This window comes from Musa acuminata, chromosome BXJ1-1 (assembly GCF_036884655.1).
Source record: "Musa acuminata AAA Group cultivar baxijiao chromosome BXJ1-1, Cavendish_Baxijiao_AAA, whole genome shotgun sequence".
Classification (NCBI taxonomy): domain Eukaryota; kingdom Viridiplantae; phylum Streptophyta; class Magnoliopsida; order Zingiberales; family Musaceae; genus Musa; species Musa acuminata.
Genome location: NC_088327.1, coordinates 2556744 through 2790731, shown reverse-complemented (window position 1 = coordinate 2790731; position 233988 = coordinate 2556744). Strand labels below are relative to the sequence as shown.

Genomic DNA, 233988 nt, shown 5'->3' with positions numbered 1-233988 from the left:
AATTTTTGGGAGTCGAGCTTTTTGTTGGTACCAATTTCTTAACACTGTATTACAAATCACCAAATATATGATCTGTAAATTTTGATCAATGAAGTTTAGAGAATTTTTATTAATTTTTAATATAAAAAAATACAAATTTAATAGTTTTTCCTTTTATTGGGGTAAAAAGTGACTTGTATTTTAAGTTTTGTTTAAGAAACCTAAAGCCATTTTGTTAGTTGATTAGGTTAGAGTTGTCCTATAATGAAGGTTTATCAAGCAAAGTACATTATAAAAAATAAATTTATGATTCATCATTTAATTATTATATGAATGCATCCAATAATTTAGGACTAATTGTAATTAGCTATCTTTAATATTTCAATCCTTATATTTTTAAAAATTATATTAGGATCTTCTATATTTATGAAAGTGAAATATTTAACCTCGTTTCTACTTATGTCGTTGATTTTGTTGATGAAAATAACGTAAAGTTTATCACTGAGCACGTGTTGACTCTACCTTACTTCGATTTATCATTTGGCATATGTGGTATTTCCGTCATCAACGACGTGAGGATAATCGAGATTAAATATTTCGCATTCGTAAGTATAAAGATCCCGATGTAACTTTTAAAAGTGTAGAGATTTTTAAATATAACTAGTTATATATAGTAATATATAATTAACTTAATAATTTAAGTAAAAAAATTTTATTCTTATATTTTAATTGATCATGTATTTATCTCCCTAAGTTTGTAGATAGGGATAAGTCACCACACGAATGATTGTTTTACAACCATTCGTGCTAATTCAATCCAACGGTTGTAGTTGATCTAAACACCAGGCACAAATCTTAAAGAACTAGTGGGGTGCGGACCCGGATCCGACCCTGAACCAGCAAAACGATACGACTCGAGCGCAAGGGGGGCAAAGCAATCCCTATATTCTTCTCGGCATCCCGCTTCGGCCAGTCGAAGCGCCGCGATTCACACCGGCGATGGCCTTCAGATCGAGGGAGATATACAACAAAATAGCGCGCAAGGTAGGGGGCTCGGTGCCTCCGGACGTGATGGATTCGGTGAAGAAGCTCGTCCCCAACAACAAGCTCGTGATGGGGCGGGCCAAGCGCGGGATCTTCGCCGGCCGCCACATCCAGTTCGGGAACAAAGTCAGCGAGGACGGCGGCAACAAGTAAGTAAACCTTCTCGATCCTGCCTCCTTTATTCTCCTGGTTCTTTGATATTTCGATGTTCTTGATTCTTCATTTTGCTCTATTTGGTTGGAACTCTGTTGAAATTTTGTTCTTTTAATGTGGAATCGGACTACGGAGGCAGGGATATGGAACGATCTGTATTCTTCACTAAGAAAACAAAGACAACATTGTATTCCCTACGTTGTCCTTAAACTTCACCTGAACCTGAAAAGAACAGTTTCCCCCTTTCTCTCGAAAATGTTATAATTTAATACAACTAGAAATGGGATTCAAGAAATAGTTCACCGCTACTCGAAATTTTGTACTTTGTTCTAACATCTTATTAGTTTCTTCTTGTAATTATGCTCAGAAACCAACACGAATTGTATAGGGTGTTATCTCTTGCCTTTTGTTGCACTTTTCCCTGACTGACAATGGCTTAAGATGTGAAATACGTTCTTGAGCACATGGATGAACTCATTTTTTATGTTAAAATTGGGTCAAGATAAGGTCCGGGCCGAAGTGCTTGTAATGTAAATTATGTGATTTCTTCTCCACATTCTTTTGTTTCGGTGTCATTATTTCTTGACAAGAGTTGTGAACTCAATTGGTATGAATAAGCCGAGGTAGTTACTTTCTACATCCAGCATTATTGTAAACTGTGTTGACCATAAAAAATTATGGAGAAATACTAGGTAAGTATGCATCTTTTTTTCTTTCTCTCTTTAATAATTGTCGATCATATATCTTGTTCATTGCTCTATCACCGGTCAGTTTGGAAGATGAGATTTTCTTCTTATTTAAAGATAATGGGATCCTCAAATATAATTTCATTGGACAGATGATCATGGTATATTTCCTAGAAGATGTTTTTCTCTGTAATTACTCCCCCCATTATTGCTTGGTCATTCAAATCAAAATCTGGCCACTTGAGATTTTAAAATATGTGACAATTGTCATAGCTTTAAAGTAGAGAGAAATGTTTAAGCATAACAGTTGATTGTCCTTAAGATAGAATACAAAACTTTATAACTAAATTGTTTGGCCAATCTGATTTTGCTTCAGCCTTATTATAAATTTGGTTAGTAATAGCCAGAATCAATCAAATTTTATAGACCCAGTTGGTTTTGGCCATTCTAGCGTATTTGTCAACCACAAAATAAGAAAAAAAGGAGAGGAGGAGGTGGCAGACATGGGAAGGGAAAGAAAAAAAAACATGGAGAAAAGGTGACACCTGACTTTATATGTGAATTGTATGAGAGATTGTTTTGCTGTCACATCGACCATCCAGCAGCCACTATCACATTCACTGCAGTTGCTGCTGCAGAGTTGCTTGTCAACTATTGTTTTAGATAAACAAGGGGAGATGGAAGGCGAGGACAGAGTAGCTTTTGGCCTTTTAAGATAATAGAGATGGATAAAAGAAGGTCATGAAATGGCCACAATGGGGTCCATTACTCATCATGTTGTATATTTACTCTTAACAATATCTTTCTATGATATGAGTCCATTATTTTTTGTTACTATCCTGTATATTGTTTTCACCTTATGGTATATGAAAGTAAAAGAATTAGCATTTTTTTCCTTAAATTCGTTCGTTTTTGTAATGATTTTGTTTATATTTGTTTAGTTTTTAAAATCATTTTTCTTGCTGATCTCAATTTCCACACCCAATCTAACCAATCCCATTTTCTCAATTGTATTGCTCCTATCTGATCCCAACTTCTGTGCAGATAATACAAGACCTTGCTTTATATTAGTAGGTATTTTTCCATAACAAATCAATGGTGGAAATGGAAGTAACTTACTCGAAACAGCTAGGATACTTGGGTTATTGTTATTTTCATTTTTGTGTTTTAATCTTGAGTTTCAGATTTACATTTACCTGAATTCTTTAAACATATAAGAAACTATAACATATTATCTTATGTGGTTATCAAAGTTGGAAATTCCAATGATAGAGTTAACACATTTGCTTGAAATCTGGGAGTGATAGCCCTTTTTTTTTTGTAATCACTGTCTAGGATTTCTTGGTCTAGAAGTGTTTATATTGGTGATCATAGTCATCATGAGTCGTAATTAGGCTTACTACCAAATTGTTGCCTATGAATGGGTGGTCTTTGGTTGGGATTGTTCTGAATGTTGTATTCTACTTGGTGGAATCTTGGACTGTTGTTTTCCATTCTGTCCATTTCTGCTTTATGCATCTATTTGTAGTTTTGTTCTCTGATGAAATGTTGCTATCTTTCAATGATGATTAGAAAAAAGGATGAGCAATCAAAGCATCTTTAGTAGTTAATTGGATTATTCTTGTTCCATTTTAAATTTAATTATGTCAAATATGCAATGGTGTTTACACCACCGTTTTCTTAGCATGAGTTTCAACTCTGTAAATTTTCTTTCTGATTTAACTATGGAAATATGAAGCTGAAGTATAACCTTGTACATCTTTCTATGGAAATTTAGAAGGATGGATCAGTTCCGATCTAGTGTACTTAATGCTTTTCTTATTGCTTCTTTGCCTAAATGGAATATGGTAGGTCGTGGAATGCTTAGCAAAAAAAAAATCGAAAATGACTGAATTATAGTAGATTTATCTATCTTGTCTGGTAGGACAGCTATCCAAGCACGAGCTCCAGTTTTGAGATATAAGGAAAATCTATGAAAGAGCTGCTGTTGTTCAAGTGTCCTAACTGGCGTTACCATTGTCTTCCTTTATTTTGAGAGATCATCTTGAATGGCTATTAATGGCTATGAAATTTAAAATGAGAATAGCTTAATAGTTTGCTGGGAGAGTGTGTACTGGTCATTCTTGGCATGCTCCAATCTCTCCCTGTTTTTTTTTTTCAGTTTACTTAACCCTGGTGTACTTCTCAGTCTTAATTTAGCTTCTGCGTCCCTTGAAAGTGGAGTCCACATGTGACATGAAGCATAAATGACAACAACACATGCATACGCTGAATGATGACAAAGCTTAATACAAATCAACATGGACTCTTGTGTGTGGACAACACTTTGATTTCCGCTAACCATGTTTCAACAACAAAATGAACAGAAGATAAATGGGAAATCTTTAATCAGGCAAAGAACATAAACCCCCGAGTGAGCCACATTTTCAGAAGATGAAGGTGAAAGATGCTTCATTTCTTTCTTGACTTGATTGTCTCAGGTTATTTGCAATTTGTATTGTTGTTATCTTTGAGTTGGATAGGGTTCCAATAAACATTAATATGATGGACCATTACTTCATGTCACTGATATACGAATTAGAATTATGTCATCTGTACAGAATGTGTTCCTAAGTCATAGGAGCTTAGATCTGATGTAAAAATGTTGTGGTACAGGTCTAGAAGGACATGGAAGCCAAATGTGCAGGAGAAGCGGCTTTTCAGCTACATCCATGATCGACACATTCGAGTGAAAGTCACCACTCATGCTCTCCGATGCATTGACAAAGCTGGTGGGATCGACGAGTATCTTCTGAAGACACCCTACCATAAAATGGGGACAGAGTTAGGCTTGGTCTGGAAAGCCAGGATTGAGAAAATGTACGAACAGCTTGGAAAAATGGAAGTGGGTTTCTTCTCTCCTGAAGAGGAGGCCAAGATTGAAAAGGGGTTTGAAGAGATAGCAGCTGCCAAGAAAGAGTTTCAAAGAGAAGCTCGCAAAGCTATGGCGAAGCAGAGGCAGATGGAAGGTGGTGGAGCCTAGGGTGGTCAGACACCACATGCTCCAGAAATTTGGGAAGGAACTACTGAAGATGCAAGGCAAGATGAGCATGAGAATTTCTAGAGAATCAATTAATCAATATTGTTTGCTCTTTCTATTTGTTGAACAAATAGGAGCTTTCAGTTATTCTGATGAATGCTTTATGTAGGTCCTGTCAGGAACAGAGTGCCCTAACTCACCAGAAAGGAACGTTGTAATGTTTTTTGTGCCAGGATCAACCATGTTCTTCCAATATGTACTTTGCTGTTATTATGCAGCTGATTGCATATATGAACATTTTACACCACCACATTGGCAGGTTATGCCATCATGCGTTTCAGCTGTATGAAAGTTCATACAGACTTGTACGACATGTTTCATCTTTCTTTTCTCTGTATTAAGTTGCTTGACCAATCTAACAGAAGAATGTCTGCCTTAAAAGTTAAGCATATTGATTCTTATGGCAGTAATTTGGCTAATTATTGAGCAAAGTGGATGATGTATTTGTCTATTTTCATAAGCTTTTTTATGCATGACTTGCGGTTGGAAAAAGCACGGCTCGTTCAACCCACTTCTTAGAGGCTCGTTTCCCTTATAGGGGGTACCAATTCACACCCAGCGCGCGTTTCCCTTTACGACATATAAGTATCGGTCGCTTCCTCCGTCCCAAGCAATTCGACGATTCCCATAAAACCCTAATCACATCGAATACCTCCACGCACGGGAGGTATTATGGGGCTGCTGTCCTGGTGGAAGGGCAAGGGAGCGCAGCCCCCTCGTTCGTCGGCAGCGAAGGGCGACTCCGAGAAGAAGCCCGGGGCGGTGGAGGTACGGAGGCCTGCGGACGTCACGGTTTTCGAGTTCGGCTCGGTGGCGGCTTCGGGCGATAGGATGACGCTCGCCGGATTCTGCCCCGTCTCGGACGAGCTCGAGCCGTGCCGGTGGGAGATCATCCCGGCCGCCGGGTCCGATGCCCCGCAGTTCCGCATAGTCTTCTAGCTGATTGGTATTTCCGGGAAACAACCTCCTCATTAATGTATCGTTTTATGTCGCGTAGAAAAGCTTGGATTTTTCGTTGCTACAGCTCTTTGCTTTATCAAATTTGATGTCTTGATTCTCATGAGCCTTTGGACATTGTGGACTTGTGGTTTTCTGCTCTTAAAATCTTTATTATGGGTATACATTTCCTTCTTTAATGATTGTTGTTTTTCAGTGAATTTGATGTCTACTTTATGCATCCAATCTAAAAACAACTCTATTCTTATTAGGCTAATCTCCGTACCTCATAAGAACTGATAATTGCCAAAATCCAGCCTACAAATGATAATTAGAAACAGTGTCTTGGTTAGTAAATGAATCATCGTCTCCTCCTTAAGAGGTTCGATGCCCGAGTCTCATGGACGTGACTCCACAACGGTCTGACATAGCTCAATTCTGCAAGGAGACCCCCTTCGCTTTCTCATTGTTTCTTTTCAATGAAGAAGCCATTGGATTAATAAGATACCATGACAAATATTGCCAAAGTTTGTTGATTTGGTGACATTTGATAAATAATTGAGTTAACATATTGAATTATGTTGGTTTGGTAAATTTCGGAATCACATTGAAATTTATTTGGTTTGTAATGATGTCTAGATTGTGGTATTGTTTGCTTATTGGTTTTCTAGAGAAGAAACAGATAGTAGCTTGTCTTACGGGAACTATCGGTTTAGGTAGAGCAATTCCTGCACCATTGCGGTTCTATTTGATTGAACATATTTTAGTTGTTAAGTATTTTATAAGGCAGGCTGTTGTGTGTTTCTGGAGATGAAATTATGTCAACATTATCAGGAAATATCTGTAGGGTATTGTCTGGAATTGAGCTTATAGTTTCACATGCATATAAAATGAACTTCATTAGTTGTATTGTCGATAATTCTCTTTGGTGATTTCCCATATATGTTGCCAAAGTTTGTTGATTTGGTGACATTTGATAAATAATTGAGTTAACATATTGAATTATGTTGGTTTGGTAAATTTCGGAATCACATTGAAATTTATTTGGTTTGTAATGATGTCTAGATTGTGGTATTGTTTGCTTGCTGGTTTTCTAGAGAAGAAACAGATAGTAGCTTGTCTTACGGGAACTATCAATTTAGGTAGAGCAATTCCTGTGCCAATGTGGTTCTATTTGATTGAACATATTTTAGTTGTTAAGTATTTTATAAGGCAGGCTGTTGTGTGTTTTTGGAGATGAAATTATGCCAACATTATCAGGAAATATCTGTAGGGTATTGTCTGGAATTGAGCTTATAGTTTCACATGCATATAAAATGAACTTCATTAGTTGTATTGTTGATAATTCTCTTTGGTGATTTCCCATATATGTTGCCAAAGTTTGTTGATTTGGTGACATTTGATAAATAATTGAGTTAACATATTGAATTATGTTGGTTTGGTAAATTTCGGAATCACATTGAAATTTATTTGGTTTGTAATGATATCTAGATTGTGGTATTGTTTGCTTGCTGGTTTTCTAGAGAAGAAACAGATAGTAGCTTGTCTTACGGGAACTATCGGTTTAGGTAGAGCAATTCCTGCACCACTGCGGTTCTATTTGATTGAACATATTTTAGTTATTAAGTATTTTATAAGGCAGGCTGTTGTGTGTTTTTGGAGATGAAATTATGTCAACATTATCAGGAAATATCTGTAGGGTATTGTCTGGAATTGAGCTTATAGTTTCACATGCATATAAAATGAACTTCATTAGTTGTATTGTTGATAATTCCCTTTGGTGATTTCCCATATATGTTGCCAAAGTTTGTTGATTTGGTGACATTTGATAAATAATTGAGTTAACATATTGAATTATGTTGGTTTGGTAAATTTCGGAATCACATTGAAATTTATTTGGTTTGTAATGATGTCTAGATTGTGGTATTGTTTGCTTGCTGGTTTTCTAGAGAAGAAACAGATAGTAGCTTGTCTTACGGGAACTATCAATTTAGGTAGAGCAATTCCTGCGCCATTGTGGTTCTATTTGATATAACATATTTTAGTTGTTAAGTATTTTATAAGGCAGGCTGTTGTGTGTTTTTGGAGATGAAATTATGTCAACATTATCAGGAAATATCTGTAGGGTATTGTCTGGAATTGAGCTTGTAGTTTCACATGCATATAAAACGAACTTCATTAGTTGTATTGTTGATAATGATTTCCCATATATGTGCTTTTTGGGTGACAGGTGCAATCTTGGAAGTCCACCAGATGATACCACTATGTTTGTGAGCATTATAGACTTTTTGAAACATCAAAGTGACATATTGGAGTTTCTGATTTTGCTGGTGAACCTTATATTTTAGTATGTAACCATTAGCTATCAAGGCTATTTTCAGCTGGGTAAGGTTTAGAGAACTGTTGTCATTCATTTGTATTATACAAATAGTATTACATGGTTGTTTTGTTTTATGTTCTTTCGGCCTAGTAGTTTTGTGCTTCTATCACTAATCTAGCATTCAAATAAAGATCACAACTGATCTGTTGGTGTAATATGTCAAACTCTTCAAGGAAAGATGACCTAAAAAGCTGCATTGAGACAAAAATGCAAGTCTCTAGAGTTGACAAAGCTGGGTTATTATTAATGCTAGTCATACATGTCCTATAAGTCATGTGAGTGATAACATTTTCTCGAATCATAAATATTTTGACGATGAGTTATTACAATTAAAATATTTAGCTTCCTTAAATCTTTTTTTTTTATTTTTATTTAATACACCAAAGTGAACAAGAGACAAGATTGAATCTTCGCTCTTTTCTCTCATCACCTCCAAACACTAAGCAAAATTAGCTTCTCTTATATGGAAAAAAATCAAGATAATTGCCAATGGATTTAAAGATTTGGAAATGAGACTATTAACTGGAATCTCAAATCAATCCGATACTTGACCCAAAACCAAGCAGAAATGTTAAGTATGGATCCTAATATTGAAAAATATGTATTGTAATCCTAGATGGATCACGCAATGGCATCCCTACAATCCGGTGACTCCATTAGAATCTCTTGAGGGCGAAGACAATGACGAGGTAGAGTTCATATAAAGCATGGAATCACAGTTCAAACCGGTCGGACCGGACCGGACCGGCTCTTGCTCTAAAGATGGTGGGTCGGGAGTCGGCTGAACCTAATTCTCCATAGTTCGAAACCGGTCGGGAGGTAATTCGTCTCGTCCGGTCCGGACCGGCTTTTGCTCTAAAGACGTAAAAGGTTTGGGATAGGCGTCAGCGTATCATCGGGTAATGATACGCTGGCCGCGGACTCGCGTCCTCAACTCGGCCCAGTCGTGCCCTTTTCCCCCACCGATCCAACGGTGCCGCCGAGTCTCCGTCCGGTGCTTCTCCTCCCTCCCTCGCCTCTCCCCAGCCGTCCGTGTATATATAGGTTTCCATAACCCTTCCCATCTCCCCTCTGCGAAGCTTCTTCCCCCTTTCTCCTCCCCTTCCCGTTCCCGGCGCCGCCCTCTGCCGCCTCCGATGGAGCCCGCCGATGATTCCTCGGTTGTGTCCGAGACCTCTTCCGCAGAAGACTACGTCCACGTTTCGGAACCCGCCGCCGACGAGCCGGCTCCTAACCCTAACCTTGCGGCGCAAACCGTACTCGATTCTGGCATCCTTTCCGAGGCTTCGAGTGGTGGAGGATCAGGAGGCGGCGAGGGGTCTGCGGAAGAAGGGGCAGCGGAGGGGAAGAAGGTTTTGCCGGAGGATCTGGCGAAGGGCGTGCTGTTCTTGCAGTGCGAGTCGTCGGCTGAGGGGGGATCCTGTGATGTGTACCTTGTCGGGACGGCCCATGTATCTCAGGTGATCTGATCTAGTAATTACTCTATAAATCGCATTTCTTTGTGGAAACAAAATGACATTTTTCGAGATAATTCTGATTTTCGATATTCTATTAATGTCTCCCCTTTGTTTTGTTTTCAGGATCTTAGTAATAAATAAATTAGAGCTTTCAATTTTGAGTTTTTATTAGCTCGTATGTGCTGACTGTTATATTGATTTTCATATAAATTTATTAGGTATTAAGAAGGTTAGCGATAATCTGACTTCTTTGTTTACCTGATTAAAGAAAGAAATTTTGAGTTTATGTGCTTGCTTCCAAGTTTGTACCATTCATTCCGTTTCTCCCCATGTTTCTGTTCTATATTGAGCATTACTTGACTTTTCAAGGCATTGATTTATGTGCTGTTAGAAGCTCATATCTAATCTTATATATGTCTTTGTAGGAGTCTTGCAAAGAAGTTCAGGCCATCATCAGTTACTTGAAACCTCAGGTGCTTCCTCTTGAATCTCAACAATCACTTGATTGATCAATTGGTCGTATAGCAGGTTAGCAGCCTGCGTTAGAAAAGTGGCATTGTTGATAGATTGGTGGTGTGCTGAAAATTTATTGCTGTTGAACTCATGTATATGTCTCTTTGGTATTCAATGTAGGTTGTTTTTCTGGAGCTGTGCTCAAGCAGGGTTGCCATTTTGACTCCTCAGAATCTTCAGGTTGATATATATCAATCAACTTCAATTTTGCACATCATAATTAATTTTTAGTAATTACATTCACTAGTACAAGCTTTTGGAAGACATTGCACGGGTATTGTTGGAGTTACTAGAACCTATGTAACTAAGGAGACATAACCGCCAGCACAAGTTAAATGCATTTCATTTTTTAGTGGATTTTTAATAAGCATGTGTAATGCTTAAATTCGTAGTAGTGTGGTTGGTAATAGCTGTTTAATTGTCTTGTATTAAGATATTAAAACAGTAATAAAATTGTGTTGTATATAACCAAAGCTCAAGTTTTAAGCTGAAGGTATCCAATATCACTTATCCATGTATAGATAGTAGATTCCTCATTGAAAATTGTACATCGAAGGATAAGTCATATCCTTTTCAGAAAGAGTATCATGTTTGAATGGTAAACTTCTATAGACAACAAATTGGTAACACCAAGGTTCAGAATAGCACAACTAGAATTCCTATTGGAGATAGAGATAGAATTAGGATTGAGATTGGAATTGGGCAGGATCAATTGGCTCAGTATTATTGGATATCAGATTTTTATGAAATGAGTTGGAGATACTGGCTAAAAATCATCTTAGAAGTCCTGGAAACTGGATGGTTTTCTACCATGACTGGCTGATTTTGTTACTTGCTGTTGATTCAGGCTTATCCCAATTTGGATTGGCTGGTATAGCAAGTCATATTATTTATAGTTTAGCCAATTTCTATTGGTGTTAAAGCTTTTCATCATTACGTTGGCTCCTTATGCTAAATTTTGTGCTTTTATTTTTCTAGAAGTAGGATGATCGGGATCATAGGTACAAGAAGAAAATGGGATCTAGGACTAAAAATGAGAAATTGTAAGAGCAGTAGTAGAGACATGGGGGTTAGGAAGAAGAGAAAAAAATAAGAGTAATATATGCAGCTTCTCACAGTTATTAGGATTTTCACGCTCTTACCACATTTCTCTGAATTGTCAGTGCAAACAATCTGCTCTCCCTTACACCAGCAGCAAGCATGAGTAGATTACTTCCAAACAAGATCAGCTTTTGGTTGTTACCATCTTTCTTCCAAGAAATCTGAATGCCAACTAAGCTCAAATGACTTGGGCAGAACACCATGATTGTGGAGATCGCTAATAAGATCGGGCTTTGGTGAATGCCATCTTCCTCCAAGTAGTCTGAATGCCAACTAAGTCTGAAGGACTTGACGAAAAATTCACATTGGTATGCCATTTCTAAAATCGAAGGATTTTCCGTTATAAGTTGAGACAATGTGGAGTATATGCTACTTCTGGATCTTATTGGGGTTGTTCTTCCAACTATTCAAGCTCGATTTGATGTTTTTAAAAACAATGGCATGTCTAACAATTACTTGATCAACAATATCATAACCTAAGAGTTGAGAGAAATAAGTTCAGGAACACTGTGTCACCAAACTTTATGCTGCATTCTCCTGCATACTTTTGCTTCTTTAAATAAGGACAAGTATGGAGGTGACAGCAGCCCAAAGTTCGGTGAGACCATTTCAAAATAAGATGTGCCACATATATATCAGTAGCACATCTTCTCTGCTAAGCACTGGAGATTGTGGACTCCATAAGGTGCCTTTCTGTTATTTTCTGCTGTTCTTTGTTAAGCTGCATTGGCAAATTAAGTATTGTTTTGGATAAATGGTCATGAATGGTTAAGATCTATCAATAACTTTGGTAATGCTGGTTCATGAACCATATGAACTCGATATTTGTTCTTGATCTTAAGACATCTGAAAATCCTGAATGCTAATTTCAAAATTAGTGTTGCCTTTCATTTTACCTTTTCTTTTTGCACATTCTTTTTTTTTTTTCAATTTACCATGACGCTTCATCAGTTGTAGATGTCCAAAATGGTTCTCATGAATAATTCTCTTGGACTAATGAGTTCCAAAATCCTTCTTTTAATCTTCTTTGACATTGTTTGGCATAATTTTTTTTAGCTTTATCTAGGTTGAATGGAGGTGCAATAGAGTTATCTAATGTTAGGTGTTGTAACACTACTACAAGAACGTAATCAAGATTGTAAGAAGGGGGTATTGGTTCTCCATATTCCCTTCTATAGTTGATGTCTTCATTACCATCCTTCGAGCATGGAAGAACCATACATCAATTACAAAATATGGGTTGCAATTAATGGAAATTGGAGAAGTAGCTTCCAGCAAAGACCAATTTGATTCAAGACTAAAAATTGGAAAGTACAGGCAATAACAAGTTTGAACCTGCAACCTCTTGTCTGACAAACTAGCATTGTACCTAAGATATTTCCTTTTATTATTAGTCTTATTAAAAGGATTAACATGTAACTATTAATAAGGATAAAAATTTTCTGAAAGATTAAAACGTTGGAATATATACTTTTACTTTTAGTTGGACATTCTTCAATGTTCACATAAGTTTGGTTGTTAAATTTCCATCAGATCATTTTGCTAATTTATATATTATATATCAAAATGTCAATTTTGTCAAACTGTTCTAGTTTTTTACTTGTTTTCTCAGGTTCCCACTGTGAGTGAAATGATTGACATGTGGAAGAAAAAGAAGATGAATACCTTTGGGATTCTCTATAGCTGGTTTCTTGCCAAGGCATGTTTTCACACTTTTTTTTATTGCTATTTGCAATATCAGTTATTAGCTGTTATTAGGGTTTTGTATCATATGTTAGGTTGCTCACAAACTTGAAGTGTTCCCTGGCTCTGAATTTCGAGTAGCATTTGAAGAAGCAATGAGTTATGGAGGCAAAGTGATACTGGGTGACCGTCCTGTTCAGGTATGAGACCCATTTATTTGTGTCTTCACATGACTTATGAAATTGTTGTTTTTTGTAACCTTCTATGGTCCATTGCTTCATTTGATATTCTTGGACAATTAGCTTGTTGTTGTAAAGTTTGTTGCGTGTACTCTTTGCTATGGTTGCATTTCATTCTGATAGCAGTCCTATGTGTAAGTAATCTATTGCTATCTTTGGGTTTAAGGATTTGTCCATTTTAGATGAATAATTCCCAGAACCTATTTAGCTAACCAGCATTTTCTTTGTGCATTTTGCTGATGTATTCTTGATTTTTGCAGATTACTTTACGAAGAACATGGGGGAAGATGACACTGTGGCATAGAGCAAAATTCTTGTACTATATACTCTTCCAAACAATCTTTTTACCTAGTTCTGATGATCTGAATAAGATGGTAAGCTGTCCTGTTTTCTGTAGGTACTTTCTTTTGGCCTTCTTTTGGTCATAGACTTACATGCTACAACTGCTTTGCACATATTTTGTGGTAATTCTTGTAACATGAAGAAGGGTTCCATCATCCTTGTTTTCAGCTTCTCTTTTGTTTATTTCCATACTTATAATATGCTGTTGTAAATTATAATAGACACTTAAAAAGAAAGAGAAATATAGTTGCTGTTACCTATGTTTGGTGAACTAAAATGAGTACTGTATCTGGATAGTGTTTGTGCCTTGCACATTCCATAGGGATCAATCAATGCCTGAGAAATTGTTAAGCCCCAGAAATATTTTGATCCTAAGAAAAGCTGTTATGTAATAGCCTTTGCTAGACATGCTTACAAGCTTACATTTGTTCTATAGATAATTGTTCCTCTGACCTGACCATGTACTTCAGATCAGGTAGTACCATATTTTTTTTTAGACAAATCAAGATATATTTTTTTTCCATTTTGACAGTTGGTTGTAGAGTTAAATTTCTTTTTTGGTTACAAATTAACATTTGTTGCCTTCACTGGTGGAGAATAGTTATGAAATTCTTGTTGTTATTATTTGTAGCAGGATTATATAGTCAACAGAATGGAAATAAAGAATTGGATCCATCATTTGTTTAAGTTAGTCTTGCATCAGTCTTGGTATTTAGGCCCAAATCTGACCTGTTATTTGATAATTGTGAATTTAGTCCCTTCCAACTTGACTTAGGCAGACACATTATCTATGCCTGGAGCAGTAGCATTATATCTTGTCATTTATATTTATTTTCTCATTCCTATACCTAAGATTTTTATATAAATGAACTTGATATTTAACTCCTTTTTTATTATTAAATCATTGTTTACTGATATGCCCTAATGGTGAAGAATGACTTTTACCTGGTTTTGTTTTGCTCTTTGTATTTTGTGGTTTTTGTTTCATCATACATATATTGCTAATAATTAACATAAACTTGGTATTGTGTCTGATTTTTTAGAACAATTATAATGCTTGAGTTATGATATCTTGGTGTTTTAAATAGTGTGTACTAATTCATTGTCTAACTTATGTTTAAAATAATATCTTAATGTAACTTAGATTTTAATTATATTCTTCTCTTTTAGTTGAAGGAAATGGATGATGTTGATATGTTGACCCTCTTCATTCAAGAGATGAGCAAGGCATTCCCTACTCTGATGGAGACACTTCTTCATGAGCGTGATATGTTAGTATTAATTTATGCTTTGACTTCATATATTTATTGTTTATTATATGTTCATGGTTGTATCTTCTATAGAATTGTGAGTGGAAAATATTCATGCTAGAGGGTGAGCTTGGTCTCATTGTGCAATTATTTCTTGCAATCTAGGTGACTGGACTCGGGTAATAAAAACATCTTTGCTTGTAAGTCCAAGACTACATATATTGACCCTTTCTATGCCCTACATTGGCACAATCCTTGTGCATTGGCTATCCAATTTTTTTGCTGAAAATACTCATGCACTTTATATTTTAACTAAAAGATTCAGGAGTATTGGCAGATAATGGTAGACAAAATTGTTTGGTGCTGAAAATTGGACTCAGTTTCTATTTCTGCTTATCATTTAGGAAACTATCCTATGTTCAACTATCTTCGCACACTCCATTTTCAAATCTTGAAAATTCTATTATCTTAGTTTGGTGCCCAAAATTTTAACCTAGTTACAATATGAATATTTAGTGTTTCTTATCTTGATCACATCTAAACTACCACTGTCAATTTCAAACAAGCCATTCGCTCTAATACACTAGTCAAACTGGAAGCCTTAAAATTGTTGTTTCACTGAAGTAGTGTAGATCGTCTGTGGTTGACGTTTAGTTGAGTTCCTTGAGCATTCATCTTAAAGCTAAGGTTCCATTTTCAGTTCCATGCTTTGGATATAATGTCATTCTTTTGTTGTCCTGGACTTGTATGTGCAGGTACATGTCATCGACATTATTGAAGGTTGCAAGAGAACATTCTTCAGTTGTTGCAGTTGTTGGCAAAGGGCATTTATCTGGAATAAAGAAGAACTGGGAACAGCCCATAGAGGTATATTTTCCGATCTTTTTACTCTTTGTGGATCTGACGTTTAGATGATTTCGAAGTGGTCTATCACCAAAGTTCCCAGGTAATCTGTTGTCGGAATCCTTGGATAGTCCCAGATTGAATAATTGCTGTTTGGCAAACTGTCTCTTCTTAGTTTGCAGATATGTTTCACTTTAGTGTATTGTTATTTAGCTGTTGAAGTGTCGAATTTCAAATTGTGCTTCTGCTTTATACACATATTCTCCATGTACTTACGTTCTTGAATTACCGCTGATCTTTAACATTGCAGATAAAGCGTCTGCTGGAGGTTCCGACACAAAGTGTCGGTCCATCAAGAACAAAAATTTTAGCATCTGTTGGCGTCGCGCTGACTGGGGTTGCTACTGCTGTCTACCTTCTGGGCAGGAGGTGAATGTGTGGAAGGGTCAATCATTTAGAGTTTTAGATGAAAGAAATGCACTTTAAGAGGGCTGACAAATCATGTGATACATACGTTCCAAACAGCAAGAAAAAATGGTAATTTGCTAAGCTTTGGCAATGATACTAGGATTTTATTATAATCGATTCTTTACCTTGTTATAGATCCTTGCATGGAGATATCTAGAATCAGCTTGCTGAAGTTGTGTTACAATTGATTCTTGCTTAAGCTGTGTTATACATCTAAGATTACCGGTGCACTAGGCTTTCATCGCTAGATTTCGAAAGGATCAGTGTATGTTTTCTCGTCTTGAAATTCAATTTTGTTATGCAAACCCTAATTGTCTGTAAAGATCAATTTTATATGTCCATGGTATTCTTGGTAGTAATGGGAGGGCTGACTTAGGTAGGCTAATCATACTTTTAAGAGCTAATAAAGTCCTTGTTGATATTAGACTAATCCCCTACACAATGCTATCTCCATGTTATTTGTGGACCCTAAACAAAACACCCAATGAAATCATTCTGGAGGGTTCTAGAAGCAGTGCTACTCAATACATGTAGACACAGTGGCCATTGGTCAACTTAAACAAAACTAAAAGAAGCCAATTTAGGCTTAATTAAGCTAAACATCTTTCTTCTTACTGCAATCTCGAGACTTCTTGGTCAACCACTAAAAGCCACAGTTTAAGAAAGGTGCGCAATAAATAATGCTTTGGTTTGTATCAAACTTCGCCACCACCAACACTCCCCAACTCGATCCAATAGCTTGCTATTTGATATCTGTGTGCAGTGCATTTCTGCCATCATAGCCCTGCTCGGTTTCATGAACTTGACAGCGAAGGATGAGCACAATGGAGACTAAAAAGTCTCCTCTCCTCTGCCTTTCTTAGAGAAACAGCTTCTCTGAACCCTAAAGCATTTACTCAACATCTCGCTGCTAAGAAATAGATTTCTCATTGGATACTTGTTATTTGTTTTGATTCATGTCAATAAATACCATTTACAGCGTTGACTATTTGAGTACTGTGATTGATTTCTGTGTCCTGTAAACTTCTCCATACTGCTGCTTTGAGTAGAGAATTAGATGATCAATCTCATGAGAACCTGACATTGTAGCTCATCAAATCAAACATGGACTGGAAGAAGAACAAATATTAATGTCAGGTCCAGGAAAAGAGTGAAGCAGCAACTGCGTCCATGTGCACACATTCATCACACTGAACTGGCAGGAGGATCCCAAGAAACAAGCAGTAGGAAGCAATCCACTTGGGAGTCAAATGAACTCCAGATTACTCTCACAGAAGTAAGCTCTCGTGCTCTCTTATAAGCTGCCATGGAGGACAGCAGGCAGCACACCAGCAGAGAGCAGAACCATGGCAGCGCTCTCCTTGGTTCTCGTCCTCTTAGCTCATGCTCCAACCATCGTCGTCTCCCTGCAAGTCCACTACTACAGGAATTCTTGCCCCAGAGCAGAGATCATCGTTAAGCAAGTGGTCCAGAAGCACTTCCTGCAGGACCCATCTGTTCCTGCAGGCCTCCTCCGCCTCCATTTCCATGATTGCTTCGTTAGAGTACGTCGCAGTAGGTTTCTCCGGTTGCTCGTCGATTGAGTAGGAGTGACTGCTCGCTATACCAACCCATCGATCTGCTCTCGCAGGGATGCGATGCCTCTGTTCTCCTCGACAGCACCGCCGACAACGTGGCCGAGAAGAAAGCGGCTCCCAACCTGACACTGAGGACCTTCGACGTGATCGACGACGCCAAGGCCGAACTGGAGAAGGTGTGCAGCCGAGTGGTGTCGTGCGCTGACGTGCTGGCGCTCGCTGCTAGAGATGGTGTGGCGTTGTCGGGCGGAGCAGCCTACGCTCTTCCCACCGGGAGGAGGGATGGCGCTGTCTCTATGGCTTCCGACGTCCGTTTGCCGAGTCCCTACTTCTCCATCCAAGCCGCCGAAGCTGCTTTCCGAAACATCAGTCTAGATTTGGTGGATCTCACTACGTTATTAGGTCAGTTTAACGTCACCTCTCACGATTCTTAGATTTGGTGGATCTCACTGCGTTATTAGATCAGTTCTTATACTAATTATCACGATGCAGCGATCCGAAAACATGGGTCTTTTAATTTCATTGAATCCAAATCACCGTCCAGAGATATTCTCTAAGAGTATTACATTCATGTTCTGAATTCAGGTGCTCATGGTGTTGGATTCTGCCACTGCGGATTCGTGATCGACCGACTCTACAACTTCCAGGCCACGGGCTTATCTGACCCCAGAATCGATCCCGCCATGCTCGCCACCCTCAAGCAGCAATGCCCGCCCGAAGTCGTGCTACCCAGCAACGTCACCAAGGACCCAAAGATCTTCTTGAACCAAGCAACCACATCGCCGCCCTTCGTCCTCGACACCTCCTTCTACCACGGCTTGCTCAACGGGAAGGCAGTGCTGCAGTTAGACCAAGACTTGGCTTTCACCGACGTCACCAGCAGGTTGGCCGCGCGGTTCGTGAGCAACCCAAAGCGATTCATTCATCAGTTCTCCAAGTCGATGATCAAACTCGGATCCGTGGGAGTGTTGACAGGCGGAGAAGGAGAGATTAGGTTGAACTGTCGAAAGGTAAATAGTAAGACATGAACAGCAGCTTAAGATGAAAGAGCACAGTATACCAATTACAGATGTTTCAGTCTCCATTCCACGGACTGACTGATATCTTCATTCATCAGCATCTTGTACTTCCTGCAATGTTGCAAATAAAGAGCTGCATCCAAGTCTTTTGAGTTGAATTGCAAGAATTTCTGACATGGCACCAAGTTTTTATTTTTTTTCTTGTACCTTTTTGTTATTTCGTATAATATCTTTTATTTAGAAAAAAAAAACTCATCCTTGGTCTTCATCCTTCCTCGACGGTCTTCGCTCCTTGTCATCACTCGTAATCTTCACCTCGTCACAAGATCCTACTGCTCTCACACCACTCAAAAAGGCTTTACCATCGTCCTCGTTGCCTCCACATGGCCATTTATCGTTGTGCTCACCACCTTTGCCTTGTCCGTAAAGGCCTCATCATCTCATCATCATCATCTCATCATCATCATTCTCATCGTCACCTTTGTCCTCGTGGCATCATCGTGGAGCATCCCCTTTGCACTCGCGCCCTTGAGAAGAAAGAGAATAGAAGGTGGATTGAAGAGAGAGAGAGAGAGAGAGAGAGAATCATTTGTTTAGCTGTACTGAGCAATAATGTCTATGAGATCAAGAAACCATTAAATTTCTTGTCACCTATCTATCAAATGTTACTTCCTTCAATCTGAACTTTGAGACCAAATAGCATATATTAACCTCCACAGAGCAACAAAATCCTGAATGCAAGAAAGACGCAACACAACCGCAACAATTTCAAAGCTCCTACTAGCGGTTGACCAGAGCACAGTTCTTCCTGATCTCCCCTGCTTTGCCTGTGAGCACTCCAACCTTCCCCATCTTCACCATGGCTGATCCGAAATCAGCAAAGAAACTGGACTCAGGTGACTTGAGCCTGGAGAAGACGTAGTCTCTGGTCACCTTGTCATGGAGCAGAGCAGCGTCGGAGTGGAACAGCCCCCTTCTCTTGGCCACCAGCTCGTAGTACTTGGTGTCGAACGTCGTCGAGCTTCCAGGCACCATCTCGGTGGTCGTGCCGTTGCTCGGCCTGCATTTGCTTATCAGCTTGATGGCATAGTGTGGATCCAAGGTCGGGTCGATCCCTCCTTTTCCATGGTAGCGCTTCAGCCTCTTGTCGAACGAGAAGCAATGCGAGTTCCCTATGGCATGTGCTCCTGCACGAGGAGATTAAGCTGTTCAACGATCAAAACCAAGATCTCAGTTCATGTTCTTGCGTGTAATGGATCAGATTGCAATACGATGCCTGATAAGATTGCCAGGTCTCGGGCGGTGAGTCTCTTGGAACCAAAATTTGCCTTGAGCGCAGAGATATTGGCATAAGAAGATGGCAGATGAGCTTCTGCCTCGGAGGCTCTCGATACAAACCCGTCTCTTCGTCCGGTCTCGACCTGATAAAGGCTTTGATTCGTCATGGCGATCCCCTTCCCGAGACCTGCAGCCTGAGCGCAACAGCGGTTCAGTGTGCTTGGCATTCGATCGCAGGGCAGGAAGGCGAAGAAGCTACCAAGGACACTGCATCTCTGGCTGCAAGGGCGAGGATATCTGCACAGGAGACCGTGGCAGGGCATGATTCCTCTAATGCTGCTTTGGCCGCATCGATCACGTAGAAGCCATCGAGTGTTAGGTTTGGCTTCGCGTCCTTCTCCGCCAAGTTCTTCCTGGTGGAGTTCAGCAGCACCGATCCATCGCATCCCTGTTTCACATGGATCGATCTGTTCATCTGTGTACGAACGATGACAACAGAGGGAGGACGGCAGTGACTAGAGTGTTACCCTCACGAAACAATCATGGAAGTGCAGCCTGAGGAGTGGAGCGGACACAGTCGGGTCGTGGGAGAAGAAGCTGTCCACTGTTGTGCGAACAATCGTCTCGGCTTGAGGGCAGGACTGCTTGTAGAAACCCATCTTGAGGCCATGGCCATTGCTTGAGCATAGAAGGGAGCTCAACATTGCTACTTGAAATAAGAAGCCTGCAATAGGATTCCCAGCCATCTTGGGTGGTGAAGAAGCTGTATCAACAGTCATCTCTTTATACTGGTGCTCGACTGAGGTGGTCATGGGCAAGGCTGGTGATCTACTGATTTCTTCTCTCTCTCTCTCTCACACACTCTCACTACTTCTTGCCAAAGGTCTAACGTCCACCGACATGACATGACTTGCTGCAGCAACTCACTGCTGCATATGCGGCATGTCTTTTGGAGATTTAGATAGCAGTCGAGATAGCAAAGAAATCCACCTTTGGCTATTTTAATTCATAAATATAAATATATATAAGATGTAATACAGATAAAGTAAACATTAGTCACATATAGACAAGGATAAAAGGTCAAGTGATAATGTATTGAAGTTGGCTATTTTAAGCTTCCTAACATTTCCAGATTTGGCATATTCTGGACAGGTGGGACCCTCAATTGAGCTACATACTTAATTAAAAATATTAAATATAATCATAATATATAAAAACCATAAATACGCCAAATCTAATGTTGCAAGTGGAGGGCACGTACCGGACATGGTGCCTATGTGCTGGCGGAGTCTTTGGATTCTGACCCAAATCTAATGTTGCAAGGAGGCCTGCATTCACAACAAAAGGAACAGTGGAGATGAGGCTAAAATAATGGCTACTTGGTATGGTAGAATTTGAATTTGAATGCTTGATGATGAAGCATGGATACCACATTTTTCAACATACAAGCTTAATAATAATATTTGTTGTGTTTGTCATGTTCATCTGTTGTTTTCATGGCAGGTAGGTTTGCCTTGCTGATTGCCTGCCACGATCTGTGGCAAGTTTGACTGTCATCTGAGACTAAGTTTTGTTTATTCTGCTCAGATTGTGCTCCAATGTAAAATCAATGGATGCATGTAATTTGTTTTGGTATAATCTTCCCTGTCTAAAATAATGGTAAATGCAATTCTATGTCACAAAAATTAATATTTGTGGCAGCAGTTTCAGGTGATGCAGCTGCTCAGCTCTTGAAATGCAAAACTAAGAACAAAAGAGGGAAATAGAAGCATACTTTTCTCCATTTTCACTTCTAAACCATGTCTGATCTTTAAAGCTCCCATTCCACCTCTAGAAAAATTTATACTGGAGCTGATACTACTGGCGAAAGAATTTAGTGCTGATTTGAATGATGCCAATCTAGACAGCATCCAACAATGAACAAGTATAGTTCGGCCAACCTGCTACATAAAAACATAGAAACTGATTCAGGTTCTGTGAAGGCATAGGGTTATTTACAGGCATATCAAAATTGTACAAGTATGAAAAATGATTATTCATACTATAGTCAAACTTTCAACTATTTTTGCAATATTAATCAAATACATTAGCTGTTGGACTTTGCCCTCAGTCAGTATTCTGAGAAAAAGTTGAACAAGAGGAAATCACATGCTCATGAAATCCTTAACTGCTCTTTTTTGCATGAACAGATGTGATCAGATGGATTGATACAGCCACAGTGTCAGATAACAAGGACAGTAGAACGTATCTTGTTATCTGTTGATGTTGAAGTGCAATAAAGGCTAGTTGTGGTTATTACCAAGCTTGGGGTGGATGTCAAAACTCAAGATCAACTCACCAAATCATCGTGTCACAGAAAGACTTATGCTGAACAGTTCAAATTTATCATCATCTCGAACTCATGCTCCCAGTTGCTTGCAGTTAGACAAAGATTAAACTGCTATCGCTGCTCCGTGGTCTTCTCTATAATACATGTAGAACTCAACAGAGTCTTATAACTGATTATTGAAGAGAACAAAAGCACCTATTGTAGTTCTTGATCTTTCCCTTGTCATCGTGTCACCAGTAATCTCCACAAGAACAAGATCCCCTATAAAAGTGATGAAAACGATTTGTGTCCCTGACAACAAATTTCCTTGAAGTGACCCTCGAAATAAGCTTGATTGCTTCATGGCAATCGTCACATACTCGAAGGTTCTTGGCAATCCTTATTGGCATTTCCGGAGGCACTTTCAGCAACCCAAAAGCAATTGCAAGTCTCTCGCTATGGCTACACAGCAACTTCTTCTTTTCATTCTCTTCCACATCAAGCAACACATGTTCTGTGGCTGGCATGTATCCTGCCCTGCCTATCTCCTCACTTAATTCCTCCAGCACTTTGTAGATCTTGTCAGACTCCCAATGTGATCTATCATGCGCCCCAAACACATAAACTGTGTCTTTAAGCTCAATCCAACTACATCCAGAATCTTTCAATAACCCTTTGGCGATCATCATTTGTCTCACTCTTCCAACATTGTGCCATTGTCCAACCGCAGCATATACATTGGAAAGGATTACATAGTTAGCAGCATTATGAGGCTCAAGTTCAAAAAGCCTGTAGGCCATTCTCTCACCAATCTCCACATTACGATGAACCTGACATGCTCCAAGCAATGATCCAAGCATACTCCCACTTGGTCTCGTGCCCATATTCTCTATGAACTTTTCAGCATCGTCTAGTCTTCCTCCCCTCCCCAACATATCCACCACACATGCATAATGTTCAACCCCAGCCTTCACACCAAACTTCTCCTGCATGGTCTCAAATATTTGCAAACCTTCATCAACGAAGCCAGCATGGCTGCATGCAGACAGGATCACAACTAAAGTTACATAATTTGGGTGAAACCCTTGGTCTTGCATTTTCTTGAACAAATTCAGAGCAATATCATACTTTCCATTTAATGCAAAACCTTCGATCATTGAAGTCCATAAAACAAGATTCTTTTGGTAAAAGCTAGTAAAGATCGTATAAGCAACGTCAGGATCCCCACACCGGGAGTACATCGTTACCAGAGCAGAGCCAACGATCAGATTAGATTCATATCCATTCCTAATGACATAAGCATGAACAGCTTGCCCTTTTCTCAAGGAAGAAAAGAAACCACACGCAGGCAACAGCGCAACAACAGTAAGCTCATTCGGTTTGAGGCTGTCCCCAAGCTGCATTCTCGAGAACAATGCCATCGAGTCAGCATAGCTTCCCATGGAAGAACATGCCTGGATCATGGCAGACCAAGAAGCAACATCTCGAACAACCATTCTATCAAACAACTTACGTGCTTCGTGAACAACTCCAAAGGACCCGTAAGCATGAATGAGTGAATTCGCTACGGACAAACACCCACCACAGCCACACCTAACTACCATCGAATGCAATTGCAGAGTCAATTCGAGGAAGCCAAATTCAGCAGAAGCCTTCATCAATCCCGAAAATGTGTACGAATCAGGTCGCACCCCACGCTCGAGCATTTGCACGAAAAGCTCAAAACATCTCATCATACTTCCATTCTTGGCATACGCACAAATCATCGAGGTCCAGAAGAACACGTCGGAATTTCTCTTCGACATTCTATCGAACAGCTTCTTCGCGTCGTCAATCCGGCCGCAGACGGAGTAAAGCTTAATGAGCCTCGGTAGCAAATCTCGGTTTCTCTCGAATCCGTCTTTCCGAATATGAGAATGCAGCATCTTCCCGCGTTCCAGTGACTTGGAGTCGATGCAAAATTGGAGAAGAACACCATATTCTCTGGACGTAAGCAATCGGCCTCTACTCCGAGGAGCTTCGACCGAGATGGAATTGGCCACAAGATTGGGAGACAAAGGCGAACAAATCGAAACCATTTGTCTTCCCTTAGCTTCAGATTTCTTTAGAACTCACCCCTCCTTTTTGAAGATTTTTTTTTTCGAACTGTTTTTCTTGCCTCTTTGTTGGTATTATTGTTGAATTACTTCGATCCGTTATATTATGAAATCTCGATAGGTTGTATATATTATAATAATAATAAAGCCGTAAGTGATAATTATGATAAATAGTAAAATTGTAAGTCCAACTATGGCTGATTGAAGACTGATAAGTTAAATTAAAAGCTAATTATATCGTCAGTTACCTTTAACGTTTCGGTCCATATATTTTAAAAAATTATATTGATATTATATAATTATAAAATAAAATATTTAGATTTATTTATCTTAACGTCATCGATTTTATCAACGAAAGTATGAAAATAAAAAATAAAAAAATAATTTTAATATTTTAGTTGGTGACGACAATGGACGACATCAATTGTGGCAGAGGACGGTGTCGCTGGGTCACAGGTGACTATTGTGGATGTGGAGAACGATGATAAGAGGTGAAGGTCGTTTGGTAACTAGTCGAGCCAATGTAGATGCAGAGTGGCTCTCGCTAGTTATAGGTGTCCTATAAGCCAATCACGTGAGTGATAATATACGTGAAATACTATGCAATCTTTTTGCTTATTATTATTATCGATATTTTCTCACTTTATATTGTATGTTGAATATATTGTGATGTACATTGATTTATGCAATAGGAATCAAATCGTGATGAGATCATGATAATGAAATTGATTCGCCTTTAAACATAAATCCTAAATAATTTCGATCGTATGTTACTCAAGAGAAACGTCGAGATAACCAGATAGACTAGTGTGCTGTAGACATATCCATATGATGGAAGCGGTTGGTCTCATAGTTGCTCGTGTGGGGACACTAGGGATACAGTGTAGGTGCTCATTGGAGAATAGGTTCACTGATTGATCCACTCACGGAATATTGGATAGTTGATAATACCTCATTGTCAGACAACGATTCTATCATCCTAATGGTGTATCTGGTCCTTAAACTTGAGACACCAAGGATGTCCTGTATAAGTACTTATCTCTTTGATACCAAACTTATAGGTCTAGAAGTTTCAAATCTAGTATAACCGGCCATCGGAAGTGGCAGCTAATCTTACAAAGGCAATTGAGTGTCGATAGAGGATCATCCATTCTAAGAAGAATATCCTGTGTGTTCTTGCTCAGACAAATCCCTGGTTAGGGTTATTCGAATTGAGAAAGAAAGAGTTCTCTAGAAGAATCCGATTAGAATGAGACTCAAATAGATTCTGTATAGGACTGACAACACCATACTTGGTATATGACATTTGGGATATTAGATGGATGAGGGACTATAAATACACGGTAACTGAGGATAGATATGTCAAATGGATTGGATTCTCTTGTATTGTCTGGGGACTACGACATAGTGGCTTAATATGTTCGTAGTTAATGAGTCAAGTGAATTATTATAGAGATAATAATTCATTGAGTTAGAAGGAGTTCTGACAAGTATAACTTATGGCTAACTTGATATTGAGCCTAGAGGGCTACATATATATGGTAGGTATTGCCACGAGTCAAGGTTCGGATATAAGATATTCGTTGAAGCCCCTATCTTATTGGATATTCAGTGAACCCTTGAATTATTGGATCTTATGAATAAAATCAAATAAAAGATTATTATGTAAAAATCTACTAATCTAAGAGACTTGGGTAGTTGGATGGAAATTCAATACCTAATAGGGTATGGGTTAAAATCCTTTTTCGATCTCACCTCCTATACTCCTCTCTCCCTCTCCTCCTCAACCGATAACCCTAGTTTGGGACGTGTGGACTGTAATAAGACTTAGCCCCTTCTTGATCACGTGGTGTGCGTGGAGAGGAGGATTGTGTAGCAATTTGAGAAGCGTCTTCACCGTATCTGTCATGTGGATCATCGCTAGAGAGGAGAATAGTTGACCTCCTTCATCCTCTCCTACAGATTTATAGGTTTTCAAGGATATACGATTTCCTAGGTAACACATTTTTCATATAAGTACAGTTTTCGATTTTGTGAATTTTTACGCATCAATCTTCGCACGACAACAAGAAACTATTTTTTATGATAAATCTAAGATTTTTATTTTCTGTTCTTTTGCCATGCATATGATACTACCCTAAGTTTCCCAATAGCTCTCATCTCTCACTATCGCTCTCCTCATCCACAACAACACCCGTGATCCATCATCATCCACCACCACCGACATCATCTACCAGTATCAACTAACGTTAAAATTATTTGTTTACTATTTATTTTCATATTTTTACCAGTAAAATCAATGATGTTATCGTAAATTGATCTGAATTTTTCACTTTCGTAAATATAGGAATGTCAATATAATAATTAGCCCTAAGTTACATGACAAGAAGAGATAAAGTGCACGACATGCAATTATAAATTAAATGAGACAAACATTAGTTCAGAAGGATCAGATCGCATGGAATAAATTAATTAAAAGGGAAGTAAGAGTATACATTATTCGTTACATGTGGATCGAGCTCATGTGCTCTCACGTGCGGACTGTCAACTTGGCGTGAATCCATCTACCTCGACCTCAAGAGGAAAATTTGGATTACAATTTCCGATTAAATGGAGAGAAAAATTAAATTACCTTGCGAATTCAAAATTTTAAACATAATTTTTTTTTATTGATAGTTGATTAGAAAGATGATAAGGGAGAGTGACATAAGGAGCAACTCGGATGACACATCATTAATATCCGATAGCAATGTTTATTCATCACAATTATTCGACACCTATTACTAATTGTTGTGGTAAACAACTTGGAGCTGTGGCCGGCCTCGGGGTCGATGCGGCTCGGTTCGGGTCCGGATGGCGGGATCTTCCCGGTGCGGCCCTCGGGTTCGCCGAGGTAGTCGGCTACGGCGGTCCGATCAGGACGAGGTCAACTGTCTCCGCGGGAGGGGGCTCCTTAGCTGGGCACGCGCCCCGTCTGCAGTCCTGCACACAGGTCGGGTCGGGAGGCTCGACCCGACCCCTCCGACAATCAGGTCAGTTGATGGCGGAGGGGGTAGCAAGAAGAAGAAGAGTTTGAGGTGTCTCCCTGGTGTGTTCTCTCCTCCGTCCTCCTCCCCCCGCTCGTTCAGAGTGCGAGGGTATTTATAGGGAGGCTTACTGTTTCTTGATGTCCCCGCTTGCAGGGGGCAGGCTGGTTGCGTCTGACATTGGTTTGGCATGGCATGAAGAACCGAGCCTGAGCATGTGTTAATGCGCCTCGGCCTGTGTTCCGGTCCATTTGACCAGGTACTGTCACGTCGTCCGAGGCATGAGGCGTCATCTGACGTCAGCCGAGTCTTATCATAATTGCTATCCTCATCACTAACCATAATTGATTGATCATAGTGATGACATATCCATCTAATAATTCAATTCAGATCAATAAAAGAGACATGATAAATCCATTTATGCTCTAAATATTCATAATAATGTAGTCACATTCCAGCAACCAAAATAATAATTCTGACCAAAAAATTTCAGTTTGCAGACTTCCTTTGGTGCACCCAAAGCATATATGCTGCGGACAGCCGGTCTTCCTTCGTCTACAGGAGGCACTCCTCCGGCAATTTGGGGTACCTCTCGGTGTCCTTGCAGTAGTCGTAGATCACCAGGTTCCTCCCCACCCAGCTGAAGTCCTCCTGCTGGCCGTCGGTGAGGCTCCACACCTCGTACTGGTCCCACCAGTGCTCGGTGGTAGTGGAGACGCAGGCCGGGAATGGGTCCTTCCACTGGCACCCGTCGGCGTGGAAGTCCTTGTACGACGACACGAACGGCGCCTTCTTCCAGTCCGTCTTCTCCAGGCCTCCCCTCGTCGCCCAGTCGTCGGCGTTCCATATGCTCGAGAACATGTACATCGGCTTCCCACTCGGGAAGAAGTTGTTGGGCTTCCCATTGTTCTTGTACACTCTGATCGCCACCCTATCCACGTAGAACCTGTCATCGGATCAAACACAGCAACATGAACTCCATCCAATACTTCCTCTGCTTTCAGACGCGGTGTCGGAAGCTTACACGATGCGGTGGGTGTTCCAGAGGATGGAGTAGGTGTGGAAGTCCTGTGTGGGATCGAACCACAGCGTGTGCCGCATCTCCCGTCCGCCGATTCCGCTCTTGTAGACGTTGGTCTGTATGGTGTATGGCTGCCCTGTTCTGTTCCCCAAGAACTCGAAGTCCAGCTCGTCCCTATCCGGCGCTGCGTCCAGGTCGGAGCACATCTGCACTCACGAAACACCCGAGTTAGTCCCCTTCTCCCGACAATCCCGAGCTGTTCTCCCTACCGTCACTCACGTAGTATGCTGTCACGACCCCGGCGGAGTCGCCCCCGACGAGCTTCAGCTTCATGCTGAACCACCCAAATCGGTACCTCTGCCGCGTCTGGAACCCGCAACCTGTACCAGGTTTCACAGTGCGGATAGCTAAGACATGGCTGTCTCAGATCGGAGAATACTCGTGGAGAAGAACACGTTTTACCTGTCTTCTTGTCCAGATAGAGGTACCAGATTTGGCCATCAGGGGATGTCCTGAAGTGATCCTCCGCGAACATTATGTCGAAGTTCTCCTTGAACGAGAAAGAGGCCGAGGTGTTCGCCGGAGCTGCAGAAGAAAGAGCCAAGAAGCCGGCGGAGCAGAGAAGAAGGACCACCGAGGGAAGCCATAGACCCATCCCCGCTCTCCAGCAAGAAGAGAAAGAGAGGTGAAGCAGTAGGTCTCAGAGCTCACTGGTCCAAAGAGAGCACAAATCTATAATGCATCGTCAGACTCCAGATCTGGACTCGAAACTATTATGTTATCATCCACCACAGAAAGTGAAGCAAAAGCCACTTGCATTCCTATTACCCCAACAAGAACATGGACAAGCAACATGAGAAGAAGAGCTGCTTTATTTCCCTGTGGTGGAGGAGAGACAGGTTGGGGAAATCCAGGCTGCCTCATGCTGGATTCATGAGACGAGGGGCGAATGCAGACAGCTGCCAGTGGAGGGACTGCATGTCCCATGTGAAATGATGCAGACAAGAGAGAGGTGTGGAAATGATTGGCTGTTAAACAATGGGGAGCTTCCATTGGGTCTCACAGCGGCACAGGTTTGCTGTTGTTCAGAGAGAGAGAGAGAGAGTGAGAGAGAGAGAGGTAAAAGTGAAGGCATCTCAAATGGCCCCATGGTATGGAGTGTAGCGAACTATTGCATGTTGTTTGGTGCCATGGATTTGGAGCTCACCTTATGGGGTGCTTTTACTTGTCGGCGTTAGAGGAGGACACGAGAAATGTAGATCTGATTCCAGTAAAAGGAAAAAAGAGAGGAGTCATTGTGCATCGTCTTCTCCGACTGTACTTTCTGCTCGCTTTATGAGTGCATCAACGGGGAAGTTTCAGCTTTCGGTACAAAGGCATAATAGCTTGATCGTACTTTCTTAATGACCTTAGAAAAGTAACAAAAATAAGGATGATTTGTCTTAAAAAATTATTTTTTTATTTTTTCAGAAGATGTCCGTATTTTCATTTTACCTGTATTGTGCTCATATTTTTGTACTATGGTAAATATCTCTCATACATCGTTTTGCCCGATTGCCTCCACCACATTGGTCATCGAGTTCTCCTCGTACATTGCAATCATCAACCTTCGCCTCTCGTCCCTCGCTATTCATTGCTTTTGCTCGATCGATTATGCCCCTTTGTCATATCTTGATAAGTAGACAAGAATAACTTGAGAAAGGTGCAAGCGACGTTATAACACGATGGGTCATGTGGGGAAGAAGAGAAGGAAAGCCCTGATGGAAGCGACGAAATTACAAAACTAAGTTGGGGATGTTCTCGTCAAGTATCACTATGATGGTCAAGTCGATTTGGGATTCTAGTTGAACAATTCTTTTGGAAAAAGTGTACGTGGGGAATACACTTAAAACCCTCTTTTTATATGTGACTTTGAGAATCATTACTTCCAAGATTATTAATAATCATGATATAATCATATATCTTTTTTAGGATCGATGGAGATAATGCCATTGTATGCGTCAAATCCGAGATACTTCTTGATTTGCTCAAGGCTAGAAACACATGATGTCAATCACATGTAGTCACATAGTGTTAGTGTACTACTCGAACCATTTGACACATGTTGACTATGTGTGATCGTCAATGTGGCCTTAGAGAGTCACAATATCATTTATGTGTGTATGTATATAAGGTTTATCATTAAATTCTCATTAGCCCGATGTATCAAAGTTGATTTGACCTAATCAAAATTTCAAGAAATATGAAAGTCATTTGTTGTGCTTCTAAAAGACTTGGATCGGAGGTGGCTTCCTCCTGAATTAGATTTTTTTTTTTTGGTCTTAGATATTCCATCTTGATCAAGAAATTTTTTCTTTATTTATTTAATTTTTAACCTATATAAGAGGCATACCCAATGATACCTCCTTCAATGTTTGAATCGGATCAAATGTAATATGTAATAAACATTCAATTGGGAGAGGCTCCTATTTGTAGTGTGTAGTCCATAATATAATATAGAAATATTAGATATATTAAATTGAGATCCGATGTAGATGTGATGATTATCCTAAGATAATATTCACCCTGTCAGAAGGTTTGATTAAAACCCATTATATTACTCATCTATTATTACAATGTGCTTCCAAGTCAACTAATTTACAAATCAAAAAATTGATTTGAATAAGAGACATTGCGGAGTATAATAATGATGTCCGTACATTGCATGGGAGGGAGAGTGGTGAACCATAAAGGACTCCTCCCACTGAGGGAGAGAGGATTCCCCACCATTACATGTGTAGAGTCAACTTAGGCTAACAATGTATGCTACCACTTCATGTTAATTGAATTGTCTTGGTTTTCTTAGGACTACTATAGTGCTCGTTCATCGACCGACAGAAAGAAATGTAAGTGCTTAATTATTATCCTATGAAAATTAATATCATTAGAGTTGCCAAGTAACTAAAGATATTTTCTCAAATATAAAAATTAATATCATCTCATTAATCACCGACCATGTTGTTTCGACGGTCTAATCATGCTACTATCCATGACATCAAATATCTCGATTGAGTTTTTTCTCTTTTTTTTCATTCAATGGTGATATATCCTTCAGAGACTTAATCATATGAATGGTTTTTTCTAAAAAAATTATTATATTAGACTAAATATTTTACAAAAAGAACTTTGAATAGGTTAATGGCTCAAAACCTAACCATCAACTTTGTGAACTCAAATTCATTCTTCTTTTTCTCTCAATATCAAACTTATCAAATCAAATTATTATTTTTTCTAATAAATGGGGATGAATTTTCTACCACTAATCCCGAAAATATTATTAACATGTGTATCGAAGAGTCGCATTTATCATGTCTGATAGCGTTAAAGAAACAAATATGAAAGATTATCCAAGCAACGTATCAACAATGATAAATGTTGATATTTGCAAACCAAAAACAAGCTTAGACAAAGTAATTTGGTGATGTTATGTATCCCACCACTATTTGCTACGTATCCAAAACCTAAAACGAGCATTGGGTTGGGCTTCCTTAAGATGTAGGTATTAGCCCAATCCTAAACATTTTAGGACTTTGTGCCCTACTGTAAATTGTAACAATTCGAAATTACATTAGATGATGCAAGCATTTTAAAAAGGTTGTCTTGGAAAAAAAGAGGTTTCATCAATGGGAGATAAAAATCAATTAGGGATTAATTTTATATTATAAAAACATTAAAGAGAGTCAGACTATATCAATAGTTATTGAACTATAGTTTAATGAGCTTAAGATTTTGATTTTATGGCATGGTTTTCAGCTTAATTTAATCCTACCTTCGTCATTTATCATTCGTAAAAGAAAAAATAAAAGTTATATCTTTCGAAATAAAAATAAAAAAAAATATATAGAGAGAGAATATCTCGATGCGAAAAGAAAATTCTAAATATCAATAATAAAATTTAAACTAGAAAAGTTGATTCAATATTTAATTACAAAGAAAATCAAATTCTTCATCATATGTAATCAAATTATATCCCTTTGAATTAGCCTCGACTCAATCATAAATCATCTTATATATCATCTTACATAAATCTTATTTGACGTATTCTTTCGATCCCTTTAGATCTTTTATAGAGAATTTTTAAAAATACTAAAAGTCTTGTCTAGTGTTCTTTCCCACCAATGTATAGAGATTCATGTGTGTGAATAACAAAATCATAATGCATAAGATTTATTTTCTTTATTAAGAAATTGATTCCTTATCTTCTAGAAATAAAATACTTGTCAACTCTAATAATCTCATTGTGAGTTTCTTATGTGCTTTATGTTGATCTTCATCATTTTTCATTTTTGATTTGTATGCTCATCCTTTTAATATTTTTTTCTAAATTTTAAGAAACAAAAAAATCATGCATCTTCCTTTCCTTTGCGGAGAATAAAATTGTATCTTGAATCAATCCTTTTCCACATAGAATTGAGGAAACAAACTATAATAAGATAAGGTACCTTATTGATACTCTAACCGTCTCATAATTTTTTAGGCTTTGGTACCACCTTGTTGGAAGATACCTTAATCCCAAAAAGTAAAATCTAGAGACTAAACATAAATAAAAAATGATGACATAAGATTTACCCCTAATCTATACTCGTAATTAGAAAAAATAAACCCTCTAATAATGTAAAACATGTATAATCTAGTGAATTTTTTATATTATCTAATAATTATTACAAAATAAATGATTAAACTCTATTTTTCATGAAACTAATTATAGATTATTTTTTGTAATTAGTTACTTTTACTATCTCAATTTTTGTACTTTTAAAATTATATTGAGATTCTTATTCTTATAAAGGTAAAATATTTAACTTCGTTTCTCCTCACTTTATAAACCGATATGAGACAGAATCGTGTGGTATTTTCGTCAACAGAATATGAAGAGAAATAAAGTTAAATATTTTATTTTTCATAAATATAAGAATCTTTATATAATTTTTAAAAATATAAGAATCAAAATACTAAAAATAACTAATTACATGAAGTATTTGTATAATTAACGGATCTCGCTTTACTATGATCCATATTTTCCACTGTAAATAAATAAATAAAGAAGCAAAACAGAACCACTGGCGGAGTTCAGAAACATCATCACAAACTGCACCGTAATCGGCTGCCGTCTCTCGTGCGCATGAGGTGTGCAACACTCATAAAATAAAATGTGGACACCAAATGGAGCACACCAGCACACATACACATGCAGCTTCTACATATAATACTGACACCCCATATCACCATGATTCCGTCGTACCCATACTCTTCTGCACTTAACCCATTTAACTAAAGCCCCTCTTTGCTCCGACGCCCTTAAACTATCCACACTCCCTGTCCGGCGGCAGCTAAGATTCCGATTCCAGAACCAACCCTAACCGCCCTCGCATCTCCCTCGTCACGGGTCGGTCGGCCGTCGTGGGTCCCTCGTCTCGGTGGTAAGTAACGCAGTGAAAGCAGCGTCCAGCCCTGCCGATGGTGGTCCATTATTGAAGGACGCAGCGTCGGAGATTTGGATGGTGGTAAAGCTTCTTTTGTTGAGTTCAAAGAGGACAGCGCCTACTCTGCCGCCCTACCAAGCGATGTGGTCTCTCATCGATCGACACCACAGTCGCCCTCTGCATGGCGTTTAATCTGAATCCAGCTTGTAATTAAGCCGACCACATGATAATAATGATGGTGACGATAATTAAGGATGCGTTGCATGATTGAGATCTTCCATGTGGGACCCGTACCAACGTCCAGTTGTCGATCCCACACCGCCTATCGTATGAGGTCCAGTGCGTACCCACGTGGGGCGGGGCCCCACAAGCCCCGGGGAGCCGGGTCCTACGTGGACGCCCCACTCGCAGTATAAGGAGAGGCTGGCTCTCCCGGTCAGCGGTGCGGGAGGAATCACACGCGATGGAGAGGGCGGAACGCCTCCTCGGCAGCGTGGAGGCGCCGCCGGTCCACGGGGCCGGCACGGACCTTCCGGACCTCGCCGAGTATGATGTCTTCTGGTCCTCGACCGACGGCGGCGGCCATGACGACACCGGCTGGCGACGAACCGAGATGGCCCCGCGGGCGGCTCGCCCCTGGGTCGATCGGCCCGGGGGTGGGCTCTCTCTCGCCCTCGAGGACGGGTGCGCTCCCCGGCGGACCGTGGCGGCCTCGGCGCCGATGGAGGTGCCGGTCTGGCCCAGCTTCCTCCGGGTCGAGCCGGAGGGACCGGTGGGGTGGCTCGGCCGGGAGGAGGAGGAGGAAGAGGGTGGGTGGGTGCCGCCGCACGAGTACTTGGCGAGGGAGAAGGGAAGGAGCGTGGCGACGTCGGTGCTCGAAGGTGTGGGCCGGACGCTCAAGGGCCGGGACATGAGCAGGGTTCGGGACGCGGTCTGGAGTCGGACCGGATTCTTCGGTTGAAATCGGAACCACCTCCCCCCCGGCAATCTGCATCGCTTCTTCTCGTGCGCAGTGTTATTCTCACGGCAAACTAAAAACACATCATTTGATTCTGTAGCATTCTGTCCTAATGATTTGGTCTGTGTGGAGTTCAACAACATCACTTGCTTGGCGCTGAGCTCGTTGCTCAATTAATAATCCTTAGCCATTGTTGGTGAAGTCAAATAGTGGTCATGTCATCCTTGTTCGAAATAATATATACTTCATACTAGCGTCAGTGCTATCATTAGTTATTGATGATTGTGACATAAACAGATCATGTATATTAATATATTTCAACGATACATATAGGAGGAGGTATTCAAAGAAGGAAGTATACTGTAAGTTTGCTCTTCGTACATTGCCTCCATGTACTTGAGGCTCCACAGTCTAAACACTAGGAAACAAACCCTTAGCTCAAGATGGCGACAAGCTGTCTTATGTTGATAGGATACACATAGGGCACCGATCCATCAAAAGCAGTGCTTGTTAGCATCCCAGCAGTGGCCTCTGTTGGGTGGTAAAAATCCCAGAAGATATGGTCCTTCCTGTTGGAGCAGTAGCTTGAGATTGGAAGGCAAGCGATCTTAGCATTCAGATCACCCAGCCCACAGCAGGCAGCCTTCACTTCGACAAATCCTTCAACACAGGTAGCAGAAAGGGTCAGTCCTACTTCGAAGTCGCATCCGTGGAACACGAATAGATCGGTTTGTGCGAGTTCATACCATGAGCATCTGGATTGTTGATGGACTCGAGCAGTGCGGTGTTGGTGTCGAAAAAGGAGTAGCTCATATCGCTGAGTTCTGCTGACATTTCCTGCAGCAGGGAAGAAGCACCCTTGTTGTACTGAACCGAGAGGTAATTGGCTTCCACACTGCACTCCTTGGTCTTGTTCTGATGCCTTTGTGCTGGGCAGCAACCGATCGGTCCCGTGCCGATGAACACAAACTTGCGTGCACCGAGATTGTACATCCTCTGATGTGAAGAAAGGAGGAACATGAGTGATTCGTAATAGGAAAAATCATATGCAAGAAGCTAACTGGATGCTTTGTGAACGCTGCTTACCGTTAGTTGTCCTCGCAGCGATGAGATCAGCGAATCAACGAACTGCTGTGGAGGGTTCTTGAGCTTGTTGGCGGAGCCGGACTTGACGTAGTTGAGTATGTCGTTGCTTCCGATGACGAAGGCAAAGATGGAGGTGGAGAGATGAGCTTGTGCTTGGGCACTGCCTAGCTGTTGAACTAAGGCCGTGTATACTGAGGAATAGTAGTCAATTTGCTTGTTGAATGAGATGCATTGGTCCTGTCACACACACACAGTTCATGTTGGCCATTAGAAGCAAACCATTTCATGTTCATGGATTCAACCTTCCCCGAGTCGATTCATCTCTTACTTTGTTGGTAGAATCCAGGACTCCACCACCACCCGAGGCGAAGTTGACACCGCCGAGGAACACATCGGTGTTGTTAGAGCTTGAAGTGATAGCAAGGTACGGAGGAGAGGTCGGCAATCCCAGACTCTCAGCTGCCACATTGGAACACAAATCAGATTCATGCTATTACTTTCGATTATAACAACAGCTAACTCTCGTAAAAACAGAGTACCAAATCCTCTCTGTTGATACTCTGAACCCGATCACAACAATCCATAAATGACCTGAATCTATGGCCACATCAACCCTTGTCATCGGAACCTCCACAGAGAAAACCTGCCTCTCTAGACTTTGACTTTTGATGCATTATTTTCTATTCTTCGACCGACATGTATCGAACATACTATCAATCATTTACAGCTCACTTCATCTTACTTGATGTTGACCTCTGAAACATAAACATGTTTCACCAGATTGCACTATTCGTCTTAGCATATTGTTGCCTTCCAGGTTTTATGTTAAGCCATTCTGAGAAGCTCTTCTTCTATTTGGAGTGTCTTGAATGGATCAGCTTCCCATCCTTTCTGCTTTCTGCATGGCCTGCATGCAGCTTCGACGTCCATTGCAGGAAAGAACTCAAGCTCATGCTTTGGTCGAAGGAGGCATGTTATTTGCAGGCCGGCAAAACTAGATATTAGTAGGTTCCCTCTACCCCACCCCAATCAATTGGACGCATAAATATACAGCTTAGTCACCTGATACAACTGATCCTGATTTAAGAGGGAATTTGTCGAACACCTGAAGAAACAGCACAAACAGCTCAAACAGTGGAGAGGAAGTGAGGTGTGGTACCGAGGAAATCGGCGGAGTTCTTGCCGTTGCTGAACCGCCCGGTGGCCTTGTGGCCGGGGAAGTCGACGCCGTTGTGCGGGAAGTCGGCCTTCAGAAGGGACAACTCCAAGTGGTTGTTGTTGCCGACGTCGGCGAGGGAGTCGCCGAAGACATACACCGCCGAGACCGCGGCCTCTACTTGACAGCAGCGGCCGTACCAGTAGCAAAGAAGCACGGCGATGGACGCCAGTGCAGAGGAACAAGTGGGAGCCATACTCTGTTGAGGGGATTGAATGAGTCGTGGAGGGGGCGGTGGTGTGGCTTTAAGGACTCGGGAGAGGTGTACGTACGTCTTTGCAGTGGGGAAAGTGGCATTAAACGCGACAAGGGGTGTCACTCTTCCAAGTCTTGCTCTCCGGCTGCCATGACGCTACTTCCTTTCATACTTTGAATGAGAAATGGAAGAGGGAAGAAGGTGATGGACAACCAAAGAGAGAGAAAGAGAATGATGCAGAGTGGTGAGATTTTGTATAGATTGTGCTAACACATACCAATCGTATAGAAATGTGTGATGATAGCCCACCATGTGTGTATATGCAATCAATGCTCGTAGAAGAACATCTCCTTAATAGTTGTGCAGAGCACAACTGTGAAAGTGATACCCATTCAGAATCTATTCTTGGTCAGGTGTGGAAGCCATTTCCAAACCTCTCATGCAGGTGAGCTGCCATGAAAGGGATGTATTAATTAATGGCATCCCTTTCCTTTCCCTCTCATAAGTCTCCCTCTAATCTTCCCGACCATCAAATCCCTCTTCCCTTTCACATTTCTCGCTCTGCTCTCTTCGTGGAGCTCCTCTCAGGCAAATTAGTCCCCACAGGTTTAATTTACTATGTATGACGTGAAGTGCAATCATTTATTTCCGGATTCTGACACGATTTCCAATAGATCATCACAGTACTGAAGACAATTATATTACTTTGTCCAACAGGTTGTATACAGTGAAACTGAGTCCAGTGGTATCTTTTCCACATGCCAAAAAGTCTCATCACCGTAAACTAGTCTTGCTGTCTCTCATTCCGTGCAGAAAGCGACTTGGTTCTCCTATCACCTTCGTCATCCTTCCACCGTTTCAGTGTGAAAGGAAGTGAAACCATGGTGGCTGGACAAGAACATGGAAGGGCCCGGTCCTTTCCGCGTTCAATACCACTTCCTCCCCGCTCCAAAGGGATGTACGTACGCACCCTCTGCTCTGCCACGTCTTTAAAGCCACGCCACAGCCACCTCCTGCAGGGATCATTCAATTGATCTCCTCCAAGGATCCTCCCACATACCATGGCCTCTTCGTCTTCCTCCACGCTGGTGACCGTCGTTGTGATTCTGTGCTGCTGGTACGGTGGCTGTCAAGCGCAGACCGAGGTCTCGGCGGTGTATGTCTTCGGCGACTCCCTCGCCGACGTCGGCAACAACAACCACTTGGGGCTGTCCCTTCTGAAGGCCGACTTCCCGCACAACGGCGTCGACTTCCCCGGCCACAAGGCCACCGGGCGGTTCAGCAACGGCAAGAACTCCGCCGACTTCCTCGGTACCACACCCCACTTCCACTCCACTGTTTCGGTGGCTTATGTTGCTTCTTCATCTGTTCGACGTATTTACTCTCGAATTAGGATCGTGTGTAAGGTGACCAAGGCATGAGTTTTGAGTTCCATCCTACACTGGAAATCCAAGCTGCATACAGAAGGGATGGGAAACTGATCCATGCTGACGCTCTAAACCGAATTGAATTCCTTGAAGACAATAATAAGATGAATATTGCAACTTAGTGAGTCAAGTTGATGTTTGAAAGGTCAACGTCAAGTAAATGAGGAATGAGTTATGATTGATAGTATACCAAAGAAGAGGAAATAATGCGTCCAGGTGTTCTCCATCTGTCCTATAGACAAGGAATGATATGGACTTTGATTGCACTTACGCTAATTAGGGAGGCTTTCCTGTTCACCGTAGGAATTAAGTTTCGATTTAGCTTCCAAGTTTGAAGCTTATCTTAGTGCATAGCAATGCTACGATTCTAATCTGTACTTCTAATGCGGCAGCTGAGAAACTGGGACGACCGACCTCTCCTGCTTACCTTTCTATACCCTCGAGCTCTAACAACACCGATGAGTTCCTCGGCGGTGTCAACTTCGCCTCGGGTGGTGGTGGAGTCCTGGATTCTACCAACAAAGTAAGAGATGAATCCATGAACATGAAATGGTTTGCTTCCAATGGCTAACATGAACTATGTGTGTGACAGGACCAATGCATCTCATTCAACAAGCAAATAGACTACTATTCTTCAGTATACGCAGCCTTAGTTCAGCAGCTAGGCAGTGCTCGAACACAAGCTCATCTGTCCAACTCCGTCTTTGCCTTGGTCATCGGAAGCAACGACATACTCAACTACGTCAAGTCCAGCTCCGCCAACAAGCTCAAGAACCCTCCACAGCAGTTCGTTGACTCGCTGATCTCATCGCTGCGAGGACAATTAAAGGTAAGCAGCGTTCACAAAGCATACAGTTAGCTTCTTGCATATGATTTTTCCTATTGCGAGTCACTCGTGTTTCTCCTTTCTTCACATCAGAGGATATACAATCTCGGCGCACGCAAGTTTGTGTTCATCGGCACGGGACCGATCGGTTGCTGCCCAGCACAAAGGCATCAGAACAAGACCAGGGAGTGCAGTGTCGAAGCCAATTACCTCTCGGTTCAGTACAACAAGGGTGCTTCTTCCCTGCTGCAGGAAATGTCAGAAGAACTCAGCGATCTGAGCTACTCCTACTTCGACACCTACACCGCACTGCTCGAGTACATCAACAATCCAGATGCTTATGGTATGAACACGCATAAACCGATCTGTTCGTGTTGCATGGATGCGACTTCGAAGTAGGACTGACCCTTTGTGCTGCTTGTGTTGAAGGATTTGTCGAAGTGAAGGCCGCCTGCTGTGGGCTGGGTGATCTGAATGCTAAGATCGCTTGCCTGCCAATCTCAAGCTATTGCTCCAACAGGAAGGATCATATCTTCTGGGATCTCTTTCACCCAACAGAGGCTACTGCTGGGAGACTAACAAGCACCGCTTTTGATGGATCTGTGCCGTATGTGTATCCTATGAACATAAGACAGCTTGTTGCCATGTGAGCTAAACATACACTTGTATGGTCATGGAGAGATATATGATGAAGAAATCCAATTGTAATCTGAGTAAGATATGGTGCCGTATAAGTTACAGAGAGAGGGCAAGAGAGTTGTGAAGTTGGATGGAGGACGCATGTTGAGGCATCTCGCAACTTTTATAGAGATTCTTCCAACTTTGCAGAGTATGAGTCTCCACTGGTCTCATTACTTTGTGTCTTTATTCCAAAGTGACTGAGATCGTTCCACTGCTCGATTTGGATTATTTGGTAAGAACACAAATACTTCAAATGCAAATTTGGGTTTTACTAAGGGATTATTTTTTTGATTAAATTTGACTCAGTTTTTTAAGAAGTCAACTAAATCTTGACTATCTGATTTGATTTAATTAAGTCATAGATTACACCCTTCATTTTTCTCAAATTAACCCTCTTGCCCCTTTTCATCATCTCCTCCACTTTATCTATTCTCACTTCATCTTCATCTCCTCCTGCTCCCACTTTATCTTCAATATGTATTTCTTTTCTCACTCTACTATCTCCTCTAATAAAGGAGGAGGAGAGAGAAAGAGCAGACGAGGGAGAGGTGATGGGATAAAAAACACTTAGTTCGTAACGGATCATAAAACACAGTGAAAACATTAAATAAAAATTATAATCACACAAAACAACAAGATTTACATGAAAAACTCATCCAACTCAAAAGAAAAAAAATCATAGGGCAAACCAGAAAAATAAATCTACTATAGAATTAATGAACACACAAATCTTTAAATCTCTTGCCCAAAACCTTAGTAACAATCACAAAAGAATAACAAGGATACAAGGATTATGTCACAATGCATAATATCCAAACTCTTCTTCCATGATCACAGTAAGAATCCGCTATAAATCTGATTGAACTTGAGGCTAGAAAATTATCTAGATAATTGAGAACAGTTTCTACATTGCCATCGTATCCTTTCCTTTTTCTTTTCCTTTTGTTCCTCTGCTTTTAACTGTCGCTATAGTGATTTCCTTTTTTCAACCACACCCACAGTCATCGTTGAGCTCTTTTTATCTTGTCTAGGTTAAAAGAGAAGAGTTATGACTAAAATAGGCGGTAGGTTATTAAAGCCCACTATGGACTGAATACATGGACCATGTGCTCAATATGAGGAGGCGACAATGGAGTTGGAGTGAGAGGAGTAGGAAGCCACAGGAGAGAAAAGAGGATAAAATCAATAGAAAAAGGGAAGACGAAAAGGTGGAAGCGAAGATGGAATGGAAAGGGGAGGACGGTTGATCCAATTGATTTATTAGTCATTTAGGTTTAAATTGATTTAAAATTTTTTAAAAGTGGGATACAATTGGTATTTAAACAAAAAGCTGTAATAAAAATAATTAGTGAGAGTGTCATCCAATGGTTAATTTTGATAATAGAGGATTTTCTCGAGTAGAGATTTCCTCATATAGTTGATCTCTTTACTCTACTCTGTTGACTAAAATACTCTACTCTGTTATTAAGTTTTACCTTTGCTCTATAACGTAAGATACCTAATGTCCCCCCTTCTCACTCTGCACAGTTGCATTTATCCCAATCCGCAATCCATGTTTGACTCTCACCTAATTCGGACTCATATTGGAACCGATTTTAGCCAAATAATTGCTTCTCTTCGTTTGAGGTGGCCACAAATCCACGGACGAATATGCCGGTGTCTCCATCAACGCGGTTCGCTTTGCACCTTCCCGGAGACGTTTCCTTCTCATGCCAATCCTTTCAGCCATTAAAGTCCCTTCGAGGTTAGATAGGAATTGACTTCCAGTGTGCTAAAGGCGGGCTCCGAATCCTAAAAGCCCTGCTTCCAAACCCACTACAACTCTTACGTCCATCGCCATGGCTCTTTTTTGGGTGTGGAAGCACCTTTCTTTCCATCCTTTACTTTGGAGTCGTTCCCACAAGCGCCTCCATGGCCATGAAGACGTAAAGCGATCGATCCCGTTCCCCTTTCTATAAAGGGAGGCCACTCGAACGGAAATAGACCACCACAGCATCAGACTGCGTACGGATTCCATGGCTTTGCCGTGGTCTCTCGTCCTGGTCCTCCTGTGCATCTTACATCTCCATTCAACACCAGATGCACGACGACTGAATGATAAGGACGAAGCCCATGCAGAAAGTCAGCTCTTTTCCCTGAAGGCCGGCAGCGGCGGCGGCGGCGGTAGAGGGTTTGGGATCGGCATAAGCCATAACGGGTCGGGAACAGACGTGGCGATTGGCGCCGGAGTGGGCGGCGGCGTCGGTACCACTCATGGTGGTGGAGCTAGCGCCGGGGGTGGTGCCGGCGTCGGAGCCGGGATCCACGTCGGAAAAGGTGGGGTGGACGTCGCGATAGGGGTCGGCGGAGCTGGTGCGGTGAGTGCTCGCAATGGTAGTGTCCATGCCGGTGGTGGTGGAGGAGCCGGGGTTGGTATCAGCGTTGAACATGGGCACGTCAGCGTGAGCGGCGGAGGTGGACTCGGAGGCGGTGGGGGGAGCGGCGGCAGCGGCGGTGGAGCATCGGGAGGTGGAAGCGGAGTCGGGAGCGCCGGAGGGGTGGTGGCACGCGGTGGAGGGTACGCAAGTGCCGGCGGTAGCGGCGGAGGGGGTGGAGGAGGCGGAGATGGGTCATCAGGTGGGGCTGAGGGAGGTGGTAGCGGCGGCGGCGGCGGTCGAGGTTGATGGAAGCCCGCGCGTCTTCCATGATGCAGCCAAGTTCAAGCATTAACGAAGCAAGATCGTGCCACGACAGTGATATAGTATGTATGATATCGTAAGATGAATCTTTGCTAGATATGACCGTTTACAAGAATCCAGGGTCTTAACTATCGTGTATCAGTCACAGATCGATATAAAGATCAGATCTTGCTCATGTATTGATGTTGAAGTCAAACATAGTCCATCTCATCTCCAGCACATGATATAATCCTATATTATTTCGGGTTTAGATGAGGAGAAATAAGTATCTCTTGTTGTTTTATTTAATAGATTTCATTGGCTGTGACACAACTCCTACATTTCCTTATTAAGAAAAAGATTACATTTTAGATAAATAGTGGAAGACACAACACAAAGTGCTTAGCGACGTGAAATAGCTTAACCATTCAACGTCGCAAACACTGACTCGTGACATAGGGGAACGTAAACTGTGAACGAATGATACACATGGTCATGCAACACACATATATATGGGGCACATAACTTAATGTCGACCGCCGCCGCCAGCGCCACTTCCAGCTCCGCCGCCGACGCCAATGCCAACTCCCACTCCCACACCTATCCCAAAACCGCCACCAGCCCCGTGCCCTCCCCCAAGGCCTCCACCACCGCCTCCGCCACCTCCAAGGCCTCCTCCACCAGCTGCGCCGCCGCCTACGCCACCACCGGCTCCGAACCCTCCTCCATGGCCAGACCCACCGCCGAGTCCACCACCACCTCCACCTCCACCGCCGAAGCCTCCGCCTCCTCCCACGCCACCTGCACCACCGCTGCCGACTCCGCCTCCTGCGCCGAACCCACCGCCATGACCGCTTCCACCACCAGTGCCGCCCCCGCCGCCACCACCGAAACCTCCACCGCCTCCAACTCCACCAGCGGAACCGCCGCCTACACCACCACCAGCCCCGAACCCGCCACCATGACCGCTTCCACCTCCAAGACCGCCACCGCCTTCTCCACCTCCACCGCCGAAGCCTCCGCCTCCTCCCACGCCACCTGCACCACCGCTGCCGACTCCGCCTCCTGCGCCGAACCCTCCTCCGTGACCGCTTCCACCACCAATGCCGCCTCCGCCTCCGCCGCCACCACCGAAACCTCCACCGCCTCCAACTCCACCAGCGGAACCGCCGCCTACACCACCACCAGCCCCGAACCCTCCACCATGACCACTTCCACCTCCAAGACCGCCACCGCCGCCTCCACCTCCGCCAAATCCTCCACCACCTCCGACACCTCCTGCAGAACCACCTCCTACGCCTCCGCCGGCTCCAAACCCTCCCCCGGATCCACTTCCACCGCCTATACCCCCGCCACCTCCACCCCCGAATCCTCCACCACCTCCAACACCACCACCAGCGCCGCCACCAGCACCACCTCCGGCTCCAAATCCTCCACCATGACCTTCGCCGCCACCTCCTCCTCCGCCGAACCCGCCGCCGCCGCCTAGTCCACCACCACGACACCCACCGAAGCGGCAGCCACGTCCGAACGGGCCCCGGCCGAACCCCGCAGGACCATCGAAATCAGCAACAACAGTCGAACTCAGCTCACCGACAACGCCAAGAAGCAGAAGAAAAAGCACAACATGCAAACTACGTTTGTTGGAGGCAGCCATGGCTCACTCCCTTCCACAAGAGACGCAAACCAAAGCTCGATGTCTCAATGTCAAGGCCATCGTCTTCCTTATATAGGCAAACCAAGCACGACAAGATAAGATAGAGAGTCCATCGCCCCCATTGCACCACTTGCAGTTAGTGTTAATGGAGGCATTTAATGGTGCCATATCGTAGCCGCGTTTGAACAGTTGAGAAGGTAGTCGAAGCATTGATGCTAAAACCCTTCTCCGGTGGCCGAGAGTCAAACTTGGAATCCCCCCGACAGCTCAGAGACGATCACTCTCATTAAATTCAAGCTTTTACGGGTATTACTTCCACGTTGACGCATCAAATATGTAGTAATCCTCATGCATATTTGATTTCATTGAGATGAACATTGTACTACTTTGAGAACGAAAAATTTGAAGTGACTGGAGATCAAATGATCACTTGAAGAATAATGTGTGCTGAAATGCTATCCAGCTATGACCAACAATAGTCAACAGAAGTGATGCATGTTTATTAGCAATTGCAAGTGGCTCAAATATGTGATGAGATAGATTTGTTTCCTGAGGAATGGCCTAAAGTATATTTAGGCCATGGTGAAGTTTTGATTGAATGATCAATCATCACAAATCAAAAGACTAATCTTAAAGAAAATTATCTACCATGAACCCCCAACTATTGATATAAGAAGGAAAGTAAAGACTATAAGGTGAACTTCAAACAATATAAATATCATGGAACAACTTCCAACTCTCACATTAATTTTAATTCACTAATGTATTAGGAATGCATTGTGCATGCCATGCTACACAAAAGAGGACATGCAGTTAATGCATTGTGCATCAATGGGTCCTTTTAAAGATGGAATTGAGTGACAAAAAGATATCAAAAGTTTAAAGGGATTCTACTTTTGACATCTTCTCTCTTACAAGGCTAATTTAGATTTCACATGTGAACACAATGCGAGTGTATGAAGCCAACCCAAATGAACAATGCGAGTGTACGAAGCCAACCCAAATTAAGGGTCAACTGGGCCCATAATTGGATTGGTTTGGGTCGAATTCAGGGTCCAAATAGGTCGTTGAACTTTATCAAGTGGTGGCACCATCCAGAGTGAGCGATGGAACCACTTGAGACTTAGCCTCCCAGGTGGTCTAAGCGATGGTATCACCTACTGAGTGATAGTATCGCCGACAGTTATTATTGTCAAGTGATAGTACTACCAGAGCTTAATCTCTTATAAACTTATTTGATTCAAAATAATTTTTTAATACCATTTTAATGGAACTAAGGTTTTTTTTCTCATTTTTTTTTCTACTACGTTAATTCACTCCCTCTTAGTGTCGTTGTTGTTGATCCTAACAATATATTCCGTTAAACTAGTGATTTGTTATTGGAGAAAATAACAGCAAGTATTTTATTAGACATAAATATTTTAATTTTTTATAAATTTATATAATTTTATTAATGTAATGAGTAATAGATTCTGATTGTTCACCGTTCAAATATAATATATATATTTGAGATAATCTGTCACATAACTTATCAGTTTTGTGCACTTTGATCTATTGAGCTATTTTTGTATTTCTGTAGTTTAGTTAATATAATTTTATCTTTAGAAAAAATAAATCTCATTTTGATTATTCTCGCCCAAAAAATCTTTATATATATATATATATATATATTCAGTTAAACTAATGATTTATTATCGGAGAAAATAATAAGAATTTTATCAGACATACATATTTTTAAATTTTTTTATGAATTTATATGATTTTGTTAATAAAAATTATTATATGTAATGAGCAATAAATTCTGATTGTTCCTCGTTCAAATATAATATATATTTGAGATAATCTGTCGCATAACTTGTGATTTGATCTAGCAATAATATTGGTATATGTCAAACCAAATATTACATCGTGCACAAAATATAATTAGGGCAAGCCATCATCGGTTGAAGTAATGCATGCTGATGCTGCGCAACTTATTCTCGACAAGCATACGTACTACGATACAATGAAAGCGACACACAACGCAGTTCATCGTCGGAATCCTTCATGGGTGTCCACCGCCACCAGCTCCTCCGCCGTAGCCGCCGCCTGACCCACCACCGCCACCGTAACCGCCTCCAGCGCCACCTCCATATCCTCCGCCATAACCCGAACCACCTCCATACCCACCGCCAGCGCCAGCTCCTCCTCCGTAGCCTCCGCCTTGTCCACCACCACCTCCACCTCCATAGCCTCCTCCTCCACCCCCACCATACCCGCCGCCGCCACCATACCCAGCTCCACCACCATATCCACCTCCGTGCCCGGCGCCGCCACCATACCCACCTCCACCACCATAACCACCTCCGCCACCGTATCCACCTCCTCCGCCGGAGCCACCCCCATGGCCACGACCTTTGTGGAACCAGCTCTTCTCCTCCAAAGGCGCTTTGCTAGCGAGTTTCCTGGCACCGGCGGAGCAGACGAGGGCGCCAAAGAGGAGGAGGAGGAAGAGCTTGGCCATCTTCAGCACAGTCGACGTGGGATTGGTAGTGATGCGGAGCCTGCAGCACGGGCTGGGTTTAAATAGGCGTTGCATGTGGTGGAGGGTGGCCGGGGCATTAATTCGAGCTCAACTGCGACCGGTCTCTTCTTGCCAATTGCATCTGCCGCCACGGTGGTGACGGATAGAGGAAAAAGACTTTCGAGACTGCACCTCATGATGATCTCGAGCTGCAAGCGTTTTGGGTCACAACCTGCAATTTATTCTTCTGCTGTATTAATTGTTCTCGATATAAATCACATCAAGCCTTACCTTCTTCTCTGGTTTAAACTGTGACATCAAAGCAAAATCTTACGCAATCTTATCTTTAATATATAGATTGATTATTTCCATGATTGGAATCTTTTATCTTTTAGGTAAGAAATGAGCAACTTTATCACCTCTAAGCCAATTAATGCCTGATAGTAAAACTCCTAAATTTGCTTTCAGATTAATAACAATATTTATTTATAATCTCAAGTTAGTCACAGTCAATTGTAATGGCGGCACAGTGGCAGCGCAACCCAAATCCTTACTCTGCTGATAGGACACTCTGCAGCCACTCAAAGCTAGCAAACGTTATCCACAGTACTGTAACTGGTTGCACCAAAAACAGAGCAAACCCCCTGCAGTTCCATAGCCATGGAGTCAATTGGTTGCCCATCATCCCCTTCTCTCCCACCCCATTCTTTCCTCAGTCACCACTCCGCCAAACCAAGAAGAAGTGCACAGCTTCTCCTTCTAACAAGGTCACCAAAACACAGACATAACCTTTTCTTCCTTGCGGTATCTCCCACTCAGCAAGCTCTCAGCAACAGTCTCCATGCAGCTGCCACCTCCCCAGCAGCAGCAGGTGACTTGTCGGTCCTCGTTCCGATCAGGTAACCAGTGTTTGTTCCACATCACAGCGATTGGCAACACCTTCGGCTATGTGTGACCTTAGCAGATCTCGATCTGCACACTTTTGCAGTGCCCTGCTGTTGTCCATCTACTGGGTTACTAATTTCATCGTTCCGGGGATGATAACTAAGGAGCTTCAATCTGCGACCTCAGAACAAGAAGCGGGCACCGACGAAGAGAAGGAAGAAGGCACGGTCGAACCACCAAACCTGAAGATAAAGAAAAGCCGAGGCATGAGGAAGACAACTACTCTACTCTGAAACACTTGGAGGACAATGCAGTCTCAAATATATCCATACATACATACATGCATGAAACCAGCATCAAGTTTGTATTGAACTTTGTTTCATGAATTTATTCCTTTTCCTTTGAACAATGCATAAATATATGTATATATTGCCAATGTTTGCAGCAATGCAGTCTGATAAGAAATCTTTTCTTACAAAAAAGAAATAATATTAAATAAATAAATAATTATATATATATATATGATGTTTAGATGTTAATTTAAATTTGAGATATATTATTTATATAATAATAATATATTAAATAAATTCGGATATTTCGAGAGAGAGCAAAAGGAGGCTAATTTGACCCCCCCATTTTTGGTTTCATTATAACAAACATATGCACATCGCAAAAAGAGCTGTAAACAATGACGGCCGGATTCAAACACTGCCAACGGCTGCTGTTCTCAACTTCCTCCACGGCGTCTTCTTCTCTCCGTTCTCTGCCACCGTCTCTCTCCATCCCAACCCTCAAATCCCAGCAGCAGCAGCAGCAGATCAACGACCTCATCAGCAGCCTCTGCAAGCAGAAGCGCTACCGAGAAGCACTCCGCACCTTCCACTCTCTCCCACCCCCCTCTCCCCACCTCCACCTATACCCCTCCACCTACGCCCACCTCTTCCTCGCCTGCTCCCACCTTCGATCCCTTCCCGACGCCCGTCTCCTCCACCGTCACCTATCCGCCTCCCCCGCCCCTCCCGACGTCGTCCTCCACAACCACATTCTCAACACTTATGGCAAATGCGGCTCGCCTGATGACGCCCGCCGCCTGTTCGACGCAATGCCCGACAGGAACCTCGTCTCTTGGACTTCGATGATCTCCGGCTGCTCGCAGAACGGCAGGGACCTTGAAGCCGTCGAGTTGTATCTTGGGGTGCTCCGCTCGGGGTTGCACCCAGATCAGTTCGCGCTGGGCAGCGTCGTCAGAGCAGGCTCCGGCTTGGGCGACGTCGAACTGGGAAAGCAACTGCATTGCCATGCGTTGAAGTCGGAGAGCGGGGCAGATCGTATTGTACAGAACGCACTCGTCACGATGTATGCAAGGTTGGATAGGATTGACGATGCTGCTATTGTGTTTGAGAGGATTGCAGAGAAAGATGTGATTTCATGGGGCTCAATGATTGCCGGCTTTTCTAAGCAGGGTCATGAACTGGAAGCTCTGCACCTTTTCAAGGAGATGATCAGTTCAGGTGTTCACTGCCCCAACGAGTTCCATTTCGGTAGTGGATTCAGTGCTTGTGGCGATATAGGTATAATAGAGTATGGAGAGCAAATGCATGGTCTTTGTGCCAAGTTTGGGCTCCAAAGTAATGAATTTGCTGGGTGTTCACTAAGTGACATGTATGCTAGGTGTGGAATGCTAGATTGTGCGAAGAAGGCCTTCAGTGAAATAGAAATGCATGATCTAGTTTCGTGGAATTCAATATTGTGTGGTTTCTCTTCTCTTGGTCTATCTAATGAAGTGACGTTATTGTTCTCTGAGATGAGAGATTCAGGTGTGCAGCCTGATGACATCACCATCCGCTGCTTGCTTTGTGCTTGTACTGGCTGTGATTCTTTTCAAAAGGGGCAACTGGTCCATTCTTATTCAGTGAAAATGGGTTGGAAGACAAATATTGCTGTTTCTAACGCTCTACTTATGATGTACACTAAATGCTCAGATCTGTCCGTTGCACTCAATTTCTTCGAAGACACGAGGGATCGAGATATTGTTTCTTGGAACACAGTTCTTTCTGCATGCTTGCAGCACCACCAACCTGAAGAAGTCTTTACGTTCATAAAACTCATGCAGAATCTGGACTACAGGTTTGATCAGATCACTTTAAATGCTATACTCAGTGCTTGTGGTGACTTGGCCTACTTGGAAATGGGGAATCAGGTTCATGCCTATGCCATGAAAGTTGGACTGGAGGTTGACATAATGGTCCGCAATGGTGTAATTGACACTTATGCAAAATGTGGTAACCTAGGGGATGCAAGAAAGTTATTTGAGTTGATGGATGATAAATATGATGTATTCCCATGGAGCAGCTTGATTCTTGGATATGCTCAACTGGGGTATGCAAAAGAATCTCTTGAGCTGTTCATGTGCATGCAAAGTTCGGACATTAAGCCAAATCATGTTACATATGTTGGGGTTCTTACAGCTTGTGGTCATGTTGGATTGGTAGATAAAGGGCTATATTACTACCAAATGATGGAAGCTGAACACGGAGTTGTCCCTACAAGAGAGCACTGTTCATGTGTGATTGATTTACTAGCTCGTGCTGGTAGATTAAATGAGGCTGAAAATTTTATCGATCAAATGCCTTTTGAACCTGATATTGTGATGTGGAAGTCTATCCTAGCCGCATGCAGGATGCACAATAATGTGGAAATTGGAAGGAGAGCAGCAGAAAATATACTAGATATTGATCCTCAAAATTCTGCAGCTTATGTTTTATTATGCAACATCTATGCTTCCTCTGGCCATTGGGATGATTTTGCAAGACTAAGAAAGATGATGAAAAGTAACAGTGTGAAAAAGTCACCTGGAAAGAGCTGGATCAAGGTAAAGGGAAATGTGCATGTCTTCATAGTGGAAGATAGGTCACACCATGAATCTAGAGGTATATATGAAATGCTAGAACTTTTGGAATTAGAGATGCTGGATGCTAGCTATGATCCCAAACCGTCGCTTGCATAAATAAATTTAAGCATCCAAAAGACAGAACCTGCCGCCAAAACATATAAATGTGGTGATCACCACATCATGATGTGGAATCATATTTGTTGAGATAACTGGTGTACTTGAGAACATGGTATTTTATGAAGCTGAAACCAGATTTAGCAACCAGTACAATCTCAAGTTCCTCGGTTGGGTCTTAGAATCTCTTGAACTTGATGAATGATGCTGCAAATTTTCATTCCAGATACAGTAATAGCATTCTCCCTGATTTGTCATGAAGGCCAGGAAGTTTCAGTGCCGAACCACTCCATGGTAATTTTCTAAATCTGTGAGCACTCTTTTATTTAATTCTAGTAATTGGTCAAATGGAAAGTGATTGCTCCCAATTATACGCACTGGCAAATATTCCTCATTTTAATTTATGTTCATTTTCTTGTAGGATCTGTTCAGAATGAAAGATTAATCTATTATCTAACTACCTGGAGGCTTATATGGTTCTTGCAACAGATCCATTTGCATCTGGTATGATTAATCTTCCAGCTTCCTTATTGACCGATCATATAGACAATGTGATCTACATGATATATTATAGTAGAGAAGCACAAGGAGTTTAACCTAATCATCCATGTGCTATTGCTTCGGAACTGTCAATATCTTACTCTTATATTCAGAATAATAGAGAAATACTAGACTTTGCTGCTATTGGCACTGACATATTGAGATGGAAGTGTCCGCTGTAGTGTACCATGAAGTAGTTCAATTTCAAGACTCATTAAGATAATGCTGCCATGCTGATATCTTGTATGGTAAACCTTATGCCATCCGTCATTTGTTGCCTGTTTCTTAGACTCATGATGTCATGGAAAGAAGCAAGCTTACAGAGGGGCTTAATTTTACTCGGTAAAAATAAATCAATCAATGGCCTTAGATTGGTGCCATTTCTTCCACACAAGCACATGTTGCATCTGTAACTCACTAGTCTCTGCCTGTATCTTCATCTTAATTTCTAGCTATCAACACCAATAAATACTATGCTTATTCTGTTTGCTAGCTCATGTCAGAAAACCTTTCTTGAGGGCCTATTATACACATATCTAGCCCTCAAATCCTAAGACTTTTGTTTCGTTCTCTTTCTTGTAGCGAATGCACAAGAGCATTCTGATTCCTGAAGACAATACCACCATCACTACCTCGAGCAGCTGCGTCATCAACAGAAGCACAGCAAAACTTACAGTACCAGCACCAACATGCAAAATATGATCCAAGAGCACCAGAACTTCCACTGCTGTTAGAATTATGGAAAGGCCATTAACACAAGATCAAGAAGCTCTCAGATACCCTCAGTGCGACTCATTGGGTACTATGTTCTGCTAGTACTAGGACTGCAGCCTCTGGCAGCTGCGCCCTTCCACAAGGAAGCAAATGCCATTAAACTCACGGTGTCGCCCTGGAACATTCCGGTCGGCAGCAGATGTAGGAAGAACAAGCACATCAAGAGGGGGGGAGCGACCGTGTTCGTGGCACCCGATCAAACCTGTTCATCTGACTCTTCTATTTTGCTAATTCCAAAGAACGGGTGTGATATACAAGTATATTTTAAGAATCATGTGTGGGTTATTCCAATTGTGTTCTTAACGCGGCCTGGTTATTTACATTGTAGAGTTAAAATGAATATATATATTACACCTTTTCAAGATTATACCCAGGTTATGCAATATCTTGGACTTGGACTTCTTTATCTCAACCCTCCCATTTATACAGGAGTTATATAATGTTCGTCTACCTGACGATATACATTTGAATTTTTTTTTAATAGGTTATTGTGTGAATCTCTGGTGTCGTTGTGTCTGATATCCTTTCGGCTTTGGTGATAAATTTTTCTGAAGATAAAAAAATGGTGAATATAAACTTTATAATGGGTAAAATAGTCATGGATTTTAGTCTACTAGCATGTATCAAACTTACATAAAAGATATAAGAACATAATATATGCAAATTGAATAGATGTGGGTACCTTAAGAAAAAAACAATTATAATATCATCAAATCGAAACCTAGATCCAATTTTCTACTCATTTAATCCCAAATCTTTTGGTACCCAAAATCAAATCTCAACCTACTACTGTATCTAAAAAATTGGATCAAATAGACATAAATGTCAAAAAAAAATCTCAATATCATTAAATGACTGCATTACATGATTGAGAGGCCAGGGGAACCTGGACTCAGTAGGAATAATTTTTTCTATTCTTTCTTTTATATATGAAGACAAAATGAAAATAATATTACACCTCCTATAGAGATACCACATGAATGCACACACATTTTTCTCTTCCTACAATGTGCAATTAATGAGACCTCAGCATTTGAGGGGTTTAAGCCTTTCTTTTTGGTATTATTCTCACATTTGAACAACATTCAATTAACCTTCATTTACACACATTCAGTTCTCTCAATTGGAAGGTTACACAGACAAATTTTATATCGTGTCTTATCCAATCCAATGTTACCTTATACACCCCCACACCACATATTACCTCAAAGATGAAGATGATGTGGCCATGGCCATGAGTAGGGTGGCTTTTTTTGGGTGCTCTTTTTTGTATGTTATCCTCTCTCTCTCTCTCTCTCTCTCTCTCTCTCTCTCTCTCTCTCTCTCTCTCTCTCTCTCTCTTCCATCACTATAAAAACATACTCTTCTCATGGTCTCTACCGTAAGATTTAGCAAAGAATTTTTCTGGTCAAAGATGGAGTGTAAGAAGGCAATCATATGCTCTTTCTTGCTAGTGTTACTCATTATGGCCTCTGGTCTCTCTCTCTCTCTCTCTCTCTCTCTCTCTCTCTCTCTCTCTCTCTCTCATTCCGTCACAAACACAAACACAAGCACAAATCGATGCACATAACATTGATTGACTCAAACTTAACATTTATACGGCTATAATATTTGCTTATGTTCATAGATTCAAAGATGTTGAGGTTCGTAACCCTAGTAATTATTTGTTTTGTTCTGTGATGATCGTACCAATATATATATATATATATATCCATCCCTTTGACACCAACTCTTAGTTTAATTTGCAGCATATATTGATGTATATAGGCATACATAGGCCAAGAACTTTGTTGAAGAAAACCAATGCATGACAAAGATCATCAACAAGATGGAATATCGAAATAATGACTCCGCTTGAATCGATCCCAAAGTGAATCGAGGATGCACATGAACTGACTTCCATCCTGCTTGTGTTTGTGGCTTTGGCAGAAGAGGTGGCACAAGTTGATGCTAAGACGTGCGTCCGTTTCAGCAGGTCATTTCGTGGATTCTGCGTGAAGAACAGCAAGTGCAATGAAGCGTGCTTAAGTGAAGGATGGCAGCTGGGGAAGTGCGTCCCCCTCCTCGTGTGCTTGTGCTTCAAAATTTGCTAAGGAGGCATTGCTGCTAGTGATGCCAGTGCCAATGTTATCTATGTACTTCGTCTTCAACTTTAAATAAGTTTGGATTAGGGATTAGTTCTTCGCAGCAGCCAAAGATCTATGGAAGTTGTCTTTTGTTAATGGTATCTATTGGTGGATCTTTCTGTGCGTGATGTGAATTTAGTGTCTTTTAGTTCTTTACCCACTCATCATTTTCTCGATAAATCTTGAACCATTAATTCAAAACGCTTAAGATGAATATAATTATAGTATATCTATTGGATTTTTCATCTTTCTTTATCATTTATCAACATTGTTCTTGATATCTTGAAAGACAAAGTAAGTTTGATTAGTCATCTATCTTCAAATTTGATGATTTTGATATTAATAAATTCAAATTTTATTATCATTAGTGTGAAAGTACGAAGGCTCGTGAAGAATTATCAGTTTTGATTAAGTTCGCATGATCTTACTCTTTCGTATACCACCGAGGGCAAGGATGGATGATGCTAAATGCTTCGCCCTACTTTTCAATCGATCAATATAGAACTAAATGTCTTTTATCATATTCCAACCTTTTAACATCTACTGCTAATAAGAAATGACACCATAAAATGTTGAAATAATTATTAAATGTCTCATCATTCTAAGAAAATCACTAATTATATATCATGATCAAACCCAACTCAATCGTATGATTGGTTCGTCAATTTATTAAGCTCAAATCATTAATTAAAAAATATTTAAATTTAAACTACTAATAGAATTATTAATTTTTCTCGCTTTCCATATGAGATTATAATTTTTCTAGATATTTTCGTCAAATACCAATAAGGCCTATAATCAAACCTCATAGCTTAATATTGTCTCTAAACTCGTTAATGAATGATTTTTTGTTCAAATCTCTATCGATACTAAGTTGACTCTAATATAATTTGTTACCACTCGATTCGATAGAATGATTAACTAAATAATTAATTGATCCTAAATCATTAATCTAAAATTAAGTATATATACCTAACTTTTCGATAGAACATTATATTCATGATGTTCAAATATTTGGCTTTGTAATTCGGAAAGATATCACAATGAATGGATCCAATCAATGATAAAAGAACAAAACTAAAAATCAAATCGGAAGAACTTCATGATCTACTAAATTTATGGTCACATTAATCGATTTGAAAAATGTATCAAATGCCACCATTACTCTCTCTCTCTCTCTCTCTCTCTCTCTCTCTCTCTCTCACACACACACACACACCTATCCCTCTCACTTTTGTACCTTTCATGGACCACTCGACAGTGCCTTCTTCCCTTCTCTTAGCTCTTAGAGAGAGATTGTGATCTCACAATGACATATGACACTTAAAACAACATGCTTTTGATCCCAAATAGGATGAAGCAACACTACAAATGATTAAAATGTAATGTCTTCATCGCAAACCACAGTAGCCGAACGACTAATGATTCATGTGATCAAAGTAATTAGGTAATCCATCATAATGCCGCTCACAGTCCAAGTAGAGAATGAATTCTACTTGCTCTCCTGAAAGCGAAAGAAGTTGAAGACTCTTCTGTCCAAAGAAAAACCAAATGTGAGAATGATCGGTTGCATACACTATTTTCTCTTCAAAATAAAAATCACTTTGGTTAAAATAGAGAAAATTTTATTCTTTTTTTTGGTGCATGAAAAAAAAAGGTAATCCATCTTAAACTCCGCTCGAACTGAATTATCGAGTCTCGATCGCCTTTCTCATGCTTACAAACAACTATTAACGTGACACAGAATCAAATTCTAGCAATGATAAGTTCATGTTCTACTCGACAAAAAAATTATCTGAATTCTAATATTTAATATTAAGTCAACTTTGGTATCATTTATCGGTACCCATAATCGACTTATGTAAGTCTTCAACTTTCAATATTACAATACATGTCGAAGAGACGATAGATTAAGAAGGATGGTGTCACTTATAATAATGTAGTTGTTGGATCTATCAGCTTCCGATAGATAGATGAATCATTACAATTCGTAGGAGATGGTTCTGGAGGAGGATTGTGGTACTTTTAAAGAACGGGAGAGAGAGAGAGAGAGAGAGAGAGAGATACGAGGAAAGTGGTCCTAAGATCATCTTCACCAACACATTGGGTTGATCCATCAATTCCTCGGTCCCTCGCCGACTGATCACAAAAGCATCGGCCTTCATCTTCATGTTACGTTGTCTGCCCTCGTACTAGCAACTATTCATTTGGACTCCATCCAACGATCTTATTCGTATACGTCGTATGATCTTCCAATTCATCCTCTTCAATTCTCTACATGTGTCTTTGTCGGAGAAATGGTTAAGAACAATACAATATTATCCTTCCATCATCCATTGAGAACATAATTAAGCGCTAAATTGTATGGATTAATTAACACCGAGTGATTAATCAATATTATTTTATATATATATTTATTTATTTTTCCAAAAGAGAAAGATGGTATATTATTGACTATATAAGCATCAAAAGCTATATATATATATATATATATATATATATATATATATATATATATGTATATATATATATGTATATATATATGTATATATATATATGTATATATATATGTATATATATATATGTATATATATATATATATATGTATATATGTATGTATATATATATATGTATATATATATGTATATATATATAATAATAATAATAATAATTGTTGTGGGAAACAACTTTGAGCCGCAGCCTCGGGGCTGACGCGGACGCGGCTCAGTTCGGGTCCGGACGACGGGGATCTCCCTGGGGCGTTCCTCGAGCCCGTTGAGGCGGTCGGGTGCGGTGTCCGATCGGGACGGTGTAGCCGTCTCCTCCAGCAGGAACTCCTCGCTTGCGCGTCCGGAGGGGACCTTCGGCTTCGCACCTACACAAAGGTCGGGTCGAGGCGCTCGGTCTGACCCCTCCGACGATCAAGTTAGCAGATGTGGAGAGGGTTTCAGATGAAGAAGTGTTTTTTGAGTATCTGTCCCTCCTCCTCCCCTCTTTTTGATGAATGAGAGGGTATTTATAGGGAAGCTCACTACTTCCTGAGCTGCTCGCTTGCAGGGGGTAGGCTGGTAACGTCTGACTTTGTGTTGGCGTGGCGTGAAGAATTGAGCTTTGGCAGGATGTTAATGCGCCTCGGTCGACGTTCCGATCTGTATTGATCAGGTGCTGTTCCGTGAGACGTCATCTGACGTCAGCCGAGTTTTATCATAATTACTATCCTCATCAATAATAATAATAATAAAATACATTCAAAAAATTCCAAGATGGAGGACTGGATTGGGTTTGCGGCATCATGCGACAGGATACTTCTTCTTCCCAAGGAACAAATGGAATGAGCTCTCTCATTTGTAGTAAGTAATAAGAGCACTTAAAAATCTCAAACTCTACATGATACGAGGAGAAATCTCAATCTACTTACTAATAAAGTTGAAAGCAAAGCTTAAGGTTCACAATCGAACACATCACTCGAAAGCAATTCCCTCTCTACACGGCACTCACTATATGGGTTCATGAAACGAAGGTACATCTCTCCAGGACATGTTGGCCAACTCCATGGACCCACAGAGTTGGATGCACTCGATGAACTCTTCCGTAACTCCATGTTGGCTAATTATGCGAGTTCGCATGGATTTCTAATGCTATCTTTCTAATTTTATGTTATGTTTAGGGGAAATGAGATTTATGACCGTCAATCAAATCGAAGAAAAGATAAGCGATGAAGATGAGATTTGATTCCAAAATTTTATTAACGATAGTTATTGATAAGATATATTTTGGGTCTACAACCGATAGTTATTTATCAATATTCCGTCACGAGGGTCTGGCCTACCTCAGCATTCAACTTGACTCCCGACATCGATCGGTGAATCAAGCTGTGCTGACTCATCAATTGCGACATATCTGTTCACCAACCGTTATGATACCAAAAATACTAAATAACAGTCACAAATTTGTATATATTTTTATTATGATATTATGTATGGATTAAATATTTTATGATCAATTCTTATTTGATAAGTGAGATTAAGTATTTATAGAAAATAAAAAGGAAATATTTATATAAAAAAATTACGAGATGAGATTTTAAGCATTAGTGATAACAAAATCATCAAATTATGTATGGTATAATCGAAGGAAAATAAATGGAGAGCACATTACTGGAAATAGATTGCGGCTAAAAAGCTTTTTTGGAGAAGACCGACCCGACTTCACTTCACTTCATCATCACATAAACCATTGGCAACACTGAATGAATGAATGACACGGGTCGGTAACGAAAAGATGATCTCGTCGTCCTGCATGAGACGTAGCCGTCGTCCCCGCAGAGTAATACGCATCGCCCTCGTCCGCTTCTCATGGGGGGTACGTCGTCGAGGCCCACACGGTTCCTGTGTGCCCGACGCCAACCCGTCACGCCGGATAAGCTGCCAAACTCCATTCACTGACCAGGGACAAGGAAGTGGGACAAATCCTGAAGAGCGTGCAGCTCAGCTTCAACAGCGGACTCTGTGTGTGTGCGAGAGTGAGAGAGAGAGAAGCGGCGCGGAGTCGGTCCTCGTACGCCATCGACGCCCTCCGCACATGATCGGATCGCGTGCGGTGCAGCTGTCGCGGTCCTGCTGTCGTGGGTGGCTTAGAGGAGGAGGAGAGCGGCGGAGACGGGGTAAAGAGACGTTTCGAGGGGACGACGGGCCCCGCGACGCGTGCGCTCGGCGGTGGAGTTAACGATTCATCACGGTCGCGTCCGACCCGGTGGTCCCCGGCGGTGCCACTCACCGCCCCCCCTCCCATTATTTCCACCCTTTCCCTCAGCCCCACCCATACCTTCTCCTTCTCATCCTAATACTAATAATAATAATAATAATTAATATGATTAATATTTTGGATCATTATTAGTCAGCCAAACTCATCCATGTAGCCTAAACTAGAGAGAAAAATAATTTTTGATTATATTTTATTATTATTCTAAATAGAAAAACTCATCGACACTATCAAATATACTTTGGATGCTAGTTTTACATATGATACTTGTGATAATAAAAACTTAACTTGATAGAGTCGCGATGATCTAATAATAACATTAATAATTATTTGTATTAATCTCATAAATAATAATAATCATCATCATCATTTTTTTATTTTTTATACCCTGGGATAGCAAACAAGCATCAAAAGTTTAGCTTAAAAAAGGTAGGAAGGAGAGTGGTCCAATTTGACTTCATTACGCATCATCATATATTCTAATCTTCCGTTACTAAATTGTTGGATGTGACAAATGTGTGACAGTGAAATTACGATACCACCAACGGATCGAAGAGGATAAAAAAAATCGAAGATTCAAATTAAAGAAAATAAAATAAAAAAAATTATTAAAATGAACATGATCGAATTGATAATGTCTTATAGACGCACATGACGAGTTCATGTTCCACTCGAAGACATAAATGAGTAGTCTTATCCTTATATTATCATATCCAATTTGATATATTTCTCATTAACTTATATATATATATATATATATATATATATATATATATATATATATATATATATATCTTAGATTTTCAACATAATTTTATCATAAAGCACATCTCATAGATATTTGAGTAGCCTCCAAATCATCACCTTCAATTATAGAATTAATGATTTTGACACTACTAAATTTGGATTCGAATTATATATTTTGATTGATACAAAAATTAAATTACTATACCAAGATTCAAACCCATTCATTTGATTTGTTAACCACTACATCATGAAATTTTTTTATATATTAATTTTTTTATCCAATCGTCACACCGATTTATTGATTGTATTTCGTTCATTTCGATATGAACCGAATCGGACTATAAATATATAATTTTTGATTTGTTATTAGATGAAACAAACAATTATGTAGTTATAATTAAAAATATTACTAATAATATAAAAAAAGACATATGTACAATTGAGGTAAGACAACAAAAAAGAAAGAAAGAGAAGATGGGTACATTGCACAACCCATTTGAAGAACATTGTACCTTTTAGTCTTATCTTCATTATAAAATATCAAATAAGTTTAATTAGCCTTATCTCAATAAAAAAAAAATCAAATCATAATATAATGAGTCACATTTGACACTTAACTCTAAAGTAAATGGCCAACATAAAAATATTTGAGTTTATAATATTATCATCAATATAACTCATCAAATTTGATACTTAGCCATTGAGGAAGAATCAAAAGTCCTCAATTGACAAGCCCAATAAGAAAGAAAATTCCCAACTTATATAGACTTATATTCTCTTCATTAAAGTGACAATCCCTTCCCAAGGAAAAGATGCTTTTGTGTTGCCTCTTGCAAATGGGCCAACCCCTCTCTCGCTATCTTTATCACTTATTCTTCACCTCTCCATCACTCTTCACTCTCTCTCTCTTGATTTCCTTTCTCACGTCTTCCTAACTCTCACCCTATTCACATTCACTCCATCCATCGGTTTCTATGGACCAAAAAATACCCAAGCAAGAAGTATATTTTTCCTTCATTGTATTGCAAATTGTTGTGCTAAAGGTGGAAATTTAATCCTCGACAAAAGGTAGATTAATCAATTATATTATCGATAGATTAGATGGTGTGGTGTAAAATATGGTAAATAATTTGGCAAAGATAATGATTTTCCTTTTTTATGTTTCTATTTTATATAATAATTCATTTTTCTCTATTTATATTATACTTTACACACACACTACCTATTTAATTATAATTAAAATATCAAATAGCATTTGTTTTTGATTTAGAAGATAAAGTAAATCTTTTTTCTATTTTTATGAAAATTTGAGAGGATAGTTTTGTTGATATATTACCATATACTAAAATCTATTTTTTATAAAAATAAGTGATGTAGATAGGATTTTTTTTTTCTTCAAAAAGTAGGTGATTATGAGTTAAAAAACATTTATTATTATTATTATTATTGAATATTTATGTTTGTTTCACCTTCAATTATTTTATGAACGTAAAATATTATAAATAAATAAATAAATATTAAATAGGACCCACCAATAATTATTCTAAAATGTGAAAATTGAGTATGTAAATATCCCACAAAATAAAGGTTGGGTTTTTGTGGTCCTCACAACCCTCCGACTACCTTTTCCTCTCCTTTTTTGCCTTTTTCTTCCTCTCCATCTCTTCTTCCCCTCTCAACAATCCCACTAATTCTCCCTCCTCCTCCTCCCTCTACCTCTTGCTCTCATGGAGCACCGGAGGCCGTCGACCGAGCCCTCAAGGAAGAGCACGAAGGAGAAGACGAGGAAGGACACGGCGGTCGTCACGGGCAACGACGAGGACGACGAGGAGCAGGAGGAAGCCGCGGCGGAGGCGGACAAGAAGCGAAGGCCGCCCTCCTCCTCCTCCTCAGCTGCTCGCAGAGGAGTGAGCGGCGGCGGCGGAGGAGGAGCGCCGCAACCCTGCTGTCAGGCCGAGAATTGCACCGCTGACCTCACCGAGGCGAAGCGCTACCACCGTCGGCACAAGGTCTGCGAGGCCCACTCCAAGGCCGCCGTCGTCATGGTCGCCGGCCTCCGCCAGAGGTTCTGCCAGCAATGCAGCAGGTAAAAGAATACACGACATCAGACGCACAGTACTCGTAGTCGACGATTTGAAGGGGAAAGGAGACTCACTTCAGACGAGCAACGAGTGGAATCCGCTTGTGCTTGTTCGGATCGACGAGTTAACGACTCTCGAGTCTTCGCGGAAGGCTTTGTTCTGCCTCTCCGTTTCTTGCTCCTCGTCCGCTGACATGCTCCGTGCAGGTTCCACGAGCTAGCCGAGTTCGACGACTCCAAGCGGAGCTGCCGCCGCCGCCTGGCCGGCCACAACGAGCGGCGCCGGAAGAGCTCCTCCGACGCGCAGGCCGGCGAAGGCTCGAACCGGTGCAGGCAGGCAGATCAAGACGGGAGGATGCAGATAAGCCTCCCCGGGAAGCCCACGTACAAGCACTTCCAGATCAGATGAGATGGTTGCCATCCCCATCGAAACATGCTCTCTCTCTTCTGTCACGCCATGCCTTCCTTCCTTCCGCACCGAGTAATGTCAAACTTTCTCTACCATGTATTGTGTCAAAGACGTGTATTCAAGCCGTGCGTTGTTAGTGTTATGGTTTGAGGGGTAAATGTAAATGCAGATGCCACATATGGCTTGCTTCGAGACTCTTTCTTAGCACTTGTTCTTGGAGCTCTGTGAAGGGTATTTATTATTACTGCTTATTTGTACTGCGATCTTAAGCTTCCATGTCATGTGACCATTGTGCAGTTTATTTGCAGATACTGGAATTATATTTCAATTTAATCAGTCAAAAAATCAAATTTGTACTTTATTCTTCTGCCTTAATATATATATATATATATATATATATATATGGTTTGTCTGCCATTGAATAATAGATATGATTTGTTAGTAGTAGTCATTCACGCTACTGTTCTATCAGAGAATTCAGGATAAGCAGTTACCCTTTTCGTTCATTATTTATTATTATTATTGTTTGGATGAGTACAATATTTAATTTGATTTGAATTTTCACGGTACAATTAATTCTTCTCCCTCAACAAATAAATTCTTTCTTTTTTATTTATTTATTAAAAATAAAAAAAATATATTTAACTATTTACCAATGGTTTTTATATTAATTCAAACAGCAAAATAATTGTATAAATTACACATTAAAGTTAATAAATGGACAAATGATGTTAAATGGTCTTAAATTTTCTGACACAATTTTTTTGCAAGTGGAGCAAAAGGCAAACAGCTAGCATTTAATAGCTTTAAATGAAGTAAATTAAAATTATTTTCTTCTTCAATACTATGCCCATAGTAACTCTTGGGATGGATGGTCCTCTTTTACACTTCCCCTGGGATCACATAGAACACATGCAGCCCTAGAAATGCAAGAAGCCTAACGACCACTAAAATGTCAAAACCCATTTAATTTATTTTTTCTATAAAAAAAAATAAAAACCAGATTTAAACTGACAAGTGTTTTAGAACCTCAAACAGCAATTAGGAAAGCTGCAAAAAGAAAAAAAGTCAAAGCGGGCATTCAAGTCAACTTTGCTCAGGGAAATTAGACGAGCACATTACATCAACATTACTAAGACTTAATGGTCTTTCACAAAAAAGAAGTTTCTTTTGGTTCAAGACCACATCAAAAAGCTGCTAAGAGAAAAATGATTCCAGTTCAGACAACATGCAAAAGTTCTTAATGTTTTTTCACTAAGACTAAATAGCCTTTGCGGAAAAGAATTTTCCTTTGGGAATGCATTGACTTCTAGGGCTACAACATAAGTTGGTACAACATGCATGACTTCCTAATTTTTTTTGGGCATAGAAAAGTTAATCCTTCGCTTGGGTCGTGGGAGTCATCCGACGCCAGATTCCAGCTAATATACTGCCGTAGACTGACTGGCAGATGCTAGAAACGGCACAAGGAACTGAAGTCAAGGGATTGGCAAAATGCTGACCAGCAAGCACTACTCCAAGCACTGAATTCTACATGTTGAAAAAGGGATGTCAAACTTGTTGCTGTGAAAAGGATGCAGAGGCTAATCATAAGCGTTAACCAGATTACCTGCATCCCAACCTCGATGGAGATGGTGCGGGAAGAAGACACATCGATTCCCAGCATCCTTGATAATACATAACCGAAGAAAAAGCCCGAGCCATGAAGACAACAAACGGATATCACCACTTGCAATCCAGATGAAAGGATAGCAGAGGCATTGTGGGCGATTGCACTACCACAAAGCAGTGCAACACTTCCAACAGCAACTAATGGCATCAAGGGGGAAACAAACTCTACCAGACTGTTGCAATACTGGTTCAGAAGAGCACCCAGTAGTACAGGGGCAAGAACAACCTGTAACGACAAGGTGTAAAGTGATTCAAACGGTCGGAACGTGTCGAGCAAGTTAAAGAAATGACTGCAGATGTACCTGGACAGTAGACAAGAAGAGCCCAACTGGATCAACTGCAACAAATTGTCCAGCAAGTTTGGACGTAAGAAAAGGTGTCATTATCTGCAATCAACAAACCTTAGGAGGTCAACTACGAGATGGAAGCCATTAAGCATTAAAAAACAAGGGTGAAATGGAGAAGGTTTCATTACCATGGCAGTAAAGGTGCTTGCTGCCGTCATCAACACTGAGAGGGCAACGTTTCCCCTGGAGCACAACAAAATCATTTAAGCAACTTTCTTTACACTAATGAAGATGCGCGATGAGGTTCCATTCCCTAGTTATCTACCTTGCAAGATAAGTAACGATGTTACTTGCTGTGCCTGCAGAAACAGTGGTCCATACTTAGCTTTAACAATTGAACAGAAACAGATTACAGATAAGGAAGTGGAGAACGTGTAGGCACACCTCCAGGGCAACAAGCAACCAATATCAAACCAGCAGCATAATGAGAAGGCAAATCTAACAGCTTGCTGACAAAAAACCCTGACAAAGGCATCACCTACAGCAAATCACACAAGATGACTAGGTTTGTTTCTGATAACTTCTAAATAAACGAAAGCAAAGTATTAAGTTTGGGCATAGGAGAATAGAACTGAATCATGGACTTCTGTGTTATAAAAAACCTGAAAGATAGAAGAATCTATCCACATAAGACTTGACAATCATAATTTACATGTATCGAAAGCCATATTCCATTATAGAGAGTATTACAGAGGGTGTTATCATGCATATAAATGACCATCCAGAAGTGCTTCATCCAGGACAAAAAAAATGCACTAGCAAAAGAATGTTGACCACATGCATTATAGAATAATCTTAAAAGTATTTGTGAAACAAGTACAACTAGAAAAAATTGGAACAACAAGGGACACAGGATCATGTGACTTGCATAACAGAGATGGTTATGTATTGTGGTACATTATACACGAAGTATGACTGTGCAGAACCTGTATATATGTAGTCTCAGTATCTTATGGTTGAATCTAGCATTGATAAGAAGAAAATTTTACATACTATGTGAAAAACAAGGATGCCAGCTAGATATCATCATCAACTATTTCAGTAGAATGTCATTTGACATTCAAAACATAATTCGGTAATTGAAATTATCCAGCCTTTGTGTATAAATTCAACTTACAAGTATCTGAATTCAGGCTTAAATACCACAGAGTAAATATTTGAGAAAATCATACAAATGTTTCTTTATTGATAGCAAAGATCCACCAAATATAGCATGTAATGTAAACGAAAAAAGACATTTTTCACAACCCAGCCAGATCTGGACAGTCTTCTATTTGTAACTTTTATATATAAGTTGACAACAGAAAACAAAGGTTTAGGTTACAAATGGTCAGGCCTGACTAAATCTTCAATTACTTATCAGAGGAATACAACACATTTAATGTTGGACAGACTACATTTCACTCTTCAAGTTACTTGTTTACTTCACAAAGCAGGACCTTTGTGTTACAGTCCTTAGGTAGATCATAACTCCACAGAAACAAGGCAAGAGCCGGAGGCTAATGCTTTTACCAGGCTTTTTGACAGCTACTAATCTAGAATCTCTCTGCATATGCTATGCACCTCTATGGTCAAATCGCCCATAATTAATACTTGGAATTTGGAAACAAGTTTTCTAAAGATTGTCGAATTTGAAAAATAATTTATTACTCTATGTTGCTGCTCCATATATTATGTAGAAAGGAGCCTCACTAATTAGGAAGCTGTTGTTGGCTGCCATAATAATTTCTGTTCAGATTTAATAACAGAGAATAACAAAGTTTTAGATGAAAAATAAAGAACTGATTTAGAAGGTCTGTTCAGTGGTATAGCTATTTTCATCCTCAAGTTAGTTATTTGGTCCAATGAATTCCATGCTTACAACTAAAAGTAAGGTAACAAGATCGATTGTGACATCCTTTGTGAAACAAGGAAATATCTGAAAAGCCTAACAGAAATATATCCACACGAGAGCTAAGATAGGTTTATTAATTATCTCAAAGTTCATCCAACAAACAAAATTGTAATGTGCAATTAATGCATAAATTAAGTGCAATTGCATCGAAGGGGAGTCTGTTTGTGGCAGGCAACGAATCCAAACTGCACTTAGCTAGAAAGTGGTAGCTTCTGGGAGCAAAACTAGCAGAAAAATATTGTCAAAGACCAACAAATTAACATACAGCAGTAGAAAGGAGGAGCTGCAGAAATTAGAAGAAAGGAACTGATCTATATTCGATCGTACTACCAAAGACCGACAAAGCGAAATAAACTAAGGATAGCTAAGAAGAGAGAGGTAGCAATGGAGACCGTGTATTGGAGGACGAAACCCGCAGCCAACTCCTTGGGCATCAGTAGCGCACCTCTCAGATCTTGGAGCGTCAGCGTCATGCCCATACCTGCACGAACCCAACCAACAAAAAAAATTAATCCACCATCTCCCTCGAACTACAAAATGATGAACAGAGAGAGACCGAGCATGGTGAGGGTGAGGCCGAGGATCTGCCAGTTCTTGTGCGCCCAGAGGAACGATGACGGCTTCCAGAGGGCAAGGACGCACGCAGACCCCACCCACAAAGGGAAAGCCAACGACAGCACTTCTCCAGCTCGTACGATGACCTCTCGCAGGCTACGCTCGCTTTCTCCATCGGCGCCGCTGTCCGCGAGAGGATTGCTCGCGGCACGGGCGGGAGCCAACAGCCGCTTCGCCGCCGCCGCCATCGTTGACCTTCTCCTGCATCTCTCTAAGCCGCGTTCGTCGACATCGTCGGGTCTCCGCGGGCCACTGCCGCATGGGCGTGTGAAGAGGGCGATGCGGCGGCGGGAGAGTAGGACGGTTGGATCGGTATAGAAGGGCCGGACCGTTCGGCATTGGGGAGGAGAGAGGGCGGCAGACGGCGAACACGGCGGCGAGCGGAGGATCGTCATTGTCGTCTCCCCTCCCGCCCTAGGATGCAGTCTTCCGGGTAGTCTTGGTATCGAGGCGGAGGAGGTTGGGGACTGATACAGCCCGGGAGAAGAGTTAGTTCATCACCGGGCTATTCATGGATTGGGTCGTGGGATGGAACTAACGAACGGTGGTGATCAGTTTTGGGCCGAGACTTGGGCTTCATGGAACAACAACTCATCCATGTGAATGACCAACAACTCATACTATAAGTTCGAGCTTACAACTCATTTGGACCGTAGATTCTCTAACATGCGTATGCATAAGCGTTTCCGCACTTAATTCCCAATATATAGTCGTCTTAGTATACTTTTCCACGCTGCTTCTCTCTTTTGACCCCCGCAACCACGAGCCCCGCATGGTGGCCATCCTTTTCTCCACAGGTAGATTGCCATCTCGTGTGGTTTCAGCTATAACGCTTTGACGACGACGACTTGTGCTCTTCTGGAACCCGGTTTGACGCCACTTCGTCTTCGATCGGACTGTTTTGAGGTGTAATCTAGGAGGTATCATCTGTGTTTTTTGATCTTGACTACCTTGGGGATTAAGTTATTTTGGCTAGTCTGGTGCGGCGGCTGCCATGGTGAGGAGGGGAGGACGAAAGGGGCTTCTCTGGGGTACTGCGGTGTTCTTGCTGCTTCTTGGGTTTGTGAGACCCTTCGTGGCTCTGAGGCCTCTCAAGGAGAGGGTTTCGTCTGCCGCCGATTCTTGGGGTGAAGAGGTTTGTGTTTTTGTTCTCTCCTGACTTTTTATTTCTTGAACTTGAAATTATAGTTGGATTGTATCTGTGGGAGAACCCTAGGTGATGATCTTTCAGATCACAGGACACTTGTAGCTACGTGGCAATGTTGTCAATCTTTGACGACCGCTGGTTCTACCTAATTATCTTAAGTTGTTTCTTGGAACTTGGTTGAAAAACTGGTTCTTGGTTTAGGTTTTTTCGTGATGTAGAAGTTTTTTTGGAATATCCAACCCTAGATGGATTACTCAATGATGTTGGTCCTTTAGAGGAATCGGATAACTGTGCCAGAAACCTGTTCTATTTCGTTTATTTGGTTGTACTAGAGGAGTGAGATTACTTCTATGTCCATGCTGATTTTTCCTTTTTCAAATTTGTGCATTATTTCTGGAGTTATACTTCATAATTGCTTTTGGGTGCTACAACTTGGTGTCGTTGTTACCTTTCTTAATACAATTATCAGTTGTTTGGTGTTCTTTTTTTTTTTTTTTGACATTAATGGTTTCTCCATACAGCAGCTTTTCCTTAGGAGAGATGAAAATGATTTGATTTCCTATTCTGCCTGGAATATTACTGGGACCTATAGAGGTTTGTTCCTACCATTTTTTTCCCCAGTTAAATTAGTAATTCGTAAAATCAAGCAGGAAATTATTTGTCATTTCAAGTTTTTTCCTTCTCAGTTTAGTTGACTTCTTGGGATTATTTCAAGTTAGCATACATTTTCTTATGTTCCTTTTTGTTTTTGTTTCTTGTAAATTTATCTGTTTAGTTGACTTCTTGGGATTATTTTAATAGCAAAAATATGTTATTATCTAGATATTTGATCTCTCCATTTCATTCTTTTCTTTTATTTGTTGTTAATACCGTTTTATTCTGAGTCACTGTGGTGTGGCATGATCAAATGCCCAATAATTGTGGACACTGTTAAATACCAGAACTACTGTTTTAACTCGTCATCACAATATCTTTAATTAGGACACTATAATAGTTCCTGTGAGAAGGTTTATGCATTCTATACAAATGTACTTAGCTTGAAGATACAAGTTGATAAAAAAGTTACTGACTTATACATCGAAGGTCAGCATTCCTGCTAGAAAGAATATGGTTTAAATAATTTATGTGAACTTAAATTTTTTAATAAATATTTGGAAAGGGTGCTGGAAGATGGTCCTTATGCAGCAAGAGGACACCACTGGCAACATTTTCAACTTCTCCTCTCCCATGAATAAAATATAAAAGAAAAAGAAAGATAATGAAACTAATCCCTGCTTTTATAATGTTCCTTTGAAGTTTAACAATCATCCTTGCTTTTTTGTACTAAAAGGCAAATACTTTTCATGCTTTATTATTTAGTATGATGTTTAAACAGGTTACAAAATTCTTTTCGTGAACTACATGGGAAACCCATGAATCTCAAATCTTAGTTCCATTGAAAAACCGACACATTCGTGGAGTTGGTTAAATGCCCTTAAGCTACTATATGGTTTAGTCAAGGAACTTAGTGAAATTATTAGCATAATATGTTGTGAAGTTTGACATTTATTTGTACAAGTGACTTAGATGATGTCTTCTGTTTTGTTTTAATTTTCTTTTAAATCTACCATTTGGTAGATTGAACCAATAAATTACCAATATCAACCAATCTTGAGCTTTAGAATATGTTGTTGAACATTTGTTTTAGTAATAATTGAATTCTGTCTATTTGTTCAAGGTTTGAACTTTGAGTTGAAGACCCATTGTCATACGCCTGCTATTACTCTATTTAATTGACCAAATAGGTTAATATGCTCAATGGTTTATTTCTTAGCTGACCATGCTTGATTAGTAGTGGAGTTATTATTATATAGGAAGTTCGTTATTGAGTTAATCTAGGATCGAAACCTGTAAATCTTCCTACAAGTATTTGTGAGATGTTGTTGCATGTGGTAGTTGTTGATGGACAATAGAGGTCATGAGAAGGTTGTTGATGTATGCCGATGATTGAGAGTGAGATTGTTAATAAGCTCTGGGGACTGCTGACAATGACTGGTGGGCATCATCTAGATTGTCATCTCTCAGATTTGGAAATCTAATGGAGATGTGGTAGCTCCTAATTATAAGACAGTCAATTGTATCCTTTGTTTCCTGCATATAACTTAACCTGTAGATCCTCTGGGTGGGCACAAAATTGGATGGTGGTGTCCTGAATTAATTGTAGATCGAGAAGAAGAAAGTGGTGGAAAATGAACTATACCCAATATGACCCCAACTCTTATAACTGAGACAAATCAATGTCAAACATGAACTATTTCCAATTAGGAGAATTGTACAATCATGTTAAAGGGAAGAAGAATGTGAATAATTGGCTGGTTTCTTTGAGGAATCCTACCTCGCTTGCTTTCCAAGTCCAAGAGATACAGTCAAGATGGCACTCTTTGATCGTCGTTGGCTATCTCCAGCACTTATCAATGACTCATTCCCTTTCCATGACATTCTATAATGGCCTCTCCTGTGACCATTGTTGTCCTTCAATGAATCTTGCAAAGGAGAAGAAATAAAGAGGGAGAAATGAGGATTGGAGTGGGTTCAACATCATGGGATTAGGCGAGATTTTTAAGTTCTAGAATCAAACTTGCAGTATTTTCTACATTTGAATTTGAATGTTTACACCAAAAGTTAAAAATAATCATTTCCTCCTATTATTCAAGAAGTTTAGATATACAGTCAATGTGAACGTATATACTCTGATTGTTGACCTAATCTTTCCATGTTTGTTTCATGGAAGAAGAACTTGAAGCTATATATTGTTGTGTAATTTACATGTATTCTATTTCAGATGGTATTGTTGCAATATTATGTCAGTATTTCGTAAACCCCCATCATATGCTAAAGCTTATTTCTTGAATCTTAGATGAGTAGAAAGTGCACAAAAGTGACCATTTTGTATGAAGTTAAATTGAAGATACCCTTTTAGCATGTGTTGTTTCTAATTAAACCAATGAAGGAAGAAATTCATTTACTAAATATGTTTTTCTGATGAGAAAGGTACCTGAAGTTATGTTGCTGATTTTTGGTTTGTAGGAAGGTGGAGCTTTCTAGATGCTACAAATGGTTCCACTAGGTTTCTAGATTTTGGTAAGTCTAGTGGTGTATCAGTTGTGGAGTTGGTGAGTAGTCCAACAAGAATACATGGTGTACATTACATTCAGGTATGGGTGAAGATCCTTCTAATTTATTCGTCATTATATAAACGTTCAGTATCAAGTTTTAGAAATTTCATGAAATTATTTTGTTGTTTGATCATTGATGTATAATATTAATATCCTACTCTGCTCTGCTTTTTGGCAGTGTAGTAAAAAGCATTAGGCACCAAAAGACACCACGATACAAAATGCCCGAGTTGGTTGCCTAGGCGCTAGCCTGAGTATAGTGAGGCCCTCTCGAATATTATAATTTAAAAATTATATATCATGATTAATAAAAATAAACAGTTGCTGTTAATTATTATAAACAGGGTTGCTCAAGCCCCACTAGAGAGCTCCCAGGTAACTTAACCTGAAGGTAGTTGTTGTTCTCACAAACTTAGACAAACAGCAAAGCAGGCAACTTGTCTTACAAACTTAGACAAAAATAATCAATTTTGATTTATCTAAAAATTGAAACATAGCTGTAAAAAAATGACAAACAGCAAAGAAGGCAGCAGTGAACGGGGAATGGGGAAGAGCGACTGAGGAAGGGGGGCCTACGAGGCCTGGGGGGTGGGGGGGGAGATGGGGGATTGTGGTGAACGGGGCAAAGGTTAGGAGGGAGGGGAAGATGATATCATTGTTGCCATCGTTTGTCGATGGGAAATACTCTGTTGCCATGCAGAAATGCAGTGTGAAAGAGGGATTCCTGCATTAGAGCACGACTCGCGCATGGAAAAGAGGGATTTCTAGGTCAGATAACTGGTTCAATCAAACTAGATATTATTGTTTTGATCTGGCTGAGGCTCGACCTGCCTAAGTTGAACCAGGCGGGCTCCTGGCCTGCCCAGCACTTGGGCCCAAGAGAGTGCCTTGGTCGTGCCTAAGTGAACTCACCCACCCAGCCCAATAGGCATGGTAGGCAGGCACTTGGGCCTTACCTCGCCTGGGCGCTTGATGACTTCCACTGCTCTTTGGAAATAAATATATTATGCATTCCTCAGCCACATTTACTTTTAGATTTAATCATTGAGCTTCCTTTCCTATATGATCTAGCAAATGATATGCTTTTAAATATAAACCTATCCTAATCATGACATAAGCCATGTTGATAGGCTTTCATGTTTTACCTATTGGCTTTTTGAATAGAAACTGTACCATTTCAGGCGGTACAGCAATCCCTGCTCCTGACAACTTAATTTTTATAATGTCTTGCTTAATTTTTGAGTTTAGAAAATAATGCACTAAATAGCTTAACTATTTAGGTTTTACGCGTAAAAACCTTTATAGTTAAACATTTGTCCATTCAAACAGGCTTGACTGTTTCTAATTTTTATATATATTTGCAAAAGTTGTTAATTCTGGTTCAAAATTCATCGAAATTTTAGAGTAGTGCTTGTCAACATTCAATTTACAAGTTTAGGCTGGGATGACTTCTTCCACTGGAAGACACTGAATTAGTTGAAACTAATTAGATAGTTTGAAGAAAGGGGAAAAAGAAAAGAAATGACTGTTGAAACTCTAGTAATATTTCATCTTTAGCAAAAACCATCACTTTTTGGCTGAAGAATCAAATCTTGTTTGCTGCAAATTAGAGAAGCTGATGACCACTGTTGCCTTTTTGTATGGTCATTTCAGGATATCATTATCTTTGTAATACACATCGTAGTAATGGTAGTCTTTAATTTTATGTCGGCTCCAATAGTTTATGAAAAGGGGGACGGAACTAGTAAGCTATTGTTTAATCCCAAACTTTGCAATAGTTGTATCATTCATTGATATAATCACATTTCTGAAATTGGGAGAAATTATTCTCTTAGAATTTTTTATGGCTTCATTTTGTAGAAGCTTATATTTACATTATGAAATAAAGTAAAATGTTCTATTTTGAGATAACCTTAATATTCTTAGTGTAAAATGTCAGTTTTTGATTTAAATGTGCAATAGCTTTTTATAATTCTTAGTAGTAAATGTCCATGAAACAAGAGCAAATTGTATCATTTAGTACTATTTTTGTCTATATGATAGTTCTTCGTATTGAATTTTTTTCCTATTTGCTATCTTAATGTTCTAATTTGACATCTTATCTTCTCAAAAAATATTGACATCTTACCTCTTGACAGGGAGCAGTTACATTCCATGATGTATTTGACAATGAGCATGATCATGGAGTTGCTCAGATGAGACTTGAAGGTGTATATATTTGGCCTTTTCAAAAGCTTCGGATGGTAGCAAACAGGTAAAAGTCCCTAACTTGTCTTTTATTTTTTATCTGACCATGTTATTTGTTTTACATATTTATATTGCTATAAAATTGTTTGGTTTATTTATGATTGGTACATGCTATATAGGATTATGGTTGTTTCTATTTAATTTTTTGTTTCTCTTATTCACAATGTTTTAAAAAACACTAGGCGTCAAAAGGTGCCAAGGTCCGAAAATGCCCAAGGCGCTAGGTGCTCGCTTGAGTGAAGCGAGGCACTATGAAATATTAAAATATAAAAAATATATAACACAATTAATAAATATGATTATACAAATAAAAATATGATAAATTGAAAAGATCTAAAGTACCAAGTTATATTATCCATCTTCTAATAACAAAAAAGTCAAAAGACTCAAAATAAATAGAGATTAATAGTTCTAAATAAATAGTGATTAGTAATGCTAAATAGGGACTATTACATGGTAACAATAGTTAACACTTTAACAGTAATTTTAATATCAGTTAAGGATTAACAATCTACTGTTAACTTATTTAATCCACTGTTAACAGTAGTTAGATGGGAGAAAGAGTCACCGATGGTGGAAAGTGGGGAAGGAGAGGACGGCGGTGATGGAGGAACTTTCGGACAATAGTGGTAGCGGAGGAAGCTGCAGTCCTCTCTCTTGACGGTGGAAGGAGCTGAACACGGAAGCATCGACGGCGGAGGGAACTGCTACGAAAGCTAGACCTTCGGACGTGTTCGTCGACGGCAGAGGAAGCATTGATCCTGTGCTCGGCGATGGAGGCAACGACTGCGCATGAAGTAGGGTTGGTTTATGGGTTGAGGTCGCGTAGGGAGGGGGAGGGGGAGGGGCGGGGGTTGCGCAGCTTTAGTAAAACTATTTAGCTTAATTGGTTCAATTGAACCAACTAAGCTGCTGTTCAACGGAACCAGATTATCAAGTTTGGTTCAGATGCTTTGCTCTAACCCGGCGCTTGCCTGAGCAAGCCTTCAGGCGCTCGGGCCTTGCCTCAGCCGAGCACCTAGGCGAGCGCCCGGGCACCTATTTAAAGTTTTAAACCATTGCTTATTCATGTATAATTTTGTTAATTCACAAGTTTTCCATCTGTTCATTGCTGAAGAGTTGAAATCTGCATCAATTGCTGCTGGAATTGCCAAATATATGTTTCTGATTTTTAATCTGAAGATGATAGTGCATCTCTTATTTTTATGGGAACTTTTATTTGCTGCAAGGTCATTGCTGCTGGAATTGTCAAATATATGTTTCTGATTTTTAATCTGAAGATGATAGTGCATCTCTTATTTTTATTGGAATTGTTGTTGCAATACTTTTATAATCTTCATTAAAAAGATGTTTTATATAAACCACATACCTTCTGTCAGACACTGACTTGAGTTGATTTTTTTTGTTGTCATTCTGTCCAGCACTTGTTTCTTGATTGTTTTGTCCTAGATAACTCATGACAGTAAAAGATGGTAATTCTGCTGTTACCACTGTGCTTATCATGTGCATGCTATGGGAGAATTAGGATCTATCACTGCTGAGTTGTAAATAGTATCTAAGTATCTTATATTATTCTTTAATAGTAGGCATTGTAATGAGTTAGGAGCTAATCTACTTTTGGGGTTGGCAAGCAAATATAAAATCATTGTTGAAAGTAAAGTATATTAGAATGTTTACTGAGGAAAAGACGTAAATCTGTGGTCTTATTTTATCAAGAGAGTGAAACACAAATAAAAGGTGGAGTAGAGAAAAAGAAACAATAAGGAAGAAAAGAAAAGGGAAGAATGGAAGAAAAAGGGAAACAACACTTAATCTCTCTAACTAGGAAGGGGAAAAAGAAAAGGGTTTATGAAGTCCTTAATGATGGGCTAATTAATCCTGATTTCAAGAGGAAAAAATCTTCTAATAGTGCTTATCAGCATATCGGAGACACCAAATGAACACCTGTTTCTTTCTTTCCATAAGCTCCATGTTAAAATGAATAATCCATCTCAATACTAGATTACCTTTATCAGTAAAAGATTTCTCCAATTAATCATACCTTTGGGATTAAGTTCGGAGAACCTTTCAATTAGAGGAAACATGGCACCAGGCGTGCCTAGCAAAATTCTTCGTAGTAGAAACTAGAAAGAATTCAATTGTTATGATCTGACTGCTGCAGAGATTTTTAAGAATAATCTGAAATCCGCCCTTTAAAGAATTTCTCTATTGTCTTTTTTCTGAAGCTAGCCACATGAACAACTTTGCTTTAGGAATGCTTGGATGTTGTGTCAAATTAAAGTACCTGCAGATAACACATTCAAGATTGTCAAATTTTAAAAACATAGAAAGTAGAAAGATTTACTTGAAGCCCATCTTCTTGATTATGAGTTTTTCATTGCTTGGAGGTTAACAAGTCTATCTTTATTAAAAATCATCGACAAATCGAGGTGCTGAATAGTACATGGGGCCAATCTTTGCTAGCAGAATTCAATAGGTTATTAATTCCACTACCCAGAAGAAAGACAGAGACTCTTGAGGCTTTTTATGTTGTTAAACAGGTGAGGCGAAGTAGCATCTAGTGGACATTGGTAAGCAATGAATCTTTCCTGAATCTGACATTTTCATCTCATCAGTCATGTATTCTGATGACTATCAACACCCCCCCACTTAACAAAATTTCTCTGCAGATAGGTGGTCGTTTCTTTTTTTCTTTTTTCTGTTTCATGGGGAATTCTTCATAAATACTTGAAGAAAGGTAAGCCTCATGTAAAAGGTATATCTGCTGAAATAACTCTCCAATGACCTTGTTGAGCATGGCTTGATTAAAATCCTTCAAATTAATGACTCCACCATCCACACGGTGTTTGACACTAAACGAGCTAACCAAGCAAGCTCCATCCCCGTTCATCATACATGGTAATGCTGACATCATATTCTTCATTATTTAATTAGCCATTTTGGTCAATGAGACACCAATAGGACGTGCAATGGGAGACCAGTTAAAACTGCATTGATCAGCATTCCTTTTTGTAAAAGAAAGGGATTTGTTCTTAATTCAAGTCGAAATCTCTGGATTATATGGTAGGAAGCAAATTAGAATGTGCGAGGTGGGTAAGTCTAGGAGGGAGACTGAGATACTCTACATAGGGGAGTTCAGGAGAGTATAATTGAGTATCCAGGTACACTTTTTTTCCCTTTAGCGCTATGTTGACCCATATAAATCACTTTACTTTTTGGGAACATTAATAGAGTACATGAAGGACGTTTGATCAAGGTATGCAATTTCGAATAATACCATCTGATATGGGCGGTACGTACTGGTCCGTCAGCTAACCGGTACACGGACCGTCCGTTACCGGACGGAACAGAATATATATATATATATATATATATATATATATATATATATATATACCGAGCGGTATACCGCTCAATGTACAGTATTGTACCATACCGAGCGAGCGTCGAAACTCCGGTACGGTACGGTATGATATTTTAATCCTTGCGTTTGATTGTCAAATGTGGAGGGTGACACCAACCAAACAGCTGCTATGTGTCTTTTGGTTGTTGCCTATTTATTTTATTAATGTCCAAAGCAGCAAATACATTCCCCTTCTCTTCTTTCAGTACACACAATTGGATTCTCTTGAGCAGATAAATGTTGAAAATTTTCTCCCTTGGGCTTCAGAAATATGTGAATAATTTTTAGTTTTGCTTCTAATACTGAATACAACATCTTATTTGATTTAGATTTTGTCACCAACTCACCATATTTGCTGCCTGATCTGTTGTGTGGTATCTTATTTTGAATTTTCTTCATCCTTTTTAAATTATAATCCTTACCAGAATAAGTTGGCAATACTATCTAAGTATTGCCATACTCTGATTATGTTTTACCTTGTATTCCCATTGTTGTGTGTAAACTGGAAAAAAGCTAACATATATCTGTATTATGCCGTATTGAGGGTTTTTCAGTCACTCTTGTACAAAAACTAATACAGTTTAACTTCGTGTCCTGTAGTGTTGCAAATGATGAATCAATTCAAGAGGAAGATTACTTCTTCTCCAATCCATATAATCTGGTAAGCAATTAGCAACGTATATAGTTGACCTTATTCTGCTTCTTTTAGATTCTATTGAGTTCCGTTTTGTATGCTTTGAGGGACTTTACGTGGCTCGAATCTTATCTACCGTCAAACTGTGTTTTGGGTAATAGGTTTATGATCAATCACTAAATTTTAACTTACATGGAAGCACTAATCTGGTGCTATCTACATTATGTTGAGCTAGATATAGTGTATGATGTTCAACTGAACAATCCATATTCAGTTCAATGATCATGACATGTGAGATGCAATTGCCTAATGCTTCTTAACGTCTTTGCTTCATTGACATTTGTGGTTCACATATATAGTGAAAAATTCCTGTTATGTACTTAAATAATTACATTATTAACTTGGCATAACCTCGTTGATTTGATGGTTACACTGGCTGACCATTATTCATTTCATATATTTTAGGGCTGAATGGACTGGAACCTATGAGACTGAGATTTAAAGAGAAATTTAAGTGTTGGAGTAGAATAAGAACAGAAGCTGGGTATTTCTCAAATATAACTGCCTTGAATTTCATCCTTTTTATCAGTCATACATAAGCTTTATAAGTATATCGGAATTATTATCCACATGCATGTTACTTAGGAATTAGGATGGCAACTATAAGGGAAAAAGGAGGAGAAGAAATAGATATACAGCTACTTATCACTTAACCAATTTAGAATAATCAGGAGTTGTTTCAGTCTTCTGACGAGACTTTTATACTTCCAGGTTATTGCCCTTTTATTTCAATAGTCAGACATCAGTTACACCCTTCTATTGGCTCTTTAGTGGCGGACAATTGTCTGACTGTTTGAGTAAAATACTTAAATGATAATGACCACTTGATTTTTCCAAATTGGATTCTTATGGATAATTACCAGCCTGTAGCGTACAATCTTGATGTATGATTAATTCCGTAAAACTCTAATTTCTGTCCCATGCCCTTGTTTGACAGAGAACTGGTTGAAGGTCCCCAAATGTGATTGTCTAAAAAGAGAATGAGCTCAGTGGACTGCTGAACAATATTTGTTGGGACTTTTCTAGGATTTGTAGCATCTGATGGAAGCATTTATATTGACAAACAATCACAGCCTTAATCACATCAACAACCTAAAACTCCATTAGAATACATTATTTAACATCTGTATCAGGTGCTACGTATCGCTTGACTGAGGACTATGTTGTGGATTGTCTGGCTTCCACCACTATCATATAACATAACTGAACCATCTTAATTGGGTAGTCTTGGTTGATATTTAAAGTTTCAGCAGGCTCACGTTTTGAAAGTCAAATGAAGTGATGAATAAAATAAAGTCAGTCAGCAAGCAAGCTCAAGGCTGCAAGTAACTTCTTGATCTTTTGTGACTTTTGAAGGAAATCCGAGGTGGTTCACCGATACAGATTCTGGAATTTTTATGTTTACATTACTGTAGGCACAATTTAGCTTCATAAGCCAAGACAAGATATTTTTAGAACAGAGGTTAAAAATGTAAAAACCTTTTGGATATCAAGAACCATGATGCTTTGTGAAACTAGCTCCATTAATGTCCCTTGCTAAGCTGTTGCTGATGTTCTGGAGAACTTTTGTCAAGACAAACTCGCTATATTTTTAAGTTAAATCATAGGGTTCATCTTGCTATATTTTTCAAAGGAGCTTAATATACCGGAACTGAGAAATTGGGTTTTCTTTTATATATTTTGGTTATGTGATCCCTTTCTTATCTGATACAGTGACAGTTAATAGAAGGAAATTGTGCACTTGAGCGTTAGTGTTATGAGTTATTGCTTTTACTGAACTCTGTGTTGCATGAATTTTGTTTTCATTAATCATTCTCCTTTTTCTCATCTGAGAAATGGTTTTTTGCATCATCAGTTTCTGTTTACAAAATGACACTCTACTCCTGATACACATTTGCATAAAGACTCTACAATTTGAATGAAACCCACTTTTTAGCTAGAAATCTGGAAAATGGAATTGTGTCACCATATTTGATTGTCACTTGGTCAACATAAAATTGTATACTCAAATTCTCAATTCTCCAATATAGATATAGGCATAGTTACTCTTCAGTTCATGGTGATTAGCTTAGTTTTATATTGTGGCTTTCCCTGACAGCTTGGAGTCTTCTCTTCACAAGTTTTTCAAGAATCTACTCGAGATAAAATCCGAAGAAATAAATGTAAGATTACTTTTAGTTTTTCTAATCTGCTTCAATTTTTGGATTGAAAAATCTTTGTCACACTGTTATCTTATCTTATCAGCTCTCACTTATGACATGGAGAAGCACTGTCACGTAGAGATAGCAGCCCAGGTTTCACGTATCTCGTCTAACCAAAATGGTATCTTAATTCAATGATATCTTCTATTACTATTCATGATATTGTTTTAAGTTTGTTACTTCTAAGGTGTGAGGTTTTTGTGCAAATGAAAAACTACCATGCTTGAATTATTGATAGTATGGAGTCTACGGACAAATGTTGTTATTGGTTGCTTGTTCCTCTTCAGTTATGTTTGATATGCTGTATCGCTCAAATTTTCCAGTATATCATGTTTGATGAGTGAAAATATGTATCTATTGCAGGAAATAATCGTTTTCATATCTCTGCTACCTATTTTTTAAAACAATAATGTTGGTGGTGATCCACCAGCTAGTGAATTATTTTTACTGTATCTCAAGGACAGGTCATTCTGTTCTCTTAGAGACTAAACATGCCCTTAAATTGTTAGCTCTCCAATTTCAAGACAAAGGACACCTATCGAAGAACAATTTGAAAAGCTCTAGGATGGGTTAAGAACACAATTGTCTTCCCAACATTTACCTCAATAAACTAACATTTCTTTATACACTCTTGTTTTGGTCTCTTATGTTTTCTAATAATCATTTAGTGACTCTTTTACTTGCAAGGTTCGCCTTATCGGTCCATACCAGTGTATCGACTGGCTAGCGATATGGTACGTACCGCTCCATACCGATGTACCATGTGTCAGTATGACGAGGCATACTGACGACATGAAAAATTAATCGAAAATAGCTCTAATTTTTTTTAAAAAAATAGGAAAAAGTTAGATTAGGGTTTTTAAGTTGAAAATAAATATAAATTTAGTATAATTCTACCAAAAATAATCTAAATTAGGAAAGAGGCACATGTCTTTTCCTAACTTTGAGGAGATACTTTGTGGTATGTTTCAAATCGTCCTTCCGTTGATATTGAATTATGTACAAAGAAATGATTTGAGTTGTTAGATTATTTGTTAAATAACTTAAACTTTATGATCCAAATAAATCAAGTAATTGATCAATGGATATACTTAGTTCTATCACAAAAAAGAATAATGGGACTCCACGAGTGATGGATCGGGGTTCTCGATCCTATGTATTCATATATCAATTTGATATGTTTGTCAGACCCAATTTTGAAATTGATCCCACGACATAATATACTGATACATCTTATGCTATTGATGCATTAATATAGTGATGGTCATAGTCTGATCGTTGTGAACCACACACATCTAAGGTGGCTCCTGAGGCAAGTATGATTGTAGCGTATATTGGTGAGAGAATGTTGGAACTTCTATTTTCGTCATTGATCTGCTGCTTTATATCATAAGATCGATCACAGTACTGTTGCTCGGAGAATAATGACCAACTATCAGGTCGAGTTTTATAATCTGAATCTTGGGTGGCATGCGTAAAACACTACTCATCAGTCCTTGCACCACCCTCAAATTGTGTAGACAAGGCCATCGACTCTCCGACATCGTCGCCATCATCGGTCGAGGCACTATTGTTCACATCGTTGCCATGTCTCCGAACCGAGCTGGTTGCTAAATGCGATTGCGAAATTGTCTACATACCTTTGAATAGAGAGCTCTTCCTCTAACTTAGGTATTAATCCTCTCTAATTAGCCTCCCTAGCTTGATCCAATCTACAAATTGTAGCCTTGTGGTGTTCACGAGAGTGCAAATGAGAGAATGAGATAACTACATGATCGAGAAAGTAAATGAGTTAAAGAGAGTGAAAGGGAAGAGAATGAAGGGGTAAAAAGGGTTTTAAAAACCCTTAGATCTGGTTCAAATGGCCAAATGGACTGTTTGAATTCAACAAATCCCAGCCATTGATCGGTATCGATCGAAATCCGATCGTTATCGATTGGTATAGGCCAGTAATGATCGGATTTCGACCATTCCGACCTATATAGACCTCGTATTGGACGATATAGAGTCCCTTGTTATGGACCGCTCAGTACAAGGTGGTCCGCGTGCCGAACTCCTATCGGACCGATACGTACCGCCCGGTGTGGGTCGGCACGACGAACCATGTGTCCAATGTAAGGTTGCTCCCCCATGACTTGGATGACTGGTTCGACTCACAGAAATAGGTTTTTTGCATATTCAGATTATGTTGGTGACACAAGAAGGCTTCATAGTTGATGTTGGTGGCACGTAAGTGTTTGCTTGGGCAAATCAGATCCCACCTGTGGGTGGTTGATTGTCACTCAGGATGAAGGAGCAACATGCCCATAAGATACCATGTCAAGGATTAGTTTGAACCCTCGATCTGTGGGAAAGGGACCTGATCACAATTCACATGCCACCAGACTAGCTGGTTGGTTTGCTTCCATGTACTGTTTGAAAAGCTTGTTTGGAGTATTAAATTTTGCGAACAAGGAGTTCTTATCTTAACAAATTTATAATAGTTAAAAACTATATTTCATTTGTCTTTCTGAAGCATATGGATATGCTTTTTTTTTCTTTTTATGAAAGTTACCAGTACTTTACCTGTATATGATCTTGGTCTATCTTCTTGTTTTCGAATAATATGCTAAAGAGGCATACCAGCTATCACTTATAAGCAAATTTTTTGCTATTAGATGGGAATCATGATCTTTACCATCTAGAGGGGTTAATGGAGGGTCCAGCAACAGATGGTGATGGAGAGTGCTTCTCCTCCATTTTGTTAAATGCAACTTCTGTGAATATTGAGGTCTACTACAACAAAGCAGTTAACTATACATTGATGGTTACTTTTGTATCCTATTATTAAATAATAACTCATATTCTTATCCATCTTTTATTTCATTATACTTTTCTTGGAATCCTTAATGTATTAATACACCAGATATCATTTCTCCAAGTTCTTCTGCTGATTAGACAAATGGAGCATAGCAATACTCAATCTGTGAGTTTTTGTTTTGTTTTGTTCTATTTACAGAGAAGTCTTATATCATCTCTAGATTTAGGAAGTAAATCAAAATATGCTTGTATTTCTTTTAATATTTCTTCTGAGTAGATGTTTTTTTTTTCCAAAGGGTGCTGCTAAAGTTTCTATTATAATGATTGGACAACAAGCTGTTATGGATGCATATCTGTGCCTTCTGAATTTAACTGCTGGAATATTAGTAGGTATGTCTTATATGTAGTTTCTATTCTTGCCTTCAGCTTTGTATTTCTGGATGAACAAGGGAATATTCTGCTGTTGGAAAATTCTCTTGCCCTGTGCTAGGAGCAACTTTTAGGAATGCCATGATGTGAAGTTTAAAGGCAAATTTTCTTAAGTTAGTGTTTCATGAGCACAATTTGTCATAATATTTATTATGTATCCTTGATGCAAAGCTGTATCATATGATGCAATATCATTTTCATCATCAAATTATTTGAAATTTTATGGTAAACTATGTTAATCTTCATTATTCCCCTAAAGGGTATGGCATCATTTTTGTTAGCAGATTCAATCCTATTACCTCTAAACATGTAACTTATGCAGCTCTGCCTGATTCTTACCCTCCTACGGTATTGTTTGCAATTTGTACCTGCTGATTGATCTTTGTCAATTGTATATCTTCTTTGTTTGATTCATGTATCTGGTGATTATGTTGTTACACATCCACCTTTGCTTCCTAATTTTTCCAGATGTTGCCTTCAAATATCATCTCTACCATTTCCTTTTTTTTATGCTTCTCATTGCTCAACAGATCCTTTGCAATGTGGTTATCATCTGGAATCATTTGCAATCAAATTTTGTTTATGGCCTTGTTGGTTTCTTGAAGTAGATAACAGCCATCTTATGACCTTAGTTTGTGCATTATAAATGCTTACTCTAAAGTCTTTATGTTAGTTTCTTCTTATTTTATGTAAGACCACTTGCAAATAACTAACTCCTGTTACTGCTTGAAATGTATCAGTTATGATGGTTATAATGATGTGCTGTCTGGTAGATTTTGTCCATGCTTTAAACTTCAAGGGACTGTATTCAATGAAAGTAGTAGAAGAATCAACTTTACAGCAACCTGTGTGTCATTTGGAGGGGCCTGTCAGATATAAAATTTGTTCTGCAACATTAATAATAAGATTCTTTAGTATGTTTGACAGGACATTTTTGTATTAAAGTTTATACTTATTACAGGTATGGAGTATAAATCATAGTGAAAATTTTAGATGGTTTGCTTTGTCACGTCCAAAGGCTTAAAGTCTCATTTGGGTGTCCATACCAGTTGGTGGCCTGACTGGTATGGTTTCGATACAGCCTGATGTACCAACATTCAGGAGCAGAGAGGAGGAGAAGGAAGCGGATAATCAGTGGAGGAGAAGGCAAAAGAGGAAAAGAGGAGAATTGGTGGAACAAGGGATGGAAGAGGAAGAGGAGATGGTTTCGATACGGCCTGATGTACCAACATTCAGGAGGAGAGAGGAGGAGGAGAAGGAAGCAGATAATCAGTGGAGGAGAAGGCAAAAGAGGAAAAGAGGAGAATTGGTGGAACAAGGGGTGGAAGAGGAAGAGGAGACAGTGGTGATGCGGCAGGGTGGAGGTGTTTGTGGCGACATGGTGAGAAAGAGGAAGAGGTGGAAATTGGAGGAGGGGGATGGAGAGAATGCATGAGAAAAAGAGAACGAGATAGCATGATGGGGGGATCTGGGAAAAAGGAAAAAAGATACAGCTGGCCTGTCAATACAACTAGTAAAAATTTAGAAAAAATTACATGTACTGGTGGGAGGCTTGCCACTCGGTATTGACCTGCACAAAGCTATTTACGCTCAGTAAACCTTACTGAGCAGTACAGGCCATATCAGACTGAACCGGACGAAATTGCTTTGCTCATGTCCTAATTGACTGTTGGACTGATAAACTCCAGACCATACCAACTGGTACTAGTGGTGTTTGATACCTTGGTTATAACTATTATTCATACAAGAATCAAGTATTAGTTAGAACTGAATTGAGACACTTTAGCGCTAAGCTTGGTTCTATTTGGTTTAGATCTAGCATTATAATTGTATATTTCTCTGTTTTCACTATTGTTGTTGAATTTTTATCATATCCTGAAGAGATCAATTTGAGGATCGACTTGTATTCAGAGTTCAGACAGCCCTCGGTCTAATAATATTTTAGTTGGAAATTACAGCTTTGTTGATGTTGTGTTGTAGTCATACAAGGTGGTACAAGTTGGTATATTGAACAACGTATTGGGTACCATCCCAATCCTACAAGGTGTTGAAATCAGTAGCAGATCGAGATTTTAAACCTTGATATGAAAGATTTCTTCAAGGCTTCTTATTAAGCCTAATGTACAAAATGATACATCCAGTGAAATGGTAAACACACAAGAAGTTCTCAAAGGCCTAGACTACAAAAGAGATTATAAGGGTCAAGTAGATGGAAAGATGGCAACCAAACAAGGATGATTGTATTATTTTGATAATTTGCTTATTTGCTTGAGCACAATAGTTCTACTTATGTTTTCATGCCCTCTCTCTACTTGAGCTCTGTTGTATGGTATAATGCCAGGCAGCAATCTGTCATACATCTAGCATTAGGAAATACATGACTCACGGATGAAGTTTTCGCGATCCCTCCATGAATTTATGTTGCATTTCTGTTTCTTTAGGACTGATATTAACTAGTCAATACTCTCTATATCTTGAGTTGTCACTCGATGGCACAATCAAACATTGTTAATTATTTTGACATTTATATGTTGATAATTTCTGTTGTTACTGTTTTCATTTATTTTTTGAACAAATAAAATAAACTGAAGGATCTTTGTGAATCTATGAGTACATTATCGAACCACTGAATGTCGTAGTCTTATTTGGAATTTGGGATGCTTTTTTGTTGCAGAGTCCCTATTCAATGCTTTTGCGACAGCAGCTTTCTTCAAGTTTGTTGTTTTTTCGATTTTCGAGATGAGATATCTTCTTGCTATATGGAAGGCAAGTAGACCTATGCATAATGGTGAAAACTGGGAAACTATGAGGCGTGAGCTATCTGTTCTTTATAGCCGTTTCTGTAAGTTCTTACTTCTTAGTATGCACTTTTTTTGTCGATGGTTATTAGCAAGTGAAATATACATTCAGATTTTCCTTGATTGTGCTCATGTAGATGCTTGCATAACAATGTGCTTCTATTCATTTCTTCTCTCATATTCACTATGATTGAATCATAACATTATGCTGTTTAATATTGAGACGTTTTAGGTATTTCTTTTTCCCTTTCAAAGAGCTGAAGAAGAAAAGTAACTTGTTTGTAGTCTGCTGTGCTCTCTGGAGACTTTCCTGTGTTATTGACCCAGTACCACATTGAAACCAAGTAAAACTATCATTCTTCTACTTTCGGTTCTAATAATTATCTGTGGGACTGGATTTTTTCCTTTCGAAATGTCTTAGAAAATTGAAAATTTTGTATTCCATGGAGAAGACTTTCCTTCTCTTCTCCTAGGTAAAAGTTATCCTATTTTCCATTTTCTATGGATTTCTTCCATTGATGTGGCGATAAGCAAACACATATGTTGAATATCACACAAGACAACCAAGATTGATGTTAATATTGTCTGGAAAAAACTGATAACCAATATACATAATTTTGTAAATTTTGAAAACCTATCTGACAAAGAATTATTAAAAGAACATATTCAGGTTTGTCAGTTTTGTACTTGCAATCTGCAATTCCCTATATACCATGATATGCAAGTGTCACATTGCCCCTCCTGAATGGCCCATGGTGACGTAAAGCATTTTACACTTGGATCTTGTGTAAAAATAAGGGGATGAGCCTAGTGCACCAGACTCTTACAGTCTTACCAATGTGGGGTCTGTGGAGGGTCAACACATGTAGCCTCACCCTTACAATTAAAGAGACTATTCTCATGACTTAAATCCTGATTACCCAAGCCATAAAAAGGCAAACCTACCATTGTACCAAGGCTCGCCCCTTATCTTGGATTCAATGTGGTACTGAATAATTTGATAAATTTATCAGGCTGATGTATGGTCATAATAATTTGATGTATTGATTATAATGTGTCTGATGACTATCTCATATAAGATACTCAAGTTTTTTTTTTCTATTAGTGCCTTGGTTAAATTTGTGATATTACTCAAGTAAGCAGCTTTTCCCAGTTTTTTTTCTTTTGCACAAAATAATGGCAGTTCTGTGGATACATAAACTTAAGAGATTAAGGGCCTTCTTTCTTCTAATATTTCAATTTTAGTCTCAGTACTAAATTTATTGATGTGGATTTATCTGATGTGTATTACTGAATTTTCTCATAGAAGTTCTACTCTTGCAGATATTTACTATGAACTTAATATTCAGGTGTATTTTATTCTCGTACTTGCCTAACCAAATTTTGCTACTTTGCAGATGGCATTCTTTTAGGAGGCATTCTGGTACTATACCAAATGCACAATTTCTTGCGTCCTATTCTCCTCATTATGTATTCATTTTGGATACCACAAATAGTAACTAATGTTATTCGGGATACAAGAAAACCCCTGCACCCACATTATATAGTCGGGATGACTCTCACTCGCCTTGCTATACCATTGTACATATTTGGTTGCCCAAGCAACTTTTTGCGTATTGAGGTTGATGAATATTGGTGCATATATTTGGGAGTATTTATGGGTTTGCAAGCATCAGTTCTACTACTGCAGCATTATCTTGGATCCCGATGCTTCATTCCTCGACAGGTTTGAGTTCTCTATCTTTCATTATATTCACAAGAAGACAAGACAAAACAGGATTCTTTTTGTTCTTGCATGATAGTTTTTTCAAATAATTGTTAATATGAATGCTCAGTAAACTTCATCACTATTGGCAAATACTTCATCTAAAGGAAAATACTTAGGTTTTGAGACAGGAACTATGTTATTAACTTTTGGATATAGTAAGCAGTTAAGTACATGAAAAAGGGTTTGAAACATCAAAATGTCAAGAGGATAGATGACTTGTGTCTCTTACACCTCACAGATAGATGTAAATGAAGATATTACATTAACATTTAATCTGCTTTTTATGTTGAATTCTTCTTAGTTTCAGTTTTCTATTTCTGTAAGTCCAAGAAATTCTCCTATTCATCACAGTTAATGGAAAGTTAACATGATTAACTTTTATCTCTTGTGTTTTGTCGAGTGTTGGACCATGCTGCCTGTAGTTGTGTAGTTTCTGTATTGGTTTCTCAAATATTCCTTTTTGCATAAGTACATATATTCTTGTTATTTGCTTCAATCCCTAAGTTCTTGTTAACTTGTGCACATCTGTCCTTTTGGTTAATATCAGTAAATTATTTTGCAAATTTGCTAGAAACAGCATTAGTTCACTGCTAGCAGAAAATATTGGGACACTCTTCTTGTTATGACCCTTTCCAACCTTTTTGCTCAATTCTAGTTACTAAGTGTTCCCATTTTTCTTCTAGCGCATCTCTCTTTCCAAAGGTCAATGTTTAAAAAAGAGAATAGGCACCATCATGATGCTTTGTGTCGTCATGGCTAATTCTCTAAAACTTTCGTAGTCCCTTTAGTTTTTCCTTTCTTTTTTCCTGCTCAAGAATTATTCTATTGTCAGTGGTGCACTTGTGAATAATGTAGGGTACAATTTGATTGCACACTAAATACATGCAAATTTGTTGAAGAAAAGTCCTTTGTATTTTTAGCACTAGAAGAAATTATGGCTATGCAGTATAGCATAAAAATTGAAGTTCAGAAATTGGTCAATATTTGATATGATCAAAGACAAGCAAATTGCAATCCGTTCCACAACAAGAACAATGAAGCAAAAATAAAGAAGACATGCTTGTAACGAGCAGAAGGATTGAATTAAACGACACAATACTAAAGAAATCAGTAGATCATTTTCTTAGCGATGTCTTTGTTCCATTTCCTTATTTTTTTTGGAAACACAACCTTTCTTTCGGGCAATCGGAGAGAGGCCTCACTGAAATTGTTGCTTTAAAATTTGTTTGTTGGATAACTAATGCTTCTAAAGAGAGTAAGTTTGACCATGTGACACAATCCATGCATAGCAACAAGATAAAAGATTGAAATTTAGATGAATTCAGCATGACAATTAATATAATGCCTTATGGTTAGATGCTTGGTCAGATGATCAATTCTCGTTTTGTATCTTTGAAAACTTGTTCTTGAAGTGTTTATAAAAAGTTGATCATGATTTATTCCAAAGTAGAATCTTGAAGGTAGAATATTTCTATGATTGTTATACCAATAAGCTTTTTTCTCTGATTTTAAGATGCCACTTTATGATCATTCAAAGCTATGAAATGGAGGAACTCATAGCTGTAGAATGTTACTAAATGGAATAACATAGATGACAAGTGGGGAACTGTTGGCCCCTTTTTTAAATCTCTAATTTTGTACCTGTAGTGGAAATATTCCCATGAGTTTAGTGACTATACACTTCCTCCCATCTGTCATATCAGTCAAAGGACAACTTGGACAAGAATCAAGGAAAATTTGAATGGCTTTGGGTGCTTGCTGATGAGGTGGAGAGGGAGTTGCAAGCTAGCAACTGTACCTTTCTGATGAAATATCAAGAGGTTTCCAGCAGAGGAAATTAAGGGAAGAAGTAAAAACCTAGCTCCAAAATTCTAGGATTAGCCCAAGCTGAAGGGAACTGGTGGACACTTGGACTTCAGTTGGACTAATTCCAGACTTTCGTTCCTTAAAATTAACTGATTCAAGTTATAAAAATGTGTTGGACTAACATGCAAGATGAAAAAAGAATCAAGGGCAATCTTATGTATGACAAGAATAGATAACATATATACAACAGAAAGAAGATTGAAGGGATTAATAAACAAAAAGCCTTCCATCGTGTAGTATACCGGAGGAGATCCAGCATGACCTACCTTCAACTTGCAGAGAGTAAGTCACTTGTTAGATAATAGCATCTAAGACATCTAAGAAAAGCATTCATGTAACCATAGACAAAAAACTATTTGGACAAAAACTTTTACCTGAGATTAAAATTGTTTCAAACATTCAAAGATATATGTATAACAGTTTGCTTTGTACAATTTCAGAAAGTAAATGGGTACTTAAGTATGTCCAAGGTGTTAATGGCTAATAACCCTTTAGAGTTTGTGAATGATTAGGTCTACAGATTGCACCATTCTACTCCTTGTTGACTACAGTGTCTTATGCTAACATGAACCTGTGCCATGACTCCACTCACCAGTTCATAATTGTTCAATACAGTTTTTTCTTTCATTATCTAAGTTGGCAATGAGATGCAGCACTCATTTTTCCCCATTTAGCTACTGCCAGGATAAATCATGGTGAAAGCTCTTTGGTCTTTTTAATTTCTCCCTACCAACTGCTCTACTTGATGCGGGGGGCATTTGTTTAAGCCGTGGCCTCGGGGCCGTCGCGGCTCGGTTCGGGGGACCGGATGTCGGGGATCTCGGGCGGCGTCCTTCAAGGTCTCCTGGTGGCCGAGCACGGTGGTTCGGGTCGGGACGTCGCGTCGGGAGGTCGGGTTGGGAGGTCGGGTCGGTAGGTCGGGTCGCGAGGAAGCTCCGCCGCAGCGCCGAGAAGAGGCGACACCGTCTCGCACCTGCACATAGGTCGGGCCGGGAGCTCGGCCCAACCCCTCCGACGATCAAGTCAGTGATGTGGAGAGGGTTTAGGAGGAGGAAAAGCCTCCGTGTGGTGTGTTTGTGTTTCTCCCCTGTTCGTTTAGAACTCAGGGGTATTTATAGATGAGTTTGATGTTACCTGATGTGGCTGCCTGTAGGAGGCAGGACTGTACCTCCGATGGCGTCTGACATTGCTACTGGGGTTGCGTGGAGAACCGGCTGCCGCAGGGTATGGGCTAGCCTCGGGCGATGTCCTCCTCTGCCTCGGCCGAGCGCGCGGGGTCAGACAGTGGAGTCGTTGACTGGGAGCAAGGATGCTGGCGTACGTCAAGTCGGTGTTAATGCCGACTTCCTCGGGCAGTGTGTCGTCCAGGCGTGGCTGACGTCATGGCGCATTACGTTGCCATTTTTACCCTTATCATATCCCCCCCCCCCGAAAGGAGCTATGCGTCGACTGTTGTACGCAGGGGAGTCTGATGCATGGCTTCTGTCTTCAGGCGGGCTGGCCGCGCGGACGAGGTCTCGGGGAACATGGAGCCGAAGGGTCGAGGAGCACGAAGCAGGCGGGCTGGCCGCGCAGGTGTGTCCCGGGGGGCGTGGAGCCGAGGAGCACGATGCAGGCGGGCAGGCCGCACAGGCGTGGTCTCGGGCGGCACGGAGCCGAAGAGTCGACGCAGGCGGGCAGGTCGCGCAGGTGTGTCTCGGGAGGCATGGAGCCGAGGAGTCGAGGAGCACGACGCAGGCGGGCAGGCCGCCCATGCGTGGTCTCGAGCGGCATGGAGCCGAAGAGCCGAGGAGCACGACGCAGGCGGGCAAGCCGCGCAGGCGTGGTCTCGGGCGGCACGGAGCCGAAGAGTCGATGCAGGCGGGGAGGCCGCGCAGGTGTGTCTCGGGAGGCATGGAGCCGAGGAGCACGACGCAGGCGGGCAGGCCGCGCGGGCGTGGTCTCGAGCGACATGGAGCCGAAGAGCCGAGGAGCACAACGCAGGCGGGCAGGCCGCGCAGGCGTGGTCTCGGGAGGCACGAAGCCGAGGAGTCGAGGAGCACGATGCAGGCGGGCAGGCCACGCTGGCGTGGTCACGGGTGACACGCAGCCAAGGGGCAACTCAAGCGGGCAAGCCGCGTTGAGGTGGGCTCGGCAATATGTGGCCGAGGGACAACTCAGGCGGGCAAGCCGTGCTGAGGTGGACTCGGCAAAGCATGGGGTTGAGGAGCGCTACCCCGTCTGGAAGCCGAGCAGAGGTCGTGGTCTCAGATAACGTGCGACCGAGGAGCACGACGCAGGCGGGCAGGCCGCGCAGGCGTGGTCTCGGGCAACGTGTAATCGAGGAGCACGACGCAGGCGGACTGGCCGCGCAGGTGTGGTCTCGGGCAGCATGGAGCCGAGGAGCACGACGCAGGCGGGCTAGCCGCGCAGGTGTCTCGGGTCATGGGCCGAGGAGCACGATGCAGGCGGGCAGGCCGCGCAGGTGTGGTCTCGGGTGACACGCAGCCGAGGAGCACGGCGCAGGCGGGCAAGTCGCGCAGGCGTGGTCCCAGGCAACACATAACCGAGAAGCACAACTCAGTCGGGAAAGCCGGACAGAGGTGGACTCGGGGTCTCTTGACTCAGGCGGATAGGCCGCGCTGAGGTGGACTCGGGCAGACTGAGACCGAGAGACGCAACTCAGGCGGGCAAGCCGCGCTGAGGTGGGCTCGGCAATGCATGTCCGAGCCGTGCGAATGCAAAAAGGAGGAGGTTAGGCCGAAGCTAACCGTGAGTCGAGAGGCAGTCAGGTAGACGCGGAGCCTTCGCTGAGGCAGGGCGTAGATTCCTTTCACAAGGGTTACATCGGGTAGCTACCGCGGATGCTTGGCCTCTCTTGTGGAGCTCGCGGTCGGAGGTCGTCCCTTCTCCTTGCGGTCGTGCAGGCCTCCGCTGCGATGTATCGGTTAGCTCGCTGGAGCATCTCTGGGACTGCAGTGGGAGGTTGCTCCGCGAGGGACCAGAGGAATCTGGAAGGTCGCAAGCCTATCATAAACGCTTGCACCAACAGAGAGGGGTGAGTGTCCGGTAAGCTCCGGATTTGCATGGCAAAGCGATCCACGAAATGTGAGAGGGGCTCGTCCTCTCTTTGTTTGAGTCCGAGGAGCAGTGACGTGGAGGGCTTTAGCCGGGCATGGGCTACGAAGTGGAGCTCGAAGTCCTTGGCGAGCTAGCCGAAGGAACTGATCGTTCCGGTCTTTAAGCCGCAGTACCATATGCGGGCCGGACCCCTCAGGGTCGTGGGAAACGCCTTGCACATTAAAGCGTCAGACGTTCCGTATAGTGCCAGTTGGGCACGGAAAGCGGCGACATGGTCCGCTGGGTCAGTGGAGCCGTCGTATGCGTCCAAAGAAGGGAGCTGGAAGTTGGGGGGAACCGTCTGATCTCGTATCTCTGGTGTGAACGGAGATCCCCGGTATGTGTCCACCCCGAGCTCTCCCTTTGAGTTGCGAAACTCCTCTAGTTTGTCGAGCCGCTGCCAAAGAAAGCGTAGCTGGGCTCGCAGGGAGTCCGTTGAATCCGGAGATAACACCTCGGGCTTCGGAAGCGTCATGTGGGCCCGAGCGGGCGGCTCTTGTTGCCGCAGCGGCTGAGTCATATGCGGGGGCGTCGGTTGGGAGACGAGCAGGATGATGGTTTGCACCATATCCGTCAGAGCTCGGACTTGAAGAGCGAGGTTGTGAAAGGCCTCGGACGACACCGGCGAAGGAACGCTCGGAGTGCCTTCGGGCGTAAGCAGATCTAAGTTGTCGAATGAACGCTAGCGTTCCAAGGTCGCGGGGAGGTCGTCAGCCCGCGGCCCGTCACGCAAGGGACGCACGGCCTGCGCCCCTGCTAAGAACGATCCCTCGGCGGGGAGTTCGTCGGGATCAGTCTGAGGATCCCTTGACATTCCGGGGCCCTCCTTCTAGCGCCAAAATGATGCGGGGGGCATCTGTTTAAGCCGTGGCCTCGGGGCCGTCGCGGCTCGGTTCGGGGGTCCGGATGTCGGGGATCTCGGGCGGCGTCCTTCAAGGTCTCCCGGTGGCCGAGCACGGTGGTTCGAGTCGGGACGTCGCGTCGGGAGGTCGGGTCGGGAGGAAGCTCCGCCGCAGCGCCGGGAAGAGGCGACACCGTCTCGCACCTGCACATAGGTCATGCCGGGAGCTCGGCCCGACCCCTCCGACGATCAAGTCAGTAATGTGGAGAGGGTTTAGGGGGAGGAAAAGCCTCCGTGTGGTGTGTTTGTGTTTCTCCCCTGTTCGTTTAGAACTCAGGGGTATTTATAGATGAGTTTGATGTGTTACCTGATGTGGCTGCCTACAGGAGGCAGGACTGTACCTCCGATGACGTCTGACATTGCTATTGGGGTTGCGTGGAGAACCGGCTGCCGCAGGGTATGGGCTAGCCTCGGGTGACGTCCTCCTCTGCCTCGGCCGAGCGCGCGGGGTCAGACGGTGGAGTCGTTGACTGGGAGCAGGAACGCTGGCGTACGTCAAGTCGGTGTTAATGCCGACTTCCTCGGGCAGTGTGTCGTCCAAGCGTGGCTGACGTCATGGCGCATTACGTCGCCATTTTTACCCTTATCACTACTCACCACCACAATTTATCCTCTATGCGCCACTGCATGCTTGTGCTGTCAGTGCAGCAGAATGGGCACATGGCGATGACAGTTATCGTGCTAGAAAGTAGCAATAATGCAGTCTTCTTGCTGAAGGTTTCAAGAAATGTTTGAATAGTTAAAAAATGTGGTAGCCAGTGAATTAGCATAAACAATAATTTAGGATCTTCAAGGGCATAGTTTTTGAACCTCATGCATAACCATTAATAAACAAATATTATCCAGCAAATCCGGACGTACCTATCATATCATTTACACTGCAAATAGACACCGTGTGTTCATTAATCTTGATTCCTTGAAAACCGAAGCTTTAAGAAAGTTTGTGTTACAAATGAGAAATGCAAAAGATGAAAAACAAAGAGATTGTGTTATACATGACGATGTTTAATTTTGGAACTTTGAATTGGATAAATTCACATGTTTAAATTTTAATGCCCACAAGATGTCCAATAGTTGTAAGAGAAGTTACTTTACACCTGAGATGGGTGTAATGATCACACCAGACTTTGTAGACGAGCGGACATGTCTGTCACTTGTATTTGCTCCCGGCATTGTGGTATGCACCATTGTGCAATATATCATTTACACCTGTCTACAAAGTCTTCCCTTTTTCATATTAATGTTATTGCTGTGTAACACTTTGGTTAATGGCAATCTGTGATTCTGTATTGGCTTTTGATAATCTAATACAATTATGAATATCTTCTTGATGTTTAGCAGATGGACTTGAACACAATTAAAGTAGCATATTTTCTCATTTTTCACTCTTCCTAAAGATTATATCTTTTCTGGATTGATTTAATCACTGTCTTTTTATATAGATATGTTCTGTAATTTTTTATTCCCTTTAATCATTTTGATATCAGCTAAGTAGTAATTTTTTTTTTGTTTACCCTCTGCATATGGTCTAAAGGTTTTAAGACCTTTTCTTGAAAGGAGTTTTGTCAATCAGATAGAAGGGCTATTATCTTCTTCAAGAAAACAAAAAATTCTGGAGAAAACCACATTTAAAGGTTTAAGACCTTAGATGAGTGTCCAAAGACCTTTTTATTTAAGATAAAGACAAGTGTATATATGGCATGCTTGATCCCAGTACTAAACAACATGTCCTAGTTTTCTGGTATTTTTCTTGCAGATGTTGGCCTTTTATATTAGGAATAAATCATCAGATGCATCGTACTTAAGTATAATTAGTCTATTTAGCTTAGGAATGTTAGAAATTACTTTGTTTAATATTCATGCAGCACTGGTAGCACAGTTTCGTGCACTTATTACCTTTTATGCGAACAGTTTGCTTTTGGCTAACAGGTTATTACTACTAGTTAATCAATTTAAGTTCTTACGGTTGTTTGGTTATTGACAGATCCTCCCTGAAAAATATTGCTATTATAGAAAATTTGAGAATGCATCTCAAGAGACAGATTGTGTCATTTGCATGACTGCCATTGACTTCACACAGCATTCGAATGGCTATATGGTAATAATGAATATCTAGCCTGAGTTTTACTTTTGTACAAGATATAAAATCTATGGATTCCAAAAATTTATAAAAACTAATTATGACATGGTCCTGCAGGTGACACCTTGTGATCATTGCTTCCACTCTGGATGCTTACAGAGATGGATGGATATAAAGATGGAATGCCCAACTTGCAGGCGCTCTCTGCCCCCGGCATAGAACTCGTGCTGTTCCGTGTCATAGTTAGGACCAAATACATTGCTCAAGTTGCAAGGAACTTATGATTTATGGTTGTAGATGTGGCAAAAGCTCCACTGTAAATGGTTTTCTTACCTGACGAAGTTTTTATTTCAGGTTCCATGAGTAACTCTCAGATCTTGCATGACATCCTCCTGTGGACCAGTTGGCAAATGAGGCCTTCCTCCTGTATGTAACAATAAGAATGTGGAAAACAGAGCCATTATTTCCATTGGAAAAAGGAAAAAAAAATTAAGAAATGTAGCAGTGTGTAGTCCAACTATAGAGCAGAGAGAGACAGAGAGACAGAGAGAGAGCTAAATTATATGTGCATTTATTTTCTAAAGTTTACTGTTGAAGACTTGGAAGATCAAGATTATGGTTAGCCCCCTGAAATGTACAGATCTTTCACCATGGTGTCAAAGATAATTGTATGACATCTTTTTTCCCTTGTCATCATGATATTGTTCAATTATATACAACATTGCTCTGACTCCCTTTTAATATTCAGTAAATTTACAACTTTTCGAAGGCCATCATTTACATCAAAGTCCAAAATTCTGGTTCAAATGCATAAGCATTATTTCCTCGTTAAGTATCAATTCAGGGTAATAGTCTTTCTTGTCGAGTGAGGTTGATAGTTCTTAACACTATGTCTTATGTCACTCGACTTGTCTCATTGTTTGGTGTTGGGGTCGAGACACGTCGCTTTTCTCTCGTAACAAATCGGACCACGCCGAATAGGATCCGATTTGAGTGTTTTAATTAAATTAATATTGGTTCTAGTTACGAAGGATCCGAACCCGATTTAATTGGACCGAATAGATTAAAGGATGTCGTCGTCACCATCATGGTGGGACAGGGAAGGATATTGATTGAAATCCAACCTGACCCGCTTCGAAGGATCCGATCCAAATCAAATTGAACCGGACCAAGATCTGGATTCCCTTGGGTCGATCGATCCAGTTTGAATCAGATTGACATGTTCTTATAAGGGTATTTTTGAAATTTTGAATAAAAGAGACATGTATAAATTGGCCATGTATATATACGATTGATGTGGCACTGGTGGGTGGACGCGGTAAGAGGTCGCTCCGTCTCTCCGATCGCTCCATCCCTCCGTGGTTGGAGAGATGGATCCGAGGAGGAGGAAAGCCGAAAGAGTGGAGCATCTACTGGGGCTTCTCAAGGTGCGCGTGCTACGAGGGGTCAACCTCGCCTATCGCGACGCCAGGGGCAGCGATCCTTACGTCGTCCTTCGCATGGGCTCCCAGGTCGTCGTCTTCCTTCTTCCTCCTCCTTTGATAACATCGCGATCGGTTGTTCGTGTTTCTTGAGGATCAATAGAATATGGCATATGTGAGAGTTGGAGATCGATCATGGAAAGAAAAAGCGACGAAAAGATCGAGCATCTGTTGGGGATCAAAGGAAGAAATGGATTGGTTGTCAACGTGTACTCATGAAATCCGATTAATTCAACGTGTCAAATTTGTTTATTAGTATCTAGAGGTGAAGAAAGATAGACCTTTTTAGTTATGATTTTGATTTACTTGTGGGCTGTTTGGACGCAGAGAAGCGGAGAGAAGAGAACCGAATCGGAGATGAGGGACCCGAATTCTCTTGTTTGGATACGATAATTAAACGACAGAAGTGGGAGAGAGTAATTTTATCTTGAGAGAGAAGTGAAGATAATTGGGGAGAACAGATGATCCTTTCTCTTCTATCCTATTGATTAAAAAAATTGAAGGGAAAATAACATGTTATTTCTTTTCACCTAATCTTGACTTATTTTCCCTTTTCTTCCTTTGTCTTCTTTCTCTTACCTTCTACTGTTCCTCTTCCCTTGTGTATTTACCTTAGTGTCCAAAAAGTATTGTCCTTTCTGCTGCATGACCACTAATTAGCTAGAATATCCTTCATGGCACACAGCAACGCTTTGAAAGGAACTGTAATGTTCATGAGAGAGTTTCAATTTTTTTGCTCAATTTTTTTCTTTTCGGATCATCATCTTTTTTAATATTGAATTACACATCATTTTGGTGGATGAGAGGCTTCTCTCTGGAGCATTCTTCCTGTTCCTGACCTGGAATTTTTCTGTTCTATTTCTAGTTTATATAATCACCACTATTGATGTGACATCTCCAAAAGCATTTTTTTAAAGTAAACATAGGAGCGCTTCCGAGCAAAAACTTTGTGATTTTTTATATATCCTAAATCTTCACATAGTAATTTGTTTAACATTTGGATTGACCTAACATACCTGATGTCAAGTGAATTAGGCTTTCGTTTCTGTGTCCCAGTGTCTTTCAGTTGCTGAAGACTCGTGAAGTTCTGTTTTATGTTACCAACTTTGGCTTTATAATTTCAGTTTTTTAATTATCCTAACTGAACGTGGACTTAATGAGCCATATTTGTGATTTATTAGAATAAGATATAGGCCCTATTGAGTGCTGTGTTTATTAGTTAAGCTTATTGATTATGTGCTCAATCAGGAAAAACAATAAAGTCCTTTGATAATATAACGGGTCCTTTACCATCATTTCTACATAATATGATATCATGATTTCTGTAGAGTTCTTCAGATTACATTATGTCTTTGTTTTGTACGTTTATGTGAATTAAAATTATGTTGCCGAATTTAAGATACTATAAATATCATGTTATTGTACACTCAAACAGAATGATTGACCAACTAGTCGTATTGCAAAATGGCATCTGACACTTGCATGGTCATGGTTGTCTGGCACACTAACTGGATTGAATGAGCAAAACTAATTGTTTCTTCCTTAACAAGATGACACGTCATTTCCTAATGAGCCAGGTGCAAAATTCTGTTTCAGGGCAGGCCATTAGAGTGGTATAATATCAAGGCAAATTCAGAGAATAAGGAAATAAAGGGGTTACCAAAGAAAGCAGATGGGATTAATTAGACAGATGGGTACCTTTCTAGAGACTCATTTATTATGAAGGAAAATTAGACAGCTTCTCTCCAACCAATTTGAAGTTATTTAGTTTCAATTATTGGACTGATTCATTTGGTGCAATGAATCTTCTTACAATTTTAGCTGACCCCAAATAGTTGGGAGTTACAGCTTTGTTGTTGTTGTTGTGTAATCTTCTTACAATTTCAAAATTTTCAAGTGGCAAAATTGGCAGGATCAAGTCTCTTTTGAGGCAAAACAGAGGTCAAAATAATTTTTTTTTGAAGTTCATCCAGTTCACAATAGAGACAGTAATGTATACATTTTCACGGGTATCTATATGAAGTTCCTTAGAAACAGAAATTCATCTAGCATCTCATCACATCTTTGTTGAGGTTTCTATTTTAGATCTTTTATTAAACCTTTCATATTCTGATCTCGCATTAGTGACAAAAAATTAGTATTTAAGTGTTATGTTTTGTAATTCTTTCATGCCAGAAAGTGAAGACTGGTGTGAAAAAGAAGAATGTCAATCCAGAGTGGAATGAGGAGTTGACTCTCTCTGTTTCGGATCATATTCAACCAATTAAGCTTGTAAGTTTTATCCTTCCTTATTTTAATAATGTAAATATCCACACCCAATAAGATCTCATAGTATTTAGATATTTTCTTGTTTTAAACAAGGAATGAATGTAGAATAATCTCTTTTTTTTCTAGACATACAAGTTAGACTTGTACGCAACATGTAATTGATTCTTATATTAGTGTCTGATAATCTAAGCTAAAGTCAACATAGAGAGGTAACAGTACAGATAGAGCATGTCTATGAATGACACCAAAGGTAAGTCTACCTAAATAGTGTCTGCTATGAGTCCTGTAACTGGTTTGTACTGTAAGACCCCAAATGCCAGTGAGATTCATGAGACTTGGTTCCTACTGTCAGTAGAATTTTCAGTATTTACAAATAACGAGTCAAGGCTACTTTTTTTAAGGATTGTTGCTTAATTAGCTGCATTTATTTTATCTTCTTTAAATTTTACTTGAATTTGTAATATCTGCAATTCTGTATTCTATGATAAGTGTTTTGAAAGCCTCGAAAATGTACAAGTCAATAGTTTGTGCACTTCAATTATGTTTCTTTAGTGATTCTTACTAATTCTTGGCCTCTTATCACATATATATTTTGTTGCCTCGCATGTGGTTAATCTAATTAGAACAAGTTTCTGGCACTTAATGCCATCTGTTGGCATATGTAGGTGCATCTATGTTGTTGCCTATTTCACACTGTCTATTGGCATATGTCTTTATTCAGGGCATATGGATCTCATAAACTAATCAAAGATCCAACTCTTGGAGTTTTGAATCTGAAATAAATAACTGAGAAAAGATAGAGAAATCAAATTAAATGTAAAAAAATTTGCAGCAGATTAATATTTTTCAATCATTGACTTGAACCTGACCCAAGTCTGAACTTTTAGTTTCAGGTTTTCAGTAATCAATTATGTTGCATCTGTACATGTGTTTATGATCGTTCCAAATTAACTTGAGTCATCATGGTTGTGTGACAATAAACGTTAGATACCATTGTTTAATCATCATGCTTATGATTGCAATATCATGGAGAACGGATCCTTTGCTTTTTGAATGTTGCATTTATAACCAACTGAATTAGTATATTTTATGTTAGATGGTGTTTTTTCTGCGATCTTTTTTTGCTAAACTTTTTGTAACAGCTTCAGTTTGGTGAAATGAATCTCCAATCATTATATTAGTGTGCTATGTTTTTTATTAAGTATTAAAAAATCTTCTAAATTGTTGTTTTCCCTTTTCTAGATTGGTAGAGCATCTCTCCCTTTAATGAGAGGTTAGAGGTTGGATCCTAGGTGTCCATCTTGCCTGCCATGGACATTCTCCAACCATTATGGTGGCTGATGTCCTATCAACTTTGGGGCTTCAGTTAGCTCTAACGGGTCTTGTACTATACTCTTGGTCTTGAGGCTTGTGGCCTATGATGCAGGATCTTATGTTGCTTCTAACATAAAAAAGAAAAGATAATAGTTTCTAAATCCTGCATTTTTTTGCATCTTTTTACTCCAAGAACCTCTTCACATTCTTGATGTTTGGTAAACAACGAGTTCATTTGAGTCTCAACATTAGTATTCTTTTTCTCAAAGCAGAGAGATTGCTTTTCAAAATATTGGTTAGATGCGTTAAGATTTTTGGTTCACTCTTTATGTTGCAGTAACTTGTCACTATCAGCATGTATGACTGTACAGACAAAAGTCATCTGGTTCTGAAATGTTGTTTATGTTATTTATTTATTTCTCTGGTATCATAATAATAATTCATCGAGAGACACATTGAAAGTACACAGGTAAAGAAGAAATGTAAAAAGTGCATCCATATGAAGCCACTAATATTTCACTGAAACATTCTTTCATGCCTTAGTTAATCCATAGGATTCTATATGTTAAATAGTCATATTAGATGGTAGAGACCCCAAATAGCGGGGACTTACGGTTTTATTGTTGTCGTTGCATTTTAGATAATAGAGGAAAAAAACACAAAGAACTCCAGCAGAAATCACTGACTGGAATAGGGAACTCATACCCACGAACCAAATCTTGACATCAGATCCAATAACTGGCATTTATTTTCTTAATTCTAGATCAATTTGATCTTGTACAGCCCTAACCAAAATTTACATGCGTCATATCATGTGATTATTGGTTCATCTTGTTTACGGAAACCGTGGGAAAGGACCTTATGCCCCTCAAACTACAACTGCCATCGAATGAACTCCAACAAGTCTGAAATTAAAACCAATCAGCCTAGTACTACTATATATTACTTTTTAGAAGTATCCTGATGTTTCACTTTTTGCTTATGCATGGTGCTGAATTTTTACCTGGTTAGCACTCCAGAATGCTATTTTGCCAGTAGCGAAAAACCATAGTTAACTTATCCAGTAATGCACAAATCGATACCATTGCTTAAATTTCCATATTACTTACATGATGCATTGCGCAGGAAGTTTATGACAAGGACACATTCAGTCGAGATGATCAAATGGGCGAGGCTGAGCTTGGCATCCTGCCACTTCTGGAGGCTGCCAAGATGGATTTGTCAGGTGTTCCAGACAGCAGCATTATAACGACTGTGAAGCCAGGCAGGCAAAATTGCTTGGTGGGTGAGAGCCATATCAAATGGATGGGTGGCAAGCTGGTGCAGGATATTATTCTCAGGCTCAGAAATGTGGAGTGCGGCGAAGTCGAACTGCAGCTGACATGGGTGAAAAATTCAGGTGGTTCAAGCTATGGGAATAAATTTTTTATGCACCAATAATTGCATACTTGTTGCATGAAGCATCATCACCATGTCTGCCCTCACGCTTGCTTCGTTTATGTAGTACACAATATATATTATGTAGCATGCTTCATGATGTATGTATATGAGTTGCATCCCCAATAAATATGCTTCAGGCTTTCTTCTCACTTTTAACACCACTGATCTGATCTTTTACCTGTTTCTTCCTGTAAGAGCAATTTAGTTGATTCATTAATAAAATAAATTTGAGATATTTTTATATGTGTAATAAGTTATTGTATCAGCATCTATTCAACAGTGAGAAAAAGGAGTATCAGGGAAAGATTATTTTTCAGATCAACTTAAAAATATTACTTTCTTCGATGAAAAGAAAATATGGCATATTTGATTTGATGGGATTTGGTTTTCATCCTGTATGTTTGATGTGATTTAGTTCTTTCATCATCCTGTGTTTGATGTGATTTAATTCTTTCATCATCTACCTATGAGACATTTATAAGTTGGCTTTTCTCTTTTTATGGATCTAATGCTAGGGTTGGACATTATTGAAACATCAGTATAGTCTTACCCTTAAATTTTGGGAAATTATTTGGGTATCTTTTTGTCTTTATTTTTCTGTGTGTTAAAGGAGTAATATTGCTGGCTTGTTCTTAACGAAGAATAAGAAAATATTTCAGACAAAGGTTATATAAAATGTAACATATTCACCAATAATTATTTGGTGTCTCCCACTCCACTACTAGATTTGCTGCTACTTTTCTGGATATTATTTTGACAGCAGATGATCCGATGACCTAAAATCCTTGTCATAGGAAGTGTATCTTATCTCGCTCGAGCAGCATTCGCATGTTTCTTTATTGCTTGCTTCTCTTTTTGTGTTCGTTCATCGTTGCAGGCCTGTCATGGAAGAAAACACCAGTCATGGTGTTTTGTAGTGCTCGTGGTACATCATTACGTTGGCGGAGGAGCGAGGAAGAACATGTAGAACACTACCTGAGCTTCGTGCTTGCAACGCTCTCTCCATAATAATCATATTCTACACCTTCAAATGCATTCAACCGCCCCATCTTCTTCTCACCCATTTTGTCCGTGAAACCCACCGTGCCAGCGTGCAAAGACGAACGAGCCACAGGAGTCTCTCTCGATGCCCAAATCTCCCGAGTGTCTCAGCTGCAGCCTTCCATGTTCGACCACGAGCTGCAAGACTCGCCCAAACACACACGCCTCACCCTCGCACACAGTCTCCCTGAGCAACTGCGTGGGGCGACCGTGCGCGATCCAGCGGCAGCGTGACGATGGAGATCTCGTTGTCGACGATGTCGGCCACGGCGAGAGGTTCCGGTGTGGGTGCTTGTTCTTGCTCGCTTTATCCCACAAGAAGAAGCATGCATTGCCGCATGTCAGCGGATCACAAGTTGCAATGGAGGCCAACCAAGACGGACAAGAATCGACAGGCACTGCCTCGAGAGCAGCCTCTCTCGAGAAGTTCGAGTGCGAGTCGTGGTCTTCATCCGCCATACTGGATGGCGACGGCGACGGCGACGACGTGCAGTCCTACTTCGACCTACCATTGGAGCTGATCAGGAGCAGCCGGAACGGGGCGAATTCGCCGGTCAAGGCGGCCTTCGTGTTCGAGAGCGGCCGGAAGGGGTCGCTGAAGAGGAGCACGTCGAAGTTGGCCCCGCGGAAGTCGCACGAGCTGTCGAACCGCCATGTCAAGTTCTCCACGTCGCCGGCTTCGTATCCGGCGTCGCCATCCTCTTATTGCACCATCAGTCCGCGAATGCAGAAGGCCAGAGAGGAATTCCATGCGTTCTTGGAAGCACGCAATGCATAATAAATTCTCTACGAGATGGTGTAGGATTTCTGCTGCTGCTTCTTCTTCTTGGGATACTGACACATTCTCACTGCATGTCTTTGGGTGCAACCAAAGCAGCAATTGCTTCCTCCTCTTGCAGAAAGGGATTTGAATGGATGCTTAGCTATGAAATATTTTGAATGTTTGATAAGTAATAGATAAATAGTATATTTTAAATATTTATTCAAAATTAAATATTTTTTATTTAAATTGGTAAGTAAATAAATAGAAATATGTAATCTTACAAAAAAAAATTGTATAGCCAAGATATAATAATAAATAAATAATATTAAAATATATATAATAAATATAATTTAAAAATAAATAAATAAAGTGATAACTTTATAATTTTATATAATGTTATTGAGTATTTTGAAAAAAAAATCATTAGTATCCCACAAATGTTGAATGCAATTAAATAGAGATAAAGACTCAAAGAGGATAATCTCATATCCCTAAAAATTAAAACAATTAAATTAAATTATATATACTAAATTTGATCCATAAAGCTAGAAAGTTATTAATTCTAATCGATTTGACTAAAGCTCATCGCTATTAGATATTGACAATATTGAAGATGAGATATCAGTAAAATATTTTTTAGCATAGAGTAGAAGCAAATTGGAGAACACCTCAGTGATATGAAACTAATTTTGTGATCTTCTTTTAATCTTCAAAAATATAATGCGTTGAATCGATTGTCATCTCCCACCTTTCTTTTCTGCCATGGAAACTATGCAATTTAAAGTTAAGCCAGCTGATGACGACTCTTAAGGAACGCTTATCCATGTCCTGCCTTGGATCATGGAGAGACACGTCATCTTGATTGACCTCACGTTTGACACGACTAGAGTTGTGCCATGTGGCTGCTCTGAATCCAGTAAGACAATATCCCACGATGAGTTGATCGTTATGCACGCAATGGATAGATATCCTTTGGATACACAATGCTTGTTTAGTTAATGTGGTTCAGAACTAGCTGGATTCTGTGCAGGAATAGTCAGCATAATTCGGGAACCTTCTTCCCGGATGCTTCCATCATAACAATGTTTTATCGGACATGATGATGACTTGGCATGTATACTCACTCTATCTACTTGTCAATCGTATCCTAGTCAGCAAGTACAATTAGTCTTCGGGCACAACTGGTGCAGCTTATAGCCATCAACGCCAAGCTGTCCTCCCATCGTTCTTATCTTATCTCGATTTCCACGTGCCATTACAGAGTGAGCCCGCAGGTTGGCGCTTCGGATCTCTCACGCATGTCCAAAATCCAAATCCCGGTGACATCTAAGTGGTAACACAGCTACACCGTAACCATGTGCAATCTAATGAGAATCTATAAACAGGATATTAGATTTTACTGCGCACAACGTGGTCTCATCGGCGGGGATCCCCAAGACAGGCACATGCTCACTTATCACCCTGCATTTTTCATTGAACAGAAAGCAAGCTCATTGGCGACCTCACAAGTCTTACATCTTTGGTTTTGATGTAATGATCATATAGAATTTTCGACGAATAGAACATGAGCTCACTAAACACGTTGTGGCCATGAACATTATCAGGCATGGACTTTGGGTTTTGGAATCCATGGACATCCCCCAGACTCAAAGAAGGTAGAGAGAGAGAGAGAGAGAGAGAGCCCATAGATGCATGCGGCGGAAAGAATGGATGGGATCACGAGAGAGCGTCCGCGTGCATGGTCCCTCCTCCCACCTAATGCATTTTTTGTTGAGCAGCATACGACCCGGAAAGTAGTCAGCCTCGTACGTTGGTTCCTGTGGGAGAACAGCCACAGTGTTCTTCGTCTTGGTAGGAATACAATAATGTCTGTAAATGCATGCCCTCCCAAAGACCGGGATGGTAATAACGATGGCCGAGTCTTCATGTGCATCTCACTGACAACCAAAGACCGTGCTTCTCACGCCACAACTCATCTCGATCATCTCCCAAGGCACCAGCTGTGTGTGATACGCAGGCAGTGACGACATGTTTTGCATCCCATCCCATCCCCAAAATCTACCTTGTCGACGTCTTCATACCCTGTCTTGTCATACTCTCGTCTCCTTCGTGCTACTTTGTTTTCTTCTTCGAGTCGTGAACCCAATCGGAATCGAGCAATCGAATCGAATGGTATCATTATTATATTTGATGGGATAGTAATTATGATAAGACTCGACTGACTGACGTCAGATGATGTCTCATGTCTCGATCGACATGATAGTACCGGATCAAATGGACCATAACGTCAGTCGAGATGCATTAACGCCCGCTCATGCTCGATTCTTCACGTCACGCCAACACCAATGTCAGATGCTACCAGCCTGCCCCCTGCAAGCGGGCACATCAGGAAACAGTAAGCTTTCCTATAAATACCCTCGCATTCCGAACAAGGTGGGTGAAAAAAGGGGCGTCTTCATCCGAATCCCCCTATATTAACTAACTTGATCGTCGGAGGGGTCGGGTCGAGCACCCCGACCCGACCTTTGTGCAGGAGCGAAGCCGAGGGTCCTCACGAGACGCGAAGACAAGGAGTTCTTACTCGGAGGAGACAACGACCACCGCACTCGACCACCTCGGTGGACTCGAAGACCGTCTTAAGAAGATCCCCCGTCATCCAGACCCGAATCGAGTTGCGTCGACCCCGAGGCCACGGCTCAAGGTTGTTTCCCACGGCACTACCTAAAATGAGATTAACGAAAGTATAATAAAATGGTATCATTCATAAGATATTAGAACTGTGAACATGTTTTCTCTTTCTTATTCGAACTTTTTTCTCAGAAATTAAGTGGTAAATAGGAGTTTTAATCTACATCAGATGTGGTGGAAAAATTATTCCATTTATAATTTACACTGATATAATTCATGGAATTTATTTGGCATCACTCGAAAGCAAAGGCATTAACCCCACACATAAGGTGACAACCGGCCTACTATACATATGCAGCACATCTGTACCATACAAAAATGCATTAAAATTCTTGTTGATGGAAATACCGTCGCGATCACCACACATCTGTCCAGCGTCAGTCTGACATGGATATGCCAAGCCTCGTGACATAGCAAATCAACGACCTCATGAGGCATCAGGTCATATATCAATCCATCGAATGGCTGTCACTGTTCCTAATACGATGGGATGAACAAAAGGAATCTTTCCTTCCACGAGAGATAAAGTTGATAATAGATCTACGACAAAGATCGAACCACAGATGCCTCCACGAGAAGTAGAGTGGATCTTGAGACCTCTTACTAAAGCGAAGATGGTTGATGGGTTAAAAGGTTGTTCATGAGCTGTGAACGTTGAATTGAGATTCTGCCACCACCATCTACCGCAGATGTCGCTTGTATAAATCCCGTCTTCTTGGTAGTCCTATCCTACCCACCTTCTGACTACTCTTCTCGATCTCTCGCTGCATCAGAACGATGGTTGACCCCGCACCACTTCTTCCTCACTATAGCCCTTCTGGAGCAGCAAGGAAGCCGCCGGCAACGTCGGTCGGCGACACCCTCGAGAGTTACATCGGCGGCAACTGCGTGCTCCAGCTTCTACAAGCGTTCTTCGTCTCCTTCGCTTGGTGTTTCGATGCGCAGCAGACGTTCATCAACGTCTTCACGGACGCAGAGCCCGCGTGGCACTGCACCGGCACCGACGACGCCGCGTGCGCCACGGCTTCTAGCCCCTGCGGCCTTGCTCCCGGCTCCTGGGCCTGGGACCTCCCCATGCACGCCTCGGTGGTGTCGGAGTGGAGCCTTCAGTGCTCGGGCCCGGCCGTCGTCGGCCTGCCTGCCTCGTCCTACTTCGCCGGCTGCCTCGCCGGGGGGTTGCTGCTCGCGACGCTCGCGGACTCCGTGCTCGGCCGGAAGAACATGCTCTTCCTCTCCTGCCTCACCATGTCTCTCTCCGCCACCCTGACGGTGGTGTCCCCTAACCTGTGGGCCTACTCGGCCTTGAGATTTCTCTGCGGGTTCGGTCGGGCCACAGTCGGCACCTCCTCCCTCGTCCTGTCGACCGAGCTCGTCGGCAAGAGATGGCGGGAAAAGATAAGCATCGTCGGCTTCTTTTGCTTCACCATGGGATTCTTATCTTTGCCCGCCATGGCCTACATCAACCGTGGATCATCTTGGAGGGCGCTCTATCTGTGGACCTCTGTTCCTTCCGCCTGCTATTCCGTTCTCCTCTTCTTCCTGATCAAAGAATCCCCGAGGTGGCTCCTGGTGCGCGGCCGGCGGGATGAGGCCATTCAGACGCTCAAGAGCATTGCATCGACGAACGACGACGTGATCAACTCAAGCTTCTCGAAACTGATCGTTGCAGAAGATACAGGGATTGTGGACATCTTCTCGGCGATGAAGATCCTCTGGCAGAAAAAGTGGGCGTTACGGCGGCTTATGGCGACCATGATAGCCGGATTCGGGATCGGCATGGTCTACTACGGGATGCCACTGAACGTGGGGAACTTGGGATCCAACCTCTATCTGAGCGTCACATTCAACGCGTTGGCCGAGCTGCCCTCGTCGCTGATCACCCTCTTCCTCATCGGCAAGCTGAACCGGCGGTGCTCAACGCTCACGTTCACCACGATGGGCGGGGCGTTCAGCGTGCTGTGCGTGCTCGTGACCTCCAAGCTGTGGCAGATGGCGGCGGAGGTGGTCTCCTTCTTCAGCGCCTGCACCGCCTTCAACGTCCTGCTGATCTACAGCATCGAGCTGTTCCCGACGTGCGTGAGGAACTCAGCGATCTCGATGGTCAGGCAGGCGCTCGTCCTCGGCGGGGTCTTCGCCCCCGTGCTGGTGGCCGAGGGGCGGAAGCGGAGCTTCCTGTCGTTCGGCGTGTTCGGGTTCGTCATCGGCTGCTGCGGCCTGTTCATTGTCAGCCTGCCGGAGACCAGAGGGAGAAGCATATGCGACACCATGGAGGAAGAGGAAGTGAAGCAGAACGCATCGTCGGACACTCCCTGAGTGTGTGCATCCATTAGGTCGGCTCATAGGTCAATTAATCCGTGGGCTATTCACTCGCTGGCCGCGGAAGAGTCCACCGAGCACATATGGTTTCCTCTTTAGATCGATGAAGTGATTCCAAGCAGCCACGACCAGCCTTAATCTTATTTAATGTGTGGTTTCTATGTAGTGGATCGTCTCGGTTCGACTGTAGCAGGTTCTGTGAACGCTGGTTGGGCTTGGTTTGTGCATCACCCCGTGACAACGAGCCACTCCGGACATTATATTATTTAATATGATAATTGTGATTGGCCAAACTGAAGATGGCTAATTATATTATTTAATATGATAATTGGCACTAACGTGTTGCTTTTAAATGCCACGTGTGTAATCCTCAATCGAAACAAAACATTCCGGTGAACGGAGAAGGTTCAGAACCGCGATGTCCAAATCAAGTTGTATACCTCTGGGCCACGTGTCTTAGATTTTATGGCTTATCTAGTTAGGCAAAAATATATTATAGATCCGATTAAATTTTAATCTTAGTAATTACTAATTAATAAAAAAATTTAATTATGATAAGATTGTTTTAGGAGATGAATTTGATAAGAGACACTTCTAATTATTTTTGTAAACTCTTTGTTTTCATCTATAAAATAATACGACCTCTTAGGGATGAAGCAGACAAACAATTGAGATTATAGATATGTTCTTAAATTTTTTTAGTTTTTATTCAATCACTCGTAATGATCTTGTGAAGGATAAAAATAAAGAAGAATGCGAGTCTAGTTATAGATCTGTATCACTTTAGTTTTCGAATTGGACAATAGATAAATATTTTTTTGAATGACAGCTAAAGTATGTAATCTTTATCTTGATATATTATTATTTGATTTCGATTCTACATTAAAAAATTTTATATAATAATAACATAATTATATTTTTTATGCTTATAATTAGTATCAAAGTCATGATGCTTAGGAATCAAATATCTTATATCGTAAAATCTATTTTGTATGTAGATTTGTTTATTAGCACTCTTCTCTTGTAAAAAAGGTATTATTCAATTTTGATTATATGATGTTTAAAAAATCCATGTGTGTTGTTGATTTGCTTTACTATCTCGTTGTCGTATCATTTGCTTGCGAGCGATGTAAGGTTTCTCATGTTTGATTAATAGACTATCGTCGATAACTTGCTATTGATAATAGCATTATTGAGGATGATAACCTCTGGTGGTCGTCAGCCCTATCATAGGCAACGACTACGTACAAGTGCTACCATACATAGTGGAAGTGCAATGGGATGCAATAGTTGACGGTGATCACATGCATGATTGCCTACCTGCATCAACCCTATAAAGACCAGCTTGCATTGGTCGCAAGCAACAATACATATAGTAGTGCCACTACTTATGATAGTTAAGACACTGCCTTTGACAAGTGGTTGTAACAATGTCGTTGTGGTGGTGTTTACTGGTCATGATTAGCATCGATTAGATGTCGAAGGTCACGGTTCCCATGGCAGACAAGAACATCACAATCGCACACCGTAATTGATAAGTAGATAAGATTTCCTCAAGGCAGTTGAGGAAATCTCTAAGCAGTTGAGAAAAATCCTCCATGCTGAATGTGTATAACCTCCCTGCTGAGTGTGTATAAATAGCTATCAAGAGCTCACTATCAAATGAATAAGCCAATTACATCTTATACATTTCATAATTCCTTCTACAATTTTTATCTTTCTATCTTCTTCGCTTAATTCTTATCATGGTATCAGAGCCATTTGCCTAGAGCAAGCCCTCTTCTCGTTGTTTGACTCCTCATACAACCGCAGCCGCTCGACCATCCCTCTCGCGACAGTGTCTCCGCCCTCAGCCGTAGCCATTCGATGCAGCCTACTGCAGCACTTGTGGCTGCTAATATCATATCACACCTGCTGCAGCAGAGATTGAGATGACGGAGGTGCCGCCGTCGCTGCTGTAGTCGTTGTCACTACGCCCACTGCATCGACACTTCTTCCGTGGGCAACACTCCTAAAGGAAGCATAGTCACGACCTTTGTTTTTACTGCTGGCTGCTGCTTCCTTGCCAACCGAAGTCTTCCGCTGAAAACTCTGTCGCTCTTCCGGCCACCATTCTCCAACCTTGCAGATTCCTCCAACATCGCTGCAGAAATCGCTGTAAACTGTAGAGATTTCTCCCACTTCGCTGCAACAATCTCTCCTGCATTCATCATCTCCCACCACAGCCATCACTGTTTTTTTTTCGCTGCAGATTTCTCACCCATCACTGCAGCCTCCTCTGCGGTTCATCGCTGCAGTCTCATTGCAGTAGTTCATCGCTGCATCCTCCTCTGCAGCACATCGATCTGCTTTTCTCCTTCTCCTTCTCCCTCCCTCCTATATCTTTACATCTTCTGTAAAGATTACTTAAACCACCACAAAATATTTGGGATGTCTTCATTTTCCTCTTCAGATATTTCTATCCCTGTTTCTGCAGAGACTCTAAACACTTCTCAAAGTCTTATCACCATCAATGCTGCAGTACTCATTCCCTTCAAATTATCCAAAGGCGGCAACTACGTATCTTGGCGGGCACAACTTTCTAATCTTCTATTTGGCTATGATCTCCTAGGTTACATTGATGGCTCTCTCCAGTGTCCACCTGAAATGGTCAACATCCCAGGCGAACCCAGTCCAGTGCCAAATCCAGCCTACAAACTATGGTTGCGTCAAGATCGCCTCATCCTCCAAGCTATTCAAGCTTCCGTTGCTGGATCCGTTGCCCCACTGATATCCTCATGTACAACTGCTGCAGAAGCATGGTGCAAGTTACAAACAACTTTGGCAAATCGCTCGCATACTCGCATGCTTGGACTTCTCTCCAATCCGATGAAAACGAAACAAGAGGGAAGTATTATTGCTGATTATCTACAAAATATCAAAGTTATCATCGATGACTTGGCTTTGATAGGTCATTCTCTCAGTGATGAAGAAGTCATAATCCATACCCTCAATGGCTTAGGAGGCGAGTACAAAGAACTAGCAGCAGCTCTTCGGGCACGTGACTCACCAATATCATTCGAAGAACTTTATGATAAGTTGATCGACTATGAGACGTACTTGAAGCGTGATGATATGTTGCCTGGACCACCTATTACAGCTCAGGTCAATCAAAAATCCAAGAGGAAGAGCAACCAGTACAATAAGCATATCAACAACGGTCTGGCTAAGCTGCCTCCTAGCCCTATGGGGCCCAGACCAAACCCCCCTCATCCATATCAAGGTGGTAACTTTTATAATCCTCAGCCATCGTATCCTGACTTCACAAGCCACCAACGAGTCGTTTGCCAACTATGTGATAAAGTCGGACACTCCGCGAAAGTCTGTCGATCTCGCCCAGACTCCCTGCTCCATCATTGGCCTCAGGCGAATTTCATGGCTACTCCAACTCCTATCCAACCTAATTGGGTTGTGGACTCGGGCGCCTCTCATCACATCACATCTGATCTTCAAAACTTGTCCATCCACAACAACTATGACGGAAATGAAGATATCATCATCGGTGACGGTAAACGAATTCCTATTACTCATTCTGGTTCCTCAACGCTTAGTTCACTTACCATAACTTTTACACTCGATGATGTTCTGTGTGCACCTAACATTAAAAGAAACCTCATTTCCGTTTCTCAATTCTGTAAACAAAATAATACCTCAATTGAATTCTTTCCTAACTTTTTTCTTGTCAAAGATTTGAGCACGGGGGCATCCTTGGTCCAGGGCCAGAACAAAGACAACATTTATGAGTGGTCATCCACTTCGCAAATTACCCTTCCTACTACTCACTCTTCAATCACGGCTCCGGTTGATGAGTGGCATCGTCGTCTTGGTCATCCCTCCCCTTTTATCCAGCAAAAATTATTTTCTCGTTATTCTCTTCCTACCTTGAAAATTAATAGCACTAGCAATCATTGTGATGCTTGTCTTTGCAATAAAAGTCATAAACTGCCTTTTTGGGACAACCTCCATTTCTTGCTCTAAACCATTTGAAATCATTTATACCGACGTATGGGGCCCTGCCCCAATTCCTTCTTTTGATAAGTTTTGCTTTTATGTCATTTTTGTAGACTATTTTACTAAGTACACATGGTTATATCCTCTCCACCATAAGTCTGATGTTTCTATAGTTTTTACCAACTTTCGAAAGTTGGTCGAGAATTTTTTTCAGTCTTCCATTAAAACGGTTTACTCTGATGGCGGAGGCGAATATTAAGCCCTCACGTCTTGTCTCTCTGCTTGTGGTATACAACACCTTAAGTCACCCCCACATACTCCCCAATTGGTTGGCTCTACCAAACGCAAACATCGCCATATCGTTGAAACTGGTCTCTCCCTTCTACATCAAGCATCCATGCCACCATCTTTTTGGTCAGTAGCCTTTCAAACTGCAGTTTATCTCATTAATCGTATGCTCACTCCAGTCTTACAATACCAGTCCCCATTTGAAAAATTATTCCACAAGCTTCCAAACCTTCATAAACTCAAAGTTTTTGGTTGTTTATGTTATCCATGGCTCCGTCCCTATGCGTCACATAAGCTAACACCATGATCTAAGCCTTGCACTTTTATAGGCTACTCTCTTGAACATAATGCTTTTCGATGCTATGAACCCCAAACTAAAAAAGTCTTTATATCACGACATGTTATTTTTGAGGAGTCTGTCTTTCCTTTTCAAAATAATCCTACCATGTCAGCTACTCCGATAAACATGCATCACTGGAATATCCCTCCGATCTCATCACACGAACCTCCAATGACACCATCCAATCCTTACCCTCAAGATCCGCATACTACTATTACTCCAGTTCAACAGCTTCTCACTCCCTCTATTAGTCCACTCCTTTCCTCACAAGTTTCCCCTATTAATGAAGCAATACCTTCGGCAACATTGCCACTAGCTTTACCTTCTCCTAGACCTAGTGATGTTGTCATGCCGACGGTTGGCTCGGTCCATGACAGTGACTCGCCCTTGGCTATGCCCCTAACACAATCTACCACTTCTATTCCCCCTCGACATCCAATGACAACACGCTCCAAAAGTGGTATTGTCAAACCACGTCAAGTCCTTGACTTACATGCTAAAACAAGTTCCTCCACTGAGGCCAGTGAACCCACTACAATCACTCAAGCTCAAAAATCTTCTCACTGGCGTAAAGCCATATGTGACGAATATGATGCTCTCCTCCATAACTCTACATGGACCTTAGTACCCTTTCATCACACACAAAATATCATCGGGTGTAAATGGGTCTTTCGAATTAAGCGGAACCCAAACGGATCCGTTGCCAGATATAAAGCACGTCTTGTCGCCAAAGGGTTTCATCAACGACCTGGTGTCGACTTCACAGAGACATTTAGTCCCGTTGTTAAACCTACAACAATCCATCTTATCTTGAGTTTAGCCATCTCAAAGGGCTGGCACATACGACAATTGGATGTTAACAATGCCTTTTTACAGGGGACACTTACTGAAGATGTCTTTATGCAGTAACCTCCTGGTTTCGTTCATCCTCAATATCCGAGGCATGTCTGTAAACTTCAAAAGGCTATTTATGGACTTCGTCAAGCTCCAAGAGCTTGGTATAACGAGCTTGGATCGTTTTTGACCTTAATTGGCTTCATCAATTCCAAGTCTGATACCTCGTTATTCATTTGCCAGCACAATGAAAGCATAATATATCTTTTAGAATATGTGGATGATATTATTGTCACAGGAAATGATCCTTTGAAGACTCAGACATTTCTAAAGTACTTGGTCGATCGATTCTCCCTCAAAGATCTAGGAACTTTAAGCTACTTTTTGGGAGTGGAAACAACATTTACACCTTTATGTCTCTTCCTATCACAAAGAAAGTATATTCAAGATTTACTATCAAAGACAAACATGCAGGATGCGAAAGAGGTTACAACTCCTCTCTCTACCAGTGAGTCACTTAAATTATGTGATGGAAGTCCTACTACAGATTCGACTCAATATCGACAAGTCCTTGGCTCTTTACAGTACTTGGCTCTCACCCGTCCAGATATTTCATTTGCCGTCAATAAATTATCGCAATTCATGCATCGACCATCTACTACGCATTGGTCTGCAGTCAAACGAATTTTACGGTATCTTAAAGGGACTCTTAATCATGGCATTTTTCTTCGCAAAAATACTTCACTCCATCTCCATGCTTTTGCTGATGCTGATTGGGCAGGGAACTTTGATGATAGAACTTCTACGTCCGGATACATTGTTTTCCTTGGAGCTACTCCAATCAGTTGGAGTTCAAAAAAACAAAAGACGGTTGCACGATCTACAACTGAAGCTGAATATCGTGTCATCGCCACCGCCGCTGCTGAATTCAATTTGGTCACAAATCTGCTCAAGGAACTCAACGTCAACTCCATAGTTATTCCTACAATATATTGTGATAATATTGGAGCTACCTACTTATGTGCTAATCCAGTGTTTCATTCCCGCATGAAACACATACCCATTGACTTCCACTTCGTGCGAGATCAAGTTGTCAGACATCAACTCCGTGTTTCTCATGTACATACAGCTGATCAACTAGCAGACTCACTCACAAAGCCTCTCGCCCGTAAACTTTTTTCATCTCATCGGTCCAAGATCGGCATCCTTGATGGAAGCTTAATCTTGCGGGGGCATGATAAGTAGATAAGATTTCCTCAAGGCAGTTGAGGAAATCTCTAAGCAGTTGAGAAAAATCCTCCATGCTAAATGTGTATAACCTCCCTGCTGAGTGTGTATAAATAGCTATCAAGAGCTCACTATCAAAAGAATGAGCCAATTATATCTTATACATTTCATAGTTCCTTCTACAATTTCTATCTTTCTATCTTCTTCGCTTAATTCTTATCAGTAATAACCATTGAGGTTGGTCGACGAGCCATGGCCATGGATGTGTTCCATTAGTGAGAAACTTGTGCACAGTGAGAATAGCCATATATGGGTTGAGCGGCATGATGCGACAACTGGTGGGGTCATCGATTAATAATGAGAGAACTTTTACACCACGACGACCATAGGAGGCAAACAGGCAACGGTCACATGCATTGCGCAGCCATAGTTGAGAAGAGAAGATGAAGAAAAAAAAAAGATTTCATCCATTAAAATTATAGTTTTACACTTATAAATCTTTTTAATTTCATTATGTGTCCTTTGATAATTCTTCCCTTCACAAATCATATATTTCTATTGTATCTCGTGAGAAAAAGTATAATTTTACCCTTCAGAAAATTTTTTTTTTTTCTTGTGTCTTTAATCATATAATTAATTAATTTAATTTATTTTAATTAGATATTTTGATCGGACTTGATTATGATTGTCTTTTGATTGCTTGACTGGATTTAGATTTGATCAAATTCATGAAAAATCATATTTTGATCAATTTTTTTTTACTTTGGTCAACATTAATTTTGATTAATCTAATTGGGTCAATGTTTAGCATAATTTTAAACTTACCTAATTAAATAAGATTGACTAATCTAATTTACTGTTCCATACAAAATTAAAAAATATAAATTATGATTTTTTTATAATTTTCTTATATGACATATTGATAAAATTTTTGTATATGACAATTAAATTTTAATTATTGTTCTCAGATATTTGTTTAGTTATTTACATGTTTATGTTTAAAACTACAAAATAATTTTTATTTTAACATAAAGTTATTATTTATATTTTATTATGATTATAGTTATCATATGAGTTTTTTTTTTCCTTTTATACTAATTAATACTAATGATTATCATGGTTATTATTTTATTATTATTAAATTATTTCTGCATAAATTAGATCAAAATATATTTAGTGAATATTATTTATAATTTATATCCTTATATTATAATAAATATTTTATCATTTATAATGTATACATATTATAGTTGAATGTGATTATCGAAATATCTTAACAAGATAAATTATAAAGGTCAGACTATATTAGAAAAATTTAATAGTGCTGTAGTATATAAAAGAAAGTATAATATATAATTGTTATGGCTCACATTGGTAGTTAGACTTAATATAATATTATTATACTTATCGATTTATTTTTAAAATCCATATATAAAATACTTTTTAAAAAATTTAAAATCTAATTAAGTAAAATTATTTTTTTTTAAAAAAAAATATTTTATTTATTTTAATTTTAAATTTGTTTTATATCTTACTAATTAATGGATCAAGTGAGAGAATATTAGATTATGTAATTCTATTTAATTAGGTAAGATATATTATATATTTGAATGGATTCTAAGTATGATTATCGATCCAAAGAAAAAATATCCAATTAAAATAAAATTTCTTAAAAAATGACCTTGGGAGAAATTCTTTTAATTACCATCCTAAATCATTTGCTCTTGCCTATAAAAGGACATAAATAAATCTATTCTCAGTCTCCCTTAATTCATATTTCATCACTGTCGTGTGAAAGATAGAAAAAGAGGATAAAATGAGTCTAATTATCCTTACATACCCATATCGTTGCAGCCTTTAGATCTTATCGACGGTATATTTATAAATTAGATAAATAATTTTTAAATAGCATCGAAAGATATACGATCTTCATATTAATCTATTATTTTTTATTTTGATTATGACATTAAAAATTTTCACATAATAATAACATAATTATAATTTTTCATACTAACAACATATTCTTATCACAACCATATTCTATTAGCTAGATATTAATTGAATCTCTTTAGGAATGTTTAAGTAAATTATTAAATATGTTATAAGTTTTTATTGGTTGACGAAGAAAATTTCAGCTTGCCATTTTCTTGAACTAAATTGTATTGAAAAGACTCGACAAAGTATTTCACATCATAAATCTTCCACACGTAGAATGATACCAAAGTAGCCATTCTTTGCGGCAATGTACTATCAATCCCCGGTCTTTATCTGTACCGCATGCAAAGTACTCTTCTCTCGTCTTCCCAAGAGTGCACAAAGTCTTCCCTTCCTCCTCCGCTTCTCCTCAAACCCTGATACTTACTTCCCAAGACAGGAACTCGGAGATGGATCACGGCGGGATGAGCGAGACGGGCATGAACGCCTCCTCCATGGCCGAGACACACTACACCCACATGACCTTCTTCTGGGGCAAGAACTCGGAGATCCTCTTCACGGGCTGGCCCGGCACCAGGGGCGGCATGTACGCCCTCGCTCTCGTCGTCGTCTTCGCCTTCTCCTTCCTCCTCGAGTGGCTCCACCACTGCCGCCTCGTCAGGCCGGGAGCCGGCCGCATCGCCACGGGTCTCGCCCAGACGGCGCTACACGCGCTGCGCGTCGGCCTCGCCTACCTCGTGATGCTCGCGGTCATGTCGTTCAACGGCGGCGTGCTGATCGTCGCCGTCGCCGGGCACGCCCTCGGGTTCCTGCTCTTCGGCAGCGCGGCGTGTCGGAAGACGCCGCTGCAGCCGGCTTGCGCCGGCAAGGGCGATCTTCCGCCTATGGCTTGCTGATCGTTTTACGTGTGGTGTGAGTTTGAAGTCTCGTGTGAAGTCTTGCATCCTAATAAGCCTTACTTGTATAAGCTGTGACAGAAGGCATTTGAATTCGTCTATCAGAAATCTCTTTGTAACCATCATGCATTTGTGATGAAGAAAAATGATTGGTGGCTTGTGATCAATCAAGACTGCAACAACATTCTTGCGTGATTCTGAAATAACACACAGGCTATTATATTTTGTTGAAATCTGTAAATATTGCGATTGCTTTAGAATTAAACATTTTGCTACTGTTTGTATGAAAAAAAAAGAGGATGCTAATCTCCCTTTGGTTCACAGTAGATTCATTCCTAACACCGATGGATTATGTTCCATGTCCTGTAGTCCAATCAAGAGAAGTAGCCAATGTCACTTTCGAGATGATTCTATCACTCACTTTTTAGCTTTAACTGCGGATCGAACAAGCCAGGTTTTGTCTCTGGATTGCTTTTTGGTTTGTTAGAAGCTATTCTTTGGCTTAAAGTGAACTCAATGATCGAACACTTGTTAAAAGATTACACACCATGCATTATCTCTAAACCTCCATGCAAAAAGACTACATTTCAAGAACCAACCAGTAAGCTTGTTTAACAAAAAGCTAGCAGACTAACTTATCTGGACCAAGTACGTAACTCTCTGTTTCAGGTTCCAGTGAATGCTTCTGCCTGTAGAATACTTCTCATCAACATTGAAGTATACTGTTCCTACCGTATCCATCAAAACCAGAATCAAAGAGCTGACTTCAAGCCTCTCTAACGTTACAGACGGTCTGAATCATGCCGATGGGTTGGTCAACTCCTTTAAGCACATCAACATGAATATAAAGAAGGATAGCTGATGCCAAAGACCATCCAAACAAATGAAGTCAACTTGATACAAATGTGTACTACCAGTTATATCTACATGGGAAGTACGACCAAGTATCTACTCACAGGTCTAAACCTGCTTTCGTGCATGATATAGAATCACCATCACAGTCGCAGCATCTCACATGGAGAGGGCACAACATCGTGCAGATAGTTGCAGCTTCTCATCCCATAAAGCCTAGATTGCCATGGTCAGTAGTTACCACAACACAACCATAATAATTTTATTCATCCTCTCGACAAAGAACAATGTTGAAGAACATATATCAATTGAATTCAGAGTTTTGCTCAGAGATTCACCTTCATAAGCAATATAGCAGCACAAAGATTGACTATATAAATATTGATATATACAACAATAACAAGTTGTAATATTCCAACAATTTGAGGCCAATAATATGATTTTTTTTCAGTCATTGAGCTTTGTGTAGATCAATATCTGTAGATTTGATGATTCAAGTACATTGAAGGAGTAGTTTATGACTTATCTTGAAAAATAAAGAGAAAAGCTGTGATTTGCCACAGATTCTAGTTCATCGCATGTGATGCCTGAAAGAGAAAGGCAAATGCAATCCAGTTCAAATTGTCATCGGGGGGCATGAATACTGAGACATAGCGTGATCGTGAAGGAGCAACTAACCTCAATGTTTCCTTTGTTCCTCGTCGGACTTTACAGCGAATTGTTGGGAGACCGAGGCGCTGATGAGCCTCGAAACGGTGACATCCAGAAAAACCTACAAACAGATTATCTCTTTTAGATATGCTGGAGTTATAGGAAGATCAGTATATCTCTTGGTAGTATGAGTACCATAGTAAACTCCATCCACCTCCAGCACATCAATCTGCAAGTTTTCATGAATTCGATAAGCGAGCATTTAAGCATATGCGATAGTTGAATTAATTGTCTACAAAAACTGAAAGAAAATTGAACAAGAGGATTCATTTTGTGTAAAGCACCATCTGACATTGGATCAATATCTGTGCATTGAACATTCAGAAACTAGATGATTCATCTTACTATTCCAAGGAGAATTGTCACACTATATAGCTCCAAAATCCAAAGGAGGTTGATCCAATTTGCAAGTTCATTTATTCTTTGGAATCTTAAACCAAACATCACTAGGAACTTCATAATCATTTTAACAACCATAATGTTACAATCTTTTTAGAAGTATATATAAATTGGATATAAAGGGCCACGAGAAGGAAATTTCTTTTACAAATCTAAGCCTACTGAATATGATTGTGCAAGCAACAAACCTATGCTGAGTTGTGTTAGCGTTTATAGCTGACAAACTTTGGAGTTGAACATATTGTTGTGTCAACATCATAGCACATTCTTGAAAAATATAGGACTATTCGTGATAACAACCACATTTGCCCCTTAAGAAATTTTCAGGATGCCACATATATGGAATCTACATATTGAATTATAGTAAACCACCTTTGCCTTACGTATGGAATCTTCAAAGTAACGCTAGCTATTTGCCATTTGTCAGTATATGCATCTCACCCAAAAAGAGGCTCTTGTCCTTAATGGATCATTTCATCTACTAAATTTTTTTTTAGATTAAATATTTTTTTATTTTTTCTTCCCATCCTTTCTGAAGATTTTTGAAAGAATGAGCCAAACTCAAAAAACTTTTAATCAAATATAGGTCTGTCTCAGATTATTTATATTGAAATGCATACACGGATATGTAAATTTATCTATATATACTTATGTATATGGAAATATATGCATATGTCCAGATATGTAATAGATATATATGAGACACCACTTGAACTGGGGTTACATAGCTATTTTCCTTATCACCCATGCTAGCGCTAATTTCATTCATCACTCGGCTGAATTCTTTGGCATATAATCACAAGGGATTACAAATTCCTAACGACATTGTCACAAGCATATTGTAATCATGAATCAGAAACTATTTTAAAAAAGCTGTATTGTAGATAAAAGTTATAAGATCTACAAAAGGTTGTGCTAGCACAATGATACGAAAATTTTGACATTTGCATTTCGTTTATGAAGCACAACATCATAAGGTATTGGTAACCCAAAATTTTGGAGCACTATTAACTACTTTTTACAGCCATTCTTTTATATCTAGAATTTTCCCCACTAGATCCATATGCTAACAATCAATCATAGGCTGATTCCTGATTCCATGTTATTTTAGAGCCATTTTTGTTGGTTTGGGACCATTGAACCTCTTTTGTCCATAAATTGGGTAAACCTCGATGGTGTCTTATGTTCAGTCCAGGAAGTTACTGGAACCCACTATAGAGAAAATGATGCTACAAGAGCATAGGTCTAGATTGTATAAAAACTTCTTATGATAAACACTTGCTATTTTGAAACTTGGGACCTTAACAAACAAGAAGAATCCTCTATGCTTCAAGGGACATCACTAGCATAGAAATTCAGACCTCATGTATGGCGTCATACAAATCTTGGAGAAAAGTAATTGAGCTGTCCATCCACTTCATTTTTAATCTCTCTTTTAGTTTTCCACTCTTAGGAGACTTAACTTCAGTGAAATCGTACTCAAAGTCCTGTTTGATTAGATTAAATATACTCAAATGTAAATCCCCCAAAAAACTAGATTATTTAGTAATAAGTTATAAGCAACACTATATCCTCCTAAACCGAAATCAAATTCACTGTTTTCTTGCTTGAGAATACATAAAATCCTGGACCAGATGCATTCACACTTGCACCCTTCCAACCAGCTTCGCCTATTTTTAATAACAGTTTCATATTTCTGTTTAACTTTTTCTTTGTAGAGGATACTAATTTGCAAAAGATCAAATGCACTTCTATTAAATTTATACCCCAAGGAGGAGAAAGCTACCACAAATAATTTTTAGTCTGATTGCTTGGTACGTCCTATCATATCGATCTCCTAAATCCTTGCAAACAAAATCAAGGCCATTCTACCTGAGGTCATTAATGGCAGTCAAAACAGTTTTTATCATAAAAGTCTCATCCTGAAGTATCACATGGGGGTAAATAATGTCCTAAATAGCGACATAAGAATGATAAACACAGAGCCATCCTTAAGCTTGATTTTGGAAAGAGATTTCATGTTATTGAGTGGGAAAACCTTATTGGACATCCTAAAACATCCAGATTTTGGACTTAAATGGATGATCTGGGTCAAACACATGATCTGTGATGCTATAAACTCATATCCTGACTATTAATTTCATAGTAGCCACATCAAGGGTATGCTCGAATGGATCTTTAAGCATGAAGTAGCAACCATTGCATCAAAGGATTGATTCAAAAGTAATGAAGCGTCCAAAATTTCCAGTATGCTAATGGCATAGTATTTACTATTCAGGATAAACAGATAAGGCATAAATGGTTAGGCTCAAGGTACTCCTAACTGGACTAAAGATAAACTAAGCCAAAAGGACTTTTTTCTACAGTGATTCCAACTTCACCAAAGGTGAAATGATTGCAAAGATCATCGGTAGCACCACACAAAGCCTACTCAAAGCCTATCATTCAAGCATCTCGGCCTTCTACTTCATATCATCGGATGACGACAAACAAAATATGTTAGGATTAGTAAGTATTTTAGAAGTACTAATTATATGTGAACTTCTTAGAGGATTAGGATTCGGACTAGGAATTCAAGTAGGAGAAAGAGTCATTAATGAATTAAGGTTTATTGATATAAATACGCTATGTATCTAAAGACCGAGAGGGAGAAACATAGAGAAAACAATTTGAGTGTCTCAGGATTTTCTCTAGTGGATATAGGAGATTGAGATAAACGTGATGATGTACAAGAGATCCAAGGATTGGATTTGGGTTAACTCAAGACACATATTTTTTATATTTATTTTTCTCATATAGTAAAGAATTTGATTTTGTTGGGACTTACGGTTTTATTATCGTTGTAGTAGTAGTAAAGAATTTGATTTTCTCCTTGTATGTAGGTCTAGAGTGTCGAGCCATATAAATATTTTGATAGCTTTATGATTATTTATTTATTTATTGGTATCTGAGATTTCTATTTTGGTTCCGAAGTCTTCTCTCCCCCAACAAAATGGCTATATCTACAAGTTGAATTCAGTCTAGACCTTTGGAAAGTAAAGCAACTTAGAGGTTCCTTATATGCTTTACCAATTTGCATCACGTAGCAAAAGAACAACAATTGATAATCCTAAAACAGTGCTTTTGAAGAAATATATATCTATAAGAACCGAAGGAAGTTTCCTTACAGGTTCCTGGAGCCCAATTTGTCTAATGCTCTCCATGAGCTCCTTCACCTTTTCGGGGTCGTTCGCCCGTGTCCGCATCAGCGGCCGCCGAATCTTGTTAAGAGGTAGCTCCAGAATCGCCGGTCCTCCAGATTTAGGCTTCGAGAATGGAACCCCTGAAATGAAATCCATACAGGAGCACGCTTAAAAGAAAAATAACGGTTCACAAGAAGCGAAACAATAGACAACGCTCTCGATCAAAGGAGCTGCAAGGGCAGAGAGGGAACCATTGGAGGAAGCTCTAATCGGACGCGAGGTGTAGCTGCAGAGGGCGGTATGGGTAAGCGAGACAAGGTTCGCCATTTTTGGTTCTCTACTCCTCACATCACACGAAAGAAGGAATTAGACGGGCTCGAGGAACTCGAAGCCCCCAAAAGAGCGATACTTTCACTAAATTTAGGCCCAAAAATCTACCCACAAGCTTATTCGATGGATAGTACGGGTCATTGTGAGCCCCGATGTAAACCATCTATATTCTTCAAGGTAAATGGACGAGTACTCTTTGGTCAGTGACACGTTTACTTTTAACCGGTTCATATTGATGGTCGTCCTTTTGGGGACGAAACCCTTTTACCCACTTGTTCGAGACGATCTACCCGCGATTTTATTGGATGAAGTACGTGGGTCATAGCGTTGCCCATCGAAGTGGTACGTGGGGTGGCGAAAAATAATTCCGCGGGCGTAAATGGACGGTTCTGTTGGACTCCGGTTTGGTAGTCTTGGCGGCATCAAGGGTTCACACCGGTTTCATCTTTTATGGTTCGGCCGCGAATGCGTGCGGCGATTGACTACTCCTTGAAGGAGATATCTTCCACATCGAATCGACATCTAGATCGATTTAGGTGATGCCACCTCTGCTGTCGCGTTTGAAGAGATTAAGGCAAGCCGCAACATCCGACGGTGGGCTGCGGCCGCGCACGCGGGACGTGGTCGCAATCTACTCCGCTTTTCCCTATTCCGCTGGCGACCCGCATCCTGTGTCGCGCTCCGCCGCCCCTGAAATGGCACTGCCCCGCCGAGCACGTCGCCTCCTTTCCCCCGCAACAGTAAGCCGCACACGGGTCCACCCTGCAAAACAATGTGGGCCGCAGCTGCTTCGCCCCCGTTACCTCCTTTATAAACCTCACAAGTCGGCGACACCCGCACCGGCTTCCGCAGACAACAGCTCGTTGTCTTCCAGCTTCCGCCAATTCCACCATCTCAACAAGACAACCTGTCGTTGTCTTCTGCTCGCTTTCTGCTGGCCCATGAATGCTTGGTCCGACCTCCCGATGGAGCTTCTCGGCTCCATCCTCGAACGCCTCCCCGTTGCAGACCGAATCCGCTTCGCCGCCGTCTGCTCCTCTTGGCGCTCCGCCTCCGGCGCCCACCTCGGCTGCCCGCCCCTGCCACAGTCCCCCTGGCTCATGCTCCCCTTCAACCCCACCTTCACCCCCACCGGCTCCGCCGCCGCCTTCTTCAGCCTCGCTGACCGAAAGGCCTACAGACTCCCCCTCCCCGACCCACCCGTCTCCGATCGCCTCGTCGTCGGCTCCTCCCACGGTTGGCTCGTCACCGCCGACGCCAAGTCCGAGCTCCATCTCCTGAACCCATTGACGGGAGAGCAAGTCCGGCTCCCTTCCATCACCACCTTCCCCTTCGTCGACGCCGTCCGTGACGAGCGCGGCCGTGTCACCCGCTACTCACTCTGCTTCGGGGATGACATCCCGCCCGAGCCGTTCGAGCCGGACAGGCTGAGGTACTTCTTCTACGAGAAAGCCGTCCTCTCCTCACCTCCGTCTCGCTCCTCTTCCTCCTCTTCTTGGGGAGGCTACACCGTGATGCTAATTCACAACCCCCTGTTCGGGCTGGCCTTTGCGAGGGCCGGCGACGAGTCGTGGACGCTCATCGACACCCCGTCGCTATACTGGGTAGACGCCATCTGTTCTTCCAGCGGGCAGTTCCTGACGCTGGAGTCCATGGGCAGGGTCGAGGCTTGGGAGCTGGACGGCGGACCCCTCCCCGCTTCCACCCTGGTCGCCCCCAGGTTGGGCATCTACGACTGCTCCAAGTACCTGGTGGAGCTGCCGCGGGGGCAGCTGTTGCAGGTCTACCGATGGAAGGACCCGGTGCAGTCCAATTGCAAGTGGGAGCCTCGCCCGCTCTACGTGGAGTGCGTCACTACCAGGGTGAAGGTGTTCAGGTTGAAGGTAGACGATGCCAAGGGATGCGTCTGGGTTGAGAACGAGGGCGAGAATTTGCAGGAATTCGCGTTGTTCTTGGGGAAGAACAGCTCGATGTGCGTCAAGGTGAGGGAGTGCCCTGAGCTGAGAGGGAACTGCATCTATCTCACGGACGATGGCTCGTGGTCGTATGAGAAGTGCCATGAAGTGGTTCCAGATGTGGGGGTGTTCGACCTGAAGGAGAAGAGCCTCAAGCCTTGTGGTGGCTATAATTTCCAGTGGATATGGCCGCCTCCCGCTTGGGTAATTCCCACTGTGACCTGAAAAGAACATGATTAAGCAGTACCTTTATATTTCTTTCTTATGCAATTGGAAGTGTGACTGCAAGTTCAAGTGCAATTGGAAGGATTCCAAAATCATGTTCTGGTTGTTGATCTTCATCGCCGAGAACATGTCGACGGTTGCTGTATCTTCTGCACCGACGTTGTGTCGCCGGTGAGGCAATGTAGATCATGAGTCAAATACTCCATACCCTTCCTTACACATCAAGCTTTAGCTGAATACAATGTGGGATCATTGTAACCAATCATAGTAGCAATAAGATACTATAGGTGTTTTGACCTCTATTTGCAATGAATATAATGGATATGGTATTTTATAATTGTAATCGATAGATAATAATGAAATCAGTAAATTATGTTATTATTTTTATTAGGTGCTTTTACATATACCTCTCTTAAAACAACATATTTTTCTTATAGAATGTAGCATATATGTTTATCTAAATATTAAGATCCTTATAGCTACCAATAATTTATTTGAGTTTAAAATCTATATATGAATATAAAATATCTAAAATACTTGTATTTCTTTTTATCATGACATCACAATAATTTTTAGTATAGTTAACTTAATTAGAACTTCAATTAACAGTTAACAAAGCTTAACTATAAGAGAATACATGGTTTTTAGATTTTGCAGGAATATATTCTGAACTATAATTTAGAGAGATGAATACAAAATTATTGAATTTTAAGAATATTGTGCCTTTTTTTGACAATTTCATGACTAAAAGTATATTATCATTATTTCTATGCCACCCATTATTGAGAATGCAATTATAATGTAAACATGAACTAGAACTCCTAATCAGTAATTAAGAGGTTTGGATTCACATTTTTACTCAAGCTTGATCCTCCTCATAGGCATTTTAGATGTCTTGGCTAAAGCTTCATCCTCTATGTTAAACTTCAAATTTTATGTTGCTCTTAAGTTCCTTTAATTTTATGGATTTTTTTCTTCTAATTATCAGTTGTTATCTAAATAACATATTCCTTGACACTATTTATGGTCACAAGATGCTTAGGTTTCAAGTTTCATGAGCTTCATTAGTTTTAATCTAAATCAAGTAATAAAGAGATTAATAAACATAACATAATATAAATATTTGATAAAAACATAGTTATCAGAATAAAATCGGAGATAAAAAATTTAAAAATAGAATAAATTTATGTATTATGTTAAATAAACACTAAAAAAACATACAAATAATATAAATATAAAAAATTAAAAATATAATCGTTTAATTGATTTTATTATAAATTTGTTAAATAAAATAGCATAATATAAAACTAACAAAAACGTCAACAAAAACTATAATTACTAACAAACATGGTCAATTCTTAGATGAAAATAAGAGATTACCACAAGCCATTGTTTGACCGTTCATAAGTTACCCGTTTCGCTACCTACTCTCTTAGTGGAAACTTTCTGTGGGACTTACCTGCGGATGCCATTGCTATTAGCAATGGCAAAGTGGGTAACGACGGTGGAAAGTCACAAAAGGGGATAATATGTTTTCAGGTACCTAAGTTGCTTACATCATCAGCCGTCGATCAAAACCCGTGTTTATCATCTTCGTCTTTTGGATGGGCACTCCCGACTCGGGAAGCTTCGTCCCACTTTCTCGCCTTCGCCATTCCCCCTCTTCGTTCCACCCCTGCTAGAAGCCCTACACATTTCCGATTCCGACGCATATATCCTCGCCATGAATACGAAGCCACAAATTGGCCGCGTTCTCATGTAGAATTCCGCTCTTTCGCCCAGAGGTAAGGCGATGATCCCTCATGGATCACGCACCATGGTGTGTTTCATCTGCTATCCGATCATGTTCCCGCTTGATTCTTTCATTAGGTTGTCCTTCATGAACGATCATCCGAGTTAGCGATCGTGCGCATAGTGGGATAGTGTTAAGTGAGGAGGTTTTGAATTCCTGAAGCCGTTGGATTGTTCTGCGTAGGGGAGGGGAGATGTCGAGTGGAGAAGTCAGGAAGGTCTCCCGTCAGGATATACAACTGGTAAGGAAGCTATTCTTGATTTTGTTCATCTTCTAATATGGGGTTCTCGGTTTCCTGTTATCTTAGTTTGTAGCTGTTAATGCTTATTCGAGCATTATTTGGTTATACGGTATTTAAATTGCTCCATCTGAATAATAATCCTAATTTTATAACCTGGTGCTATGTGAACTGCGGTTTCATTTAAACAGCAGATTATTGATTGTGTGCTGAAGTACTGCTTTTCATCGCATTCTTCTTATCATCTGAATTATAAATGTGTTAGGTCAGATGACTTGATGTAGGACAAACGTAAAATGTGTGCGTTTCACCTTTGGTTTGTTATTGTACTAAATTTCTACGCAATGTTTCAGTTTAAATTACTTTTTCATTTGTGGATTGAAGGAGCTCTCAAATACTTAGGATTAGTGAATCCATCAACAGTAATTAACATTTGGAGCAGAACTTTGTATCCGCTATCTCTGGACTAGTACAGTAGACTAGGGCGAAACACTTCTTTGGTATTAGCAGCCAAGCACTCGAGTCCTTTAAGACCATGTAAACTTGATAAAGCTTAAGATATATGATTGCAGTCAATTTGTCTTGATGGTTCAGCATTGTTATATCTTTTTAAAGCCATACAACTTTGGAGCTTCGAGGGATTGTTTGATGCGAACAAGTGGTCTATGTAAAAAGTCCTTTTTTGAGTTGCTTGTTGTATTTTTATTGAATGTGTTGTTGGACATGGTACTCAACTACTCATAAGATAATGGTAGGAAATATGTGGGATACTTCTCAAACTATCCTGATATTGTTAAAATGATACTCTTAAGATATTTGGAGATGCTTTAGGATACTTCTTCAGAGAACTATGTTTCTAAAATGTTGATCTTTTGACTCTAGGCCAGAGTGTGAAAGAGAATGTGTTGTCAGTTTGCTCTTGTTGGCGTGTATTCGGAGTTTATATTGGTAGAACAACACATATCACATACCCTTGTTCAATGTTACACATGCTTTGGAATGCTAAATACCAAGTTGTTCTCTATTTTTTTTTCCCATTAAAAAATCTGTATTAATGTTGAACTAAAGCACACAAGATCTAAGAGATCATCAGTGTCTCATATGCTTGGTTATGCTACATGTTTCATGTGGAATTTGCCATTATCTATTCATGCTTGACTCACTATGTTGGAATTTGACTGCCTCAAGCAATATTTGCTAGTATCTGGGGCCAGGAACATGTCTTGCTAATATACTGTGGTTGATGTAAAAAGGTTATTTTAACCAAGCCTTGGCTGTGCTCCATCTCTCCAAGCATCACTGACATCAGTACTTCTAATTAATGCCTCTCATCATATCGGTGCACTAGCATATCTTCTCCAGAAACATTCAAAACCACCATTAACCTGAGATTCTGAATAGAATTTTGTGCTTCTCTATTAATCATCACCAGCAAATGTGATTTTGCTGGACTGCTATGATGCCATATGTGACTCTTATCCATCTTTTCTAGTGTTAGTTCATATACTTGATGCCCAAATGCATGAGTGTCATAATCTTTAACTTTGTTTTGTTGGTTTTTTAAGTTCGTGTTGCATTTCTTCTTTTCTGTTTTTAAGATGATAAGGGCATTTAGCTCCTTATAGAAATATCTGCTTTAATTACAAAAGAAATGCCAACATACCCTTTTAAGGGTTATTATGCTAGATAATCTATTGCCTGTTTATTTTTTACTGAAACAGGGGCATAATATTATTTCCAATGTTTTTATAAATTTTCAGGTTCAGAATCTTATTGAAAGGTGCCTGCAGCTGTATATGAACCAGAAAGAAGTAGTTGACACTTTGTCTTTCCAGGCAAAGATAGAGCCTAGTTTCACTGAACTTGGTAATTTCACAGCATATCATCTCTATCTATTGAGATTCACCACGTTGATAATTTCTTATTAAATCATCTTTATCTAATCCAAATTCTTTAATGTGGATTCAAAACAATATATTGAATATACAAGTATGCCGTAGAAGTCAGTTGACTGACTCGCAAGCAATCCAATATATATTGACATTTTATGTCCATGCAGACTTATCATACATATGCTCATAAGACATTGATTTACATTCTACATGCTCTCATGATTTTATATTAAGATCGGTGTTTCTAATATTTAAATATTGTAAAGTTGCATGATTGTGTATTAGATTGCCCTTTTGGCTCTTGTTGGATGCATTAAGCTCTAAGCTTCTCTCCTTTTTATTGCTCATGTTAACTACATCAACAAGAAAATCATGAAATGAGTTGAATATATATCTCTAGACATTTCAGGTGCATTAGATCACACTCAATGTTGCTTATTTTTCATTAAAGTTCTACTTTATACAGGGTTAGAAAAAACCAGTCATACTGACCAGTATTTACTGGTTGACTGCCTACTCTGCTTTCTCCTCGTTCTCCTCCGCTTCTCTTTTTATCCTTCGCCTTCTCTTCCTCCTGCTCTTCCCCCCTTCTTTCCCTCTTTCTTTTTGGTCCTTGCTGACTGGTTCACTGATATAATCCTGTGTCTATGTGTTGGTATCTATAAGAAGCATACCGAGGACCGGTATGGGACTCAAATTGAAACTTGAAACTGTGACTATTTCTCTTGATTGGAATATATCTAGAGTAGAATGTTGAAAAAATTGTACCAACTCAATGATATATACCAAAAATGGTGGCATGTGAATATATGTTTCTTGGAAAACTATAATTTTGCATGCATAGCAAGATGCCAATATGGTTGAATCAAGGTTTTAAATACTGACTTCAACAACTTATTGGACCAGTATGGTACTAAGATAATGAGCAGCATACCAGGAGGGTTATAGTTATACCACCTCATATCACTGGATGACATGATAAAGAAAATGTATAGCAAGATTTTTGAGTTATATGCTCCATTTTATATCGTGGGTCAATATTTTATAGTTTATGCCATGGGTCAATAAGTTGACTGATTCTTGTTAAGACCAATCTACAATCTTTGAACAAGTAGAAATTTGGATGCTTAACAGAAAACCATGACCATTGTTAGGGGGTTGGATGTGGCTGCAGAAAAACTAATCAGATTAACTGCAACAGTTAGTTGTAATATTATATTTTCTGATTTTTCATTGTATTGCATGTCTTTTCTTTCAATGCAAGGAAACTTTTAAGTCGTATAATATAATTCTGCATGCTGATTGCATTTCATCATACAGATTTTTAACCGCGAACTAATGGAATAAATTCTCATGACTTTGAAACTGCTTATTTTGATGAGTCTTTTTTTTTTTTTTACATTGTTAGTTGATAGCACATTTGATGCATTTGCATGCTGGTATATGCTAGTATCTCTTAATCTTATATGACTAGATTAATATGCCTAATCAGAATTAACTAATTTATGAAGTGACCACTATGTTATACGTGTTCTGTAGAGATTCCTCAAAATTTGCATACCAAACTGCTGGTAAGAAGAATTTTGAAATTACACCCAGGAAGCCTATGGATATGTATTCAAAAATCTTATTTACATTTTATTCAAATTTTAATAGTTATTCCTTCTAATGATTGTCATCTTTGGTTGTTTTACAGTTTGGCAAAAACTTGAGGAGGAGAACCTGGAATTTTTCAAAGCATATCATATTAGACTGATCCTTAAAAACCAAATACTGCTTTTTAATAAGCTCCTTGAGAAACAGGTTGAGCTTATGCAGAAAGCATGTCCATCTGGAGTTGCTATCTTACCAATTCCAAATGCCTCCCATTCTCCTTGTATGTGCATTTTAAAATTTTGCTGCCATTACCTTCATTTTATTATTGTCCTTCAATTATATTAATTATTGTCTGGATTTTGCTTATATTTCATAGGTATCATCGCTATATGCAATTAGATTATATAACTTTTTAAATACATGTTGAAAGCCAATATGTAACTTTAATAACATACTTTGTAACCTCGAGGCCTAGAAAACAATTTGATACTAGGTAAAATGGTACTGTTTATAATAATATTTAGGAAAAAGAATTATTTTATGCAGTGTTTTTAAAAACATTATGCGCTAGGTTCCCAAAACGCTCGAGACACTAGATGCCTGCCTAAGTGAAGCGAGACTCTCGCAAATATTAAAAATAATATATATATATATATATACTGTTATGTTCTAAGCAATGTTTTAAAAGGGTGTGAAATTTGACGTGGGTGATAACTGCCAAGTAGTGTTTTTTAACCATCGTTATATTCTAAGCATCGTTTTCATATGAATGTGATGTTCCTACCTAGATAAACTATCTCTTAAAAGTGCACCACCTCAAGTTGGTGTAGCAACTTAATCGATGAAAGACTATTCCTTATAAAATGAGATAGAGAGGATTGAGGAGATGGAGAAGTAACCGACAAGGCTGTGGAGGAAGGTGGGCGATGAAGGTTTAGCGGCAAACTAAGTTGCAGATGGCGGCAGACTAGTGATAGGGTTTCTTTTGTTGCGTCTGGCATGTGTTTTAGTTGAACCTAGGCTCGAAGTTGACCCGAGTTGGCTCGGGCACATGCCCAGGTGAAGCTTTATTGAAATTTCTTGTCCTGAGGTGTTGAAAGGCGCTCAGGTCTCTCTTCATCCGAGCATCTTTTGAAAACACTGATTTTATGAACATATATCGATATGAATAGCAAAATATCCATTACTAGATTGGAATTTGATGTAGATTTCCATCTGTTGTTAGTTATATTTGTATCTTCCAAAACAGAATAGATATTGCAGTAGACATTTATTTTACTAGCAAAATATGTTTGTGGTCATTACTCTATGAATAATCTTTTATTGCACCAACTCACTCATTAATAGCATATCCCAGATAGTGCTGACCAACCAGATTTATTGGTTGGTTACCCTCTCCATCTTGAATGGGTACTATGGTCCAGTAATATGGAGGTTTATGACCCACTATATGACCCATCAAACTGTCTAGGTGGGAGATTACCCTCGTAATTTTTCCCAAAACAAATATAAGTTATGACCCTTCCATCAGCATGTTCTCCATTCCGAGGAAAAGGACCTCCCAAGGAAGAACAAAAGAGAATGAGGGACTATCTAATCTAGTCTGATTTATTAGTTATATCAAGTAGGATAATCAATCTTGAGTATAGTCTCTGGGACTTACAGTCTCATATATTTATAAGACTTTTAAGAAGCCTTGTGGAGGAATTCTGTTCTTTTGTTGAGAAATCTTGTTACTTCATAAAATTATATCTAAAAATACCTCTGGAAGTTTCAAAACAACTCCTAGTAGCCTAATGTCTTATTTAATGCTATTTATTAGTATCACCGTAAGTAGAACAATGAAACTCTAAAACAACATTTAGAAAAACAAGATAAAATGAACAGAAAATATGGACCAAAATTATTAGAAAATAGAAAATCCAACTGAAAGATCCTTGTCTAGTGTTAGTCAAGGTGGGGCCTTTATGACAAGGGCTGGGGATTAGTTCTGTAATTCTCATAATCTGTCTTTTCTTCTGTGCACGCTGAGGTAGTGTGCATATTCACAATCATGGCTTTAAAATTGATGAAATCATCTTTGGTGCATAAATTATCAAATCCAAGTCTACAAAGTGGTTCATATAGGGATGAAAATCGACAAATCAATGTCTTTTTTGTGTAGTCGGTCTAATGAAAACATTTCAACTGTTGAAGATATTTTAGTGAGATGCCGATTCAGTTGAACAAAATGCTGTTTTAAAGGCTATTCTTCACTAAGCTAAAATTTTCATCATACTTGAGAATTCTTCTGATTGATCTAGGAGTTGTTGGGGGCTTCAGGATATAATTAAGAGCAAGGAGAAGGTAGATGAATGGGCATTGATGCTTGTTTGAATGATGCAGAAAGGGCAGTTTGCTGATTGAGCAAATCGATTGAAGATTATTGCATGGTAGCGATGATGCATCAGGCTATCTTGAGCTTCTCAAGCTGCTCGTTGATTTTTCCAATTAATTGAGTCAGCTTTATGATATTCCATGTATCTCTTCTAGGTATGTATTCTTCATCAATTTGCGCTACTCTAGAAGATGTTGGCGTCATGAATTGTCATTGGTCATTGGAATTGCCTCACTATGAGATGCAGGTTAGCGGACAGGTGCTACAATAAAGACTGATGGAGGAATGGAGTAGAGGTGTTATCATAGCAAAGAGGTGCCTTGAAAAATTGTGTTGCCATTGTCATAGAAAACAGTGATTTCAATAGGCGCTTGGGTGAGGCGAGGCAAGGCCCGAGCGCCTTGCTTCAAAGAGGCGAGCGCCCCGGCGCCTCGCTTCAAAGAGGCGTCGCGCCGCCGGGGCGCTCGCCCGAGCCCAGGCGCCGAGCGCTTTAGGCGAGCGCCTGGGTTAAACTAGGTGACCGAACCATATTTTTAGGCCTGGTTGGTCTCCGATGCTTTAGTTGGTTCAATCGAACCAACTAAATCACCGATATCAGGCTCCCTCTTGCAATTTCTCTGACTTCCCCAACATTACACACCATTGACATTTATGTTAGTATAATACCTTTCCTCCAAAACTTTTAAATCCAAAGATTTATACCTGAGGTTTTTTCTTTGTTTGTGATCTTCTTCCTTTCATGAATGTTGATCTGTCTACCAATCCATTTTGAAAAGTTTTCAGTAATCCATCATCCAAACTTTTACATTTTAAAGCAGTTGGCTCTTCAAACTCTTCAAATTACATCTTGAAAGTACTTGTCTGATGAATGAAACAAGATTATTTAGTAGAAGAATAAGATTGAAACTTCATCATGGTCTGAAGAATTACAAGGGAATTAATGATTTAGGGTGGGTTTGGAAGTGAAATTAGGTTTTGCAAAAAATAAGGACCAAAAAGGACAAGAAGATTATTTTTTAAACTGTGTGTGAACTAATATGCATGTACCAGATATTTTAGAATATGAAAGATCCTACCTCACATACTTTGGACTTTGGAGTTTAAACAGCAACCATGTACACTGAGTGTATGATAATACTCATGTATCAAGTTTCCATAGTGAATCTTATCCAATATTCATATTCATAGCCATTGTTATTCCAGATAGCAAACGCTGATTCAAATATGAACATGTGACAATAACTATCCAACTCGATTTGATACAAACGTGATTTCTAAAGGATGACTAATGCTACATAGTGGCATGAGAAACAAGTGCAATGCGGCTGTGTATAAGGGGATCATATACAGAACAGAAGTTAGATTATAATCTGACTTGAAGAGATTTTTCTATCCTCTTTCAAAATTTACATAATTTGTTAAATCATTTGGTTTTGTTGATGAGTATTGAACCATCAGTGTCATGATATTATATTCCTATAGATATATCTTACTGCTATAACCTGTTCCAGTGCTTCAAACTCCATCATGCTATATGTCTCAACATGCGTCCACATCTTCACGGCCAGATGGCATGTTTTATAATGGAGATTTTTCAAGTGCTCTTGTAAATGGTAGGTCATCAGAACATCAGGGGAACTATCTTGAAAGTGATTCATCAATTGTTGCTGGAATTATGCATGCTTCGACAAGTGTGTTATCTGCACATAACTCCAACATGGGAAGGATTTCTGGACTGAGTGAGACAATAATAAAGTCAGAGCCTAACTATTTAAACAATTCTGAGTTTCCATTCGTTAGTGATAACATCATCTTGGAAGCACACCGACCAATTGGAGATGCTTCAGGTGGATCCTTTAGTAACTCAGAATTGACTGGACAACCGGCAAACAGCACTCTCCCGGATGTTGATACACCTTCGCTTGGATTTAGTCAGATTCCCCGAAATTTCAGCTTTTCAGATTTATCAGATGACTTTAGTCACTGTGCTGGTCTGTTTTAGTCACCTGACTTCTAAGTGCAATCTTTTTGCCCTTTTTTGTGCTTTGTTTTTCTAAAGGTATATATTAATGTTGTATTCTTTTGTTCAAAGATATACTAGAGAATTATGATAAATCTCCTTATCTTCCACCTGATTCAAATAACTTTCTGGACTCTCCAGCAACAGAATTTAAAGGTATTACTTTGCTGTTGAATTGAGATTTCTATATTTTTCTTACACTTGTTTAGAGGACACTAGAAAACTAGACACTATATCTGAAGGGGTTAGTTATGATGGCTTACGAAGTGACTGACCTAACATATAATGTGTTTTCCTCCAAGGTAACTTTCTACAGCCTTCATTTTTTTCATCTCCTTTTCTTCTCTCTTTTTTCTCTCAAAGAGTAGAGACAAAAAAGAGGGACTTTTATCACATCAATACTGCATGAAGCTTCAGGTAACTGCCTATGGTTTCATATTCTCTATCGTGTAAACCATTGCAAATTTGTGGTGGTTCCCCTGTTAAAAAACAAAATTTATTTATATTGAGTGTATGGGACGAGCATCTGACTTTTCTGTGATTGATTATATAGGATTGCACAGTGCTGTACTCTAAGTCACAAATTATTATATAGTGGCTATATCTTCCCGTTCATGCTTGATTACATCATTTTAAATGACACTACGAATGTTGTTAGCGGTACCCTCTTTTCTCTCATATGCATTCTTGTGTGTTCCTATCAGATATACTGTTTCTCACAACATGCAAGCACATCTTATGGAAACAGTGAATTATTTAGAGTCCATGTATAATTAGGTCCTTCCAACGAGGATATATATTTAATCTAATGCTATTTGCTGATGTGACTATGATCATGGGATGACTGACCGGAGCCATACTGTATTTTAGTTCTGACACATTTGTCAAATTCTGCTGTAGGTTGACTGGGCATCTGTATATATGGGATTGACAGGCTCCTTATTCTTCAAATTTCAGTGGATCCTTCTCAAGTAGTTTACTTCACACGTTTTGCACAGTCGCTAATGTTTTCTGCCATTGGAACTTTCTGTAATGATATTTGTAGTTGAGCAACAAGTTAATTTGTTTCATACACATCATGCTATTGATGCATTGTTCTGGTCCATATGGGAGGCACTCTGATGTTGTCTTTGCATTGCGAAAGACCTGGGTGTTAATTTCCGTGCAACAACATATCGTGTGTCCTGTTTGTTTTATTTAAAATGCTCTATAAATCTCTGTAACACTGCTGCCACAGGGAAAAATTGCCAGAAAGAACAAGGCTGGTAGTCTCAGACTGGAAGACACTGGTATCACTACTGCATAAATCTCTGTAACCAGCCCTATTTGAATAATCATCGCTTCTGACTTAGATTATTGTTTCTCATTCTTACCTACATTTCTAGTAAAATTGAAATTTGGATGAATGGTTAAAATTTCATTGGTTGATGCAATTTCATCGAGATATATTGGTCCTTCAGCTTTTACATTTTTTTTTTTCTGTATAATTGCCAACATGATGTCTTGACAGAAAATTCTATCTGTACTTTGTGTCTGCTTCATCCAATGACTTGATTCTGGGGAAGATGGAATCCGAACTAGATCAACTGGAGCCGGTTTTTGCCGAAGTTGGAATTGGAACTAGATTGACTCGAGGTGGTTTTGGTTTCAGTTATTTAAGTGTTGGTTCGATAGTTCTGGTTCCTAATTGGAATTGATTTTTTTTTATTAATACTTAATCTTGAATTTTTAATTTCCATCAAAGTTTATGTAAAACCAAATAAATTTTTATTACCTTCCGTTTGTTCATTTGTTCTGATTTGATTCAATCATCAATAAATGGATCTCAATTGGTTTAGGAGTTATACGTGAATTGGTTTCATCCAACATATATTCAAAAAATAAGACAGACCAAAAGAAATGATTTGATAAATATTAAGATTGGAGTTCGAGCGATCGCTTAGGTCCTTTGTCCTTATAAAAATAATTATTGTCCTCTATTAATTCGATCACATTCATCAATTTAATTCATAAATTAAGAATTGGGGACAGATCGCCTATTATAAATGATACAATAACGATCATATTAGTTAATGAATGTTTTTCTAATGTTTCTCATTTTTCACTAATATCAATGTTTAAATATAAATAATCATAAGTACCTAATTAATCATGTAAACTATCTACGAATATAAAAAATAGAAACAAACAAGATAAATAGGTAGAATAAATTTAAAATAGTTAAGTTTCATATTCTTCATTACCCTAATAGTCAATTTAAAATAGGGAGATAAATAAACAGGTAGAATTATTTGTTTTAAACATTTTAAAATAAATAGGTAGTCTTCATTACCTTAATAGTTAACTTCAACTCATTATGAAGCGATGAAAGTATTGATTTAGATGTCGAGTAGCTCTTTCATTGCTCGACAACTGTATCGACGATGATGTAGTAAGCGATTCTTTCGTCGCTTTCTATTTATGTCAGCATTGACGCAGTTGTCGAGCGATACAACTCTACATCTATGTTAATGTCGACGTACTTGCCGAGCGATGTCACTTTGCTTCTGCATCGGTTTCAACCTAGTTGCTAAGCGACGAAAGGGTCGCTCAACATCTGCATCGCATCGGTGCCGATGTAGTTGTCGATGTAGCTTTTCTCTTCTATAGAAGCCACTCGTGGCCCCAACGGCATTGCCATCCATCACCAATGACGTTGTTTGCCACCACCAACTAAAATGTTGAAAATATCATCTTGTCCATTGTTTTCGTGTTTCCGTCAGTAAAATTAATAAAGTTAGGATAAATAGATTTAGATATTTCGCTTTCGAATTTCAATATAAATTTTTTAATTCTAAGGACCATGATACTAATGAGATCTAACCACATGAGGTAATATGTAATTACTCCACAAATAACGATATGTTCCTCTAAAGACCAAATTAATTTTAGCTTTTTTTAAAAAACTTTTGAATAGTGTGCGGGTGAGAAGTCAGGGAACATGTTTCCAAGTAAGATTTAAATTATTTTGATAATAATAAACTAAACATAATTATTTTTACCAAAATTCAAAGGGAGATATTCGATGGAAACAAATTTTACTAATTACTTTGTTTTTTAACAGAAAAATAAAATATTTAAAAAGTGTTAGTTGTGTATCCGAAATTAGAGATTTAAAATTATCTTTTCAAAATTTTATAATTTATATTTTTATAATATTAAAGTTATGAAAATATCCTTTCTACCTTATTTTCAATAACAAATAGTTCAATAACAATAAATCATGCTCCACTTGGAAGTTGTCAAACGAGTAGTATTCCCCATCACGAACAATAAATCAAGTACAAAGAAGGAGTCTCAAGCAGCGAGGAAATCGAATTTGCTTCTAAAACCTTTCCGAGTTCAATAATCAGTAACAAGAATTATCTATAAAGACTTCTTGTATCCTAATGCCTACTTACTAGGTCAGCTGGCTTAATGTTTGCACTTCCAAAAAACAGAAATCAATTTGACAGGGAGGAATTCAGTCTGCCCATGGAGCAATCACGCTCACACAACAAGAATAGAAAAGAATGGAACAAGTGGTGTAAAACCCTGAATCATGTGAGCTCCAACCTATCTGGAAATTTACTATACAGTTGCCAATATGCAGGGGTATCAGCGAACAACTAATTGAGAAGATCAACAAGTTACGTAGGCCGCCGAGGAGATTGATTTGGCTTGGTTCTTTCGATGACAAAATGATCGACCACCCTCACCGAGTTGATGGGTTCTGGGCCTGAGGCAGCTTTCCATTTGCTAGGAAACCGCCTGTGATGGCTGAGTTGCTGCGGCAGTCTCACTTCTGCATCCCATTCAGGATCCAGCTTCCAACTTTTCGGAACCTAATAATCCAAAATATGGTCATATGTCATTCTGAAATGCACATTGGATAGTGGCTCTTCATGCCCATCTAGAAAATAGGGAATTGAAATAATTTCTTTAGGAACATATAGAAGTATGCTAACTGCAGATATGGTAATGTGGAATGTAACCAAAATTTGATTATAAGAAAGAACTATTCAGAGCGTGGTAATCTCATAGGGAAGAAAAGTCTCATGAGAACACCGATGTAAAATGATTGCGAATCTTTATCATCATCTAGCTAGAAACACTAGTTGCAACTGCAGGCCCACTACATGCTGCAATACGCAGATAATGCAAATTTTGATATGATAGAAAAGATCTCTTGGAAAGCAGAAATCAGATGTCCAGAATCTTACTATTTTGACCTGAACACACCATAAATTACTTTCTCAAAAAATCTGAGAGGAAATTTCCTTTTTTATATTTCGATGTTTTATTCTTTTGTGTGTGTTGGTTGAGTTTAGCAAAAGTAATTTAAGAATCAAGGCAAGATTTGAACCCAGGACTTCCTACACTTGATATTTTTATTACCATAGCTAGCCAACACCTTCATTCTATGTTATATGAAAGCCTGATTTAAATACCTTGTCAACTGCAAGGGTGAAGACCTCAAGATCGCCATCAACAGTAATGTGAAAGCGGGTGAATGCCTTGTAATTTGCTATCCGAAGTGAAGAAAAGGCTTCATCAAAGTGTAAGTGGAACCAATTGATACAGATGTACAAATAGCTCCCAAATATAAGAGATACGACGGGAGTTGAAAATACCCAGAAATAAAGGAACACAGAAGCATAGTAGATGATGGCACTGCCACGGGACAAGGATTCCATACCACTATTGCATATGTTACCTCTAGTGACAGCCATAACCTGTAAAAATGGACAGCAAAATTATAATGATGAAGCATGAAAGGTGCCCTAGTAAATAATTGATATTACCTCCGGAATATCAAAGGCAGACATAAGGTACTTTATGCATGCAGGATACAAACCAAATGTCCATTTCTCCATGCGAGCACGAAGTCCAGTGGGATCTGGAAAGTGCTCAATTTCCATAGCCCGATACCATTCATAAAGTGTGTGATAACCTACAAGAAGGATGTTCAGAAAAGCCGATAGTTAAATAGACAACTCAAAGAATTGCATTACATGCCATTTCTCTCATCCTACATCGGCTGCCTGATTACTTGAATGGTTATTATGATAGAGACCACTATGCACACTGATTTTGAGAGCTTGCCAAAATTACCATAGTTAATCTTTAGGCAGAGAAATAATTAATAACTATGTTTTATTTGTAATAACAGCATTCAGGGACAATTATGTTCATTTCATATGGCTTCCCATCAACACTATGTTCATTTCATATATACACTTAATTTTTGTCAATCAAATGATTTATATATGGATGATGCTACTCGCAAAGAAAAGGAAAGAATATTTCGGCACCTGAAGTCGCTAGAAGATTATTACGAATACATATCTCGATTCCCAACTCTAACAGCAACATTAGGATAAATGAAGCAACCATATGTGCAAGAACATGAAGAACCCCAATTAGAGCACGTCTCTTTCGTGACAATTTTGAAGGAACAAATGAATATGATGACATCATCAATATCAAAGTTCCTGCTGAAGAAACATATGAATATTGCAACATGTAAACAAAAGCATTGCACAGTGTAGTCAAGAAGCTTTTCAGGCGACCCAGCCAAGAATCTTCTTGCAAGATCCGGATGACATTACACTGCAATGTGAAACATTGAACGATGAGTTCAAAAGATCTCATGTAGCTACTATGTTGATATGGTCAGTAGAAAATGCTGAATCTGGAAAATACAACTGCAAAGATCTATACATATAAATAGACTAGAAGATCATGTGATGAATACGGATATATCATTCATAGCTCTCCAAAATTTCTTCAGGAACCTCACAACATAAGATTTTCTAAAACCTGTTTAAGAATTTTGCATACTTGCCTTTGGTACATGGAACTAAATAAATCTGACTAGATTTAACTTTCTACGATAGGCATATAACTGTGCAACCACAACTTTTTAATGTTTCATCATAACTTTTTTTCAGGTTACCTGCCACAGTGTGGGATGAGCTTAGATGTCAAAATATATTAGTGACATATAGTCCCATATCTTTAATCACTAACAAGTTGCTATAAATTTTAGAAAGATAGTCTATGGTACAAAAAGAAATATTTTAACTCCAAGTCCAAGAAAAATAATCATAAACTATTATGAGCATACCAACTGCTAGATATTATTGAAATTACATGAAGCTGAACCAACTAAAGAAACAAATATTTGATGACAACTACTCATTATGAAATTCGAATTGTTGATTTCTTCACTCAAGTATACCGACTATCTGCTGAGATGATGAAACTGATGGTACTTTGTAGAGTAAAACATGTTCTGATTATTCAACAGAAATGGAAGACTAATTATTTTCATGCTGTTGATTGCCATAAATTCAGTACCTGCACCAAGCATATTCCATTAAGAAGATAAATCACTTGGTCATATTGCTTATTCAAATGCCGTAAGATAATTTTTAAAGAAAATCGCACATGTCTTAAAGATGCCACTATCTCATTCGGTGTACAGGTTACTTTATGCAATCAACAGAGACCTAGTTGTGTGAAATATGCTGTTTGGAATAACAATGATAACAAGATTCACAATTCAATATTGCTCAAATTAAAAAAAGATAGCGAGACAACAACACCTGTGGGAACATGGAGAAGACCAATACGAAATAGATAACACCACCAATTATATCAAATTGCCAATTCTTCTTGCGGAATTTTAAAATGTTACCCAGTGCTATCTGAAAACAGATAGTCAAGTAAATCACACAATACAGTTCCAAAGAAATAACACAATGTTCAAAAAATACTGCAGCCCAACAAGAGGCAACATACTGGCAAAGTGGCAATTGTACAAGGAGGGAAAGGTTGAAATTCTTTTGACAAAATAAATGTAAAAGCTAAAAGAAAATTTTTGTTTTACCTTACTGGAATCATCGAAAGATGGGTATGTAGCCTTGCTGTCATACGCTGCACCATGAAATTTGCTGAAATTTTTAAAAACATGTGTAGGATGCAAAAAGGCCCCACCACAACCATTTACAAGAAGGTGTTGCACATGAACAGGCTTCTCTGATGGCACAACAGAATGGCGCATGTAATGATGCAAGTCTCCTGCTATTCGAAGTTTACATCTTCCCTTAAGGTAGTCGCATATTAAATGAGAAGCATTATTCCCAGTAGTCTCATTCCAGTACCAATCAAGGAGCCAATTTGGTTCATGTGTCATGACAATAACAGAGTCATTCTCACCAATCTATGGAGACCTTGGCAGAAATAGAAGATCAAAAATAATAAATCAACTTTAATATGCAGAAAATTTTTCATGTTCATAAAACAAATTATAGAAAGATCTTAAAGCAGCACTTCATCAGGAACACAAGTAGGCAAATTTGTAATATGGTTTTTGTTTGCATGATACAAAGAGGTTAAGCATTTATAAAACTATTCAAGGTGACTTCAGCATGTCAAAAGAAGATCATTAAATGTATCAGTAAAAAGAGGAACAAATCTATAACACCCTGATTAGTTCCATATCGGAAGTAGGTAAGATTAAGATTGACTTATAAAGGTCTAATGAGTGTTCTATATCAACTTCAGCTTAAACAATTTGGTTAGTAGTTAAGGTCAAACAAAGTTGATAGGCCAGTTAGCCCATCAGACTCGAGTTGTGACATTTGATATTAAAGTCGACCTAATATTTGGGCATGGTGAAGGAGCTCGAGTAGAAAATGACTACCCATGGATGGAGTCAGAGGACTCGTTACGACATAGAGCCACCATTGGGCTACACCTCACATACTTCATGCTAGGGTTTAATCTGGGATGTTGGGCTTGACGAGGACGTCAAGTTCTTGAGTAGGGGAGATTATAACACCCCAATTAGTTCTATATCAAAAGTGGACAAGATTAAGATTGACTTATAAGGGTCTGATGAGTGTACTACTATCAATTTCAGTTTGAGCATTTTGGCCAGTAGTTTAAGCTAAATAAAATTGGCCAATTAGTCCATCAAGTCCGGGTCGTGACATTTGATGTCAGAGCCGATTAGGCATGGTAAGGGAATCAAATAGGAAAGGGCTACCAATGGATCGATTCAGATGACTCATCACAATGTGGAGCCGCTATTGGGCTACGTCTCACATGCGCCTTGATAAGATTTGATCTGGGCTATGTTGGGCCTTAACGAGGACATCAAGCCCTTGAGTGGGGGGATTGTAACATCCTTGATTAGTCTCACATCGGAAATGGACAAGACTAAGATTGACTTATAAAGGTCTGATGAGTGTACTACTATTAACCTCAGCTTAAGCATTTTGATCAGTGGTTTAGGCCAAACAAAATTGCTAGGCTAGTTAGCCTATCAGGCACAAGTCGTGACATTTGGTATCAGAGCCAACCTGTATTTGAGCATGGTGTGGGAGCTCGAGTAAGAAAGGGCTACTCGTGCATGGAGTCAGAGGGCTCACCACAGTATGGAGCCACCACTGGGCTACGCCTCACATGCACCATGCTAGATCTTGATATGGGCTATATTGGTCCTTGACGGGGACATCAAGCTCTTGAGTTAGAGAGATTATAATACCCCGATTAATCCCATATCGAAAGTGGGCAAGATTAAGATTGGCTTATAAGGATCTGATGAGTATACTATTATCAACTTCAGCTAGCCTATTAGAGTTGATAAGTCAGTTAGCCTATCAGAGCCGAGCCATGACAAAATCAGCATAAAAACATATGTATATATGCATATATGTATATAACTTAACTAGTACCATTGGACTAGCAGTTCCATGTTTAGTCTATTACACTACAGATAGCTTTCATTGGACTTGGCTGGTTGCAACCTAGATTAGATTAACCCCCAAGTCAAAATAGGAAAAATTTGTATATTTACACACCTAATAGTATGAGCCTAGGGACACAGGACAAAATGTAAGATTAAGGTAGCACATTATCCTTAGGTTTCCACCCACACAATCTCGTGTTTGTCATTGGTAGCTCTTGAGGTAGGAACAATGAGTAATTTCTTAAAACTAAAAAAATTGTTAGCTAACTAACTTCAATTGGAGTTTCTGCAAGCAAATCATACATCAAACCCTTTAGTGATTTTATATAAACCATTAAGTCCCACATGTAAGATATCATAACAGAAATGACAACAATAAAAAGTATACCATAGGTGAAAATTGGAAGAAAAATGCACCTTGTCTTTACACAGCTCTGCAAAAAACTTGAATTGGTACACATCAATGTCACAATGGAGAGCCAGATCAAGACCAAATATCCACCATCCCTTTGGAAGTTGCAAGGCAAAATAACTTTTCTTCTGAGGCAAAAGCCACCCACCTAACCAGCTCTTGTGACATATGTATCTCATGAAAGTATGCAGACCATCAAACCAGTCTGTAAAAAGAAATGTAAATCTAACATCAATTTTGGTGTCCCTTGGCAAGACGACATAGTGCTAAATAAGATGCATTTTTGGTAGCTAAATCAAAACCTCATGTGGAAATAAAATAACATTCCTATATGTTTTCTTATGAAATAACAAAATGCCAGATGTGAATGATGTTTAGCAATTTTTTTGGAACTCATGTGATATATGGTTTTAATTAAAAAGTACCATGATTTCCAGGAATTATGAAGCACTGAGGTCCATCATACTGATGCAAGTCTGTTATTCCAAAAGGAATCTCCGGCTTAATTAGTGCTATATGATCAGCCTTATACCAGGGTGGAGGCTGCAGAGCACTCTCGAATGGACAGAAAAAACGCTTCTCATATGTAAACATGGAAGGGTTAGGGTACCTGTACAATAACCAAATTAATTACACAAAGCTTGAAAAACTTCAAAAAATTCTTGAAAACTGAAACCATTAGTAGGAACTAAATATTTTCAAAGATTCCAACCAATTAAGTGATCTACCTTTCAGCTTTTTTTTAATCTCAGATACGGCTCTAATATTTACTCACTGGCATGAGAAATATTTATCAATGCAAATGTGACAATTATAAAGACAATAAGTATGGAGACATTCTTGTTCTATCATGAAAAGTTGGACAACCAACATTCTATGTGCTTTTCATGCACAGAAAATGGATATATTTTCCAAATCAGAGAAATTAGCATCAAGCATCCACCTTAGCTCAACAGAATGATTATAACTTTGGATTCAGTATTGGTTTAATGCTTATAGCTTTTTTACTCTACAATTGTGATAAACAAAAGGAAATTTTATGCACATCACTACATTGAATGTAGTTAAAAAATCATACGCAACATCTCTCAAGATGAGTCTATTTACAGCAGCATGAAGCTTCCAAGTCTGAAGCAATGAGTGGCTCAAGTTTGATTATCACAATAGCACAATCTTGGACTGAGGCTGCAATTTAAATCTTTTAACCATTAATTCTTATAATATTCTTCATCCATGGTATCATGACCAATAACAGTTTAACCACCGTTAAAACTGCATACTCAGGACCAAGAACATTGACATAAAAGTTGTTATTAACTTGTGTGGAATGGTGTGGGTGTACCACTAATTGTACTTAAAACTTAAAAGACAATAAAGGTGGCAATTATAACTAAAATAGAAAAGTTTTCCACTGTTAGTTTTTCTAACTTGACAATTCATTTCCATGTGGTGAAATGGTCCGCTTCATCTGCTACTCCCTTATACTCTGCAACTCGTGTATCATTTCTAGTTTAAAAAGTCACCCAGGACAATCAATGCAAAAGTTGTTGTTGCTGACTAACCTTAATTTTATTCATCACTGTGTAACACATCTATTATAGATGTTTTAACAGTCAGTTTTTAGCCACACAAACTGATTTGTATTCAGCATCAGAAGTTAATTCGAGTCACTGAAGAAACACAAATCATTACAAGTATGAATAATATATCAATATTCAAAAAAACTATGACACTTCTATTGCTTAACTTTTGAGGCCAATATCAGACCATAATGTTTGCCTATTGCTTTCAAGTAGAAAATCCTGCTACAATTCGAAGAGTGCAAATGAACAACATAAGTTTGGGTATTTGATATAGAATTTCTGACAGGCTTTCGGGGTTCATAATACTAAAGTCATAATCTCTAAAATTTGTCTTCAGTTGATATTCAGATGGTTTCACTTAATAAGTGGATCTCTTCCAATAAATGGAAATTTGTTGACTTAAAGATCATAAGACAAAGATTAGACCAGCTTACGCTAAATCTCCTCCAATAAGAAGCAAGTCTCCACGTGGAAGAGCATACATGGGACTATCAGTCTTAAGCTGAATGGAAGGTTGGGCTAATAATCGAGCCACTGCATATGACGAATTTCCACCATCCCCTGTGTCTGCAACAAAATCAAACCATAGCTCATCTCTTTCATTAAGGTGGTCGTACAGCAGATCACCATCTTTAGCCTCATCAGGAACTTTGTTCATTGCAGCCTGGTTCCATCATAACGCATAAACTTGTGAGAAAGAAAAGAGTTTTAACAAGCACGGAGCTCAGATTCAAGAAGAACATTTTTAAAGGGAAAATTGCATACATACTAAATTAAAAAATAATGAACTAATCATGAGAAGTAGATTAAGACAAGAACAAAAAATTTGTGATGTCATAATCTGTTATAGAAGTTGTAGTTTACTTGAAACTTGGTCAAGTTGACCCAATTAGTTGATTCATATGAGTATATCCCATTGGACTCATTACCAACCCAATCAGTCTTTGCATTATACTATAAACATTGATCCCAGGAGTAGCAGTCAACTGCAAAACATAAAATAATGCACTTGACGTCACATCAATTTGAAAGTTGAAGAGTTATAAATTTCTCAAAAGTCAAACCTTAAAATGAAGACTGATAATACAAATTAATGGATATGAGAGTATACTGCTCGATTATATTCTAGTAATTTGGTTTCCAATCACTTACTTGGTCACCTCTGTCATTTAATCTATCTGCAAAGGTTTAAACACTGATATCAAATTTGTTGTTTGCCGAAATAATTTTTCTGACATAGTTTATGCATTCTGTTACCCAATCTACGTGCCACTGCTACACGTTTAAAAAAAATAGTGAATCAATGCACATGGCTTTCACCAATGCATTTAGTCGAGGTTTCTTCCGCAATTTCAAACTTTGGCCACCCAGCTAGCAGTGGATATTTGCATCATGGTTCACCTTACCGGTCCGTACTAGTGTATCAACCAGCCATCGATATGGTACATGCCGTACCGATATACCGATATATGACACGGTAGGACATACCAACAAACTGATATGTACTGCTCGTACCAATCTCTTATCGGACTGGTACATACCGCCCATACCGAGCGGTATGCTGAGGTACGGCAAACATTGCTTTGCATATCATTTAACATTTTTCTTGGAAATGATGGCTTCAAATAAGTCAATACAACCACATGTGCTCCAAAGTTTCTTTTCTCAATTTTCAGCCTGTGGTACAAACTACAAAGTAAACTTAGTGAAGTATAGCATACCACATTTGGGAGAAACAGTAAAGGCCAAGTCTCATCTGTATCTAATAAATTTGGCAGAAAACAGATACTGTGAAATCATATATCACTTGTAAGCTAACCTGCATCATGCGCATATCAAATCGACCAACAAAAAGGGTTACAGATACCAATAGATCAAACATTGTCTTGAATAAATCTGCTGATGTCCTGTAAAATGCATCAATAACCAAGGTAACATCTTTGTTAGGATCTCAAATCGGAAAATCTTTCATATTTAAGAAAATCTCACCCTGAATACCAAGGAACCATATCCAAGAAATCAGGTTTCATCTGTTTTTTCAACCTTTCATACTCCGAAAGTGACAGAGGATGAGTTAAAGCCCATCTGTTAAGCATGGATGTTGTGTTAGTATAAGCTAAGAAAGAATAGTGAAACCAAAAAACTAGCATCAACACTTAAGTAACAAAAGTTGTCCAGCATCAAATGGCCATGACAACCACCAGCTTAAGATAGTTTGATAAATATGGGTCAATGAGCACAATGACTAATGGAGATCAAGGAGTCAAGCAAGTTTCAATATACTCATTAGGCAATTCATATATTTCTCGATCAAAAGTAGACCTAATCTGAGAAAGGTTCTATTAATGCAAGGCCAAGATCCTGTAGACTAAATTTGTTCCTCCAGAACTTTCTAGAGATAACAGATACATTAAGACATACCCAGTTGATCGCTCCACAACATAGTTAGCTATGTAGAGGCCAATGAATGTTGCCCATAAAGAATATAAAGGGGAAATTTCATCTGAGGGACCAGCACATGATCCACTGCAAACTAACTGGAGAAATGCATGATTAGTGCAATTGGAAGTTGAAACAACAGAAATATTTGAAGTTTGAACAAAAAGTTGAGCATATTTTTCACATAAAATCATTATACCTCCCCATAAATTACCCACTTCGATAGAAGAGGGTAATCACTGGCAGATCCAACTGGAGCAAACCAAGATGAGCATATTTGATCTTTTAACTCATATATATGGAGAAAGTTTGAAAGCCAGCTGTTCCCATCTTCACTTTTCATAAATAACATGGAATACAAAGAATTTCTTTGGTCCAAATATTTGTCTCTTTGAATAGCACGATTACCACAATGGCTATAAAAAACACAGCACGCGATACTTATAACCTGTACTAGGGAAAGAGGCAACACCAACCAAGTTTATGTCATTTAGAATTTTAAATAGAACACTTCACAAGTTGCTGACTAGAATATGAAAAGTACATACGGCACAGTTTTGGATAATGGTGAAAAATTCAGGTCTCTTTCCTGCTACACGAGCAACAATCCCAACATACCAAAGGCCAAGAAAAATAATATGGAAGGCAGTAAGGAATACAACTGATGAAACATATATTGTGAGAAATAAAGAGAGATTCATTCTCAAATCCACCCCCATAGACTGAAAACTAGGAAGATGGTAAAGAGCTGCAACAAATGTCCAAACAACATACCTGCAGCATGATTAGATTGCTAAAGTGTAAGACACTCGAATATATAAAGCTATGTTACAAATCAATCAAAAGATGAAAAGCAAATTTTTCCCAAGAAGAAAAAACTACATACCAACGGCTAAAGTTGGAGTAACTTGGTTTAATTGTCTTCCCAATAAATGGGGACGAAAAGAAATAGAAGAACCCAATCAAACAGAGGTACATAGACCACCACTTAACATTACTATCCAGTTTCTGTATGAGGGTATGCATGTTATCGGACGAGATGAAGAATAGACATCCCACAACTACTGCCATAATAGTATGCCTTGAATGTTCATGTGGATAAGGATATGCTGGATTCAAGATTGTACTAACTCTCTCCATTTTAAGTGTATCCAGCAATGGGCTCATAGATTGCTTATTATTTCCCATCAGATAATCATTTTGCACTTCAAATTTCTCCAAACACTTCATACATTTGCCAACAAATAAAGAGAATGCAACATCTTCCACAAAATCACCAAACAGCAAGTTTAGTCCTGTACAGAGAATACCCAAATAAATGATAAATACATGGCAACAAGGAAATAAACCAAGAAGTATAAACTCTATCTATTTCCTCAAGAAAATATAATTTTACCAACAAAATACTATTCCAAATAATAACAAATGCATAAGCATTTATGTCATAGAAGGTGAATTATTAAAGAAATAAAATCCTAATTTCTTGATGCATGTCAGACTGTTCTTAAGACCTGAACAATAAGCAGCTTCAGAATGTTTCATATTCCACTGTTATACTGGTCATAACACGTTTCGGAAATGACAGTGGTTCAGTCAGCAATAAACAGCATGCAAAACTGCCTTTGACCGATAGATGAAACCACATTTTCCAGAAACTGACAAAACTGCAGAATAACATGTCCTAAGGAGCACAGAACTCGAGCTATAAAAAGGAAAGTAAAGTATGAATTACAGAATCAAACACTGATGAGCAAACTGTTGATTGTACTTAGAGAGCATCAGTTTTGATTTCATCACGATCTTACTGAGGGAGATAGAGCTTTCAACTCCTGTAGCATGCTCAATCGAGTGCCTTACACTCATGTTCTAAGATCAATAGACACCCTTACAACCATGAAGTATGCAACAAAACTATGATTTAAGGAAAGCTTCCAATTGAAGGTTTTCCATGCCAGGTGCTTCAGAGAACTAAAGGAAGCTTCTCTTTACTTGGGAGTTTTGGACATACACCAAAATCGTCAAAGAGAAAAATGGCCTGCAAGCGAATCCAAGATGCACAATTCTTCAAAGACCATCTGCCACTAAATATATTATTCTAGCCTCCTAGACTACCAGAACAATGACTAACTTGCATCAGCAATAAGCAAGCACACTCCAAGTTCAACCAATCCAAGTGAGATGCATAAAAAAGAACACAAAATTTTTAACATGCTCCTCGATCTCCAAAATAGAAAGAGCATTCTGCCTCCTGACGCTAAACACGTTAAAAACTGCTTAACTAGATGATATAATTGAATTTTGGCAAGAATAGAACCAACCACCAAGATAAAGGAAAATCAATCATGACTCTCTTGTTGAACGTAATGCCAAAACTCATCCAATAATAACAAATCCCTATAAAGAAACGCGACGCCTTCCATCGTCTCATCCATAAAAAGAAAAATGCATGCGGAATGCGTCATCTACACGCTTGATCAAGAATACTAAACGGAAACCGATCAAGAATACAAGAATGACCCCAAAAAAAGCGAGAAAAGGGACAGATTCTAATTTTTGAGAGCGGGGGCAGGGAAGAATACCAGAGAGAAGGGAACGGAGATGGAGATGGAGACGGAGGAGGAGAGGCGGTGGGAACGAGAGGGCGTCCGGTTTGGGAATCACCCGAATAGTTGGGGGTGGGAGGGAACTGCAAGCGGCATATGCTCCAACACATACGCGGCCATAAAGTACCGATGCCTTATGCCAACCCAAACACCAGTCGCCGGTTCAAACCCCCCTTTTCCATTTCTATCCTCCCACAAGCCTTGAAATACCATATCTGCCCTGTAACTGTAACTTGTAATATAAACATTAAAAAATATCTCATGTAAATACCAACCCATCATAATTAAGTAATTTGATTTTTACTACTATAATAATTATTATTATTATAAGTCACAATGTTCTAATTATTTAATTATATAAAAATAAGTGTATTTAAATAATTTGAATTTTCCTAGTACAATACTAAAATATTCTTTAATAGTATTAACCAAAGTCTCTTATCAACTGGTGAAGTTTAATTGTCATTTAAATAATTTGGATTTTAATAGCATAACACTAAAATATTCTTTAATTGTACTAACCAAAGTCTCAGTTTTTAATTTTTTAAATTATTATATATATAATGTAAAATTCAGTAATTTGGAAGGGATATATAGATACATTCAATTTTATTGTTTTTAATATAATCTCTGTGTAAGTTTTACAGATGAGAATGATATATCTGCAGTGCTCTTTTATATTCTTTTTTTTTAAGTATATCCTTTTTTTTTTTAATCAATAGTCAATAGCTTAAGTTTGTGAAGAGCTTTCATGTTTATTATTATTATTATTATTATTATTATTATTATTATTATTATTATTATTATTATTATTATTATTATTAATGAAAAGGGTAACATGGTGCACATGGTCTGAGATCCATAACAAGAGCTTCTTGGACCAAGTCATCACATATCTCATCTCCTCTTTTATTTTCTCCCTTTTCCTCTCCTCTTTGTTTATTCACTATATTTATATTTATATATCATTTCATAAGTATCCATGCCTCTCATGGTGCATATAGCTAGCAATACATAGATAGGGAATGATGAATTGCTCTCAAAACATGCAGTCAATAAATACCTTCTAAGGGAGATGGGTGTATCAAACTAATAATATACATAACCAAAAAATGTGCATGTCAACAAGGAAAAGAACCTTAAGAGTCTAAATCATCCTGACAAAATGAAGCCGGATTAGGTTACCCGACGCAACCAAATTAGTGGAAGTGGTCAGTTGATTTGATTTGATTGAAGACTGTGTCTGTGGCAGCAAGATATGTGTGGTTGGGCTTCAAAACGTGAGTTGTGTTGGTCTCGGATTCTTTACTTACATGGCCAAACCATGTACCAGAGTTGGATGAAACAATGGGTGCCGTTGTAAGGAGTAATAGTACTTACTACTGGGTTTGCAGGAGTGATCTCACTAAAAATACTTCTATATGAATCTATAAGTACAAATTAAGTGAAGGATGAAAGAAATTATTAATTTAAGTATATAGAGCTTATAAAATATGATAATTATATAATTTTTAATTAATAATAAATATAAAAAATATTTATCTAAATCATTTCACATAATGAAAGATATCACATTGAGATCATGATCCTTATTATTGATATAATCATGATAATATTTTATCATAATTTTTAGTATTTAAATTTATTATAATATATTATCAAAATATTGAGAGGATCATGATAATCTTAGTATGATTTATTTTCTTCAATATATCATCAGGGAATTGATTTTGGACCAAATAAAAGATGAGACATGAGAGATACTTAACTCATCATTTTTGAACTTTGTCACGAATAAAGTGAAAATCGATAGTTATGTACTTCGTTCGAAAGTAAAATACATGAGTAGCATATAGATATATTGTCCTTATATTATCACAATATATAAATAGAGGATCATATAATATAACAAATAATTCATATGGCAAAGATTGAATCCAACAAAGTTTATCGATTATAAGAGCAATCGCTCGATATTTAACCTTCGTAAAAGATCTTGTAATAAAACATTATTTATTAAAACTCAAAAAGATTAGATTATGACTAAGAAGTATAACATAAGCTCTAGTTGATGTCCTGTTAACCTTAGTACCTCCCAAATCTATATATAAAATGTATGAAGCAACAAAAGAGTCTTTCAAAAAAGTAGTTGACAATATGCTTGTATATAAATTAAGATAATTTTTTACGATACTCAGTGGTGTTATTGAGATTAACACTACGAGGAATACTAGTAGAGATTAGTATAGAAATAATATTGGTTTTAGCATTTTGAGGCAAATATACTTTTGTTGGAAAAAAAAAAAAGACCATTTGTCATGTGGATGACTTGAACACCAAGAAAATAGATGAATGATCCAAGATCTTTGATAAAAAAAAAAAACTTATTTTTTTAAATTATTGAATAAACTAATTAATTATTATTAGTTTATTACTAGTAATAATTAAGTCATATACGTAAACTAATAAAAATATGATTATACTCTCATAAGAATAAATGAATAATAAATTATTAGATTAAGAAATAAAATATAATTAAGACTAGATATGAGACTAAATATGTTCAAAGTTTATGAAATAAAGCACTGGGTGTCTTCTTGAGACTATAAAGAGCCTTGAGTAACTTACATACATGTTGGGAAATATTCTAATCAATAAAGTTTGAAGGTTATCTAATAAATATATCCTTGAAAATATGATGATGATACAAATTGTTGTTTGAACTAAAAGTATCATTGTACTCCAGGCCTTTAGATATTAATGAAATTATTTTATAATAAGTCTTATTTTATATTTATTAATAGACCCATTAAAATTTCGTTTGATACAAAAAAACTCATTTGCACGATATAAAATTTTGTCTTTGATGAGATGAGATAAAGTCTCATATATCATTTCGTAATAAAGCATTATATTTTTTAACCATTATTGCTCACTATTTTAAAATTTTTAAAGCTTGGTTGATTGTATAAGGCTTAAAAATAAAATTTTGAGGTAATTTTATGAAAATAAAAAATATATGTTTGGTTTAAAGATTTAATTTTTGGATCTAATAATCATCGAATTAATTTGTATATGGTCAATGACATCTTTAGGATGTGTTGGACAACAAGAACTTAAAATAGGAGATATTAAAATCAAATCTTGCTATCAATTTTCTTGATATGTGACACTCTTACGAGATAACCGGATAGATAAGGTAATATGTTGTTCATTATACACCATTAAGGAAGGACCTTTATAATAATGAGAAATAAAAAAAAAATTCGTTAATATATCAAAATATTCAAAGACATTTTGATTACTAGAATATCTAAGAAAAACACATGATTTTGATCGAGCATTCAATTCATTATAGGTATAAGGTTTTAACTATAGATAATATAGACACCCAAAAATATAATTTTCTATAATTATGAATAAATTTAAATAATTTTTTAAATTATAAAACTGTGTGAAGAATTAGAGTAGGCTGCGATTAATAAGATAAGTTGATGTAACAAATGTAAAAGGCTAAAATTGAAGAGTTAATGAAGCTTGAGTAAGGAGTGTATGACAATGTGTCTACGGTCCTATTATTTTCAAATCCCTCCATGAGATGTGCTCCCGTGTTGATATCTTTCACAGCAAATAAAGAGAGTAAGAATTTAATAAAATATTATTAAAATAATATAATTTTAAGATAAATATTATATTTTTCTTCGTATTAGGAACACAAATAATATCATAGAGTAAAAAATATTTTAATAAAAGGTTTGTATAATCAGTATGAGTTATTTTGAGATATTTTCTGTCACCTATCATGATATCATTTAAACCATCGTAATCTAAAAGAGAAGAAAGATTATTAAATCAATCAGATGAGAAACCATATAATCAACTGGCTAGTTTGATGAAGGTTGAAATGATTAAATAGCAGATTGAGCAAATGACAATGGTAATAACAACCGAGTATATAGCACAGTAGGATATATAGAATATGGTAGGTGTAAAGGTTGAAACATTAATTGAATCGAAGCTCACAAACGATGATATTTCTTAGTAACATGGCCTTACATGTTACATATTTGATAATTAACTTTATTATTTAATTATGATATTGTTCATATCATCTCCATAATTATTGTTTAGATGATTGTTTTACTAGTTGTAGATTTTGTTTTTATTGTTAGAATTAGTTTTGTTAGTAAAATCGATAATAATAAAAGTAATATTAGAATATGATGACTTTCACTTAAGATTAAGATTCATAAAGCTTATTATTAAGTTGTTCAAAAGATATAGGACTATCATAATCACAAATTACATTCAAGATCTTCTTGTAATCCGAACCAAGATCATTTTAATATATATAAATAATATTTTTATTATCAAGATATCCATCCACTATAGCAAATATATCTATTTGAGTTTTAATAGTCTGCATATAGTCAAAAATAAATTTTATACCCTTCGAAAATTTTAAACTTACATCACATCTTATGAGAGGCTTTTACAGAGGGTAAGTAGGGAATGATTTAAGGAGAGCAAGATAATGATAATACTTGTAAGAGAATGATCTTTATGGATCCAAAAAAAACACGTTTAGGATTGATAATTTTAAGATTATTATCTTTGAATATTTATGAAGGATAAGTGATGATATCATCTATATAACCCATAAGATCATAATCGATTAAAAGAAAATAAAATTGAGTATACCAAGAGATATAGTTCATGAGCATGAGTTTAAGATGATGTTAAACTTTTAAAGTCAATGGAGATAAAAATATTTTCAATAGCATAAAAATTGAGAATGACAGTGATTAATTAAAGAAGTATTACTAATCATGTCAAAAAAATATAAAAAAATCCAAAACAACTTTTTTAAAAAAGATTGATTTATTAGAGTATAAAGTTGGATGAATTGGTGCATAATGGTCCATTGTCGATTGAGATAATCCCTATTGTTCCTTGGATAGTTTCAAAGAGAATACATTAAAAGACAATATCTATGCTCCTCTTGATATTTGTAATGTTTATTATGTTTTCTAACATCAACATATCATACATCAATTCGAATAATTTAATGAGGAAAATAATGACGACAAGACTGGGGCTGACGTCACCTGTCCCATATGACGCATCACATCTCAGTCTTGGTCAAACGAATCGGAACACCGACCGAGGCACATTAATATTCTGCAAAAGCTAAGTTCAACACGTTGACCGAGGCACATTAATACCAACCTGCCCCCTGCAAGCGGGCAGCTCAGGAAGCAGAATGATTCCCTATAAATACCCTCTCGTTCATTAAAAGAAGGGGGGGGGAGGGGGGGAAGCACAACACACTTGGAGACATCTCTTCCTCCAAAACCTTCTTCACATCGCTAACTTGGTCGTCGGAGCGGTCGGGCCGAGCGCCTCGGCCCGACCTTTGTGCAGGCGCCAGACGAGGTCGACTCTTCCAGGCGCTACGGCGGAGCTTTCTGTCGACCTGACATCCGGACCCCCGAACCGAGCCGCGACGGCCCCGAGGCCACGGCTTAACATGATGCCCCCGTCGCATCAGACTTAACCCATTATACCAACGAATATTAGAATCATCATTTGCTTAAATTTAAAGAGTCTTGAGAATTATATATCTAACCATCAACGACCATGTATCATTCTTTTATAATATGTATAGATATATATTGCTAGTGTATGATATGTCCAAAATATATCATACACTAGCAATATTTTAGTTTTTAATTAGTTTAAACGTTTGGATAGTTTTGAAGATACTTTCTTTCCCTATTGTCTAACATATATGGAACAACGAATATTAAGTTCATCCAAATAAATTATTCTTTATTAATTCATTTATTAAAGATTTAGATCTTATAGTCCCATTCGATATATTTATATCTAAAATATTAAATTCATGCTTTTAAATTTTTATTCGATAAACATAATTGTCGAGAGTTAAAAAGAATAAAAATGTTATCCAGTAGATTTTTTTTGTATCAATCATCAAAGATTATTGATTCAAAATATAATTATATATATATATATAATTTTTTTTTTAAGATGTTAAATAATTTAATCGGTAAAAACCTTATAGAAAGAACGGCAAAATCTTAATGAACACAAATTAATTATATACAATTTCAGATAAATATTATATACGACCTCGTGGTATCCACTGCGTGGTAATAGTCGTAGAGATCACCTGTCTCAGACGAGGCGGGAAACAATGTTTTCGACTAGCGTGGTTGGACGCGTGCATCTAAATTTCGACTCCTGCACTGGAGTGTGACGTGGATTATGTTGGAGAGCGGTAAAATATCCTGGCGCCTGTCTTGGACACGAGACATGCAAGCCCCACCAACCAATGTGTTGAGGGGAGAGCCCCGCCGCCGCCGTCGCCTCCTAATTCTTCTCCTTACATCTCGCAATCCCGATTTCCAGTTCCAGCAATAGATAGGGCAAAGATGAAGGCGACGGTGAAGGGCCGGTACGAGGTCGACAAGAGCGTCGCCACCGCCACCCTCGCCGTGCATGCCGGCGACGCCCGCCTCAAGACCTCCTTCACCGACGCCACCTTCGCCGGCGGCCCCTCCCTCGAAGGCCTCGTCCTCTCCGTCGAGAAGCCCGGCGCCTTCATCCTCGACTACAACGTCCCCAACAAGGCAACGACTCTCGCCCCCTCCGACGATTTAAGATCGCCATTTCTTGAACCTATTGACCGGATTTTTGTTGCTTTCCCCGATCAGGATGTGAGGTTTCAGTTCATGAACTCGTTCAAGGCGGTCGACAAGACGGTGAACTTGACCTACACGCATGCGAGAGCGGCTAACCGGACGGCGCTGGACGGGTCGCTGGTGTTCGATCCGGCGAACAAGGTATCGATGAACTATGCGTTCGGGTCGGGGAACTGCAAGGTGAAATATTGGTACGCGCACGGCGAGCTGAGACGCTTGGTGTTGGAGCCGTGCTATGATGTGTCGAAGAACGCGTGGGATTTCGCCTTGACCAGGAAGTTCGAGGGTGGTGATTCCCTCAAGGCGACCTACCAGACCACCACTAAGAATCTCGGATTGGAGTGGAATAGGGACTCCAAGGACAGCTCATTCAAGGTAATCTATGACCAACTTACCAAGTTTTTATGCTGGTTTAGTTGTTCTTGAAGTGGAATTGATAAATACATTTGATCTTTGCATAAACTAATTTGTATGATTCAAATGTTGCCATATTATCTGAATTATAGACCATACTTCTATGACATATTATATCTGCGTTGTTTGATCATTGTTGATGTCCTTTATCGTCACTAAAGCTTTAGCAGCTTCTTTGCTTGTGCCAAGCTCCCTTTCAAACCTGAATTCAGTAATTCAGTTAATACTGGATTTGAAATTTTATTTTACTTGTTGAAAAGACTAATCGAAACCTGAATTCAGTGCTTCAGTTAATACTGGATTTGAAATTTGATTTTACTCGTTGAAAAGACTAACCAAGATTATCAAATGGAGCTCTTTTTTTAATCCAGTAAAATTTAAACTAATTCCTTTATATTTCTTTGGTGCGTCTAATTGTTTCCTTGTGAATTGACTTGTTTTTCAGCTTTATCAATAGGATTCATTAGCTTCAGAGCCTACTTATAGATCCACTCTGTCTTATTTCAACAAAGTTGTCATCATGCTTGTTTCAATCTTTGGTTCCCATCATCATAATTCTCATCCCTTTATGTGGGTGTTTGGTCTTCCTTGCTTTGTTTTTACATCTGCTAATTTAAGCATTTGACCTTTTGCACCTTGTCTAACATGGATGATTGTAGTTTCCTTCTCAAGGGCTCCTTTCCTTGAAGAACAAATATGGGTGATATGTTGATTAACACTTAAACAATTTGATATTCTGAAGGGTTTTACATCAAAGAATCCCTGAGGGGATCTAGATTGATAGTAACAACAGATTTGTCTTTAGTTGAGGTCCTGAGGGAGGTGCTAATTGCAACCATTGGTTATGACTTCTTGTTCAGTTCAACATAGGTAAAATTGGCAAGCTTTATAATTAGACAATGGTTCTTCAAGGGCTTTTAGTGGCATGTTCTAAAATACTCATGGTTTTCATTTCAGTTATACTGCTGCATACTTTTTGGCTCAACTTAACTTAGCTTTTCTTCTATCCAATTTGTCGTCAGTCTTAATGCTTTGTGATTGATCTGGTCCACCATTCATATGTTTGTTTCACCAATTCATTTTAAATGTATAATTTCACCTATGCTTAGTACCTTGATGCGAGATAATTAGCTTCATATGTTCTCAATTAAGTGTCAACTTGAAGATCTTCTCAACTAGGCTATATTATATATCACCTCTTTGTTATAACAAATGGTCAAAAAAATAGAAGTGTCTTTATAGCCAAACTGGTAATGATCAATTCCTCAAATATTTTTTCATGTCAACACTGCGTTACAACATGACCTTGACTTTGTTTCTTGCAATTTGCTTCACTAAATTATGGCCTGCTTTGGTCAGTTTTGCCTCAATAAAATGAATGCCTAATCTGTTAAACATATCAAGCAAGAAGGTTCTGTAGGTTGCTATTTGATCAGGATGGAACTTTGCATTCATGTCTCCACAAAGATAGGTGTTTATGACTTGAAACCCTGTTTAAGCACTAAAGGAAATATTAATTACAGTAAGATGCTAATTGTCCTCTAAACACATTGACCTCCATAGATTTCCCCATTTTTCTGTAGGTGTTAGCCAATAGTGCCCCAGCTAATTTGTTATATTGTACCTTATCATGGTCTCTTGTCCTTGATCCTAACCTTGGTCTTAGTCTTGACACCAACACTGATCAACCTTTGGTTGATTCTGACACATGTTGTTGGATGGTAAACTTTAAAACTTAGTATAGTTCTTTATGTTATTACTTTATAACATGAATTGTGTTCTCTCTTGTATTTCGAGTCTTGAGGCATTTCTGAATTCAAACTCTTATGGTCATAGAAGACTCTGTATATTGCTCTGTATGTGTCTATGATGTAGGATAATCACTCTGATACTGATATGATGTAGGAGGAAAGCATAGATGACAATGATAGTTGACGATAAAAGATTTTGGTGAGATAAAAAAATAACTATTAGATCCATTCTAGCTCAAGGATTAAATCTCATGGGTTAAAGGTGTTGCACCTTCATACGCTACATGTGTACGATGAGCTCACACTATCAGGAATGTGATCTTTCTTATTGATATATTAAGTATATTAATTTTTTCTTACATCCTTTTCTGGGATGATATATTTTCAGATTTGTCTTTTTAATTAATCTTTCTTATTGATAAGATATTTGACTGGTAGCCTTCATTCTTTGCAAATTCTTCAATTATGATATGACTTTATTTTATGGATGGAACCTTTAAACAACCTTTGTGATCTCCAATTAAGCCTAGGATTTGTCTCCTTTTTTTGTTTGTCTTCTTTTTTCTTTTCTCCATAGGCAATCACGGTAGCAAATGCAAAATCAAGAAGTTGTTTCCAATCAGCAACTTGTCACATTTGCAAAAGACAAGTTAAATTAGTTAAATTTATTAAAGAAAAAATAAATTAAAATGGTCTCACATCAGTATTTTTTTCACTTTTTTTTTTTATCTTGTATTACTGGTAGCTAAGCATTTGTTTATGGCAATAGTAATAGGATCAGAGATGGGTATAGCTATGGTCATAATTCAGAAAATCATTCAGTTGACTTGAAACTCAACTTGCTAAGATTTCTAGTTGACTCATGGTGAGACGATCAGCTTCTTGAGACTCGTCCAAGTAATCTATATTGGTTGAATGCATTAGAATTGCATCATGCAAGGGTTTTTCTTTTTCTTATTTATGTTTGAGGAGTAATATTTTTCTTTGATGCAATATTTCACTATCATTTTTTTTCCTGCAGATTTCAGCATCATTCAATTTGGCAGAGCAACAGAAGTATCCAAAATTAATGGCTGAGAGCACATGGAATTATGAAATATGAGCTTGTAGCAGTGGTTTCTCTCGTGTCGTACTTTCTATTGTTTTTTACAGTCAAATAACAGTAGTTATACAACTCATTATGTTTAATTCTGTAACTTTATTTCGATCAGGTAACATTTGGATAAGCAATCAAAATTACTGCAACAATTCTGAAACTGGTAACAATCAATTTTTGTTACCAGTTTTGTTATCAATTGGTAAATTATCTTGTATATTGTCTATACTATAAAAAGTTATTAATGTTATTTACTTTCATAGGGTAAAAGCATTGCTATGGTTACTCAATCCCGGTAATATGTATGTTATTACTGTGGTTGAATAACAGCAGCAATACATGGACTACTACTATGGTTGTCTTTTACAGGATAAAAATATTGAATAATTATATTAATAATTGAATTATTACTGTAATTTTTATTACTATGCTTAGTAATCAAGGTGATATATGAACTATTGTTGTGATTTTCATTTACAGGGAAAAACATTTATTGTTGTGTTTTGTGTTATTGCAATAATATATATATATATATATATATATATATATATATATATATATATATATATATATAATGGTTATAAAATCTATAGTAATATCTTTTTGAAGTCTAATTATATTTTATCTTTTGTAGTTAGCTACCACTAGCATTTTGATTCTTATAATTTAAAAAGTTACATTCGCGTCTTTATAATTACGAAAGTGAAACATCTAGGTATATTTATCGTAACGACATTAGTTTTATCGATGAAAATATGAAAACAGAGGGTAAAAAGATAATTTTAATGTTTAGTGACGGATGGTGTCGAAGGTGGTGGTGGACGATGGTGTCGTTGACACCAACGTAGATGGTGGTTGCATCGTTGTTGACTTGTTAGGCAGATCCCAGCTTTGACCCAAAGTTGGGGGTCATTGGAGCTTCGGTCGCTCCCCTCACTATTACATCAGTTCCGGTACCACCTTTCACTGAGCGACTCTTAAGTTGTTTTGCATCTGTGTCGGTGCAGTTGTCGAGCGACGAAAGGGCCGTTTGAAATTTGCATCAACATCGACACAAATGCATAACAGTACCACTTGGCAACTACACCAGTGTCGACACAAATGAAGTGCTAATGCAAATGCAGATGTCGAGTGATGTCGCTCTACATCTACGTCGATGTTGATGTAGATGCCAAGCGATCCTTTCGCTGTTCAGCAATTACATTGATGAAAGCGTCGCTCAACATATGCATCGACATCGATGCAGATGCAAAGGGGGAGGGGTTGAGGTTGGAATCTATCCAATAGGTTAGCGGCAAGGTAGCCACCATCTTCGCCATAAACGTCGTGGTAGCCACCATTATCTGTGTCGACGTCAATGTAATTGTCACTCGACAAATGCATCAGCGTCAATGCAGATGAAGAGCAGGCCAGTGGTATGGTTGACCATAACCATGATTTCTGGTTGACCATAACCATGATTTCTTTTCTTCATCATTGACATCTCATTCTTCTCTTCTCCACACTGCCCAAAGCTTCTCAGTTAATTCATGACATATTTCTTCTCCTACATATCTATATTTGAAGTAACCTAAAAGAATCTGTTTTGTCTATTTTAGGGGGATTAAATAAATATTTCTTATCTTAGATTAGGAATAAATATTTTCTTATCTTATATTTTGACTTCGAATTATCTATCTGTCTTGGGAAGACTTTCTTTGAGTATGTATGGTGAAGCAAGATCATGAACTGCGATGATATATCTTACTTCAAAAGCGGAATAGGTCAAATCAAAATCGACATAAGATTGACCTCACGAGAAAGGATATCGTCCACCCTGTAAAATCCCAGTGCAAAAATGAATCTGCGAATCCAAGATTCAGATTCTAGAGAAGATTGATTCAGTAGTAGTTTCAGACGACCAGTCTCGATAAGATCTCCCTCAAGCTTGACGAGATGAGCCCGGTAAACAACAATGATATATCTATCTTACTTGGAAAGTGGATTAGGTTGGATCAAAATCGACCACACGAGAGGAAGGATATCACTCATTCAATGCAATCTTACATCCCATGGAAAAAAGAACCATTAAGTTCCAAAAAAATCCAAAAATAGATCTGCGAATCCAAAGATTCAGATTCAGGAGAGGACTGTGAAAACTTACTGCCCATCACTCGGATTAACATCAGAATAGATAAGAATTACTTTGATTGGACGGCAGTGCAATTTGTTCCCTTTTCTCGTGTTGATCGGACAGCAGTGCACTCAGCCCTTATTGGTGCGAATATGCAGCAATGTATGATCCGCTTGCGATAAGGCATCGACAGCACACGACAATTGATGGAATGAGTTGACTCAAGATTTGACTACAGAAGCGTGGATTCGGAAGCAAATCATTCATCGTACCACCATCGTCACCATATCAGGGAAGAATCCACTGGGAATCCATAGAATAGTTTATTCCTTTGATTCATACGTACATTGATGCCTTGTTTACCGCAAGCGCAAGATATAAGCCTTCCATTTCGTGGAGAAACTCAGGCTCCGATCTCTGCAGCTGGTCATGGCATGGACACTGGAGGAGGAGGTGCGACTGCTGCGGGCGGCGCTGGAGATCGCGGAGGAGCCGGTGGAGTCCTTCGACCCCTCGGTTTCGTTAGTGGGGAGGATCAGGAGGGCGGTGAAGAGGTCGTTCACCGACGACGAGATCCTCGCGAAGGTCAAGCAGCTGAGGAGGAGCTACGAGGAGCGCTGCTCCGTGATCCGGAGCGGGATGGCCGTCGGAGTTGGCGACGCGGCCGCGTTCGAGATCAGCGGCAGGATTTGGGGTCGAGCGCGCGACACGGCCGCGACGACGACGACGACTGTTGCGAAGAAGATGGTGACCAGCTCGATAGTGATGTATTATAGGAGGAGACTTAAGAAGCCGAACATGAAACAACAGTGTTGATGCTAAGGTTTTCTCTCGCTTCCTTTCTCTCTCTCCGTAGTGATGAAGAAACTGGTGGAATTCTGTACGTATCAGATAAGTTTTGGGCTCGGATTCAATCTCAGGTCATGGATTTCCTTGCAAACATGAAAATTTCATACTCATTTGGACTTCATCCTGCAACAAAATGCACACAGATTCAATTCAAAAGTTGAGAGTTTCATTTTCATTGATGTATCTATCTGTATCGGCATGGAAGAAGAAACGGAACAGCAATGTGTAGGGCGTAATCCATAAACATACAGCCTCTGTTATACAATTACAACTAATGAATATTATTGCCCAGCTGAGGCTGTCCTAAGTCATCATGCCAAGATGATCAACCTGCTTAGAAGAGGATCAAAAATGTTGCGTGCAACATTTATGCTGGTCTGGATTCAGTAATACAACACAGGATGAACAAATAAATACAAGAACCAACCATTGAATTAACCGTCTTTTACGACTCTCAAGATATGAAGCAACTAGTAGTCGGCACTCTCGCTCATTTGTTGGAAATGAGGGCCAAACATGGTGCTTTAGATGGTTGTTGTTTAAAATTTCTGATGCATGCATGAGAACCTGCAACTCAGATGAATGCATGATTACAACAATGGATCCAACTGAAGAATTCCCACGACATTTAAATGAGTTCACCGATAAGGGCAGCTTTCTTCAACAACAATCTCTATATGTTTAATAAGTTGATCTGAAGACAAGCAGAGAACATACGTAAGTTGCTAGGTCGTATCAAATAAACCCCCTACCGATATGCCAGACGCTATGCGTTCTACTTGCCACTACGTGATAAGTTGTGGCTATCACCTGCCTCCAAAATCAATTTCTGATGATAGTTGTTGCTCCTTTGAAGAAACCAGTTTGGCGCTTTCTCGGTCTCGCCTAAATACAATGTAAAGGGGACTGTAAAACAAGCAGCACAAACCAAAAGGAACGATGGTCATCATAAATAGACCCCTCGAGAGTGCCAATGCTCCTTCAGCAGAGCCACCAACTGACTTGAGCGACTTTGAATCATAGCCATAAATCTTCTCAGTAAGGATACCTACGGCTGGTGCTGCGAATGAGGAGAATGATCCTTCAAATGCACGGTCGAAAGCATAAATCATGGTACGGTGCTTCGGGGGGACAACCTCAGCAAACATGGGGTTGTTGGCACAGGAAGCACACCAGCTGATTGTGAGGCCCATGAGGAGTAGGGTGGCAGCAAAAGCGTTCCAGTTGTTCACAGATGGCCGGATCCCAGTAAGAAGAATCCATGAAAAGGGAATACCCATGAAGGCACTGAACTGAGCACACATAACTCGGCCTGAGTCTGGATAGTACTTTGACAATCGATCAGCTATCATCCCCCCAAGGAAGGAACCCATAGCACATCCAATGGCGAAAAGACTGTTTAAGGCAGCTGAGCTGTTATTATCAAATCCTGAAAGATACGATTAAGATGTATAGGATTAGAAAGTAACAAGTTATCTTGTCAAAAATTCAAAATTCATATAGTCAACAAAGTTCTAAAGGATACTTAGAATAACAGATCATATGTGAATATTTTATTATACCTATCAGTTCAAACCACATTGTGAAAAAAACCATTGCTGTCCAAGGTAGTGAACCAACAATTCCCTGCAAGACAATGATTTGAAATGTCTTGACTTTCATTACAGATCTCATTGCCAACCAGGAATTGCTCCAGATCGAGGATGGAGGTACAGTACTTTTCATTACCAGGTTAGCCCTGGAAAAACGAGCATAGATTACACACAATTAGAAGATCAACTAGTAAACCAGTTTGATGCACTAGTTAAGTCCAGTGTATTTAGAATCACTAGTAATCATCAAAATGTTGGTAGAATTGGTGTGAAATATATGCAGATCATTCAGAAAATAATCACTGCAATCTTAGATTCAAAAGACAAGGAGACATAAACTAATCATAAAATTGATTATTAATACTCCAAGTGTGAACAATATATGAATATTATCAGAGAATGGGTCAAAAGATGGATCAACAAGAATTATGTTCTCAAATGTCTTAGGAACCAGGCAGAAGAACAGAAAAATATATATGAACCATGTTTAAATATTAAGGCATATCACCTGTTTCAGGATCAGAAAAGATCATATTTAAATTTAGGTTAGTTATTGAAGTAGTAGTAGCCCCTCCTATAAATGGGAATATAAATAAAAGTAATAACACCCTGTTTGTTTTAACTTTTTCACTTTACACCATTTTAACAGACTTTGTCCTCCTTAAACATGAGATATTTCTTAGGCTGTCCAGGCAGCATTAACTGTATTAGCACAGGACTGAAACACCATGTTTTGGTTGCAGACTTTATCCTTTATCCACATATTGATTTATCAGATCTTTAGGTTAACTCACAGCAGTCACTTTATATCTAGTTAAAATATGCCAAAAAAATTAGATGCTATTCAAGCTGGCTTCATGCCATGATTAAGGTCTCTAAAGTTGGCTCATGTTTTAAAATACAAGCACCCAAACAAAAATCTCATTCGTGACAGTGTGCAGAGAAAGCTTCAACAAAGATCCTTAACTGACTAAATTTATCTGCTGCATTATAATCATGCCTTGACTTGCATTGCACATAATGAATTGCAATTCTAAATTCTAATATATGATTGGACATAATAAAATCAGATAGTGAAGTGTAAACCACAACAAAATTTCAAGTCTAGAGGAATCAGAATAACAATATCTAAACACAATATTGAAGCCTGAAAAATGATAGTTACCTTTCGGTGTCATCATCAGCACCGACAGCAACTAAAGGGTCTCTCCTAGGGTCAACAACAAAAAGAAACACTAGAACTCCAATTAGCAAGCTCAATGATGCCATCATGATGAAAGCACAACGCCACCCTGGTATTCCCCAGTACTCATGTCCTGCCATGATTGTAGCCAAAACACCACCTCCAATGCCCCCTACCGAACCAATAAGATTTAGTAATCCAAATCCCGTACCACGCAAACCATCCATGTAACTATCTGCAATGAACGATTGGAGTGCAGGGATGACAATGGCCAAACCCAAGCCATTTATTGCTCTCCAGAAAGCAACCTGATTAAAATGCTGGCTTACACCGACTGCAGCTGTTGATAAAGCCCAGCATGCGGTACCCATAGCAAGAACTACAGGACGGTCATGATGAAGGGCTAGAACTCCTGCCATGGGTGATGATACTGATTGCACAAAGTTACGTATAAAGGTAAGATATCCAAGTTCGATGGGTCCAGCATTAAAGGCCTCACTAACTTCTTTATAAACAGCTGGTAAGAGATTCTCATCAGCACGCTCCATTATAGAAGCCATGTTGATGAGAATAAGAGATAGAGAGAACCCAAATATTCTCCTTGATCTGTCAAAAGAAACAATAATAACTAGGCTCAAAAAACTGTTAATGTCATTCTATATTCATCTTGTGACATGCATATGACATCAAGAAACAGTCGATACAAGGGAACAAGGAACAAGAATAACATGAATGGCTTACACAAATTCATTTTTGAAAGTCATGCAACAAAATATTTTCCCCTGAAATGGCATTTTAACAATAAAGTGCAATAAGATATACCTCAGAGTATGAACGATCGTCAAAGAAAAGAAAGTCACTACAACCATCTTCTATCAGGTATATCACTACTATGGATGGCTACAATGCCTCTTAAACTTACTGTGTAAATAAATGACACAAGAAAAAACATAAACTACCAAACCCTGGACTTTCTCATGTTGAAATAATGCTTCTAAAAGGTACTAACACAATAGCCAGGAGTCAGATTAAATGACTCTGTCCTATATAGATAGACCATTATATAGCACAAATGGAATATGATGCCAAAAGTTGCAATATGATGCTGGATACTGAAGCATACATGTACAGCAAGGGATTGGTGTGACACTTAGATGAATCGAGATGACATGTCCATTAAATACACACTGAAGTTTGAATATGGATCTATATAAATTATTCACAATGGATGATATTTAGAAATATTAATTCATAATCTGATTCTTGTACTGGTAGGAAGTAGGCATGTTATGACAAAGTACATGTTTGTGGTAAAGGCAGCAACTCAATATCAAACTACTAAGCAGAATTGGTGAACCAGCTATCAGGACAGTAGTCAATTGCTTCAACCACTCATCCCTGCAATTCTAAAAAGCCTCAAGCAATTCAACTTTGAGTTCAATAAAACCAATAAAAGTATGATCTTTTGAAACCACTAGCAGACAAATTCAGTCATTAAAAATGCAAATAGAAGCCTGCTAGAAAACACACAATCATAGTTCCAAAAACAGGATTACACCAATCATAGACCTGCAAACATGAATTCTTTTACAATAAATTTAAGTAGCAAGATATGATATTCGCATCACAACTAGTATATCATCTTCCGCTAACCAACTTATCTACTGTATAAAATCTAGTCTAAATTATACAAGACTTCCAAGTTACATCCACCAGGGAGAGAGACGAGTCGTTGCTGACTTCATTTCATCTTAAATCAGCTGGTGAGAGGTGTGGATCCATTTTCTTTCGATGATAGTAAGTTCGGAGGACTTGGAATGAGTCTAAGATATCCATTCTTCTCACCTACTTCTTCATCCATCATAATCTAGCTTCCCTGTTCTGCTCTTTTACAAACATCTAAGCTCCATAAACTTAGAGTACAACTTATTTCATTTTATTATTCAACTTCACTTACACTCATTTTTTTAATATATGCCTCAACTTCTTTTAACAGTTTGTAGAACAAGTACAACTTCTACTACATTAGATGCAAATGGAGTAGCTATAGAAACCATTCAAATTCCAGGTACTTATATATTTTGATTAGGCTTTAAATGTACTTTGATATCTTGTAAATGTTCTCCTACAAGTCAGGCATTCTTGAAACAAATTCGATTATGTTTTGTTCTGTCCAACTTATTCATTTTCCATATACCAATTAAATCTCATGTTCCCTTGTCCAGTGACAGTTAAGAACATATAAGAGGGATTAGTTCCACATGGTGAAAAGATTAAATGGGCCCAGATATATTTGTAACATATTAGCTTAAGCTCTTAAGTTGTAATCATGTTCACTTCCATATTGATGCCCTAACTTAATTGGCGCATTCCTCATTTTTAAATATAAATCTACCTGCCAGAGGTATTAGAGCACAGGGATGGGCTGATTTGATGAGTGGCAGACTACCATGAATATATAGGTTTGATATGTTTTAGTCACGTTATGCAGTTAAACCTCAATGCAATGCTTGCTAATGCTGGATAACCTGCAATTTAAAAGGCTAGCATGGACTAGCGAGAAGATGTGTTTGATTCTCGATCCAAGTTTGCAAGATTTAATTGATGCCATGTTGGTCTGTGTGGTTAATCGTGTAATAGCATGGTCGATTCATGGAGGAAGACTAGTTATTGGATGCGCTGTGGAACTCTTGTATAAGGCTGAGATTATTAGGACATGTGAGAGGTGTTAGCACTACAAAGTGAAAAGATTAAAGAATATGGCTAGATATACTGGTGTTAACCAATAACTTATCATCTTAAAACTTTGGGATTGGATGAATGTCCAATTACCATACTGATGCACCAGTTAGTTCCCAGACACTTCCGATACAGTAAGATATCCCTGCAACACCTTTATAGGTTGTCCTACCTAGCCAGCCATATTGTTGAGTTCACCCAGATGTTTAACTCATATCATGGTTATAATATGGGCAACCTCGTTACACATTTCTATGTATTCCAAGATAAATGTGATCAAGGTCGGGTAGTTCATATCTTATTCAAGTGATCATGGAATATTTGATCAGAATCAAGATCAGAAAGAGAACCAATTGTTAGTACCATCAGAGTCTACTCCTACAATAAAGAAAACCGACGAAAACACTCACAAAATTCCAGCCATTCGAATTTGCTTTGTTATGGGATCGGATATACGGTTAAAACCAGCCCAGTTGGTTCTTCTATCTCAATTGTCCCAGTATGCATTTGCTTCCCTTCCTCAGACCACAAAGAAGGAAAGAGCAATATAGGAAAAGAATCAAGCTGTAGATGGCATCAAAGAATAATATTTCAGCAGTAGTTACCAAAATTTATCAGAGAAATTACCACAAGCTTGTCATATCAAGGAAAGCCCCGAATCAATTAAACATTCTAATGTTTCGAACGCCAACCAAATCCTCAGCGCAAAAGAATATATAATGATAACAATAGAGCATCATAAACAAACTGAATCGGAAAAATAAGAGCAGATGGAGAAGATTTAGAGAAGCTTACCTCATTTTGCCTCGAGAAGTCAAGGAGGAGGTCCCATGAGGAGAGGAGGCGGCCCTGTGTCTCATAAGAAACAAATATAGCCCAGATGGAGGAGACGGAGACGAAGGCGAAGCCTAAACAACCGCTCTCCTAGATCTGCAATCTGTCCGCGTCAAGCGATTGGGATCTTGAGATCGGGGCGCATCGGAGAAAACAGCGGACGAAATGAACCATTGACTCAGGAAAAGAAAAGTATCGTGCAAGGGGAGAGCGTGCGGGCGAAGGCAGGGCAACACGCTCTCGGCCCTCCAACTCTTAATTGCAGCAGTGTTTCTACCCTGTCTGCCCCGTTCCCTACCGGCGATACCATTGGAGATTAGAGTCCCATCTGTGGAGCCCACAAACTAGTTTAGGCTGAGAAACTGAAGGGTAGATGGCGTGCGTAGGTTGGGTTAGATGGAAAAGGAATCGCTTTTGTGCGGTGCGGTGTGCTGCCGGTGAACCCGGTTGAATATACCCATGTGTTGATTGGATAATCGTCGTCTGATGCAAAAGGGACCCACAGCGTCGCGTATTCTATCATCAAGGAGTGGACGGTCCAGATCTGAGGCGGCCCCACCCCACCGGCCCGCAATCACTGGGACCACGGGGGGCAGTTCGCGGAGAAAGGACGTGGCAAATCCCCCTGGCTACGACTTACGAAGCGACTGGTCTATCGACGTCAGAATCGGGCGCGCGAAATGCTGTGATCTCGAGTGCCCGTGACCGTGGACCGATTGGGATGGCTACATTTCCTGGACGGTGTCTCGGTCAACACAGGTGAGCCAAAGACCACAACGATGGGACCCACCAATCTTCTCGCGGACAGCTACGCTACCGGGAGATGGGAGACTTGGGGCGTGCGTGTAGGAGAATGAAGACTGCCGAAGCGACGTCAACGGTAAGGCGTCGAAGCAAGCCTGCATAACTACCGCGACGCTCCCAGAACCGGACCCACTTCCACAGCCAAAGAAAATGTGGGGCCCGGTTGAGTCAGAACCCATCAGAACGAGGTTTGTGACCGATGTTAATGAAACGACAGACAGAACTACCGAAGGATGATCGCAACCAAGACTCAGCTGCTTCTCATTGGCATACCTGATCGATCCAATCGATTCAAAAGGATGACACAGAATTCTGATGGAACCTCGTTTGGTATTAGACTTTGTTTTGCCTCATCAAAAGATTTCTCTAGTCACAATTGACCAAGAAGACAGCGGCCAAAAACATCCCTTGTCGATGGAGCCTCTCCCAGTAGGGTTCTCATGGATAACAACATCTGCCGAGCCTCAGCCTCCTTCACAGCAACTGTGTTCCAAGGTATTGATTGGTGGGGAGGCTCTAACAATCTTGATTCCAAGGGAATCATGGTTTATAGAGGAATATGATCTCCACAGCAATCAGAAATAGGTAAGAGTCGAACATTTTGCTTCAAAAATTGTATGAGACTCTTAATCTCAAAGTGATAAAAAAAAGGGTTTTTTTTTTGTTAAAATCTTCAAAAACTAATTAAAAATTAAAAATATCAGATTCTCAATCATAAAAAAGAGTGACTATAAAGTATGTTCTCATGGTCTAAATTTAGTTTGTAATCCAAACCTTCTCCGGATGTAGGAGATACATCCAAAGATGGTTGAGAAATATGTTTAATTGGCAATAACATAGTCTTATGTTAATGACAGAATGATTTGTTTTTACACTCTATATAAATATATTCATCATTCCTGCAATTGTAACATATCTTTACCAATTAATTTGTCAATTCTCCAGGATAAAGTTGTCTACTGTTTTGTTGACTGCTTGATCCTAAATAGCTAAACTTCCAATCCATTACAGTGTCATAATTCTAACATATTTCAAGGTTTCCAGTAGCATTCATAAATATCTATTTAGATGAAGACAATATATCTTCCGATTTTGATTCATCATTTGACGGCTCTTTATTGTGTTTGGAGTTGAATTAGATTCTGTCTTATAATGTTCAAAATTACATATAAAAGCTTCTTTTTCATAGATTAAATTTTAGACAAATTCCTTTTACCACTTTTGTTAATTCACTTATGTCATTTGTATCTGAGGATAATTAATTCTAACCATATTGTATTCTTATGCATTTATTTTTATTTTTTATCAAAAAAACTCTCCAAATAGTTTCAAATTATGTCCATAAACTTAATTCATTGATTAATTTTTTTTATGCAGTATGACCCTTTTATATAGGCTCGAGTATACGAAAAATATATATAATTATATTTCAGTCTTAATTTGAAAAATAATCTTCCTCTTATAATGATTTTTTTGATTGATAAGCTTCCATGGATGAAAATTTAATATTTCCAATCAAAATTTACAATGATCAATGAAAGATCAAATCTGACTTTTTCTTTCTGCATTTGTTTCCTTCTTAGTAAATATTGTTACATCACAACTTGTGATATATGCAAAATACCTCTAAACTAATTAAATTTATTCACTAAGAGATAAACTAAATTGGTTTCACATCAAAGACTCCCCAAAATAGTCCCAACTTATGTTCATGATCTCATCTTTTTTAGATAATCCACAACATAATATCCTTAAAACACTGAACTTGATAGTTGATAATTCTTCATCTTACTTTCCAACTGACATTTTCTTTTAATTTTCCTTCCCTTTAGAATCCAAAATATTTGATCTTCATCTACAGCTTCAAGTGGCATATTTAATCCTTTGCTCTTCTGGTGTAACAATCTCTTAATTTTTAGGGTTTCTACTTTCTCTTACTCTCAGTTCTAATAGTACATGTTGTTCTGTCAGCTAATGGTGATGAGTTTTATTTTGTAAATGTTATGAACATAACCTCAAAGTAATATCAGTCAACCAAATAACAAATGAAGTATATAAGCACTACAGATCAGAACATGTGAGAATTCAGTTTTACTTGCATTTGGTGTCCCATCGAAGAAGATGAAGCTTTTGCTCAGGTTGACTATTAAACCCTAAAATGTCCTAAGATCATATGCAACCCTTAAAACTTCCACCTAAGAAAGTCATAAAAGATGTTTTCTTGTGAAGACCAAGGAGTTTAGTTAAAGTCAACACCCACCTAAGAATCATTCATCCTCAAAATTCCATACTCAAGAGAGTAGTATCTAAATCTTAATCTGATCCAAGTTATAGAACAGTTTGATATGGAAACTTCATTAAGCTAAACCCCCTAATAGATCCAACTCCTATCTCTCTTGCACTATATCCTGTCCTTCAAATCATTCATGGAAATTTCAAAGTCCATTATACACAAATAAATCCCCCAACTTTTGACTCGAGAAAATCTTAAAATGTGAAATTGTCATATCAGATGGGGACTTTAAAAAGGATATAAAATGATCTAAATTCAACACAAGTTGCATCTGAACGCAAATGATGATGAAGACCTCTTAGTCACGGATGCAACCAAAAGAGAGGAAAACGAAATCCAAAATGGAGTAAAGCCTCCAAGGAAACGGCACGAAGAAAGAGGCTGCCGCTGGGACTTGATGAGGACAAGAAAGAGTAGTTAAACTACGAGATCATCAGCTTTTCCTTCTCTCTCTCCACTCATTCTCCTACATTTCCTTCCGGGTGATGAGAAGCTCAAGACGCATAACGCCTGTCGTAGTTTTCGCTGCACTGTGAAGCTGTTGGCCTCGGGAAACAGCTTCCTCAGAACAGGACGACACCCCTCATTTACTCCCTCTCTTCGGGACTCAGCTCCGATTCCTCCGACTGTCTGCTTAAAGAGCTTACAGACCCGTAACTACAGGCTTCTGTCTGCGCCACGACCGCCTTCTTCGTCACAACAGCACAAACAGACAGACTAACCAGAACGAAAGAAGTGCACAAAGTAGTAAGATTCAGTGTTCCTTTTCTGAAAGAAAGACTGTAAGAATTTGGCAAGAGCATGTGTGCGTGATGATGGCGGACTCGAATCGAGTAATAGAATTAGTAGCTTTCAAGAAGATACTCATATTGGAGTAGCATACAAGAAACCTATGCAGCAGCATAATTACGATTCGAAGACTTCAAATTAACAATAAGAGTGGAAGTACATCGCTGAACCTCTTTTTCCGGGGTTAACTTGCAGATCTCCTCCTTCCTTCCCTTTCCCTTGCAAGCATACCAGATAAGAAGCGACGGCGCATCACTCTTTCGGTCTCTTCTTCCACCGTGCATGCATGCCTTTTGCACATAAGCTTATCTTCTGCCATCGGAGTCGAAACTCCGAGAACTCATGGTTTTGTACAACGCTTCTCCAAATCAGAAGAAAGATGAGGATGATGATCCTATGCCGAACCGAAATAAGGAAACGAAGAAAGCAGCAAAAGAAGATTAAGTTGAGAGAAAGAAGAGAGAGAAGAATTCCTGAATCTTCCGAATTGAGGCTAAAGCTGGCATCAGCATGAGCTCCTGCGGGGTTTCTTCACAAAGTGGGTGGTGAATTGCTGTTAGGATCAGAAGGAGGCGCGCCCTCCTGCGCCGGTGGCCCAGCTGTATGCATCGGCTGGCAACTGGAGATTATTGAGGAGGTTTGGCGGGAGGCCGTGGAGGAGCGGATTGTTGGGGTCGAGTAGCTGCTGCTGCTGGGGCTGCTGCGGTGGAGTCGACTGTCCTACCAGTCCAGGCGACCCGAGAGCACCCTGCTGAGCTTGTAGAGGTTCCTCCTCGTCGAGGGGCAGCCTCTCGTAAGCTGCGTTTCCGAAGGATGCGGCCATTATAATTACTGGTCCTGATGCTATTAGAGCCCCGACGACGCTACCCCCGACAATCTGGCCCTGCCCGCCGGCTAGGTATATGGTGAGGCCACTGGCGGCAGGTGGTGCAGGCGGCGGAAGAAAAGATCCGGAGAGAGAAAGAATCTCGAAGCGGCCACGAAGGTTGACGACAGCGCTGGAAGAGGCAGGCTGGCGCAGGTTGACGTTGGTGACGGTGCCGCTGCCGCTGAGGATGCAGACGCCTCGCTGCCGGCGGCAGGCAAAGCTGGCGACGCTCTCGACGATATCGCACCCGCCCGCGATCTCCATCACGTGCGACCGCAGCGCGTTGGCGCTGTCCCTGGTGATGATGATCGGCGGCTTCGGCTTGTTCTTGGACCCGGCTGGGCGGCCGCGCGGCCGGCGCATGATCTCCCCCTCTCCGCCGGCGGAGAAAGTTGCTGGAGCCAGCTCCTTGCCGTCGCCGCCGCTGGAATTGTTATTCTCGTCGTTGTTACTGTCGTCATGGTCGCGCTTCGTGCCACGGCGGAGGCCACTGTGTTCTTCCTCGACCTTGAGCTGCTGCTGTTGCTGAAGGTGCTGAAAGTGGAGGGGATGGAACTCTTGGCCATGGAAGGGAGGAGGGAGATGGTGGCCATGCGTGGATGCTGAAATTGGATCCATCAATTCCTTAAACGCCGTTCCTCTCTCTTTTTTTATCCTTTGCTTATAAAAAACGAAACTAGCTGGTGTGCACCCTCAGGAAGTGCAACTGTGCGGATCAAACAAATAGGAGATCTAGTTCTTGAAACCAAGATCGAAGGTGGACGCTTTGATGAGGAGTAGTAAAAGGTAATCTAGACGGGAAAAGGAAGGCGGCGGTCTGTCTCTCCTTCCTTGCTTTTCTAATACCAATCTTTCTAGGAATCGAAAGCTGCAAAAATGGAAGTGAAGAGCTACATCAACCGATTCATCTTTCCCGCGGAGGGGAGGGGGTTGTTTTGGGGAGGAGGAAGGGGCGGAAGGGATTGCTTTAGGAGGCGCTTGGATTAGGGTTTGGGCAAGTCAAGGGGAGGGAGGGAGGAAGGAAGGAGAGAGTGGGGGGAAGGGATGGCTGTGGCCGGGGTTTGGTGTTGGCGGTGGGTGGGCCTCAACTCTTGATATGCTATTCTTTTTTGTTTCCCCTTTGTCCCCTCCCCACGTTCTTGAACTCATCTCCTCACTCCATTTCTTCTCCTCATTAATCTCTCCGTCAACAGCTCTCCCCATCCATATCCGCTGCCTCCTCTCTCTCTCTCTCTCTCTCTCTCTCTCTCTTCATTTCTCGATCTGATCTTCCCTCTGTATTGTTTGTTGCAGTGGATCGAACCACGGCATTAATTATGCTTCTCTCTCAGAGCTCTCTTAGTCAAGGTCAGCTTAAATTTAGATGTAGTTGCTACAGAAGACACTACCTTCGTAGTTATCCTTGTGATTACACTCTGCACAGAGTCACTGGAAACGACGGACGCAGTTCACTGAATCCCACCAACCATCGCCCATCATCGAACGGGATCGTGATGCTGATCGGTTGAGTTAGCTGGACCGCGCGTGTTGCTGGACACCGGATCCGACACTATAGTGATTACCACCTCGATTTGGACTTTGGAGGAACAGCGTGGCTCCCACGTTATGGAATCCATCACGCATGACACAGTTGGGGGCAATAGCACGCCCACGCGTTGATTCTGTACTCGCTTGACTACCTGCCATGTGAGAGATTTCGCACACGTAGGGTCCCACTGCTATCACCCGCATTGCAAATCACAGGTTAGATTCGAAACGGGTAAGACAGAACGGGTCGAGAAACATGGAGCCACGTACAAGGGGTAAGAGAATCTAGTGAGGGTGCGTGTGTGTCTCTCTCTTCCATGTGGAGAAATATTTCCAGCGAGGTCAGAGGCTGTCGTGACAGAGCAGGAGAGGAGGGGAGGAGGGAAAGGGGCTCGAATCTCGAGGACGCATCGGTGACTGGGCGTCGACATGTGGCATTCGAGGACATCGCGCCCGGGTCCTAAGTCGTGGTCCCCGGCGTCTGACCAGCGTGCGGGCCCCATGACGGCCCCACTATCGACGTGATGTCTCGATCACAGCCGTCCGACAGCTCACAAGCGGAGAGGGCCGGCCGACGCATCCCGGACTCACTCAGCTTCCGTATTCGTGGTGGTTGCGCCAACACTGGGACTCGCAACACTGTTGGTTTATACAGCGGGTCCCATTGTGGTTCCCACATTTTTGTCCAATCGAGAAACAAGCTTTCCTGGACGGGGGAGCCTTGCACGGCGCCACCAACCCGTCCACGCAGCAGTAGAACCGTAGATGGGTGTCGTCGCGGGGCCTCGCGGGTTGGCCGGCCGCTGACCCACTGTGGCGATGGCGCCCACGCTCTCCGAGGCGGCCGTGCGCTCCATCTCCTCGTCGTCAACGTCACCTCACCACGGTAAGAGATCTTCCGTTTCGTCGATGGACAGGTGAAGTACGTCTGCCACTTCACTGCCTCTTCACCGAAAGAACGCACCCAGCTACAGTTGATGTCAGCCATCTACATGATAGAGACGGGCAAATCAGAGAGAGAGAGAGAGAGAGGGGGGGCTGGATACGTATACACTAAGCCATGCATGGAAGACTGGGAGAAAATACTGAATCGATTTGTCTTTTTGTCATCTATGAAGGGAGAAGAACGAGAACAAGGCAGTCGAAATCGATGATTGGATGTGTTGACATACTGCTGCAGTTTGAATGCGATCGGCAATGACTGCTTCCCCCACCGAACTCTGCACGGAGACAAGGCAGCAATTAGAACAGGAACTAAAACGTGTTCTTTCGGTCGTAGGAGACGTGTTTGGTGTTCGACGTATATCGTTTTGATATCATTTATGGAGAGGGTTTAGTCGTTGCGTACACACATTCGCAGATCATCATACAGCTTGACTTGCATGTTCGTCAAGTTAATATAACAAATACGTTGGATTTCTTCATGAGATATCTGAATAATGGAGAAAATAACATAACAAATTCGAGTCATGCATTTCTTAGAGCATCAAATGTGATACTTTACGTATGGTGGACGCTTTCATCGATATAGGGTTCGATAAAGATTAGTTGAATGTGTTGGAATGCTTTATTCTTATTTTTGGCAAGTTGTTGTTTATGGTCTTTGTTTGAAGAATGTTTCAGAATATTTTTGTACAAATCTCGATTAGTGTGAATATTTTGATTAGTTTATGCAGCCAAAAGATCACTCTGAAGCATTATGATGTCTTGTGATTAATGGTTGATGGGCTATTTATTAGCTGTACCTACTAAAACATCTCTGGAGAGAGTTACTTACCACTCGCAAAGAAGGATGGATCCCTAAAGGACAAAATCTAAGTGATTATATTAGTAAACCTTGTATTACTTGTTTAGCGAATGTACGTAGAAGGATAAGCATGCATAGACGCAGGCTGTCGGAGTCTCAATCATGATGACATTGGTTGGGTCATACGATTCATAGTCCTCCCAAAGCATCCCTTCTTTTTGTCCTTTGATGGAACTATTACCTTGTTTGTGAGTTTGGTACATTCCAAGAACTTATTCTGATCACTGTGTCTTATAGGAATAATTAGGATGCTATCGAATTTGATGTAGGTGATTGATCCGTCACATGGTTTTACAGTGCTAGAAATGCATGATAGTTTCGCTTCATCTCGCCACATTTTATGCATGTAGCTAAAAGAATGGAGTAAATTTTGATTTATTGTTTCGATATATTAGTAACTGATAATGACAAGTGCAGCATATGATTAACAATTTCGATATAATGAATAACTATATAATGCCAGACTTTGATCCAAAAATAGGATGTAATTATTGTGTTGCTTGAAATCATTTGTAAAGTTGATATTATGGAAAAACAAAAAATTTGTCTCAAGAACAATTGCTCAAAGCAATATGTAAGAACACATCTAAATGCTACTTGACATCACCATAGATGGCCTAAAAAAAAATTTAGGATAATTTTTTATTACATGGTTGATAAACTCTTCGAGCTGAATCAGATCCAATCTAATTTCTTTTTTAAGCCAAATCAAGACAATTCGATGGATGTGTCTATTCTAAAGATAATCTACATCAGATACTTTCGATAATATCCCTCCGATGCCTAAGTCAATAGATCAATCAAACAAGTTAGATCTAAGTGCTCGGTGATATGAGATATACCTATGAATCATTTTTTATAGTGACGCTCGAAACGTTCGTCTAATGCATAGTCTATGTGATTATGGGGGTGAAAAATCTAACCATAACTATCGCTAACCTACGATACTTTTGGGATTACGCGGACATATAGTATTGATAGTCTATGTGATGCTAAGTGCAACCAATGTGTCGGTCACATAAAACCGTGTTGACCACATGGCGAAGAGGCATCGATGGGTCGACATATCAATCGCATAAAATTAAGGTATCGGACACATAGAATCCACGTGTTGGATATATAGTGCTGACATATCGATCACATCAATATTTATTTATTTATTTTTCATACCACACAATAAAATCATTATATGTCGACACAAAGATCTCATGGAGGGCAAACTCAGCATGCAAAGCAAACGTGTAATCAAACACATGGGAGTGGCTGCTGACGAAGAAGCCAAAGGTTCGAAGTTTGACGCAGAGCCACGATATGAGATCCTCGTCAAGTATACGACAGATTAGCAATTTTGAACCCTTAAAAGTTCTTGAAGCTTGTGCGGATGATGGAGGAGGAGACAGACCACTTCTCCACCGGCGCCGTCGCCGAGAAATTCCCCCCATGGACTTCGTTCCACCTCACTGAAGAACGATGAAGCTGTATTTGCCAACAAGTATAATCTCGGACGTGAATATAATCTGATGAATATTTTTATGTTTGCAGAAGAATAGTCTCTATGTTTTTTTGTATTTTTAATCCGAAAACTTTCTCCTTAGGAAATTATATATTTTTTTATAGTATTATATATTTATTTAACTAGTTTTTTCTCGAGAAGCATCTTTGATTCTCAAAGTGTCCATTTTTTTAATCTAATATCTAAAATATGAATTGATTTTACTGTGTTATAATATTTTCAATAATATCAAAAATTATTATAACATAATATAAGAATGCTAAGTTACAGTATTTTTGTAAAGATATTATATTTATAATATATTCAAAAATACTTATATAAGAGGCATGCATGGGCGAGCGGTCTCCCAGATGTGCTTTGCCTGTGGATCCATTTGACCAGGGGAAGAGATCGAGGGGGTGGTGATGAAGAGAGGGCCTGCGTGCTGCAAGCTCCAAGAACGAAGAGCTCCGTGCTGACAGCAGCACGCCACGAGCCATTGCCGTAGCATCGGCCTCTTCGTGTTCCCCGAGAAGCTCCATCACGACGGACTGGCAGTGATCGCACACGCCCACATGCAGATGCCCCACTGTCGTGTACATTACGAGGCACTCTCGAGGACTTGGCGGCATGGCCGCCTCAGAAACTGCATGCACATGCGTTTCTATTGCTGCTCCACCCTCTCTCTCTCTCTATCTCTCTCTCTCTCTCTCTCTCCCTCTCGCTCGCTCGCTCTCTCTGTGTAGCCTTTTTGATTGATGTGTTGAAGAGATTCTTAGGGCGAGCATGGTGACTGACTGTGACTGCTTGCTGGAACTAGATAAACTTGAACTTGTATGAGAGAACGATCGGCATGTGTGCTTTAGGTGTGGCATTCTTGGATTACATGACAGCAGATGGAACTCATCAGACTCCACACTGCAGCAGCCTGTAGCTTTTATGAGCATAGAAGTCGTGACACCCAAAGTCATCAGCTTGATTGATTCCTCCCCCCTTCATTCACGTATATTATACTCTTGGCCAACTGATGATTAACATCTCCACTAAACATGTACATCATCCACGTCCATGTGACCGGCACTAACAGCTGCACCGCGTCGGTAAAACACCAAAGCTTTCGCTTTCATGGGAGTCCATTCTTTGAGCCAAGAGTAAGCAACGATAGGTGCTCCTCATCCTCCAGGAGAGGACTTGCACCGAGCCTAAACTAATGCTCATGGCAGCGAGCATCTTGGGGACTATTTTATTTGGTAATGCCGGCGCGGCCGACCAGAGAGAGAGAGAGAGAAAGAGCGTTCATGTGAGTGATGGCGATTGCTTTGGACTCGTCTGCTGTCCTCTTCCCACACCTGCTTGCATGTCCTCATCCCACGCGAAGTGGCATCACCATCCGTTTGTACAGCGTTAGCAAGCAGCTTTCATGCTCACCCATAAATGTTTGATGATTGTTATACACTAAAAGACCAATCAACTAACTTTCTATGGTTATTTGAATGTATCTTTTTCACAACACCAAATGTGTTTTCAGAACGAAGTGATATATTATAGTAAAAGAACATTTTTGTTTTTTATTATCTTAATCTTTGCTATAGTAAAAGAACACCCAACAGTGTGCAATGGCTCACAGACAATGTGGCTTCAAGAGATAAGGTCTTCACAATGGAATTCAACCTGCATCAACATGATCAAATGAGATATAATAAAAGGCTCTTTTGATTTGAACTTGAGGTAACTCAACAGAACATGAGAGAAATGGGCCAAAGGCCGGTCAATGTTTTCCAGCCCAATTAGGGCCCGTCTGCTGAACCGATTCGGTCCACGTCACATCACCGGTGGACCAAAACGCTGTCTTCTTCTTCCGCTGTATTCTTCGTCTATCATAAGCTGATAACTTTCTCCAGGTTAAGGCTCCGTGGAGCCACCACCACTGTAACGCATACTTCATCGGAGGTCCCCAAACAGGCTCATGAAACCAGCAGTTTGTCTCCACGGCTTCATCGCTTTCAACCACTCTTCCTGTGGCCACTGATCTCCGCATCTGACACCTCCATCTTCCACTCCACCCCACCGTGATGCAACATGGTCTGCAGTTGAATCAAGTAATCAACCAGGTCGGCAAAGAGCAGCCGATCCAGAAAGTTGAGGTTAGTAGCTCATCTTCCTTGCCACTGTGGAACATGTATTGTCTGTCTGTCGAGGCTGCAGAGTCCTTGGACTTGAGCACCATGTTGGCTCACTCATCATTGCATCAAGTTTGTTTGGTAATCTCACTCGGAGATCTTCTTGTCGATTAATTACTTGATTTGTTTGCATGCGGAAAGAAAAGGGAGAAATGTCCTAATTGATGCTTCAATTGACCTCAGTGTAGGCTAGCAAGCAGGATTTATTGAGCACCACAGTGATGGCCAATGCAGATGGAGCTATGACTGCTCCAGATCACAAAGATTTAGGGGCCAGTGTGCCATGGCACATCCAGCAGCAGAGTTCTGTGCCCGGATGCAGTGGTCCTGAATAATCCAGTGCTGTGATTCTTATCAGTTCTTGCAATGACTCTCCGCTAGCTTTCATTATGACTGCGGCCAGAACTCTTCATCATCACCTTAATTTTTGCGAGGCTGAGACACTGAAATCTCGTGACGAAGGAGCGATCCTAAAGAACAGAGTGCAGGCCACTCACTGTGCCTACATATGATCTGAATCGACTGCCTTCCAACACTAAATTATCCAGCTTGGAAGAATAATAATTGATGCAACTGTCGTGAGCATTAATACCAGTCTCCCATATGGACCCAACACAGCAGTATCCAAGAACTGCTGAGTTGCAGCTCTCATGTGATTGGCAGGACCCATACCACCGATGGTCCCTTCTCACCAGATGCAAAATGCATGACAAGATTTATTGTACTGTTGTTGGGGAATCTAAATTTGAAGATCGAAGACAAGACATGGGGTGGTTTCTAACAAGAACATCCTCCTCAAATTCATGGAGTCACCATTGCCTCCTCAACATGCTGTTCTCTGAAGCTACCATCTCCTCTGAAGCTACCGGAAAACCCGGGTCTGCTGGTTCGCCATTGATGAGGAGCTACTGGGACACCAAGCTGGCCATGGCTCATGCGAATGGCATGCGCAGGGGAGCGTCGACTACTCCCGCTACCGAGGGTTTTGTGGGACACCGGTGTGGAAGAAAGGGTTCCGAAAAAGGCTCCACCACTGTTTTGAATCGTGACACCTTCTCCGAGGAGGTCTTCTTCTCACCTGATCGCTCATCTCTTGCCTGCTAAGAAGATCTAAACACAAAGATCTGATATTTATGTTATGGTTATCTTTTGGCAGCACAAAATCCGCAAATTGGGACATGTACGTGCTTTACTGTTTCTCTGACCTCGAGAAACTCCAGATTTGAAAGCAGGACCACTCGGTGCATAAATCTCTTTGAATTTGGTGACACTGAACTTGCTTTTATTCTCAGGAAAACAACATAATTTAAGGGGGGAAAAAATCCAACTTTTCTAGCAGATTTGAGTCGCCTTGTGTATTCTCTGGCGTAGATTCTTAGTAACTATGAACAGATCATATGAGAAGGAAAACAAGAACGATCCAATACAATATACCGTAGCTTTTGAAGTCGAGCAAAGTATGCCGCATTGTGGCGAAAAGCTTGTGTTCATCGAATGGCAGCGACCGCACCTCCTCTGGTTTGCTGCGACTGTGACACGGCAATTAAGACAATGCCGCCGTGTCCGGTAGCTGTCACCTCCTCATGCGTTCATGGGATCAACACAATACAAAAGAAAGACGAGTAAAAGATTCAAAGCCATCGATTTGCTCGCCGCCTCCTCAGCTTTCTCTTCTTTTATTGAGCTTAGTTTGGGTTGGACGCAGTACACTACCGTTACTGACGTGGCAGGAACAGCGTGGCGAGCGGCAGACTTGGCGGGAACAAGCCCGCCGCCGCTTTCCTTCGTTTCCCGCCATTCCCTTTCCCCCTCTTTCGTTTGACATCCGACTTTAGGGTTACGGTTTGCTGACAGAATCTCGGGATGGATTTGGTCGCGGTGACGACTCACTCCAAACTTATTTCTCTTTCTGTAACGGTTAATTATAGATTATCCTCTATAATTATTTTTTAAAATAGTTTTATATTTTATATTTTTAAAAGTTAGATTAAGATTTTTTTTATATTTATAAAAATAAAAATATTTTTTCTCTCTTAATTTTTAATCCTATAAAATTATCTTTTTAATTCTATACAAAAATTTTAATATTTGACTTTCGTAAGTATAAGGATCCCATATGAAGATATTTTACAATAGATATCGATAAATGTAACGATTTAAGGATACATTAATCTTCGAACATACAAATTATTTCCTATATTTTAATGTTATTTTAAGATTTCTTTCAGTTGATTAAATTAGGTTGTATGATCATCACAGAAGGGCATGAATCATGATTGATATTGTTTGGGTGAAATGAGCCATGTTTTAGAGCATGATTAATCACATACACATCTCTATGCTAATTGTCTGATTGAGAAGTATCTGATCTACATTGGTAATCTATGCGATGACTTTTGATGAACAGCTTGATATGTAACGGTTGACTTTTGATGCAGACCTTGAGATTTAGCAGGCAAGTTTCAGCACGTCGCCCAGGGGTTGACCGATCATGCGGAGGTTTGATGCACAGCCGCTTCTCTCTCTCTCTCTCTCTCTCTCTCTCTACACATCATTGCCGACAAGGTGTGGCGCACGACGAAGGCATTGAATGCCTGCGTCTCCGACATGGCGAGGTCATGCGGGAAACACATGGAATCATGCATTACATCCACGCCAAACTACGTGACTTGAGCCGATATAATATCATAGCTGTGTTTTGTTGTGCTAATGGTTAGAGAAATCTGACTCGGTTACGGTAGAGGAAGAGAAAGGTAGGAGATGATGGAGAAGTCGTGGAGTGGCATGACCTTGCGGTGACGCTCGTCGTCGTCTTTAATGGAGGACATGTGATCACAGTTTGCATGCTTTCTCCTTCCACCTGTGGCAGCTGTTCAACACGCATGCGGATGACCTAATCATTGTTTGTCTCGCTTCTCCTGACAATGACCACAGTTAGCCATTAAAAAGCATGCAGAGTGAGTTGTGTTGGGATGCCTGCATGTCATCCAACCCATTTAACCTACGAATGTGGAACAGTAACTCCACAGCAATCAACAAATCTGCGGGATTGCTGATCCAAACAACACCCCCTCGGCATAGATTTGTAGCAAACCGTAACATCCTACCATAGAGAGAGAGAGACTGATGGCTGTAGCATTCTAAGATTTAGGGCGAGCGGCGGCAACCCACGTTCGACCACGTTGTCCCCCATCGGTGGTATCGGCACGCGAGGACCCGACACAGGCTTGTCCCCAAGGAAAGCGAAGATCCCGTCGACATGTCGCGGAGTGGGCCCCAGCGGCCGGTGAAGTGGAGGGTGGATGGGTTGTGAGGACCGTTCCGGTTTACCGTGACCCGCCGCGGGTTCCCGCTTTAAATATGCCGCTGCCGCGCACAGCCGTCGGCCTCCGCTGTCGTTTCTTGAAGTGGTAGAGACAGAGTCGAGAGAGAGAGAAGGGGGCGATTGGTTGCAGGAAAGAGCGGGGCTTGGACCAAAGCAATCGTAGGCGAGTAAGAGAAGGCAGACCTTTGCTGCTGCGGCCTTTCTGTGTGAGGATCACAACAAAGATCAGAGGTGGAGGCAGGAAGGGCTGTGGGTGAGGGAGAAGAGCACTGGCTCTGTGAGCTGAAGAGGTACTCAGCCGGAATGGAGCGAGGAGGCGCAGAGAAAGCGGCGGAGATGGAATGGCCGGCGTGCTTGAATGAGTACGAGAAGCTCGTCATTCGGATGAACAACCCGAGGTGATTTGTAAGCTCTGCTTTATTTGGTTAGGTTCAGCTTCGCCGCTTCAGACCTGTCGATTTTGTTCTGCCGGTATCGAGAGCTTTCCATCTTCTTCCTTTAGAAGCTCTGCCTGACGTTCCTCTGTTTTCTGGCTCTCTGTTGCAGGGTTGTCATCGACAATGCCGTCTGCCCCACCGCGACTCTCGTCAAGGTAAGCCGAAAGAAAGTTTTCGTTCCAAGCCGTCATTTTTATTTTATGTTCTATGGAGCAGAAAGAGTAACAGAGCTCTCCCTGACGGTGTGTTATGGCAATCAACCCAAGGTGGACAGCGCCAGGAAGCATGGAATCCTCCTCGAGGCCGTCCAGGTCCTCACCGACCTCAATCTTTCCGTCAAGAAGGCCTACATCTCCTCTGACGGCCGCTGGTTCATGGACGTCTTCCACGTCACCGATCAGTTTGGCCGCAAGCTCGCCGACGACAGCGTCATCTCCTACCTCGAACAGGTGCCGATCCATCTCTGTCTTGCGTGATTGACGCCAAAGATTTGCCCTTTCGGTTCGGCATTTGCTCACCCACTGATATAAACGCAGTCTTTGGAAACGGAGGACCATGGGCTCCACCGGTCCTGCGCCGAGGAGGGCCTCACCACCCTGGAGCTCACCGGAGCCGACCGCCCGGGCCTCCTTTCCGAGGTTTTCGCCGTGCTCGCCGATCTCGGGTGCGGGGTGGTGGAGGCCAAGGTGTGGACGCACAACGGCCGAATCGCCTGCCTCGTCTCCGTCAAGGACGAGCTCTCCGGCTCCCCCATCGACGCCGACGCGCGGCGGATTCACCACATCGAGTCCCGCCTCCGCCACGTCCTCAAGTGCGACCACGGCGTCTGCGGCGCCCGAACCGCTGTCTCCTCCATGGCCGTCGCCCAGACCGACCGCCGCCTCCACCAGATGATGTTCGCGGACCGCGACTACGAGCGGACGCCTCCATCGCCACCGGCGTCCACGCGGCCCTCCGTCTCGATCCAAAACTGGGTTGAAAGGGGGTACTCCGTCGTCACCGTACAGTGCCGCGACCGGCCCAAGCTGTTGTTCGACATCGTGTGCACTCTCACGGACATGGAATACGTCGTGTTCCACGGCACCATCGACACCGACGGCGATTTAGCTCATCAGGTTTGACCTTTTTCTCATCAAGATTCACCAAATTCCAAAAAGTTGCGATCTTTCTCTGTTTGTCGCCCTAATTTTTTCGATCTGTTGGATCAATTCAGGAGTTCTACGTGAGGCACAAAGATGGCAGCCCCGTCAGCTCGGAAGCAGAGAGACAAAGGGTGATCCAATGCTTGCAAGCAGCAATCGAGAGGAGATCATCAGAGGTAATAGATCGCAAAAGTTTCGATTAATTCCACCATGGAAGAAGCATTCTAGTTCAGATTTTGACCCTGTAATCGACAACAGGGGATAAGATTAGAGCTCTGCATCGAGGACAAGCCAGGGCTCCTCTCGGAGGTGACGCGGACGTTCCGAGAGAACAGCCTGTTGGTCACGAGAGCCGAGGTCTCGACGAAGGGCGACATGGCCACCAACGTGTTCTACGTGACCGACGCCGCCGGGAGACCGGCAGATCCCAAGGCGATCGACGCCGTCCGGCTGAGAATCGGCCCGGATTGTCTTACGGTGAAGGAGGAGCAGCGGCCGCAGTTCCGCCGCAAGGCGGCCGCTCCCGACGACCAGGGTGGTGGTGCCGTTGGCATTGGCCTGTTCTACCTGGGAAATCTGTTCAGGAGAAACCTGTACAATCTGGGGTTGATCAAGTCCTGTTCTTGAGGTCTACCTCTGTGTCTGTGTATAGACACTAAACTCAAACTCTGCTTCCATTGCCTCCAAATTGTCTGTGTACATAACAGATGGCGGGAGGGAAAGGATATAGTGAAGCAATCGGAATAGATGTTACCGTGGGAGGAAGAAGAAGAAAGATAGTAGCGGCGGCGGTGGCGGTGGCGGTGTGTGATTGCCGGACTGTATTGATAGCTTTGTCTTTTGCAATGTTAGGGACACTTTTGTGTATATGGAATTGATGTTTAGTACGGACTTTTGACGACGGAAACTTTGGTCAATTGGCTTCCCACCTTGGTGAACTTTATGGTCTTTGTTGTTTGAAATTTCTACATCAACTATGGAGCTTTTTGTATCATTAAAGTGGATGATAGGTTAGATTCTCCTTTGTCCATTCCATGGACTTCAACTGGTTTTAGTTATTATTTTCCTGGAAAATTTTTAGATATGAGGTTTAGGGTTAGCTCAAGAGAAATTTTTTGATTTATTATTCTTAATAAGAAATATAATTAGTAGGAAATTATATTGTGAAAAAAGTTATGTTGCGAGATCTAATTATGAGCAAAAGAAAATAGAACAGTATATTATAAAAAATAAAAATCTCAATAATATAATTATAATTTAAATTATAGTTTAATAATTTTCTTATTTCTCATAAATAGTCATTAAAATATTTAATTTAAGTACCAGATAAATATAATTGCATATATTTCCTGATATTAAATACAAGAATTTAATAGTTAAAACTTCCTGATTTTTCCTTATAAAATTTAAATTAAGATATCTTAATATCTTAATATTAAGATATGAGATGCGAGAGACATAAAAAATATTAAGAAAGTTACATCCATAAATATAAGAAAAACTGCACCAACATATTGCACCCTTTATATCTTTCAATCAAATTTTCACCTTTAAATCTCCAATTACAATCAACATGATTATATAAATATGAATCTGACATATAATTAAAATGATTTTGAATGACTAAAATAATTATATAAAGAAGTTCAAGACATTCATTATATTTCTTTCCCCATAAGAATTCAGAAATAATAAATTCTTGCATTATCTTATTTACTTCACAGAAAATAACACAATAAAAATATGTCAGTTTTCTTTCTTGATAACAGTGTTTGAATTAATAATACTGAGTTTTTTCTAGGTAGTATGAATATATCAGTTCCCACCAACATTTCACCATATCTATATTTTCCCACCAAAATCATATGCATCCCAAGAAGAAATCACTCAATAAACAACATGTAATCTCTTTGGAAAGAGAGATTTCTACAAACTTCAACCAGATGAAAGTCCCAACCCACAATAACGCTGTCATTGTTGACCATATACCAAAACAATCACTTATTCTGCCAACTGCTAAAACACAGATGACATACTTCGGACATACCATACCCACCCAAAGAGGGGCACCAAAATCATAGAACTCAGCAACGAGTGTCTTAGTTTAGCAGCTCCATCTAATAAGGCTCCACGGGTGCCCTAAATTTGACCCCGGCATAGACTGCAGCATCGCCGAGCTCCTCTTCGATCCTAAGCAGCTGCATCCAGCAAAATACTGTTCAAATACTTCATACCAACCATAATCTTACCGCTTCTGTGATAAACTCGAATGCAAAATTCTGATATGTGCAGAAGAAGGATTAATATCTTACTAAAAACATGGTTTTCATTCATCTCTAGTGGTCTTCTCTAGCTATCATACCAAAGATGAACATCAACCCAGTGTTTCTGTACTATGCCCGACTTAACCATACTCTGGAACGGAATGGACCAGGCACTTTTTAAGAACTAGGCAAACTATCGGTGAGAAAGATGATGTTCATGCTTGGAATAAAGACTAGACAAAAATGAAGATACAGCAAAACAAACCACATCATACAAGTGACTTGCCTGGTTATACTTGGCAAGGCGCTCTGAGCGGCATGGAGCTCCTGTCTTGATCTGTCCCTGTTAGGGTGGGAGATTAAGATGGGTTTAGTAGGACTATTGTCCGAAAGCTTAGATATTACAAGTCATTTGAATGATTCGCAACAGAAACAAGAAACAGAAACTTACAGTTGCTAAACCGACAGAGAGATCAGCAATAAATGTATCCTCTGTTTCACCACTGAAGTAGGTAAAAGAAAGTTAGATCAAAACCACATACAATCCAAATGCATCGCATGTCAGTACCTTCGGTGGCTTGCCATTACACCCCAGCCAGCACGCTTAGACATTTTCACAGCTTCTATACTCTCTGTAACAGTTCCTATTTGATTAACCTGTCCACAACGGGGATTAACCTCATCAGCAGTGGACTAAAACAAAAACCCTGAGAATTATGGGTACCACAATAAATATAACTATGACTGGGCACAAAATAAATCTCAAGCATAGCACTTGTCGAAGAAGTAGATCCCTAAACAACTGCAACCAAATTCGAAGGATGGAGATTAATAATATGCTTTTGTAAAAGATAAGGAATCCAATACTACCTTCAAGAGAAGGGCATTGCATGCGTTTTCGTTGATTGCCTTGGACACCCTCTGAAACAGTTTATCAAAAGTCAAGGATTATAATCACAATCTTTAGAGCTCTTTAGAGCTGCAACTTGCATCACCTATCAAAATTTACCGTGGGGTTTGTGACAAGAAGATCATCCCCGACAATCTGGACCTGCTGCCCAATTTCTTCAGTCATCTTGGCATAATGGGTCCAATCATCCTGATCAAATGGATCTTCGATGGACACAATTGGATATTCGGATACGAAAGACTTGTAGACATCTTTCAATTTGTCGCCTGATATTTTTTGTGAACCATCATTGTTCTGCAGAGAAAAAAACCAGGGAATTTCAGTTCAGCAAGTAGCTGTTGGTTGGTACTACTGGAGGCCCAGTGGTGTTCAAAAAATCTAATGTAACAAATCACTCTAAACATTAGAATCAAAAAATAAAACACAGCAAGACAAGGTCCACGTAGCCATATCATTACAAATACCAATTTCAATTTAGTAGAGATCTCTCAGAAGCAAAACTAGACATTACCTCCTCCTTGAAGTTAAGGTCATAAGTCTTATCACCATCACTATAAAATTCTGACGCAGCAACATCCATCCCAATAACTACCTGAAATCCCCAAGCAAAGTGTTTCCTTGAGCAGGCACAGACGTTGCTGAGAAAATCAAGAACTGCATGGAAATAAAGATACTTGTGTTACCTTGCCAGTGTATCCAGCTTTCGCTATTGCAGTCTTCAAAAGCTCAAGGCCTTCTTTGTTTTCCTGTTAAGTTCAGGAGGAAACAACATGCCCAGACCATTAAAGAAGCTGATCAAAATTCCATTACTTTAGACAAACAAGTTCCACTGATGACGGCATATGTTATCATTAGATTCATATTCTAACTGTAAACAATAATAGAAGAGGGGCAGGAAAAAACAAAGGTAGTGCAGTATGGATATTGCAATTATGAAGAGCAAGATTGTTATATGAAATGATATATTGTTTTATAATGGTTCTATCAGTGCCAATTTACCATGTCCGTGGTAGAGGTGTGTTTAATATAAAGAATGTAAAGTCTATCACAATGCAGTGTCTGCAGTTTGTATCAAAGTACATAGTGGGAGAATAACCAGCAAGCACTACGATGGAACACAGAACCTCAATCTTTCCAAAACTAGTACTTCTACTGAGTGTGATATTTCCTACTCTACCTATGATAATGGTAGCCATACAAAGCAAAAGATGCAAGTCAGCTAATAAAACAAGTCAGAGGTGTTGAAGCAAGGAAAAGAAATTGAAATATGATTTTAAGTTCTCGAGCATTTGCTTTAATTCATCTAATGCATTAATTTGAAGGAACTCCACTACTCTAATGTTCCCTGGCATATTTTAGGAACTATAAGGGTCTAAAGTTAAGTCAAAAATTGCATCCTGAAATTCGTTCAATAAAGGTACTTGTTTCAGAATTTGGGTAATGAACATGTGTGCCTATCAAAGAAGGCCAAGTTGCAATAGACATACTAATTTCCACTAATAATCGGACCCACCTGAATGTTTGGAGCGAAACCCCCTTCATCACCAACATTAGTAGCATCCTGTCCATACTTTTTCTTGATTACACCCTGAGGAACAAGAAAACAAATAATGATGCACCGAGAAAGAAAAGCAAAATCAAAGACCGTAAATCCATAATATCTTTACCTTCAAATTATGATAAACTTCCACACCCATTTTCATGGCCTCTTTAAACGAGGATGCCCCAACAGGAAGAATCATAAACTCCTAAAAGAAGCCAAGAATGAGAAAAAAGAGGACTGGCTGTTTACTCAACAACAGATGGCAATGGAGCATTACCTGCATGGCAAGCTTATTTCCAGCATGTGATCCACCATTAATAACATTAAAAGCTGGTACAGGCAACACCAAGTTCTTGTTTCCAGCAATGTTAGCAATATGCTGAAGTGAAATAATAGCATATATTAGAAATGGACATCAGTTTGCCACGAACGATGAAACTAGGTTTCACAAACCTGGTAAAGAGGAATCTTCTTCACACTGGCTCCAGCTTTGCACACAGCAAGAGAAACAGCCAGTATAGCATTTGCCCCTAGCTGCAATATGCAACCAAAAATAAAGTCAGAATGTGAATTAAAGTAAAACAATGCATCCTTTTGCAGCACTATAGAAAAAATATGAAAGTTACTAACAAATTGTAATTGTACCTTTTGTTTGCACCAACCCCACTCATTTGAGGTTCCATCAAGCTGTTGGACCATGAAATTATCAATCTCAACCTGTTCTGTTGGATCCTACAAGACAAATAGCAGAGGTCAAGTTTTTTAATAGTTTACAAAGTTAATCACTACTTTCCAAGACTGAATCCTATGCAGCTATCATGTAAAATCTTGTAGCACTCACCTTGCCAATAAGAGCAGGTCCTATGATAGCATTAACATTTGCAACAGCCTAAATCAGAAAATGCCAGATATATAATCAGTTAAATCATTTCAAGAAAATTAGTTAACAGAGAACCTTAAAAAATTATAATTGAAATTGGAAATAATGCATATCACTTGATATATTCAAAATCTTCAATGTAAAGAAGAAATTTCAAAGACTCGCACACTGAAAAACACTAAAACAAATCACAGTTCAGTTACATCTGATAACTAAAATGCATAAGAACGTTTGAAGAAAAGAAAACAAAGGAAGACATCTTTCGCAGGCAATTCAGAATCAGTCCATAATGCGGGAATTATATTGGAGAACAATCAAACTGATACTTAAATATGGAATAGTTCTGAAGTATCATACTGACAATAGAGGTAGAAGAGTATAAACCATTAAAAAATAACATATGAATCCGAAATACATCTAAAGGTACTTAACTTGAACACCTGGAAAAAAAAAAAGTGATCACAAAACTAGAAGTCCACTTAATTACATAGTGGGAAGATGTAAGATCACGAATCATCTCTTAGAATCAACATCTACTTGTCACTTAAGAAGAGCTGAAGCTCTGCCATTTTACAAAAAGTTAGCCAATGTTCAACATGACAAGAAGCAGGGCCAATCAATGCCCACCAAAGTTCTAGGTAGAAGATTCACTCCACAATGTACATAAGTTGGATTGAAAACTCAATAAATGCTTTAACAACAGAAGTGCTGTAAGACGAAAGAACAAAAAGATATGTGACCTTTATGCATGCATTTCAAGTGCTTCGGATGTTCAAAAGTTACATGATCTAGGATCATGTTTATCAAATTTCCATCCATCTTGTTTCCTACACATATTGCGAGTGTAATATCCAATAACTGTTATATTTAATGCAATAAATATTAAATTTTTAGTGGAGAACCACAACTTGCTCATGGACATTTCACAAATAGTCAACTTCAGAAAATTTCAAATCAACAGTTTCCTTCCTCGTCCAATTTGATTATTTATCTCCCATCTTGGAATATCAGGCCATTCAAGTAAAAGTGTGAGTTTCTTCTGTCTATCATTGTTTGGCTAGTCTAGATATTTGCTCTCACAAGAAGTAAAACACAAAGAACGCTTTCTTAAGAAGCCAACACGAGGAATGTTTAAAAAGGTAGTTAAACACATCAGCTAGAATAATAAAGATCGGTACTAAACCTTGAGGACACCCTTCCCAAGATAATCTGATCCTCCATCTCTTAATTCTAGAGCTTCATATACACCTAAACAACCAATAAGGTACAGCTGAAAGTTAGCATACAATAGGAATTAACAATGAAAATGCAACTAAGCATACGATAAATTACCATGAGAAGAAAATTAAATAAGCTGTATTTTCATGGTAACAAAAGCAATGACACGAACACTCTAAAAGGGTGCCATCATTTTGAAGTTAGTTTTTGCTTATAATCTCGTTGCATTACTTTCTCCATGCTGAGTTCATGTAACCATTTACTCACATATGTCAACTTATGGAAGCCTGAACGGAACCAACTTCCATTACGATGGTTCGAAGTCGTACTCTCATAAAAAAAATAAGTCCTCTTTGCAATTTAAAAATCCAGAAGAGAACAACAGTTTACAAATCTCCATTCACATATTTGTCCGCATCAGAAAGCCAATAGCATTACTTGATGGCTTATTAAAGAGATAAGAAATGAAAAAAAAATGACGTTCATACTGATAGATGATAGGAGAACCGGCAACCAAGCCAGAATCATTATTTTTTATCGCACGACAGCATGGAAATTAGTACAGCAAGCAAAACAAGGCATAATCCCCCAAACTGTTTGGTGCTGGCTAAATGAAAATTAACCATATACCAAATTTTCATACAACATACATATATTGCACCAGAGGTTGGATCATCCACGAAGCAAGCATTTCAAGCTCAACATGTGAAAAATCAGAACAAGATGCGATAAACACAGATATAGAAACAACATTGTAGGTGAACGAATCGTGATCTTTCACCTGTTGAAGCACCGCTGGGGACAGCGGCCCTTGCGCACGTCCCATCAGTTAGGCAAACATCCACCTGACGCAAATCATATATGTATTCAGAGATTACATCCTTCCATCATGTCTTAACTGACCAGTATTATATGAAAAGCAAACTAAATCGTTATCCAACAGAGACAAACCCTAATGCCGGAGGATCAGTGTGATCAACCAGCACAAGTGTTCATCTGGATCATCGTTTTGAACTAGTAATTGCCAGATCTACCAAAAAAAGGTCGACTCCATGGAAGAATCACCTCAACGGTGGGATTGCCACGGCTATCAAAGATCTGACGGGCCTTGACGCTAGCGATCGCCGCCATACCTCGCTGATCTCTCTCTCTCTCTCCCTCTACAACTGGACTAGAAATCCACTACCTGTTCGGCACCACCAAATGAGGTTGAAGTGTTTTTGTGGTGTATTTATAGGGCGGAGGAAGCCGTGGGTCATCGAAAACCAATCGCGGCCGTCGGATTCCTTAAGTGGGATCGAGAAACATTCGACGGTTTTCCCGTGGCCTTTCCCTTCCCTTCTTGTGCATCACGAAAAGAGCCAATGCTTTCTCTACGTACTGTACGTTACCCAATCGCACATCTGCCCTATGATTGGACTATATATGGGCCCCATGAGAACCCATTCTGCTCCTTATCTGAGGTAGGGTATTTCTTGTAGTTCATACAATCGGGCGGTCTCGAGGAAAGGTATCAACCGTAACCCCACCGTCACTAACCGGCCGACAGTCTTACCTTTGAGTCCATCTGGGGCCCTCAAGGAAAGTCAAAATCGATCCAATTAACGGACAAGTAGACGAAGTGGTATATCACGATCAGGTGTTGAAAGTACTTGTGTATTTAATTGTACATCACATTATATATATATATATATATATATATATATATATATATATATATATATATATATATATATAGAAGCTGTCGTTTGTTATATCAAATTTAATTATGATGCTTAGGATATCAAGAATATTTTAAATATTGTTATGTAATTATAATTAAATTATTAATATTAATTATAATAGTAACTGATTCGCTTAGGTTTTCTAGATGAAATTTATTAAGTTATTAATATAAACATAGATATTATACATGCAAAGCCCCTAATTAATTTATGGGATGCATGACATAAGTGGAGGTTGAAGAGGATAGCAATGATAAAAATATCATTGGGTTAGGTCAGAAGGTATAAGGGACATGAATTGCATCACTATTTTAGAGTCTTGATGCTTTCCTTAGCATTATATTAAGTGGAAAGGCTCTTGGTGAAGGGTTAAGAACACAAGAGTGTTTGTCCTTTGGACTCCTTAACGTAATATATCTTGCAGAAGAGGAATCTAAACCTAAAATATAACTCCTTTTTTGGTTTCCTTTTGTTAGAGAAGTGCAACTTTTCTTCTTCTTCTTCTTCTTTACATGCAAATGGCAAGCAAACAAGTGTAAGAATTCCAGTGAAACGGCACACGAATGAATAGCTTCCATCATCTTCCATGCTCGATTGCCAGCAACACTGTGTTGGTGTTGGATAGATTAATGGTTCGGTATGTTTCCAATTGTTTCTTAATTGGGTCATGCTTAAGGATAGATTAAGTGTCAGTACGGTTCATGCTTGATGGAACGGATTGAAGAACAACAATATTATTAATGAATAATATTTTATATTAAAAATATATAAAATTATGTTGAGAGTCATAATCAAGGTGATAGAAGATAAGATTTCTCCAACTATATAAGGAAATCTTTCTATTCTGTTAACTGAAATCCTTTTCCTAATTTATATAAATATGAGAGGGAATAATATATTAATATATTGAAGTATTTTTATTTCTTTAATAATTATTTTTATCTTCTATTATTTTTTACATAAGAATGATCAACTCAAGCTTGAATCAAACTTCAAATCGATTTCGATCTCATCAGACTAAACTCGATATCGAATGCGAGTTCAATGATCAGAAAATGAGGAGATCGACTTCTTCCACTTCCAACAACCACAACAATCTCTCTCTTTTCCTTTATCCACAACAAAGGAAAATATGTAGCAACAGGACAGAAATTATCTCTCTAGAAAAATCAAAGAAAAGTAATGCCCATTGAAAATAAATGAGAGGAAGAGAGAAAAAGCCAAAAACAACTTATGCATGAGAAGTTTGATGTTGTTGCTTGAGAAACATCTAATTAGTTTTCTATTTTAGATATTTTAATTTCTAATTAAAGTAGATCAATCTTTCTTTTCAAATTTATGTTTATAGTAGTCAAAATATAATTCCTTTGCAAAGTCATAAATTCACTCGAAGGAAGGTTAAACATCGTTAAGCCACATACATACGTACACATATATTTATCTTTATTATAGTACTAGTAGTAACAATAGTATGAGTTTAAATCATATATTTATCTCTTTTAATTTTCTATCCTTTCCTAATAGCTTAAGATAATAAGGTTTTTGATAATATATTTGAGAAAATTTATTAGCTTAAAATTTATATTTATCAGTTTATAATTTTCTAATATTTTATTGATATTTAAATAAACCCATTCTCTCAAATATTTAATTGGTGTATACCATGCACTTAAGTTTAATTTAAAATTAACATAATTTGCTTGCAAGTGGGGAAATGAGAAGTTAATATATATTATATGTTACGTAATTTATTATGCACTTAATTATTTAGAATTAATAGTCTTTTTGATACAAAATATCTATCAAAATATGCTCATGATCATGGGAAATGATACCAATAATAATTTTTTTAAAAAAAATAATTAATGTATATTTTTTAAACAAGTATTTTATTTTATTTTTCTATATAGTATTCATAATTCATAAAACTCTAAACTATCTCTTCTTCTCCGCTACCTCTCTATTGTCACATTGTCGCTAGTGGAGACAGAAGGAGGAGAGAAAAGGATGAAGAGAGGGCAAGCAATGGAAAAAAATGAGAGGAAAATATAAGCAATAATGAAGGAGATGATAAGAGGAGGAGGAGAGAGTGGGGTGATGAGAAGAAGGGGAGAGAACGAGAGAGGATGGACGATAAAAAAGAAGGGAAGAGGAGAATAAAACGAAGGATGAGCGAGAGGGGGACAAAGGGGAAGAGAGAAAGAGAAGTTGTAGAGGAGACGGGGGAGAATGATGTTTTGAGGAGTATTTAAATTATGAGTGTTATTTAAGAAAAACAAAAGTAGGATACTATTTGAAAATATCCAACATATAAGTATTTTTTAGGAAAATCACCATAATACTAAATAAATATATATTTCAATTTATATCATTTATTTGTGTTAATCATTACAAAAAATTATATCTTAATCCACTACTTTTTTCTAATTAAACATTAATGAGCTTTCCTTAAATTATGTTTCTTCACTCAAACCTATAAATATATGAACTAATTTGAACATAAAATAATTTCAGATAAATAACTATGTAACAATAAACATTATTCTTTATGCTCCATATATATCTTCAAAATATTAAATAAGTTTGAATTTTCCTATTTTCTCAATTTTAACACAAATAGTTAATCTTCTTATTATTTATAGATATCCATATGACTTATTTTTACACATTTGTTAATCATTTCCTCATTACATGTTAATCACAATCCTAACAACTCAATTAAACAGACAAACTTATCAATTTGGACCCCCCAAAAAAGATTGATAATCACAATTCTTTTCATATTTATATTCCAACCAACAAAAGATGGTATGCAAGTACATATTTTTTTGCTGAGAAATAATGTTCATTATCTTTCTTAATAATGGTGAAAGATGCTATAAAGAAAACAAATCAACATTGAAGAAAATTTCAGTGAATAAATCATAAAAATAAATTTATACTTTTAGCGGTTGAAAATTAATAAATATTTTTTATTCTTAGGATTTTTTGAAACATTGCAGAAAAAAAGTTCTAATTCCCAATTTCCCTTTCAGTTTTGCATCTTGATCGTCGATCTTTCATTTTCTTCAATCTCATCCGTCCATTTCCACAACAGTGCTCGTAGTGTGGTTGACGGTCGTGATGTGAGGACAAACGGGATGAAGGATGGAGAATGCGGAATTGGAAGGGAACTGGATCCATGCGACTTGGAGAGGATCCGACCTCCACGCCAAGTTACTCCGGTTGAGCTTTCCCTCTATCCATGCTTCGTCCGCCGCTTGGCCACTCCCAAACCGCTTCCAAACCCTCGTCCACAACCGAGGGAGCGGAGCAACACCATCGATGGCGGTCTCCCTGCAATCCACCAGCCTACGCCCTCTAGCCCTCGATCCGAAACCTTCCCTCAGGTGAAACCCCCTCCCAATACCTCACGTTTGGGTCGTCGTACTCGTGCTCGATTTGTCTGTCTTGATTCATCTCTGCTGTTAATCGGTTTCTTTTTTGCCCCTTGTTCTTGTTATTCATGGCAGCTTAACTAGCAAGAGCTTTGTCGGGCTCAAGTCGCAGTCATCTGGTACGTATTCTCCCAATCGTTAGGGTTAGAATGATGGTTGGGTGGAGAATTGTGTCTGTCGGTCTTTTTCATTGGTTTCGATTCGATGGAGCAGGTGCTTTTGGGTATGGGCCGCCTAATGTCAGCGCTGGATTTCACTGTAGGGTTCATCAAAGCCTCTTTTTGAGGTAATCGTTGCTCATTAGTCGCATCGGATTCTTTTCTTGTTCTTAGAGATTTTAAAGTCTGTCCTTATGATCGTGATTATTTTTTTTTCGGCACCATTCAGGATGTTTAATATAAACTTGTGTAGCAACTATGCACTAGTATTGTTGTTTTATTGCCATATATTCCAATTTGTCTTTCCAGAGCATTATGCTAACTTTGGGAGTAAAATTTAGTATTAAAATTAGACTAAAAAGTAATGATGTATATTGATTTCATTCGAGACAAATTTCACTTACCTTACTACTAATTTTTTCTTTAATAAAAATGTTCTTCAGCAATGTTAAGTAAATTAATTGACTAAGAGTTATTCAACTTGTGGCTCTTTTTCTTCTTCTGACTGCTTCGCAATGTTAGGTTGGCACCAACAAGAATGCTGCTAACATCATATCTGTGGTCATTTCACTTTATTTGTTATGGAAAAAAAAGGAGCGTGCAGTCCTCTCTCGATGAAGTAATTTAGTGGCAGTATCGACAGCTGACCTGCCGAGTGACGGACTGATGGAGAGTTCATTGGATTGGTAGTGAAGTGGGGGCAGAACAGTCATCAGCCTGTCTTCACCACTTCTTGCTGTCTGATAACCTCGACTCTTAATGGTGGATTAGCATTGAGAGAAGGGTAACATAAGAACCTTCTATGAAAAGACCAAGTTGCGAGATTTAAGATAGAAAACAAAAAAGAACTTGAAATGGCTTGATTATGGATTGGTTGATTCTCAGCTACAATTGTCCCTCTTTAAAGTGGCTCACATAAGCTTTGTTTGTCCTGAACAGGAATGAATGGTTTTGAAATATTATGTACTTTTAACTCATTCAAGTTGGGCATCCTTTATGATTCATGATTCTTTTGATAATTTTATCAAATGAATGATTCTTAGGATCTATGTTCTAATACACTCTTGATCTTCACAATATAAAACTCATTGCTATAACATAATCCTATGCAGTTTTGATGGAAATTTTTGGGCAACAAAAAGGATCAAAAGCAGTGCATTAACTGTAGCTGGGATCATAGACATCCCTTTTAAGTTCATAGAATATTGTGTAATGATCATTGAAAAACTTACTTCCAAGAGGGCGAACCTTGGCACAACACTAGGTTTGCTCTTTTAACCTGTGTGACTGAGCTTGAGTTTCAAAAAATGAAACCCTCTACTTGTAGGGATAAATTTGTACACGTTGACCTTCCCTAGATCATGTATTCGCGATAACCTAGTCCTAGACCACTCTTTTTAATAAACTTGTTAAATTGATGTATGTATGTGGATTAAAATGAATATGTCAGTGCAGAGAGGTATTTCCCAAGTCAGAACCTACATTTTGTTATCGAATCATGTAATGAAAATTTTCTTATTAGATATTGCTTAGTGGTGGGAAAAATTCCATATAGGTGGCCCTGAATAATTGTGACATGGTGGCTTCTTGTTATGATTGTTGTTGTTAAAGTTTTTTGTGTATCTTATAAATAAACTTTTCTGATACAAATAGTTTACAAATCTTTATATGACTTAACTAAGTTTAGCATTTGCATATCGATGAATTTTGAAGAGACGAATGTGGTAAAGCTTTGCAAATTAAAAACAAGGAAGCTTTCTTGCCTAGAGCTTTGTTAAGTTTTGATGTATTTCCTATATTTAGTATATCCAATTGAATCGCAATGATCTCTAAAGTGAATCTAGTTGATGCTTCAGAAGGAACATGTTATGTTTTGTTTAGTTTTGATGACTGATGATCACAAAACTAAAATAACTAGCTCCCTGATTGCATTATAATATAACTAAAAAAACTTATTTACTTGGTTTTTTGCTATGTATTTAACTTTAAGCTCTTTTTTAATCATGTTATTCACATGTCAATTTTCTTTATTGTATCTTTCTGATGTACTTTAGGCATCCTACAAAAAGAGGTTCACAAGGACGCATATTTATGATGCCCATTGGTACTCCAAGAGTGCCATACAGAACTCCAGGTGAAGGAACTTGGCAATGGGTTGATCTGTGGAATGCTCTAGTAAGAAGAACAAGTCTATCTTGATTCATATATTCAATGTACTTGTCTTCCAATGAGTTCCATTATTGTATTACTATGAATTCAATCTAATTTATTAAATTGTAGTACCGAGAACGTGTTATCTTTATTGGGGAACATATAGATGAAGAATTCTGCAACCAAGTCTTGGCAACGATGTTATATCTTGACAGCATCGAGTCTTCCAAAAAGATGTACCTCTACATTAATGGCCCAGGTGGAGATGTGAGTACTTAATAGATTCTTTGTTTCCTTTTTTGACTATGCACCTTGCCCAAATCAAAGCTCTCTAGTTAATTTATTTAAAATTGTAATGTTCAATTGAATTACTTTTTACATATACAAATCTCATGCATATAAATTTGCATATCTTTAATTTGAACAAGGATGTACTCTCTATTTCAAGGTTAAGAGAAGTAGGATTTTGTGGTATTTAGATCCAAGGTCACTTGAGCCATTGGAAACAGTGTAGTTTGGCATCAAGAAATATATACCTTACATATTGACTTTGTGACAGACATGTTTGAATATATATATATATATATATATATATATATATATATATATAATTTTTTAATGTGACATAGTCTTGTTGGTGGATGAATGTAATTTCTATTTAAGATGTTTGTATTTACTTGTAAAAATCTTTTAATTATCAGTTTATTTTAGAAAAAGTTCTATCTTAATCTTTCAATTCCAAGCTTATGGTAGATGTTTGACTCATCATTGTAATTCACATCAGACTCATATATTGTGCTTGCATCATTTTTTTGTCAATGCATTGGACACATTTGTCTTATCTTAGAGGTTTGAATACGTCCTCCTTGGTTTTGGTGTTTTGTATTTAAGACATCAAGGGCTATTTAATTGGAACAAATTTCTAGTCAGCAAGGATTCTATGAGAGAGTGTAAACTTAAATACCTATTAACATACTATCACTAATATGACTTCAAATCTTAAGTTTGATAAGTTTCTTCTTTTTAAATTTTCTTTGATGTTATTAGTATTTGAACCAGGAAAAGGGCTAACTGGGAAACATCTGACAAAAGATTGTTTTACTGCCATTACTTTTTTTTTTTAAATGGTTGGTAATAGATTGTCAGTCTTATGCTTCTTTGCTTGTTTCGTGACTAATATAACTTCATTAATATCATATTTATAGATAACTAACAGCAAATCTTGTCTGCTGTATAGAAGATTCTTGTGCAATAAGGATTTTTGGAGTCTCTTCTATTCGCCAAAACTTAAACTTTCTCATGTTTTATTATAGCCTACAATCTTCTGATATATCTTAGCAACATATCACTGCTTGAAACAGAAAAGAACCTATCCCAGTGCATGTTGCTCATGCCGACATTGGTGTGGCAGCCTTGGCAAGTCTATCGGAGATAACTAGTCACAATTACATATGTAACTGTTGTCATCTTCACTTCATTCTTACTTGCTTAATAACTTGCTTGTTTTGCAGCTTACTCCAAGCATGGCTATATATGACACTATGCAAAGCTTAAAAAGTCCAGTTGCGACACACTGTATAGGCCATGCATATAACATGGCAGGGTTTCTTCTTGCGGCTGGAGAGAAGGTTTGGCTGTTTTTCTTGGTTCATCTATGAGTAAATGATGCTATTGTGCTGTCATCACGGTTGTTTTTTTGTCAACTTCTATTTGCATATTGTCAATTTCTTTGTTGTTATGTAGGGTAGCCGTGTTGGTATGCCTCTTTGTCGTGTTACCCTTCAACCACCTGCCGGAGCAGCTCGTGGCCAGGTCTTTATTCCTTTTAACAACTTTTAATGGAGCACAATTTTTTATGTTTAACCAACAAGGTTTTACATCATAATTTTTTTTTGGTAATTTAATAATCATTTTATTTCTACAAATAACTCAGTGCCTTAAGCTTAAGCAAGAAAAGAAATGATATAAGCATTTTACTTTTAATCTACATCAGTAATCAAAGAAATCTGCTGACTCCAATACGAGAAACAATTAAATTTTACAACAAAAATACATCAGCATTAACAACTATCAAACAAACTTATACACACTGACCTATATTGTCCAGAATTGGTCCTTGGTAGGACCAGTAAATACCGGTCAATATATGTCGATCTGATTGGTATTTGACTCTTTTATCTGAAATACCAGGATTCAAGAAAATCATCTTTAGATTTTGAATTGTTCTGCATCTACAGACAATACACCTAATTCTTTCGAGTTGCTTGTTTATTATATACTCCTAGTTGCTGACTGCACCAAGTCAATCTGGTCTTTGAATATCAAATCATGCATGTTAATTTGCTGATGTAACTCCCTATTAGTAAAGTGCTAAGTTTTAAATCCATACTATTGTCAGCATTGCCTGCTTTTTCTATTGGATTGAAATCTTAAAGAAGAATTGATGTCATGTGGCAAAAGACAATTGATCTCTGCCCTGTAGCTCCATTCTTTCAACTCCAGAATTAAAACCATAAATAATAAAATTATTTGTTTTGCAGGCTGATGATATTCGTAATGAAGCAAATGAACTCCTTCGAATTAGGGATTACCTATTCGGAGAATTGGCTAAAAAGACAGGGCAACCTGTTGAAAAGGTACGTGTTCCCTTTTGAATTTTACAGTGAATCTTTTTAGGATGCATGCAATATATTTTTATCAAACGTATTGAACTTGATATGTATTGAGTTTTGTGGTGCGCAATTGTTGGACTTCAATACTCAAAAGTAGGTGGGGTTGTTTCAGATCAGATTGATTTCCACTTTCAAGAGAGTGAACGCATGTAACTGGTTTTGGTCGAATTTGACCTTCTAAGATTAGATTGTTTCTGGGCCATGTCACATCAGTTCTAGTTGATCTTTTAACAAAAGAAGTCTGTTATAAACCCCACCTGATCAGACTTGTTAATTCGTTGACTGAAAAGTGACTGACCCATAAACAAATGGTTGGATCCAGTACAGGTTAACACATTAACAATTGGTGACCATTTCTGAGGCTTGATGCATGATTTGGTCAAAAGCATGAAGATATGCATGGATTACCGTTAATTTCATGGTAATTCAGTCATCTAGAAGCACACATGAAAGTAACTGGCTGCAATTTATTTCCGTTAGGAAATTTCTTTATTAGCTTTGTGGAACAGAGATAAAAAATCTCATGTGGGAATGTCTGTTATCTGGTTTTTCTTTTCTACTTGTCTTTGATTGACATAGTATTTGGCTTCTGCAGATTAACAAGGATCTAAGTTATGTGAAGCGCTTCAATGCCCAAGAAGCTCTGGAGTATGGACTCATCGACCGAATCCTCAGACCAGCACGCATCAAGGCCGATGCCCCGCGTAAAGAAACAGCACAGCAGGGTCAGGCCTAGGCTAAGTGCCTGCTGCTGCAGATTGCTCGTTCACTTGGACATGCAAAAACTTCTGGGAAAGGTTGGATTGGAAAGATCGATTATTAGTTCGATTAGCTGCACCAAATAATTCTGAGTTACTTTACCAGACTCTGTGGAAATTGTTTAGTGTTCTTAGTTTCAGTTTAATTGTACCTAATAACTATTTCCGCAAAAGATCCAATCCAAATACTTACGATTTTGTTGTTATCGTTGTTATTATTAAACTATTTTCCCTGAGAGAATACGGTCCAGCTATGGCAGTTTGTCAATGTGGGGTCTGAGCAGCGGTACTTAAAACATATTAATTTTTTCTGTCTCTTTAATTTTGTCATAAGATCAATAAGAAAGAATCTCACCGACAGTATATTTAATGGAAACAAGAAATTTATTGTGTTTTTTGAATTAATGCAAAACAATCATAAAACAGTATTTGGTTTCTTCTTTTTTTTTTTTAACCTTCTGAAGTATCAGCATGATATTTATTACTTTCAGTTAGATAATTGAACAGCATTTCTATTTCATTTTGTATGTGAATGTGTAATTTAAATTTTCAGAAAAAAGATCAAAAACTTGGATAACATTTGAAATGGATCACATCCTGTAGCATATCAACCCGTGCATTTGCATTAGAATCCCAATCTTTATTATTTCTTTGCATCATCTCTTTAACTCTGCACTCTCTTTTTCACAGTAGAGGATCCATCTGGCATGGAAGAATCCACGCCCTGAAATTATAATACAAATTGCCACGGCTTTTACGGATAGTGTCCATCTTCGCATGTTACGTCAATACAATGGAAGCCAATGCACAGAGGCGTAGTCGTGCTTCCTTCGTACTATTATTCTCCCCTCCTTCACAAAGACAAATCTATTATGATATGCCCGCCCATGAGAAACATTCATTCCCCTTCATGATCGGGATGGAATTCCTCTGCTCCGCTCAGGTACGTAATCGTTTCCTGCCTTCGCAATTTGTGTGATTGATTGATTACCTTCAATTGTAACAAAAGCCAATTCAAATATCGTGAGCTATTTTTACCTCAATTTTATTTTTTCACGAAAAAAAAGGAACAAAGTATATTGCTTTCTAATTTGAAAAATCCAAATCACAACTTTTCTCACCGAAATTTTTTGTCCTTTTTTCTAAACTAGTTTTTAACTATTTCAGTGTTTTTATTTGACTTGTTTATAATATTTTTTAACAACTTTTTTAATAATATTTAATTAATAAATTATAAAAAAAATACTATAAACGTTATTGAAAAAATACTGTAAGTGATATTATATTACTTATAGATTATTATATTATCATATTTTTAGATTTATAATTAGTTTAGTTTAGAATAAGAGTCTATTCAAATTATTTAAAACTTTATAGTGTTTTAATTGCGATGAAAGCTCAATATAAAAAAAATAGAATGGAGGGTTTTTGTACAAAGAAAAAAAAAAAAAGAAAGGGTGATTTTGCTAAAAAAATCCTCATTTTGGATATTTCTAATCTGTATCTCTCATTTTGCTTTTTTCCAAATAGTATTCTTTAACTATTAAAATATCTAAATTACACCTTCAAAGTTTTTTCTTTTGTTATAGTGTTATGGTCCAGTATGGTGTTCTTGACCTATTATAATAATGATCTGACCATCACAATAAAAACATTGTAAAGTATACTTAAAAATACTATAAGTGAACTAAACAAATTTTAATCTCAATCAAGCTAATTATAAACTTAAAATATATTATGTTATAATGATCTATAAATAATGATAACTAGAAACATACAATAATATCACTTACAGTGTTTTTCAATAATGTTTTATCATTTTCAATACATAAATAAACTATTATAAATGTTATTTATAAATTAAAAAAATATTATAACAATTAAAAATGAACAAAAAATGAGTAAATTTTACCAGAAAAACTGTTAAGGGATATTATATATATATATATATATATTAAATTAGGGATATTGCTTGAAAAAATAAAAAAAATAAAAGAAATAAAAGAGGAAGTATCTTTTGAAAAACATCTGAATATTTTATAGGGAAATCCCAAAAAGAAATATAAGGAATATAAGGAACGCACACGCTGTTGTCGCCGTCGCCGTCGCCGTGAGTTAGGGTTTTTAGGTCCTTGGGAAGAGGGGAAAGAGACATCGAAAGGGGGGCGAAGGATGGGGAATCCGGAACTGGTGCTGTTCAATTCGATGTCGAAGCAGAAGGAGGTGTTCAAGACTCGCGTGGAAGGCCAGGTCTCCATGTACGTCTGCGGCGTCACGCCCTACGATTTCAGCCACATCGGCCACGCCCGTGCTTACGTCGCTTTCGACGTACTCTATAGGTCTGCGTCGTTCCCTTTTTTCGTCCTTCGCTAGTTGATTTTGTTTTCCGCTTCAAATCTGCGATTTGTTCGTAAATTTTCTGTCTTGGGATGCATATGATTTTGTCTTCTTTTTTATGCGTTTGGGGAATATATGGGCGACATGATGCTTCGCCGTTAATGTGGTTTAGTTGAAGGTATCGAAGTAAATCACTGGGCCAAAAGGCTCGGATGATTATATGTGAAACCATTTATACCTGATGATCACAGTCCATTTGCGTTGAATTTTAGGTCAGCTCAGTCCTTTAGATATATTCCTTGATTGGACATGTCTTTTTTGTATGAGAAGGCTGGTTTGACCTTATTTAATGAGTTGGCTTGGTTTGTAAAACATTATTGTCAAGTTTGATAGCAAGCGACAGTGTGCCACAGAAACAAGAAATCAACAAAAGAGGAAAGAAAACAATGAAAAACACAGAACAAAAAAGGAAAATCTGTCTGGTGATCTTCCAACCATTTTTTGTCGCATCAAGTCTTACCTTTATCCTTCAAGAATGAGGCCTGGAAGCCCGACAGTTGGTTTGAGAATTGCTAAACCAGTTAAAACTGATGGCCACTGACCCACTCTGCTTGGTTTCTTGGGATGGTTCAGTCCTTTAGTTAATTTCTTATACTGGATTAGTTCGGTTTGTCTTAGTGTGGAGAATGAAAAAGTGTAGAGAAGTAGTTAGTTTCTTGAATTGTTCGAGGAGAGCCTGAAGATGATAAATTGGTTGAAGAATTGACAGGCATTGATATCTCTATTTTGTATATCTTGTTTTCTTATCTTCCCTGAATATCTCTATTTTGGCAGTGGCTGCACTATCTATTCTGACTGCATGTGCTTACCATTTACTAAGTTACACACGCAACTGTTGTGCAAAGAAAATCCTTGGTGGTTGATCCATGAACCAGAAAACTTAAAACCATTCAGATTGTTTTAAGTTGTCGATAACTGGCTTAACTTTTGAGTGTTCCAGAAAATTCTGTTGGTTGTGCTGGTTACATGATCTAGCTAGCAATCATGTTGTTCTTGTTGATGGTCAGTCCAAGCCATCCATACATTTTGGAAGTACCATTGGCTAACCAGTTAACCATGAAGATTCTGAGATGTTCGAGACACCTTTTGAGCATATATCGGCAAATTTGTGTGAGCTAGAATCTGGTGAAAAATGTTAGATTCATAAGTTAGTAACATGTGTCTATGCTATTTACAAAATTTGACTGCTTTCATGTTGTGTAAATTATGATGCATGTAACATAGGTGTTTTGTTTCTTGACTGTATATTTCACTTTTGCAAGTATATTTCCATGAATTTTATGCAGATCTAATGCAATGAAAATATCTTGTCAAAACTTATGTAACAGTTTGTCAATTAGCAGGTACTTGAAACACTTGGGTTATGAAGTTAAATACGTGCGGAACTTCACCGACATTGATGATAAGGTTAGATGCTTTTTCACATTGAATAGTTGATGGCGGATAATTACATTCTTGAGATGTAGCAGATGATGGGTCTCTATAGTATGTCTAATTTTTACTTAAGAGAGTTTTTTTTTTGGTCATATTACCTGTTTCATTGTTTACGAACAGAGGTTTCTGTTCAGTTTTTTTATTTTATGTTTCTGTGATGAGAAAGATAAAATTGCCACTTAAAAGAAGCTTTGGTCATATAGTTTATCATAGAATTTGCATTCATGGGATACAAATACTGATCATTGACTTGGTGGATGACATTTCTTTTAGTTGTTGGCGTGTAGAAATTTCTACAACATTAATGCTTCTCCTTCAGTTAAAATTTGCTTTATAAAGCATTTCAGATTGGGGTTGACTTTCTTAAGAATGTCATAGTATAAAATTATGCGATAATTATTTGACTACTGTACAGCCATGTATGCCCTCTGGGAGCCTAACTTCTTGCCTCCATAGATATTTTAGGTCAGTGGTCTTTGCACCCTTTCAACTTGGTGGTAAATCATGGACCATTGAGTAGCTCACATGCAAATTGCATTCAGCTAATTTGCTGACTGTCCAATGATTTTAATCAATTAAAATACTTGACAGTGAATTTTCTATCATGGGAATCTGCAGTCTGTGAGAGTATGAAAACAGAAGCTTGTCAGAAGAGTTTTGGTCAAAGTCTAAGAGTTTAATCCTTTCAGTGATTGATGGTCAGTTCTTTAATATAATGGTGGCAAGGATGATCCAAATGGCAGATGATTTCTTCACTGATGTATGGTCTTACTAGTTTAAAAATAGTGACAGAAGTGGAAGATCTGTAAAAATAGTGACTGATGTATCGTCAGTTTTTCTAGGGTTTTATCCAAAACTCGTAAATTAAATGTTTGGTAATTTAGGGTGTATCTTTAGCCAAACTGAGTTTTGGAGCTCCAAAGGGAAAAAGGACTTACTATGAGCATAAGCACTCTAGAATGCTTGACACCCGTGTTAGACACCAAGACTTGTCAGACACTTCTTGATGCATGTTGGAACACTTCTTGATGCTTGTTTGTAGTTCACAACATTTAGAAGTCTTGTACCATTAGCGCTTATTGTATTAAGTATGTGTATAACACGTAAAATTGTTCTTTTATAAGGCTTCTAGACATGTTTGAATATCAACAAATTTGTATGCCATTTGGCTTTTGATATATTTGTTAGTGTTACATATTGAAAGTACTTTTTGTGAGCAATTGGTAGTTGTATGTATGGTTAATATGTCTTCTAGAAGTTGTATATATGATAATCATAGATTGTTTATGTCATACAAAGTATTAAATTATAAGGCTTCTAGAGCACTTAAATTGTTTTTTATAAGGCTTCTAGCCATGTTGAATATCAACAAATATGTATGCCATTTGGATTTTGTTTTATTTATTAGTGTTACATATTGCAAGTATTTCTGTGAGCAATTGCTAGTTGTATGTATGATTTTTATGTCTTCTAGAAGTTGTACATATGATAATCATAGATTGTTTATGTTATACCAAGAATTAAATTAAAATAACATATGAAAATGTACAGTGTATAGTCCGTGTTGTGTTGTGCCCTAAACTTATAAGATTTGCCATGTTGTGTCCATAGCATATCACATCTATGACCATTCTTCACATCTGACATGAGATTAAGTTAATAAATATGCAATCTAGAACTGATTTTTCTCTCCTTATTTCCTCTAATTACATAGTTACTGTAAATGAATTTTATATTTTGCAAATCTCTAAACTTTGAGAAGTTATGCAATTGTGTCAGGACTTTGTGAGGGTTTACATTGAAACGCATCACAAATATCTTATCAAAATGTTGTTAGAACGATACTGCACATCATGCAGCCTAACAATTGTAAATCCATACTGTAGATTACTCTTTGAAGAAAAATCATAATAATTTAATCTTTTTTCATTTTTTTACTGATTTAGTGCCTAAGCTTGCAATTATTTTATTGTTTTCTTCATTTTTTTTTTTGCTAAACTATCTACATTCAATAGAAGTCCATTTCTAGCTTATGCAAAATTGCAAGAACTGTAACTATTTAAAGGAAACCAGATTTATAACATTTTTAATTTCCATGTTGCTACACAAAGTGATGAACACTGTAATTTTTAGTACTTTTAAATGCTTTCACTTTCCATTCTTGTGTGCTGGTGGGTTGCTACCATCAGTGATCCAGGAAACACACATTTGAGGCCATGAATATTTTTGTTAGATTATACTTGCCTATAATTACAGCACTTGATGCTTCAACTCAAGTTAATTGGTGAATAGAGTTTCACTTTATAGATGACTTGTAATTAGCACTTGAATGGTTATTATTTTGTCAAAAGTTTCTATAATCAGAATAATCTAGTTGATTTCTCACCCAGAATGTTTGATCTTGCTACTTTGCATATCTCTTGAATTGTGTTGGGTACCCCAAATAGAAAAAGGATGACCCTTTGCACAGGGCTCCCACCAATGCTGGGCTTGAGGAGGGTCAGACATCAAAATAGAGCTTAATAAGAACCTAAATAGAAATAAAACGTTAGTCACTTACTTAAGTTTCTTTTTATCAATCTAGATTTTATTTCTCAAGTTGTTCATCTTTCATGATTTGTGTAAATTATAGCAAGGATACTGCAGAGAAAATATTGTAATAAACTATATTTCATGTTTCATTGGCACTTGATATTATTGTACATACAATCCAATTGGCCAAGATTTTTTTATTCTGCTGCCTCTGCCATTGATTTCTACATAGAAAGTAACATGTCAGTTATGTGATAATTCTATCCACTTTGCAGATAATTAAAAGAGCAAATGAATCAGGGGAAGATCCTTTAAGTTTGAGTCGTCGGTTCTCTGAAGCATTTTTGCAAGATGTAGCTGAGCTTCAGTGCCTGCCTCCAACACTTGAACCACGTGTTTCTGATCATATAGAGCAGATAAAGGATATGATAACTAAGGTATTTGATGTAGTACTGTAAATATATGCTCGACTCAATTTGAAATTAAGAGATAAGTTTGTCTTTTGTCTTGTAGTTGATAAATCTGTCTTGTAGTTGATCTTGTTATGTCATTTGTGAATTATAGTTTTTAGTTCTTTATTGTTGGCACCATTGGAGGATTCCACATAAAAGATGCTATCATTTAAAAGATTCCACATAAAAGACTTAGGTGCCCAATGACCTCTATTCTATAATAGCCTCTATTCTATAGATTTTGTGGCACCCCTAGCATGTTTCAATGCACTGAAATATAGTCCACCTTTATTCAGGACTTTTAAAAAAAAAATAGTTATGGATCTTATAGTTTTTCTATTCATAAGCCATGAGAGAAGGAATCTTATACTATCTTAAGAGTGATGTTAAAGACTTGCAGAAGTATGCAGATATACTTGTGGCCTATGTTTGAAGCGTGAGCTCATACCCATTCTTTAAAATATCAAAGCAAAATACTGAACAAATACAGGCGTTATATAATGTAATTGTTTCATATTGTCTGAGCAGATGTCATAGTTAGACAAACGAAGTAAACTTTTGGGTACAATAATCATGTATGATACCTTGTTTTTGTTCTCTCCCTTATGTAATCTCAGATATTGAATTTAGACACTCAAGGACATCATTTGATAACATCCTAATTTTAATTTGATAAAAAACTTAACAGTTATTTATTTTTTTATGGCAGATCATTGAGAATGGCTATGGCTATACCATAGAAGGAGATGTTTACTTTTCCATTGATAACTTTCCTGATTATTGCCAATTGTCTGGACGAAAGTTAGATGATAATCGTGCTGGTGGAGGTGGAAGAGTTTCTGTTGACTTGAGAAAGCGAAATCCAGGTGATTTTGCATTATGGAAGGTGAGGTCATGCGTTATCTAACTTTTCCTCACTGTCTTTCTAGACCTGGCCTTTGCTCATTCATCCATGCTCCAATTATTGTCTAATTTTCAGGCTGCTAAGCCTGGTGAACCAAGCTGGGAGAGTCCTTGGGGCCCTGGAAGACCAGGTTGGCATATTGAATGCAGTGCTATGAGTGCCCAATATTTAGGTGATGCTTTCGATATTCATGGTGGAGGAAAAGATTTGATTTTTCCTCATCATGAAAATGAGCTTGCTCAGAGCCGAGCTGCATGCCCAGAGCACAAAGTAAGCTATTGGATGCACAATGGCTTTGTGAACAAGGACAATCAGAAAATGTCAAAGTCTGATGACAATTTCTTCACGATCAGAGATGTAATGGTCAATGATGTCCTTTTTATTTTATTTCTTTTTGTTGTACCTTAATTTTCTATTATCTTATAATCAAACTTTTGCTATAGATTATTGCGAGGTATCATCCATTGGCTTTGAGGTTTTTCTTGATGCGTACACATTACCGTTCCGATGTCAATTATTCTGACAGGCAGCTTGAAACTGCATCTGATCGCGTCTTCTACATATATCAGGTGTTTACTTGTGACTTGTACATCTGTGATGGCTTTCTTTGTTATATATTATGATTATGCTTTCTATATGGTTTCTAAAGGCCACTTCCACTAATCTCATGGATTTGTTTGAAATGTGTAGACACTCTATGACTGCGAACAGGCTCTTTCTCCATTTCGTCAAGAAAATATCCAGGGCCAAGTCCCAGCTGATATCAAGGAATTAATTGACAAATTCCACTCAGATTTTTTAGCATCTATGTCGGATGATCTCCACACTGCTGTTATATTAGATGATCTTATGGAGCCATTTAAGGCGATAAATAGCAACTTAAAGAAGTTCAAGGTATTCATAATATTTCTTTCCCCATCTGAATTCAGAAATAATGAATTCTTGCATTACCTTATTTACCTCGTAGAAAATAACACAGTAAGAATGTGCTGTCCTCAGGGTGAACATTTTTGTTCATCGTAAATGTTTTCTTGCTTCATAACCGTGTTTGAGTTAATCATACTGAGTTTTTTCTATGTAGTTTAATTTGCATTTATTTTTATAGGGAAAGAAGCAACAAAAGCCACTTATTCTTACTCTTTTTGCATTGGAGAAGGAAGTTAAGGATGTTCTTGGCATTTTGGGCCTCTTGGGTAGTTCTTGCGCCGAGGTAACCCAAGTTTTTTGAACCGTTGATTTGAAGAGTTATTCACATTCAAAAACATTCTTTGTTTGCCTTGATAGGTTTTGCAGCAACTGAAGGATAAAGCGTTATCGAGAGCAGGGTTAATCGAGGAGCAAGTCCTGCAGCTGATCGAAGATAGGAACTTGGCAAGGAAAAATAAGGAGTATGAGAAATCAGACAAGATCAGAAAAGAGCTTTATGACAAGGGCATTGCTCTAATGGATGAACCAAAGGGGACTGTTTGGAGACCACGCGAGCCCCCTGAGTAGATTACAGAAGTCACCGATTCTAACACCGCCGATTGTCTATCACCTAATTTATGGGTGGTGAGATTTTGATAAAGAAACTTGCATATTATTGTGACATGTAAAAGTAATATATATTCGATAGATTGCTTGTATCTTAATTTCGAAAGTATTGGACAAGAGGACAATACTTTCCTCATTTAGCTGTCATACTCCGTTTATGACATTAACTAGTTGATATCGAGCTTGAATTTAATCAAGAGATTTGATGTGATAAACCTTTCTCAATGTGTTGCTTTCCGTATAATTTTTCTTGTCAACAAAATTGCATTTGACATGTACATTAATGTTTCTGATATGTTTTGCCCAGTGCTCATAGAACATAATCACAAGTTTCTCCCTGCATTGTTTTTGCATATTGAAGGGTTGAGAGCCAAGTTGGTCCAATGCGATGCATCACTTCATATGCTCACCTACCTTCTCTTGTAGCTTTCATGCTCATAAACAGATATAGGTAGCTTGTTCATCTTAAAGAGCATTTGAAGTAGAAAGCATTTGTTGTATTAGCATATAATAATATAATTAACATGGTCACATATTATGATGTAAGAATTTAGTGTATTATCAATTTCTATTATCATATTAACTAATTGTTGATGTTAGTAAGATAAGTTGAAGGCATACTTAGTCAGATAAAATGATGGTAAAATTTATTGGTCATTTAAGTAATTATTCGAATTTAGTGAATCAGTATCAGACACTATAATGCAACAATGTGCGAATATCCACATATCAATTTTCATATATAACTAATCTAATATTAATATTAATATTATTTTATATTAATTTAATTAATATTAATATCATTATTAGTATTACTAATAATATATAATTATTAATAATATTAATGTACAATGTAAACCATGTTTTACTTGGTTAGGTTTGGTCAGCCGACCGACCCAAATGACGACCGTCGAGGAGTCCTCTCTCGATGTTTCTACTCTATTCCCCATTATATTAAATATATGTGTGTGAAGGGGTATTCTCTCGGCGCTTCCATTGCGCGACTTTTGGGGAATCCATCGTCCTCTTGAGAAGAACCCTAGAAGAAGGCTTCGCCTCTTCGTCGTCCGTCGCCCCCAATTCTCCAGTTCGCGCATCCGGGTCCTCCGATCGATTCGGCTGCCGCCGAGTCCACTGCTTCCCGGCTCGATCGCTCGTGTTCCGTAATTTTCTTGGATTTTTTTATTACTTTTTCTGCGCGCGTTTCCAGACGTTTTTTTGATCCCGATGAATATGTTGATCGATGATCTTACCCTCGATTTGGGACGGGGGGAGAGTTTTGTTACGATTGGGTGCCGCTACATAGGGTTTCTTGGCTGTTCTATTTCTGGCTAGAATTCGATTTGGTTTGGGGATTCAGTTTAGTTCTCTGTTGACGTGCTTGATTGGCGAGAAATGGGTTTGGTGAATTATATGTGGAGAATATCGATTGATTGGATACTTCCAGGAAAAAATTAAAACAATCCTTGCTTCATTTTTTTTTTTGTAATTACAGCGATTATTATTTTCTCGCTTTTGTGTAAGACATAGGATTTTTCTTGAACGGTAATTGGTTCTTACTGCTTGTCGATGCGTGATTAAGCTTTGATTGTCATGTACAGAGTTTTTTTCAGAGAAGATGCAGAGGGGAAGAGGCGGTAGAGATGACTTCTTTGGATTTGGGGATCCATTTGCTGGGTTTGGTGGCTTTGGCAGACCAGGGAGTCTGATTTCGAGCTTTTTTGGTGGGAGGGACCCCTTCGATGATCCTTTCTTCACGCAGCCATTTGGAAGCATGATGGGCCCGAGCATGCTTGGTCCCAGCATGTTTGCTGGTCGAGGAAGCGTCTTCGGAGAGACTAGCAATGCTGGGTTTTTGGAGCAGGCTCCCCCTGTCAATAAGTCGAAGGGTCCAATTATTCAGGAGCTCTCTGATGATGATGATGGAGGAGAAGGAGAAAAGGCTGACAAGGAGCTGAAAGAGAACACAAGAAAACATTCTAGGACAACCAAAGAGCCATTTGTTCAGGATTCTGATGAAGTTGAAGGTGTAGATGCTGATCTGTTAGCTTCAGTATTTCATTATAGTTGGCACTGTGAACAACTTGATCGTTGTCAAGTGATGCAGGATTTCTTAGTTGGGTTGTATTTTTGCAGAAAAGAAGAGCAGGTACATGCAGTATAGGAACAATTATAACCAGTCTAATCCAATGCAACCACAAGGTCGTTCTTTTTCTTTCCAAAGCTCAACAGTCACTTATGGCGGTCCAAATGGAGCATATTACACTTCATCCACTGCAAGGAGAATGGGTGGTGACGGAGTGAGTAATCAGGATTGATGAACTAATGCACTTTTCTTAAAATAAAATGTTTAGAACATTACGTAAGTAATGATTGATGTTTGTCTTAATGCTATCACCCCATTTGTCTGAGACAGGTTATTATGGAGGAAAGCAAGGAGGCTGATACTACTACTGGTAGAGCTTCTCACAGGGTTTCTCGAGGGATCCGTGAGAAAGTATGTACTAACTTGATCATTTGTCCACATTAAATAATCTTTTAAGACTCTTAATTACATTTCAGTGGAATGTTTCGTGTACCTTGCTAATATTAGGCATCCTGGTCACTGTCTTTGTAGGGCCACTCAGTAACAAGAAAACTAAATTCTGATGGGAGAGTAGACACAGTGCAGATGTTACATAATCTGAATGAAGGTTTGTCACTTCATCGAGCTGCAACTTAGGATGATTTTTTTTAAAATTATTTCTTTTAACTGCAATTGGTTAAATATCAGATGAGATGCCTGTTTTTGAGGAAACTTGGAAAGGAAAGGCCAAACAACACTTACCTGGATGGAACCCGGGGCTTGATTTGCCTGGTAATGGCAAGTTTAGTTTGTTGTTATTTCTTTATTTAACACGATTTGAAACTGAACTATCTTCAATTGTGCATCTGCATTTATCTATATATCCAGCTATTACTGTGGAATGCTTTTTTCTAGATGGTTAATAATCATGGTGTATCCTTGCTAATAGCCTGCATAAAGTGGGGAGACAAGTATATTCACCTTTTATGTGAAAGTTTCCTCCTGAGTTATGTATCGGGTGCTATGTCGGATTGCATGACAAGTAACTAGTGCCCTCTAAGTTATTTTTGTTGAGTCGATAGCTATTCAGTTATGTTTGCGTACATATTTAACTTGTGCATTTGATACAAAGTGTTCTGTGTATCAATGATACATGTTATCAGAACCCGAATTTTTTGGAGATTGCCATGTAAGAAGTCTGAAAAACCAATAGTTCATTTACATCTAGAAGTATGTGATGTAAATTTTTTTGCCAAGTATCTAACTAGCTCCTTTATATCTAGAAGTATGTGATGTAAATTTTTTTGCTAAGTATCTAACTAGCTAGGCGTGCAAACTGTTTCTTGTATGATTTTTAATCAGGCATTTGCATTGTTCGATTCGCTATTATATGGTGTTACTTGACAGTGTCCCTTTGGTTCCTTGAATTAGCATACCTTGGTTGAAGTCACAAATATAGTGTCTTTGCTTGTAGTTTTAAGGTTGCCTACACTGATCATATAGACCTCCATTGGAGGGAGACACATGCAATAGATTAGTGAGCTTAGGCTGAAGTCACAAAAATAGTGTCTTTGCTTGTAGGTGTAAGGTTGCATATGTTGACCATTCCTAGACTCTGCCTTGGAGGGAGCTACATGCAATATATTGCCTCTTTGTACCTTGGCTTCCTAGGGTTTTGGCTACATAGCTTTTGTTTATATAAGAGGGATATCTTAAATGTAGTTGATATTCAATTAACTTCTAATACAAAATATCTTGATCAAGGCAACATTTATTATCAAGAAATAGTAGAAGTGGATAAGGAGAATAGTAGCGATAGCAGTAGTTGTAGTCAAAATTGAGAAAAATACAGGAAAGTAATGATATAAACCGATGAAAAGGGGGAACAGCAGTTGTAGGAAGAAGAGGAAGAACAAAAAAACAAAAAGAAAAGCAGATGCAGTGAAGACAAAATATGGTTTAGATTTATATCTTATTATTTGTAATGGAGACATAATTGTTTATGTTGATTTTTCCTACTTTCTATTGATTTAATATATTAAAAGGCCTTCGACATGCATCTTTATGTAGTTGGATGTCTTTCTCTAGTAGTATGACAAACTGTTCATCGAAGCCAACAAAAGTTATAATATTTGTCAGAAACTTGCTGAGACTTGTTGAAGAGATCAATATTTTAGTTCGCTACAAGTTTTCTCTTTCTAAATGGTAGTACTCCTAAGATTCTATTTGGTTAGATTAGGAAAAATGGAAATATACTGTGGTAGATAAGTATAAATTGTTTGGATTGCAGTAAATTGGTTTGAAATTTGTTTTTGACTTAGTTTATTATTTGTGAAATATAGAACTTTCTTTCTTCTTTGAATGATGTTGAAAGTCACAGAAAGAAGAGTTTGAAAACAGTTGTATTTATTTTAGTTTTAATTAAATCAGAAAGAGAATTTGTAACGTGCGGTTGGTTGAAGGGAATAAAACTTCTTTTGTTTGATTGTCCTTTATAATGACTTTCTATGAATGCCATGCCTTAGGTTGTATAGAAGGGTTAATGTAATGAAGTTTTTGACGGAATTCATTTTAGGTCAAGTCCTCTTTGGGTGTGTATGCAGCTTATTTAACATTGAATCTCAATAGCATTTCTATGCCAAACTATGGAAAGATTGGTCTATCATAAACTAATAAGGCAAACATTCAATATGAATCTCATGTACACAACAGGTTTTTTAAATTGGTTTATACGTTTGCATTTTTTAGTACATCAAATTAACATATCTTGTTGACAATAATATAGCAATGGACATGGTTCATTGGTTTTGTTGAAGTGGGAATTACAGTATGTTCCACCATTAGTATGTGGTTTTAGTACCCTGTGCGTCAGTCAATGAATTACCATGTGAAATTCTGCCTACTATTTTTAGGTAATGTTGACCATAGAGGCCAATGCTGGACGTTAGAGATTTTAAACGAAGTAAAATGAACATTAAATTCCCAAAAGTAGATATTATAGGTTTCTAAGATGCGGTGGGTCGATTATGAAATATGGGTGGAAGGCTAGAATGTGAAGATTTGACCTGCTTTTAGTTTGAATAGTGAAATTGCACTAAATAAAGCTCCACAGCAAGTAATATACATGTAGTCAGTCTCAAATAGTTGGGATATTATAGCTTCTTGTTGTAGATTCTTGAAATGCATGTAGTCACTTAATAACAGCTTCTATAATTTGTTTTTAGGATGAAAAACTTCCTTTTGAGCAATGATTTAAATGGGCGCCCGGGCGCTCGCCTAGGCACTCGGGCGAGGCGAGGCAAGGCCCAAGCGCCTCAATAGAGACCCAGGCGGCGCGCTTCAATGAGGTGTCACCTGGGCGCTCGCTCGAACCCAAGCGTTGGGCGACTCAGGTGAGCGCCCGGTTCAAATACTTGAACCGAACCACATTTTTTAAGTCTGGTTCGACCTCGAGCGATCCCCTTTCTTATTGGCAAAAGCCACCCCCGCACGCACACTCGACCTCAAGCGATCAACCCTAGCGAGCGCTCCTGCCTTCGCTGTCGACGCTTTCTGTCGTTGCCTCCGTCATAGACGTAGCGGGCCAAGGCCTCCTCTGTTGTCATCGAAGATGTTCGACGGCTTAGCCTTCGTTCGTAGCTTCCTTCTGCCATCGCTGGTAGTTCCTTCTACTGTCGAGGGAGAGGATCGTAGCTTCCTCCGCGATTGATGTACACTTTGGAAGCTTCCTCCATCCATGACGTTGTCGTTCGTAGCTTCCGTCGGTGTCGCCAATGTCACTACTACTGTCTGTAGTTTACATCGCTCTCGCAGTTGTTGTCCGAAGCTTCCTCCGCTGTTGCGACTGTCATCCATAGCTTCCTCCATCACCGCTGGCTTCTCCTTCCCCACTGTCAACCATCAGTGACACTTTCCTCTTGGTTTTTTCACCCTCTGCTACTTTTAACGGTTTTTTCTTCCCTCTTAACTATTGTTAACAATAAATAATATACTGTTAACAATAGATTGTTAAATCTTTAATCTTTATTGTCTTGAAATTATATATTAGGTTTTAGAATTAATAACAAGTGTACAAAGTAGTTTAACTCTAATATAGGTCTTCATAAACATGTTTAGCATTTTTTTATTTAGTTGTATATTATTTTAATTATAATATTCGGGAGTGCCTCGTTTCGCTTGGGTAGGCGCCTAGGCGAGTGCTTAGTGCCTTAGGCGTTGTGGGACTTTGGCGCCTTTTAGCGCTTAGTGCTTTTTAAATCACTGTTTTTGAGAATTATCTTGTATAGTGTTGAGGATGAACTTAGTTTAAATGGGAACGAGTTTGTTTAGGTTATGATGGCCTTTGCTTTCATGCATGTGGTGCAGGGAAGAGTCTATACAGTCTTGGTGTTGGAAGGTCGTATTTAGTTGATGTCTGATTGGTGGTTGTCCCATATGGTATCCTTACAATTTTGGTTTTGGTGAGAAAGTGACAGGCAATTAACAGTCAATAGTTTGTGTAATAAAATTTGTTGTTTCGTCATCATTGTGCCTAATATAGTTGTGTGTATGGTAATATCTCTATAGGCTTCCAATCAGGTGCTTGGGAAATGTATATGTGAGCCAAAGCCTCTTGTGCTGCACTAAGGCAAAGCCACTTCGTCCCTGCAGAGATAACAGTATTTAGGAACCATTAAAAACTAAATTCCCCTGGTAGACCATATGTGTCAAGCCATTCATCCGTTCTTGTTTCAAGCTCCAGAATATCCTATCCTGTACATGAGTAATAATTAACGATCCATGATCTATTCCGTCACAGATTGCTTGCGGATGATTAATGGATAGCAACTTGGTTGACAAATAAGTTACGATTGACTAAATTTTCCTACTTTGTTTTACCCTTTAGTGTTCAGGATGCTAGTTGCTACCATTTTCCTTGGTAGCATCTCTAGCAGCTGCCACTACCAGTCTGGCCAACCATATGCAGTAGCTGCTCCTTTCTTTGCTGCAGCAGCAACTCTGCTTTGGCATGGTGACTGCTGTTGGTACTGCTCGTCTGGCCGTCAGCACGCCAAAATAGATCTCTTTTTCCCCTTCAATGTTTGAAAATATTACACCTCACTTTGCAACAGTGGTCACCTTTCTTGTTGCCTCATGGATTCACGTGTATTGATTTGGAGACCTTGGATCAATGCAAATTCTACTCGTGACACATGACCCTTGGAAACTAACAATATCTTGTATATAATCTTCTTCTGTCGGTTTGCTTTTTAATGACAGGAAAACAAGTTAATAATATTTTTCTGCGGTCTAGACTTGCATGACATGTTTGCGCTGCCCCCTTTAACTTAATGCCATCTGACCTGACCCCCCCATGTTGTTGATTATGTAGGGAACCGGCAAGAGGAAACGAGAGGGTGGGCGCTTCCATCAACCCAGCAACCACACGAGTCGGGAAGGATGAGATCGCAGCCACGCACCAACCCTTTTAAGGCCGGAGGCTCCATGAAATGAGAACTTTGATAGGGCATCTGAGAGCTTTAAGTACATAACAAGCATGGTAGTTTGCCATCCTTGCACTAAATACAAGTTGGGCAGCCAGTCCCTATGATTTCTGTATGTGACATCACTAGGGCCATCGCTTTGGACCACCAATTTCATGTCACAAATATTATTACTATGGGTGTGCAGCATATTTTGGGTTCACGAACAATTTAGACTCTACTACTGCCTCGTTTAGGTTGCTAGCTTTGTGTCCAAGTGAACAGGTCTTGTGGGACAAGAAAATTTAACCTGGACTTGAGATCTAAGTTGTGGAGCAAAATAGCTGGCGTTTTCTCATGCGGTCCTGTCACTGTCTCTACTGCATGTTTGATGTGTCTTGCAACTTGTCCTTGCCATTTGCAGCCCGCAGGCATCTTGCGGTTCTTCATCTCGTTCCATTAATGCGGTGACCGGTGGCTCTACTCGTCGGGGGACCAATCTCGAGCCGAGCCGATCGATCCATTGTGGTCCTAAGAATTCCCTCACTCCCTGATTTAAAAAGCTCAGACTTGTAAGTGTAAACGGCAAAGCTGCTCGTGTTCTCAAAACAGTCGGGTACGTACTCGTCGCTTTTGAAGAGCTTGCAAGCTCACATCGCTTCTTCGAGTACAAGTGAGCGTGATGTGTTTGTGTCAAAAGCTTCGTTGCCTCTCTGACGAATGCTGACAACTACGTGCTATTATTATTTTCGTATCACAGCCAGCCAGACCAGTCGAGAGCGTCGGGGTGGGAGTCAGGAATCCGGGCAAACTACAGTTGCTAGATCTTCTCTGTAGCCCATCTTCCCAGTAACCATCCAAAGCAGCAGCACCTAACCGCCATCAATAAGTATCTCACAAAAGAGTTTGCTGCACTGATGGGCACACCACAATGACAAGAACCCTAAAATCGATGTGGCAGGTCCCGTTACCGTCTCCACCTGCCGAAATTAGTCACCGATGGGTCCCGCCGGGGGACCCCTGTTTCCCTGCAGTCGCCTACTTGCCCGTTCAGGTGAGGGCGCCGAAACGGGTAAGGGTTGTAAGAAAAGAACTGCTCTTTACACGTATGCGACATTCCCTGCCCACAGTGAGACTGCAGCGAATCCTACGTGAAATAGAAGAAGGTAGCTTTTCCTGTGCAGAGAGAAGAGAAGGTGGTGGTGCGGGTGCATTAACTCTCCGGGGGGGGACGAATGGGAGCCAGGCGGTGCACCCTCGAAGCCGGTTTTAACTCCCTGCTCGCTCCCGTAGCTTCCGAGTCCGGTGATGATCTCCGTGAAATCGACTCCGAGAATCCCAATTGCTGTAATCTCTCTTGTGGAGACAAAAGGATGAGGCTCTCATCGTCCGGTCTCGGCCGTCTGCAGGAGGAAGGTGAGCTTTTCTTAGTCTGTTCAGCTCAACGATTTATTCCAACTCAAACCGCATCCCATCGGTTCTCTAATCTCCAACTTTCCATAACCGTGTTCGAGTTCCCCTCTGTCCAGCTTCTCCTTTTGCTTGTCCTTCCAAATCCATGAAACTTTGCTTGCTCGTTGCAAGAACCGGCCGCAGAGTCTTGGCTCACCAGCCATTCTTCTGCGGTGCAGGCATCTTAGAAGAATCTCCACCTGTCTTATGTTGGAACCTGCAGCTCGTTGATGTCAGGATAACAGCCAATACTCCAAACTATATCATTCGTTCCTGCAAATTCTTCACTTATCTCGAGTCTACCTGACGAGCCAATGCCTTACGAACATGATTAAGGCTCGATTTGCAATCTCCCATTTCTCTCATGTTGCTTCTCGTGATGAGCGTTGCGTCTGAATTCAGAGTTGTGGCATGCCTGCGCTGGACCGCTGGTGTCGTTGCCTCCTGTTGGAAGTCGGGTGGTGTACTTTCCGCAGGGCCACAGCGAGCTGGTAAGCTCTAATCCATTTGCTTTGAGCATTTGAGCTGCCACTTAGGTCGTCTCCGCAGGTGGCTGCATCAACCAACAGGGTGACCGGTTCCCTCCCCAGCTTCCCGAGCTTGCCTCCTCACCTGGTGTGTCAGCTGCATAATGTTACCATGCTTGTAAGTTCGTCCCAGACTTATCTCGTGATTGATCGATCATGTGCACACCCGCGAACACGAACGCTTGTTCTCTCTATCCACAGGCGGATGAAGAGACGGACGAAGTATATGCCCAGATGACACTGCAAGCCCTAAGTCCAGTAATGAACTCCATCTCTGCACTCTATTCCAACATTGTATATGCGTGCATTTGATGGAGAAGTTTCCATGATTTGTAATGTGAAGCAAAACGATCTTCATCTGCCTACTGAACTGGGCACGCGAAGCAAACATCCGACCAATTACTTCCGCAAGACATTGACGGCAAGCGACACCAGCACGCACGGTTGCTGCTCCATTCCCCGTCGAGCTGCAGAGAAAGTGTTCCCTCCATTGGTATATATATAATATGTTCAGCATTTGTTTCGAGGGGATGGGATGAGCAGCTCCATTCATTCTCTTTTACCTGTGCTGTTCTTCTTGCAGGATTTCTCACGGGACCCCCCTGTGCAGGAGCTGATCGCCAAGGACCTCCATGGCAATGAATGGAAGTTTCGGCACACCTTTCGAGGTACATTTCCCTTCTGCAGCATGGCATTGATCCCAACTCTCAGAGGCTAGTCGGAACAATCTTATGTTCTTGGTTAAACAGGAATTGAATTGCTTTGCTACTAAACTTAAAGCGTCATCTTCTTTATGTTCATGTGAGAAATGATACAGTAACACCACCTCTCTTGTCCTTTGACAAAAGAAAGAGAAGAGTTTGGTGGCCCCTTTTTTGTTTTCTTGGGAGGAAAAGCTTTTTTATTATAACTCAAAACTCATTTTAGTGGAAAAATAAGAAAGGAGAGATCGAGAAGAACTCAACCCAATTTGATAGAAAAATAAGAAAGGAAAGATTGAGATTGTGTGATGACAAAGAGGTAAGATTATTGTACATGGATGCTCTTTACATCTTGCATTGATAGAATATACACCATTTTTCATGCGTCATGAATTTTTTATGTACCATACTTTCAAACCAAATATATATAATATCTTTCTAGAAACATATCCCTTCTCAAGAGATAGTTACAAATTTGTGCATTGATGTTCTTACATTTCTGATGGGTTTCAATAGTATCATTTCTGATGGGTTTCAATGTTTCTTAATCATTCATAAGGTGGGTTGAACAAAGTCATGTTTTTGGTTCATATGAATTGTAATCTCCCTTCATGGATCAATTTACATGTACTCATATTACATGCTAAAGTACGTGTAAGGAGGGGATGGTGTTTCTCCTGATACAGGCCAGCCAAAGAGGCATCTCCTCACCATAGGATGGACTCTCTTCGTGAACGCAAAGAGACTGGTCGCAGGAGACTCTGTGATCTTTATCTGGTATACATCACTGCACCTACGACTCGTCTGCCACTGTCGACTCAGCTTCGGCTTCTTCTTCGATCTCACTGGCTTTCTTTCAACAGGTACGGCTACAGTGAGTTGCTCCTGGGAGTTCGGCGCGCTCAGAGTCCGCAGCGAGTTGCTTCCGCCGACGCCGTGCACGTAGGCCTCGTCGCTGCTCATGCCGTTGCCACGAATAGCTCGTTCACCCTATCTTATTTCCCAAGGTGAAATGTGGGGCTTCACTCAAAGTGTTCGTTCCGATTCCTCAAAGAGAGAGAGAGAGAGACTGATGTTTCATGGCATTCTTGCAGGGCGAGCCCATCTGAGTTCGTCATTCCACTGTCTAAGTACGTCAAAGCAGTCCTCCGCACGCGTTTGCTGGTGGGCATGCGCTTCCGGATGCTCTTCGAGACGTCAGAGTCAAGTGTTCGACGGTATGTCCGAGCTCGTTCCCTCAAACTCTTCGGTCCAACATCATGTAAGATTTCGACTCATGAAGGTTGCTCACTTCTTTGTTGGTGTTAGATACATGGGAAAGATTATAGGGATCGGTGATCTCGACCCTGTGCGTTGGCCCAACTCGCACTGGCGCTCCGTGAAGGTAACGAGTCTCTTTAGCTGTGCTTCTCTGCGTGCGCGTGTTGTTGTCTCAGTGACTTCTTGTGCACGGAGGCAGGTGAGTTGGGACGAGCACGCAGTTGGAGAGAGGCAGTTCAGGGTGTCACCATGGGAGATCGAGCCGCTGCCGACCTTTCCGATGTATCCATCTCCTTTTCCTTTGGGGATGAAGCACTCGTGGCCTACTGCAGTCCCCTGCCACCATGGTAACATCATCTACTTCGTCATCACTTGCTTTGTGTGTGATGTGTTCATCTTCCTGTGAGCTCCAAATGTTTAGGTGAAGATGACGATAACGTGGATTTGGCTTCACCGCTGATGTGCTTCCAGAACGGTGGAAACCTAGGGTTTCTATCACTGAATGCTCATAGCAGCGCTGCTGCACCGTGGATGCAGCCGAGGTTCGTTGCTCCGATGCTGCAAGCGGAGATGTGGCCGATGGCGGCGGCATCTGGGCTCCTGGAGAAGAGGGTTACCGATGCCGCAAAGCAGGCATCAGCTGCAACGCTGCAACCGCAGCAGACTCCAACACCGCTAGGTCAGAGTCTGGATCATGGTGGTCCACCTCCACCAGCCTTTCTTCAGATTGCTCAGCTGAATCTGGAGCAGATCCTGCATCAACAAGCACAACAGCGGTCGGCGGCCACCACCGCCGCAGTGGCTCCTCCGGTCCAGTCTCTTCTTCTTCCTCCTCCTCCTCCTCCAGTTGCATATGCTGACTTCAGCCCTAGTATTCCGCCACTGCAATCACCCTATGATACCTACACCATCTTGCACAACTCAACTGATGCCACTCTTCCTGCCTACTCTCTTACCTACCCTATCGATCTCACCTCGGAGGATATCCTTTCGCTGCACCCTTCCTTTCACTCCTCCTTGGAGTCTCTTCCGCCTCTTGAGGTTTGCATCCACCGTGACTCTGTTGGCGGCGAACTTATCACCAGAAATAACGAAAGATTCTTCTTTTAGATTCTCAAACCATTGATTTGCATATGATCCATCGTATGCATGCCGGTGGCAATCTTCGTAATCCATATTTAGTACGTCAGATCGAACATGAAACAAAGGATAATGTTCCCTCCGGAGAGTTGTATTGACAGTAGTACGTCGACGAGTGATGCCTTTGATTTGTGTCATCATGTTAATCTAAGATGCTTTCACCATTGTAGCGATAGCAGATGGCTCACGCTCTTCATTAACAATATCAAAGGTAATTGCATATTGCCCGTATAGTTAATTATGATTAGTATTCTTATACTTTAAAAAATTGTATCGAGATTCCTATACTTACGAAAGTAAAATATTTAATCTCGATTATCCTTTCATCGTTAACTTCTTCGATGATTGTTACGTACAAAAAAAGATAAAAACATAATTTTATATAAACTTTTCATTGTAATCGATTTTTTTTTATCCTCCTCTTTCGAACCTACTTGCCTGTCGCATTAACATTAACATTAACATTAACATTATTATTATCTTTACCAACACCAATACTATCACCAGTATCAATATCATAGCCATTACCGATACCATTATCGTTGCCAATATCATTACCATAACTAACAGCATTACAAATTTCATTATAATTATCAATAATTTCCCATACAAATATCAATACCATTATCATTCCATATACCATTACCAATACCTTGTATTAATACCAATTTTGATACCAATACTGATATGAAAAATATTTATCCTCAATCTCTGCTCAACACGTGACAGTACAATTAGTAGGTGGAAACAAACCCAGTCAACAATTAAGCCACATAGATATCAGTTCAATATAAAATCTCAGAAGAATTATTTTGCTCATACCACATAATATTCCCCCTGGGTCAAGCCCCGTATAAAAAAACCCATATGCCACAACGATTGAGGTATGTTATTGTTTACTCAAAACTCTCACTTTCTATCTCGAAATTAATTAGAGCTTCGGAGGGACCTCGTCGAGGACTTTACTAGACCTCATTCTTCATGCAAGTTGGCAACTAAACGAATGCTCGAACCTTTCGTTCAACCAAATCCGACTTCATGCGTATGTAGATCCAAACTGAGCCAAGTTGATCTGGACATAAACGAGATCCACAACATCATTTTGGTACTCAAAGGAAGGCTCATGTTACAAGAACATCACTCCATCGACTCAATGAGCGCTCGAGCAAGGATGCTCCACCATCGACAATGACATCCCTTGGCACTTCCATCTCGTTGCGAACCCCGATATAGTATCGACAGTTGTTCAACGACCCCGATTTCTCTCTACCATAGGGACCCCAACCCATATGGTGGTCTTGATCAAGGTCTTCTGAAACCCATATGGTGAGGTTCAGACACTCATTGAGATGATGTAATTTATCATCTCCCTCCTCCCCTAGTTAGCTCAGTCGGTAGCAACACTAACCCTACAACAACCAATTGCTCCTCGAACACCTGTCGAGGTGCCTCGACCAACCTCGACACCTGTCACCTCAAAGCATCCACGATCGATAGACGACCACTTGACAAATGGAATGTTGGTCGAGTTCAGCAAACTCATTGAGATGATGTAATTTATCATCTCCCTCCTCCCCTAGTTAGCTCAATCGGTAGCAACACCAACCCTACAACAACCAACTGCTCCTCGAACACCTGTCGAGGTGCCTCGACCAACCTCGACACCTGTCACCTCAAAGCATCCACGATGGATAGACGACCACTTGACGAATGGAATGTTGGTCGAGTTCAACAAACTCATTGAGATGATGTAATTTATCATCTCCCTCCTTCCCTAGTTAGCTCAATCGGTAGCAACACCAACCCTACAACAACCAACTGCTCCTCGAACACCTGTCGAGGTGCCTCGACCAACCTCGACACCTGTCACCTCAAAGCATCCACGATCGATAGACGACCACTTGACGAATGGAATGTTGGTCGAGTTCAGCAAACTCATTGAGATGATGTAATTTATCATCTCCCTCCTCCCCTAGTTAGCTCAGTCGGTAGCAACACTAACCCTACAACAACCAACTGCTCCTCGAACACCTGTCGAGGTGCCTCGACCAACCTCGACGCCTGTCACCTCAAAGCATCCACGATCGATAGACGACCACTTGACGAATGGAATGTTGGTCGAGTTCAGCAAACTCATTGAGATGATGTAATTTATCATCTCCCTCCTCCCCTAGTTAGCTCAATCGGTAGCAACACCAACCCTACAACAACCAACTGCTCCTCGAACACCTGTCGAGGTGCCTCGACCAACCTCGACACCTGTCACCTCAAAGCATCCACGATCGATAGACGACCACTTGACGAATGGAATGTTGGTCGAGTTCAGCAAACTCATTGAGATGATGTAATTTATCTTCTCCCTCCTCCCCTAGTTAGCTCAATCGGTAGCAACACCAACCCTACAACAACCAACTGCTCCTCGAACACCTGTCGTGGTGCCTCGACCAACCTCGACACCTGTCACCTCAAAGCATCCACGATCGATAGACGACCACTTGACGAATGGAATGTTGGTCGAGTTCAGCAAACTCATTGAGATGATGTAATTTATCTTCTCCCTCCTCCCCTAGTTAGCTCAATCGGTAGCAACACCAACCCTACAACAACCAACTGCTCCTCGAACACCTGTCGAGGTGCCTCGACCAACCTCGACACTTGTCACCTCAAAGCATCCACGATCGATAGACGACCACTTGACGAATGGAATGTTGGTCGAGTTCAGCAAACTCATTGAGATGATGTAATTTATCATCTCCCTCCTCCCCTAGTTAGCTCAATCGGTAGCAACACCAACCCTACAACAACCAACTGCTCCTTGAACACCTATCGAGGTGCCTCGACCAACCCCGATACCTGTCACCTCAAAGCATCCACGATCGATAGACGACCACTTGACGAATGGAATGTTGCCATCTCCCACAGTTGAGTTCAACAAACTACATCGTCCACAATCAACAATACCTGAGTCAGAGGCCCAATCCGTGGACTCTACCAGAGTACACCCTTAGAGCAAAGCTGTAGTAGATGGACCAACACCTCAAGAACATGTGTTGAGAATTTTATATTGCTACGGGGGAGATTTAACTGACTTCGCCCCGACCAAATCCTTATTTATCTAGGCAATCCAAGATGAGCAAATCCCTGTGAGCCTTTGGCTACCAACCTAAGAGGTGTTTGATGGGGGCGCAAACCCGATGAAACATGTAGCAGCTTACTGTGTGCTAATGGTGCTATATGACATGACAAATGCCTCAATGTATCGCACCATCGTTAAAACACCGAGGGGTAGGCCCTGGGAGTGATCCGCCCATCTTAAGCCACTCTCGGTTAGCTCCTTTGCCCATATGAAAAAGGAGTTTGAACACCTGTGGACATTGACTAAAATACATTGCAACAAAATTAACCAACAAGATCAGATGTAATAATCACAAATGACTCGTATGATACAACGACAGAACAACTCCCTGGTTTTACCATTTGTTCTCCACTTAGCTCTTCATTTTCTCAGCCTGAAAGTACTTGAAGACCCCATAAGCAACGGTACCACCAAGAAACAAGAGGACTGTTGGAGTGAAGGAAGGATAAATATATTTCACAAAAAAGCTATCCCACTCCTCTGGTAAGAAGCCTGCACGAGAGACAAGCAAAGGTCAATGTGGAATCAATCCAAGTATTTCTTATTGAGCTTTACAAGCTATGGAGAAGATGAAGTAGAGATAATATAACAAAAATTAAAGATGTAGCTAACTTTTATTTTCGGACGGAAGGTAGGAACTTAATTAATGCCAATTGACCAAGAAATTTCAGTGATAAGCACAAATGCAATGCTGAACATTTCATAATGGTCCCAGGATGCCCTGTACAAGAAAATTAATGTAGTTGGATATGATCTGATAAGGAATCATAACTTGTCCAAGAATTTTCGGAAGTTGACTCATTATGCACCAACCAAGATGGATGGAATGATCATCTTCAGCAGAGAGATCAGAGATACCATATATGGCCTAGTGAAAAAGAACTGTCCATGAGTTAGGTTGCAAGTGACATCCACAGGAGATAGTGTGATGATAACCAGTAATTATGAGTATGTATCGTTTTAAGCTCTCTTGCTTGGCTTACTAACAGATGATTAATTCACAATTAGTTCTGGCAATAACAAGAAGGGTCATTAATAGGTCAACAACTATAAAGACTAAAGCATCTTCCACAGCTTAAATCTCAAACATTTTAAACTTTCCATGCAGAGGCCGTAGAGAATCTTTAGTCTCTCAAGTCTTGTAGCTACAGATAGACCAAGAAATAATGGCTGTGGTAGATGAACAATCAAATAATGCGATTGGATACTTGCCATCAAATAAAGGCTTAAATGGACATTCAAACTCCACTTTCACCAGGGCCATAGAGAATGAATCCGATGTTAAACAGAATTTTTATAATACCTTGGATCAGTCTAGGAGATTTGGATTGGTTTATAAGAATGAGATTAGTGATTCAAGCTCAACAAAACTAATAGGTCAATTATTCCATCAAGATATTACTTTTCTTGGAACAACTAATTCGGGTCCTTTATTCAATTTTTTCCTTCAATTTCCAATTCATTTTTAAGACATACAGTTTAAGAAATAAATTGAGGTCCTAACCACTGTCAATTTGTTCTCTAATTTCCATTAATTCATTTATGAATCAAAACTAAACCTCAAAAAATCCAAGTTATCAGTTGTAATATCAGATTGTTTCAGAGGAAGAAAGAGCAAAAGAATCACCAGATCTTAGACTTGTAGCATTTGTTATTCATTGACTACTTAAGCACAAAAAGGGCTAGAAAGAACTGCTTAAGGAGCAACAACGTGAGCAGAAGCCACAGCGAAGTACCTGCCGCAGCCAACCCGAGGCCCTCAACGAGGATGATCACGCCCAGGCCCAACCAAGTGAGAAGGAAGGCACTCTCGTTCACAGCCGGCTGCTGCGACTGGTCCTCTTTACTCGCCGAATACACGAGAGAGCTCCTGTCTATGGGAGAGCGTCGAACAACCGAGCCCTTCTTCTTCCTCTTCTTCGATTCGGAAGCGGGCGATCCACCGAATCCGGTCCCTTTTCCTTCCGGCTTTGTAGGTGTAGGAGATGGAGGCGAAGGAGAAGAGACGGGCAGAGGTGCTTCGCCGGCGCTCTGCCCGGTTCCGGCTTCTCGAGGTGGCAGCTCTGCTCGGGCGATAAGAGAGGATCCTCGGAGGTGGTAGGGGCGAGGAAGGAGGAGGATACATCTCCTGAGACGGTGGTGGTGCGGAAGAAGAGGTGGAGGACGAAGGCGAGAATGGCAGTGATGGTGGTTGCGGAGACGAAGTAGCGACTCCATTCCCACCTTGTCTTTGTGATCCTATCGGTCATCGAACTTAATCGGCGTCCACAACACTTTGCAGCACACGTTCGGCACGTGCGGATTGCAAGTACTGGTGAGATAGGGTCCGTTTGGTCAACCTTCCTAATTGGGCCCTTAATAGGCCGACTCAAGCTATCCGTACCCACCTTTAATCCCAATCATGTCGATTTTAACATGTAATTTACGTTATTGTTGGCATCTGTAAGCCTTAAAGCTCGCTAGTTTCTAATGCTTGGAAATTTTATCGCTATGGGTTCAAAGAAGGCTAATGCACAAATCAGATCACAAAAAAATGATATCTGAAGACTGGACGGACAATTACAGGTTACTGCTAATTGCAATTTTGGTAATGGACGAGGCATATCCATCCACAATAAACAGAAGGTTACCAGAATAAACACCTAAGGAAGCATTTCACCATCAAAAAAGGGCAGCACAGAACGCCAGATAACAACTGAACGAACAAAGTGAACATAGGTTAATCTAGTTCGACAGCCTAATGTGGCAGAAATGAAGCACAGATCACAGGGACATCAGTGGGTTAGCAAATGTGCGATTAGATAGAGAAGCCTGTTTCTAGTTTCCATTTCTTCGATCTGAGTACCAACTACTTGAAGACTACAGTCAGTCCTGGGAGAAGAAGCAAGTAAAATGTCCATCACATGCAAAAATTACCAAGGTTTCAACAGCAACAGTGTCCCTTATGAAGACATGACAGTCATGGCACTCGAGCTAGTTTAGTAAAAGCAGTCTTTGTGCGTAAAGCAGAGCACGCATACATGTCTGAACAGCAGGAACCAATTTTTTTGGGGGGAAGATTAGCAAACAAAAATTTACTTTATGAAAATTGATGCTGGTGGTATGTCTAAAGATAACAAATAAGTAATAAATAACCACCCGAATTAATTGAACAAGCCCGGATTCAGCCAGTCCCTGCAAAACATTAAATGCAGATAATTTTAGGCTGAGTTTGTTGTACCTTAGAAACAAAAGTAAAATTACTAAAACGAAATGGAATGCAGAACCTGACAAAATGATAATCTTACTTGCTAATATCATCAAGATGATCATCAAAGTCAACTATTTCTTGCCATTTTTCAGAGGAAATATAATCTAATAACACTACATTAGCTGCTGGCTCTTTCAAAGTCAACTGGTTACTTCCATCTGATCCACTCTGACGCCAACTTTTTGATGAATCCCTTGTGTATAGCTGCATATAAGATGATAGTTGGTAATGAAGAATTAGGAAGTGTTAACTTCAGTACAATTGGTACATAA

General features: G+C 39.5%; 32 protein-coding genes and 1 long non-coding RNA gene across 43 annotated transcripts in view; 22 read left to right on the top strand and 11 right to left on the bottom strand.

Moving 5' to 3' along the window:
* Positions 1–908: 908 nt before the first annotated feature.
* On the top strand, positions 909–5136 carry LOC135606279 (uncharacterized). Its single transcript, XM_065097302.1, has 2 exons — positions 909–1172; positions 4518–5136. Exons 1-2 carry the CDS (start codon positions 979–981, stop codon positions 4882–4884), a joined length of 561 nt encoding a protein of 186 aa, XP_064953374.1. The 5' UTR covers positions 909–978; the 3' UTR covers positions 4885–5136.
* Positions 5137–9145: 4009 nt separating this feature from the next.
* Positions 9146–16386, top strand: LOC135606183 (uncharacterized). Of its 2 annotated transcripts, XR_010484724.1 has the most exons (10): positions 9146–9717; positions 10140–10187; positions 10348–10407; positions 12941–13027; positions 13107–13211; positions 13511–13624; positions 14763–14863; positions 15598–15709; positions 15996–16222; positions 16289–16386. XR_010484724.1 is itself a non-coding variant. In XM_065097081.1 (9 exons), the coding sequence occupies exons 1-9, from the start codon at positions 9160–9162 to the stop codon at positions 16116–16118; spliced, it is 1308 nt and encodes a 435-aa protein (XP_064953153.1). In that variant the 5' UTR covers positions 9146–9159; the 3' UTR covers positions 16119–16287. The 2 variants fall into 2 exon arrangements, 1 of the variants encoding a protein (XP_064953153.1); XM_065097081.1 differs by lacking the exon at positions 16289–16386 and having other exon boundaries at positions 15996–16287.
* An 858-nt stretch (positions 16387–17244) lies between these two features.
* LOC135606230 (peroxidase 57-like) lies at positions 17245–18903 on the top strand. The gene is made up of 3 exons (XM_065097212.1): positions 17245–17697; positions 17784–18132; positions 18316–18903. Exons 1-3 carry the CDS (start codon positions 17500–17502, stop codon positions 18756–18758), a joined length of 990 nt encoding a protein of 329 aa, XP_064953284.1. The 5' UTR covers positions 17245–17499; the 3' UTR covers positions 18759–18903.
* A 526-nt stretch (positions 18904–19429) lies between these two features.
* On the bottom strand, positions 19430–24521 carry LOC103978609 (peroxidase 56). 2 transcript variants are annotated; one of them, XM_009394460.3, is made up of 7 exons: positions 22366–24260; positions 21802–21970; positions 21289–21355; positions 20555–21023; positions 20287–20475; positions 20026–20221; positions 19430–19936 (listed from the first exon to the last, which is right to left on the bottom strand). In XM_009394460.3, the coding sequence occupies exons 4-7, from the start codon at positions 20837–20839 to the stop codon at positions 19530–19532; spliced, it is 1077 nt and encodes a 358-aa protein (XP_009392735.2). In that variant the 5' UTR covers positions 20840–21023; positions 21289–21355; positions 21802–21970; positions 22366–24260; the 3' UTR covers positions 19430–19529. The 2 variants fall into 2 exon arrangements, 1 of the variants encoding a protein (XP_009392735.2); XR_010484694.1 differs by lacking the exons at positions 19430–19936; positions 20026–20221; positions 20287–20475; positions 20555–21023; positions 21289–21355 and having other exon boundaries at positions 21837–21970; positions 22366–24521.
* A 3342-nt stretch (positions 24522–27863) lies between these two features.
* Positions 27864–29458, bottom strand: LOC135606072 (probable xyloglucan endotransglucosylase/hydrolase protein 8). Its single transcript, XM_065096882.1, has 4 exons — positions 28941–29458; positions 28758–28858; positions 28482–28684; positions 27864–28403 (listed from the first exon to the last, which is right to left on the bottom strand). Exons 1-4 carry the CDS (start codon positions 29131–29133, stop codon positions 28013–28015), a joined length of 888 nt encoding a protein of 295 aa, XP_064952954.1. The 5' UTR covers positions 29134–29458; the 3' UTR covers positions 27864–28012.
* A 4929-nt stretch (positions 29459–34387) lies between these two features.
* On the top strand, positions 34388–35173 carry LOC103978629 (protein S40-6-like). Its single transcript, XM_009394480.3, has one exon. It carries the CDS (start codon positions 34404–34406, stop codon positions 34899–34901), a length of 498 nt encoding a protein of 165 aa, XP_009392755.1. The 5' UTR covers positions 34388–34403; the 3' UTR covers positions 34902–35173.
* A 7-nt stretch (positions 35174–35180) lies between these two features.
* Positions 35181–37744, bottom strand: LOC135606003 (GDSL esterase/lipase At5g55050-like). Its single transcript, XM_065096705.1, has 6 exons — positions 37473–37744; positions 37144–37399; positions 36313–36443; positions 35985–36221; positions 35645–35894; positions 35181–35558 (listed from the first exon to the last, which is right to left on the bottom strand). Exons 2-6 carry the CDS (start codon positions 37394–37396, stop codon positions 35332–35334), a joined length of 1098 nt encoding a protein of 365 aa, XP_064952777.1. The 5' UTR covers positions 37397–37399; positions 37473–37744; the 3' UTR covers positions 35181–35331.
* A 552-nt stretch (positions 37745–38296) lies between these two features.
* On the top strand, positions 38297–40481 carry LOC135605957 (GDSL esterase/lipase At5g55050-like). The gene is made up of 5 exons (XM_065096628.1): positions 38297–38707; positions 39216–39346; positions 39416–39652; positions 39743–39992; positions 40079–40481. The coding sequence occupies exons 1-5, from the start codon at positions 38458–38460 to the stop codon at positions 40297–40299; spliced, it is 1089 nt and encodes a 362-aa protein (XP_064952700.1). The 5' UTR covers positions 38297–38457; the 3' UTR covers positions 40300–40481.
* Positions 40482–42345: 1864 nt separating this feature from the next.
* Positions 42346–42993, top strand: LOC103980674 (glycine-rich cell wall structural protein 1). The gene has a single exon (XM_009397136.2). The coding sequence runs from the start codon at positions 42346–42348 to the stop codon at positions 42991–42993; it is 648 nt and encodes a 215-aa protein (XP_009395411.2).
* A 523-nt stretch (positions 42994–43516) lies between these two features.
* LOC135587871 (flocculation protein FLO11-like) lies at positions 43517–44476 on the top strand. The gene has a single exon (XM_065079704.1). It carries the CDS (start codon positions 43517–43519, stop codon positions 44474–44476), a length of 960 nt encoding a protein of 319 aa, XP_064935776.1.
* Positions 44477–46490: 2014 nt separating this feature from the next.
* LOC135605911 (glycine-rich protein DOT1-like) lies at positions 46491–47197 on the bottom strand. Its single transcript, XM_065096548.1, has one exon. The coding sequence runs from the start codon at positions 47145–47147 to the stop codon at positions 46689–46691; it is 459 nt and encodes a 152-aa protein (XP_064952620.1). The 5' UTR covers positions 47148–47197; the 3' UTR covers positions 46491–46688.
* Positions 47198–48691: 1494 nt separating this feature from the next.
* On the top strand, positions 48692–52713 carry LOC103980684 (pentatricopeptide repeat-containing protein At3g53360, mitochondrial). 2 transcript variants are annotated; one of them, XM_065096412.1, is made up of 3 exons: positions 48692–51333; positions 51461–51543; positions 52162–52712. In XM_065096412.1, exon 1 carries the CDS (start codon positions 48721–48723, stop codon positions 51037–51039), a length of 2319 nt encoding a protein of 772 aa, XP_064952484.1. In that variant the 5' UTR covers positions 48692–48720; the 3' UTR covers positions 51040–51333; positions 51461–51543; positions 52162–52712. The 2 variants fall into 2 exon arrangements, with proteins under 2 accessions (XP_064952484.1, XP_064952539.1); XM_065096467.1 differs by lacking the exon at positions 51461–51543 and having other exon boundaries at positions 52162–52713.
* Positions 52714–61611: 8898 nt separating this feature from the next.
* Positions 61612–62737, top strand: LOC103978663 (squamosa promoter-binding protein 1-like). Its single transcript, XM_009394540.3, has 2 exons — positions 61612–62073; positions 62275–62737. The coding sequence occupies exons 1-2, from the start codon at positions 61715–61717 to the stop codon at positions 62474–62476; spliced, it is 561 nt and encodes a 186-aa protein (XP_009392815.2). The 5' UTR covers positions 61612–61714; the 3' UTR covers positions 62477–62737.
* Positions 62738–63539: 802 nt separating this feature from the next.
* LOC103978672 (probable sodium/metabolite cotransporter BASS1, chloroplastic) lies at positions 63540–67521 on the bottom strand. The gene is made up of 8 exons (XM_009394553.3): positions 66945–67521; positions 66781–66869; positions 64879–64972; positions 64760–64793; positions 64623–64677; positions 64450–64533; positions 64086–64373; positions 63540–64006 (listed from the first exon to the last, which is right to left on the bottom strand). Exons 1-8 carry the CDS (start codon positions 67396–67398, stop codon positions 63851–63853), a joined length of 1254 nt encoding a protein of 417 aa, XP_009392828.2. The 5' UTR covers positions 67399–67521; the 3' UTR covers positions 63540–63850.
* A 168-nt stretch (positions 67522–67689) lies between these two features.
* Positions 67690–96309, top strand: LOC103978679 (transmembrane E3 ubiquitin-protein ligase FLY1). 3 transcript variants are annotated; one of them, XM_065095927.1, is made up of 15 exons: positions 67690–67800; positions 67967–68138; positions 68672–68744; positions 71217–71344; positions 73444–73559; positions 77556–77616; positions 79748–79811; positions 79894–79971; positions 82508–82665; positions 82756–82815; positions 82946–83039; positions 85753–85920; positions 87274–87602; positions 95495–95608; positions 95708–96309. In XM_065095927.1, exons 2-15 carry the CDS (start codon positions 67998–68000, stop codon positions 95807–95809), a joined length of 1686 nt encoding a protein of 561 aa, XP_064951999.1. In that variant the 5' UTR covers positions 67690–67800; positions 67967–67997; the 3' UTR covers positions 95810–96309. The 3 variants fall into 3 exon arrangements, with proteins under 3 accessions (XP_064951999.1, XP_064952047.1, XP_064952100.1); XM_065095975.1 differs by having other exon boundaries at positions 67723–68138; positions 95708–95832; positions 95945–96309; XM_065096028.1 differs by having other exon boundaries at positions 67764–68138; positions 68675–68744.
* A 576-nt stretch (positions 96310–96885) lies between these two features.
* LOC103978697 (GTPase activating protein 1) lies at positions 96886–102242 on the top strand. Its single transcript, XM_009394592.3, has 3 exons — positions 96886–97101; positions 99247–99342; positions 101779–102242. Exons 1-3 carry the CDS (start codon positions 96961–96963, stop codon positions 102091–102093), a joined length of 552 nt encoding a protein of 183 aa, XP_009392867.2. The 5' UTR covers positions 96886–96960; the 3' UTR covers positions 102094–102242.
* A 4987-nt stretch (positions 102243–107229) lies between these two features.
* LOC103978707 (organic cation/carnitine transporter 2-like) lies at positions 107230–109221 on the top strand. The gene has a single exon (XM_018830307.2). The coding sequence runs from the start codon at positions 107363–107365 to the stop codon at positions 108896–108898; it is 1536 nt and encodes a 511-aa protein (XP_018685852.2). The 5' UTR covers positions 107230–107362; the 3' UTR covers positions 108899–109221.
* Positions 109222–117820: 8599 nt separating this feature from the next.
* Positions 117821–118531, top strand: LOC135605473 (copper transporter 6-like). Its single transcript, XM_065095641.1, has one exon. The coding sequence runs from the start codon at positions 117965–117967 to the stop codon at positions 118409–118411; it is 447 nt and encodes a 148-aa protein (XP_064951713.1). The 5' UTR covers positions 117821–117964; the 3' UTR covers positions 118412–118531.
* Positions 118532–119606: 1075 nt separating this feature from the next.
* On the bottom strand, positions 119607–123963 carry LOC103978725 (sulfiredoxin, chloroplastic/mitochondrial). The gene is made up of 5 exons (XM_009394627.3): positions 123807–123963; positions 123541–123695; positions 120110–120143; positions 119942–120035; positions 119607–119850 (listed from the first exon to the last, which is right to left on the bottom strand). The coding sequence occupies exons 1-5, from the start codon at positions 123880–123882 to the stop codon at positions 119835–119837; spliced, it is 375 nt and encodes a 124-aa protein (XP_009392902.2). The 5' UTR covers positions 123883–123963; the 3' UTR covers positions 119607–119834.
* Positions 123964–124284: 321 nt separating this feature from the next.
* LOC103980702 (F-box protein SKIP23-like) lies at positions 124285–126367 on the top strand. Its single transcript, XM_009397172.3, has one exon. It carries the CDS (start codon positions 124425–124427, stop codon positions 126063–126065), a length of 1641 nt encoding a protein of 546 aa, XP_009395447.2. The 5' UTR covers positions 124285–124424; the 3' UTR covers positions 126066–126367.
* Positions 126368–127651: 1284 nt separating this feature from the next.
* LOC135586786 (uncharacterized) lies at positions 127652–137099 on the top strand. Of its 4 annotated transcripts, XM_065095479.1 has the most exons (7): positions 127652–127849; positions 127935–128098; positions 129856–129961; positions 131684–131863; positions 135472–135951; positions 136053–136136; positions 136881–137099. In XM_065095479.1, the coding sequence occupies exons 2-7, from the start codon at positions 128051–128053 to the stop codon at positions 136883–136885; spliced, it is 903 nt and encodes a 300-aa protein (XP_064951551.1). In that variant the 5' UTR covers positions 127652–127849; positions 127935–128050; the 3' UTR covers positions 136886–137099. The 4 variants fall into 4 exon arrangements, with proteins under 4 accessions (XP_064951551.1, XP_064951486.1, XP_064951428.1 ...); XM_065095414.1 differs by having other exon boundaries at positions 128041–128098; positions 136053–137099; XM_065095356.1 differs by having other exon boundaries at positions 136053–137099.
* A 2224-nt stretch (positions 137100–139323) lies between these two features.
* LOC135605237 (uncharacterized) lies at positions 139324–151927 on the bottom strand. 2 transcript variants are annotated; one of them, XR_010484411.1, is made up of 17 exons: positions 151773–151927; positions 150080–150488; positions 149742–149967; positions 149393–149641; positions 149176–149291; positions 148744–148839; positions 148574–148661; positions 147189–147418; positions 145597–145781; positions 145177–145376; positions 142894–143226; positions 142610–142711; positions 141314–141611; positions 140804–140952; positions 140633–140734; positions 140450–140547; positions 139705–139843 (listed from the first exon to the last, which is right to left on the bottom strand). XR_010484411.1 is itself a non-coding variant. In XM_065095122.1 (16 exons), the coding sequence occupies exons 2-16, from the start codon at positions 150421–150423 to the stop codon at positions 139649–139651; spliced, it is 3096 nt and encodes a 1031-aa protein (XP_064951194.1). In that variant the 5' UTR covers positions 150424–150488; positions 151773–151927; the 3' UTR covers positions 139324–139648. The 2 variants fall into 2 exon arrangements, 1 of the variants encoding a protein (XP_064951194.1); XM_065095122.1 differs by having other exon boundaries at positions 139324–139843; positions 140450–140734.
* Positions 151928–158172: 6245 nt separating this feature from the next.
* LOC103978769 (outer envelope pore protein 24, chloroplastic) lies at positions 158173–161999 on the top strand. Its single transcript, XM_009394696.3, has 3 exons — positions 158173–158449; positions 158534–158896; positions 161708–161999. Exons 1-3 carry the CDS (start codon positions 158252–158254, stop codon positions 161786–161788), a joined length of 642 nt encoding a protein of 213 aa, XP_009392971.1. The 5' UTR covers positions 158173–158251; the 3' UTR covers positions 161789–161999.
* Positions 162000–165353: 3354 nt separating this feature from the next.
* LOC103978777 (uncharacterized) lies at positions 165354–171303 on the bottom strand. Of its 2 annotated transcripts, XM_009394716.3 has the most exons (5): positions 171054–171303; positions 170669–170822; positions 167502–168125; positions 166307–166482; positions 165354–166173 (listed from the first exon to the last, which is right to left on the bottom strand). In XM_009394716.3, the coding sequence occupies exons 2-5, from the start codon at positions 170680–170682 to the stop codon at positions 165551–165553; spliced, it is 1437 nt and encodes a 478-aa protein (XP_009392991.2). In that variant the 5' UTR covers positions 170683–170822; positions 171054–171303; the 3' UTR covers positions 165354–165550. The 2 variants fall into 2 exon arrangements, with proteins under 2 accessions (XP_009392991.2, XP_009392982.2); XM_009394707.3 differs by lacking the exon at positions 170669–170822 and having other exon boundaries at positions 171054–171301.
* A 3720-nt stretch (positions 171304–175023) lies between these two features.
* Positions 175024–177126, bottom strand: LOC135605076 (AT-hook motif nuclear-localized protein 22-like). The gene has a single exon (XM_065094789.1). It carries the CDS (start codon positions 176462–176464, stop codon positions 175541–175543), a length of 924 nt encoding a protein of 307 aa, XP_064950861.1. The 5' UTR covers positions 176465–177126; the 3' UTR covers positions 175024–175540.
* Positions 177127–182357: 5231 nt separating this feature from the next.
* On the top strand, positions 182358–184102 carry LOC135679895 (uncharacterized). Its single transcript, XR_010515356.1, has 2 exons — positions 182358–182816; positions 183036–184102. It is a non-coding gene; the product is annotated as an uncharacterized LOC135679895 (long non-coding RNA).
* Positions 184103–185834: 1732 nt separating this feature from the next.
* On the top strand, positions 185835–188643 carry LOC103978802 (ACT domain-containing protein ACR8). Its single transcript, XM_009394736.3, has 6 exons — positions 185835–186575; positions 186724–186769; positions 186881–187063; positions 187151–187729; positions 187828–187932; positions 188015–188643. Exons 1-6 carry the CDS (start codon positions 186481–186483, stop codon positions 188381–188383), a joined length of 1377 nt encoding a protein of 458 aa, XP_009393011.2. The 5' UTR covers positions 185835–186480; the 3' UTR covers positions 188384–188643.
* Positions 188644–189622: 979 nt separating this feature from the next.
* On the bottom strand, positions 189623–195792 carry LOC135605015 (enolase-like). The gene is made up of 17 exons (XM_065094708.1): positions 195637–195792; positions 195353–195416; positions 194537–194601; positions 193315–193362; positions 193119–193205; positions 192927–193007; positions 192751–192852; positions 192598–192678; positions 192444–192518; positions 191614–191676; positions 191442–191522; positions 191030–191224; positions 190891–190941; positions 190589–190677; positions 190472–190523; positions 190307–190363; positions 189623–189954 (listed from the first exon to the last, which is right to left on the bottom strand). The coding sequence occupies exons 1-17, from the start codon at positions 195700–195702 to the stop codon at positions 189874–189876; spliced, it is 1338 nt and encodes a 445-aa protein (XP_064950780.1). The 5' UTR covers positions 195703–195792; the 3' UTR covers positions 189623–189873.
* A 3693-nt stretch (positions 195793–199485) lies between these two features.
* On the top strand, positions 199486–205677 carry LOC135604959 (ATP-dependent Clp protease proteolytic subunit-related protein 2, chloroplastic-like). Its single transcript, XM_065094637.1, has 9 exons — positions 199486–199684; positions 199808–199851; positions 199946–200018; positions 201945–202065; positions 202171–202308; positions 203553–203669; positions 203785–203853; positions 204582–204677; positions 205309–205677. Exons 1-9 carry the CDS (start codon positions 199620–199622, stop codon positions 205447–205449), a joined length of 864 nt encoding a protein of 287 aa, XP_064950709.1. The 5' UTR covers positions 199486–199619; the 3' UTR covers positions 205450–205677.
* A 1880-nt stretch (positions 205678–207557) lies between these two features.
* LOC135604890 (cysteine--tRNA ligase, chloroplastic/mitochondrial-like) lies at positions 207558–214948 on the top strand. The gene is made up of 9 exons (XM_065094563.1): positions 207558–207810; positions 209212–209275; positions 212110–212271; positions 212996–213172; positions 213266–213547; positions 213634–213759; positions 213881–214084; positions 214296–214400; positions 214475–214948. Exons 1-9 carry the CDS (start codon positions 207644–207646, stop codon positions 214682–214684), a joined length of 1497 nt encoding a protein of 498 aa, XP_064950635.1. The 5' UTR covers positions 207558–207643; the 3' UTR covers positions 214685–214948.
* Positions 214949–215701: 753 nt separating this feature from the next.
* LOC135604825 (uncharacterized) lies at positions 215702–222491 on the top strand. The gene is made up of 7 exons (XM_065094497.1): positions 215702–215886; positions 216325–216750; positions 216860–217023; positions 217140–217220; positions 217341–217416; positions 217497–217580; positions 222160–222491. The coding sequence occupies exons 2-7, from the start codon at positions 216342–216344 to the stop codon at positions 222279–222281; spliced, it is 936 nt and encodes a 311-aa protein (XP_064950569.1). The 5' UTR covers positions 215702–215886; positions 216325–216341; the 3' UTR covers positions 222282–222491.
* Positions 222492–222739: 248 nt separating this feature from the next.
* Positions 222740–227458, top strand: LOC135604756 (auxin response factor 6-like). Its single transcript, XM_065094436.1, has 13 exons — positions 222740–222866; positions 223011–223666; positions 224105–224193; positions 224252–224347; positions 224431–224487; positions 224573–224722; positions 224813–224897; positions 225617–225707; positions 225794–225937; positions 226025–226147; positions 226239–226314; positions 226390–226537; positions 226612–227458. Exons 2-13 carry the CDS (start codon positions 223486–223488, stop codon positions 227298–227300), a joined length of 1929 nt encoding a protein of 642 aa, XP_064950508.1. The 5' UTR covers positions 222740–222866; positions 223011–223485; the 3' UTR covers positions 227301–227458.
* A 5896-nt stretch (positions 227459–233354) lies between these two features.
* The window catches only part of LOC103978855 (ER membrane protein complex subunit 8/9 homolog), a 5147-nt gene continuing 4513 nt past the window's right edge, over positions 233355–233988 (bottom strand). Inside the window, exons 4-5 of the mRNA XM_009394804.3 lie at positions 233754–233920; positions 233355–233640 (exon numbers count right to left, since the gene is read on the bottom strand). Coding sequence (XP_009393079.2) covers positions 233610–233640; positions 233754–233920 — 198 coding nt within the window. The 3' untranslated portion in view covers positions 233355–233609. The remainder of the gene's footprint in view (positions 233641–233753; positions 233921–233988) is intronic.

What these genes read in the sequence shown, in the direction of transcription:
- LOC103978777 (XM_009394707.3), bottom strand. Translation starts at nt 171,118, where the DNA reads ATGAGACACAGGGCCGCCTCCTCTCCTCATGGGACCTCCTCCTTGACT. An exon ending in ACTTCTCGAGGCAAAATGAG is followed by an intron (nt 168,126 to 171,053) that starts GTAAGCTTCTCT and finishes TTCTTTTGACAG; the next exon opens with ATCAAGGAGAATATTTGGGT. An exon ending in GCTGATGATGACACCGAAAG is followed by an intron (nt 166,483 to 167,501) that starts GTAACTATCATT and finishes TCGTTTTTCCAG; the next exon opens with GGCTAACCTGGTAATGAAAA.
- LOC103978707 (XM_018830307.2), top strand. Translation starts at nt 107,363, where the DNA reads ATGGTTGACCCCGCACCACTTCTTCCTCACTATAGCCCTTCTGGAGCA.
- LOC103980702 (XM_009397172.3), top strand. Translation starts at nt 124,425, where the DNA reads ATGCCACCTCTGCTGTCGCGTTTGAAGAGATTAAGGCAAGCCGCAACA.
- LOC103978725 (XM_009394627.3), bottom strand. Translation starts at nt 123,882, where the DNA reads ATGGCGAACCTTGTCTCGCTTACCCATACCGCCCTCTGCAGCTACACC. An exon ending in GATTAGAGCTTCCTCCAATG is followed by an intron (nt 123,696 to 123,806) that starts GTTCCCTCTCTG and finishes ATTTCATTTCAG; the next exon opens with GGGTTCCATTCTCGAAGCCT. An exon ending in GGTGGATGGAGTTTACTATG is followed by an intron (nt 120,036 to 120,109) that starts GTACTCATACTA and finishes ATCTGTTTGTAG; the next exon opens with GTTTTTCTGGATGTCACCGT.
- LOC135606072 (XM_065096882.1), bottom strand. Translation starts at nt 29,133, where the DNA reads ATGGGTCTATGGCTTCCCTCGGTGGTCCTTCTTCTCTGCTCCGCCGGC. An exon ending in CTATCTGGACAAGAAGACAG is followed by an intron (nt 28,859 to 28,940) that starts GTAAAACGTGTT and finishes AACCTGGTACAG; the next exon opens with GTTGCGGGTTCCAGACGCGG. An exon ending in GGGTCGTGACAGCATACTAC is followed by an intron (nt 28,685 to 28,757) that starts GTGAGTGACGGT and finishes TCGTGAGTGCAG; the next exon opens with ATGTGCTCCGACCTGGACGC.
- LOC135606003 (XM_065096705.1), bottom strand. Translation starts at nt 37,396, where the DNA reads ATGGCTCCCACTTGTTCCTCTGCACTGGCGTCCATCGCCGTGCTTCTT. An exon ending in CGCTGCGAGGACAACTAACG is followed by an intron (nt 35,895 to 35,984) that starts GTAAGCAGCGTT and finishes TCTTCACATCAG; the next exon opens with AGGATGTACAATCTCGGTGC. An exon ending in CAACAATCCAGATGCTCATG is followed by an intron (nt 35,559 to 35,644) that starts GTATGAACTCGC and finishes CCTGTGTTGAAG; the next exon opens with GATTTGTCGAAGTGAAGGCT.
- LOC135587871 (XM_065079704.1), top strand. Translation starts at nt 43,517, where the DNA reads ATGTCGACCGCCGCCGCCAGCGCCACTTCCAGCTCCGCCGCCGACGCC.
- LOC103978697 (XM_009394592.3), top strand. Translation starts at nt 96,961, where the DNA reads ATGGATCCGAGGAGGAGGAAAGCCGAAAGAGTGGAGCATCTACTGGGG. An exon ending in TCCTTCGCATGGGCTCCCAG is followed by an intron (nt 97,102 to 99,246) that starts GTCGTCGTCTTC and finishes CTTTCATGCCAG; the next exon opens with AAAGTGAAGACTGGTGTGAA. An exon ending in ATATTCAACCAATTAAGCTT is followed by an intron (nt 99,343 to 101,778) that starts GTAAGTTTTATC and finishes TGCATTGCGCAG; the next exon opens with GAAGTTTATGACAAGGACAC.
- LOC103978609 (XM_009394460.3), bottom strand. Translation starts at nt 20,839, where the DNA reads ATGACCACCTCAGTCGAGCACCAGTATAAAGAGATGACTGTTGATACA. An exon ending in CCAGAGATGCAGTGTCCTTG is followed by an intron (nt 20,222 to 20,286) that starts GTAGCTTCTTCG and finishes TGTTGCGCTCAG; the next exon opens with GCTGCAGGTCTCGGGAAGGG. An exon ending in AGACCTGGCAATCTTATCAG is followed by an intron (nt 19,937 to 20,025) that starts GCATCGTATTGC and finishes CTCCTCGTGCAG; the next exon opens with GAGCACATGCCATAGGGAAC.
- LOC135606230 (XM_065097212.1), top strand. Translation starts at nt 17,500, where the DNA reads ATGGCAGCGCTCTCCTTGGTTCTCGTCCTCTTAGCTCATGCTCCAACC. An exon ending in TCCATGATTGCTTCGTTAGA is followed by an intron (nt 17,698 to 17,783) that starts GTACGTCGCAGT and finishes CTGCTCTCGCAG; the next exon opens with GGATGCGATGCCTCTGTTCT. An exon ending in GGATCTCACTACGTTATTAG is followed by an intron (nt 18,133 to 18,315) that starts GTCAGTTTAACG and finishes TTCTGAATTCAG; the next exon opens with GTGCTCATGGTGTTGGATTC.
- LOC135604825 (XM_065094497.1), top strand. Translation starts at nt 216,342, where the DNA reads ATGCAGAGGGGAAGAGGCGGTAGAGATGACTTCTTTGGATTTGGGGAT. An exon ending in CTCGAGGGATCCGTGAGAAA is followed by an intron (nt 217,221 to 217,340) that starts GTATGTACTAAC and finishes CTGTCTTTGTAG; the next exon opens with GGCCACTCAGTAACAAGAAA. An exon ending in CCCGGGGCTTGATTTGCCTG is followed by an intron (nt 217,581 to 222,159) that starts GTAATGGCAAGT and finishes TTGATTATGTAG; the next exon opens with GGAACCGGCAAGAGGAAACG.
- LOC103978629 (XM_009394480.3), top strand. Translation starts at nt 34,404, where the DNA reads ATGGAGAGGGCGGAACGCCTCCTCGGCAGCGTGGAGGCGCCGCCGGTC.
- LOC103980684 (XM_065096467.1), top strand. Translation starts at nt 48,721, where the DNA reads ATGACGGCCGGATTCAAACACTGCCAACGGCTGCTGTTCTCAACTTCC.
- LOC135605957 (XM_065096628.1), top strand. Translation starts at nt 38,458, where the DNA reads ATGGCCTCTTCGTCTTCCTCCACGCTGGTGACCGTCGTTGTGATTCTG. An exon ending in GAACTCCGCCGACTTCCTCG is followed by an intron (nt 38,708 to 39,215) that starts GTACCACACCCC and finishes CTAATGCGGCAG; the next exon opens with CTGAGAAACTGGGACGACCG. An exon ending in CAACAATCCAGATGCTTATG is followed by an intron (nt 39,993 to 40,078) that starts GTATGAACACGC and finishes CTTGTGTTGAAG; the next exon opens with GATTTGTCGAAGTGAAGGCC.
- LOC103978679 (XM_065095927.1), top strand. Translation starts at nt 67,998, where the DNA reads ATGGTGAGGAGGGGAGGACGAAAGGGGCTTCTCTGGGGTACTGCGGTG. An exon ending in CCGATTCTTGGGGTGAAGAG is followed by an intron (nt 68,139 to 68,671) that starts GTTTGTGTTTTT and finishes TTCTCCATACAG; the next exon opens with CAGCTTTTCCTTAGGAGAGA. An exon ending in TAAAATCCGAAGAAATAAAT is followed by an intron (nt 79,812 to 79,893) that starts GTAAGATTACTT and finishes TTATCTTATCAG; the next exon opens with CTCTCACTTATGACATGGAG.
- LOC135605015 (XM_065094708.1), bottom strand. Translation starts at nt 195,702, where the DNA reads ATGGCGGCGATCGCTAGCGTCAAGGCCCGTCAGATCTTTGATAGCCGT. An exon ending in TTCTTGTCACAAACCCCACG is followed by an intron (nt 190,942 to 191,029) that starts GTAAATTTTGAT and finishes AAACTGTTTCAG; the next exon opens with AGGGTGTCCAAGGCAATCAA. An exon ending in TCTCTGTCGGTTTAGCAACT is followed by an intron (nt 190,364 to 190,471) that starts GTAAGTTTCTGT and finishes CCACCCTAACAG; the next exon opens with GGACAGATCAAGACAGGAGC.
- LOC135605076 (XM_065094789.1), bottom strand. Translation starts at nt 176,464, where the DNA reads ATGGATCCAATTTCAGCATCCACGCATGGCCACCATCTCCCTCCTCCC.
- LOC135605237 (XM_065095122.1), bottom strand. Translation starts at nt 150,423, where the DNA reads ATGAAGTGTTTGGAGAAATTTGAAGTGCAAAATGATTATCTGATGGGA. An exon ending in GTTGTGGAGCGATCAACTGG is followed by an intron (nt 148,840 to 149,175) that starts GTATGTCTTAAT and finishes CATGCTTAACAG; the next exon opens with ATGGGCTTTAACTCATCCTC. An exon ending in CATAATTCCTGGAAATCATG is followed by an intron (nt 145,377 to 145,596) that starts GTACTTTTTAAT and finishes TTCTTTTTACAG; the next exon opens with ACTGGTTTGATGGTCTGCAT.
- LOC135604959 (XM_065094637.1), top strand. Translation starts at nt 199,620, where the DNA reads ATGGCGGTCTCCCTGCAATCCACCAGCCTACGCCCTCTAGCCCTCGAT. An exon ending in CATCAAAGCCTCTTTTTGAG is followed by an intron (nt 200,019 to 201,944) that starts GTAATCGTTGCT and finishes GATGTACTTTAG; the next exon opens with GCATCCTACAAAAAGAGGTT. An exon ending in CCGGAGCAGCTCGTGGCCAG is followed by an intron (nt 203,854 to 204,581) that starts GTCTTTATTCCT and finishes TTTGTTTTGCAG; the next exon opens with GCTGATGATATTCGTAATGA.
- LOC103978769 (XM_009394696.3), top strand. Translation starts at nt 158,252, where the DNA reads ATGAAGGCGACGGTGAAGGGCCGGTACGAGGTCGACAAGAGCGTCGCC. An exon ending in ACTACAACGTCCCCAACAAG is followed by an intron (nt 158,450 to 158,533) that starts GCAACGACTCTC and finishes TTCCCCGATCAG; the next exon opens with GATGTGAGGTTTCAGTTCAT. An exon ending in CCAAGGACAGCTCATTCAAG is followed by an intron (nt 158,897 to 161,707) that starts GTAATCTATGAC and finishes TTTTTCCTGCAG; the next exon opens with ATTTCAGCATCATTCAATTT.
- LOC103978672 (XM_009394553.3), bottom strand. Translation starts at nt 67,398, where the DNA reads ATGACGATCCTCCGCTCGCCGCCGTGTTCGCCGTCTGCCGCCCTCTCT. An exon ending in CCTCACCCTCACCATGCTCG is followed by an intron (nt 66,870 to 66,944) that starts GTCTCTCTCTGT and finishes GGGTTCGTGCAG; the next exon opens with GTATGGGCATGACGCTGACG. An exon ending in CCATCGAGGTTGGGATGCAG is followed by an intron (nt 64,007 to 64,085) that starts GTAATCTGGTTA and finishes TTCAACATGTAG; the next exon opens with AATTCAGTGCTTGGAGTAGT.
- LOC103978802 (XM_009394736.3), top strand. Translation starts at nt 186,481, where the DNA reads ATGGAGCGAGGAGGCGCAGAGAAAGCGGCGGAGATGGAATGGCCGGCG. An exon ending in CCACCGCGACTCTCGTCAAG is followed by an intron (nt 186,770 to 186,880) that starts GTAAGCCGAAAG and finishes AATCAACCCAAG; the next exon opens with GTGGACAGCGCCAGGAAGCA. An exon ending in TCGAGAGGAGATCATCAGAG is followed by an intron (nt 187,933 to 188,014) that starts GTAATAGATCGC and finishes AATCGACAACAG; the next exon opens with GGGATAAGATTAGAGCTCTG.
- LOC135605473 (XM_065095641.1), top strand. Translation starts at nt 117,965, where the DNA reads ATGGATCACGGCGGGATGAGCGAGACGGGCATGAACGCCTCCTCCATG.
- LOC135604890 (XM_065094563.1), top strand. Translation starts at nt 207,644, where the DNA reads ATGGGGAATCCGGAACTGGTGCTGTTCAATTCGATGTCGAAGCAGAAG. An exon ending in GCGTCTTCTACATATATCAG is followed by an intron (nt 213,760 to 213,880) that starts GTGTTTACTTGT and finishes TGAAATGTGTAG; the next exon opens with ACACTCTATGACTGCGAACA. An exon ending in TGGGTAGTTCTTGCGCCGAG is followed by an intron (nt 214,401 to 214,474) that starts GTAACCCAAGTT and finishes TTGCCTTGATAG; the next exon opens with GTTTTGCAGCAACTGAAGGA.
- LOC135606279 (XM_065097302.1), top strand. Translation starts at nt 979, where the DNA reads ATGGCCTTCAGATCGAGGGAGATATACAACAAAATAGCGCGCAAGGTA. An exon ending in AGCGAGGACGGCGGCAACAA is followed by an intron (nt 1,173 to 4,517) that starts GTAAGTAAACCT and finishes GTTGTGGTACAG; the next exon opens with GTCTAGAAGGACATGGAAGC.
- LOC135604756 (XM_065094436.1), top strand. Translation starts at nt 223,486, where the DNA reads ATGGGAGCCAGGCGGTGCACCCTCGAAGCCGGTTTTAACTCCCTGCTC. An exon ending in AGAAAGTGTTCCCTCCATTG is followed by an intron (nt 224,723 to 224,812) that starts GTATATATATAA and finishes TTCTTCTTGCAG; the next exon opens with GATTTCTCACGGGACCCCCC. An exon ending in TCAGAGTCAAGTGTTCGACG is followed by an intron (nt 226,148 to 226,238) that starts GTATGTCCGAGC and finishes TGTTGGTGTTAG; the next exon opens with ATACATGGGAAAGATTATAG.
- LOC135605911 (XM_065096548.1), bottom strand. Translation starts at nt 47,147, where the DNA reads ATGGCCAAGCTCTTCCTCCTCCTCCTCTTTGGCGCCCTCGTCTGCTCC.
- LOC103978663 (XM_009394540.3), top strand. Translation starts at nt 61,715, where the DNA reads ATGGAGCACCGGAGGCCGTCGACCGAGCCCTCAAGGAAGAGCACGAAG. An exon ending in TTCTGCCAGCAATGCAGCAG is followed by an intron (nt 62,074 to 62,274) that starts GTAAAAGAATAC and finishes TGCTCCGTGCAG; the next exon opens with GTTCCACGAGCTAGCCGAGT.
- LOC103980674 (XM_009397136.2), top strand. Translation starts at nt 42,346, where the DNA reads ATGGCTTTGCCGTGGTCTCTCGTCCTGGTCCTCCTGTGCATCTTACAT.
- LOC135586786 (XM_065095414.1), top strand. Translation starts at nt 128,051, where the DNA reads ATGTCGAGTGGAGAAGTCAGGAAGGTCTCCCGTCAGGATATACAACTG. An exon ending in GCCTAGTTTCACTGAACTTG is followed by an intron (nt 129,962 to 131,683) that starts GTAATTTCACAG and finishes GTTGTTTTACAG; the next exon opens with TTTGGCAAAAACTTGAGGAG. An exon ending in AAATGCCTCCCATTCTCCTT is followed by an intron (nt 131,864 to 135,471) that starts GTATGTGCATTT and finishes AACCTGTTCCAG; the next exon opens with TGCTTCAAACTCCATCATGC.
- LOC135606183 (XM_065097081.1), top strand. Translation starts at nt 9,160, where the DNA reads ATGATACGCTGGCCGCGGACTCGCGTCCTCAACTCGGCCCAGTCGTGC. An exon ending in TCAGTTACTTGAAACCTCAG is followed by an intron (nt 10,188 to 10,347) that starts GTGCTTCCTCTT and finishes TATTCAATGTAG; the next exon opens with GTTGTTTTTCTGGAGCTGTG. An exon ending in CTGATGATCTGAATAAGATG is followed by an intron (nt 13,625 to 14,762) that starts GTAAGCTGTCCT and finishes CTTCTCTTTTAG; the next exon opens with TTGAAGGAAATGGATGATGT.